General features: G+C 46.2%; 3 protein-coding genes, 2 non-coding genes and 1 pseudogene across 5 annotated transcripts; 5 read left to right on the top strand and 1 right to left on the bottom strand.

Annotated features, from left to right (window-relative positions):
* The first annotated feature begins 46,262 nt into the window (after positions 1-46,262).
* Positions 46,263-153,229, top strand: Clmp (CXADR like membrane protein). Its single transcript, XM_059267664.1, has 7 exons — positions 46,263-46,577; positions 128,443-128,600; positions 139,178-139,379; positions 140,541-140,708; positions 143,353-143,475; positions 149,053-149,194; positions 150,185-153,229. The coding sequence occupies exons 1-7, from the start codon at positions 46,553-46,555 to the stop codon at positions 150,483-150,485; spliced, it is 1,119 nt and encodes a 372-aa protein (XP_059123647.1). The 5' UTR covers positions 46,263-46,552; the 3' UTR covers positions 150,486-153,229.
* A 9,782-nt stretch (positions 153,230-163,011) lies between these two features.
* On the bottom strand, positions 163,012-163,295 carry LOC131914253 (small nuclear ribonucleoprotein G-like; annotated as a pseudogene).
* Positions 163,296-166,746: 3,451 nt separating this feature from the next.
* On the top strand, positions 166,747-170,913 carry Hspa8 (heat shock protein family A (Hsp70) member 8). The gene is made up of 9 exons (XM_059266844.1): positions 166,747-166,878; positions 167,486-167,695; positions 167,969-168,174; positions 168,289-168,441; positions 168,525-169,080; positions 169,311-169,513; positions 169,738-169,936; positions 170,040-170,272; positions 170,546-170,913. Exons 2-9 carry the CDS (start codon positions 167,491-167,493, stop codon positions 170,729-170,731), a joined length of 1,941 nt encoding a protein of 646 aa, XP_059122827.1. The 5' UTR covers positions 166,747-166,878; positions 167,486-167,490; the 3' UTR covers positions 170,732-170,913.
* Positions 169,156-169,241, top strand: LOC131915794 (small nucleolar RNA SNORD14). Its single transcript, XR_009380436.1, has one exon. It is a non-coding gene; the product is annotated as a small nucleolar RNA SNORD14 (small nucleolar RNA).
* On the top strand, positions 169,565-169,650 carry LOC131915795 (small nucleolar RNA SNORD14). The gene has a single exon (XR_009380437.1). It is a non-coding gene; the product is annotated as a small nucleolar RNA SNORD14 (small nucleolar RNA).
* Positions 170,914-238,071: 67,158 nt separating the features above from the next.
* Positions 238,072-241,689, top strand: Bsx (brain specific homeobox). Its single transcript, XM_059266845.1, has 3 exons — positions 238,072-238,333; positions 240,226-240,422; positions 241,450-241,689. Exons 1-3 carry the CDS (start codon positions 238,072-238,074, stop codon positions 241,687-241,689), a joined length of 699 nt encoding a protein of 232 aa, XP_059122828.1.
* The last annotated feature ends 18,095 nt before the right edge of the window (positions 241,690-259,784 follow it).

Below are 259,784 nucleotides of genomic sequence, written 5' to 3' on the forward strand. Positions count from 1 at the left end.
AGGGGAAATACTCCACTTTTTTTCCCCCCTGAGACAGGGTTTCTCTGCGTAGCTTTGCGACTTCCCTGGAACTCACTTTGGAGACCAGGCTGGCCTCAAACTCACAGAGATCCACCTGCCTCTGCCTCCCGAGTGCTGGGATTAAAGGCGTGTGCCACCACCGCCCGGCTAAATACTCCATTTTTAACCATTTTTTTTTGACACACAGGCCATGAAGTACATATATACAGCTACTTTATTCTGGCTTCTATCATGGAATTACTAGAGAAATTCTAATCCCCAGGCCCCAGCATGGTTTGTTTCTGAATTCTAGGGTTACTGATTATTTCTTCCTTTGTTACCCACCACGTCAGGCCTGTTTCCACCACCGTGTGCTATGGCAGTCACTGAGATGGTGGGTTTCACAGGGAAGAACATTCACAAAGCAACCAAAGGTGAAGAAATGGGAGACTCAGCACCCAAGCTTCTGCCTCTCCGAGGACGGGAGTTAGAATGGTTATGGGATAAAGAAATAGTGTAGTCTGAGACATGAGGAGAGATGGGTGGAGCCAGGGCACCGTGATTGGCAGTTCCGCACATGGTAGTGGAACTTCATAGCTCTTTATAGTACATTTATCCAGAAAAAAAAAAAAATGAGAGAAGAGTTTGGGTTCTCTGAGGTCATAGATCACCCATCAGAAACTTGCACAGAACCAAAAATGTCATCACTAGCATGATCCCGGGGTGGAGTTTGGGTTCTTTGAGGTCAAAGATACTTACACAGAATCAAGAGAAAGGTTGGTGCTCTCAGCCAGTTTGAACTACCTCCAAGCTCCTGAAAAACAGCTTAGGCGATGTTAACATCCCAGGGTGACCCTTCGGTCAGCAATGTTGGTGTAGCATGGACAGCAAGTGCTCCACTCAGGTCTGAGACCTGTGTAGTTGATCTGAAAGCCAAGCAACTAAAACCAAGGGAAGCCGGGGGCTTTGTTCAGGTCGTCCCTGGCTTGATTTCTTTTATGCCGTGTCTGAACTGTTAGGTGATAACCAATGTTTTTACGGGCAGGAAAAAAAGTCAATAAGACAGATTTCAGCAGCTGAACAGGTGTGGTGCATGCCTTTAATCCCAACACTCTGGGAGGCAGAGGCAGGCAGATCTCTGTGAGTTCAAAGCCAGCCTGGTCTACAGAGCAAGTGCCAGGACAGCCAGGGCTACACAGAGAAACCCTGTCTTGAAAAACCAAAAAAAAAAAAAAGATTTCACTCTGAAATAAACAAGTAAAACAAGGACAAATAAGCACCTGGTTATACATGGAGAAGTAAATGCTTTGGGCAAAGTTCAAGTACGGGGGGGAAACAAAAGCTTGGTTTGGAAGGGAGAAGGAGAGCCTGGGAGGCGAGGTTTGGGTCCGGGAGTACAGGAAATGCTTCCGATTGCAGAAACTCAAGCTTGTGCATGTATATGTATACTCAGGGGAAAACAGAAATAAGACAAAAAAAAAAAATGCTGAAGCAGTGAGGGGCTGAAGAGAGGGCCTGATGGCTAAGAGGGTGTGCAGAACCTCAGTTGGCTCTCAGCCTCTGTGTTGGGCACCCACAAGCATCTGTAACTCCAGTCCTAGGGGGATCCTACACCTCTGGCCTCCATGGGCATTGGCATGTACATGTATAAACACACACACACACACACACACACACACACACACACACACACACGCACGCACAAATCCATTTATTGAATGAAGCTAAGAATCCAGTTCAAAATGGGGCATTAGCTTTGAAAAAAGAAAAAGGGGAGCCTCTCCTGACACATTGACAGAGGAGGGTTGAGGCCAGTCAGGCAGATTAGAGGTCAAGGGGAGAAGTTGGGAAGAGGATGCTCTGCCATGATGGGGATGCTTTTCTGTAAGGTCATTCATCTCAGGAACCAGGATGTCAAGCAGCCCATAAATAGAGCCATCCCCATGAGCCTTCCAGGGGCACACAGCCTGATGAGAGAGGACAAATAAAAATCAATAGGAACTCGTAGGTGCCATCAAAAATAAGCTAGTTACGGCTTATAAAATTTATTAACACGTATTGATCCCTGGGTGCCTTCCCAGAGAAAGTGCTTTTTGTATTTAAAGAAGATACGGCCAAAGTTTGCCAGGAAATGAGGATGAACCACAGCAAAAGTATGATTGAACATTCCCTGTACCAAAGGCCGGGGCTCCTCTGGACTGTTGACAGCAGAGGGGACTTCTCGCCACATCCCTGGGGCCACGGCTGGCCGCGTAGGAGCCTTCTGCTGAGGCAGCCTCTTGCTTCACATCACATCAGTGTAGGTGGAAGAATTTAGAGGCAGTACAAATGACCCAGGGGCCATCTATCAAGGGAGATAGAATTTACTCGCTATAAAACTGTTAGAGAAAACTCCAGACTTCACTGCTGGTACAAATTGTGTAGGCAACATGATGTACCAAGCTAATTACTCGGAAAGGTCTCAGGCTGAAGAGATGTTACAGATATTACAGGACACCAGCTGTTCTTCCTGAGGACCCAGGTTCAATTCCCAGCACCCACACAGCTGCTCACAACCTTCTGTAACTCCAGTTCCAAGAGGCCTGACACCCAGTTCCGGCATCTGAGAGTGAGAGCACCAGGCATGCATGTGGTGCCCAGAGACATACACAAAGACAAACACGTATACACATAAAATAATAAAATTATATATGTGTATATATGTACACACATATATAATTTTATATGTTATATATTTGTATACTTACATAATATGTAATTACACACACACACATATACACACACACATACATATGTGAAGAAGCCTCTCTCACAAAGGTCTTCTAAGGAAATGGAAACTGAGGATCCTGTTTTTTTCAGCTCTGGGCAGCACAGCCACCCTGAGGCTCCACTCCACTTTTCATATACTCTTGTCTCCTTTTACTTCCCTTCTTCATCTTCCTTACAGCCTTTTCCTACTTCCTGCCATCTTTCCCATCTACCTCCTCTCGGCATCCTTTAAAAATGCATTTCTCTCTTCTTTCCCAATCTTATCACTGTTTTCATTCTTTTACCATAGCAATGGAATAAAAATTTCCTTTGCAGCAGGAGCCAGTGGTTGAATGAAAATTCTACCCCCTCAAGGAACAGTGAGATTTAATAACCTCTAATTGCTTCCAGCCCATCTGTTTATGCTCAGATCTTATCATCAGGTCAATATCAAAGCAACTTTGGGTGAGGACAGAAATTAAAGCTCGCTCTCTCTCTCTCTCTCTCTCTCTCTCTCTCTCTCTCTCTCTCTCTCTCTCTCTCTGTATGTGGGGGGGGGGGGGGAAGCGCACGCACGCGCACGCGCGCATGTTCTCTCTGGTTTTAAAGTCCGCTGCTCATTTAACCCACAGACAATGCTGTAACAAGCAGCCAGATACTGTCATTGCAACAGAAGGCCATCCAACTCCATGAAAAAAAAAAAGTAAGAAAAAAAAATCACCCATTCTCCAATAGTCAGAGCCACAGCTACGAATGCTCTCAGGCGTCCCTTGGCCTCAGACACAGAACCAACCTGTCAGATTTGGGGCCTCTCACAATTTGGTAAAGATCCCCATGCCTTTTCTCCTCCCCATCCAATAACATGCTCGGAAATGTCTGTTGATTTAGGCTCAGGGTACTCACTCTATCTGTAGGGTATTATTTTATGTAAATGCCAATTGGGGAATGCGTGATTAGCAACCTGCAAAATTACTTAACTTTGATACTCTGTAGGGAAAAGTGCATCTGCTTAGCCAGCCAGTTCTTCCATCGTAGCCAACCAGGTAAAAGGGCAAACCAGCAGAACCATCCAGAAGGTGCTCTCACTGTCTGTAGAATGAAGAGTCAGTGTAGGTAGAAGGGGGTAGGTCCTACCCAGAGCTCTGGGGGGTTTCTCCATTACTCTTCACAAGAATCTATTAGTTATTATTAGCCCATTTTACAGAAGAGAAGACTGGGGTTGAGTGGCATATCAGAATTACACAAAACGAATGGTATGTTCAGATTCCAGTATCAGCAGTCTGCCTCTCCTGCTCCATCTTACTAGAATATAGGTTATCTACTTTGATCTTCCCACCCCACCTCTTCATCAGCCTGTAGGCAAAGCTGTGTCCTTCCTGAAACTCTCCTGCCCACCAAAAGATGTTCTAGGCTCCTCCTCCTCCCAGAGCACCCAAACGTGGGATGCCAGCACGAGCTCCCCACTAGACTACAAGCTCCTCAAAGTTACTGCATCCTTCATGATTCCGACCTCTAGCTCAAGGTCCTCTCTCAGTAGTTGTTCACAGGCTGAGTGATGCTCCATCAAATACAGTTACCACAGAGAGCAAATGTGTATTCTGTGTAACACTTGCTTACATAGTCACAATCAGCATCCCAAACCTTTTTCTTAGTCATTCCAGCTCTCGTTTGGTCTCCGTCAGCTCAGCTACTAGAGCACAGCGCTAGAAACTGGGAACCTTGTCAGCAAGAAAAATGGGCTGCGGCTGGTTCTGCAGCGGAAGCCTGAGATCAGCTTGGAAAGATGGTCAGGTTAGTCCTCTGCAGGTCACAGCCTGCTGTCCTCTGCATGGACTCATACGGTAGGAAAAGTCTGCCTAAGCGTGCTCTGGGCTCCTTCTCATACAGACACTGAGATCACCTCTCCGACATCCCATTTCCTAATATCATCATCTTGAAGGTTAGGATTTTTTTTTTTTTTTCACATATCCCAGGCCAAGGATGACCTTGAACTTCTGATGTCCCTGCCGTTACCTCTCTAGTGCTGGGATTACAGAGATGAACCAACACACCTGCTTTTCGCAGTGTTGAGGACTGAACCTGAGGATTTGTGCATGCTAGGCCAGTGCTTTATCAGCTGAGCTTTATCTCCAGCTTGAAAAATTTCACCATGAATTTGGGGTGCCACAAACACCCAGCCAATACATTCCTCTCAAGCTCGATCACAATTACCCTTCCAAATTTCCCTGATTAAGTTCATTTAAAAAAAAATGTGGGTTTAATTCTTTTCCCTTAGAGACAGTGTACTCTTTTCTTTGTTATTCTTGTTTGTTTGTTAGAGACCAAAGATTCTAAGAAAGGAATGAATCATAAGTTTGGCAGAGGCCCTGGATCCTAATATATGTTTGACAAATGAGTAAACTGAATTATCTTTTGACCTCCCACTACACACAATTCCACTGTTCATTTAAGAGACGAGCATTCATTCATCGCTGTTCGTTTAAGAGACCAGCATTCATTCATCCATTCACCCATTGACTAAGTTGCTATTGCACACAGAGTCATTTGTTACCAACTGGGAACGTGAAAAGGAAACATACTAACTGAACCTTCAGAAAGCACACCTCTAGGGCTGGGGATTTGAGCTCAGCGGCAGAATGCTCCCCTGGCCTGCTTGACGTCCTCGGTTGGGTCCTCAGTATCACTCAGGTACACAAAAGCTTGTGTCTGTAACACAAAGAAAGACATGCTCAACCTAAAAGAAAGAGTGTCCTTTGACCGTTCCCATCTGGTCAGACAGGGAAGATTTCACAGAGAGAAGGACATTGTACAAGGCCATAAGGATCGGGAATCTTTGGAAACTTGGCAAAGCAGGAAACAGAAGGCCATTCCAGATGGAGCAAGGAATCGAAGCAGCAGCGGAAAGTAGGAAAAGCCTGGGGCGTGTACTTGGAACAGAGCAAAGTTCATTTCACTGGGACACGAAGTCGAGGATGAAGAAGGTGGAGAGGGGAGGGAAACGTCTGTGCCATCTGGAAGATGAAGCAATCCCAAAGTGGCCCAGGACAGAGATGTCAAGCTACTGGAAGAATTCCCCTAATTTACATACTCATCAACTGTCATCTGAGCCAACCAGTGATGACTCCCAGGTCTTTGGCCCTGTGGCACGCAGGGGCTGCTGTGTGTTTTCTAACTGTGGGTTACCTCCTAACAGATTCTTTTTTTTTTTTAATCTAGCACACATGTCACTACTGGAAATGTCACCCACATTATGTTGAGAGATATCTTACGCATTTTTTGCAGCCTGGTGTGTTCAAGGATTTCCTAATTAATGCCTTGTTAGGAGTTCCTACAGCATCTTGAGAGAAGACTGCTCCGCATACTCTCCTACCCACCACCAAGTCTTTCTCAACACTCACTCTCATGACAAAGTAGGAACAAACCCCAGGTAAGTTAGCATCACACTACAGAACAAAAGTCTTTAGGAACTCAGCCTCCCGTGTTGCAATTGGAGACAATATTCCTAAAAGACAAAGGAAGTATTTGAATAGGCAAGCATTGTTATTACCACTGAAAGCACCATTCCTGTGCCTGTACCGTGCTGGTCACTAGACTACAGAAACGTTCTGTGTGGGCTTGGGTGAGTTTTCTGGCCTCTCTAAGCCTCGGGGTTTTCTTCTGTAAATAGTCATGACGGTAGTGCGTGTGTCTGGGGCAGAGGAGGTTGCTATCACCCACCTTTCAAGAATATTATAAGGCCCTATAAGACAAGTATAAGTGGTTTATGTGGTTTTCAATGACTGATAACAACTTATGAAATTTTCAATGTATGTGTTTTAGAATAGATCTTGCTATATGTATATATATTTACATATATTTACACATGTGGACATCTATGCACAGCCATGTAGAGTAAAAGTGTGTGCAGTCTTGTTTTGTTCTTTAACAATGTCCTAATAAGCAATTCCTAAGGAGATCAATGGCATAGGGCAAATGAGGCGTTCACCAAAGGCCATTCAGCAAACTGATGGTTTGGATCAGAAGGAGCCATCCCTTTCCCTTACCCCTGACTCTTTTCAATACAGCACAGCATCCAAGTTCTCTTTAAAACCGTGTGTGTAGAACTGTAAACAAAAATCAGGAAAAAAGTGCGTTGGATTTATATATTGGATAGAGAAGGTAGGAAATGAAGCAGTTAACTCTCTTTTGGGAACCTTCTTGTCAACTAAGTCTGTCTAGGACTTCTACCCCTTCTCTGTGCAGCCTGCTTCTTCAGCTACCAGGCATATTTCTCTCCTCTTTTCTGGGCATCTTTGATTATTTAGTAAGTTCCTTCAAAGATGGGATTCCACACTTGAGTTCATGCTAAGTGGCGTGGCTGAGGCTTCCTCAAGGCCAAGGTGCATATATCTTAATCCTTTGTCTCCCCATCACCCAGGACCTTGTGGGCAGCTGTGACATATTTACAGTACACACCGACAGACTTCTGGGATTTGGCTGTGAGGATCAAGGCCCACTTGTCCAGTCACACTGGGATCGGCTGGGGTCAGAGCTGGCATTGGGGAGGAGGGGATGGAGGACAGGGCGTGGGGTGGGGCTCTTAGTGGGTCAGGAGTAAGTGGGTCATACCATACAAGGCCTAAGACAACAGCCAGGGGCCTCTGAGGAGCTGAAAGTGTGTCTACAGGGTCCTCGTCCTTGGGCCAGCAACTCTGCTGAGCGGACAGCTGCTCCAGCTGGCTTCCTTCCTGCCTGCCTTAACGTGCTAAGATTTGGGGCAAGTAGAGTAGAAACAGGAAGACAAGACTTGGATGTCTCAGAGCACAGGGGAAGAAAAAGAAAAGACGAAAATGGAAAACCAAGTCAGAAATCTTTGCTTAGAGGATTGGACCGTGTTGTCCCCAGTGGTAAGAGTGGCCCACCCAAGCAAGCACCTATCCGGTGGTGAAAACATGACCTGTCCTGACAATGCTGTGACTCAAGAAGCTGGCCCCAGCCTGGCTGAAATGAAAATGCGCTGGAGAGAGGCCATCTGATTATCAGACTAGTGAAACAGGGAGCCCAAAGAAATCGGAGTTCCCCCGGAATCCAGCACTGGGTCAAGGGAAGGGCCTGGGGGTCAGAAGGGAGCCTGCCTCCTGGGGAGAGATTTCACACAGTTGTAATGACTAATCTGCCCACCTCATAGGAGGAGGCTGAAGAGACAGTGATGACCACACCTTGCCTGGACTGCTTAGATGTGCATACCCTTGACCTCTGTTTCAACTTTGACCTCACTTCAGACCTTAGGCGGTCACTGGGTCTCTTTGACTCTCTTCCCAATGTGGTCACATTAAATAAATTACCTTTCTCTGCCTGCCACTTTTAATTTGGCTTGTTAAAATTGCCTTATTGACCTTGGGTGGCTGGACCTGACTTGGGATACAGGTTGTGATGAGGATGAATTAGAAATTTTACACCCAGAGCCTAACAAAATATGAGCCATAGAAAATCGGGTGACAGACTTAAGAGATTTGTGCCTGAGCTTTGGAACTTGGCCTTTATATTTTTTTTCTTAGCTAGACTTTTAATAAAGAGGAAAGGTCAGAGAGGTGACAGAGACCTTTCCACTCATCTTTACCCCTGATAGCGCCCCTGGAACCATTTCTAAGCAGCGTTGAGGAAAGGATGGGGCTGTGCGACCACTCTTGTGTCTTGTCAGACTGGTCCCCAGCAAGGACACAGACGGAGCAGAAGCACTAGAATCTCTCCCAACCCCCACTTTCCTGGTGAGAAAGAGGCTCAAATTAAACTGTTACCTTGTCGGCAAAAAAACAGTGTCAAGAACCGCTGTGCCCTCTCCCAGCAACCCCTGGGAGCTGATGTATTTTCGTTTTAAGGTGTTAAATATTGCCAGAGAGAAGCCATTCGGTGGGCATTCAGGTCAAATGCTACTATGTCTTTTTAACTCTTTAAAATTCTAGCCTAACAGGAGAGGTAGCTCAGTTGGGAGAGTGCTTAGCTAACATGTTCGAAGACCCGGGTTCGATTCCCCCATACCCTATAAAACCAGGTGCTCCAGATCAGGTGGGAGAGCAGAGGCTCAGGGACTGTCTCAGCTACATAGCCAATTTGTGGTCAGCCTGGCTATATGAGTCTGTGAATGAATGAATAAATGAATGAATGAATGAATGATTCTAGCCCAATTCAGATGGTGCTAAACTGAGGCCCTAAAATTGACATAAACCTTTCTTTCCTAAAACCTTAGAGTAACAGGGGTGGTGGGGTCTGCCTAGTAACTAGATTCCAAGAAGTTTTTATCTATCAGTCACAGGGGATTAGTTCCTTCTAACAGAGGTGGACAAGGAACAGCTGACTATTCAGGAGGCTAAAGCTAGCCCAAGATTAGCCTCTGGACCTGCAAGATTCCAACCTGTCCACCTCACTGCAGTTTTCATCGATCAGTCTTTGTAGACACAGCTTCTTGCCAGCAATTCTAGTTCACAGCAGAGACAGAAAGAAAATGCCATCTAGCTGTGTCCTCTCTCTCTCTCTCTCTCCCTCTTCTCCCTCCCTCCCTCCCTCCCTTTCTCCCTCTCTGATGTAATCACCAATATATTTTTTAATTTAATTTTTTTTCATTGGTGTTGTGTCCCCTGGAACTGGAAATGTGAGCCATCATATGGGTCCTGGGAATTGAACCTGGGTCGCTCTGGAAGAGCAGCCAGTGCTCTGAACCTCTGAGCCATCTCCCCAGCCCCAATAATCACCAATATATTTTAAACTTGTCTTGATTTTTGACTTTCTTTGTTCTGTAAAACTATAAACCTGGGCCACGGTCACACAAAATGGCTTCAGAATAAGCTCTCTCTTATTCTTTTCAGGTAAGAACTGTGGGTTTTTTTTGTTTTTTGTTTTTGTTTGTTTGTTTGTTTGTTTGTTTGTCTTGCAAAGACACTGTAAAAGATCCTTGCTAGTTTGACTTGGTGGCTCTGGACTGGAATCTCAGCCATTCAGGAGACTGATGGAAGAGGGTCACACTCCTTCTCCCATTTTTCGGTCTCTCCTCACATTTGTGCCGCAAGCCTCATTAGTCAAGGATGACCTTCCTTGCTGGGTCTCTCCCAAGAGAATTTTTTTTTTTTCAGATTTTTAAAGAAGAAATGAATCCCTTCTGCTTCCTTCCAGAGCGGTCTCAGTGGGTTGTTTACCTTAACTTTGGCATTAAAAGCCAACTTTTCAATAAGTCCCTGTCTCCCTCAAATGAGTAATGATCTATTCCACAGTGAAAGATAAATAAAATCAGCCTTCTCTTGTACCCAGGCACCAACTGTTAGGCACCCGAAGACCTGTATTAGTTGGCTTCCTCATCTCTGTGCATACAGTATCTTCGAGAACCGCATGGAAAGTGGAATTCACTTAGGTGCTGTTTCAGAGGTGTGTTAGCTCATCATGGTGGGGAGAGGAGGGAGTGTGGGAGCAGGGCAGAAGCAGTGCAAGGGGAATACTAAAGAACCCCCTACCCCACCCCCACGCCCACTGCATTATGCCATTATATCGTGGATCCATCAAGAATCAGTCCATTCATCAGGTCACAGCCCTGTGATATTACCATCTCTGGAAACTGTCACAGAAACACCCAGAGCAGAGTTTTACTAATCCCCTTGGTACACAATAAGCCCCAACCCCCAAGAGGGCACAGGAAAGTCACTTGTTAGCATTTAGTTATCTCCGGTGCTCATGTTAGAAACGAACAAGGAATTATCTCGGTGTCCACACAGGAACACACAGACACAGTGCAAGTAGCTCGGAGTAGCTCAGCTAGGTAGTTCTGTGTGCAAAGTGTGTGCCAAGATTCAACCCAGCTAGCAAGCATACCAGGGCCAACAGCTCCTGTCTTTATTTCGGCTGCAGGGGGTGACTGCATCTCATCCTGTCGGTGGGAACTTGACTTCACAAACTACTGTGATTGGGAAGTTCAGAGAATACAAATTCTTGACAAGCTAACTACTTCAGGCTGAGGTGAGCTGTTAGTAAGAGGATAAGAACACTCAGCTGCCTCATACATGGTTAGGAATAGAACTCAGTAAATGTCATGGTGCAAACAACACATAGGAGATATAAATAACCATTTTATAAAATCAATAATAGATACCTGGCAGTAAACTTAAGAACTATGTAAAGTGAATAAAATTTTAAAATGCTAAAACTAAATGGAATGGAAACCTTCACGAAATGGAAAAACATACCATGAAGACAATGAATTATTATGAAATCTGTCCCCCCAGCATATTTATAAATGTAAGACCTTCCCAATGAAATACCAACATTGACTTTTTTTTTCTTTTTTTTTTTTTTTTTTTTTTCCGAGACAGGGTTTCTCTGTGTAGCTTTGCGCCTTTCCTGGGACTCACTTGGTAGCCCAGGCTGGCCTCGAACTCACAGAGATCCACCTGGCTCTGCTTCCCGAGTGCTGGGATTAAAGGCGTGTGCCACCACCGCCCGGCCAACATTGACTTTTTAATTCATCCAGATGATTATAGAGCATGAATATTCTAGAAATGTTTCAAAAGATACCTCAGCACATAAACACACTGACAAGCTGGCCATCTGAGTTTAGCCCCTAGAGTCCACCCACAGTAGAAGGAGAGAACCATCTCACAAAAGTTATCCTCTGACCTCCATACGTGTAACATGGAATGCATGTGTCTGCATGCACGAGCATGCACACAAACACACACACACACACAGACAGACACACACACACATACACACACACACACACATGACAAATCGAAAAGAAATAAATATTATAAAGGTACTAGCTTTATGAGATACTAAGTGTATGTTTGTATATGAAACGTGAGACTAAAACTTACCATTAAAAACCCAGAAGAGGCCGGGCAGTGGTGGCACACACCTTTAATTCCAGCACTTGGGAGGCAAAGGCAAGCGGATCTCTGTGAGTTCGAGGCCAGCCTGGTCTACAGAGTGAGATCCAGGACAGGCACCAAAACTACACAGAGAAACCCTGTCTCGAAATCCCCGCCCCCAAAAAAAAGAAAGAAAAGAAAAGAAAAAAACCCAGAAGAGATCTTCTATAATCCCATTTAGGGCCAGGCTTGGTGACCTATATCTGTAATCCCAGCATTTGGGAACTGGAAGCAAGGGAATCAGAAGTTCAAGACCACTTCGGTTTTCATTTTGTTTTTGGTTTGTGTGTTTGTTTTGCTTTTGAAATAGAGACTCACTACATAGACTCATGTAGCCTGGAATTCAAGAGATCCACCTGCCTTTGCCTCCCAAATACTGGGATTAAAGTGCATAGGGTACCACCATGCCCGATCTGTATACTTTTTTTATTTGGTTCGGTTTGGTCTCTTGAGATAATTTCTCACAGGTCTGGATCTTGCCAGGTAAACTAGACTGGCTGGGCAGAGAGCCCGGGATCCTCCTGTCTGCCTCCCCAGAACTGAGATTACAGACTTTCACAATACCTGATGTTTGGGGAGGGGGCAGATGCCAGGGCACCAAGGTGGAGGTCAGAGGAGAACCTGCAGGAGTCGGTTCTCTCCTTCCACCATGCGGGCACCAGGATCGAGCTCATGCTATCGGGCTTGGCGGCAGGTGCCTTTCCCTGCTGAGCTCTATCGCTGGTCCTTTAGAACAGTTTTAGGGGAACGTTTTTGGTAGGACCATGAGAGAACACTGATCTTCCTCCTGCTTCCTTTCCACGTCTTGGAAAACTGTATTTTACAGGCAGAAGAACCACTTCCTAGTTGTGTGGTTCGAGGTTATTTAACTTCTGTAAGGTTTTGTCACCTGGTTAGTAGATGAGAATCATAAATACCCCTTGCTCTATTTAGTTCATGGGGTTTCAAAGATTACTTCATAAGTGGTGTGTCTGACAGTTTTATACACTGTCAAATCCTATACAATACTGAGCAAATATTTATTATTGCAATGTGGTTTGGGGATTGGATTCTGAAATTCAGACTGACTCTCTCTCATTCTCTCTCTCTCTCTCTCTCTCTCTCTCTCTCTCTCTCTCTCTCTTTCTCTCAGAAGAGGGGCTTATGAGACAGGGTCCTGTGTAGCCCAGGCTAACCTTGAACTTGCTACACAACCAAGGATAACCTTGAACTTCTGAGCTACCTGCCTCTACTTCCCACAGGCATGCACTGCACCCTCCCTCCCCAGCCAGGTTCTCTATGAGAACTGGTTCCCTTTCTCAGAGGAAACTTCCTGAGGAAACGACCTTGAATTGCATCATGAGGAGAAGACATAGGATGTGTTTGTCAGGAGGTAAGCCATTGTCCCAGGCATAAACGACAGTTTGGACAAAGGCCCGAAGAGAGGAAAAGGTGAGCCCATCTCAAGAGAGCGGAGAAGTGCTGACTTCACAGGCTGTCAGAACTAAGCTGACAAGTCAGGTGAGGAGAGACTTCAAAACCATGAGCATTTCACCTGCCCCATGGACCATCGGGACATCACCTGTCAAATCTCACCCAACCCCCCACATGGCTATAGAAAGAAACTAGACCATTACCTTTAGGACAGTTTTTAAAACTCTTGTGTTTACCTTTATAAACCCATAAAAAATGCATCTTACTTTATCACATACAAAGTAATGATTTCTCCCTCAAATGAAAGAATAGATTCTTCGGTAAACTGAATTCCATCAGGACATTCCATATTTTTTCTGTGGTTCCCATAACCCACAGGCTTAACTACATATACAAAGGTAAAAGGCGTAGCAAGCTTAGCGCCTCGGTAGAAAATGACTTCCTAGAAAATGACTTCTGCCATCTCGATGACAGCGCCTCGGTAGAAAATGACTTCCTAGAAAATGACTTCTGCCATCTCGATGACAAAGGCCACTGCCCAGAAGACTCTGCACTCTACAGAGACCCTCTCATGACTTCAGGAGCAAGGCTCTGGGGGATGGGGACCACAGGAGGACGTTCCCTGCATAGAAATTCCATTCCAGTGCTGGTCGTGCCCAGTCCTTCCTCATGCACATGCCCCACCAAGTGCCTTCAGCCTGACCCCTGGCTTAGGGGCATTCACGACTACTTGAGTTTTTCCAAAACAAATCCTTTGGCCTCTCTTGTGTTTCTGCTCCATGATTGGATGTGGGAGAGGAGCTTGGGAGGCAGGGGTGCAGTGCACGGGAGAGTGGGTTCAAGGCAGATAGACTGCCAGAAGGCAGGGTTCAAGACCAAAGAGCCGAACCCCTAATTTGTGACCGAAGGATCACCCAGGCTCAGAGGTTCCAGTGCTGGTGACAGCTCTCACCTATTGTACTGTGCCTCTCGGGGCACATGATAGGCTGAGGAAGGTGGGCTGTGTTTACTGAGTCAACACGAAGTCCTTCCCTTCGCTACAGACCTAGGAACTAGCTCTCTATGCACTGTCCTAGGTTAGATTCTTCATGTGTACCTCAAAAACTTAGTGACCAAACTTGGGATGATGGTGTACTCCAGTAATTCCAGCTCCAATGAGGTAGGGCAGGAAGATCATATGTTCTGGACCAGCCTGGTTTACATAGCAATACCTGTCTCAAAACGATAAAGGTGTGAGGGGTGGGGGGAGTAAGGAAACTTGGTGCAATTTGAAGAAGCAACTTGAAAAGATCTGCCCTTTAACAGTCAAAATGGGAAGCAGAGGGGAGTCTTCCTTGAGCCTGTCCCAACTTTGGAACTTGTTTTATTACCTGCTAAAGGGCTACTGGAGTATGAAAAGACCACAGGGCGAGGATGGGTTGATTGGTCCTTGCCTGAGAATGATGGGGACTGGGGAGGGGAAGCCAGGAGGATGAAGCAGACGCAGACCAGCCTGATGCAGCCAATGATTCAAATTAGGGTGATGGGATCCTGGGACCCTGTTACACAATCCTTTCTACAGATTGTTTACAGTTGAAAATGTCCAAGATTCCAAACCAACTCCTGCCCATGTAGAGAGTTTGTATTTTCCACAAAAAGAGACCAGGCTGGGGTGTAGCTCAGTGGCAGAGCAGCCAGCATGGTGGCACTATGCTGAGGCCGTGGGCCTTGCTCTGGCCTCACTGTGGAAGGCTCTGTGGCCAGACCCTGGCTTCCCCTCTGAGCTAACTCTCGCTGGTCTGGGGTCAGCTCTTTACATTTCTGTCTCTTCTCTGATTTCAGAAAAAGAAAGCTAGGCTCTCATCTACCCACAGCAGCGACAGGACCAGTTCTGAGCGGGCGACAGTGCTGTGTACCTCCAAACTAGCGGCTGAGAACCTGAATGGGACAGAAAACAAAAAGCAGCGGCAGAAATTCCCAGGCCTACCTCAGACATAATGACTAGGGATCAGGGGGAGAGACTTACAAGCCTGCCCTAGGGCCAGGTCCCAGAGCCCTGGGTGAGAATTCCTGTCAGGCTCAGACTCAGCAAGTTGAAAGGCCACTGTCTGACCAAGAAGAGTGTTTTGTGTCTTTAATTCAACTCAATTTAATTTTTGTCTGTTTATTTTATTTTATTTGAGATAGACTCTCAGTGTATATCCCTAGCTAGCCTAGAACTAGCTTTGTAGACTAGGCTGGCTTAAGAGATCTGCCTGCCTCTGCCCCTGGGATTCTGGGTTTAAAGATGTACACCACCACAGCTGGCTAGAAGAACATTTTGGCTCTAAAATTTGATGTAGCTGGTTGTGGTGGTTTGAATAGGTATGGCCCTCACAGACTCTTGTGTGTGAGTACTTGGCCCATAGGGAGTGGCACTATTAGGAGGTGTGGCCTTGTTGGAGGAAGTGTGTCACTGTGGAGGCAGGCTCTGAGGTCTTGTAAGCTAAATTCTGGCCAGTATGACACAGTTTTTCCTTCTGCTGCTTGTGGATCAAGATGTAGGACCCTTAGATCCTTCTCCAGCACCGTGTCTGCCTGCACACCACTGTGTCCTGCCATGAGGATAATGAATTAAGCCTCTGAAACTATAAGCCAGCCCCAGTGAACTGGTTTCCTTTATAAGAGTTGCCATGGTCATGGTGTCTCTGCACAGCAATAAAACCCTAAGACACTGATGTTACTTCCAGAACCCCATCCCCATGCCTTACTGGTTCCTACTGGTGTCTGGTGATCCTGTGTATTAGTTACTTTTCTGGTTGCTGAAAAAAAATCTGATGGAAGAAAGGAAGGAAGGAAGGAAGGAAGGAAGGAAGGAAGGAAGGAAGGAAGGAAGGAAGGGGAGATTTCCTTCGTTCACCATTGCAGGATACAGTCCTTCCATCCATCATGGCAGGGAAGTCATGGCAGCAAGAGCATGTGGCAGCTGCTCACATGGTACCCCCGGTCAAGAAGCAGAGAGAAATAAATGACGCTGTTCAATAGGCTTTCTCCTTTTTATTCAGTCTAAAGACCCATCTGGTGGGCTGGTGCCAATCCACATTTAGGCCGAGTCTTCCCATCTCAATTAATCTATCTGGAAACCCTGACCCTCAGAGATCTGACTCCATCAAATTGACGGTCACACCCGGTTTCCTGAGTCCAGCTTACTCTTGAGTTTTCTGTTTCTTGTTCTAGGGTGAGCTGTGGATTTACCTTGCTTCCGGTACCTAATGTAGATAGCTAACTATCCAAGTTCAAACTAATATAGCAGTGTGCAGCTTGGTCCCCTCCCTAGCACATTTCTAACACAAAGCCATAATGCTTTTCTCTTCTGGTTTCTCTATTTTGTCTGACTAGAGTCACCATGGAAGCCTTCAGGGAGAAGCTAACTCTAGAACAGGCCTTGAAAGACAGGCATAATCTTTTGTTTTTGTTTTGTTTTTGTTTTCTGTTTTTTGAGACAGTAGCCCTGTGTAGCCCTGGCTGTCCTGGAACTCACTCTATAGAGTTGGCTGGCCTTGAACTCAGACTGGTTTACAATCTTGGTGTTTGTTTGTCTTGGCTTTCTGAGACAGGGTTTTTCTGTGTAGCCCTGGCTGTCCTGGAACTCACTCTATAGACCAGGCTGGCCTCAAACTCACAGAGATCTACCCACTTCTATCTCCTGAGTGCTGGGATTAAAGACGTGAACCACCAATGTCAGCTTGGCTTGCAATTATTATTATTATTATTTTTTGTAGATAGGGTTTCTCTGTGTAGCTTTGGAGCCTATCCTGGAACTCACTCTGTAGCCTAGGCTGGCCTCAAACTCACAGAGATCTGCCTGCCTCTGCCTCTTGAGTGCTGAGATTAAAGGCATGTGCCACCACCACCTGGCTTTTGGCTTGCAATCTTAATGCTAGAATAAGGAGTTACTTTTTGGCAACTTTGCTTGAAATCAAAGTTAAGATGGACTTTCTATCTGTCCTGTACTCCAAGTGGCTCTATAATCAATCAACAAATCTCTTTACTTGAGTGAGTAATCATTAATAAATCTCTTTACATATCCTCAAAAGGATATATTCACTCATCTCTTCATTGCAGGCACAGTCTCTGGGCTGTGCTTTCTTGGCTCTAACCCAGAACACTGAGCATTTAAAGCTGTTTAGCACCTGTTTCTCCCACCATTTTCTTTCCTACTTCTACCCTGTACTTTGGAATTTTGAGAAAACCCCAGTCTTTCTACACACTGAGGTGTAGCAAGCTTTCTTGTTGGGCTCTCTTTGGATTACCAGCTCCCAAATAACAACATGGAGACTTCTTATTAATTATGAAAGTTCGGCCTTTAGCTTAGGCTTGTTCCACTAGCTCTTATAACTTAAATTAACCTGTTTTTATCAATCTACATTCTGTTAGGTGGCTTTTTACCTATCTTTAATTCTGTATGTCAGACTTCCTCTGTGTCTTTCTTCTCCCTAGAGTCCTCTCTTTTCCTGGAAGTCCCACCTATTCTTTCCTGCCTAGCTATTGGCCATTCAACTCTTTATTAAACCAATCAGAAGGCCCCTTAGGCAGAGACACATCTTTACAGTATACAAAAAGATTATTTCACAACACTGAGGTCCTCCCCAGGTCAAACAACTATCATAGCTCCCTTGACCCACTGAGCAGAGCTCACATATAATCCCCAGCCCTTTTTCTCAAACTCACTCTACTGGGTTCATACCCACCTGTTTTTTATGATCTCCTATAAATACATTACCATTCATTACCTTCCATTCCTATCCCCCAGTCTCTGTCCTTGACATTTCATGTCTCTGGACATCTACCACTTCTCATTCTTGCACTAAAATTGCCCCCATCCTTTAAGGCCCCTTCTTGAGTCACCTTCTCCAATGATGACTCTAGCCAAACATGACACCACATGCAATGAGCTGCAAGGATATATTATAGAGATTTAGCTGTGTATAATAAACTATACCTTGACTGACCAAGGTGTTCTTCAAGAGGAAACCATTTATCAAGGAATATTTGGTGTTATTTAGCTTATTAATATATATCAGCTGTCTTCTGCTATGAAATTCTTGTGTGTCCGTATACTACTAGGCCATATTGGCAAGCAGCTAAGTTTCTCAGACCTACTGCTGATCCACTAGGTAACTAACACCCCTGCAGAGCCTAGGAGATAGGCAGGCTGTAGATTCATAGCTTTGTTTCTTGTGCAAATGAAGCTCAGACCATCCCTTGCCTTCAGGCCTAGTAGCATAGAAGAGCTGTTGACTCAGGACAATAGAGCTTTTCACATAACCAGGTGCAGTAAGGACTGGAGTGGAATTCCAGAGGCAGGCAGAGCCACTGGCTAGAGAGAAGAGATCAAGGAGAATTTCTGTAGATGGTAGGCAGAGCTACATGGCAAAGGAGAAGAGAAGAAGGAGGAGTTTCTCAGGGTCAGGAATAAGGAGCAAGGAAGGAAAGATGGAGGATGAAGGAAGAGAGGATGAAGATGAGGTCAAAAGCATAAGAGTTTAGTTAGGACTATGAGAAGACAGGAAGAGCAGGTACAGAGAGGAGCTGAATGTGAGAACGGAGCTGAAGCTGTATGAATAGAATTTTGTCTTAGAGAAATAAAGTAAACAGATGAAAGAGCATGGTGTACGTAGATCCTTTTCTCTCAGATAACCCCATGCTGGATGTAGCGTCTCCTCTAGGACTCTGGGAGGAATCTTCTCAGGGCAGGCCCTGGGGAAATTTCCATTAACCACACTCCTGACCCAAGCACCTCCTTCCTTCTGTCCTTTCCTTCTTTCCTCCCTCCCTCTCTCTATTTCTTTCAGTTCTGCTTGGTTGGTTGTTGTTGTTGATGTTGTTGTTGTTGAGTGGTGTGTGTGTGTGAGAGAGAGAGAGAGAGTGTGTGTCCTTCATGCTGGCATGGCAAGCATTTCATCCTCTGAGCCACATTTCCAGCCTGAGTGTCCTTTTCTTAGGACATTTCATATGTGCCCTTTCTGCTAAGGCTACTTCTATGTCTCAGATTCTTTATTAGACGGGGAACGATTTAGGCTATCTTTCTTACTCTACCTTAAATCTTCTAGCCTAACATTTTGGACAAAGAAGCTGTTTTAAAATTCAAGTGTTGGTGAACTAAATAAATGAAGAAATAGGTTATACAGGAGAGAGGAAGATGAATATGCAGTTGTATGTCCATTCTTGTTAGTAAATTTAAGTATCTACTGTCCTGGGCTCCCAGGTCCCCCCAAGCTCTGAGAGCCCCCAGCCCTCTTATGTGACCCTACCACTATAGGGGTGATGCTGACACAGCCAAGGTGTCCAGAGTTTATTGACACCTCCACAGTAATTTTGAATGTCGGCCATGGGAATGAACAATCTCCAGCAAGTACTAGAGCTCTGTGCCCATTCTGCAGCTGATGTGATCATAGTCCAGGATGCAGCCCCAGATCCATGGGCAGCACCGTGGGCCACAGTGATAGATGACCTCAAGGAGCAGAGCGATGAGCTGGGGGCACTCAAGTCCTGATTGGCTCATAGACTTATCAGAAAATCTATCTGCCTTCAGCACCACTGTGGCTTCAGAGGCTAGACAAAGTAATGGTACTGTCTAGACTGCCTTCCAGCTTACATGCAGCTAGACACACCCAGATGAAGCTCCCCTTTGTGACATATTCTCCCAGGGAAGTCTAGAGGATAATGATGTCTCTGGCATTTTAAAGTTTATTAGCAGTGCAAGCTGAGGGAAATGTCGGCATGGTGTTGACCTCCGCTCTGGTGACAGCTGTCCAGAAAGATTAGATGGAAGAGCAGGGTGGATAAAAACTGAAAGACCGGAAGGAAAACAAGAAGAAAACAAGAAGCGGAAGGAGCAGAAATTATTCCATGGTAGTCTTGCCACAGTCGAGAATTTCCTAAATGGAAGAAGGCCCTGTCTGATGCAGAACTCATGGGATTGAGAAGAAATGGGTGTGGGGGTCACCAGCCAGTATCTGACTGGATTTAAGGCCCACTCCACAAGACGGAACCCATCCCCAACACTCCTTGGGTAGCCAAGAACCTGAGACGAGATAGGCCAGGGATGTAGGAGGAAAGCAAATGCTGCTGTTTTGTCAAAGGAATGTAGCAATGAATGACTCCTGATGACATTCTGCTGTATTCATAGAACAGCGCCTTGCTCAGCCATCGTCAGAGACGCTTCCTCCTGTAGTGGATGGGAACAAAGACTCACAGACAGACATTGTGTAGGGAGTGACAGACTTTGGAATACTCATCCCTAAATGGGATCAAATCCCTCCCCTCAGGCCTCAGGAAACTACAAAAAGGAGGTAGAAAGAGGAGACGGGAGACATCAAGGAATCAAGACCTTCTAGAGCCAACAGGGCTGGCACACATACGAACACACACAGACTGAGGCAGCGTACCCAGCGCCTGCATGGGTCTGCAGCAGATGGGGTCCTAGAGCTGAAAAGAGAAATGGACACATGCCTCCATCTCTAACACAAAAGCTATCTCCAGCTGGTAACCACTCACAAATGAAAAATTTAGTTTTCTGGGGCTAGAGAGATGGCTTAGGGGTTAAGGTCACTGACTGCTCTTCCAGAGGACCCGGGTTCAATTCCCAGCACCCACATGGCAGCTCACAACTGTCTGTAACTCCAGCTCCAGGAGACCCTCACACAGACATGCATGCAGACAAAACACTAATGCACATAAAATAAAAATAAATCAATTATTAAAAAATTTTTTTCGTTTTCTATGAGGGAGTCTCACGGGGGAAACAAACTGTTCTTAACAGTGGGCCTCATGCCCAACAGCAGATGTTCAACAGAAAACAAACTCAGAGGCATCTTTGGAGGTTAGTCTACCCATCATGTTGCAACAGAGTTTGGTTGTTTTGTTTGTTTGTTTTGTTTTGAACCTCACGGGTCCCTTGTGTGTGTATTCTGGTTTCCAGCTTTGTGTTTTTGTGAGACTCCTGTGGGTGCAGATGTCTCTGTGTCTACGTGTGTTTCTGAAGCTTCTCCTTTGGCTCTTCTCCTTCCGTGTGCTTGTTCTGTCCTATTCGGATTGGTCTGTTTTCATTTTATCTTATTATATTTTATCTCTTTTTGTTATTATCCCTTAGATGCCTGTTTGTCTTCTAAGCAGAGACAGAAAGGGGATGGGTAGACGGAAAGGGAGGTGGGGAGGAAATGTGAAGAGTTGGGGAGGGGAAAACCATACTTAGAATATATTGTAGGAAAAAAATCTATTTTCAATAAAATTTAAAAATTAACGTATTTACAGAAACATGCCAGATAATAAAAGGTGATTAAATTAAGTACAGTAAAAACTGTCAAAAAAGCCGGGCGGTGGTGGCGCAGGCCTTTAATCCCAGCACTCGGGAGGCAGAGGCAGGCAGATCTCTGTGAGTTCAAGGCCAGCCTGGGCTACAGAGTGAGATCCAGGAAAGGCATCAAAGCTACACAGAGAAACCCTGTCTTGAAAAAACAAAAAACAAACAAACAAAAAAATTGTCAAACAACAACAAAAAAGAACAAAAGAAAAGAAATGAGTAGCCAGGCGGTGGTGGTGCACACCTTTAATCCTAGCACTCAGAAGCAGAGTCCTGTGGATCTCAGAGTTCAAGGCCAGTCTGGTCTACAGAGCAAGAGGAGGGGAGGAGAGGGGAAGGGGAGTGAACAAGAAGCGGGAGAGCAATGGATGAAGTGGGAAGCAGCTGCTTCAGGCAGATGGGACCCAGACACATCCAGGACCCTGGAAACCTGCAGAGGTAGAAGGACTTTCAGTCCAGGAAACGGCTGCTGGGAGCAGGAGGTCGGGAGCATGGTTTGTACCACAGCCCACCAACCCTGGCTCTGGCTCATCCGCGGAGAGAGGCTTGACTGTCACATCTGTGGTTGTGTGAGAGGGCTTTGACTTCCCTTTCCCTCTCTTTTATTTTCTAGGAAAAGTTTTCCAAGAGAATATTCTTTAGATTGTTTTCATCTTTGACCCTAATAAACGACCCATAAATTTCAGATATAAGCCAGTTGTGGGTGATACTTGCCTGTAAACCTAGCGCTTGGGAAGTGGAAGCAAGAGAATCAGGAGTTCAAGGCCAGCCTTAGCAACATAGAATGTTTGAGACCAGCCACAGCTACATAAGACCCTGTCACAAAAGCAATTCCCAAATTAATAATAATAATAATAATAATAATAATAATAATAATAATAATAGTAATGATCAATAGAACTCAAATATAGGAGGTCTGGGGAGATGGCTCAGTGGGTAAGATCCAGGCATAACTGCGTATATCTGAAACAACAGCTCCCAAGGGTGGACACAGGCAGCTTGTAGGAGTGCGGTGGCCAACAAATCTAGACGAAACTGAATCTCAGGTTCAGTGAGAGACCCTGTCTCAAGGAATGAGTAAGAGAGTGGTAGAGGAAGACACCAAACAAGACATCATACCCACACACCACACCACACACACACTCGACACACAGACCCCACCCACCCACACACCACACCACATATATACACACACACACACTCGACACACAGACCCCCCCCACACCACAACACATACATACACACACACACTCTTCACACAGACCCAAACACCACACCACAACACATACACACACAGACCACACACATACACACACACACTCCACACACACACACTCCACACACAGACCACACACACACACACACACACACACAAATTCATCACGAATTAAATATGAACTTTTTTTTTTTTTTTTGGTTTTTCGAGACAGGGTTTCTCTGTGTAGCTTTGCGCCTTTCCTGGAACTCGTTTTGGAGACCAGGCTGGCCTTGAACTCACAGAGATCCGCCTGGCTCTGCCTCCCGAGTGCTGGGATTAAAGGCGTGTGCCACCACCGCCCAGCAAATATGAACTTTTGAAAAGAGCTAGAGCTATAGGCAGCGTCACTCTGGCACACTTTCGGTAGAAACGCTGCAGTGACAGGATATGGTGGCAAACGCTCTCATGTGAAGCCTCCTGGAGTGAGGAGAGAAACTGCTATTAGCAGAAACAGTAACGGCCAGCATTTGGTGTTATGCTTTTATACTAATAGACTTTAATTTCCTAAGAACTCTTGGAAACAAATGGTATTACCTCATTTTACAATCCAGGGACCAGACAGTTAGCAATGTGTCCAGGTTCCTACAACAAGAACACAGGCCATCTTAGTTCACACAGCTTCTCAATGACGTCATGCTGCCTCGGTGTCAATCAGCAATGCACCCCTTGGCGGAAAGAGAAGGAAGGAAGGAAGGAAGGCAGGCGTGGGAGGGGGTCCCATGGACAGAAACAAAGAGGAAGACGAGGGGAAGAAAGAAGAAGGAATGGCTGTGGTTAAACAAGGAGCTAGAGACAGAAGGAAGAAGAAGAGGAAGGGGTGGAGTAACAAGGACAGAGGGATGGATGGGAAGAGGAGGACAGGGCTGAGGAGAAGGGAGACAGAAAAGGAAGGAACAAAATGCAAGAAAGGAGGAGGAAGAAAAAACTCATATGCAGTGAGCAGGAACATTCTAAGGACTTCAGAAGCCGCCCGAGGCTCCATTCTACGTCACAGGTAACAGTCTGAGATAGTCTGCCGGCTATAAGCTCAATACTCAGGAGTCTAAGTCTGGAGAATGGTAAGGAACAGGCCAGCCTGGGCTAAACAGGAAGACTCTGTCACAAACAATAAAACACGCCTTTAAGCAGGGCGAAGGTGGCTCACGCCTTTAGTCCCAGCACTTGGGAGGCAGAAGCAAGCAGGTTTCTGTGAGTTCAAGGCCAGCCTGGTCTACAGAGTGAGTTCCAGGACAGCCAGGGCTACACAGAGAAACCTTGTCTAAAAAAAAAAAAAAAAAAAAAAAAAAAAAAAAATCCCTTTACTGAGAAATATTGATCCAAGAATAATTGATTGGCCATCATTGTATGGAATGAGGACTTCTTGCAAAAAGTGAAAACTTACCTGTAAATTTTTCTCCGATATGTTAAAAAAATTCTCATAATCACTAAAGTAGCAATTAATCCAAATGATATTGCACACCTCTGTAGATATACTTGTTAATTAGCCGAGCACTCACTGCAATTTCACAGGAATGTCTTCATTGTGAAACTGATGAGGTCTTCTACACGTCTCAGTGTCTCACCCAAGGGGATAAACAGTACTGGTTGCCAGGGTTTCACTAGGTCAGCAGAGCCCAGCTGATGACTGCATGAGGATACTTAAGGTTACCATGGAAATGCTGTCAGCCACCCACTCCCCAAGCCATCTTCGCACATCTGCACAATAAAAGCAAGCATTTGTGTCCACTGGTGGGAGCTAATGACATCTCTCAGAGGCCCCTTGGAGACACCCTCCCCTCTGGTGATGCGGCAGAGCCATTGAGAAACAGCAGCAGATGGGACGCTGAGCGACACCAGGCACAGGAAACTAGCAGCCAGAAAGAACCTAGAGGCCTAGTGTGATTACCAGTGTACAAGACAGCCAACCTGAGCACACCCAAGGCCAGGCTGCAGTCAAAGGCTACACTGAACAGCCCTCCTTTGCTTTTGGGGTTGCTATGACAGCCAGGAATTTGCAAACCAAAGCAGACCTGGAAAAGAATTCTGTCCTTGGCCCCAAAAGTTTGTATTTCCACACTGTTTGCTGAGGGTTCCTGCTGTCCTCTTTGATACCTACCAGATGGAGGGCTGGCTAAATCTGGGACCTGGAAACCTCCCAGCAGAAAGGTTATTTCAATCTGAAATAACTGAAACCTTGTAAGATGGGACATAGGTGTGATAGGAGGGACTGCTTGGCAAGAGAAGTCGGAAACTATTACAGAAAGTCCCAGAGAGAACCTCATCATTTTCTCAAAGAATCTTCTGTATCTTGTGAGTGGACTGTGGTTTGCTAAGCACATCCACAAGAACTGTCTAGTTGGATTTTTGCATCTGCTGGGTGACAATATCTATGTAGATAATATAATACTCAGCCAACTGACAAGGAAAATTAAATCCAGTAAGAACAAGATTGAACCACTAACAAGCAGAAGGAAAAAGACTTGAATCTGGCTTTTCCGACTTGACGTCTTGCTCTTCCAATTCTACCATAATGTAGGCTGGGGATTAGCTCAGTTTGTAGAGTGCTTGCTTACCACACATGAAGCCCTGGGACCCAATTCCAGCATCACACACACTGGACATGGTGGTGCAGGACTGACATCTCAAGACCGGGGAGGGGCCGGGCGGTGGTGGCGCACACCTTTAATCCCAGCACTCGGGAGGCTGAGCCAGGCGGATCTCTGTGAGTTTGAGGCCAGCCTGGTCTACAGAGCGAGATCTAGGACAGGCACCAAAACTACACAGAGAAACCCTGTCTCGGAAAACAAAGCAAACCAAACAAACAAACAAACAAAAAGACTGGGAAGAGGGGAGGCAGAATCATGGAGAGTTAGAAGATCAATATCATCCTTGGCTACATAGAAAGTAGTAGACCAGCCTGACCTTAATGATGCCTATCTGGCCTGGATGGTTTAGAACCAGGGTTCTGGGTTTTTCAAGAATGCAGTGTAGATGCATTTGGGGGGCTGTGGTTGCTCCTGCCATCGTAGTTCTAAAATGGCATCTGGTGTAACTCAAACTGGTTTCAAATTCACTGTGTAGTTAAGGATGACCTTTTGAGTTCCGGATCCTCCTGCCTCCACCTCTCACATGCTGTGATCACAGCTGTGATCTGCCATGCCAAGCTTGGATTGTGTCTTCTTATTGTGGTATACAAAATACACAAAAATTTCCAGTTGAGATTTTTCTTTTTTGTGGCAGTTGAGGATTGACCTCAGGGTCTCAGACATACACTCCACTGTCATACCCTTAGCCCAAACTAAATAAGCTTGTAACTCAATGACAGTAAGCACCTTCGTATTTTTGTGCGATGGTCACTATCATCATTTGCCAGAACTTTCTTTTTTTCCGAACGGAAACTCTGTGCCTCCTAAACATTGTATTCGTTACTTTCTCATTACTGTGAGCAAAATCCTGACAAGAAGCAAGTCGGGGGAGAAAGGTTTTATCTTGGCTCACAGGTTAAGAAGGGAGACGGTCCACCACGGTGAGGAAAGCGTGGGAGCAGAGATGGAAGGCAGCTGGTCACACTGCCACATAGAAAAGGGATGACAACTAGCACGGCCCCCTGTCTCCACTGGATGCTGCTGCCCACATTCACAGCGGGTCTTTTCTTCCCAGTCGAACCTTTCTGGAAATGCCCTCGCAGACACAACCAGAGGTGTGTTTCCATGGCGATTCTAATCCCATCAAGCTGACAATTGAGGGTAACCATCACAGACAAGAACCCCGAAGTCTCTGCAGCTCAGTCTCCGGAAGCCAACATTCTGCTCTCTATCCCTACGGATACAATTATTCTCCGTGCTTCTTAGAAATGGCATCCTATAGCACTCGTCCTTTGGGGAATGGCTTATGTCCTTTGACATAATGACTTCAAGGTTCATCCATGTTGCCACATGCCTCAGACCTTTCTTCCTTTGTAATGCTGAATTATGTTCTATTGTAACAACTGGGGTGTTGTTAGGATGGGATGTATGGGGCTCAGTGTTACTAGAGTGCTTCCCGACATGCAAGCAGCCCTGGGTTTAACCACCAGCGCTACAATGATAACTAGTAACAGGACTTTTTTTTCATTTATTTATTTATTTATTTATTTATTTATTTATTTATTTATTTATTTATTTATTTATTTTCCTGGAGCTGAGGACCGAACCCAGAGCCTTGCGCTTGCTAGGCAAGCGCTCTACCACTGAGCTAAATCCCCAACCCCCAGGACATTTAAAATACATTTATTCCATTACATAGTTAAACACATTTTGTGAATTCATTCATCAGTTGATGGACACTTGAATTACTTCTGCTTTGGGGCTATTGTAAGCAGTGCTGTTTTGAACATGGATATGGAAGTATCTCTTTGAGATCCCATTTTCAGTTATTGGAGGAATAAATTCAGAAATCCATTTTCAATTTTTAAAGGAAATTCAATATTTTCTTCCATAATGGCTGTACCATTTTACATTCTCACCAATAGTACATACGGGTCTCAATTATGCCAACACCTGTTATCATGTGTGTGTGTGTGTGTGTGTGTGTGTGTGTGTGTGTGTGATCTTAATGAGGATACAGATGGATGATTTTTCAAAATTCATAGTTATTCAGGTTGACTTATTCATAGGGTTTAGAAAATGGACTTCTTTTTTGTTTTGTTTTGTTTTGTTGAGACAGAGTTTCTCTGTGTAACACCCCTAGCTGTCCTGGAACTCTTGTAGACCAGGCTGGCCTTGAACTCTCAGAGATCTGCCTGCCTCTGCCTGCCAAGTGCTGGGATTAAAGGCACATGCCACCACCGCCTGGCTTAGAAAATGACCTCAATGAAGCCGCTTGACCCACCAATGTTAAGTCGGTCCAGAAACCTCCCAAAGATGCACCGGTTCCCAGGGGAAGCAGCATAATAACTGTGCTGAGGGACAATGAATCCAAAACACAGAATTTCCCCCAGAAGGTTCATGGCTTTACGATGAGCGTGAATTCACTGCACAGATAAAACCACACCTCCCCATGCCTTTGGGGAACCACACATGTGCACACAGGTAAGCCATGAGTCTGTGTGGATGAAGATGAATTTGGAGAGTTGTGGGAGGGATGAGATGGCCCTGGGGGAGAGAGAGGTGCCCTTCCCAAACAACTGTAGAGCTGTAGAATGAAGGAAATCTGTGGAGCGTCCTTCTTCCTTAGCTTCAGAGAGACAAGTTAGATTGGATCTTTAAAAGACGTCAAAAGTACTCTGTGAGCATAAGACGTAATTACATCTGATTGTCTCTAGAGCTGTAATTGTGCCACCTGGCCAGACATTTAAATTCCCACAATGTGGTTTGGAATACTGGGAAGGCTTGGGCTGTTAAGGTGAGACTGGAAACTCTCCCAACCTTGCCTAGTTCAAGTCCCACCACAGCCAGTAAATAGTGTCTATCTGCATCTGCTTGTGCTTCCCCTGGGTAGGAGGAGAGGTCAGCTCTGAGTCCTGAACCCAGGCTCCGTTTTCTCTGTTTGTCTGCTGTGTCTAACACAGGTTCACACCAAATGCTTGTGGGCTGAGTGATTCTCTGCTGCAGTTGAGTAACACGAGAAAGAACGTGGCCTCCATCTAGGTTCCGTGTGGACTCCTTGGCATGTTTAGCTCACTTTCATAAAGAACTGAGGTTTACAAGGCCGTAGCTTCCTTATTTTCCCCAGAGAGGTACGTGAGACACAGAGACGCATAATGTGTTCAAGCTGGCTCAGTAAGGGTGATGCCTGGAAGCGCCCATTTCGGTTGGCTGACATCCACCCACCACCATCGGCTGTCTGTTGAACACTGTTGGTTTGGGCCACAGCTGTCACTCACCTTCCCCCCGCCTCCTGGAATTGCTGGGGAAGATGCAAGAGCCTGGTTCTGAGTCATGAGTCTCTCCGCTTGCTGGGCTTGGGAAATGTTCCTCCCCATCTCCCACCTCCTGAGCTTGGCCACCGCACACATCAGTCTTGTCAATGAGCAGCTGTGAGCAGCTGCTGACAGCTCAGAGCATCTCAGCCATAAACCATAAAAGCTCCTCACAGGCTGGACACCGAGACCTATCCAGGCTCTGCATGGGCTGCGTTCTCCTCAGTCTTGTTGGATGGTTTTAGTTAAGCCTCATCCACTACTAGGGAGAGAAAAAAGAAAAAAAAAAAAAAACCAGGTCCTCTATCAGTGCTATCACACCTGATTCTGCCAGTGGCCACCAGCTAGTTTTCTGTTCTCATTCCTGGTCCATTGGGAAAAAAAATGGAGCCATTCCGTGAGCTATATGTCCACACTCCAGGAAGAGAAAAGGACTCATGACTAGGCAGCTTGATTGCAGACTGGGCTGTGCCTCTGACTGGAGCCTAATCCTGAGCTAGAACTTCCCTTGGGTGGCTCTCCAGCTACAAAATGAGGAAGTTGGATTGAAAGGCACTCCTAGGCCATCCAGCTGAACAGCTGCACAGCCGTAGAGTGACTGTGGACTCCGGCTGGAACTCATTTTTCAGGCCCTCATGCTGGCAGGAACCTCACTGATCTTCCCCGCCACAGCTGGGAAGATAAAGACCTTTTCTGTCTCCTGGTTAGGTCATTTTTGTTCTCTGCCAGGTGCCTCCATAGCAACAGAGGGAAATGGTGTTAGACTCTTGGGGGGGAAAAGTCAACCGGGTCACAGTTCAGTGACAGGATGAGGGTGGGCATGGTTCTGCTCACCCTCCAGGTGGCCTTTCTTTGCCTTGGAGGAGACGTCACTCGGAAACCACAGCAGGTCAGTGGGGGACAGTGGCAAGAGCATGCAATTAGGAGTCAGAGGAAGGTTCTTAGTGCCTCCACGCTGCCAGCTAGCTGTGTGGCCCTGGGACTGCAGCTGTCCCCTCTGAGGTACTGTCCTTCACAGTGACGTCAGGGCGGTAGGTCAGGTCTCTCTGATATTCCTGTCACCCTCAGAATCTGACCCCGAGTGCTCTCCTGCGGTGTCCTGGGGACAGTTCTGAGCATGCTCAGCTGGAATGAACCCTTCCTTTCCTTTTCCTGCCAACCCCAAGATGGAGAACAACGAGAAGAAAGGAAACAACATCAGGATAGTCTTTCAAAACATTTTTTAAAAATATTATTATTATTATTATTATTATTATTATTATTATTTTAATTTCACATGCATCGGTGTTTTGCCTGTATGTATGTCTGTGTGAGGGTATTAGATCCTCTGGAACTGGAGTTACAGACAGTTGTGAGCTGCCATGTGGGTGCTGGGAATTGAACCCAGGTTTTCTGGAAGAGCAGCCAGTACTCTTAACTGCTGAGCCGTCTCTCCAGCCCTAAAACACTTTTTAAAGCTGGGCGGCAATGGCAGACGCCTTTGATCCCAGCACTTGGGAGGCAGAGGCAGGAGGTGGATCTCTGAGAGTTCGAGGCCAGCCTGGTCTACAGAGCGAGATCCAGGACAGGCAAACACTTTTTTAAAAATAAATAATTATTTTTAAGATCGGATTTGTCTTTGTAACCCAGGCTAGCCTTGAACTCACGAGCCTCCAGGGATTATAAAATGCACCACATGCCTTGTTTAGGAATATTCTTTTCTATCCCTTTTGCTGTGTGTTTCTTAGGAGTCACCAGACTCTGCCCGTTTGTAAAGTAAGAAGGAGATGCCATCCTCTTTTCTGAGATGTGAAAGGACCCTCAGGTAGTAGGAGCCGCAGTCAGGACGTAGACTGTCGCACTTCTGTGGAGGAAGAAGGGAGCTAACCTGAACACCAAGATGCCGGTGCTGGGGCATTTCCGTATAGACTCTAGCAATCTTCTCAACAGCCAGATGAGAAACGCTGCTATGAAATCATGCAGGCAGGAAGGGGTTATAAGGATTGTGCTCCAGTTAGGGACACCGAATCAGAGCAGTTTTTTTCTCAACCTTCCTGATGCTGCAACACTTTAATACAGTTTCTCACGGTGCGGTGACTCCCAACCATAAAATTATTTCACTGCTACTTCATCACTGTAATTTTGCTACTGTTATGAATTGGAATGTAAATATCTGATACGCAGGATATCTGATACGTGACCCCTCTGAAAGGGTCATTTGACCCCAAAGGGGCCATAACCCGCAGGTTGAGAACCCATGGAATAGACGCTTTTCTCACTACTGTTATGAAATCCCTGCCAAAAGCAGCTAAAGAAAGGTTTGCTTTGGCTCACAGATTGAGGGTAGACTCCATCATGGCAGGGAAGGCATGTTGGAAGGAGCATGAGTGAGGGAGGTCATTGGAAGCAGAAAGAGAATACTGGTACTCAGCTAACAGTCTCCCTTTTATTCCACCTAGGGCCTCAGTTTATTGGATGGTGATACCCACGTTCAGGGTGAGTCTTCCATCTTCAGGTTAACCTTTAGGGAAAGACAGTCACAAACAAACCCAGAGGTGTGTTTCCATAGTGATTCCAACCCAGTCGTGCTGATAATGAAGACAACTCTCAGATGCACTTTGGACTATGAGAAACGCCTTTGGTTCCCTAAGAACTAAAAGGGGAAGGATGGAAATTCTGGAAAGCCCCTGAGCACACTGCTCCCAGAGAAGAGGAGGAGCAGATTGCAAGGGCTCTGGCTGTGAATCTGCTCCTCTTGAGTAGCCCACGCCCCCCTCAAAGCCCCACCAGGTAGAGGGACAGACCTTGAATCCTGGGTGTCTCTGCAGAGATGGGTTAAGATCTTTCGTTCGTGAACAAATATCCTCCAAGAAACAGCAGCCCCGGCAAGTCCCTACCTCTTCAGTTGACCCCACAGGTGGGAGGTTGGGACTTCTTCCATGAGTTGTGAGGCTAGAACACGATCCAGACACTCTTACCTCTTCCTCGTCCTGGCCCTTCAGGAAGAAAACAGCCACTTTCTCTCCCAAGGTGAGGAGAACACTTCGTTACTTAGCCTCCCTTAGCACACAGGGCCCTCAGGCACAGCCTCCATTAAAGTTATCCTGGAAGAACCTTAAAAGCCAGCTGGGGCCTCTTACTGTCCAGCCATAAAAAGAAACACACTGAACAGCCAAGTCGAGGAAGCATCTTCGTAGGACAGGAAAGAATATATAAAGATAACTTGTTTGAGTAGAAAAAGGAAATGAGACAGAAATTGGCTCTGTATACTGCACAGAATGGAATTCTATGAACTCCACTCCAGCTTTAGTTGGAACAAATATTTACCAAGTCCCGTATGTGTTAGACACTGCAGCGGGCACCTTCACCGCCAAGTCATTTCTTCGCCATGGTGATGCCAGGCAGAGGACGGGAAGGTGCAGCGGATCAGGGGCCTACTCATGACTACCAAACCTGCAACCCAGAACCCTTCCCCACCCGCAGATCCATCCCCCCAAACATGCTCATGAGCTCGGACCTCATCTGTGAGGGTACCGCACAGGTGGATCCGGGACCCCAACCCAATGACACTGAAAGATACATTTGTGCTGCAGATATCTCTACTGCAGCCCATTAGTCCGGCATGTGCAATGCTCTGAGTGTCATCCTTGGTACTGGGGGGGCGGGGGAGGAATGTGGTCCACAGTTCACAGCAGGATGGGAAAAATCAGAGTTTTTTGACTTTCCACTGTGTTCCTCACCCCCTCGGTTTGTAGACATTCTTTTCTTTTTTCTTTTTCTTTTTTTTTTTCAATCAGCCTAAGTCGTTTATCAGGTATGAATTTTACAAACATCACTACGTTAGTAATAACAGTGGAGCTTCAAAGTACTGTGCCTTCTCCAGACTGTATGGCCCAATGAGAGTCATCAACAGTGTGATCCCTTTCCAACGCTGGCAACCTGTAAATAGCAGTCCACACCTCTCTGGGTTTGTGGATGAGTTTGGTGACCCACCAGGGTATCAGGATTTCTTCCAGGTATCGTTATGGAATAAATCAATGAGGATAACCTCAAATAATTTGTATGAGGATCTTTACCAAACCTAGTAAGAATTCAGGACTCTCAAAGCCCCATCCAGCTAGTTCCTCCACAATAGATAGAACGAAGGCTTCGGGGAAACTTTAGCTAGCCAGGTTGGCACTGTGGCAGACAGGCCGACCGTGAGTGGTACCCATTGGAATTGTTTGCTGACACCACAGTGCACAAGAGTCCTGTATATGGCATAGCCTTGCTTGGTCTTGTATTCCAGCCTGCTGGGTGGGGTGTGCAGGGCTGTGGATCCCAGAGAACTAACAGTGCTGCCAGCAGGGGACCCACAAAAGAAAGCTCATGGAGGCAGGCTGCTTCTTCCTGCATGACTTCCGGAGGTACTTGTAGGCACTCAGCTCAGTTCACCTGGTGGCTTCTGTGGATGGAAAGGAATTTATAGGCTTTTGTCGCAGACTTTTGTCCTTGGCATCCATGTAGTAAGTGAGCTGTGAGCTCCACAATGAGCTCCACTCTCTCATTCCGTGATTGGTTTTTTTTTTTTGTTTTTTTTTTGTTTTTGTTTTTGTTTTTTGTTTTGTTTTTTTTTTTTTTTTTTTTTTTTGCATCTCCCTTAATTCACACCAAACTCTTCAGAGCAAGGACCACTTTGCTTTGGTCACTATTGATTTTTAGTGCTTGGACTAAAAATACTAGGTACCTAATGGATTTGCTGGAGGGGGGAGGGTTGCTGTTGTTATTTTGTTTTCCCTGGGCATATGCTTTGCCATGGAGTTATACCCTCAACTCTGAATTATTGATTGAAAAAGAAAACAGGAATATAGATGACAGATGGACTGATGATGACTGTCGTCCTTCAACGTTATCATCTCTCGAAGTAATTGAGTCATTTATCTTTTTTAGCCTGACAAGTTGACTTACTCAACTTCCCCAGTTTGTCAGGTCCAATTCAAAGGCAGTGAGGTCTAAGAGGCTTGGCTCTCCTGACTTTGCATCTTGCCTTAATTAATTGTTTACTACCCATGGCATGCAGTACAGCTGGCTTCATTCTCCAAACCCAGCCTCCTCGCTGTAGTGCGACAGTGTGAAGTACATAGATGGATGCCATTTATCTTAGCACATAGAAAACCTGGTACGGTGGCTGATGCCTGCAATCCCAGCACACGGGAGGCAGAGAAAGGAGGACTGCCATGAGTTTAAAGCCACCCTGTGTTGTATAACATATTCCGAACCAGCCAGGGCTATGCAGCAAGACCCTGTCTCCAAACGAAACACGCTTGGCATGTAGAACACTGTATGAGGTCCCCTCCCGTCACTTTTGGTGCCTCTTCTGTCTCCCCCATTCTCTCTCATCCACGGTGACTGTTAAACGCTTGGTCCTGTCCAGTCTTTCTTCCACGTACCTTCTGTTTGTTTTCCTGTGTTCCCACTATAAAGCTTTACATGCAATACGTTCTAACTAGCTCCGAGGCCACCTCCAAGGCATCACACACCCCCAACCCCGTGCAGGATCCAGGACTTTCCTAGAGAAGAGGTAGGATGGCACTCTCTGACGTCCCAGAGAACAAGAATAAGAGTAAAATATGTGTGTCTCTTCTTTGTTTTGAGGTAGGGTCTCACTCTGTAGCCCAGCCTTGAACTCACAGCAATCTCCTCCATACAGAGATTACAAGCACATGCCACCACCAACAGCTAACAACATGTGTGTCCCTCCTTCTTAGTTTCCATCCTTCTTTTCTTCCTTCTTCTTTGTCTTCCTCCTTCTCCTTCCCTCTTCCTCCTCCTCCTTCCCTCTTTCTCCTCCTTCTTCTTGGAGGGAAGGATCTCATGTAGCCCACACTGGCCTCAAACTTGTTGTGCAGCTGAGGATGATCTTGAACTTCTAATCCTGTCTCTTGCTCTGGGAGCTGGGATTGCAGGTATGGACCACCATGCCTGCTTCATGTGGAATGGTGGCTTGATCCCTGGGCTTCTTGAAGGAGATATATCTCCAGCTAACCGACTCTTGAAGCTGTATACTCATATCTCTTTACAAAATCTGGAGACAGCTGGGCTGTGAGAGTGCATACTTGTAATATAAACAATCAGGAAGTGAAGGCAAGAAGGTCAGAAGTTGAAAATCTTCCTAGCTATGTATCAAGTTTAAGGCCGGCCTGAGCTACATGAGACTCTGAATCAAAAGAAACAAAATCAAAACCAACCAAACAAACAAACAAACAAACAGACAAACAGAAAACCAAAACACTGAGACAATGTCTAATGTTCATATGAAAACCTGGAGTGGGAAAATGGATGGTCATGAGGGAGATGCTAAGGTTCTCCATTGCTCGCCAACCTGTGGTCATCAAGGTATTTCCTGTTAACATGGTTTTGATGAGAAGGTGCTGAACAGATTCCCGAACCCTTCACAGTCAGAAGCATTCACAATCTTACTTCAGTCCCACGTTCCTAGGCGTTTTACTTCAATGTGTAATTTTCGTTTTCATTTTTTCTTTTCAATCAGTGTGTCCTAAATATGTAGACTCCATGTCTTTGAGCGGGAATGCCCACCCAGGGTCCTTGCCAGGTCCTCTCTATGTCAGTTCTCTTCATCCTTGAGACGGAGGCATCGTTCTCCAACCACCCTACTCCATAGTGTGCTGCCTTTCTGGGAATGCCCAACATTTGTTGTCGTTGTCAGAGTTAACTTGGAACCTTAACGGCATTACTTCCTTGTGTTGTTGTTGAACCATTTCTCATGTTGAAGTAGTCTCTCCCACAGGACTTGATGGTCCACTAAAGGTAAGAGTGTCACAACCTTGCATTCTCCCAAAGGACCTAGCATAGGCAGACCATGGAAAACTATTGTAAACTGTCCCCAGAAGTTCTGCTTTGGATTTAGGACAGTCATATCCTGGAGTGGAAGATCCCCACCCAAGAAAGATGCATCAGCTTCCTAGCAGCCACAAGATTCAGACCCGGGAAAGGGGAGTGTTTAAGATCACATCTCCGTATGATCTAATTATCCCAGCCGATGACTAACAACCGAGGGCCCAAGGCATCTTGATGCCCTCAGCTTGGGTGATGTGGATCTAGACACACATCTGCTAGACTTACACATGGTTGTCTTCAGGTCCACATCCCTCCGGCCAGAGCAGCAGCCATGAGAAGCGTAGCAGTGGAACAGAAAGAGTGCTTTAGAAGCATGCAAATGCACCTTTCCTAAAAAGCAATAAAGCGGAGGAGCCGAGTAAAGGGCGCCCAGGGACTTTTGTACTGTTTTTACTACTTTTTGGTGTGTCTGAAATAATGTCAAGCACTTTTAAAAACTGTGAATCAGAAATAACAAGAAAGTGTCTTTCCTATCATCTCCTTCCTACCTGCCCCAGCCTTCATAAAGAATTCACTTTTTGACACATTCACATGGAATTTACAGTTGTGGATATACCCTATCAGATAAGTGGTTAAAAATGAAAACTTTGCTTGCTATGGTGCCATATGCCTTTAATCCCAGCACTCTGGAGGCAAATGCAGGGGCTGTCTAGGAATTTGAGGCCAGCCTGGACTACATTGTGAGTTCCAGGCCAACTAAAGCTATCACCTAGTCAGACCGTGTCTCAGACACCACCACCAGAATCAAAGAAACCTTTTAAATATTTCATAATGTCCATGGCTCCATGGCTCCAGTTACCACTGAAGGCCATATAAATGCCCAGGGTCTGGTCAGCCATCAGAGACTATGTTGGTGTCTGAGGGCCATACTGCCACCAGAGCCATACTGATTTAAGTGGCCTGTGCTGCCACCCTGGGCCATGGTGACATCGGGGCCCCAAGCTGCAGCCAAGAGCCAAGTCTGGGTCCATGACCTTACAACAGCAAGGGTCTGTGTTGATGTCCATGGCTGCTGTTACCATCAAAGGTCATGTGGATGCCCAGGTCCTGGGCTGCCACCTGGGGCCATATTGGTGTCCAAGGGCCAGACTGCCACTGGGGCCATTCCAATCTGAGTGGACTGTGCTGCCACCTGGGGCCATGGTGACATCTATGCCTGAGCTGCTGCCCAGGGATGTCTGGGTCCATGGTTCTACAGCAGCCAGGGTCTCAGTTGATGTCCATGGCTCCTGTTATCCCCAACAGCTGTGTAGACACCTGAGGTCTGGTCAGCCACCTGAGACCACATTGGTGTCCTAGAGCCATGCTGCTTCCAGGACCATACTGATCTTGGTGGTCTGCACTGCCACAGGGCCATGGTGGCATCCGGGCCCATCTGCTGCTGAAGATCCATGGTTCTCCTGCAGCTGGGGTCTGTGTTGATCTCCGTGGCCCACATTACCACAGGGAACCGTAGGAACCATGCGTGTTAAAATCCTAGGGCTGTTCTGAGCCGGCACCACACTTTGCTGGCCCTGGGAAAGCTGGCCTTGCCCCTCACTGGCCACTGCAGCAGAAGAGATTACTCTGCCCCTCACAGGAGAGCCGGCCCCACACTCAGGAGAGATGGCCCCACCTCTCACCACAGGCATGGGAGAGCTGGCCCTGATGGCATGGGGGTAGAAGAGCTGGCTCTTTCCCTTGACAGAGGTAGACGGTCCCAGTGGCCCCAGACTGACCAAATCAGCGACCACCCAGACCCAGATCCAGGGCCCACCGAAACATCTACCCCATCTATGACCTGCTGGAATGTGTGAAGGAACCGGCCCTGCGGAACCAAAGCCACAGGCTCTCCATGACTCAGGACAACAGACATCTGAATAGAGTTTCAGTGAGGGTCCAGTATTGATGGTGTGCCAGAAGCCAGAGCCTTGAACCAGACCAACAACTCACTGCAATGAACATTTGCAAGTAAAGCAGAGTGGATCAAAGAGTCTATCATGTGACACACCGCAGCTCCGGATGCCACTAAGATGAGTGAAGAAATGTTGAAGAGGTGGGAAAGATGGAGAGGTGAAGTGGGTCTTTTTGTTTGTTTTGGTTTGGTTTTAATTTTTTAAATTTTCTTTTTGTGGGGGCGCTATGGAGGGGTGAGGGGTAGCTATGGAGGGACAAGGAAATGAGTGGTATTGGGGTGCATGATGTGAAATTCCCAAAGAATCAATAAAAAATTGTTAGAAAAGTAATATATTTAAGCTATCGATTATTGGAATGGAGGGGTTTTAGCATTTCCCAAGCTAGGGGTGAATATTTTATCCTCCTAAGATATGGTTTTCTAACCTCTAAAACAGAATAAGAATGTCCACGCATGGAGCCTGGCCTGGATTCTCAGGACAGAATGTGGGGAAGGAGAAGAAGGGGGTGGGGTCAGGGGGAAGGAAGGCTTGGGGTTAATATCCCAAAACCCCAGGAAGAGCCCAGGCTTTTGACAACATTTCTAAGTAAGTTGTGCAGTCTCTCCTGGACTCTGCTTTCCTCATCTGTGAAATGGGGCTGACTTTCAGTACAACTGCAAAGACCTAAGCCTAGGGAGCCTAAGGGAGCCAGAAAGGAGGGATGGAAAAGGGGCAGCCTGGCAGCCCCCAGCGGGGGCCTGCCCATTGCTCAGCTGAGCGCTGCTTAGGCTCTGGCCCCATGGTGGAACTGAAGGTGAGTGGCAGCACCCTCAGCCAGTTCTCCAGGGACATGAATGGGCTGGAACTAGAGCGAACTGGTCTAGGGTGAGGGGAGCCGCAGCCCCCTCCACCCTTTCTGCAGCAGTCCGCTGGCTCAAACGCCATTACAAGATGGCGCTGGTTTCCTGTTTATCCCGAATGCTAACGTGTCGCTCTCCCGCCCGATAGTACTGACCAATCAGCTTACCGCCCAAGCTCCGCCCCCAGAACCTGCATATAAGCCAGCTTGCCCCGGCGCCCGGGGCCCTCCTCCCGTACCAGCTCTCCCGAGAAGCCATAACCGAGCAGCGTTCAATAAAACCGTGATAGAGGAAGAATCTTGGAGTCGTGTCTTGCTTCCCCGCTGGTCGGGGCGCGCCGCAACTGGTGCCGAAACCCGGGAAACTTCGGACCTTGCGAACGACTCGGAGGAGGGCCGAAGATTCAGAACCTCACACGGGAACGGTGAGTACTCATAAGGTATGACTGACGCCTATGACACCAATCTTGCCTTTTTGCTGGACTTTTTCCCGTTGATAATTTTTGTGTGGGTTATCTTGGTGATTGGGTGCTGCTTTTGGCTGCGCTGCCACCGCGCGGAGGAAACTTGTTTGTGTTGCTGTGAGCGAAACGAAAGTAAAGTTTGTGTTGCTGCGAGCGAAATGAAAGTAAAGCTCCTTAGTGGGGACAGTCTTTCGTTAGCTCGTTGTTTTCTTTGAGTAAACCTGGTGTAGAGAAATCAGTTTCAAAGATGGGGAACTTTGACTCACATATTGAGTTTTTTGTCAAACCTGTGAAGGAATTACTGGGTGCAAGGGATATTAATGTTTCCTCCGGTTCTATAAAAAGGGCGCTTAAAGAGATAGATCAACATGCGCCATGGTTCGCGGTATCCGGTGATCTCACGATGAGTTCCTGGGAAAAGCTAGGAAAAGATTTAGAAAAACACAAACAAGATCTAGGAAAAGCCACCTTGCCTTTTTGGAGATTGGTGAAATCTTGTCTGGATGAGGAAAAGGCACAGGAAGCAGTAGCAAAGGGGAGAAAGGCTATGGCAGAATGGCAGGATAGTCAGTCCGAAACCGGTAAGGAAACAGAAGCTAGCAAAGAAAATTCTAAACATAAAGAAAATAAAAGAGAAAAGAAAAAACAAAAATTACAACATACAGAAAGGGAACCTTCAGCACCAGCGTACCTATGGTCGGAGCTGGCCGCTATTAATTTGTCTGATTCTGACTCAGAGTTAGATACTGAGGATGAGATAGACCTAGAAAGGGAGGCTGCGGGGTATGAGCGTGAAAGCTATGGCCCAGGGCCCGGAGCCGAGCTATCACGACCACCGCCCTTCGCTCCTAACTCACAAGTGAGTACAGGAAGCTGCGCAGGAAGTCATCGCATTCCTCCCAAAACCTGGACTAAACTAGCAAATGCTTTCCCGGTGTTCGAGGACCCAAACACACAGGTCAGGTCTCATGAGCCTGTATCTTACAAGATGTTAAAAGATCTAGTACAAGCAGTTCAGACCTATGGCCCAACTGCCCATTATCCTCTGTCTATTTTAGACAGAATAGCTAAGGATGTTTTGACTCCGGCAGACTATCAGGAAGTTGGAAGGGCAGCTTTACCCCCTGGTACTTATCTAGAATGGAGGTCTCTGGTCACAGACCATGCCCAAATTCAGGCCCGGCGTAATGCACAAAATGGCCAGCCAGCCTGGACGGCGGATATGTTGTTGGGTCAAGGACAATGGGTAAATAACCAGATAAACTTCCCCATTGAAATTTACAATCAAGTGAAAGAGATACACGTATCCGCCTGGAAAAAACTGGTCAGAAAAGGAGAAGTGAGTGGAAACCTTACTAAGATCATTCAAGGACCAAATGAGCCTTTTGCTGATTTCGTAGCCCGGATGCTTGATGCTGCGGGAAAAATTTTTGGGGATATGGAAACAGCTCTCCCCTTAACGCAGCAACTTATTTATGAACAATGTACAAAGGAGTGCAGACGGGCTATCACGCCCTGGAAACAGAAGGGGCTTGAGGCTTGGTTGAAAGCATGTAGGGAGATAGGGGGCCCTCTCACCAATGCTGGCCTCGCTGCAGCAGTTATGACAGCTGTCAACCGAGGAAGTGGCTCTAAAGGAAAATGTTATAATTGCGGAAAGCCAGGACATCTAAAGAAAGAGTGTCGGTCTCCTTCAGGAGGAAACCAACAGAGGATGCCAGGCACCTGTCCCCGATGCAAAAAGGGAAAACATTGGGCAAATGAATGTAGATCAGTGAAAGATGTTAATGGGCAGCCCCTCCAGCCGATGTTCCCTGCGGTCTCAAAAAACGGATCACGGGGCCCGCGACCCCGGGGCCCGAAAGTGTTCGGGGCTATTCAGAACGAGGCATCGGGGGAATTCCCCCCGCCTCCCTCCAATCAGGGCAAAGAGCCACGTCAGCAGCCGCAGGGTTGGACTTGTGTGCCGCCTCCTCAATGGTACTGACTCCTTCTATGGGGGTGCAGGCCATTGATACTGATCTTATGAATCCATTAAATAAAAATGAGGTGGGCCTTATAATTGGGAGATCAGGTAGTTCCATTAGAGGATTGATGGTTTTGCCAGGTGTTATTGACCCTGATTACCAGGGGAAAATCAAGATTATGTGCTGGTCTCCCAAGGGATTGTTTTCAATTGCTCCAGGAGACCGCATAGCTCAGATGTTGGTTCTCCCCTCTCATCATTCTAGATTTCCCGCTTCTGATAGGGAACGAGGCCTTAATGGGTTTGGATCTACAGGGAAAAATGCCTTCATGCTTGCCATGGGTTTGGATCAGAGACCTACGTTAGAATTAATAATAGAGGGAAGGCGATTCCTTGGATTATTGGATACAGGAGCTGACCGGAGTGTCATAAGACAGGAAGAGTGGCCCTCAAAGTGGCCACTTACTATCGCCTCCCAGTCCCTTCAAGGCTTAGGATACCAAGAAACACCTAGCATGAGCGCTAAGGAGCTTACTTGGCGCTCAGAAGAACAAGAAGGAAAGTTCCAGCCTTTCGTTGTATCACTCCCCGTTAATCTATGGGGACGGGATGTGCAACAACAGATGCATTTGCAGCTTACCAATGAGTATTCCCCTGCATCACAAGCTATCATGAGGAAACAGGGATATTTTCCAGGAAAGGGGTTGGGAAGGAACCTTCAGGGAAGAAGTAGTCCAGTTCAGCCGTCATCCCATAGGTATAGAGAAGGGTTGGGTTTTTCATAGGGGCCTCTGAGGATAAGCAACCATTAAAGATACCCTGGCAAGTTGATACACCCGTTTGGACACCTCAGTGGCCCTTGTCAAAAGAGAAGCTCCAAGCGGCAAAACAATTAGTTGCAGAGCAGCTTCAGTTACATCATATTGAGCCTTCCACGTCACCGTGGAATTCTCCCATCTTTATTATTAAAAAGAAATCAGGAAAATGGAGATTGTTACATGATCTACGCTCCATAAATGCACAGATGGTTATTATGGGACCCGTACAACGAGGTCTCCCTATGCTTACAGCATTACCAAAAGGATGGCCTGTGATAACAATAGACATAAAGGATTGCTTTTTTTCTATTCCCATTCATGAAGAGGATAGACCTAGATTTGCTTTTACAGTTCCAGCCGTTAATCATGAAGCTCCTGATGAACGCTTTCAATGGCGAGTTTTACCACAAGGCATGGCTAATAGCCCGACTATGTGCCAACTTTATGTTGGCCGCGCCATTGACCCTATTCGAAGTCAGTTTCCCAATTTGAAAATTATACACTATATGGATGATCTTCTTATAACTGGAGAAAAGGTTAAGCAAGTCGAAGAATGCTTGCAAAGCCTTTTGAAAGCTTTAGCAAATGCAGAGCTTTATATTAGCCCTGAGAAGTTACAAAAGGGCATACTTGTTGATTTTCTTGGTACCCGTATTTCCCCAGATGAGATTATGCCCCAGAATATTACCTTACAAACTTCATGCCTTCATACATTGAATGATTTTCAAAAATTTTTAGGAAATGTTAATTGGCTAATGGGATATTTGAAAATACCAAAAGGAGATCTTATGCCCCTATATAAGATATTGGAAGGTAATCCTGATTTGACCTCTCCCCGACAATTGACATTGGAAGCTCAAAATTCTATCCAAAAGATACAAGAAGCGTTAAAAACAGCTCAATTAAAGAGATTAGACTATACACAGTCATTCCAGTTAGTAATCCTCCCCACAAAGGTTGTCCCTCTAGGAGTGGTTTGGCAGAATGGACCTCTTTGGTGGCTGCATGGACAAGGATTGGGATCTAAAAATGTCCACTATTATCCCGATTTAGTGGCAAGGCAGGCGTTAAATGGTCTAAAGTGGTGCCTTGAGTTTTTCGGCGAGCCACCAGCAACATTGATAGTGCCCTACACCAAAGAACAAATTGAGATTTTAACAGGTGCGACCTCATGGTGGGCTATTCTTGTGGTTAGTTTTGCAGGATATATTGATAACCATTACCCTAAACATCCTCTGTTAACATTTGCCTCGGAGGATACTGTTTATTTTCCTCGAATCACATCTCAAAATCCCATCATGAATGCCCCTGTAATTTATACTGATGGCTCAAAGACCGGCAAGGGTGCCATGTCCATCGATGGTCAGACCTACAGTTTCCAGTTTCCTACCACCTCCCCTCAGGTAGCAGAATGTCTTATTATACAAAAGGTTTTTGAGAAATATCCTAATATTTCTTTTAATTTGGTCTCTGATTCCCTATATGTTGTCAATTTACTTAAAAATTTGGAAATTGCTGCCTATATACAACCTTCTAGTATGGTGGCGCCGGTATTAAGACAGATTCAAGCCTTGATGTTACTTCGCTCTCAACCTTTTTATGTGACTCATATTCGAGCACATAGCGGGCTTCCAGGGCCAATGTCAGCCGGGAATACGTTGGCAGATGAGGCCACCCGCATAGCCATAGCTGCTTGGATTATGAGTACACCTTGTGAACAGGCACAAAAGTTCCATGATAATTTTCATGTATCTGCTAACACCTTGCGCCTGAAGTTCAATATCTCCAGGGAACAAGCTCGTAATATTGTCAAAAAATGCCAACAATGTGTTGCCTTTCACCATCCACCGCATATAGGAGTTCTCCCCAAAGGGCTGAAACCCCTAGCCTCGTGGCAAATGGATGTTACCCACATCTCAGAGTTTGGGAAACAAAAATATGTTCACGTTTCAGTGGATACCTTTTCTGGCATTATTTTTGCCACTGCCATGACTGGTGAAACGACACGCCATGTCATTGCCCATTGTCTAGCTGCATGGGCCAGCTGGGGTAAGCCTTTGTTCTTGAGAACGGATAATGGTCCGGCTTACACTTCTTCCTCATTCCATTCCTTTTGTGCAACAATGGATGTTCAACACTCCACTGGCCTCCCTTATAATCCACAGGGACAAGGCATAGTGGAACGTGCAAATCGTACTATTAAAGAACTGCTTCAAAAACAAAAAGGGGGAATAGGGCGCACCCCTGGCGAGCGCCTCTCCTTGGCTCTTTTCACTCTTAATTTTTTAACTTTGGATGAAGCATCTAAGACCTCTGCTGATCGCCATGTGGGCGTAACACCAGTCCTTCGGGAGATGGTGTTATGGAAGGATGTGCTAACAAATAAATGGATGGGCCCTGACCCCGTATTACGTAGGTCAAGGGGATCTCTTTGTGTTTTCCCACAGAATGCAAGAGACCCGATTTGGGTGCCGACAAGACTAACACGAGGGGTACAACAACATGAGGAAGATGGAGAAGATGATGCTGACCTTCCTGAGAATTTGAAATGTTACAATTGAATTTCACCGCCTCTATTGCTGCCCTAAATCAGACGCGTGCTCATTTGACCACCTTGGGAGAATTTACTGATTTTTTGGTCACAGCTGCATCTTATGTGAAGGAATGGGCTGGGGTGTGGGCGATGGGAACAGTGGGCTTGATTGGTCTAGTCATACTGGGTTGGATCCTCTGTAGGTTGATAAAGCGCAATCGTACAGAGCGTACACTTATGCTATGGCCGCCCTGGATGCTGGCGGTTCCCCAAGTATCTGGTTGGCCCAGCTGAGGGAACTGTAGGCTGTCCTTGCACTCGGAGGGCTCTGCCCATTGCACCCGATTAGGAAGCCTATGATACTGCTCCTGCACACGGAGAGCTATGCTCATTGCACCCGTTTTGAGAGTATCATTGTTCCTCCTACTCAGCACTCGCCCATCGAGCAGGAAGCTCATCATGAGGAGACTCCTAGCTCTGGGTTGCCAAAAACAAAAAGGGGGAACTGCAGCAGTCCGCTGGCTCAAACGCCATTACAAGATGGCGCTGGTTTCCTGTTTATCCCGAATGCTAACGTGTCGCTCTCCCGCCCGATAGTACTGACCAATCAGCTTACCGCCCAAGCTCCGCCCCCAGAACCTGCATATAAGCCAGCTTGCCCCGGCGCCCGGGGCCCTCCTCCCGTACCAGCTCTCCCGAGAAGCCATAACCGAGCAGCGTTCAATAAAACCGTGATAGAGGAAGAATCTTGGAGTCGTGTCTTGCTTCCCCGCTGGTCGGGGCGCGCCGCACCTTTCCTTCTCCGGTCCTTTCTCACAGGAGGTTCAGTAGCAAGAGGGACTCCAGGCTTTTCTCCGTGTGCGCACCAGTCCCTCGCCCTCTGCCCACCTCCTGTGCAGTAATCCTGGGACAGGAAAGGGAGACTTGCTCAATGCAATCTCATTGGGAAGAGAGAGGGACAGAGACACGGTGGCACTCCGCCCCAATCCATCTTCTGTGTTCTGGAGCTGATACTTAAGCAGAGCCTGAGTTGTTCACATCTAAGCAGTTCCCATGGAGGTGTGGGCCTGCCCATCACTGAGTTTCTGTCTCTAGTCAGGTGGTCTAACAAACTGTAAATTCCTTTCCAGGAGAAAAGTTTTCTCTCTGGCTGTCCTAGACATTAGACTTTTTCTTCTCCCAACATGAAATTCCTGGGGGAATTCCAGCTTTGGGGATTCGTTGTTTTAGTAGCCTGACCACCAGTTTGCAGGATTCACGTGTCTATCATTTCTTTATCCCTGCAAGGCTGGTTACACCTAACTCAGGCTGGCTGGGAAACTCACTAAATAGCCCAGGGTGGATGTGAACTCTTGGCTATCCTCCTGCCTCAGCCTCCAAAGTGCTAGGATATAGGTCTGCATCACCACGCTGCTTCTTAAAGCGCCACCCTTTCCTTGAACCCCACATGCCCACTTCTCTGGGAGAGTGGCTGGTTCAGCCCTGTGCAGACTTAACAGCAAGTGACTGTAAATAGCAAAGACAGGGAGCAAACACAAAGGCCATTATGTGGCAGCGAAGGGTCCAAACAGGAAGGCCAGAAAAACTGTTTTAATGACCCACTATTGCACAAGCCCACTATTTACATGGTGACCCTGGTGACGTCACACCAACCTAACCAGACCTGGGAGGGACAGGAGAGGAGAAATGAGAGGCTGGGGAAACCTGAAGGGAGAGGATGGAAGGAGGAAACTGGGAGAAGCAAGAATGTGAACAAAACCTGGTGTGGTGGTGCGCTCAGAGGCAGATAGATCTTTCTTAGCCTTGTGAGTTCGAGGCCAGCCTGGTCTACATAGATAGACTTCCAAGCCAACAAAGAGCTATATAGCCTTGTCTCCCCCCCTCCCGCCCCGCCCCCCGCCCAAAATGTAAATGTGTGTGTGTGTGTGTGTGTGTGTGTGAGAGAGAGAGAGAGAGAGAGAGAGAGAGAGAGAGAGAGAGAGAGAGAGAGAGAGAGAGAGCATAGAGCATTGTGAGGGAGAAAAATATACAAAAGAGTAGAGAGATCTAGGAGAGAAAAGACAGAATTGAGAAGGCCGCATCCACCGGCTCTTAGCCGAACTGCTGCAGCTTCTCTCCTGTACCGCATCAATTGGCACCGAGCGCCCCCCTCGATCACCCCGGGCCGCGGCCCTCCCTCCCGGGTGGGAGGTAAAGCAGCCCCAGCAGCTAACCCCAAACGCAGAGAAGGAGGGCGGGAGCGAAGGGAAGGGAGGGCGAGGGGAGGGATGGAGGGAGGGGCTGCGGTAGGAGGCAGCCGTGTGGTTCCAGCTCAATTTTTTTTTTCTCTTTCTCCAGTCGGTTTTCTTTCCAAACAGGGAAAAGTGTTCCACGAAGCGGTAGCGCCTTGCCGCCTCGCCTTCTCCTCCCTGACCCTGGGCCCGGCCCCCGTCCCGGCGCCAGCTGGTGGAGCCAGGGCTAGAAGCCCTCGGTGCCCCGGGAGCGCAGAGCGCAAGGGACCCGGGCGCGGGGCCGGCGCCCGCACATGGCTGCAGCCCCCCGCGCGCACCCCGAGGCGCCGCGCCCTGCTAGCAGAAGGTCCGTCGGCTGCGCTCGGTCTCCCTGCAGCCGGGCAGCGCTGAGCCGGGAAGCGCCCGTGTCCGGGGATCGGGATGTCCCTCTTCTTCCTCTGGCTAGGTGAGTGCCTTGGGGAGGGCGGGAGTTTGGATGGCCCCGGGCAAACGCCACCCTGCGTTTGGGTGGAGACCCGCCTTTCAGCACCGTGGTCCCTGCAGTCCCGGAGTGCCGCAACCACTCGGTCCCTGCCTCCGCGCCACCGAGGGGCGCATCTGGCAGCGGAGGACCGCCCAGTCGGCCATCGAAATGTCTCACACATCTGGGCCCTCCAGCCAGCTACGGGGTGGGGGCGTTTCCTGGTGGAGTTTGGCGGAGAACCGTTTGGTGTGGAGGGTACTTTTCAGCGCGTGGTTTGGTTTCAGGAGTACCAGGGGAAAGTGGAGAGCTGGGGAGGAAAGGCTCATCCAGGGTTTTCTGTGCCAGGTTTTGAGGGTGGGGGGAGCTTTTTGTTTCAAACAGGCGCCTCTGAGCGCTCAGATTAGAAACAGATGTGTTGAAGGGGAAGAGGGAAGGAGAGGGAGGAGAGAAGGAAGGAGAAAAGGGTAAAGAGGGAAACAGGGCAGGGTGCAAGAAGCACCAAGAAGCCAGGTGGCCCCAGGAGATGCAGGCTGAATGCGACCCCGGGAAAGAGAGAAAGGAAAAGCCAGAGAAGCAGAGAAAACGGAGGACAGGAATGTGAAGTCGAGCCTGGGCGAAGGGAGCCTGGAGTCCTTGAAACCGATGCAGCAAAGGAGGCGACCTAGGGAAAGAGCAGACTCTGCCCCCTCCTGAACCTGGCTCGGGGCAGAAAGAGCCTGGCTGGGTGGTCTTTACTTAGGCGGTGGCTACCAGGCGGGTCTCCTGAGGCGGGTCTTCTGAGGCAGGGATGCCCTAAGTCACAGGCTGGCATGCCTGGGCTGGACTCAGGCAGCTTTGGGGGCCAGGGCACAGAAGGGACGTGTGGAAAGAGCTGGAGGGGGTCTGTGAGCCAGTGAGGGACCAGGCCGGGAAGACAGCAGGACAAGTGACTGAAGTCCAGGCGTGTGTCAGGAAGCGAAGATCTTGTCCACCTGGAGTTCAAACCCAAAGTTAGCAGGAGTTCAGAAATCCGAAGAGTAGGCCAGGTGTGCCGGACCCCAGGGTGGAGGGGAACTAACAGGGGGCATGAACTGACTAGCCAGGTGACCCTGGGCAGCTTACTACATAGAGCTTTGTTTCCGTAGCTCTCCCCCAAGAAAACGAGATGGTTTTTTAGGGTGTTTCCAAGCTCCAGGGCCAGTATCTCCGGGAGCTGGACGGAGGCTGGAGCCCAGAAGAGCCAGCAGAGGTGAGGGAGATCTAGGGAGCCACCTGGCATGGTGAGCAGAGCTTACCGCATTCTCTGAAAACTTACACACTGGTTGGCATGCCTGTGTACCGCCCCCAGGCTGGGCGGGCTAAGGTATAGGCAGAGGAGAGCTGAGGCCCGAGGAGGAGAGGGGAGGGGCTCTTCTCTAAGCTCTCTGAGATATTGGCCAATTGTTGCAGCACAGCTGGCATAGCTAGATGGCACCTTTGTCAGCCTTTCAGAGTCACACCTCTAAGCTACCAACCCTCAGAGGTGCAACAGAGTCAAACTCAGTGTTGCCTTATGAGAGCCAACTTACCGTTCGAGTCCTTTACATCCTGAGCACTTTACTGTGGGTGATTTTTGTTAATGCCTCTGTTCTCCACGCCAGCCCTACTGGATACCCGATAGGCCTAAACTCATATTGCAGACGAAATCAAGGTGTACGGAGGTCCGGTTAACTCCATCAGAGCCACAAGCTCATAATGAGCAGAGGTGGGATTTGAAGGCAGGCTGTGCGTGGTGTGTGCCACGCAAAGCGAAGAGGGACGTGGTTCAAGTGGCTGGAGGCAGCTGAGGAAGGAGGGTCCGACCGAGACAGAGATCCGAGGATGTGACGACCTATTTACTGTTTCTTCTTTATTTGCTTTTGAATCTTACTTTAGATTACTTATTATGTGTGTATGAGTGTTTTGCCTGCATGTGTACGTGTGTACCAGGTATATACCTGGTGCCCAGGGAGGTCAGAAGAGGGCATCGGATCCCCTGGAGCTGGAGTTATGTGAGCTGCCACATGGGTGCTGGGAACCCAGCCCAGACCTCTGCAAGAGCAACAAGTGCTCTCAGCCTCTGGGCCATTCCTCCGGTCTTTGTTTCGTCTTTGTTGAGCTCTTACTTTAGCAAGGAAAATAAGCTGCTGAGCTGATTCCCCACTGGACTTCTTTCTTGAGTTCGTCTTGCACAGTAAAGGCCAGGGAGAAGAGAAAGGAGGAAGACTGACTTGGAATTCTCACAACCGAATCTTCTTCATACCTGCTCTTTGCCTCATCTGGCTATTAGCAAATTCAGACTCAGGATGTCCTGGATCTAAGTTGCTTAAACTCTTCAGGTCAGAGACAGGCATCAAAAGGGAGCAATTTGAAGGGAACCCCTCTCCAAATGACCTCAGGGGCACAGAAGGAAAGCAGTTGCGCTGGGTGGATCCGCTCCGCTTTGCAAAATGGCTTTGAGCCTGGGGATGTGGAGGACTCTTCACCAAAGCCAAAATTAAAATCCAGACTTGCCTGGAAAAAAAAACAAAAAAACACCTCTCTTATTCTACTGGTTCTTTAAAGGGGGGGGGGGGTCATGCTGTTTCCTCTCATGGGTGGCTGCATTAGAATCTCTTTTGTAGAAAATGCACAGAAAAGCAGGAGAGCTGGGCGGGATGGGAGACTTTAATAGTCTGAGCAAGGGTAGGCCAGTTGAATTCTTGCTTTCTTTGAACCCGCTAGTGAGTGAGGCCAGGTACCCCACCTCTTCGATGTGAACATACAAATAGGCAGTGATCTCTAAGGAGCGGAGAAGAGGGGCCCTGGCCCCTCCGATACCATTCCAAGCCATCTCTTGCTATTCAAGTCTGGTTTGTTTTGGTTTTTCCCCCTTAATGTGTCGCCTGGCTTTCTTGTAATAGTGGTCATGTTTGGATCCCACGTGATCCACACTTCCCATCCTACACTCTGCTGTCTTGTCGGGTAGCCAATAGGAAGCAAAGAGTTTGGATCGGGAAGTGGCGAGCTCTCTGGGTTCTGGCTCCATCCCTCTTATGTGTAAAAAGAGGGTGGGGTGGAGGGTCTCTAATTCAGTTTTTTTTCTATGATTCTCTGACCTTTTGTTGCCTCCTAAGTCTTTAGTAGTTCTCATTCATTTTTCTTCTTTGTCATTTTAAAAACTTAACTTTTAGGTTAGCATGTAAAAATGTAAAGGAGCCATTGTGGTTGCATGCTTGTTCTCTCTCTCTCTCTCTCTCTCTCTCTCTCTCTCTCTCTCTCTCTCTCTGTGTGTGTGTGTGTGTGTGTGTGTGTGTGTGTGCGTGCGCGCACACGCACTGCTGGGAATGGAACCTAGAGTGTGCTAGGCAGGCTCTCTTCCTACTGAGCTACATCCTTAGCCCAGTGCCCAGTGCTTTTAATGCTGAGTACAAACACTTCATTCAGAGAGGACAGGGGAGGAGCTGGGTTCTCCAGCAAGGAACTTGAGGAAGGCTCACATGCATGTAAGCCTTCATGGGTGTGTAGTGCAATGACAGATCTGAGCGGGACCACATGTCTTTCCCTCATCTTCCTGCATCAGTGGTGATGGTCACAATAGCATTATGATCCCAGTGGACTCATGTCTTGTCCTAACTTATTTACGTCTTATGCTCAGCTGTGCATCACATGGATGGATGGATTCCATCAAAGTGCCTAATGATGGTGGACTATTGGACAGATGTCTTAAAACATAGACACAATTGTCACAGCTGGGGGGGGGGGTCTAAGCTACTACCCAAATCCCTGATTCTTAAAAGTTTGAACTCAGGCTGGGTAGTGGTGGTGCACACCTTTAATCCCAGCACTTGGGAGGAAGAGGCAGGCAGACCTCTTTGAGTTCGAGGCCAGCCTGGTCTACAGAGGGAGATCCAGGATAGGCTCCAAAGCTACACAAAGAAACCCTGTCTCAAAAAAAAATGAAAACAAAGTTTGAACTCAGACCCCTCAGAGAATCTAAGAAAACCATTTCTTAGAGCAGCAGTTCTCAATCTGTGGGTCATGACCCCTTTGTATCCCACATATCAGATATTTACATTACGAATCATAACAGTAGCCAAATTACAGTTACATAGTAGAAACAAAAATAATTTTATGGTTGGGGGTCACCACAACATGAGGACCTGTATTAAAGGGTTGCATCATTAGGAAGGTTGAGAACCACTGTCTTAGAGGAAGATACATTACATACATCAGATTTTCCAATGATCTCCAGGGGTTCGTTGACTTCCGGGTAGCCTTCCTTGGAATCCAAATTCATCCTTTATCTAAATCTACCTGGTCTTTTATGACGAAGTTCAGAGAGAGTTGGCTAAGGTTACCCAGCTAGCTTAGTAGAAGAGGCAGCACCAGCACCCAGACGCCATGATGTGTCCTGTCACACGTCTGCGAGGTAGAAAATGTCTTTCCTTCCCTTTCCTCTTGTGCTGTTAAGCTTCAAGATTGCAGTTGGCCTCCCAGTGTCTCCGTCAGATGAGCTAAATGCTGAGTAATTGGCATGGCTTTTCGGGTTGAGAAATTGCTTGAAAAATAGGGCAGATGTCGAAACATTTCAATTTAGCCGTCATAACTGGAATCTTGGAAACTTTAAGTGTCGTGTTTGATGTGTTCAGAAAAGGAAGAATTCATGTCCGAAGTTCCAAACATGTGGTTGTATGCACACAAGGAACAGGAAGGGATGTCAGTGGCTCCCATTCCTTCTTAAGTTCGCTGTGTTATTCCAGGCTTGTTTTACACACACACACACACACACACACACACACACACACACACACACACACACACATCTATCAGTTTCCTCCTCACATTCCTCTAAAACAAAAACCTTAGACTCAGCTCATCCCTGGGTTTTCATGCAGGACTATCCCCTACTGTTCTCTGAGGTTTTTAATTCTGGAAAGGATGTGGCTTTACCACCACACTTGCTTGGCTTTTTGTTTTGTTCTCAGGTACTGCCCTTGTGTAGCAATTGGTGGCCGTGATTATATGCCTTTAAGAGTCAATTAAGTACCAGGGACAAAGCAGTCCGAGACATTCACCCCACAATTGCCCGAAGTTCTGTGAGCCAGGGAATGTCTTTCAAGGTCAGAGTGGTGACCAGATCCTTGTGCCTGGGGACTTCACAACCCAAATACTTACCAAAAGGACTTCATCCTAAGCAAAGTTACCTACAAACAACCCAAGGAAGGAGCGTCCAGGAAAGACCAGTTTTGAGGGTTTATTGTACGAAACTACTTATAAGCATTAAACCCCTCAACTTAAAAAACAACAGCATTTGTGTGTGTGTGTGTGTGTGTGTGTGTGTGTGTGTGTGTGTGTGTGAGAGAGAGAGAGAGAGAGAGAGAGAGAGAGAGAGAATGTGGGCTACCATGGTGACATGCGGGACTCACAGGACAGCCCACAGGAGTTGGTTTGCTCCATCTACCGTATAGGTTCCAGGGGTTGAACTCAGGGCATCAGGCTTGGCTTGGTGGCAAGTTCTTTTACCCCACGCTGTCTTGTTCACTCCTTTCCCACCCCCACTTTTTTTTTTTCTTTATCCTTGGTTTACACATAATAAAGTGTAAATAAAGCTCTGCCCGGAAGGTGTAGAGCGCAATGGGTTCCTTGCCTAGATTAGAATTAGTGTTTGTGTTTGCAAATGTAATACTCTATTATTAGTCTACTTGTGCTACAATTGGGAGAGGATTCCATAAGTCATAATACTAGTTGGAATTCCAAATTTTTGGGGTGGTTGTTTTTTTGAGACAAGGTCTTACTCTGTAGCCCAGTCTGGCCTCAAACTTACAACCATCCTGCAGGAGCCTCTTGGGTGCTGGGTTACAGGTGTGAGCCACCACCCTTGGCTCAATTCCCAACATCTGGACAAGGCTTGGGAGTTTCTGACACGTTGGGAAGAAGAGGGCAGTGGCAGTTGGTGGGTGGGTTCAGGGAAAGAGCTGATGTGAAGTTATTCTTCTGGAATGAACTCAATAGATGTCTCCCAGCCACAAGAGCCAACACTGGACCCCGAGGTGGGAAGTGGACAGAATGCACTGGGTCAGAGACAAGATGACGTGACTTAAAGGTGAAAGGGGTCTCCCCTTCAAACTCAGAGAGGAGAAGCTCCACTGGAGAAATAGCTTAACCTGAGAGAGAGAGAGAGAGAGAGAGAGAGAGAGAGAGAGAGAGAGCGCACGCGGTCAGTGATGAGCGGAGGCCCAGAGGAGAGCTTCGGAGAAATGCCCCCATCAGCCCCTGACAGGAGGCTTCATACCACATGATTTAGTCTGGGGTACCCTACAGGACAAGGAGCACAGAGGAGCCAGGTACAGGCAGGACCATAAATGAAGGGTTGCTAAATCCTCCAGCAGCCCCTGGTTTCTCTGTCCCAAAGAGAGCTGCAGGGGGAAGTGGCCTGATTTCTTCAAGCTATGGGGTCTGGCCCCTCAAAGTGACCAGTATCTTAAAGGGACAGGTACAAGGGCTCATGCAAAGTCTGCTTTCATGCCATATGTCATCCTCTTGTTGTTCATTGGTAGTAAATGTCTGATGCCTGTATTTTACAATAAATAAACCAAGGCTCTGAGAAGTCAAAATGAACTTGCATGAATACCCCTAGGAAACAGATGAACAGAGACACGAACCCGGGACTGGAGATTCCCAAGGCGGTGAGCTTCCCTTTTACCAGGAGACACAGGGCGATTCTACAAGGCTTAGCACTACCAAATGAGAGGGTCTAGATGGTGGGCCGTTTATCACCCACCCCTTTCCCTGCCCTGTTCAAATGGTTTGTTTGGATTACCAACTATTGTTTATAAGTGAGTTGCTGTACACATCCCGTGTGCATCCCATTGCAGCCTCCTCCTAATTCCTTGGAGGATTCTCGGTGAGGTGGTGTGCTCCGCTTTCGGGTCAGGCACAGGAGCCTCCTGTATTAACACAAGATCCTGTGGCTATAGGTGTGAAGGTTTGGGAATTGTACGACCTGCTTGTGTAGTGCACTTTCTAGTTAAATCCTGCTTTTAGCAGTTCTGACTTTCTTGTCTCCTAAAGAAAGAATGCAGACCCTTAACTCCCTTCCAGAAAGAAAGAACGAAAGAAAAAAAAAGGTTTGGTTCTCTGAACTCTAACTGTCTGGATTCTGAAAACATAAAAGTTTATTTCCTTTGGCACCCTACAGACCAAAATGGGGACGGATGATGAAATGAACCTTTATTTTGTGAGTGGCAGACGGTTGGATCAGTCTGTGTAGCCCCAGCCAACGTCTGGCTGTGATAAGGCTGAAAACTGCTTTGTCTCAGGAGAAGCCAGGAAAGAAAGCTTTCCTTTGGGCCCCTCCTGGGAGGAGAAAATGGAACTGTTCTCCTCAGAATAGTTCTTCCGTTCCTGGAGGCTTTTCTGAAAGGATGGCAAAGCGGTCTGAAGAGGTCGGGTCAGGAAAGCTAACTGAAGGGAAGAAAGAGGATGAGGATGGAAGGTGGAGGAGGAAGGGGAGGAGGGGAGGAGGGAGCTTAGAAACAGCAGAGTGAACAGCTAAACTGACCTGATGTCAGCAGAGGGCCTCTCTGAACACTGTCCTCAAGGATGGGGACAGCAGCCCATCAGTTTCCTTTTGGCATCTTTGATACTCACGTCCATCAAAGGGCCTTCTTTATTCATATCCTCTCCTTCACAAACAATTGCAGAATTGAGTACCATCCCTGAGCTGGGCTCTGAGATTCCTATAATATAGAAGGCCAGTTTCTACCACCTAAGCACTGAGCAGTGGGGGAGACATTCAGAAACACATAGAAGAGAGTGAGCATAGGGATTGTGAGGGGGCCCCTAGGAGTTCTGAGAAGTCATCTAATTGTGTCTGTGTGGGAGGCAGGGTCTCCTCTTGTACCTTCAGGGACCCGATGATCTCCAGTCTCCCACTACACTTCCACATTGTCAAGGTTGGTGCTAAAAAGGCAGCTGGCAGGCTGGTAGGGTGACCCATCAACATCAGAAAGGCTGGATTAATCAGTGTGTGTCCTTGGCATCCTGCCAGGTGCTTCCTGGAGGGATTGAATTTCCCAGCATCCTCTGTGTCCTTGCCTACTGAAACGTATGGTGTCATTCCTCATCCCAACCTGCCACCTCCATTGCCTCATCCCTCACGGGATGTTAAATAAAGAAAGATGAAGAAGAAAGGTATCAGTAAACTGGACTGTGTCCATTGAGATTGGTGGACTCCTCATCTGGGTTCACAGGTAATTTCCTCTACATGGAAAACAAACAGGATTAAGCCAAGAAGGAATTTTCTGTTCTCAAACTTATCCATTGTACAAAACAGAGCTTCAGCCACTGGCATATTCTGATTTCTCTTCTGGGTGATGGAAGGGAGCAGGAAAAGAAATCAAATCCCTAAGAGGGAAATTGTTTTGTGACTTCATTGTTTAAATTTAGGCTTGGGTTTGAGGGGGATCGACCAGACTTGGAGCCGTGTGCCTTCTAACCCATCTCCTGTCGCTTCTCATTACTTCCAATGACAATTCCAATTATTTGCAATCACTCTTCAAGGGAAAAGCAGAGGGAAGGCACATAAAGCTTCCACGTGGACCAGCCACGGAACAACTGCTGTGAGAGCCGGACCCTTGGGGTCCCAGATCCTCGCTTGATGCTGGCCTGGGGCACTTCATAATTGTACGACTTTGAGCAAATTACTTCACCTCCCTAACCTCAGTTTTCTCGGCAGACATTGCATGGAGTGACAATGTCATAGCATTTTGAGCGTGCGTGTGTGTGTGTGTGTGTGTGTGTGTGTGTGTGTGTGTGTGTAAAAATTAAACGAAGTAATGCATTTCGAGTTTTAGCTCCCTGCCTGCTGCATAATCAGCAGTTAATGAATGTCTGTTGTCATTTTCATGACCGTCTTTGCTCAAGGAGTGTCAGCCCATGCGATATTTGGTAGGTGGCCTGCTTGAAGTCAGTTGACACCAGGCCATTAGAGCCAGCCTATAGCGGCCACTGCTGTTCCCTTATCCCACTGGCAAGTCCCTTAGTGTCCTTTAGGGGATATCGTCCTGCTCTAGGACCTCACAAGGCTCATAGACCCATCTGTGCCCCATCTGTCTGCTGTTTCTCCGGGAGAATAATTTTGTGTGTTACGTAGCTGTGGTCAAGATGGCCCTTCCTTGGCCGCTTAGCTTCCTGCCTGCAGGTCTCTGAAGCAGTAGCATGCATGGCCTATAAATCTTCTTTTCCCATAAGCTCTACTGCGTGCTCCATAGTGCCTGTCTGTGTGGACTGGCCCAGCTACTAGTTGGTTCCTTTCTGATTTCGGCATCAGGTAATGCTTTATTGAGAAACTGCTGTCACTAGCCACGGTGTTAGGGATGCACGCATGTAGTAACTGTGTAACAACCTCTGAGGTGGTTATTCTTTGCAGTTGGAAAGCGAGACGTGCAGGTTACATTTGCAGGTTACACTGGACTGTTGCTTGAGTACACGTGGTGGTAGTGTGCTTTCTGCTTCCGTGTTGACTCGGAAGGACAAGAGCAAAGAGGCTGGGAAGATGGCTCAGGAGGGGAAGCTTGGTGTGGACTCCCAGCACCCATGCCAAAGCCAGTGCGGCAGTGCAGCAGTGTGCGTCTCTAACTCCGGGGCTGGGAGGCAGAAGCAGGTGGAGCCTCAGGGCTCGCCAGCCAGCCCGCCCCAACAGTGAACTCGAGACTCACTGGTACACCACGTCTCAAAAAATAAGGTGGAAGGTGATAGAGAAAGACATCTGAGGTTGGTGCCTGGCCTTCACACACGTATGCATGTCTGCCTCCCACCACACGCAAACAATTCAAGAAAGAAAGAAAAGAATGAGGAGGCAGCTTGGGTAACGTGCTACATAAGGACGGGCAGTTCTGTCTCTGGTTAAACACCAGACATTGCACTTATACAAACAAGACGGCTACGCCATGACTTGGAGATATGCTCTTCGGATTATTGTTGTATCACCCACCATTGTCTGCATCCTTACACAGTGTACCACTGATGAGTACACAGTCCGGGGTCTGGCCTCACATACAGCCACAGTTTCTTTGTTGTCAGCTGGTCATGTACTCACCAAAATTAGACTCCAAAGAGCCCAACACTCAGACCCAAGACGTGTTGAATTATACTTCCTTTTTTAAGTTGCGGGGTGCAGGGGGGTGGGGGAGACAACGACAAGAAAACCGCAAGGTGAGAAGAAAAACCTGCTTTTTGCCACTGACCCAAACAGCAAGTGTGATGTTTTTTTTTTCTCTCCCTACAAAAGACAACTAGGCTGGTGTCCCAGATTCCCACAGGCCTACAGTTCCCACTCAGAACGCATTCTGGAGCCAGGCTGGTGGAGTCTGGGTTGTTCTCTGAGGCCTGGTCCCCATCTGCTTTCCTCTGGGGGAGTTCTATCTTCCATCCTGCAGCCAAGAGCCGGGAGCAGCAGGCTCTGCCCTGCCTCCCTCCGCTCTCCACAGAGAAGAGGCCAGAAACCAGGCCACCTTCTCTGCCCCACTGCTTCTCACACCCTGTTCCCAGAGCTCTGAAATTCCCCAGCCCCAAGGAATTCGAGTGACTGTCCCCTGAACACTGACATGGTAGCCTAATCATCTTCTTGTCCTTTTCTTCTTTCCAGGATCCAAATGACAGGCTCTTAGGTGTGTGTATGGGGGGGGGGGGGGGCAGCAGGCAAGGAGAGATGAAGTGGGGCTGGAGGTGGGGAGAGATCTGTGAAGGTCACATACCCTGTACTTATAATACTAGAGCAGCTCCATGCAGGGGACCCACTGCCTTGATGGCCTTCTAGCTTCTTCGCCACACACCAAGCTCCCTTTTGGCAAAGTCTTGCCGGACCCCTGAGCAGAGAGCTCTATACCCTAGAAACACCTTGTTCGTACCTTCTCAGTACCTTGAATCACATTATAGTGGCATGCAGGCTATTTCCTCTGTGATCATATGGGTCACTGGCTCATGTTAGATACTTGGAGATGAATGGAGCAGAAATAAAAAAAATACATTAATGAATGGAAAAAAAGAAGCTTAGGAAACTCAGATGTTTCCTCTCCCAAGCATCTCTTCACCATCAAAAAGGCCACGAAGAGGACACAGTAATGAAGGTGTTGAATAAAGATGGCAGAAACATCTGCAGGGAGCGGGGCTTTTCGGGCCAGCCTCACGGTCAAGACCCCACAGGCCTTGAAGTCTTCAGAGCATGCTGGACAGCGCTGACTCCAGGAGGGAATCGCTGGGGCTGTGCAGCACTGGGATGGAGAAGAGGGTAGGGCATCATAGTCCTCTGTCGCCACTCTTCTCCAGAGCCAGGAACAGTTCAGCTCTTCCAAGTGGTTTATTTCCATTTAATAACTTTCAGGGCATATGACTTCTCCTTCCAACAGTGTCTTTAGTGGGCAAGGCCAGCCCAAGAGTGTTGACTCGATCCTGTTTTGTTCCTTTGAAGTCCTGCGGGCCAAATAGCAGAAGGGTTAAACATAGGCTCCTAGCTGGTACCCTCGTACATAGCGCTTAGGGCCGTCTTCCTCCCTCTTTCTCATTGTGTGTGTGTGTGTGTGTGTGTGTGTGTGTTTGGGGGGGTGTGTCCTCCTGTTCATGCATATATGGAAGCCAGAGGTTGATGCTGGGATATCTCCCCATCGCTCTTGTTTTTGATGACAAGGTCTTCACTGAACCTGTTTGGGGTTAGACAGCCTCTTCACTCTACCTGTCTCCATCCCCCAGCACAGGGATTACAGATACCCATGCAGGGATTACAGACACCCATGCAGGGATTACAGACACCCATGCAGGGATTACAGATATCAGTGTAGGGATTACAGATACCCATGCAGGGATTACAGATATCAGTGCAGGGATTACAGACACCCATGCAGGGATTACAGATATCAGTGCAGGGATTACAGACACCCATGCAGGGATTACAGATATCAGTGTAGGGATTACAGATACCCGTGCAGGGATTACAGATACCCATGCAGGGATTACAGATGCCCATGCAGGCATTACAGATACCCATGCAGGGATTGCAGATACCCGTGGCAGCATCCAGCTTCCACCTGGGTGATGGAGCTCCACACTCAGAGCCTCATGCTTGCCCAGCAAGCCCTTTGCTCATTTAGCCCTCTCCCCAGCCTCTTCTTCCCCAATAACCCTCCTCACTTATCACTAACCCTACCAGGGTTTCACTGAGGCAGAGCAAGTAGAAGATACACAAGTCAGGCGGTGATCGCCAAAAGCTGGAGTGGGCTTTAAGAATGTGTACATTCCTTCGGTCACTCCTGTGATCCTTGAGACCGTGAGGCAGATAGTGTCAGCACCCATTTTGCAGAGAAGGATGAGTGAGGTCAGTTGTCGTCAACTGTCCTGATGCAATACACAGTGAGTAGTGGAATCAAAACAAGAAGCTAAATCTCCCAGCTCCCGGATCATTGTGTGTCAGCTGCTTCACAAGACCATGGGCAGCTGCTCCCGTCTTCCGATGTCTCCTCTCCACCCCAGCGCATCAAAGGGCCCTTCAGGGAGCTTCCTTCGAAAGGCAAGCTTCAGGCTTCCCCATGGCTTCCCACAGGCCTCCTGTTTAACGGGTAGAGTCACCAGCTTCTCCAGTCTGCTCAGGACTGTGCGAGTTCTCAGGAGGTAGGGTGTGGGATTTTCAGGGCTCCAACCTGGACGGCCTTGAGAAAGCCACTCGGAATGAGGGGGCCTCAAAATGCAGGACTGGTTCTCCAAGCAAACTTGATAGACACGAAGACCCACACACACGCCTCGCCTGCATCAAGAGCCTGCATTTTCACAAGTTTCCCATCAAGTTTAAAAAAGAAAAATGGCTGGGCGGTGGTGGCGCACGCCTTTAATCCCAGCACTCGGGAGGCAGAGGCAGGCAGATCTCTGTGAGTTCGAGGCCATCCTGAGCTACAGAGTGAGTTCCAGGAAAGGGTCCAAAGCTACACAGAGAATCCCTGTCTCAAAAAAAAAAAAAAAAAAAAAAGAGGGAAAATAAAAAGAAAGAAAAAAGACATCTAGAAGTTCAACAGCGCCTGTAATGAGCACTGAGGAACTGGAGGTTCACCTGGAGATTATATGAGCATTTCGGTGGACACAAAACCAAGATCACAGGACCACAAACAGAGGAAGGAAGGAGTCCCCCATTTGACCCAATTGGGAGAAAATGTTCAGGATCCCTAGTGTGGTGGGAGGTGAAGTGAGCAATGGTTACATTTTTCTACCTCCCCATCTGGAGTTCAGTACCTCCGATGACTCTTACTTTGAAAGCTTGCTGGTCTTTGAAAAGTGTTACAGTTCCTTGGCCCCCAAGCCTATATTCTTGGATGTGGGTAGAGGCTGGACCATGACAGTTGACAGCAGATAAGCCGTATATACAGCAGGCATAGAGATGGGAAGAAAAACATGGAGGGAAAAGCATCCATAGCAACCATGCTTGGGAACCAGTGGATGCCAGCCATTATTAGTTGATGGAGTGATGAGGCTGGGAAAGAGCTACCCAAGCCTACACGTGTTCCCCTTTACTGCACATCTGGCTAAATTATAACAAGAAACAAGCTATCAACAATGACTCAGCCTGTTTTCCCCTAGGGTGATTACCTGGCTTGGGTATAAACAGAGGTAACAGAATTGGATTCTAGGTGAAAGACTTCAATAATTTCTCTGGGTTCTGACCAAACATGGATCAGCATAGTTGTTCAAGTCTCCACAGCGACAGTGGGTGTCATCTTCTGTTTATCTTAAAAGAAGCAAAACCGTTTATGAACTTACTGTGTATATACGCCATGGGTCACACTAGAGAGAATTGTGTGAGGTCCGAGGACATCCTGTAGGAGTTGGTTCTCTCTGTCTACCATGTGGGTCCTGGGATAGAACATGGGTCTTCAGGCTTTGCTGCAAGTACCTTTACCTACTGATCCCTCTCCCCGGCCCCTGTTCATCTTTTCTTTTACTTCACTCCGAAATCTAGTTCGACCATCTGATGTTAGCAGAACAGGCCCTGACCAAAGGTGGGGGAAAGCCTTTGTATTTCTCCTATTGCAGAGCTGACTTGAACTGAAACAAGCAATAACTCACATTTGTCAACTTCCTCTCTGGCTCCAAGTCACATGCCCAGTGGGCAGCTAGAAAGGAGGACAGCCTTTGGGGGGGGGGGGTGACTGGCAGGCTCCGAGATAGATGTGTTCATCGCTCAGTCAGAGCTGTTTGAGTCCAAGCTGATCTTTGCAATGATATGAATCCTGACACCAAGAAGTCAAGCTGTCACCTCTCTCGGAAGAGGGAGAATGTCACTGACCTCACTGTGGTTTGCATGACAACTTTTTCTGTGCATGTTTTTGTCTTTGGCCGGAGGTGGATCTTCTAAGAGGAGACATTTTTTTCAATCAGGTAGTGATTCTCTGGGTCCTACGGGTGGATACGGAATCACACGTGACTCCAGACTCTGCTCATTTTAGTGGGGTCAGGGGACCAGGTTGACAGAGGAAAATAAAAATGTTGAACAGTGCCAGACAGAGCTAAAATGTTCAGAACAGACAAGGACGGGACTAGGGGTTTTGTAAAAGGACAGTTAAGAAGACAGAAGATTCTTCTGCTAGCAGTGGAGGGAGAGTAAGTAGTTTGAGAGGGAGCGTAGGCACGTCAGGGCACTGCACCGGGGGTGGTGCAGGGTGGGGGTGGTGCATCAGAGAGCCTGGAGCAGAGGGTAGAGGGGAGGACTTGTGGGAGTGGAGGCTGTTGTGACATCCTGGTCTCGCTCTGGAAATAGTACACATTTGTAGTTCACAGGCTGGGGGCAGGGGCACCTCAGGCCATGTTGGGGAACGTTGGTAGACACTGTGCTATAGATGTGGTTTTCCCCCAAAGGTTCGGGTGCTAGATGCTTGGTCAGTGTTCAGAGGTGATGGGACTTTTAATGGCTGCTGTCCTTGGAAGGGAAGAAGGTAGTTATTGAAGGATGCTGGATGATCCCTGCAGTAGAGACATGTTATTAGAGTGATCCTGCTTCCTGCCTCGCTAAATGCGCTCTCTCTCTCTCTCTCTCTCTCTCTCTCTCTCTCTCTCTCTCTCTCTCTCTCTCTCTCTCACACACACACACACACACACACACACACACACACACACACTCCCACAAAGATACAACCTGCCATGAGACCATAACCAGAGGAGCTGCTCAACCTTGGACTTACAGGATATTATTCACTTATAAATAAACTTCCTTTGTTTACGTATTAACCAGCATTACTGTTTTGTTATAGCAATGGAAACTGACTACGCCAGAAGGGACTCTCATTCTGGGTTTTTGTGCCTGTCCTGAGGGCGGAAAGACTGGAAGGGGGAATTGCTAGGTCCCTTCCCACACTGCAGCTTCAGAGCCCTCGCGTGTGCTTTTGTAGGAGAGCCACAGACCAATGGCTTCTTTCCACTCCAGGTGAGAGCCAGGGCTCTCGCTGTTGAGGTTTGAGCCACAGCCCATCACCTGCGTGCTGGTAGCATCCCTGCCTCTGCCCTGCCTTTACTCTCTGAGACTTCCCCTAGAGACTAACCCATCTCCCAGGTGCCCAACCTATGCGCTTTAACCCCCGCTAAGACCTCTGACCCCAAAGATGCCACAGCGGCTCCTGCCTCAGGGTCTCTCCACACCCCGTCCCTTCAAGAGTGTTCCTCCCCCAGATGGTTCCAAGACTGGCTCTCTGCCTTTCAGGTCTGAGGGCACATATTGCCTCACTGAGACCTTCCCTGAACTCCCTCTGCACACTAACCAGGACGCCTCTTGCTTAGACATCGCTGCCACTTCGCCCTGCTGTGTTTTCTCCCTGACACTTACCACACTCCTGAATGTCTTTTTTCACGCCTGTTTGTGTGTGTCTTAGCCCATGCTGGCTGCTGTAACAAACTGTCGTAGATTGGTAGCCCATAAAGAACAAAAATGTATTTCTCAGTGTTTTACAGGCTGAGAAATCCAAGATCAAGTTCCTGGCAGATTCAGTGCCTGGGGAGGGCCGTCTTGTCGACTGACAGTTGCTGTTTTGTGTGCGTGTGTGTGTGTGTGTGTGTGTGTGTGTGTGTGTGTGCGCGCGCTTGCGCGCGCGCGCTCTCACTCACACGGTGGAAAGAGGGCGCTGCACCCCTCAGGACCTAATTACCTTCCAAGGATCTTGCCCAAAATCATCACACACAGAGCTGAGATTTCAACATGGGAACTCCAGGGGGAGGGAGACCCTCCCAAACATCTGTCTACAGAAGGCACTTTTGTCTAGTGTCAATCTTTTTTTTTTTTTTTTTTTTTTTTTTTTTTTTTTCTGGAGCTGAGGACAGAACCCAGGGCCTTATACTTGCTAGGCAAGCGCTCTACCACTGAGCTAAATCCCCAACCCCTTAGTGTCAGTTTCTACCACAGAGTTGACTTCATTTCTCTTTTCCTCTACACCCCTGAGCCTAAAGCCGTGTCTGACAGAAATACTCTATGTATACACGGTGGGAACACAGGTGCTCTTGCCCACATGGCTCATAGCAATATGATTCAGAGCTGAAGTCATCGGACAAGCCTGCAAAGCTCTCAACGCACGATTTCGCTTGATCCTTAGAGCGCGTCTCTTGAGTAGGTACCGTCCGGATCCCACCTGAGAGTCGAAGCTGCCGTAACACCGGGTTAGTCCTTGAGACGTGGTAGAGCTGGTGAGTAAGCTGTCATGTTGGGGACAGGGACCAGGCCATCTACCTCACTGATGTGTGTCAAAGGTCGCCTTGCTGAGAACTCTTCCGAGACTGCCTGTCCCACCTTCTACCCAACAGAAGTCCCTTTCAGGGGCTGCTCTGTCCTCCGTTTGAGCACACAACAAGAACCATCTCGGGACTTGCCAACAGTCCTTAAGACAGCTCTCAGCACGAGGGATGACTTTCTTCCCCGAGTGGGAGTCTCCTTTCCCGGAACTGCCACTGAGGACACAGACACTCATCACTTTTCAAGTTAGGAGGGATTTTAACCCTTTATCCATGACAGATCCTATGCCTGCCATGCTCATGTGTGTGTCACCTCGTGTAAAACAACTTCTCCCTGAAGTATGTAGTATCCATGGACCTTTGACAAAATATGGAAACTGAGGCACGGAGTAGATTGAGTGACTTGCTCAGTGACACAAGGCTAGGAAGCTTCAGAAGCTCACATTCTTTCTGTTTCCTCATGGCCTCCCATCCTCCTCTTACCCAGGAACCCTTGAAGTTTGTTTGTTTGTTTGTTTTCCCAGACTCACTAAGTAGCTCTGGCTGTCCTGGAACTCCCTGTGTAGACCAGAGTGCCCTCAAACTCACAGAGATCCACCTGCCTTTGCCTCCCAAGTCGGAAAGCCCTTAAATAGCTAAAGAAGACTTTTTTATGTCTGTCTTCTTCCCCCTCTTCTCATTCTCCTTGACCCTTTTCTCCCTGGCTTTCACAACGTAGTGCTAGCCATCATTAATGCGGGTCATGTTATGTGCCAGCACCCGAAATGCAGACCGAGTTAATGTCGTTCAGAACTCTGAAGTAGCGGCATTTTGCGGAAAAGTGATTGGTGAAGCTCAGAGAAACCATTTTCCCGGGAGCACTCAGTTAGGGACAGAAAGCTAGGCATGAGCGTGGGTCTCTCTGGGTGAAACGAGAATAGCGCTCGAGTGAAGGAATGAGAGGCAGTGGGAATCCTTGGGGGAGAAAGTGCAGACGTGGATGTCCAGTGTTCAAGCGTCTTTATCACACTGGCATGTTTGGCCTCCTTCAAAGAGTGACTTAGAAATGAGGGTTCTTCTCTGGAGCCTAATGTGTAGCAGAATCACTAAGGGTATCCGTCTGTGGAAGACATTTGATAATAATTCAGTGATTTTGTAAAACAGCTTCATGGAGATATAATAAGCATATGATGTACTTCTTGTATTTCAAACACACAGTTGGACAAGCTTGGATGTGTGTATACATCCATGAAACCATCACCACAATGGAGTTGTTGTAAACACATTCATCCAAAAAGCATGGCATCTGAGGAATGGATTTTTGAGGTTCTTGTCTTTTTCTGTTTGTTTGATTGTTTGTTTGGTTGGTTGGTTTCTCATCTTTTTTTAGTTTTTGGGTTTGAAGTTCTTTTGAGAAAAGATCTCACTATGTAGTTCTGGCTGTCCTGGAACTCATCATGTAAACCAGGCTGGTCTTGGACTCAGATCTACCAGCCTCTGACTCCCAAGTGCTGGGATCAAAGGTGTGCACCACCATGTTCACTGAGGTTCTCGTATTCATGAGAAGGATGAGAAAACATTCAGGAAGGTGGGTGAAAGCCTATCTCTGATCCTGCATGTGAGTGCATAGTATTTATGGAGGCCAAAAGAGGGCACCTGATCCCCAGGAACTAGAGTTACAGATGGTTGTAAGCTGTCACGTGGGTGCTGAGAATAGAACCTAGGTCTTTAGCCAGGGGCAGCAAAAACTCTTAACTGCTGAGCCATCTCTCCAGCCCTTCCTTCACGGTTGAGACTGGGTTTCTGTTTTATTTTCATCGCAGGACCACAGACCACATTTCCAGTCTCCCTTGGCTCCCTTGGATCCCCCCATGAACCTTTCATCTGAGTTCAAGGATAAATTCACCAAGTTCTTAGGACCAAGGTTAAGGAGAATGTAGCCCAAGGAGGTTAGTGCCCTAGCTCCCATTCTCCTCCCTCAGGATCCTCACTCAGAGGAGGCAGGATGTCACACCAGGGCCTCCCAGCAGACAGCCAGGTAACAGGACACCGCTTCACTTGTCCTAGGGAGATGTGAACAAATGTCCGTTCTCCTGAGATATGGCACCAATGACCGAGCGAAGAAAAGATTCCACCCAAGTCCAGCTGAGTGAGCCAATGAGATTACAGGACTTACTTACAGGCGTGTGGGTGGAGGGTGACACACAGGAATGTAGGTCATCCCTAAACACTGAGAAGTCCCACCCCAGCATAAGGGAGGACCGTCCCCTTAAAATGGCATAGATGGGGTCTTCACTTTCAGTTCACTTTCCACATTCTGTGTCCTCTAGCACCTTCCAGACCACGTGCAGCTGGGGCAGAATTGCAGACAGCTGGGAGGAGCGAGTGTGGCTGGAGTCCTGAGGAGCTCCGACACCGCCCCTGCCCCGCTTCTATGAAGGGATGTCTGTAGACTAAATCTTGTGTGAGCCTCCCGAGGGTCGTCACCATTGTTCCGATGAAGATGGCCACAGTCGTGGTATATGTGCTGCAGACAGCTTTCGGCAGCATAGAGGGTACTGTGTTGATGTCCACTTCTCGCCCTCCCACATGCTCCGTTCGGTCACTTCAAACCCCAAATATGTGCAGCACCAAAGGAAGGAAAAACACCCCAAAGCTTTCTGAGGCTTTCAAGAGAGGGCTCTGAATTCAAAGCCCGGGCTTGCTCTAAGACAGCCTAACTAGCCTGAATGCCATCTTTCCCCAGGGACTCCCTCTCTCCCCTCTGCCAAAGATATCTGACTAAACTCCCTCATTGCAAATGTAGCTATTCACAAACATGGCTTTTTTCACCTGCTGGGCTGTGAGCTCTCTGAAGGCACAGGGCCATGTCTCTGTATCCTCAAAGTGTCTGACACTTCAAGCTCACTGGACGAGGAACAAGTGAATGACCCACTCACTCGTCCTCAGCCTCGAGGAAGGGCTTGACCTTAGGGGTCTCACAACCTTGCCACAGATGAAGTATCCATATGACACACAGCACCGTGATTCTCATGTGTGTGATACAGAGCCAAGAAGGCGCTTGCACTGTCTTTTCCCAAATGCTGTTTAGTCCATTCATGTGCCTGGCTGCTACTGTGGAGCTGCCCTGGGGGAGATACAGCTTCCATCTCTCTCCATCCCTGCAGGAGCTGAGGGGGCAAGAGAGAACAGACATTGTAAATGAGAGTAGATACTTCTCAGGGAGATGGAGGTTGGGAGTGGGGTCTCAGCAGCTAGGATTCCGGTAGTTCTGTCTTGGCCTTGGACAGAACTTCATAGAACATCTAGTTTGCTGACCATCGGTGTCTCTTTTACCTCCCAGACTCATCTATTCTTGCAAATACCTGTGGAAAAATCCACATGGTCTTCCATTGTTCAAAAAGGAATCTAGTTACTGACTAAATAAAATTTTATTTGAAGTAGAGTCATGCCTAGGTTAGTGTTTCTCAGACTTATATTTCAGGGCAGAAGGCTGTGTGTGGTGGTACACACCTTTAATCCCAACGCTCTGGAGGCAAGCAGGCAGATCTCTAAGTTTGAGTTCAACCTGGTCTATAGAGTGAGTTCCAGGACATCCAGGGCTACACAGAGAAACCCTGTCTCAAATAAATAAATAAATAAATAAAATTTAAAATGTGGGCACAAAATCAGAAACTCGCTGTTAAAATATTGTTGGCTATTGATGTAAACAAAATGGCACATCAGCATTTTTTTTTATTAAATTCATTCTTCAAAAGACTGCCGTTTCAACCAGCATAGGAAGGCAGCAGGCCATGCATGAACACTTTTTTGTGTACAACAGCTAGGATTTATTAAGTGTGCACTGTGTGCCAGGCACCATTCTAAGGATTTTACTGACATTCTTCCATTTTCCATGCACACGCATGGCATATTTTTCTTCCCCATGACACTATGAGATTATGTGATGCTGCCATGTGACGCTATTTCACCCTGGACCAGCTGCACCCATTTGTACCCTACTGTCGGGATCACTAAATGATCTTTCTTAGGTAACTCACTGCTGGAGGAGCCAAAAATTTTATGAACCTTAAATTTTCCACCTGAAGACAGAAACCAGGATGTGACCCTTCAGAGTGACTTACTCTGGATCCAGATGACAAACGGCTCCCTTTGAAGTTTCCTTTGATGTATGTGGCCCATCAAGTTCTGCTCCCAGAAGACTTGCAGGCTTGCAGTCTTTGTTGACAAATGCAGTGCCCCCAAGCAAATCGGAATCCAGCCAAAGTGAAAACATTTCCAACCACCTTTGCGCCAGCATGGAAGCCAAAGGAAAAGCTACTGCAGTAGAGAAAGAACCCTGTGCCCTCTTCCCCTGCCTGCATTCTCAAAAGGGTAACATCCTGCGATGGTCTTTCACAATGAACACAAACCAGATGGCTCCAGCCAAAAGTGGGGAAATGTGGGGTTGAGTAAGGAGGTCTGAATTAAATAACTCTCGGGAGCCAGTTTTTAAAAAATCCTAAACTTGTCCCTAATTTCTAGATTAAAGGCGACTCTCAGGGGCCCTAAACAGAATTAGACTCTAAAGGGCTTTGGGTGCTGCCTGTAGCCAGAGGGCATTCTTCAGAAGACGTAAGCACAAGAATGAGATTGTGTACTGTGCCGTCTCCCCAGAGACCAGACACCTCTTCCGGAGAAGGCAGCAAGGGGGAGATCGTGTTTATTTTCTCAGTGCTTACCAAAACAGCTCAAGGAGACCCAATGTCAGGGATGTGAAATATCGCATTTCAGGAGACAGTGCTGTTGCAGACAGATGAAAAAGGAGCCATATTCATAGAGGAATGAATGCGGTTTGTCCCAACCATCTTGGCTGATGTCAACCCTTCCGGTTGGCCATCTTATCTCTGTTAATAGAAAAGATGGAAACAATCACAATTTCCTATTGTGTGTACTATGACAGAAGTGATGTCTGTCTACTTCCTGTCCCAGGCGTGGGACAAGAAGAAGGTCATGTGAGGTGGCATCTGTGGGAGAGAGAGCACTCGAATACGTGCAAGGAGAATGTGCAGAGGGCGGGGCTTCGGGCTCTACTTCAGGTGAAAAGCTGAAGCTTCATACATGTTTACATGCTGGGCTGGGGGTGTAGGTCAGCGACAGAGCACTTGCCTCGCATGTATGAATGTAGGCTCAGCATTCAGTACAGCAGAAACCAAAAAAAAAGGAGGGGGAAGAAGGCTTAGATTCTAAGCTTGGTATTTAGTATGTTGGGGCAGGAGGGGAAGGATGGCGCCACTTGTGTGTCAGCACTGTGGTCTTGGGCAGGTGCCGTGTCCCTGAGCCTCAGTGTTGGTGTCTGTGAAGCAAGTATGTCAGTTCCAGTGTATCACAGGCGGAAGCCGAGGCTCTGAGCGGTAACAAAGCTTGACTGGTCTCAAACCACCATACATCAGACTGCGCCAAGCCTGTGCGCTTCCCCTTAGTCACTCAAGTCTCCAAATGAGATCACACAATAACATGTAACCAGCCAAGCATGCGATGGTTTCCTTGTGGTTAGTATGTACAATCTTCCATCTGGCATGTATGAAAGAAAGGTCATTCCACATCGACTTACGTGTGTGAACACATTCATATAAAACTACCAGCATCACTGTTACAGTCTGGCTCCCATAAAGATACGTCAAGAGTAGGCTGAAGGGACTAAAGAGATGGCTCAACTGTGAAGAGCATGTATTGCACTTCCAGAGGACCTGAGTTCAATTCCCAGCACTCACGTCAAGTGACATACAACCACCCATAACTCCAGCTCCAGAGGGATACCACACTTCTAACCTCTTCAGGTAAAACTAAAAGTTTAAAATAAAATAAAATAAAAGAAAGAAACAAAGAAACAAAGAAAAGCAGGCTAGAAGCATGGATTTCCCCAGAGAAGCTGGGTTGTTATGTGATGTCCCCCAGCATGAAGCAGTCTGCAACTGACTAACCTGTGCCCCACAGAAAGACACTAGGTGTCCTCCATAGAGAGACGTGGGCCTTATTCTTGAGTGGTGAAAACCTACCACTCTGTCCCAGTAGGGAAAAGTAAATCACGCCTGCCTTATTGATAATTATTCTAGAGAAGTTTTAGGGAAATATGGTGAACTTTGAAGCTCCTGGCCTAGATCCGGGAGGGGACACATTGATCATGCTCCCTGAAGAACTGACATGCAAAATGGTAAGGAGACATGGCCCTTTGGATTGGCACTCTAGGAATATGGAAGCATTTATTTGCTGAGGGGAGAGATGTCAAACCATTTTAAAGTTTAAAAGTCTGATTTAGCAATTTAAAAAACATAATTTTGGCCCATTGATTCCATTGCTAGAAACTTATGCTAAGGACATTATCTGACTTAATGTCACTAGGCTGGAGGTGTAGTAGGGGAAGAAACTTACCTATCATGTATGAGGATCTACAGTGTGATAAAAGAAAAAAAAAACACACAGAGAAAGCCTTACATGAACCAAAAGCTTATATACACAAAGCAGCAATGCAAAATACCCAGCGTGAACTGAAAACCCCCAGATAGGAAAGCGGTTCGGGGACAGCTAGTCCTGAACCCTGTGCTTCCAGGAAAACAACTAAAAGAGAAATTCTATGACTTGGATAACTACTCGTGACCCAATGCTGGTTAATAAGAAGACCCCAGGACTGGAGGTCCAGTATCTCTCTCTATCTTAACAATGCTGAAAGGGATGAAGGAAATCTGTTATTTCATATGAGAAATAAAATATTTTTGAAAAATTTAAGGGCTGGAAGGATATGTGTAGTAAGAAGTTAAGAGTGGATGTAGTTTATTATTTTGTTTGTTATTTTGGCCTTATTATCCAAGTTACTTAATAGTTGCTGTGTCCACGTGCCTCTCCTCCTTAAATAGCTTTTTCTTTCGCTTCCCTTAGTCCAAGAGTCCACAACCACTCTCTGTCCCCTGGGCCCACCCTTCCTAATGCAGCTTGTCCTACACAGCCAAGTCCTCTTGGCTCAGTGATCAGGCTGCCCACAGTCTCGGTGCAGACCTTGGCTACCTGTTGCCTCCAGAGTTGGAGGTACAGTTCCGGCTTACTCAGTCAGTACTTGCTGTTCACCACACAGGCCAGACCCTTTCAAGTCTGGTCCTCAAGCATGTTCTTCCCTCTACTAAGAACGCTCTTTACTCCCTCTGCCCACCCTTTTACATATATGAGTGCATGCATACGTATGTGCATGCATGTGTGCCTGCCTCTGTGTGTGCATGTGTGTGTGGGGGGGTGTGCATGTATGAACTTGCATATAGTTCAGAGGTTGATGTCAAGGTCTTCTTCGGTTGCTCTGTGTCTTCTATTTTGAGACATAGTCTCTCCCTGAACCTGGAGCTCACCAATTCAGCTAGAGTAGCTAACCAGTGAGCTTCCAGATCCTGTTTTCCTGCTTCCCCAGTACTGGGATTGAAGGTACACACCATCATGCTCAGCTTTTTATGTGGTTGTTGGGATTTGGAACTCAGGTTCTTATCCTCGCACAGCAGACACTAATGGAGTCATCTCCCAAGCCTCCTTCCCCCTCTTTTTATACCTAGAAGATGATTAGTTGACCTTTAGGGCCAAGATCGAGAATTAGCCCTCCTGGGAAACCTTACTCATCATTCCCAAGCAGGGTGGTTGCTGTTTGCTGTGCTTCCTAAAGAAGACTCTTGCTCATCGCTCTATTTCAGCAAATACCGTAACTAGTGAATGTCTCCACACCATATATTTGGGAAGAGAAAGTTTGACTCATTCGTCTCACTATGCCTGGTGCCTGGCACAGAGTCTCTGTCTGCTGATGAACAGACTGAAACTGACCACTGACCTGGAACCAGGGTGGCATCGGGCAGCACTAGGGAGATGGTCTCTAAGGTGACCGTGTACTGATCTTCAGGCCCCATGTCAGAGAACAAGAAAAATAAGGCCTGTTAGGGAGGGGCTTCCACAGGGTTCAATAGTTGGAAAGGACGAGGGGGCAGGGATCCCCTAGCAATGGGGTCCAAACTCCCTATCTAATAGATGTCAGGCACTGTCTCTTGGACCCTGGGAGATGGACACGCTGATCTCAGCCAGGCCGTCGCTGCCGTGCATTTGGCTCTGCTTCCTGCTGGAGGCCCTCTGATTCCACTGTTAGGCCTGGCAGGTGTCCATGTCAGCTGCACTTCCAAGCTCAGATCTGCAATTTGAACCTACAGCCCTGCACACAAAGAAGCTGATGTTAAGAGTAGACCCAATTGCTCACAAAACACAGTGGGGCGCTTGGCTCCACAACACTCATTAGCATCTTAAGTTCACATAAATATATATGAGGCCAGTGGGTTCCCCTGGGAGTCCCGGAGTCCCTCATAGCCAAAGAGAATATACTTCACTTTGTACCTCCCCCTGGACCTCTGAAGTCCAGCTGTGCCCAGGGAGCCCCAGGGTTGTACGGATATTCTCCAGCAGGGGTCCAGCAGCTCATTTTCAGAGTGCAAAAATTAGACACATGATCTTTTGGGCAGTCAGACTTCCATGTTGTCCATCCCTTTCTTGTGGTGGGCCTTCATAGTAAAGGTCTCTGAAGACCAGGGAGTTCCCCGTTACCATCTCATATGCCTGGTCCTGGAGGGTACATGGAGGAGGTATAGCCCACAGTAGATTCTGTACAACCCAAGAAGTGCAGGAGCAGGGGAGGGCAGGGGAGGGACAGGGGCAGGAGCAGGGGGGAGGAGCAGGGGAGGGGCAGGGGAGGTGCAGGGCAGGGATTGGGAGTTGGGGAGATGAAGAGACCCGGGACTTTATGTTCTTAAAAGACTCCAGGTCTAATGGGACATACAAATCAGAGGGGAACACAATGTTAAAAAGTGTGGCACAGCATCAGCACCAAAAAATTGTAAATGGGAGCACAGTTAGCAGTTTGTGAACCTTGTAAATTTCACAGAGATGGGGCAGGACCAGAAGGAAGTGTCCCTGGATCTGAGCTCATCCCAGAAGGCTCCCTGGAAGAGGAGTACTTAGAGAGAAAGATGGATTTTGGAGGGTACTGACTACTAACAGATGGCCAGCTATCTTACCTACCAGGGCAGTGCAGGGCAGCTGAGTCAGCCCCCAAGTTCCAGATTCCAACAGCCCTGCCTCTGAGCCACGTAGCTCAACCAGCTCCATGATTTATTTCCACTTCTGGAAAGAAAGAGTCTCAGAGAAAACTCCTGAAAGAAGACATTCAAGTCCACTGTAGATGGAGAGGGTCCATCTAATGGCTGCCCCTGGGTGCTGTCTACTGACGCCAAGGTACCCGGCCCCAATGTCAGTATGAAGTTACAGCACTGTCTGAGCCATATTGTGGACCTCCCTCTGCAGAGTGCTTCCTAAGGAAAGTGCACAAACACACAGCGGACATGGCATAGGGTGGGGTGGGGGCGGGGCAGAGGAAGGAGCCATGGGAGTGCCGAGTTTTCAGCCGAACTGTTTTTCAGAGCTGGCGCTGCTGAGGGAGAAGGTTTCCTCAGCCCCGATTTTGTTGCTGACCTCAGCAAGTTGGCAGCCTGCTATCAGTTTTAAAAAGAACTTTCTGGAGCTGGAGAGATGGCTCAGCAGTTGAAATCACACACTGCTTTTGCAAAAGACCTGAGTTCAGACCCCAGCATCCACATTGTACACAATTGCCTTTAACCCCAGCTCCAGGGAATCTGATGCCCTCTTCTGGACACTGTAGGTGTGTGCATACATACATACATACATACATACATACATGCATGCATGCATAGACACACATATACATATAATTAAAAATAAAATATAGATACGAAGGGTCTATATGCTTCTGGTTTCAGAGCATCATGTTTTTATCAGCTGTCGAAAATAAAGGGATGCCTGGTCCTGGTGGTGCATGCCTTTAATCCCAGCAGTTGGGAGGCAGAGCTAGCCAGATCTCTGTGAGTTCAAGGCCAGCCTGGTCTACAGAGTGAGATCCAGGACAGGCACCAAAAACTACACAGAGAAACCCTGTAGTTTTTGTAGAAAAAAACAAACAAAAAAATAAACAAAACAAAACCAGCAACAAAACAAAACAAAACAAAAAAAGGGATAAAAATATCTTATTGAATGATCTGTAAGGTAATTGATGAAGGAACCAGGCATACTGCCATCTGCCTTTAAATTTAGCACATGGAGGTAGAATCACACAGATCTCTGATTTTCAGGCCACCTAGGGCTACATAGTTAGACCTTGTCTCAAAAAAAACACCATAATTAATTAAGTTAACATTTAAATAAATATTGAGGGCTGCAAGACAGTCCAGTGGGTAAGGTCCTTGCCACCAAGCCTGGCAACCTGAGTTCGAGCCCCAGGACCCACATGGTGGAAGGAGAGAACCAACTCCCACAGGCTGTCCTCTGACCTCCACGTGTACCATGGCACACAAGTGTGCAAGCGCACACACACATATGCATAATAATGTAATTTTTAAATTATTAAAAAGATTGTTGATGGACTGGAGAAGTGGTTCAGTGGCTCCAAGCACGGACTGCTCTTCCATAGGACTCACACAGCGGTTGACAACTCTAACTCCAGTTCTGGGGATTGGACCCCCGACCCCCAATTCTGACCTCCACAGGCAATAGGACCATCTATGGTACACATACATACATATGTACATACATGCAGGCAAAATACTCATACACATAAAACAATTAAATAAATAAATCTAAATTAAATAATTTAAAAAGATGTTTAAAAATATTATTGATGAGCCGGGTGGTGGTGGTGCACGCCTGTAATCCCAGCACTTGGGAGGCAGAGGCAGGTGGATCTCTGTGAGATCTAGCCTGGTCTACAGAGCTAGTCCAGGACAGGCTCCGAAGCTACAGAGAAACCCTGTCTTGAAAAACCAAAAAACAAACAAACAAAAAATATTATTAATGACAGTAGCTATCATTTATTGAGTACTTCCTGTGTACCGAGTACTACGCTAAATGCTGTATGCTCATTATCCCCCAAGTGCTTAGCACCAAGCCTGGCACACAGTACTGTGAGTTGTAATGATCATTGCCCTCGGACCCAGACGTCCCTATCAGCCGGGAACGGGTCTGACTTTTAGCAGATAATGAAACCCTACCACCCCGTTTCTGAAAGTCAGACCTAAAAGCAGGAAAGCAGCAAGCTAGTCTTCCTGACCTGTTCTCCCACACTGGGGAAAGGTCACTGGCCTCTGAGTGCAAACGCAGCCGGCCCTTGTCCTGTTTAAACAAGGCCAGGAGGCAGGCAGGCAGCCTGTGGTTGAGGAGGAAGGAACCACGGCTATTTGGGATTCCTCACAGACTCTGGGCTATTGAAGCTGTCAGGCTGATACACAAGTTCTGTCAGGCTCATAGCTCTTGGCATTCTGGCTGCCTCCCCTTGATGACCATTTATAGTCAACCCCGCTGAAGAGAGCGGAACCCTGGCATTGGGCAAAGAGATGGAGTTGGAGAAGAGGCACCTGGTGCCTGGGGAGGCAGGCAGTAACTCCGAAAAACCTTCTTATATCCAAAAACCTATTTCGCAGAATGTGGGCCCAGCTGCTCCCCCTTCGGGCCCTCAAGGCAAGAACACGCCATTTGCAGACTCGATGTTTTTGCACAAGGAGGCACATCTTGCCTGGTCTGTTGATGTCACTACACTCAGGGTCCAAAGCATGACAGGAAGCTGGAAAGTGGGACAAATGGAAGGGTCACACTTACAAATAATATTAGCATATATTAATTACAGATAATAATGGGTTTCATTGTGGCGTTTTCTTACATGTACATAACATATTTTAATCATATCTACCCCTCTTGTCCTCTTCCCACTAATCACTTTCCTTTTCGCAATTAACCCCTCTTGTGTGTGTGTGTGTGTGTGTGTGTGTGTGTGTGTGTGTGTGTACAGTTGCTGTGATGGTTTGAATGGGAATGGTCCCACTGAATGTTTGGTTCCCAGTTAGCAGAAGTGTTTAGGGAGGATTAGGAGGTATGGCATTTGTGGAGTAGTATGGCCCAGTTGGAGGAGGTGTGTCACCGGGAGTGGGCTTTGAACATGGAAAAACCCAAGCCAAGACCAGTCTCTCCCTCTTTCTGCCTGCAACTTGCAGATCAGATGTGAGCTCTCAGCTACTGTACCAGCCCCACATCTGCCAGCCTGCTGCCATAGTTCCTGACATGATGATCGTGGATTAACCTCAGAAACTATAAGAAGATCCCAATTAATTATGCTTTCTCTTCCAAGTTGCCTTGTTCATGGAGTCTCCTCACAACAATAGAACAGCAGCTAAGACAATTGCTTAGAAGAGCGTAGGTGAGGAGTTGCTTACAGGAACACGGGCAACTTATCAGTGTCTATACCACCGAAGAAAGTGTCTCTCCTTCTCCCTCATCCACCACTAACTGTATATAAATCCTCAGTGCGATTTACACATAGTAGGAGTAGATTAATACACAGTAGTAGATTTACACACTGTAGGTCCTCATGAGCTCTCCATTCTTCCACAAACAGCATGGTAGGGAGGCCAGTCTTGTTCAGATCTCGTGTAAGAATCAGAGCCACTGTAGGTTCAAGAGCACAACAACCATGTCATGGCTGAAAGTCATCCCTTCACTCCACACATCCCACCTCCTTTCGGCTCTTGCATTCTTTCTGCCCCTTCTTCCACAGTGTTCCCTAAGCCTCGGAGGGAGTGACATTGATGTCCCGTTTGTGGCCACGCATTCAATAGTTACTGTTTCTTAACATGTTGGCCAGTTATGAGCCTCTACAGTGACCACAGTGACTACAAGAAGCTTCTCTAAGCAAAGCCAACAGCAGTGCTATTCTACAGGTATGAACGTAGCTCTTTAGAAGGCAGTTTGGAGCTGGAGAGATGGCTCAGTGGTTGAGAGCACTGCTGCTCTTCCAGAGAACCCGGGTTCAATACCCAGCACCCACATGGCAGCTCACAACTGTCTGTAACTCCTGTTCCGTGGAATCCAACACCCTCACACAGACATACATGCAGGTAAAACACTAATGTACACAAGATAAAAATACATAAATTATTAGAAGGCAGTTTGAGGGACAGGAAATGTGGCTCTGGAGTTAAAAACACCCGTTGTTCCTGCAAAGGACCCCAGTTCAATTCCTAGCACCCACACGATAGTTTACAACCACCAGTAACTGCAGTGACCCAGAATCTGATGCCATCTTCTGACCTTTGAGAGCACCAAGCACTCACGTGGTACACATACATACATGTAGGCAAAACACACATAACGTAAAATGAATAAATGTAAGGAAGGAGGAGGAGGAGGCCGTGGCGGTGGTTTGGTGGGCACATCATGCTAATTTAGTAAAACAGCAGCAGAAGCAGCTTCCTCACTGGCCTGTGACTAGGCAAGACGTTCTATCAGAATTTTGGCGTGTAGCAAATAACACGTACAGGTTTGTGGTAAGGAAGTCAGACTTCATGCCTCTTAATTGTTTCTTCCATTTCTCCTTAAATGTAATTCAAGACCCTTTTATACATATAGGGAGTAGCAAAGCTGTAGCAGAGCCTGGAAAGCGGAAAGACAGCTAGGCAGTGTTAAACAATCCAGTGTGAGCATTGGCTGGGAGCATGTTTTACCTACCCTTTGCGTCTCCTCCATTTCCATGGATTTGAGAGTACCAGGTAGCATGGGCTCTAGGTAGAGCCTGTGCTCTTGGGTTTCTAGGATGACAGAAGACTAAGGGGAGAGTTTTAAAATCCCTGGAGGCCCGAGGTTGAGTGAAAAGAGGAAACTGGGTAGAGGTGGTGGTGGTGGTGGTGGTGGTGGTGGTACACGCCTGTGATTCCAGCACTTGGCATTTAGAGGTACACGAGGTCGGGGAGAGTCAGCCTGGGCTGTACTGACTATATCCTGAGACCCGTTTCAGGAAATGAGGACTGGGGATGATCCAGCAGTAGAGTGCTTGCAGGCCATCGGCAAAGCCCTGGGTTTGATCCCCAGTGCTGAAAACAAAAACAACAAATCACTGTTGAATAAAAGAAACAAAACATTACCCACAACGGTAGATGTCTGGATTTCTAACAAGGTAGGAAACGTCAAATAATGCTACTAAAAGGAGGAAGACTTGCCGGCTGTGGAGGCCACAGGGAATCGGGACTTCAAGATTATCACCATGGACACTGCTGTGGACCTCTGGGCACCTGCTAGAACACAGAATATCAGTAAGTGCTTTGTTATTGATGAGCAGCACTAGGGACTAGGGTGAGGTATAGCAAAGGGCAGGGGTGGGTAAGGTACCAGATGCTGGGCTTACACACATCAAGGGGGCTTTATAAGGCTGAGGAGTTAGGTGAGTTTTATTCTTATTTTACAGGTGAATAAACTAAGGCTCTGAGAGAAAAATGGCCTGCTCAAGGTTTCAGATTTGTCATATACAGAGCTGGGCTGCAGACATCTTGCTACAGTCCAGCTGTTTTTAGCAGCCTGTTTATACCAAGGTTAGAGCCTTGCTTAGGTCATGCCCTCCTGGAAGATGTCATGTCCTCCAGAGGCTGGTGACAGACCAGAAGTTGCTCTGGGGACTTTGGGCGGTCCTCTCATCAGACTAGTAAGAAGGAGAGAAGTTGTCTCTATTTTTGAAGAGGTGTTGGTTTTTGTTAGTACACCCTGTCTCATGCACAGCATTGAGCGATGTTGTCAACATCACATTTTTATAGTTGCTTTTTCTAGAACTTTGCAGCAGTCATGACCCTTCTGTTATGACATCCTCTCTTTCTCAGCCAAATGATAATATATTCATGTCACAAAATTCCCTGGTTGGGACTGGAGAGATGGCTCAATGATTGAGAGCACTGGCTGCTCTTCCAGAGGACCCGGGTTCAATTCCCAGCACCCACATGGCAGCTCACAACTGCCTGTAACTCCAGCTCCAGGGGATCCAACACCCTCACACAGACATACATGCAGGAAAAACACCAACTCACATAAAATAAAAGTAAATAAATCATTCGAAAAAATTCCCTGTTTGGCTTCCAAGTCCAAGGATCCTGAGGTCACTTTTATTAACTTTTAAGGAATTTATTATGAGGTTTTAAAAGCCCCTTATTGCAAATATGACTTCATTTAGTCATCCAGATTTATTGTGCAGTTATTATATTAAATAGCTGACCCTGTGTTTGATCCTGGGAACAGGAAAATAAAGTCTTCTCTTCTCAGAAGAGACAGATGTCCAAGCAAGAATGACGTGAGGAATCAAAGGTCACAACGCTTCAAGGGTAGTGCTGAGATGTACTCTTATCTAGATCAGCTTTTTGTTCATGAAAAATGAAATCAGCGAGTTACTTCTAACTTTAATGTCTTAACTGAGATACTGAAACCTAGGGGAGTCTGTGGAGGGCAGCGAACAAACAACTAAAATGGTCCAGAAGAAGCAAGTTATCAATTGCAGTTAAGGACGCATGTAAACACAGAATTTTGAGACAGAGTCTCAGGTATTCCCATTGGCCTGGACTTCAACACGTAGCTGTGAGTGACCTTGAACTCTGACTCTTCCTGCTTCCAGCTCCTGAGTGCCCACCTCTGAGCTTGGTTATTATGCTAGGGATCAAACCCAGGCCTTCATATACGCTAGGGAAATGCCATAGCTACCACCTGAACTCCAACCCTCAGCTCAAGCACAGTTCTTAATTGGCACATTAATATTTGTTTGCCTGGAATTATTTCAGAGCAAACACTGAAAACAGGGCAGAATGTGTTACCACACCACTGTCAGTGTTAGCAAAGAAACAACGGATAGGACAATTTGGATTTTATTGTTAGACATGTAAGCCTTGGCCGAGCGGTGGTGGTGGTGGTGGTGGTGGTGGTGGTGGTGGCGGCGGCGGCGGCGGCGGCGGCGGCGGCGGCGGCGGCGGCGGCACACACCTTTAATCCCAGCATTTGGGAGGCAGAGGCAGGCAGGTCTCTGTGAGTTCAAGGTCATCCTGGGCTACAGAGCTACACAGTGAAACCCAGTCTTGAAAAACAAAACAAAAAAAAATAGAAAAGAAATGTAAGTTTTGGACAAAATTGTCATTTCTTTGACAGAATTCTATATACCATACAATGTGACTAAAGTGGCTTTACTGAACAGTAGTCTGGCATAAAGATACAAAATTAAGCATAAATACCCTTATCCCTTCTATTGGTCTCAGAACTCATCAGTCAGCCGTTAGTCTGGCCTTCCCAACTTCAGTACAAACTGTTCTGACCCCCCACCAAGCCCTGACTCCTACACTTGGCGACAGATGATGCTCTCCCCTGCTCCTTGCACACACAGTAGGCTGTCAGTCCCTGGTGGCCAGGGGACTGTTTACTCTCCTCTGCATCACCTAGAGCTTCAGTCAAAACGCAGGTTCAAATTCAGCTGAGTCTGGACGGTGCCAGAGGCTCTGCAGTCCCACACGCTCCCAGACGAGGCTTGGGCTTCGGGTTGTAATACCACACTTGAAGTAGCAAGCTGTAGACGACAACACAAAGTGTCTGTCCCAGCTGTCTTCTGTTCTCCTGTTCCTGCTGCGTCCTGCTCAGACCATGCTTCTTTCTCTCCCAGTGTCTAGACCAGTCTCAGCCTCCTAAGAGGTCTCCCTACACAACTCTCTTTCCACTTCATCCTAGGTGTGTCTGCGAAATGAATCTCCCTATATTGTAATTTTTCCCTTGTTCTCCCCTACCCCACCCTCCACCCCCACCAAAACACCCGCAGTGAGCTTTGCTGACTATCGAGCTGGACTGAAATTCCTACAACTGAAGACAAGACCTCTCAGGATGGCTGTGGCTTTTTTCATCAAGAATTCACTCTATTCCCACTGACTGGGTCTACCCTTCATCTGGCTTGCTGCTTTGCCTTGGGAACTTTAGGACCGCTTTTCCATCCCACTGATACTCCTTCCTGCTTCAACTCCGACCTCTTCTTCCTTCTGAACTCACACTTTCTCCCCTCCCGGCACAGGTTCTGCTCTCCAAGGCTCAGGCTGATCTTGCCTATCTGGAAAGTTCCAAAGCTCTTTGCCTACATGTGGTTACTTATGTACACTTCCATTCTCCCTGTGGGCTCTTAAGCTACTTCCTCTCACTCAATAAAACCCACAGCACCTCTGCAGTACTTGCTCCCAGCAAGCTTTCAATTAATTCATCCCAGGTGCCTGAGAAACTATTCCCCAGAACCTCTTAATGGCTCTATGTTCTATTTACATTACTTATCTTCCTGTTTGGGATGTGTTTTAAACCACCCCAAATCCTTTTTTGGAAGTCACTGAATTATAAATCATCAATGATCAGCTGTAAAAGCGGACACTGGGGAAATGTTTGTTGAGTGAATACTTGAATGCCTTCAAGCCCGTGTGAAGAGCAGGCTGTTGTCTGCTCTTCTTGCTCTTCCCTGCCTCTGGCCCTTTTGTTCATCTTTCCTTCTGTGTGGTTTTTCCCAGAACTCCCTGGAATCCTGCTCAAGTCTAGCGGGAACCCTAGCTCCTCTGCAAACTTCCTCCTGGGTAGAGCTGTTCTGTGGCATCCAGCGGCACCTGGATTACTATCATCCCACTAAGCTGTGAGCCTCTCCGCGTCAGGGTCCTTGTTCTTTGCAACTCTCAATTTGCCAGCACAATGGCTCCCCATCCCGGCTCCATATCCACACATTCTGCACAGCTTTGGGAATATTCAGGTGCCAAAACCCCCTCCTTGCGCGGCACTTCACTCCCAAACGTGAGCTTGCAGACATCCTAGCGCCTGCAGGGTCACAGGCTGCTGACACCCGCTCCTAGCAGGACCGAAGCCAGCAGTCCACAAGCAGAATGAGTTTCCGGATGATCTGTACTCTGAAAACCGCTTTCAGAAGCCAGCTGCGCTGAAGAATGAGATCCAGCCATTTGGTATAAGAAAGACAGATAGAAAGAAAGAAATCAGTGTCTTCCGTGCAGGCTGAGCACGAGGAGTCTGGCACATGGCAAAGGTATGATAAATATTTAATGGGTTAAATTACTTGTTCTACCTATCTTAGTGCTACCTCCCCAGACAGATGATAAGTCATTTGCAACTGGAGATTTAGAGTGCAGTTTTTGCAGATGCCAGTGGCAGAGCCCAGGTGGAGCCTTTCACCTGAACTCTGTAACTGCCTCCCCTTGACCCTTGTGTGGTGTTGCTGGTGGAGGAAAGGAAACCTAATTTCAATTGTTTCAGAGAGTAAGGCGGCGGCAGGGGTGGGGGGGGGGTGTCAAAAAGAAGAGGCATGAAGCAGGATCAAGACGCTCTACTCGCCTTAGGAAATCAATAAGTCAAAGACGTACCTCTGATGTGAACTGTGCAGAATCATTCCACATCATTCAGCCTCTGCTCCCGAGTTACACTGCGGCTGTGCACTCTGATTTTCTCTTGAAATCCACAGTGGTCATGGGAGCTGACCTCTGGGAAGTCACAAAAAGTGTAGCAAAGACATGCAACAAAATGACCTCTCCTCGTCAATAATTTACCTCCCTAGGAAAGGCACTAAATTCAAGGAGTATAATTGGATTATTGCAAAAAAAATTCTTTGCATCAATTTCTACCACTTAGTTCTCCAAACATTTTTTTCTTTTTTTCTTTTATAATTTTTTATTTTAAAAAAATTTTCTTTCCTTTTATGTACCAACACCTGTTCCCCCACCCTTCCTCTTCTCCCACGCCCCCCACCACCTACTCCAATTCCACCGCATCCCCTTCACTTAGAGGGTAAGGCCTCCCTTGGGTAGTCAACACAGGCTGGCATGCCAAGTTGGGGCCGGACTTAACCCCTCCCCGCTGCATCAAGGCTGAGTAAGGCATCTCACCATAGAGGATGGGCTCTAAAAAGCCAGTTCATGTATCCGGGATAAATCCTGGTCGCATTGCCAGGGGACCCACAAATACATCAAGCCACACAAATTTCACCCACATTCAGAGGGCCTAGTTTGGTCCCATGCAGGCTCCCTAGCTGTCAGTCCAGTTCTCCAAACATTTCAAAAGAATTCCTAACAATAATAACAATGTAGAAAAGGGTTCCCTTTGCAAAAATAAGTTCATCCCCATCAGGAAGGAGATCTTATCACAAATCTGGTAGATGTAAGAAAGACTGGCAAGTTCATCCTTTCCCTTTTTGAGCTAGATACCACAGAACGAATTTGAAAGCGGCCATTACCGACAGGCTGAGTGTGTGGCAAAGGAAGACATCTCAGCCTTGCAGACTCATGGCAACACAGCTCTGCTCTGAAACTGCCCTCTTGTGTGCTCCCTGCTCACCTGGGCATCTCACCACCATCTCAGCCAACACTTACCTCAGCACCTTGTCATTGCCGGTCACTGGTCCCCTATTCTGTTAAGTGTGAGAAAATTATCTCCAGATCGAAGCTGTGAAGAAGAGTCAACATGATTTAAAACCGATGTAGCACTCTGACTGATGCATCTGTTGACTTCATCCCAACAAGGGATCTGTTCTCATTGGGATGCGAAGCTCAGGTAGACGCTTCCCACACCTGCCTGGAGGCCATCATGACTCCTATAGCACAAGGATCCACAGGGACAGCATTTACCCTTCTCAACCTCTGCCTCCATTTTCCTAGCTCCCCTTAGTGTCAGGTGCAAGCTCTCTTCTTGACAGTCTGGGGCTCCCCCTTCACGGTGGCCTGTAGGCTTTCATGCTGGACTACAGCGTGATTACTCTCTTTGGTAATCTGGTCTGCACACATTCTGGGAGAGCCACACGCTGATGCCTTTACATGGAAGGTAAAGATCTAATTCTCCAGGAGAATAGGTTTTGGAAAGACCATCCAGAAACTGTTTTGATCATTATTTTAATAGCATGCGTGCACAAATTGAAACGAATTCCTCTCTTTAACATTTTGGTGGATGTTGAGTCTTCCCCACCTTTTCCAAATGTCTTCGAACTAAGCCTGCAAAGCAACCGCTTCACAAACTTCTTCAGACTGTCTTTTATTTTTATCTCGGCTCCTCACAGGATATCTGGCTCCTACAAGGAGGCTCAGTGAATTAGTCATGGACCTCTGATAGTCCCCACTAATACTCACAGTGTGAGGCCCTTGGTGCGCCATCTTCTTTAATGCTGATGCTACCTCTGTACTGCTAACACCGTGCAAGAACTCGCCCTGGGGTAGGAGGGATGAAGCCACTTGCTGGGTTCTAACAACTGGAAGGAATAAAGCAGATTTCAGAACCAGATCTGCCTCATACCAAATCCCCTGCGCTTCATTGAGCAAAATAGGAGAAGAACAGTTGATATCCGTGCTGGTTCTTGGCTTCGTGATTTATTGCGAAATTAGAGCTGTTCATCCAACAGCAAGATGCACATGAGAAACAAGTGAGGAGTTCTCTTAAGAGGAGACAGTGAGACCTCAGCAAGAGATGGCTCCCCCAGAGCTCCCCCAGAGCTCCCCCAGAGCTGCAAAGCCCTCAGACCAAGGCAGAATCGTCTGGGGCCAAGTCTAGTCTCTAGAAGCGGAAAGCAACATGCCAGTCTTCCATAGGCACCTTTAATTCAGATACTAGGAAAGCTCAGGCAGATGGATTATGAGACACGATCTCAAATTATGTTTTCAAAGGCTGAAGCAGATCCGAATAAGTACTCTCTGCTTTCTCATGTATGTTAACATGGGCCGTTGAGGTTTTCGAAAGTAAAAAGCAGGCCCGTAGAGTGTTGGAAGAGGTCTTAAAGTGGGGGAGATCCAAAGAAATAAAGACCATTGGAGTACAAGTGACATGAAAGTAGAATGGGGGGGGGGGGCTATTTGAGGGGAAGAAACAGAAAGATGTGGGCAGAGGATGGGGAGAGGGCAGTGGGGGAGGGGGATAAACCAGTAGCAAAGCACAAAGACGTATATGGATGAAAATGCCAGAACAAAACCTTTTGTTTGTGTACGGACTAAAGACAATATTTTTTAAAAGGAATGTATGTGATAATGCTGAGCATGTAGCTCAATGGCACGGCATGTGCCTCGCATCAAGGAGATCCCCCCCCCAATTCAATCCCCAGTAGCATACATACATACACACACATGTAAACCTTCTGCACCTCCAGAGCCTGAATTCTCTACCACTGTTATTGCTCTTAAGCATTCGTCTAAGAGAGAAGCATTTTATCAAGATAGTAGCATTGTATTATCTACGCACCCTGAACAGTAGCTAGCTAACTCATTAAAAGGGATTGCTTTCTTTGATTGATGAGACAGCAGGCTATAATTGGAAGGGCACTTAGAGGCTGGGAAGCAATACGTGACTTGCCTACCATCCCACAGTGGCCCAGTGGCTGATGTGAGAATCCCACTCTAACCCTGCCGTCTGTGGTACTTTCCATTACACCTTCTTCCTGTCCTGCCAAAAGCTGGCTGGACATCAGTACTGGAACCAAGCAGTGCACTTTGAATGCAGGCTGAGTGATCTATGCGAAGGCCTGAGAGGGCAGACCTGGGAGTTTTGTGCAAAAGAGACCAAGTAGGAAGAAGTCGAGACCAAGGCACTTAACTAGGAAGGGCAGTTGAGTAGAACTGCTGGGTCCAGGAAGAAAATGCCCCTCACCCTCCTCCTCCACTAGAGGGTAACAGAATGCTCTGAAATATAAAGACCAAACAGCCCACCCCAGTGGAGAGGCACATATTCATAACACCAGCACTTGAGAGGCTAAGGCAAGAGAATATTAAGCCTGGGCTACATAAAGTTCATGCTACATAGTGAGATCCCTTCTCACAAAACCACACAAGGGACAGTAAGAGAGATGGCTCAGTGGATAAAGTCCCTTGCCACCAAACTTAATGACCTGTGTGTGATCATTGGAGTCCACGTGGTGGAAGGAAAGAATGGACTCCCCCAAGTTATCCTCTGACATCCACACTCCAGCATGCACACACACACACACACACACACACACACACACACACACACACACGTGCACACGCATGCACACACACATGCACGTGTGCGCGCATGCACGTGTGCGCGCGTGTGCGCGCACACACACACACATGCACACGCACACACGCACGCACACACATGCACGCACATGTTGGGATGGGGGAGTAAAATATAAAAAAAATAGATGAAAGCCATGAGACAACCAATAAAGAGAACATAAATAATGAGAGTCCTAGGCTGTGCTTTCATTTTATTTTCAAGACAGAGTTTCTTCTTCTTCTTCCTCTTCTTCCTCTTCCTCTTCTTCCTCCTCTTCTTCTTTTTTAGACAGAGTTTCTCTGTGTTGTTTTGGTGCCTGTCCTGGATTTCACTCTGTAGACCAGGCTGACCTCGAACTCACAGAGATCTGCCTGGCTTTGCCTCCCAAGTGATGGGATTAAAGGTGTGTGCCACCACCATCCAGCTTGACAGGGTTTCTTTTTTTCTTTTTTTTTTTTTTTTCTTTTGGTTTTTCAAGACAGGGTTTCTCTGTGTAGCTTTGCGCCTTTCCTGAAACTCACTTGGTAGCCCAGGCTGGCCTCGAACTCATAGAGATCTGCCTGGCTCTGCCTCCCGAATGCTGGGATTAAAGGCATGCGCCACCACTGCCCGCTGTACTTTATTTTAGACCGTAAACATGTGGGAGAACGGCATAGCTTCCCAGCCTTCTCCCTCTTTTATTCCCTATAAAGAGGTGGTTGAGAATGGGTTCTAGGTTTGACATTCTGGGATTCTCTTGGACTTGAATTATTTGAAGTGATGTCCTGGGGATGTTCAGAACACCCCAATCTGCTATGAATATTCTGTGACAAGTTATCTCCCCAGGTTCTTCTGAATTTTATTTTTGGGAGCCAGAGCCAGCTAATGAATTCGTGCCAGCCACAGAACATCTGTAACCCCTCCATTCCCCCATGAATGGATGAGTCCTGGAGGGTTTCCTCTCCGAAAGCTGGTCATGAACCTCAGACATTTAATAGAAATCTCAATAAAAATGTATTAGCAGAGTAGCAAACCGAAGTCCCAGAAGAAACTATCCGAGCAAAATATCCAAGGAGACTTTCCCTTCGGTCCCATTCACGCTGTTGGGGATTCTTCACAAAACTTTTTGGAGAAAAGGAATATCATTTATTAGGTTTTCATCTGTGAGAGGGAGTATAGGGTATTTCTCTAACACATAGCCAACAGGAAGCATTGTTTGTCAATCTCTCTATCCATGGGACGGAGCATGTCTGAGAAGCATTTTGAGTGATGTCTTCAAGCTATAAGTCGTGCCTTTTCTGGTTTTCTTCCTTGTGGTAAATGTCCCTCCCCCATTTCCTCCATCAGTTAAATATTGCTGCATATAAAAATTACACCCCAAGACAGTGGTTTAAACCAGCAAACACCGATCGGGTCACAGTTTCTGTGGATCTGGAACTCAGAAGGGGCTTAGCTGAGTGGGTTCTGGCTTAGGATCATCTGAGGGTGTGGCCAAGGTCAGGAGCAGCCGCCGTTCATCTGGAAGCTTGCTTGGGACTAAAGGGTCTGCCTCGGTATTAGTCTGCTCAGACTGTCACAGCAAAGCACCCCGGGCTAGGTGGCTTAAAGAACAGACACTTGTTTTCCCAGAGTTCTATAAGCTCTATGTTGATATGAAGGTGCTAGCAAATTTGCTGTGTGGTGAGAGCCCGCCCTCCAGCTTGTAGACAGCTGCCTTCCCTGTGTGTTCTCACGTGGACCCTCTTCCATGATGCGGGGAGAGAGAGCTCCCCATCTGCTCTTCTTATACAGACATTTGTTTGACTGGGACAAGCTCCCTTGTTAGGATTTCATTTACCCCTCAGTTACTTCCTTAGAGGCTCCATTTTCAAATATAGCTACAGCTGGGACTGCAACTTCAGCAGGTGAACTGGGGCAGGGAACTTAAACCCTCCTCAGTCCGCTGCTTCCCAAAGAATGATCATTTATGTAGGAGGTACGTGAGACTCTCCATGACGGGTTTGTTTTCTTTGTGTTGGGATGTCTGACTCCCCACAAAAGGAACAGTCCCAAAGAACAGGGTAGAAGCCACCATGTATTATATGACCCAGCTTTGGAAGTTAAACACCATCATTTCTGAAGAAAGAAATACTACTGACTAAACAGGCCGGGCTTCCTTGGTGGAGGAAGTAGTTACAGACGGTCGTGAATGCCAGGAAGCCATCTTGGAGGCCAGCTCCCACACCACTGTGGAAGATCGGGAGCAGCAGACCCAGAAATACAACAAGATTCTAGTTCTGTTGGTTCTAAGCTGTGGAAAACTATACCTCTCTGAGCTGATTCCTCCATTGTCAGGACAGTAATGACTTCAGTTTAAACGGCGGCTAAGTAGTAAATGAGAAAAGAGACTTGGCATGTCACAAATAGTTGTCATCGGGTACACACCCTTTTCCTCCTCCAAACCTGTCTCCCCCATCACTAGCCCTGTTTGCTCTGACTTCACGGCCCTTTCTCATATGACAACAGCACAGGGATTCTGGAGTGTCAGTTAGAAAGGACTTAAAAATGAGTTAATCTAGTACTCAACACATTTTTTTAACCGTCAAGTCTTTTTCTGTTATTTGTTTCCAAGAAGTCCTATATTTTTTAAATACTTTTGACCACCAAACAAATATAGTAATTACATATTCGTATACTCATCTCTCCCATTCTCTAAGCGTCTATCACAGCCCACCAGAAATTCCTATCAGTGATCTCTAGTGCTTCCAACGATGAGTTGGGAGTCTTCTAGTGAAAAATTAAGTAATTATTTAAGAGAACCAGAAAGGTGAAAAGATTTCATTTACACAGGTTAGCTTGTAATAGAATTAATAGAATTGGGGCTCTAACCTGGTCCCCCTGATTCCAAAGCCATAACCATCCCTTAATTCTAAGTGGCCACTGTTATGAATTATTGCAGCGGTGGGGGGGGGGGGTGTTTGTGTGGAAGCTCCACCTCAGCTCCTGGCACCCTGGCATCCCTATACCCAAAGAGTCTGGAATATTCTGGTGGAAGATCCACCTCAACTACCCTTCCCCATCTCTTTGCCCAAACCCGCCCCTTCAAAGCCCTCTAAACACAGCTCCCCCCTCCCCAGAGGCTCAAGACCACTCCCACAGGGTATTTAAGCTGCATCCCAGGAAACAGAACCTTGGTTTTCCTGTCTTTCATCCCTGTCTCCTCTCTGGGGGGGCTGGAGAATCACCCGGGAATGCTTTACCCATTAAACCTGGGCTTTTTCTAATTCAACCAGTCTAATTCAGTCTGATTTGGATTGCTGCAGCTGCAGCGGCAGAGGCCTATAGGAGTGTAAAAAAAAAAAAAAAAAAAAAAAAAAACCTTATGGGGCGGGTAAGGAACACCCTGAGGGTATCCCTCGTGTGCAGGGAGACATGCTGCAGCAGGCTGGGCAGATGCATCCATGTGGAGAGTTTATTATAATAGAGAGATGGCCGGGTGGTGGTGGCACTCGTCTTTAATCCCAGCACTCGGGAGGCAGAGGCAGGCAGATCTCTGTGAGTTCGAGGCCAGCCTGGTCTACAGAGCGAACTCCAGGACAGGCACCAAAACTACACAGAGAAACCCTGTCTCAAAAACTCAAAACCAAACCAAAAAAAAAAAAAAGTGCTGTAAGGATGGGGTGAAAAAAGCCATCCTAAGGAGTCCTCCTTGGTGGAGGAGGATGTGAGAGCTTAAATTTGCATACCTCCTGCTTTGCCATGGGGAACAAGGGCTGAGAAGTGAAGGCTCCTTGTTTACCTTGGACTGGCCTTCAGCTTCAGGTTTGGGTGGGAAGGTCAGCATTGTGATAGGTGTCTAATCCCATTGCTTCTGCAAAAGGGTCAGAAAAGCATCAAAGAAAGAAAAGCCTGAGAATCAAAGCAAAATCCCTCCAGCCTGCAAATGCAAACATTGGTGTTTAACAAGCAAGTTAAGTGGGCTAGTTATTTAAAAGTCAATACGTCATAATTAGTTTTATGCTATTCCCCACCCCTGTGTGTGTGTGTGTGTGTGTGTGTGTGTGTGTGTGTGTGTGGTCCCCAATCAGTTCATAGTAGAATTTCTCATATATGCTCCAGTCTGCCTTAGTGTTATTAAAGGGCACAGGGAATGAGGATTTTGTATTTTCCATTTGTGGCCCAAATATTAAGTGAGAGAGGTAAATCCCTGGGGGTGGATACGGTCCTGGTAACAGGGCTTAGAGGCGCTGATAGGGAAGAAAAGGAAGTTCAGAGAAAAAGATCAGATAAAAGTTTCAGTTGGACCTATCCCACAGAGACACATCTGAAACTCTGATTTGCTCCAACCCTGCAGGCTGTTTGTGCCCAGGGAGAGGAGAGTTCAGTGTTCCAGATGACTGGCAAGCTTGAATGTCATTGCTCACTGCCACGCAAGCCCTGAAACCTTGGGAGCGCCATGGAAGGCAGTCCAGAGTGATGCTTGATGTCAATTACACTCAATGTCAATGCACTGTAGTCTCTCAGCCAGATATGGTTCATGGCAAGAGATCATGATTCCTAGAAAAGAAGAAAGAAAGGAAGGAAGGAAGGAAGGAAGGAAGGAAGGAAGGAAGGAAGGAAAGAAGGAAGGAAGCAAGCAAGGAAGGAAGGAAGGAAGAAGGGAGGGAGGAGGGAGGGAGGAAGGGAGGGAAGGAAGAAAGAAATCTTGACAAGAATAAAAATGAACTGCTTTTGAGGTACTTCATATTGGCCCAGTGACTAAAACACCTTTCAACATGTCTCCCCATCAGGCATTTCTTACACAACCTCTGTGCTTAAGATCTTTTCCTGCAGAGTTTGGCTGGGGCATACGTTACAGGCAACATGAACATATACAGGAGGCAATATGGAGTTCAAAGGAAAACAAGACCAGGTACTTGGCAAATGTTTTCCTAATCTGAGCTAAATAAAGCGAATCAGAATTAGATGACCTCGAGGGGTACATTTGTCTGGGTTGTCATATCAAAATGGCCTTGACTGAGTGACTTAAAGAACAGAAGTTCAGATTCTCACAGTCGTGGAAGCTGCAAGTGTGGGACCCAAGTGTTAGGATGGTTTCTCCCACGGTCTGTATGCGCCTTCTTTAGGGTCTTTGCATGATCTTCTCTGCACCTTTTTGTGTCCCAATCAGTTCTATGTATTTGTCTGTAACACTGGAGCATTCCCTTTGTGGAAGAGAACAGCTTGAGAAAATGAATGGAGATTATAAGGGCAGAGGGCCGCGCTGCAGACAGACTTTCTCTTTCCGAGCTAGGTAGTGAAACAAATAACGATAATGAGCATATCCGGGCCTGTGCTATTATTAAGAGTTTCATAAACATTACCTTGTTTTCATGACTAGGGTACCACCCTAATAACCTGATATTAAAAGAGCTTATATTTGAAAGAAATCACCAGGGTATAGTGCTTGTAACTAATCCCAGAACTCAGGCTGAAACATCAGGAGTACGGCAAGTGCTAGGCTAACCTGGACTAGAGTGTCTCAAACTAGTAAAAATAACAAGAGATTGTCTCTACATACAGCCTCATTCGGAAGTTAAGACTCCAATGTAAGGACTCTGAGAGCACACAGTGCAGTCCCTACACGTGAGAAGCGATGCAGATCTATCAATAGAGCATCTGTGCCTCATGCTTTGTATTGCAGTACTGCGGGAGTGAACTCAGATGGGAAAACTGCCAGTCACTGGTGTGGTCTGTCTGAAGAAGGCTTTGCCGACCAGTGGGGACTGCGTTAGCTAGAGAGGTGTGTAAAGTTTGCATGAGGGTAGAGAGAGGAAGTGGGAGCCGAGAGCATTCTAGGTGGAAGGACCGGCCCAGAAAATGTTACGTCTGCCTCTAAGAAGACATGTTCAGAGGTTGAGTAAAGCAACTTTGTAAGATTGGAGCGTTCGCTTTGAATAAGAGAACCGTTGAGAAAATGGTAAACCAAAGAGTAGAGAGCTGGGCTGCAGACAGACTTTCTCTTCAAAGCTGGGGTTACAGTAAAACAAAAACAATAATGTGTACTTACAGCCCCGTGCAATTATTAAGATTTTTCATAACATTATCTCATTTTCAGGGCTCTGATATTCAATGAAGTCATCAGGGCCTCATTCCAAACATTATATGATGGTTATTATTTGAAATTGAACTGGAAGGGATTTAAATGGCTCAATCAGCAGACTTTTAAGGGCTACCCTCAGGGTGGTGTTATAGGCGAAGCAATCTGATGGGCATTAATTAGGAAGAACATTCTGGAAGGGGAAGAGGCAAGAGAAAGCTGTTTACACTTAAATCAGCAGTGAGCTGAGAAAAGGGCCAAAGGGGGTGGTATGAAAGTTAGAAAACTTCCAGCAGACAAAAGATATGCTATAGTTGATGTTTGTTAATAAACATGCTAGAAATGAAGATTCCATGAAATAAGCAAAAGTGGCCATGGGCAGCGTTACACATTTGGTTCCCAATAGACTTCTATATCTGGGTATAACTTAATTGACAAGATTCTTCCCCCACTTTGGTAGGTAGGGCCAGGAGAAAAAAGATCAACTCTGTATCCATTGTACCTCTTACAGGTACTTGATGTATTATACTGTAATTATGGATTCATCTATCTATCCTATAGTAGTATATATTTCTCAACTAGGAAGGTGACAGTATATTATTTATCCTTGTACACATCATAGCTAGTAAAGTGCTTCAAAAGTTAGATGTTCAATAAACACCTTTGGAATTCATGAATAAATGAATGAGAGTAAGCAGCCAGGGAAACCAACACAGGAACTGGGTTAAAGCTGAAACGTGAAAGAAAAGAGGCATTTTATTTCTTTCTATTCTTTATTATTTATTTGTTTTTTGGGCTTTCGAAACAGGGTTTCTCTGTGTATCCCTGGTTGTCCTGGAACTCACTCTATAGACCAGGCTGGTCTCGAACTCACAGAGATCTTCCTGCCTCTGCTTTCCGAGTGCTGGGATTAAAGGCGTGTACCACCACTGCCCAGCTGAAAAGAGGCATTTTATAATACACGAGTGAATTGGATGGAAAATATAGAAGCAAGTCTAACTAGAGGTAACTCAACAGATCTAAGTCTGCAATCAGATCTAAGTCTGCAATCAGCAGGGCAATGGAGTGGAGAAAGGTCAGAGTCAGAGGTGTCCAGGATACAGAATCTGCAGGACCAGGGCCAGGACCGAAAGAAATGAGTCAAGCATTAGTCCTAGTTCTGACTCAGGAAACCGGGTCAGAAAATGGACAAAGTGGATGGTACTAGAGTCAGAACAGACACCCTCCATCAGGTTCAGAATGCAGGTGGCACAGCACCAGTGTGAGGTGCTGAGACATTCCAAGAGAGATGCTCTAGCTGGATGTCCCAGCTCTAACAGGAAAGAGGTCTGCATGGTAGAGTAGATTAGGAAGTTATCAGCATTCGTGTGTATGGAGACCTTGGAGTTGTTGAAACATCAGGCTAAGTGTGGAGGAGAACGGGATCTGGAGCCAGTCTTCATGGTTCACATCCATGAGAAAAAAGAACTGATGGAGATTTGAGGAAGAGTGGGTGTAAAGAGTGTGTGGATCTACTCCTTGTGAGCTGAGAGCATATTTGTGTGTGGCCTGTGTCTGCTTTTCAAAAACTTAAGGCTCTTAATATAGAGGAATAAGAAAAGACAAGAGCCCGCATTGACTGAGTGAACACATTGGTCAAGCACTAAGCACTTTTCTTGGGGAATCTCATTTATTCTCCATAACCATGCTATTAGTGCGTGATCCGTGTGTGTGTGTGTGTGTGTGTGTGTGTGTGTGTGTGTGTGTGTGTGTGTTTTGTGTGTGTGTGTGTTGTGTGTGTGTGTTGGGGAGGGGGCTCTCATAGCCCAGGCTGTCCTAAATCTCACTGTATAGCTGAGGCAAGCCTTGAACTCCTAATATACCTGCCTCACCTCCTAAGTGCTAAGATTATAGATAGACCACACATAGCTTACGTGATTCTTTTGGACAGAATATCATTGAGACATAAAAATATAAAATATGCAGCATGGATGAACTTGCAGATGTGATGGTAAGTGGAATAAACCTGTCTGTCATTAAAAGACAACATCAGTGAATTTGCTTATACTACTTACATAAGGATTCTGAAATAGTCACACTCATAGAAGCAGAGGAGAGAACGGTGAGTGCCGGGAACTGATGGGCTGGGAAAATGAGAAGGTGCTAATCAACAGGTGAACAGGTGTATTAACTTAATCCTACATTTCCAACTCATAATTGATATAAAAAATATTAACAGGATCTCTTATACTACTTTTCTTATTGCGTCTATTTTATTTTTATAGTGTCTCTCAAATTCAGGTGGCCACATTTCTTAATAGCCACAAGTGGCTTAGTCCTAGGAGCTCCAGCCCTGGAAAGCTTGGGCACGGGACTATAGTCGGACTGTGTGATGGAGACAAACCTTGAACCATCAGAGTGATGAAGTGGAAAGGGATCTGTTACTACTGCTTAACCAAGGTGGACAGTGGGGGTCGGGGAGAAAGAATGGCCGTATTTATTCATCTCACAGGTATAGCATGAATCTTAATAGGTCTTATTAATAAAAACAAACCCAGGGCCAGATATTGGGGTGAATGCTGGAAGATCAGAGAAGCAGAACAAGCCACAGCCACCTCACATCACCAATTCCTCAGCTGATCCTGTTTCCTCAAACTGGAAGCCTCTGAGTCCTCATGCAGAATGGCTCTCAGATGAACTGCTGCTCAAAAGCCTAAAAGCTTAACCAGGCCTAGTTCCTCATCCTCATGCCTTAAATACATATCTGCTTCCTACCGTCACTTCCTGGGATTAAAGGTGTGAGTCACCATGCCTGGCTGTTTCCAATGTGGCCTTGAACTCACAGAGATCCAGACAGATCTCCACCTTTGGAATGCTAGGATTAAAGGTGTGTGTGTCACCATTTTCTGGCCTCTATATCTAGTGGTTGTTCTGTTCTCTGACCCCAGGTAAGTTTATTAGGGTGCACAATATTTTGGGGAACACAATATCACCACAAATGGGGGGACAATCAGGACTGAGGTCCATGTGCTTTGAGTCTACAGCCAATGTCTTTCCACCACATAATGACAGTGAGATGTGGATCTTGGCCTTGGGAAGCTTGCTTAAAAAACTAGGAAGTGGGGGTTAGAAGTGAGATCTGCTGGAACCCTGCAGAGCCCACCTAGGCAAGAGGCCTGGCTCACAGAAGGGACTGTGAAGAACATCCACTGGCTTCAGAAGATTTATTTATTTTTATTTTTTTGAAAGATTTATTTATTTATTATGTATACAGTGTTCTGCCTGCAGGCCAGAAGAGGGCGCCAGATCTCATTACAGATGGTTGTGAGCCACCATGTGGTTGCTGGGAATTGAACTCAGGACCTCTGAAGAACAGCCAGGGCTCTTAACCCCTGAGCCATCTCTCCAGCCCCAGAAGACTTCTTATTTTTATCGTATGTGTATGAGTGTTTCACCTGCGTGCATAGATGTGCACTGCCTATCGGCCGAAACAGCTTTGTTTATCAACCAATGAGAGCGACACATATCCACAGCAGAGCTCTGATACTCTCAATCACTTATCCATCTCTCCCACCCCCTCCCCCTGTTTCTTGATGTGTTGTCTCCCCTGCACCCATGCAGGGGCACCAGTGAGGAAAGGAAATCACGGATACATGTGCAATAGTAGGCCGCTGGGTCTTCTGTAGGATTGAGATTGCTGTGATGAAACACCATGACCCAAAGCAAGATGGGGAAGAAAGGGTTTGTTTGGCTTATAGTTTCACATCATAGTCATCAGTGGAGGAAGCTAGAGAAGGAACTCAAACAGGTCAGAAACCTGGAGGCAGGAGCTGATGCAGAGGCCATGGAGGGGTGCTACTTATTGGCTTGCTCCCCATGGCTTGTTCAGCCTGCTTTCTTATGTAACCCAGAATGTAACCCAGATGGCATCACCCACCATGGGCTGGACCCTCTCACATCTGGGCCCTCCCACATCAATCGCTAATTAAGAAAATGTCCTACAAACTTGCCTGCAGCCCAATCTAATGAAGGCATTTTTCTCAACTGAGGCTCCCCGCTGGCTTGTGTCAAGTTGACATAAAACTAGCCAGCTCCGCTTGTTTTTAAAAAGTGATCCATGAGAGTTCAGTGCTATCCTCAGCTATATAGTAAGTTTGAGGATAGCCTAGGCTATGATGACATGCTCTTTCAAAGAAGAGATGAGAAAAGAATAAAAGAAAAAAGAGAGAAAAGAAAATCCATCTTTTCAAGAACATCTTCCCCAACTGTTCCTACCTGGTTTATTCTTAGGATTCCCAGGGCTCTGGAAGCTTGCCTGTAGATCGTGCCCACCCCCTCTGAACTGCAGATGTGGAAATCGATTCCCCAAAAGGGAGAATTGATCGCAAGACTGTACAAGTTGCCAGATAGCAAAGCCAACTGTAGGACCTAGGCCCTCTAAGTTACTGTCAGCCCGCATTCTTTTATTTTTGACATCTGATAGTACAATCACTTTCTGAACCTCTTCCCTGAGGTGATTGCTTCTGAGTGGGGCTGGTGGAAAGAGGTACTGCTATTTTGGTCCCACAGAGACCCCATAGCTCATCCCTCTATCCCATCTGCCCCTCCTTCTCATGATAAACGAGCAACCCCATCACAGAGTTGAAAGTCTTTATTACAGTGTGGAAAAGTGTTCAGAATCTCTCAAGAACTGGGGCTGGAGAGAAGACTCCGTGGTTAACAGCATTTGCTGCTCTTGCAGAGTACCCAGGGTCAGTTCTCAGCACCCTCAGGGTGCTCATGATGTCTGTAACTCCAAATGCAGGACCCTTGACCCCCTCTTCTGACTTCCAAGAGGCATGCACATGATACATGTGCGTGTACGCATACAGGCAAAAATAAAAATAAATATTTTTAAAATTTACTATGAATTGGTATGAACTGCAAACAGCACACTTACTGATGCCCATTTAGTTAAATGTGCAGGCTTGCTTTCATCTGAGTACATACATAGGAACTTGTGACTGAATGAAAAAAGAGAAAGAAAAAGAAAGAAACGTGACTGCTCCTAGGTATGGTGGAGGAGAAAAGTGTAGAATAGATATATGGGAGAGCATAGCCAGAGGCAGGGACGTCTTGGAGAGTCCTAAGCCATGAGGAGAGGGGAAGAGGAAGGGGGAGTTAGTAGGAGGCGGGATATGCCAGCTCAAAGACATTCCAGGAGGCATAACTGGTAGAGACTGAGGGTTGCAGGGAGAACCTGCGTGAGTGTGAATGTGTGTGAGTGTGTGAGTGGCTAACCTCGATTAATTTACTTCAGAACCACAAGTAAAATTCATCCCCTTTGCTGTGTCCTGGGCGGAGAATTGGGGCCTCTTTCACAGCTTCTTGGAATCAGAGACCCCGGGCCTTGGGGGTTTCTAATCATTTTGTTATGGGGAAGGAGTTCCTGCCAGAATGCTTGTGGTCTATCTAGTGCTCTCAGCGGGTCTAGCTAGAAACCCAAGGGACAAAAGAAATGCAAGAGGCCACATCAGCAGCAGCCCGCCGCCAGTCCCTGGTGTCTGCCCCCAGCTGTCGCAGACCTCCGGCACATGTGGTTTCAATCACCCAGCCTGGCGCCTTCCGCCCGCGCAGAAGCCTTGCAGCTCTGCGACTTCTTTGTTTGGGAGGAGCCCAGCCCAGCCGGGGTGGCCGCCCTCGCGGGTGGCTCTGGGCTCCGCCTTGCTGGTCTATAAAACTGCAGCGGTGGCCAGGCAGCCCGGAGCGACAGGCTACAGGCAGCCTGGGGGAGGCGGGCTGCTGCGCTCTGGGTCTCCAGGGAGAGCCGACCCCGCTCCCTCTTTGCAGACGCTGGCCAAAGCAAACACCCAGCAGATGACCCTAGCGGGTCCCTGGAGAGACCGCTGGTTCTTAGCAGATGGCCATCTCCCCAGCCTCTGAGGATACCCTAGCCTGTCTATCACCCGGGCCCTCTCTCCGTTCCTTCCTCTGAGTGGGGTACAATTTTGTGAAGTACGGAAAGAGAGCTTTCCAGCTTGGTTTTCTAGAGGAGAAGGGTTTGAATAGAAACGCACATGGGGCTCCGGGAGGTGGACACTGACCGTTGGCTTACGCGGTTTGGGAGGAGGACAAAGCCTGACAGCCCCACGTTGGCCGCCTGTCACCCTGGGAGCCAAAAGCTGTTCACCAGCCTGTAAACCGGGTCCATTTACTGTGAGTTACTAAAATAACCCTTTGGGCTTCGGTTGCACACATTATTTCTTGAAAGCCGTCACCTGGGCCGCAGCCGTGGAATGTTGTTACTCTGGAAGTAGAAATCTACTGCAGGCAATCATCTTCTTTCACAATCCCGTACCTGGTCTGCGGGCCTGAAATATCGGTTGCCTGGGAAACGGAGGTCTCCCTTTGCGTTCTTAGTCTCATTAATAAAAGAATTTTAAAACGGACTCCGAAGGAAGCTCGAGGACAATTTTATTAAATCTTGAGAGAGAAAACAAGGCAGGTAAGCTGAGAGGGAGGAGGGGAGATCGAGAAAAAGCCTTTTAAATTAGGAATGGAAAACAGAAAGTGAGAAAGCTCAGGATGTTGGAGAAAGCATGCTCAGGATTTGGTCTAGTATGGAGGGGGCGGGCTAAGAAACAGGAAAAACATGCTTAGCAAGGAGCCAGGGGCTGCTCTGTCTGGGACATTCACTGTGGGTCTTTAGCCTTGACCATAACACCTATAGTAATGAGGCATTTATAAAGCAGGGTTGGCATTTTTACAGGGATAACAAAAATTTTTTTTTGAAGGTTCATGTTATTTTTAATTTTGTGTGTGTGTGTGTGTGTGTGTGTGTGTGTGTGTGTGTGTGTGTGTATACGCATGCATAGGAGTACAGGTGCCCACAAAGACCAGGAGAAGCCTTTGGAGCCCTGGATATGTGGTCACAGGTGATGGTGAGCCACCCAAAGTGGGTACTGGGAACTGTCCTCTGCCAGAGAAGCAAGTGCTCTTACCCACTGAACCATGTCTCCAGCCCCAGGCATAACTTATTTTTTAGAATATCTATATGAACATTACAAAGGTGTTTGATCATCTTCCCAGGTCTTTTATTGTTGTTGAGATAATTAAGACACAAAGAAAATTTCACAGGCTCAGGACCTGTTCGCTGTTCCTTGTCACCCTTGGGTATATTGCACCTGGTCTCCAAGACACCAGACCTGCCCTGGGTAGCATCTGTGACACCACTAACAGCTCACATGCTGGCTTTTCAGATTGAAACATAAAGCACTCCTGCTTTAAACCCCACTGGCTCCCCTTGGCCTATGTACCAGGAATGACCTAATCCCCTCAGTATGTTATTGCAAAAGAAAAAAATCATTCGTAACCCTTGTTGGAGGTGGAAAGGATGACTCTTTTCAAAGAAAGAGTAGAAGATGACAAAAAGCTTTCCTTCTATCCCTCCAAGTTTCCAGCCAGGTCAGGTCCCTGTAACAAAAGACAGATGATCGAGAGAAAAGCATATAAATTTAATGTCTTCTCTGACGTCAGAACATTGGTAAGGAAATGAAGACTCGAAGAAATGATTCAACCCGAGTGTTTTTACAGCGGACTTAATGAGGAGTGGAAAGGAGTGGAAAGTCAGAAAGGAGAATGGAGTGAACCGGAAGGTCAGGCTGAGTGAGGTTGTTGGCTGGACTGATCCCCTAATCCTTTCTCCTCTGGTTAGGGAGGACAACTCTCTCAGGGAACGATCACAGGGGTCTTGTGCTTTTTCCTTACATCATTTCCGCTTAAAATGATCAATGTGCCGAAGTGTCATCTTTTGGAGCAGTATGTCCTAAAGTCCTATTGGTGGTCATTATGATGGGGTTTTGTAGGAGTGGAGAGAGATGGAAATCAACTACCAATACAAGAAGGAAAGAAAGCAAGGATTCACAGCCATGAAGCAGGGAGGGGAGACTGGAGGGTGGAAACGTTAAGAATGGCGTGATTCTTTGCTAAAACTGACTGACAAGGTATTTATTAAGAGTAGACCAGAGTGGCAGGATGGATAATGAGATCCAGAGTGAGCTGGGTCACTAAAGTGACTCGGGAAGATTCTTGACGAAGTAAGTGAGCCAGCCTGGCACCCAAGGTTGAGAAGAAACAAAAGGAGGACTTGGAAGGTTCTGACCACGGCTCAGTCAAGGGAAAAGTTTGTCACCACACAGATCTGGCCCTGTGCTACCTTTCAGCCAGATTTCTAGTCATAACATCCTGTCCGTCCTCCAACGAAGTCACCGGAAACATCTCATCTTTCCAAAAACGTATTTCCCAGGTTACCCAAAGAGCTCTAGGATTGCTTTAGTGAGTAATTATGACCTAGGGAGTCAGAGAATTAGGAAATATTGGGGAAACTGTTCTTTAGGAACTAGCTACCTCTATGTGGACCCCAAATAGCTTTCCTTTGTCAGTTCCCAAAGTAACCATTCATTTGTGAGTCCTTAATAGGGTTCCTGTGCACCCACAAAGTGGGCCTGGGTGAAGAATTGACCTAAAGACTTGGAAATCATAACTCGCTATTGGTGCTTTGCCCCTGCACCTGGGTTCAACCCGGCTTCTTTTGTTTGTTTGTTTGTTGGTTGGTTGGTTGGTTGGTTGGTTGGTTTGGTTTGTTTTTTTGTTTGTCTGTTTGTTGGTTTTTTGGTTGTTGGTTTTTTGTTTTGGTTTTGTGAGACAGGGTTGCTCTGTGTAGCTTTGGAGCCTGTCCTGGATCTGCCTCCCTAGTGCTGGGATTAAAGGCGTGCACCACCGCTGCCCTGGCTCTCTGCTTCTTTTTTAAAATGTATTTGTCTGAAGAGGGTGGACCGATGGCTCAGTGGTTAAAAGCACTGGCTGTTCTTCCAAAGGACCCTGGGTTTGATTCCCAGCACCCCCATGGCAGCTCACAACTGTCTGTAACTCCAGTTCCAGGGGATCTGGCACCTTCACACAGACATACATGCAGGCAAAACCCCAATAAATAGAAGAAATAAATTTTAAAATGTATTTGTTTGTATATTTATGTATTTATTGTATGAGTGTGTGTATGTACCCAAATGAATGCCATGCCACACACATGCAGGTCAGAGGACAATCCCATGGAACTGGTTGTCTCCTTACACCTTTATGTAGTTTCCAGGGATGGCTTGAACTCAGGACTCCAGACCTATACCCATTGAGATATCTCATTGCCTTAATTTTGCAGTTTTGTTCGTATGTGTGGTTGTGGTGGTACAGAGAGGGACTTGAACTCAGGGCTTCAGGCATGCTAGACAAGCATTCTACTGTTGAGCTATATCCAAAAACGCTGTAATTCTTTCTTTCCTCCCCCATGCCCCACAAACAGAGTCTCATGCAGCTCACTCACATTGGCCTCAAACTCATTAAGTAACCAAGAATGACCGTGAACTTCTGATCCTCCTGCTTCACCTACTAAGTGCTGAGATTATAGGCATGTGCTACCATGTCCAAGTCTCCATTTTTTTTCTTGCCATTCTTTCATAGAATAGTTAAGGTGTACAGTTGATCTATAACTGAACAATGGATCAACTTAGGGTTTTTGACTTTGGCAACACAAACTCAGTAGAAATCCTACTTTGCACCTGTTCTTTTCCCAGGGCTGCGAAAAAGATGACCTGTCCTCTGTCATGACTCTGAGGTGCTGCAGGGAGCCCCGGTCCCAATCAGCCACACAACTGTGATGAGAAACAGCTCCCCCTCTCTAGTCTACTATGCTGCTATGCTCTCATGTTCTGTAGGTTAGATGCAAACGCACTAGAAATTTCTAATGTTTTCAATTGATTGATAATTTGTCAGAATATAGCCCTATTATAAGTCAAGAAGCTGTTTTGTATAAGTGTTCTTAATCTTAGGACAGCCATGCTCTTCTGTTCATCGGCACATACTAAACAGGCTTCAGTCAGCGATGGGTCTTAGTAAATGGCAGTCTAGACTTCAGTTTGACCACAGCCAGCTCAGGAAACCATTGATCACGCTGGGGTTTATAAATGTTTTGATTTTTTTGTTTGGTGGGTTTCTTGATTTTAGAGACAGGGTTTCTCTGTGTACCTCTGACTGTCCTGGAACTCTCTCTGTAGACCAGGCTAGCCTCTAACTCACAAAGATCCACCTGCCTCTTGATTTTTTTTTATTAATTTTTATGTATGTATGTATGTATGTATGTATGTATGTATGTATGTATGTATGTGTATCTGTGACTGTGTGTGTTGGAACAGGCTGTCATGTAGCCCAGCCTAACCTTGAACTCCCTACACAGGAAAAGCTGACCTTGCCTTCCTGATCCTCTCAACTGTATCTGTCTCCTGAGTGCAGCGTAGACCACCATGCCCAGCTGTTCCTAATCTTAAATGCATACAATTAAGCTAAGAAAGATTTCAAAATCACCTACAAGACTCAAAATATTCTTTCCCATATTTTTTTTTTCCTCAACCCCTGTAGCTTCTGGGAAATATTTGTCTCACTGGAACTCATGGAGAAAGTGAACTTTCTATACCCTTTACCTTGGAGGGAGAAGAACAAAGATCTAAGAGGTGAAGTTATTCCCGGGAAGGAAAAGGGTAGCCTCAAATGATCTACTTTGGAGTGATGCATAATATTTTTGAAATTCATCCCGGGGAAGGAAAACAAAGATGTTCCCCCACCGTTTTACACTGTGTGTAAACGTATACACATCCAGGCACCCGACCATGTTTAGAAGCAGCTTCCTGTGAGGTTTTAGACTGGTCCCTTTTCAACAGCTCGATGCTCATTCCAGGATGCTCATTCTGCACGCGCTGCCTAATGCCGGAGACAGAATGTCACAGCTGGCTCTGGTGTTGCCAAGGTGCCGTTCTCTCCAACACTTCAGACTCATCGGCCAGTGTATAAAAGGAAAAGGGAGGAGGAGACTTTTCTTCTCTCTCTTGACATGTCAATACCATTTTTCCTCTCTCCGTCTTTGCCTCTGCTCCCCTACCGTCCCTCCATGTTCATGGGTGTGCACATGTCTGTGGAGGCCAGAGGTCCATTTTGGGTGTCCTTCCTCTAGTGCCTGCATAGTTTTTGGTTTGAGATAGAGTCTACTGCTGGACTAGAACTCACCAAGTAGGTTGCACTAGGGACTCACCTGTTTCTACCAGCCCTCATCAGTTTACAGATAGCCACCCCCCCCACCCCCACCCCCCACCCCCCCCACCCCCCGTGTAGCTACTTTGGAGGATCAGACAAGGCAAGCACGTTACCAGCTGAGCCGTCTTCTCCAGCCCCCAGTGTTCTTCTTAATTCACAGGCTGGGATGATAAAGAATTTTGCTTCTCTTTTAATTTTGCCAAATCCTGCCCAGAAAGCAGGGTAGAACTCTGGAGTCTTGCTTCCCAAGGGTCCACTTTCCAGGAAGTTAGAAGGGTCTCTCTGGTGACTGAGTGAAGACGATGGGAACTGATCCTTGTCCACAAGAAAACAGATTACATCCCTTGAGTGCTCTGGCACAGACCCCAGAGTTTCACGTTTCCAGAGAGAAGAACCATGCTGTGAAGACCTTCCAGTCTCCGCCTACTTTCACCTTCTCTTCCCTTTATTTAGACCTTCACACCATCTACATTCCTAGGAAAAGAGAATTACACCCATTCCTGCTTTAGGAGGCTCTTTTCTTAGAGTGGGTAAGCTTCTCTGTGGCTTAGTGGTTTTGAATGCTAAACATGGCAGGAGATGAAATCCAGTCTCCTTGGCCCTATGAGTTATATTTATCTCTCTAGTATTTCAGGGCTGGAACTTCCAAGAAAGAAAAATGAGTGTTTGGTTCAAAGGAAGGGGTAGGAGGATTCGATGGGAAAGTAACGGCTTCTAAAAGCAAAGACAGTACCTTTGGAGGAAGAGACCTGGGTTCTAGTCCCTGCTTTACTACTATCTTGCATGCTTGCCTGCCACTCAGCTGTCTAGGTGAAAGGTAATGTGGTTGGCTAACACAGATTATGCACAGCTAGAGACCCAGACTCCAAGTGACACAGGTCTTGTATTAAAATATAGGCTGTACCATCTGGCCATATCTGTTTAGCCAGTTTTTCTTCTCTACACCTTAGCATTATTGTCTATAAAGTGGGAATAGAGGCTTACCTACCTTGTAGGGTTGTTGTAAGGATTAAGTAATATCCTGGAGGTTTTAACAAGTGCTCCATAAAGCTAGTCATCAGCGTAGACAGTCTATGAGGAGTCTCCTCATTCCTGTACACCTGAAGATTTGGTGTTTTCAAAAGATCAAGAGGTGGCTCAGAGGTTAAGAACACTGACTGCTCTTCCAGAGGTCCTGAGTTCAATTCCCAGCAACCACATGATAGCTCACAACCGTCTGTAATGAGATCTGGTGCCCTCTTCTGGCCTGCAGACATACATGCAGACAGAACATTGTATGCATAATAAATAAATAAATCTTTTTAAAAAAAAAGGTCAAATTTTTATGATTCAATATCATATTGATAATTTTTTGCATTTTCCTGCCCGTTTTATTGTTTGCTTTTAAGAAATTCCTTTCTTGGTTTACTGGTTTTTTTTTAAAGATTTATTTTATTTTATTATGTATTTGTATGTATGTCTGTGTGAGTATGTGTACAAGAGTGCAGATGCCCTTGGATTTCAGAAGAGGGTGTTGGATCACATGGAGTTAGAGTTATAGATGGTTTTGAATCACTCAGTGTAGGTTCTGGGAACCAAATTCGGGTCCTTGGGAGAAACAGGTAGTCTATTAACCTGTAAGCCTTGTCTCCAGCCCCTGAAAAGTTTTTAAAGATAATGAACATGTCTTGCATTTGTTAAATGCTTTTCCTTCCTTCCTTCCTTCCTTCCTTCCTTCCTTCCTTCCTTCCTTCCTTCCTTCCTTTATTTATTTTAGTTTTGAGACAGGACTGCCTGGAACTTGTTATGTAGCTCAAGCTGGTCTCAAGCTCACAGAGATCAGCCGACTTCTGCCTCCTGAGTACTGAGATTAAAGCTGTGTGCCACCACCCCTGGCTGTTAAATGCATTTTCGTCTTCTGAGAAATTGTGGCTTTTCTTCTTTAGTCCACAAATGTGGGGAATTCCAAAGATCAGGTTTTATTGTTTTGTTTTTTGGTTTGGGTTTGGGGGGTTGGATAGAGCAAGTTGGGACTCTGAGGGTGAAACTCATGGGATCCTGAGTGTCACTCAGTGTCGGCTGCTTGAGCAGAACATATTAATTTTTGATTGTTTCTGTGTTCATGCGGGATAATGGTCTGAAACTTTCTTTTTCCTATGTCGGGCATCTTTGGCTTTAGGCTTAGAGTTACAGTGATTGAAACGTGGTGAGAAAGGTTCTCATTCTTTTGTTTCTGAAAGACTTCACGTAGAATTGGTTTCTCAGCCAGACAGTGGTGGTGCACACCTTTGATCCCAGCACTCGGGAATCAGAGGCAGGCAGATCTCTGAGTTCAAGGCCAGCCTGGTCTACAGAGTGAGTTCCAGGACAGCCAGGGCTACACAGAGAAACTGTGTCTTGAAAAATAAAAAAAAAAGAATTATATATTCATAATTTCATACACTTTTCTCATACAGAATTTCTCACATTTACACAGCTAATATTTGATTATATTTAATCTATTCTATTCAATATAGTTAAATACTTGTAATTAAGTATTTTTCTTTTATTCCTGGGTGTTTTCTTCAATTATAAGTTTTATAGAAGAGACTAGATCTGTTTTCTTTGCTATTACCTTCATAACCCACCTTAAGAATAGAAAGCTGATAATTAATTCATGAAGAGATGAATGAATAAAATAATTAATGGTTTTGGATGAGCTTTTCAGGCAGTTTGCATATCCCTCTGAAAATTAATCAGGTCAGCTTATATTTATTGAATGCTTATTGATGACAAGCATTGTATGAATACAAAAGTGCATTGAGAAGTGTCCTTGCCTGAGAGGGTTAGAATAATATGACATAAGCACGAATTTCCTTCTTTTTTCTTTCTTTCTATTCATTCATTCATTTATTCATTTTTGTGTATGTGTATCCTTGTTTATGGACATTTGCATATGTGTGTAGGTATCCTTGGAGGTCGGAAGTGTCAGGTCCCCTGGGAACTAGAGTTACAGGAGGTTACTAGCCGTTTGGGCCACCTGAGCCACCTGACATGGATGCTGAGAATTGGGCTTCGGCCCTCTGCAGGAAGAGTAAGCACTCTTAACCACTGAGCCACTCACTTCTCCAGCCCCAAGGATGCATTTCTTTAAAAACACACATGAAGCCAGGCAGTGGTGGCATGAGCCTTTAATGCCTGCGCTTGGGAAGCAGAGGCAGGCGGATCTCTATGAGTTCTAGCTGAGCCTGGTTCTAGGATAGCCAAGGCTACACAAAGAAACTCTGTCTCAAAAAACCCAAAAACAAAAAACAAACAAACAAACCCAAAACCCATGAATTTTGTATATATATATATATATATATATATATATATATATATATATATATGGCCTAAGCATATGCATGCCTAAGTGCACATGTGTCAATTAGAGGACAACTTGTGGGAGTTGGTTCTTTTACTACGTGGGTTATACATAGGCCCTCAGGCTTAGCAGCAAATGCCTTCACCCACTGAGCCATTTTGCCGATCCATCTCTCTACTTTGCATTTTTTAAAATAAGTAATTGAGCTGGGTGTGGTTGGCACATGCCTTTAGTCTCAGCAGAGGTAAGTGGATCTCCTAAGTTCAAGGCTAGCCTGGCTTACTGAGCAAAGTTCCATGATAGCCAGGGATACACATACACACACACACACACACACACACACACACACACACACACACAGAGAGAGAGAGAGAGAGAGAGAGAGAGAGGCAACAAAAAACTGGCTAGAGAGAGAGAGAGAGAGAGAGAGAGAGAGAGAGAGAGAGAGAAACAAGAAACTGTTTTTACTTACTGACCATTCAGAAAATACTTCAAGAGAATATAGATTACACATGTAATCTTTGTCACTGTTCTATTGCTATGAAGAGACACCATGACCAAGGCAATTCTTATAAAAGAAAGAATTTAATTGTGGGCTTGCTTACAGTTTCAAAGGGTTACTCCATTATTATCTTGGAGGGGGCATGGCGGTGCTAGAGCAGCAGCTGAGAGCTACAGCCTGATCCACAGGCAGAGGGAGAGAGACTGGGCCTGGCATGGGTTTTGAAATCTCAAGTTCCACCCCCAATAGCACACCTATTCTAACAAGGCCACACCTCCTAATCCTTCTAATCCTTTCAAACAGTTCCACTCCCTGGTGACTAAGCATTCAAATAGATGGGCCTATGGGGGTCATTCTTATTTAAACCACCACACACAGATTACATAATCACCCTGTAAACCCAAGTGGTCCTATCATACTGCTCAATATTTGCCTTTGTTTGTTTGCTGTTGCTCACTATGTAGCCCAGGCTGGCCCAGAGTCATGATCTTTCTGCACCTACCATTCATTATGCCAGATTTGAGCATCCCTTTTGAGAAGAACATAACAAAAAGATTATCCTTTTTTTATTATTATTACTAGTATTCTTACACATTTAAAAACTTTTACTGGTAACCTGACATTTGCCAGATAAACATTCATTAAATGAATAAATAATGGACATAAAAGGACATGACCAGATATCTAAAAAGTGATAGAGAGTACCTAGGTGTGGTGGTGCACACACACCTGTATTCCAAGCACTTGGGTTGTAGAAGCAGGAGAATCATGGCCAGCCTGGGCTGATTAGTCCTTGTCTCAAAACACACATGAGCGCGCACACACGCACGCGCGCTGCGCGCGCACACACACACACAAACACACAGACACACACACAAACACACAGACACACACACAAACACACAGACACACACACGAGGAGAGGGGGCTATCCTCAAGGCCAGCTCCTTCCTTTTTCTAGAAGGTTCTCTTCCTAAGTCCCCCTTGAACAGCTCGCCCTTTCCTCCTAGCTCCTTCTTTCCCTTGTAATCCAACCTTGACTGATCATTTCACTCCCAGCCCAGCACCCAGCACCCACTCCTGCCTCTGTGAGTCACAGTCACCCTTCACCTGTCACTCTGAAATGCCGTGGTCCTTTGCAGGGAAGCCTTGCTCCCTCCGCTGATTTCACCGTTCACTCGTTACCGTCTGTGGCAGGCTCCTGTGTCCCTCAAAGTGCAATGTATGGCCCAGTTGCTGACTCACTGGCTCATACAGGAACTAAGCTAAGCGCTTCGACATTTGCCTGGGCATCCCTGTACCCCCTCATAAGCCTCACCACCAATCTCTCATGGACAGAAATATCAGATATCTCGTAGAATTTTGCAGAGTTCATGCCCCAAAAAGGTCACAGCTGGAGACAAATGTGATATGCCCAGAAAAGCTGATTACAAGACTAAAAACCATAGTGGTTTTTAAAGACCACAGAGAAAAAAAAATGAAAGATTTAAATAAATATTTTTCCTAAGCAGACCTCCGTCTCTAGAAGGGTTTCTAAGCTGCAGACACAGCAAAAGAGCTGAGAGCTGAGAAAGCGCTGTGCTGGGCAGAACAGGGCTTTGCTTACACCGCAGTGATGGCGCATCCAGAGGATTTCTTTACTTTCTTCACATCTGAAAACCGTCATTCATTTCTCTCAGTCTGAACCAAAAATACCTTCAGCTCAGATAGCCTGCTAAATTGAAAGAAGAGAAGGAAAGAGGAAGTGAGAGCGGCAGGGGGAAAGAAAAAAGAGAAAGAGGAAAGTTTAGAAACCCACACTATTTTTCCTTCCGTGGTTTCTTAGGTAAAAATGACAGTACATTGGGAAAGTATGGGTCAGATCCCGGCGTGGGTTGAGGAACTAGCAAAGCTAGGCAAAGTAGTTCTGTGTGTCTGTAGCTCTGTGTGTCTAGGAGATTGAGGCAGAAAGATCATTTGAACCCAGGAGTCCAAGGCTAGCCTGGGCATCACAGTGAGACCTTATCTTATAATTAAATAAATGTGGGAGGGGGAGGCAGGAGGATGATCAGTTTGAGGCCAGCATGAGCCATATAGCAAAACCCTCTCTTGAAAAAAACAAAATGGGGGCTGGAGAGATGGCTCAGCGGTTAAGAGCATTGACTGCTCTTCCAGGGGTCAATTCCCAGCAACCACATGGTGACTCACAACCATCCATAATGAGATCTGGTGCTCTCTTGTGGTCTGCAAGCATACATGCAGGCAGAACACTGTATACATAATAAATAAATCTTTTTTAAAAAAATCAAAAACAACAAAAATATATTTTTAAAAAAATGGGCAGACTGACTGACTAGGAATGTAATTGGTGGTTTTCTCATTCTGGTTGAGACTTGCTTTCAATTCTTCCAGTATCTTCTCTCAGGCCGGTTCTGGGGAGAATCAGAGCCTCATGGGAAACAGGGGCTCTTTCTTTTTCTCCTCTGGTCTCACTCTGAGCAGAGGGTGTTGCAACAGGAATAGTTCCCAGCCTGAGTGTGACCACCCAGGATCCAACAGGAGCTGCTGAGTGCAAGGACCAGCTGGCCTTTTCCCCAAGGACTGTCCTCTGTGGTGCAGAGTTGGGCAGCACGACCTCAAGCAATCTGGCAGCCGAGACACTGAACTCAGCAAAGATGACTGTCATACAGGAAATGGGAGGATAAAAAGTCACAGGCAGATTCAAGGTTTAGACGTTCTCAAAAACGAAAGAGAGGAGATGCCTACGTGCTCTCACCCCCAGATCACTTACTAGAGGTGGCAGAGGATTGAGCATAAGTGCTTGGCTGTTTCTTCTCTCAAATCCCATTAAGGTAAAAATAAAGGAGCCAGATGGACTTGAGTCCACACGGACAAGAGAATGGGGAACAGAGTAAAAGTAGAGAAGATGAGAGCGTGGGAGAGAGATGCTAGAGTTCAGCGGATGAAGACACAGTACTCACGGGAACAAGCCGGTCCATCACAGGACCACAATCTACCAGGGTACAGCAGAGAGATGAGTTCCCCCCTCCGGGGGGCTCACAGCTGGGGGTGGGAGATCTGCTTTTAAAGGGGGTAGTTAAGCAGAGTGTGGTGGTCCATTTCTATAATCCCAGGGCTTAGGTGATAGAGGTGGGAGGCTCAGGAGTTTAAAGCCAGCCTGGGCCACAGGAGACCTTGTCTCAAAAAGGGGATGGTATACTTAGATATCTAAGTTTCTGTTTCTGCACCTTCCACATAGAAGGGAAGTGCAGGAAGTCAGACTCAGAAGGATCAGGCCCAGTGCAAAGCAAGCCAACCTAGAAGCAAAGGCAGGGTCTGTAGGCTGCCTTTCCTCCGAGGCTGCTCTGTGCATTCACGGTTCAGACATCATTGACAGTCCTCACCCACCTCTTGCTGACAAGCAGCTGACTTAAGAACTCTGCTGGGTGCAGTGTCACATGCCAGTAATCTGAGCACTTGAGAGGCAGGGGTAGGAGGGTGGGGAGTTCAAAGCCATCCTCAGCCATCTAACAGATTCAAGTCTAACCTATGCTTCATGAGAGCCTGGCTAAACAAAAGAGAAGAAAAGAACTCTGTGAACGAATGTGCAGCATCGGAGGAAGACAACCCCTCCCTGCAGGGGATGGGGAGGGGGGAACAGACACTGCCGTTTGGAAATTCTACAATGAAAAGGTCTACAGAGAAGCCTAGCATGGACCCAGCCCCATGCATTCATAGCATCATCAAACAGGTTTTTGCTCTCTGTCTTCCCGAGACGTCTGAGTAAAGAGGAAAACAGAGAGAGACATGCAAGAAATGCTGGTTGGTATCCCAGAGACGTAAATGGGATGACTCCTTGAAGAGTAGAATGCTATTTAAGAGGTAATAACAGCAATAGCAACATTTACTGACCATTTATTTTGTATCAGAAATGTATTTAAACTAACTGAATTTTCACAATATACTTTTTTTTTTTTAGATAGCTTCTCTTTATAGCACTGGCTGGCCTCAAACTTACAAAGATCCACGTGTGGGGTTACAGGTGTATGCCACCACACACAGCTTTAGTTTTTATTTAATGCCCACAGTTCTGTACACTTACTTTCCCCACATTGTGGCTGAGGAAACTAAGATTCGAAGATAAAGAGGAATGCACTGAGTGTTACGCAACCAGGAAAAGAATAGGTCTGTCATTTGACGGCCAGTTTTAACAGCTTTCTTATAATGCTCCCCAAGAGAGCCCGCAGGAAGGTTCTCGGAACAGCTCAATGGAACAATGTGAGAGAAAGGACACAAAAGTCAGGGGCCCATCCAGGAGGCTTGACATCTAAAAGAGAAGTTGTGCAGAATTGTTTTTGAATAGCGCAGTAACATTTCCTGACACATAAAACAAGTCTTCATGTTAAATGGCTTGACAATAAATGAATAAGAAAAGAAGGAAGGGAGGGACGGAGGGAGGAAGGGACGGAGGGAGGGAGGGAGGGAGGGAGGGACCGAGGGAGGGAGGGAGGGAGGGAGGGAGGGAGGGAGGGAGGAAGAAAGGCATAGTGAAAGGTTACAACTCTAGAGATGACGATAAGAGCCTAAAACTTTCTGCACCCGTGGTTCTGCACCCGTGGTTCTACGCCTGTGGTTCTGCACCCATGGTTCTGCACCTGTGGTTCTGCACCCGTGGTTCTACGCCTGTGGTTCTGCACCCGTGGTTCTGCACCCGTGGTTCTGCGCCCATGGTTCTGCACCTGTGGTTCTGTGCCTGTGGTTCTGCACCCGTGGTTCTACGCCTGTGGTTCTGCACCCGTGGTTCTGCACCCGTGGTTCTGTGCCTGTGGTTCTGCACCCGTGGTTCTGTGCCTGTGGTTCTGCACCCGTGGTTCTGCACCTGTGGTTCTGTGCCCATGGTTCTGTGCCTGTGGTTCTGTGCCTGTGGTTCTGCACCCATGGTTCTGTGCCTGTGGTTCTGCGCCTGTGGTTCTGCACCCGTGGTTCTGTGCCTGTGGTTCTGCACCCGTGGTTCTGCGCCTGTGGTTCTGCACCCGTGGTTCTGCACCTGTGGTTCTGTGCCTGTGGTTCTGCGCCTGTGGTTCTGCACCCATGGTTCTGTGCCTGTGGTTCTGCACCCGTGGTTCTGCACCCGTGGTTCTGTGCCTGTGGTTCTGCACCCGTGGTTCTGCACCCGTGGTTCTGTGCCTGCGGTGAGACAGAACATCAGTAGAAGCCTGTGGCATTGGCTGCTTGCCTCACAGTGGACAAGGTGGAAGGAGGCGGGGAGTCCTGTTTCCAGCCTGTACGGATGGCACCACTCCCATACCCACATTCAGAAGTTCCTCTCTACAAGCGCATTCACAGATGTATCGAGAGTTGTGTTTTACTCATCTCCTGGGCATTTCTCCACCCAACCAAGCTGGCAATCAGCACTAAGGATCAACCACACTAATGGAGCAATGCTGTCTGAAATTTGAGCGAAATCAATATCCAATCTAGCAGTCTGTATCTAGCCAAACCGTAAATCCAGTGTGACCCGTAGAATGCACATGAACTTGCAGTGAGTTACCTGTAGAAAGGAAAATGATGGACAGCTGTGAAAAGGAGTTTTGCTTTTTACTGTGTTCCTTTTGTTCTGTTGGAAAGTTTACTTACCATATAGGCTTATGTTCAAAAACAAACTTTTTTAAGGGATGCTACTAATTAGCTAGATAGGGGATACTCACTGTCGATGAGAAAGCACATGGGTGATTTCCGTGTGGGTGATTTCTCATTCCTCGCTGTCCTTCCAGCCCTAGCATGAAGGATGCCAGGTCTGCAGGGAGGGAGGTCAGCCCCAACCGGTTTTCAGCTCTGATGGCATTGCAAAGACATCCTCCTGGCAAGACAAACTCAAGACTCATGGTTAGATCATGTGAAGAGAAAACCCGAGTGCAGAAGGAACAGATGAGCATGAAGTTGCCCTTTGAGTCATTTGGGTGTGGGTGAGTGACAGGAAGAAAGGAAAGTTCGGGAACCACTCGCCTTTACAAATCCTCCCCTGCTGGGGTGTGCTGCTTTCTACAGCGAAGTGCAAGTCTTGCGTTGTTCTACCACAACACTGATAGGAGAAGTTGATGTCCAGTTCAGGCTATTTACCACAACACTGTCACAATGATACTCTGCTACTACCCTTGTAGATTGGTACCTAGCCCAACTGTCATCAGAGAGGTTTCATCCAGCCACTGATGGAAACAGATGCAGAGACCCACAGCCAACCGTTGAGTGGAGCTCAGGGAATCCAGTGGAAGATGGGGAGGAAGGATTGTAGGAGCCAGTGGTGTCCAGGACACCATAAGAAAACCCCAGACTCAACTAACCTGGGCTCATAGGAGTTCACAAAGACTGAGCCGAGAGCCTGCATGGGACTGACCTAGGCCTACACTCTTCATATATGTTACAGTTGTGTAACTTGGTCTTCTTGTGGGATTCCTAACAGAGGGAGCAGGGGCTGGCTCTGACCCTGTGGCCTGATTTGGGGAACCTTTCCTCCTACCAGATTGCCTCATGCAGCCTTAATAGGAGAGGAGGTGCCTAGTCTTATTGCAACTTGATATACCATGGCTGGCTGATATCCATAGGAGGCCTGCCCTTTTCAGAAGAGAAACAGAGGAGGAGGAGTGGAAGTGGAAGTGGGGTGGGGGGTGGGGGACTGGGAGGAGAGGGGAGAGAGAAAACTGTGGTCGGGATGCAAAAACAAAATAAATTTTTTAAAAAAAGCCAAATTTGACTATGACTATGCTTACATCAGTGGTTCTTAATCTGTGGGTCAAGATCCCCTTCATAGGGGTCGCATATTAGATATTTACATTATGATTCATAACAGTAGCAAAATTACAGCCATGCAGAAGCAACAAAGATATTTTTATGGTTGGGGTCACCACAACATGAGGAACTACATTAAAAGGTCACGGCATTCATAAAGTTGAGAAGCCCTGTCTTACACACTTACTGTAAGAAGTGTATTAAAGTTTACTAAAGGTTGCTGGAGATTGCTCACTGATTAAGAGCACTTGGTGCTCTGGCAGAGAACAGAAGTTTTGTTCCGAACACCTATGTTAGGTGTTTCACAACCACCTGTAACTCCAGATTCCAGGGAGATCTGACTCCATCTTCTGGCCTCCACAGACACCAGAATATACAAGACGCGCGTGCGTGTGTGTGTGTGTGTGTGTGTGTGTGTGTGTGTGTGTGTGTGCATGCGTGCGCGCATGTGCGCGCGCACAAATAAAAATGAAACAAAATTCATTGTAATCTTTAAGAATTTATCAAATATAGAACTTAATGTTTTCTCTTTTATTGTTTTTTGTGTGTATGGGTGTTTTTAGGCATATATGTCTGTATACCTTGTTCATGCTTGGTACCAGAGGAGACCAGAGGAGGGTGTCAGATCCCCTGGAACTGGAGTTAGACTAAGACAGTTGTGAGCCTCCATGTGGTTGCTGGGAATCGAACTTGAGTCCTCTGAAAAAAAAAGCAGCCGGCGTTCTTAACCACTGAACTATCTCTTTAGCCCCTTACGTGACTAATTTTTAAGTAATTGAAAAGGTCTCTGTTAGATAAGGGATTGTTGCATCTGGTAGCTTCTCAAGAACTCATTAATAAGAGTATGTTCTAACTACTCCTCCCAAATACTCAAGGACTAGCAGCTTTAGCCTTTTAGATTTAAATCTAAATCTTCCTAACAGATTTAAAACGGTGCCTACAAATGCTGCACAGGAAGTGACTGTTACATCCCATTTGCCATGGTCTCTGCAGATGGTTTTGAGTTTTGTGCTCCAACAACAGGATGGAAGCACCCTTGTAAGATCTTCCTGACAACATAGTCCAGAAAGACATACAGCCAGAGTGACAGGAACAGTGTGGTAGCTGATGTCACTTACAGAACACAGGTTCCGTGTCACACTGCTGGAGGTAAAATTTTGGTTCTAAGGGCATGGGGAGTGGGGAGGGGATGCGGGGTGGGGCGGGAGGAGGGATGAGAGGAGGATCTATGGTTGGTATGTAGAATGAATAAAAGGAAAAAAATTGGTTCTAACAGTTATTAGCGCTGAGATCTTTAAGCAAATTAGCCTCCCGAGTCTTAGATTTTGCTCTGTAAAATGACCAAACCCTGTTTTATAGGCTTCTGATGAAGTGACATTGTGTGTGTGTGTGTGTGTGTGTGTGTGTGTGTGAATGTGTGTATGTGTCTGTCTGTCTGTGTGCCTTAGCTGCCTAGACTTTAATACACAGATTAGTTCTTCCTTTTTGTTTTGTTTTTGAGACAATATTGTATTGTGTATAACCCTGGAACTCTGTAGACCAGGCTGGCCTCGAACTCAGAGATCCACCTGCCTCTGCCTCTCTAGTGTTGGGATTAAAGGTGTGCACCATGATGCCTGGACCAGATTAGTTCTTTCTTATTTCTATACCTCATATAAACAGAACCATGTACTAAATATTTCTGTTGTACTCACCTTCTTTCAATTGGCGTGAAATTTGTCTTGTGTTATTTTGGAAAGTCTGCTATAAAATGCTGTCATTTAATCACAATATTTAATCTATTCCAAATACTAGTGGTGATGTACAAGTTCATTTATATGTACACAAAGGGAGCCTAGCCGGGCAGTGGTGGCACATGCCTTTAATCCCAGCACTTGGGAGGCAGAGCCAGGGGGATCTCTGTGAGTTCGAGGCCAGCTTGTTCTGTAGAGTGAGATCCAGGACAGGCACCAAAACTGCACAGAGAAACCCTGTCTTGAAAAAAAAAAAAACAAAAAAAGGGGGAGCCTAAGCAGAGAAAGACTGAGAAGCATCTCTGAATATAGCCAAGAGGAGAGGAGAGTACAGAAAAGCTTTAAGAAGACCCTAGAACAGTGGTTCTCAATATGTGGGTCATGACTGCATATGAGATGTCTACTTTATGATTCATAACAATAGCAAAATTATAGTTATGAAGTAGCAATGAAATTATTTTATGGTTAGGGGATCACCACAACATGAGAAACTGTATCAAAGGTTTGTAGCATTAGGAAAGTTGAGAACTACTGCTCTAGAGCAATATGATTTTTATTAACCAGATATACTGGGGTGGTGGAGGGGCTAATATGTTGCCAAAGATGTCTATCTCTCTCAGGAATTGATGGATTAGAATTATGTATCTATTCCTTATTGTGTGGTTGTAGGTAAGCCAGTCTTCCTATTTCATGTCTATCTGTATCAATGAGGGTTAATGAAAAGATGGAAAATGGAAAGGAATGTTAATCAAGTAACAATGTTGTGCATATACATGCCAAAAAATCGTTAGCTATCTAAGTGTGATGGCACAGATCTGTAATCCTGTCACTCATGGAGCTAACAAAGAGAGTGAATCTTGAGTTAGAAGCCAGCCTCAATAAAAGGGAGAAACATTAGTAAGGGTGGCAGGTTGGCTCAGTGGGTAAAGGCACTCGATGCTAAGCATGGCTATCTGAGTTCCATCCCTGAGACCCACGTGGTGGAAGCAGAGAACATCTCCACCCATTGTCCTGTGAGCTCCGCGTGTGTAGCATGGTGCATTCGCATGTGGCTGCACACATACACACATAAAGAAAGTCAGAAAACTTTTTAGATTATCAGCTGTTATTAAGCAACATTTCTACACAGGAGAGTTAAATATATCAAATAGCAAATTTATATTGTTCTTTTCAATCATTCTGGATGGGATTTCCCGGTGAGCAGCAAACAGCTCTCCTGGTTCATTTTGTTCATCCCCTGCCTTTACTGTCCCTTCTTAGAGAGTGACTGAGGAAGGGGAAGGGGTGGAGCTCAAACCAGTCACCTTCTGTTTGTTACCAGCTTTGATAAGATAGAGACTGGACTGAGGCTCTCATACATGCGTGGATTTCAGACATCAACATCCTCTCCGTTCTTCATTGTCATGGGTCCCTAACAATCCACACTCCCCCTCGGAGTAGGTGACTATTTTTAAGTTCCCTCTCCTGTTCAGATCTCCTCCGTCAGTAATAAAAGATTTAGATTTAGAAAGTGCCTTAGCATTTGGAATGAGACAGAGGCTGTAAATAGATATGCTGATGAAATAAGCCAGGATGAGATCTAGAGCTCTGAAAGTGTCATTCATAATCAAAGACACACGCTCTCCCTGATCTGTGGATTGGCACAGGCATGAATGAGAGGACTCTGGACAGGGATGGGTATGTATGAGTTCCTGCATCTGTGAGCCAGATTACATGCACAGAGGATGAGGATGCTGCTGAAGGAAGAATCTCAAGGACTGCTGTTTCTGAGTGACCTGGTCTTTGTGGGCCAGCTGATAACCTTCCTTTGACCATTATTACTTGAGAAATGAGGATAAAACCTTCTCAAGCGGGGTGTGGTGGTGCACACTAGAAAGCCCAGCACTTGAAGGGCTAAGGCAGAAAGAATGCCTGAGTCTGAGGCCAAACAAACAAAAACATAAAAGCTAATTCCTAGACAGACGGTCAACCTCCAGTCTGCAGTGGTGAAGCGTGTATGCTGTTTGTTGACCTTCTTCCCCCATCACACTCTGAGAACTTGTCAGGATGAAGGGTCTAATATGTCTATGTTCAGGTCAGCTTGGTGACGGAGGTATATCAATCAGTCATACTCACAGCTTATGGCATGCCACCACCTGTCAGTTACATCTCTAAAACTCCAGCCAAGTCAAGGTCCAGAGTAGATCCAGCCTTTTCTGCGTTCTTCCTCCTCCGGATTCTTAGAGCACGCCTGACCCACACACCATGCTCATCACACACTGTGTTGAACCGAATTTGGTGCCTGTGTATTTCTCTGTTAGACTGTGGTCTTTTTGTAGACAAAAGATGATTCTCCACCCCTGGCGCAGTAACGAGAGTGCCACTTGTATTTGTGAGCAACAGTGTGCTCCTGGCCACTCCCCTTTGGATGCCAATGACGTTGTCAAAGTCCTTGTGGGTTTGTGGCACCCAGGTAAACAGGGGATTAGGTGTTCGTTTAAGGATATGTGGAATCAGTATACCTGAGTGTGATGATATACAAAAAATAAAATGCTGGATACTCAGCACTGCCACGATTTCAGGACAGTCTCACTGTGGTTCACATTCTCAGAAATAATTATTGTATGTGAACAGTTTGGCACAAACTAGCTTGATTCACTGGCCTAAAACCACAACAGTGATTTAGATGACCTTCTACATGCCTGCTTTAGTTTGTGGTTCTAGACTCCAAATAACTGGCATATAACAGGATTTTGTAGGTAGGATAGATTATTGGCCTAGAACAGAGCCTAAACTTCAAGTCAGCCTTGAAACACTGACATCTCGGCATCTTTAACCATCTGAGACAGATTTTTGTTGGGCTTGGGTCTTTGGTTTTTAATTTATGTGATTTGTGTGTGTGTGTGTGTGTGTGTGTGTGTGTGTGTGTGTGTGTGTACCTGTGCCTGTGCCTGGAGAGGCCAGAGGAGTTCCCTTGGAGCTGGAGTGACAGGCATTGGTGAGCACATTGTGTGAGTGCTGGGATCCAAATGCTGTGGTCATCGTAACTGAGCGGTCAGTGCTCTGAACTGCTGAGCTGTTTCTGCAGCCAATTCTTTGATGTGGTTTCGTTCTGTTTTGAGATAGGGTCTCACCCACTCTGCAGCCTGGTTGGCCTTTACCTTAAGCAATCTTCTTGCCCCTACCTCCCAAATGTCGGTATTACAGGCATGTGGCTCTGGCACAGGGTGTGAGTTTTGTTGTTATTGTTGTTGATTGGGTTTTGTTGTTGTTGCTATTTGGTGTTTTAACACAGCGTTTCTCAGTGTAGTTCTGGTTGTCCTGGAACCCACTCTGTCCATCAGGCCGGCCTTCAACTCAGATCTGCTTCCCAAGTGCTGGATTAAAGGCATGTGCCAGGCTGGGAGGCAGAGCCAGGCAGATCTCTGTGAGTTCCAGGCCAGCCTGGTCTACAGAGTGGGATCCAGGACAGGCACCAAAACTACACAGAGAAACCCTGTCTCAAACAAAACAAAACAAAACCAAAAAAGGATGTGCCACCACTGCCCAGCTTGGTGGGACAACTTTCCCTCCTTATCCATTTTATTTACTGCACTGAGACAGTACTTTACATCACCTGAGTAATTGTTTTGTATTTTTGGACTTAGACAAACAAAGCAAACATCTGTTTAATTTGCAAGAGTAAAATGTTGACCTTAAATTGTTAAAATTTATTTTAAAAAAACAGGGGTTAGAGATATGGCTCAGTGTGGGAACACTGGCTGCTCTTATAGAGAACCTGGCTTCAATTTCCAGCACCCACATGCTGGCTTACAAATAGCTGTCACTCTAGTTCAAGAGGATCCAACATTCTTTTCTAAGGCCTCCTTAGACACCAAGCATGCATGTAATATGTCATCATACTTGCAGGCAAAACACTCAAAAACACAAAATAAAACTTTTTAAATTTTAAGTTATGAAAGCACTATTAATTTCTATTTCCTGGATAAAATTCTCTGAAAGTCATGCTATTTTCTAAGGTTTCCACTTGCTGCACGAGCCCTTGAGTATTAAGTGCATGTAGTTTTATCCCATAACACCAAATGCTGCAAAGTGCTGATCCAGCTTAGGTCCAGGATAGTCTAACACTCTTGGTCAACTAGGAGCTTTGTGAGGGGAAATCAAGGTGGAGTGTTTGTTAATTCTCCCTGGGTGAATTCTGCCCCCGTGTGGATGAAAACCTCTACAGAGCAGAAAAGAACACTGCAGCCCTGTGGACCAGTTCTTTTCCACTCTTTCCAAGAACGTGTTGAGGAAGTCAGGGAAACAAGGGAACAAAACCAGACCCTTTGTTTAACTGTGAGAGCTTAGTGTGGTGAGGAAACACACCCACATACAATAGTACACATTTTGTATTTTTTTTCTTTTTCTTTTTTTTTTTTTTTGGGTTTTTCGAGACAGGGTTTCTTTCTTTCTTTCTTTTTTTTTTTTTTTTAAAGATTTATTTATTTATTATGTATACAGTGTTCTGTCTGCACATATCCTTGCAGGCCAGAAGAGGGCACCAGATTTCACTACAGATGGTTGTGAGCCACCATGTGGTTGCTGGGAATTGAACTCAGGACCTTTGGAAGAGCAAGCAGTGCTCTTAACCTCTGAGCCATCTCTCCAGCCCTTTTTTTTTAAATATAATGTATTTGTTTTTATTTTATGTGCATTGGTGTATGTCCATGTGAGGGTGTCAGATCTTGGTTACAGACAGTTGTTAACTGCCATGTGGGTGCTAGGAATTGAACCTGGGTCTTCTGGAAGAGCAGTCAGTGCTCTTAACTGCTGAGCCATCCTTCTAGCCCCGAGACAGGGTTTCTCTGTGTAGCTTTGCGCCTTTCCTGGAACTCACGCTGTAGTCCAGGCTGGCCTCGAACTCACAGAGATCCGCCTGGCTCTGCCTCCCAAGTGCTGGGATTAAAGGCGTGTGCCACCACCGCCAGGCTACATTTTGTATTTCATATTCCGCATGGCATAAGTACATCAAGTCAGCAAGCCCTTCACAATGAGAAACGTTTTGAATATTCAGTTTAACATCCCCTTTGCATAACCCTATGTGAATGAAAACATGTGCGATTCTGTGGCTCATTCTGTTATGTCAGACATTATGATGAACAAGAAGTGAACATATTAACTCCAGGTCTGGGTGTGGCTCCGTGATGCTAGAGTACCTTCTTAGCATGCGGCAGGCCTTGGGTTCGTTCTCCAGCCCTGCAAAACAAAAGGCCAGCAACCACAACATATTCCAACCACAGGCGGAATCATGTGACTGTATAGGTCATCTGTGATCACAGAACTGAAGCTCCATCTCCCAATCCATTGTTTTCTGGTTGAATCAGTTTTGCCATAAGGATATAATTCTGCCCCAAGGAACAATACGCAACAGGCTTATGATGTACTTGATTTTTTTTTTTTAATCTAAAGAAGCCCTTTTTCCTCACATGAAAAATTCATAAATATCAACGGCATAATAAGCTTTTATTTTAAGAGATTACCCTGGGACTGAAGAGATGGCTCAGTGGATAAAGTGTTTGCCACTCAAGCATGAGGATCTGAGTTCAATCCTGGGCAAACTACAGAAAAAGCTGAGTGCAGGGGGGCACACTTGTGATGCCAGGGCTGGAGGGGTGCAAGCAAGCAGGTTCCTGGGGTTTATTAACCAGCCAATCTAGCCTATTTGGTGAGTTCTGGGCCATTGGGTCACCCTGTTGGGGGTTGGGGGGAGAAAAAGGGTTGATTTCTGACATCCATGCACATTTAAACCCATGAACACACAGACATAAGAAAACAGATTGAAAACTCATAGGAAGGCATGAACTTTAGACAGACAGCTGTGGAACCTGCCTGGTACTGGACCAGGCCCTCTGCATACAGGAGACAGTTGGGTAGCTTGGTCTGTCTGAGGGGCCCCTGGCAGTGGGATCAGGATCTACCCCTGGTGCATGAGCTGGCTTTCTGGATCCCATTCCCTATAATTGGACACCTTGCTCACCCTTGATGCAGGAGGGAGAGGCTTGGTCCTACCTCAGATGAACATACCAGGTTTTGCTGACTCCCCATGGGAGGCCTTACCCTTTTGGAGGAAGGGATGGGGAATGGGGGCACAGCGGGGATCGCGAGAAGGAATGAGAGGGGAATCTGTGGTTGGTATGTAAAATGAATAAATAATATTTTAAATAAATAAAAGAAAGAAAGAAAATCAGGCTGAATACAGTAAAAATGATACCCGTAGGTATTGGTTCACAAGGAGGTCCCAGTGAAATCCAGCCGTGGATGATGTGCAATTGAACTTCCAATGGAAACAGCTCGTGGACATTCATGAGCCATGGTGCCATGATAAGTTTAGAGGCTAAGAACTCAATGGAGTCTCCTGTAACTCCGGCCGAGGTCTGGCAGCACCCTAAGCTGGGTGCACTTGGCAGAGGTCACAGGCTGGTCACCTTGGTCACTGGTCTCTCTCTGATCTGGAGCCAGGAGGTAAGACGAGCTACTGACAGATCAGCAAGTCACACACTGAGACAAAAAACCTGAGGAGCCCTCCTGACACATCAGATGCTGCCCGCCGCCTCCCTACACAGGAAATCCTGTTACTAGTTCGTTCTTGTAGACTCTCTACTTCCGGTTGTGGGGATTAGACTAGGGCCTTAAGCCGGTTAGACAAGAGACCTCCCGCTGAGCTCGTTCTCAGCCCTCTTCTTACTCTTTACTGTGACACAGACTCTCACTGAGTTGTGCAGTCACTTGCTGGCCCTTGAGCTCACTCATCTAGTCCAAGCAGACCTTGAACTTGTGAGCCTCGGTGCTTCAGCCCCCCAGTCGCTGGGATTACAGGTCTGGGCCTCCACGCCTGGCTCTTTTGTATCCTTTTTAGTGTTGGAAGGTAACTGTTGCACTGCCCTGTAGGACTCCGTCCTGCTGACCTTCACCTGCAACCGTACCAACTGTTCTTTAAACATGGTTCTCCAACGTTATCATTGCCTGGCCGCATTCCTCTGACGGCAATGTTTTTGTTTCTGTTTCTGTTTTTTTTTTTTTTTTTTTTTTAATCAGTTTCTTCCAGCTTTTAACACCTCGCCCTGCTCACAGATGTGATGAACGTGCTAGCGTGGCTCGTGTGAGGTGCAGTGGGGGCTGCCACTCCTGTGTTTGAAACATCATCCCGCCATGAGTGCAGCCCCAGACTTAATTCATATCAACTAGCAGCCAATCAAATTCTTACTTGATTGCGGGTTCCAACCCTGTGCTTGTGTCTGGTTGTAACTTTCAACATGTCTCTATTAAATTTCTCCCTGCGTTTGGCCCCGAATCCCAGCTAGCAAGACAATTAATGTACCTGCAGAGAACCCAATCGGATTAACTTGGCCACCTAGCTTGGTGCATATGTATTTAATAGAAACGACCTGTTCCCCACTGATATTGCAAGGTAAAGGCAATGCTCTTAGGGGACGGGGGTGATCAGAAGTGAGCCATCTCCACGGTGCTTCCTGTAAGCTGCATGGCCTCGGCTATGGTGGCTTCAGTTTTCTCTTCTCTAAACAGAACTGATAGCTTTAGCTCACTGTGTGGTCGGGGCCTCACTTGGGATGAGGCATTTGAATGAGCTGAGTTAACTGTTAAATTAGTGGAAGGGATCATTAACCATCAGCTTTCCAAGGGCTTGAGGGAATAAGAGACCCCCATCTTTGTATTCCCAGTACCATCTGCACTGGGTAAGCGAAGAGAACAGTGGACGTTTTTACTGCGGGTGGACACAATAAACCACATGTTGAGGCTGTCTGTCACAGAGGACCGTCTGTCCTCTTTTCTTTTTTCCCCTTTATGAGACATGGTCTCACTATACAGCCTTGACTGGCTTGGAATTCACTCTGTAGACCAGGCTGCCTTCAAATTCAGCGATCCACCTGCCTCTGCCTCCAGGTGCTGGGATTAAAGGTGCGCACGGCCACACCTGGCGTGAGTCTTCATCTTTTATCAGCCTTTGTTGCATCTGAAAACTTAGGGCTGGGGTGTGGTTTTGCGGTAAAGCATGTGCCCACCGTGTAGAAAGCCCAGGACTTTGATCCTCAGCACTGCAGTAAGAAAACAGAATGAAAACTATCCTGTTACTCTTTCAATCAACGCTGGGCTCTCCTCCCCCCTCTTCTCTTTCCCTCTCTCTGCCCCCTCTTTTTATCTCCCTCGCCATCTTCTCGTTACCTTTTACTTATCTCCCCACCCCCACCCCGCTTCCCTTTCTTCCTTCCTTCTCCCTATTGTTTCTTTAAAACCAGACCACGGACTAGGGTATGAAGAGACGTGTCTGTGTCCAGTCTCCTGACCAAAGCCTATGGCTTGGTCCTTGTGCTTACCCCACTACTTTAGAGAGTCCTGGAGGACTAGGGGTGGGGGATATCCTAACCAGACATCATCCCCGTTTCCAGATGTTTGAAATTCCACTGGCAAGCTTCAAGCTTCATTCCTTTAGCTTTAGGCTTTGTCTAGATACCAAATATGCACGCATTCGAGCTGTGTATTTGGTGGTTAGCAATTCATAGCCGCGGCAGCCTCTCTCTCTTAAATAATTTATTTGCTTGTATTTTATGTGCTTTAGTGTTTTGCCTGCATGTATGTCTGGGTGAGGGTGTCAGATCTTGGAGTTACAGACAGTTGTAAGCTGCCATGTGGGTGCTGGAAATTGAACCTGGGCCTCTGGGTTCAAAAAGCCAGTGCTCTTAACTGCTGAGCCATCTCTCCAGCACACGCGCGCGCACACACACACACACACACACACACACACACACACACACACATATTTTTTTCTCTCTCTCTTCTGAAGATCTTCATAAAGCAACGAGGCTGGGCTGGGCTGGGCTGGGCTGGGCAGCATATGCTTTACTTTGTAGAAGAGGAACCTCACTAGCTGGCAGGGAGGCTGCTAGTGGGAGACTGGTAAGAGAGGCCAGGAGCGCCGCGCCACACACACCCCACCCTGGTCTGGGTGCTCCCTCCACTCTGCAGCTAAGGCATGCCTGTGTCCCCAGAACTGTCTCCTTCCAAACACCGCACACCCCTGCTGTGCTTCCTCGTGCCTGTCCTGTTTCCCCTTGTCTTTTACAACGTAGTGTGACAGTCAACAATAATAACCACCATTTGTTGAGTGTGCGCTCTGTTAGATCCTTGGCACCGGCCACGTTCAATCCTTCCAACACCCTTTGGATGATAGTGTTTTTCTTTTCATTTTACAGAGAAGAAAAGGCTGGGAGAGATGAGGGTCTCTAAATCCAAGTCTGATTCCAAAGTTCACTCTTGCTATGGCATCATGGTGCCTGGTGAAGTGCATACCGTGTTCCAGAAAAGTTCCACTCATGCAAGTGCATACACATCCCCCTCTCCCTACAGAACTCCACAAACTTGGCTTGAGTCACTCAGAGTCTTGGTCTATGCAATGAGAGGTTGATGAGAAGGTTCCCGAGGTCCTTTTTATTTTCATTGTTTTGTTTTTTGATGGGATGGGTCACTGCAGCCCAGGCTAACTTTGAAGTCGCGATACTCAGTGTTTCTCTTGTCTCAGTCTTGCAAGTACTGGAATGGCCCTTCCTTTTGCTTTTCTAACTAAACGTGGTGCTTTTGTTCTCCTGAGGCGTTCTCATGCATTCTGGGTAAAGAAAAATATGGGAAAACTCCTCTTACTCGGGGATTAGTGAATGCTAAGTGTCCCAGAACCATTGAGAAAAGAATTATCACTCAGTTGAAGAAAGGGCGCCTACATGACTGTCACCACTAGAGGGCACTCCACTGTTCACTACAATGTGCCTGGACAGACTTAGATCCCTGCCATGGGATAAATAACCTACTGTGGTACTCTAAATTTGTAAACTCTGACCTACTGATAAATAACTCAGATCACAGCCCCTACACCAAGCTCTGTGACTTTGCTAGAGCCTAGTGTGACTGTGTCTTCAGGGACCATTTCTACTGTTCATTCCCCAGAGCCCGGGGACACGTAGCTGGGAGCCTGGGGACATGTAGCTGGGAGCCTGTACTCACCAGACACTGGAAAAGCAGGCAAGTCCTATTAAGGAAAAAGAGGTTGGAGACTGTTGTTGTCACTAGCCAGACCACTATCCCTTATGAAGTATACTCAACAGACTATGAGGGGGAGGGGAGGGAGGGAGAGGAGGGGAGGAAGAGGGGGCAGAGGGAGTGAGTATGGGTTTTGTTAAAAATTTCCTCTTGCCTGATCTTTTTGAAGGCAGTCGGGAATGATCAAGAGAATCTAATGAAACTCAAGGTTTGGGAGAGCAAAACCGTAAGCTAACCTTGACTGAATGCAATCCTCTAAGAACTAGCCCCTTCCTCACTACAGAGGAGCAGGGAAGGAGGTGTTTCCAGGGCAGCTCCTATGGCCCGTCCCAGGGCTAGGGGCCTGCTGATAACATCAAGACTGAGAGGTTAATTCCCCCTAGCACCTGGATAAGTGTGGGGACTGCCTGTAAAAGCCCCGCAGGGGAAAGCCCGTGGCTCCCAGGAAAGTATTTTACATATACACCAGAAGCCTCTCTTTCCAAAGTCCCCTTCCAATACCTCTTCCCACAGACAAATGCTACAGCAAAATTTCAGAAACCCCCCCTCTTCCCCACACCCCTGCCTCTCACTAGTTTAGCTAGGCTGCAATTTCTTCTTAAGTTTAGCCATCTGTAAGGACTTTTTCCAAAAAAAAAAAAAAAAAAAAAAAAAAAAAAATGAGCCTTGTTGCCCAGGGAACCCTATACTAGCCATAGGGTGGTTGGACTGCCCATTCTCTCTCACCCACCAGATGGCAGACACATGCCAAGCAGCTCCCACAAATACTACCAAGGCCCCTGCCAGCTCAGACTGTAGAATCAACATATGGTAATGACTATTATTTTAAGATGACAAAAGGGTCCCAGAAATCTGCAGAAACCCTGGTAGCATCTTGAGGTCGGGGACTTGAGGTTCAAGGACCACAGCGGATCCGTGGGCTCTGGTTGATGCTCCCTGCCTGGCTTAAGTCATCTGTATTCACGAAGGCACCCTCCTGGTGCTGCTCTGTTTAATTCTGGGTGTGTTATAAATAGAAGCTACAGTTCTGTCAGAGCACACCACCACCCACCACCGTGTTCCGGTCCTCTGGGGACATCAGCCAAGTCTGAGTCTTTGTTTCCCTCTAGTGGCCTCCTTCGGCAAGTCTCACAGCCGAGCCTCTGCACTGATTTATTCTGCGTACAGCCAGGGCCTCCTGGATGCACTTGGGTGGTGTAGACGTTCTCCAGCTTTGTGTGAGGCTAGGATGGCTCTCCAGGTTTCTATCAAGATGGAAGCCAGTGATTCCTCCTCCATGCTCATCTCAACACAATGCAGACAGGCCACTTTCTCAGCTTTCCTGGGGGCTGCTGTGAGGAACTAGAGGGAAATGGATTATGTTATAGAGTGCTTCTGCTCTAAAGGAGTTATCACGACCTCGTAGCAGGATTCTTCTCCCCCATGCCTTAGTTTGCTCGTCAGTAAAATAGGTCTAAATGCTGACTGGCTATCTGCCATGTATTCAGACCCACAATGCAAAAACATGTGAGTTTACAGGAAATCTTTCTCCCACACACGGCAAAAGGAAACTGAAAGTATTATTTCTAAACCGATTGTGCCACATAAGCTGGGCAACGCGTACATTTGTTCAAGTACAAGTGTGACATGTGGGTTTCATCTCACAGTCTTGTGTTTTACACCACATTTGTTCCAAGAGAACTTGATGTACACATGATAGAAAGTGGCAAGGAGCAGATGTCGGGTTGTGAGCTGCCTGACATGGGAGTTGGGAACCGAGCTCAGGTCCTCTGGAAGAACAGCCAGTGCTCTTCACTGCTGAACCTCCTCTCTAGCCCCATCTTCTTAAAGGTTTTTTTAGCCCAGGTAGCCCCAAACTTTGGGTTCTTCTGCCTTAGCCTCCAAGCGCTGGGGGTGGCAAGCACAGGGCGCTGTACTCAGCCCTTGTTTTCTTTACTCTAAAGGCAAGGTCTCCCTGTCATGCCCAAGTTCAAGTCATCTTCTAGCCTCAGCGCCCTGAGCACCTGGGATTACAGATGTGCATCAGCATGACCAGTGAGACACTTAACAATAACAACATTTCATTCACAAAGTGCTAAACACTATACTAGACAGATGATTTGCATACAGTATTTCTAATATTTACAAAGCCCTTGCTGTAATCAGTTGCCCACGATTTCTTTTCTCTACATTTGTGTAATCCTTCTATTGTAAATAATTTCCCTTTTTATTACAGTGGCATTTGTCATCTTTTCATCCTCCTAAATGTATGCCACTGGAAAACAAGAATCATTCTGGGGTTAGAGCAGCAGCTCATTTGAAGAATAAGAACATTCGCATTGAAAAATAAGAAGGTTCTCATTTGAAAAATAAGAAGGTTCTCACTGAAACAGAAAAGTGGGGGGGTTCTCTCCAGCTTCAGTGACTCTGTAACTTCAGGAACAAGAGCTGCCTGTAGCTCAACGCAGGGCTTGTGTGACTGCCATCCTTCCAGAAGCCTCTGGTAGACGACAAGACATACTTGACTTACGTCATTCGGTTTTGTTTTCCGTTGTTTACCGAGGTACTGGGAACCGAACCTAGGTCCTCTCATGTGCTGAGCAAACACCGACCACTGGGCGATAGCCACAAGCCTCTCTTCACTTTGTTTGTGCTTGGTCTTTTCAAGACAGGGTCTCCTATGTAGCCTTGGCTGCTCATGAACTCGCTCTGTAGATCAGGCTGGCCTTGAACTCCCAGAGGTCTGCCTAATTCTGTTTTCCAAGTCCTGGAATGGATCAAAGGCCTGGGCCACCACACCTGGCTCGCTCTTCACTTCTTATTCAGAGACAGGGTCTCACTAAGTTGCCCAGGTTGGCCTTCAACTCCCTCTGTAGCCTAGGCTGACCTTGAACCTTTCATCCACCTGCTTTAACCACCCAAATTTCTGGGATTATAAGCCTATACCACCAGGCCCAGCAAGGATCTCATAATTGATTTTAAAAAGCAAACAACAATAAAACTATAAGAGGAATTGACCATGGTGGCTAGTGAGGCAGGAGGGTTACTAATAGTTTGAGTTTAACCTGGCCTAAATAGTACACTCATGGTTAGCCCGAGCTATGGTGTGAAACCTTGTCTTGGAAAAAAAAAAAAAAAAGGAAGAAAGAAAAAAGAAAAGAAAAGAGAGAAAGAGAGGGAGGAAGAAAGAAGAAAGGAAGAAAGAAAGAAAAAAAAGAAAAACAAAATCAACAAAAAAACCCAGGGTCTAAAGAGATGGCTCAGCAGTTATGAGCACTGACTGCTCTTCTAGAGGACCGGGGTTCAATACCCAGCACCCACATGGCAACTCACAACTGCCTGTAACTCCAGTTTCAGGGGATCTGACACCTTCACACAGACATGCATGCAGGCAAAACATGAACGCACATGAAATAAAAATAAATTATTAAAAACAAACAAACAAACCACGGCCAACCAACACATTAACGAGGAAAGAAAGACAGGGCACCCAGAGGGTGAAATCCCGGGAGTCTGAAGCGGCTTTGGCTCTGCTCCTGGGAGGAGCCAGTGGCAGGCAAAGGGCTTCTCCTCCAGCCCGGGATCTCCAAAGCCTTGACCTGCCCCTTCCCTGCCCACGGGAGCTCCCGGTTTATTTCTTGGGATCTCTGCCCTGTGCACACTGTCCTCCAGCATCTGCATTGCTCATTAGAGGTTTCTCCTCTTTCCAGTATCCTATTATGTTGGAACGTTGGGGACTCACACTGAGATCAAGAGAGTGGCGGAGGAAAAGGTTACCTTGCCCTGTCACCATCAACTGGGGCTTCCAGAGAAGGACACCCTGGACATTGAATGGCTGCTCACGGATAATGAAGGGAACCAGAAAGTGGTAAGTACCTCCTGGCTGGAGTGGCTCCCCTCTCTACCCTCGCATCTGCTTGCTTCAAATCGTTCTCGTCTCACATTAACCTGAACAACTTCACATACAAAAGTACAGAAAAGGACCAAGGTGGTTCACACTTATAATCTTAGCACTCAGGAGGCAAGGGCAAGAAGAACAGGCAAGAAGCTAGCTTGGGCTACATAGTAAAAACCTTGTCTCCCCAAAGAAAAGAGAGACTAGAAGAGTCTCTGTGGTTACGAGAGAAAGAGAGTCTTTGGGCTGGGCAGAACTAGTCCAAAGACACTGGCACCAGGGAAAGGAGTCTGTGTCGTTGGCATCTTCGCCTAAGAAGGGAGCTAAGATGCAGCAGCTGGTCCCCAGTCTAGCGGGTCGAGCTCCACGGCCAGAACTCGCTGTCTCCTGCTTCTCTGGAACTCTCATCACCTGCCCAGGTTTTGGACTTGCACAGTCATGACTTCCAGGTTCTAAAGACCACAGGATACGACAAACACCTTGTGATGGAGAGGGGCAAGAACGGGACAATGCTGTTCACAAATGTGGCTAGTCCACATGACAACTGCTGCCTCTGAATTCAAAAAAAGAAAGAAACAGGCTTGGGGCTTCCACGCTCCGTGTAGGTAGAGCCACGGTGGGTTGGGGGTCCCGTGCTTCTGGCAGTGGGGACGAAAGCTGGAGTGCTCAGGCTCCTGACGATGCCCTGGGCTGCCTGTCGCTAGACGCTATGAGTGAGTAACGTACAGTTACCATCCTCTCTGCCTTGGCTGCCTGCAGCTGGGTCTTCCTGCTTCAGGTACTCTACGGTTTAGTTATTCTCATTTACACATTGACTTACTGTTGTTTTTATTCAAAGACTTACCTTTTTCTTTTTTAAAAATATTTATTTTATGTATATGAGCAACCTGTCTTCATGCACACTAGAAGGAACTGGAGTTACGGACAGTTGTGACCTGCCATGTGGGTACTGGGAACCGAACCCAGGTCCTTTGGAAAAGCAGCCAATCCTCTTAACCACTGAGCCATCTCTCCAGCCCTGTGATTTTTTTTTTAAATCTATAACTTGGGAAGTCTTTTAAATTTGCCTTCCTTTTTTTTATGGAGCTTTGCTTCTTTCTCTGATTCATTTTTTTTAAAAAAAAGAAAGAAAGTTAGTCCTTTCCTCTAAATGTCCCTGTTACTAATTTCCTAGGATAGTTTGTGCTGGGAGAAGCTAAGGTTTGCACTAAAAACCCATCTCAGGATCACACTGGGGTTTTCAGCTGCTTACACGGCAGCCTGCATCACCTTGTTGTGTGATACTGCTTGTCATCCTGTTCTCGTAGCACGTCCTCCAAAGACGACCTGTTCTCTGCAGAGCAAGGTCACCGTAACCGGAATGTGTTTGCTCTGAGAGTGTCTTGGTCAGTCACAGACATGCTATTCTCAGCTCTGAACAGAGGAAACGGGCGTTTCTGGAATAACAGCCAAAGAACAACATTGGAAAAGACTCCTCTGACCCGACTTGAGTCCAGCTCCTGAGCTCTTCGCGATCTTGGGCCACCTCTTCTGTCCTGGTGGGATCTGTTTGGAGTGAGAGTCCTGCCCAGTCAGTTCAGCAAACTTCTCATGCTGGGCATCTTCAATATCGAATCAACTGGCCAACCTTCCACAAAAATCCCACATTGACAGAGACAGACACTCTTACCGCTCATGTTTCTTAATAATTCAAGGCCCCACTTAGCCTTTGAGTCAGAGTTGAGCCAATCTCTGCCCCCAACTCACAGCCTGGCAGCAAGTCCCTACAGCTGTCATTACTACCCCAGTGGAATAGATGTTCCAACCGTCTTTAACAGATATTGCTGAATATTTTCTCTTTTGTGCATATTGGTGGTTTATCACCACTCACTCAGAACACCTCCCGGTTTTCTCTTTAATCACCACTCATGTAACTTTTGCCCAAAAGTTTTCATTTGAAGTAAAGGGGGAGAAAGAGCTGCTGAGTTCTATGGCCGAACAACCGGAAGAGTATGGAAGTTAAGGTAGGGTTAAAAGCTCCGCTCACCTGGCTTTATGCAGTCGTGAGTTCCTAACTTAACCTTCAGCTGATGTTCTAAGGATGGTCGTCTGTTCTGTCATTCAGACCCCACAGATTTGTGTAGCGCTCGCTCTATGCCAGTCTACCTGCCAGGGCGACTGTGAAGAGACCGTCAGATCACTACCTCCTGGGACCTTACAGCGAAAGACACTCGATAACTCAGAAAGGAAAGGAGGGGAAAGGAGCTGGGGAGGTAATGCACTCGATGAAGCGCTTACCCAGAATGCACAGAGCCCTGGGTTCAACTCACAGCATCCATCAACTGGATGTGGTAGTGCGCACATGTAATCCTAGCACTCATGAGGTGGAAATGGGAAGATCAGAAGTCCAGGGTCCTCCTGAGCTACATAAAGAGTAGGAGCAGTACAGTCGTTGCTACACGAGACCCCGTCTCAATGAACAAGCGAAGATTTAGTCTTCCAGAAACTACAGCGATTTCAGCACATGGTACTTTTATTTGTTTCCCTTATGAAGGCAAGAATCTTCACCTTTTCACTGAAGGAAGACTTTATGTCTTCTCTTCAGCATATCCAAATTTTTACCATTTCTCTGCTTTAATCTGTGAGTCAGGTTCCTTGAGCATAAGTACTACCTGCACAGCCATCCAAGAACAGTCTGCTGCTGGATGGCTGATGAGTGGTCACCTATACAGCATGGACAGGCTGGATAAAGAAAGGTACGATGTATGTATGGCTCAGGCAGGATGGGATAGGACTGTGAAAACTTCCTCACACTACTCAGAACCGTGCACAATTTAAACCATTCATACTGTTTGTTCCTGGATTTTTTTGGGGAGGGGGGGTGGGGGGGGCGTTCAAGACAAGGTTTCTCTGTGTAGCCCTGGCTGTCCTGAGTAGACCAGGCTGGCCCCCAACTCAGAGATCCACCTGCTTCTACCTCCAAAGTGCCAAGATTAAATGCTTTTTGGACAGTGATTGGCTGCAGGTAATGAAACCCCAGAAAGTGAAACTAGAGATAAGGGGATTGTTACATAAAGCCGGAACCACCCCTCAAGACTTGATGGAGGAAGAGGTCAAGGACAGCTTCCTGTAGAAGAAGAAAAAAAAAAAAGCTGATGCAAAACTTTTGGTTGATTTTTTGAGACAAAGTCTTGCTATAGCCCAGGGTGCCCTCAAATCCCTGGCAGTCCTCCTGTTCTGCCTCTAAGAATGCTGAGATCGGGGCTGGAGAGAAGGCTCAGAGGTTAAGAGCACTGGCTGTTCTTCCAGAGGTCCTGAGTTCAATTCCCAGCAACCACGTGGTGGCTCACGACCATCTATGAGATCTGGTGCCCTCTTCTGGCCTGCCTGCAGGCATGCATGCAGACGGAACACTGTATACATCATCATCATCATCATCACCATCATAGAATGCTGAAATCACAGGGATTTACTGCCACACCCAGTGTTTTTATTTTTGAGATAGAGTCTCCACAGCTCAGGCTGGCCTTAGATTTGAACCCTTTTTCCTGAGCCTTTCCAGTGCCGGAATTACAGGCATAGACCACAACACGCAGCTTTGGGCTAAGTCTCTGAAACATCCCTGAAGGAAACACAGCAGCACAGACTCAAAGGCTGGGAAATCCTAAGCAGCTGGAGTGGTGGAGTTTAAGATGTAAGCCTGTAGGGGCTGCGAGGAAGATCTCCCAGCCGGCCGTACTAGGGAGGTTAAAACCGTTCCTATAATAATGTCATGGAGTTTTAGAAAGATTGGAGGGGTGCTAGGGACATGTTGCATTTTAAGGCAAACCACTCTGACACAGGTACCGGGAGTTAAGAGAACCTCAACTAAAAGCAGGCATAATTTCATACTATACAATAAAGATTTCCCTTCCCCTGCCTCTTCCTTCACTTGACTCACGCCTTAGCAAGTGCATGACTATGCACATACACACACACACAAACACATATGCACACACATGCACACATACACACATGCACACACACACGCACAGAAAATTTAAAAATTTTTTTAATCTCATTTGTATATCCCAAACTGGCCTTACGTTCCCCTTGCTCTCCCATCAAGCTCCTGAACGCTGATTCTGCAGGCATTCACCACCACACCCAGTTTACAATAATTTAAACCACAGTCATTCATTCGTACTTGGGAATCTCAAGACAGAGATAAGAAATAAATAGTGGGTAAAGGTGCCAGAACTTTACAACAGCTTCCAGGGTGTGGAGAAAGGAGTGGGGCTGGGTGGCTGCAAGGGACGGGAAGGGCTGAAATAGACGTGCTGTGTAGCGGGGGCTAAGCAGTGACGCAAATCACAAGTTTAGCTTTGCATTTCAATGTGAGAAATGTTTTCATCTATTTGTCTAGGATGCTCAGAACAGGCAGGGAACATCTGGGGGTGAGTAGGCAGTCCTGGGGACTCGTGTATTTCAGTCTTGGTAGTGTAGCCAAAGAATTCAAGCACTTTTTTCCTTTGTCCTAAGGCTGGATAAATTTCAAAGGGGAGACTGACCATCTCCTCCCAAAAGTCAGCTGGCAACCTACAATAGAATTTTTCTCTATGTTCTCAAATTAAGAAATTAAAACAGGAAACTGGAGAAATATTGCTCAGTGGTTAAGAGCACTGGCTGCTCTTCCAGAGGACCCAGGTTCAATTCCCAGCACCCACGTGGCAGCTCACAGTTGTCTGTAACACCAGTTCCAGGGGACCCGACAAAACACCAATGTATGTAAAAATTAAAAAAAGAAAAGAAAAAAGGAATTAAAACAGCAGTTGTCCAGTTGCCATGGTAATGTCTTACACGTCACTCTTTCCTCTTTGGCTTTGAGCAAGAAGACCCCTGATGGGAAACAGAACCCAGGCGGCTAAAATGGCTCGGAGGGTGACGGTGCTTGCATTTCCCATCCATGGGACCCACATGGGGAAAGGAGAGAACTGATTCCACAAGTTGTCTTCTGACCTCCACTCACGTGCCGTCGTGGCACGCACAAACACACAAATAAACAAGTAAAAGTGAAGCAGACAAGCTACTTTGCAATTGCTTCCCAGGCCACAGCACAGCAGAGAGGGGAGCTGCCAGGCTGCTGAGAAGATTCATCTGTTCCGTGCAAGTCGAAACAAGTTGACCCAGGTCCTCCGGGAACTTCACAGCCTCACGACAGCTGTAATTCATATAGTTACTTCTTTTGTTTCTTTGCAAAATGGTTAGATTGACTTTCATTGTTCTGTCCGACGACAACCTACAGTTTACTCTCGTCACTACCTTTTTCTACACGTAAAATAATCAGGCCAGCCAGCTGACTCAGTGGGTAAAGGCACTTGCAGCCAAGCCCGATGACCTGAGTTTGATCCCAGGGACCAACTTGGTGCAAAGAGAGCATCTGCGCCTACAGATTGTTCTCTGGCATGCACTGTTATTTGTGTGCTTACAAGTCACAAGTCATGTGTGCATGCATACCTATACACAGACAGAAACACACGCACACACACAATACAAACAGCCAGGCAGGTGTGGTAGTGCACACCTTTCATCCCAGCTCTCAGGAGGTTGAAGCAGGTGGATCTGTTTCAGGACAGTCAGGGCTGCATAGTGAAAGCCTGTCAAAAAATTTTTTAAAAAGGTTGAGGGTACTGTAGTGATATATTGTGTACCCTAATAAACTTGCCCGGGGATTGGAGGACAGAGCCAGCCATTGGATTAGACATAGAGGTCAGACAGTGGTGGCACACATCCTTAATCCTGTCACTCAGGAGGTAGAGATCGGTCTGGATCTCTGTAAATTCAAGGCCACACTGGAAACAGAGTCAGGCAGTGGTGGCACATGCCTTTAATCCCAGTACTGGGAAGTGCACACGCCTTAAATTCCAGCAAGTGATGTCTGGGTAAAGAAAGGTATATAAGGCATGAGGAAACAGGAACTCATACTCTTTATGCTGAGGATTTTGTATAGGTAAGAACTAGTGGCTGGCTATTCTGCTTCTCTGAGCTTTCAGCTTTCACTCTGATATCTGGCTCTGGGTTTTTTATTATAAGACCATACAAGATTCGAACTAACTGAGGGACAGGAAAGGCTATATACAAAAGGCAGCCTATGTGAATGTTTCTTGAGCAAAAATAAGAGAAGAGGCACTTCTGAAGGAGAAGACTCCATGATCGTGGCCAAAGACACCAGAGACAAGCAACACCAGAGCTAGGTATAGTGGCTGTAGCACGAATCTTAAAAGGTCTTATTAATAAAAACAAACCTGGGGGCAGGTATTGGGGTGAACGCTGAAAGATCAAGAAGCAGAACAAGCCACAGTCACCTCACCTGGCCAATTCCTCAGCTGATCCTGTTTCCTCAGACTGGAAGCTTCTGTGTCCTCATCTGAATGAATCTCAGCTGAACTGTTGCTCAAAAGCCTCAAGCTTAACCAGCTCTAGTTCCTGGTCCTCACACCTTATATACCTTTCTGCTTCCTGCCATCACTTCCTGGGATTAAAGGCATGTGTCACCATGCCTGGCTATTTCCAGTGTGACATTGAACTCACAGAGGTCCAGATGGATCTCTGCCTTCAGAATGTTAGGATTAAAGGTGTGTGTACTACCATTTTCTGGCCTCTGTATCTAATGGCTGTTCTGTTCTATGACCCCAGATAAGTTTATTAGTGTTCATAATATATTGGGGAACACAATATCACCACAAGTGGCAGCACAAAGAAACCCAGGGCTTGTGAGGCTGAGGCAGGAGGATCATGAGTTAGAGGCTGATGGTAACATTTGTGAGCTACAGCAATGAAAGTCACTATCGTTCCCAGAGAAACCAATCAGTGTTGTCCGAAGGAAAACATACACTTTTAGTCCTAATTCTCATGTGACCTGGTTGTAGCATCTTCCTGCTTTGGTTTGTCGGTTTGTGTTTTTATTCTGAGACAGGTTTTCATAGCCTGGCACTTGCTTTGTAGTCCAGGCTGGCTTCAAACTAGTGACCGCTCTGCCGTGGCATCCTAGGTGCTGAGATCGTAAGTGTTTGTTAGCACATGTTTCTCTCCTTGATGGTTTTCAGTCACTTACTGAGTAAAGATCAAAGTTCCTGACACCGTGCTCTTTTTTCATGTAATGAGTCACAGTTTTACCTCTTTTTCAAAAGTTATCTTTTAACGTTTCTCGACACTTATTTCCTTTGCGGTGGATAATTTCCAGCACAGTACCAAGCAGACGGTGTGGGGGTTTGTCTTGTTTTGCTTTAAGACAGGTAATGCGGTAGTCCAGGCTGTCCCCAAACTCACGTACCTCAGCTTCCCAAGGGCTGGGTTTATGGGTATGAATCACTGCACCTGGCTCAGAGTATGGTTTTAATAAGGCATATTGAATATAGAGCTGGTAAGTAGCCCAGGTAAAGATCACAACTGTACATAAAATCACAAACTGTACACAGGGTTCCCCGGAGGTGCCCAACATGATAGAAAGCAACCTGTCTGCCCATTGCCAAAGTCTTTTCACAGCTGTTCTTCACAGGCAAATAAATGGTTAAGGGACTGAAGTGTGACTCGATGGCATCTTGTGCTCAACACGCACAAGGCCCTGGGTTCAACTGTCAGTCCCCAAAAGGAATTTAAAAAAAAATGGTACGAAGAAATACTAGAGATGGGAGCACCGTGAAGACACCCTTCCCAGCCTGTCATATCAGGAAAAGTTTCATGAGACGTTAACATCGACTTCAAACTTCAAAGAATGAACAGAGCTTCTTCATGTGGAGATAGAGAGAGGGAAAATTACCTAAGTGGGGCGGGTGACACAGTCAGCAAAGGCCAGGGTGGGCCACACAGATAGCACAACCCGTATTGATGCCAGGGTGTGGTGATATTGTGTCCCCTAATATATTGTACACCCTAAAACACTTATCTGGGGTCAGAGAACAGCCACTAGACAGACATAGAGGCCAGAAAATGGTGGCACACACACCTTTAATCCTATCATTTGGGAGGCAGAGATCCATCTGGATCTCTGTGAGTTCAAGGCCCCACTGGAAATAGCCAGGTATGGTGATACACACCTTTAATCCCAGGAAGTGATAGCAAGAAGCAGAAAGGTATATAAGTCATAAGGACCATGAACTAGAGGTCTTATTAAGCTTTTAGGCTTTTAGCAGCAGTTCAGCTGAGATCCATTCAGATAAGGACAGAGAGGCTTCCAGTTTGAGGAAACAAGATCAGCTGAGGAAGTGGCCAGGTGAGGTGGCTGTGGCTTGTTCTGCTTCTCTGATCTTTCAGCATTCACCCCAATACCTGGCTCTGGGTTTGTTTTTATTAATAAGACCTTTTAAGGTCTACACCAGGGAAATGAAGCAAGCTGCTGGTCCTCAGCTGTGTGAACTGAACCAGTTGGGAAGGGCGTTAGGAATGTAGTGTGGCGGTGATTTTGAAACCCCTAGGCTGAGTCTGGTCATCTCTCAAAGGTGGTAAGGAGCCATTAGAGTTTTGAACCAAAGGAGAGAATACACATTTCACATCAGTAAGATTAACTTGACAGCTTTTTGTAGCATAGATTAGATAGGTCAGAAATACACCATAACCAGGAAGAAGCCAGACTTAGGGATGAGCTCAGTCCAGATAGAGTGGTGTATACCTATATATAGTCCCAATTATCTGGATGCTGAGGCAGGAGGATTGCTAGATCTTGTCTCTGCCTCTCAAACCCTGGAATTCCAAGCCTATGCCCACACCTGCCACGACAGTACTGGTATTTGAAGGTAAGAGGACAGTACTGAATAAACACAAATATATAATAAGACATAGTGTTTAGTATTCTCTCATTTTTTTTTCTCTCTCTTCCCCCAAGATCTTGAGCTAGCTCCTCAGAGTAGGAGCTGTGCCTTACCTCTCTTTGATTTCTCTGTGTTGGGCAGTATCTGACATAGAAGCTTTGAGAAAGATGTTTTCTTCTCTCTCTGCATTTTGTTTTTAACTCAGCAAATATTACTAAGCTTCTGTGTTTAGAAGACAGCACCGAGGAGTTCAGATAGAATGGACGTTTTACTGGTAGCTTTGACTTCTCAGGAAAGCCTCTGCTGAGTGGCAGAGGCGCAGCACGTGCCTGGGGCCGGGTGAAGGCTCTCGGGCGAGACAACTCGGAACAGCTATGTCCAGAAATGTGCCCGGGAGGTCCCCAGATGCTTCCATGCTTACTGCGGGGCTGTCCTGTGGGTCAGGAATGCTCTCCTCTCCCCCCCTCTCATCCCTTATGTAGCCTGCTTATCTTTCAGGTTCAAACGCCATCAACTTTTCTAGCACATCCTTCCTTCGGTGTCCTGAGTAAAGCAAGGAAATGTACTCTGTGTTGACGTTCCTCTCCTTGCTAATCTCACTCCATTGTGTTTGGAATCAAAAAAAGGGTCTTGCAGTGGCTTTTCCGCATCTGGTGGGAAGCAGTCCTCTTTGCTGGCAACGAAACCAGACAGTATGGCAGAATGGCAGTTAAAGGGCCGAGGCGTTGGTCGACTCCATCAGCATGTCTCTTGTCACTAACAGGAAAGACAACTGAGATGACCCAGGGAAAGAGCAAAGACCTGAGGCTGATGGGCAGGCAGGATGCGCTGACCAGGAGGGAATCGTTTTCTATTCTTAGGGAGATCTAAAGTGTGTTTTCCCTAACTGGGGAAACAAAAGTGGAAGAAATGGGTTTTCTTCTAAGTAACTTTTAAAAAAAATTTTAATGATTTATTTATTTTTATTTTATGCACATTGGTGTTTTGCTTGCATGTATATCTAGATGAGGGTGCCAGATCCCCTGAAACTAGAGCTACAGACATTTGGGAGCCACCATGTGGGTGCCAGGAATTGACCCCACATCCTTTGGAAGAGCAGCCAGTGCTCTTAACTGCTGGACCACCTCTCCAGCCCTCCACGTAACTTATTCTTATCTGTGGGGAAGGCAAAGGTGGGGGGGGAGGGGGTGAACCCTGAACAAAGGCTGCACAGGCCAGGTAGAGTGGCGTGCACCTTTTGCTCCGGCACTCCTGAGGCAGAGGCAAGTGGATCTCTATGAGTTTGAGATTAGACAGGTCTACATAGTAAGTTCCAGGCTGGCCAAGTCTACCACAGTGAGACTCTCCCTAAAATAAACAATCAATAAGTAAATACTACACAGATAGATATAAAGTATTATTTTTGGAAGAAACAGCAAAGCCTAAGCAAATACATTATACTCGGATTCTAATAACAATCTCTTGAGTCTTTAGAATCAACTCAAACTTGACTGCTTTGTGTCACTGAGAACAGTCTCTTTCTTCCTCTCTTCCTCCTCCTTTTCCTCCTCCTCCTCCTCCTCTTCTTCCTCCTCCTCCTCCCTCTCTCTCTCCCCTTCCTCTCTCTCTCTGGACAGGATTTGGTTGGCCCAGGCTGGCCTGGATCCTGTGATCCAACTTCCTCAGGCTCCCCGGTGCTGGGATACTGGATGTGCACTACCACACCTGGCCCTTTCCTCATCCTGACAGCAGAAGGGAATGGGGAAGGGTCCCACCCCTTGACGCTGCCTCTGTCTGTCTCCCCAGGTTATTACTTACTCCAGTCGTCATGTCTACAATAACTTGACTGAGGAACAGAAGGGCCGAGTGGCCTTTGCTTCCAACTTCCTGGCAGGAGATGCCTCCCTGCAAATCGAGCCTCTGAAGCCAAGCGATGAAGGCCGATACACCTGCAAGGTGAAGAACTCAGGACGCTATGTTTGGAGCCATGTCATCCTCAAAGTCCTAGGTAAGGTAGGACCCCAAGATAAATGCCTGCCAGACAGATCTCTGTGAGTTCGAGGCCAGCCTGGTCTACAGAGTGAGTTCCGGGACAGCCAAAGCTACACAGAGAAACCCTGTCTCAAAAACATGCCTGCATCTTATGAGGTGTCAAGGGGGGCCTAGCCAGCTGCAGAAGGCAGTAAAATCACCTATTTAATTCTTGTAGTGTGCATGTAGACATCACCAGGGCCAGTTCCCACAAAGAAACATTTATGTTCTAGGTTTTAACCATAATGAGAGAAGAAAACATAATTATAATTTTCTTTTTCAACTTTATTTTATTTAGTGCGTGTGTGTGTACGTGTGTACGTGTGTGTGTGTGTGTGTGTGTGTGTGTGTGTGTGTGTGCATATGTGTGCTACTGCCTTCGTGCAAAGGACAGAGACAACTTTAAGGACTCGCTCTTCTCTTTCCATTGTTGGTTCCGGGGTCTGAACTCAGGGCTCCAGGCTCACAGAGCAAGCGCTTTTACCCACTGAGCCATCTTGATGACCCATAATTATGATTTTCCCATGGCAACTTATTTATAAAATTTAAACATCCTCTAATATTTGGATAATTTTCTTTGAATACTTGAATAAGTACCTCCAAACTACTTAAAATTCCCAGTAAAGCCGGGTGATGGTGGCGGCCCACGCCTTTAATCTCAGCACTCAGGAGACAGAGCCATGGGGATCTCTGTGAGTTCGAGGCCAGCCTAGTGTACAGAGTGAGATCCAAGACAACCAAGGCTACACAGAGAAACCCTGTCTCGAAAAACCAAAAGAGAGGAGAGAGAGAGAGAGAGAGAGAGAGAGAGAGAGAGAGAGAGAGAGAGAGAGAGAGAGAGACCCCCAGTAAAAAACAGCGTCTGTTTTTTGAGAAGTGGCATGGGGGTTTCTGAGGCACAGCGGGTTCCACCACTGCGAGTAGCTGCTGAGGGATGCTGGGGAGAGGGACCGGGGAGAAGATGATTGGGCTTCAGGAGGTGAAGCATGGCTAGATGAGCTTCAACTCAAAACTGAACGAAGGCCGGCAAGATGGATGACTAAATAAATACCCAAGCAGGGTGCAGTTCTTCCTCTGAACCTGGCATTAGGAAAATTTCTGCATGATCACATTTTTTTCAAAATTTTTTTTTCACCAGTGAAACCCTCCAAGCCCAAGTGTGAGCTGGAAGGAGAGCTGACGGAGGGCAGCGACCTGATGTTGCAGTGTGAGTCTGCCTCTGGAACCAAGCCCATTGTGTATTATTGGCAGCGCATCCGGGAGAAGGAGGGAGAGGATGAGCACCTGCCGCCCAGATCCAGAATTGGTAAGTCATCTTCCTGTCAGTCTTCTGGGCCAAAAATATAATACAGTGGCCACGGCTTCCAAATCTGCCGGGCCAGCAGCGCGCCGGACGCCCTTGACCGGGCTGAGGAGTCTCCTTTCAGTGCATCATCATGGGTTTGTGCGGTTGTCATTAGTTTGGTTTGCTCTGTTTGGTTTGATTTAGGGTCTCATCTAGCATCCTGTCCTAGATTGCTTTTCTGCTCTTGTGGTAGAACACTATGACCCAAAGCAGCTAGGAGAGTGTTATCTTACACTCCCCGGTCACAGTCCATCTTTGAGAAGTCAGGCAGGAAGGCAAGATAAGAACCTGCAGGCAGGAACCACCAATGAACCAACTTGCTGGCTCTCTCTCTAGATATGCTCAACTAGCTTTCTTTCTTTTTTTTTTTTTTTTAGATTTCATGTATTTATTTTATGCATATGAGTATGCTATCTGCATGTGTGTCTGCCTGCCAGAAGAAGTCATCAGATCCCATTATAGATGGTTGTGAGCCACAATGTAGCTGCCGGGAATTGAACTCAGGACTTCTGGAAGAACAGCCCCCTCAACTAGCTTTCTTACATAGCCTGGGCCCTCCTACCTAGGGATGTTGCCACCTGCAGTGACCTGGGCATTCCTCCCATATCAACCATCAATCAAGACAATCTTTCACAGACACACCCAGAGATCAATGTAGTTGGGGGGTTCCCTCTTCCCAAGTGTGTCAAAGTGACCAGCAAAAACTAACCAGCAAAAAAAAAAGCCATACAGTGGTAGTGCACGCCTTCAGTCCCAGAGGCAGGCAGATGTGGTGATACTGTGTTCCCCAAAATATTGTGCACCCTAATAAACTTATATGGAGCCGGGCGGTGGTGGCGCACGCCTTTAATCCCAGCACTCGGGAGGCAGAGCCAGGCGGATCTCTGTGAGTTCGAGGCCAGCCTGGACTACCAAGTGAGTCCCAGGAAAGGTGCAAAGCTACACAGAGAAACCCTGTCTCGAAAAACAAAAAAACAAAAAAACAAAAAAACAAAACAAAAAAAAAACTTATCTGGGGTTAGAGAACAGAACAGCAACTAGATATAGAAGCCAAAAAATGGTGGCACACACGCCTTTAATCCTAGCATTCCAGAGGCAGAGATCTGCCTGGATCTCTGTGAGTTCAAGGCCACACTGGGAACAACTAGGTGTGGTAACGAGAGCCTTTAATCCCAGGAAGTGATGGCAGGAAGCAGAAAGGTATTTAAGGCGTGAGGACGAGGAACTAGAGCTGGTTAAGCTTTTAGGCTTTTGAGCAGCAGTTCAGCTGAGATCCATTTGGATGAGGATTCAGAAGCTTCCAGTCTCAGGAAAAAGGATCAGCTGAGGAATTGGTGAGGTGAGGTGGCTGTGGCTTGTTCTGCTTCTCTGATCTTTCAGCATTCACCTCAATGCCTGGTTCCGAGTTTGTTTTTATTAATAAGACCTTTTAAGATTCATGCTACAGGCAGATCTCTGTGAATTTGAGGCCAGACTGGTCTATAGAGCAAGTTCCAGGACAGGCTCTAAAACTACACAGAGAGACCCTACTTTGAAACCCCACCACCACCACCAAAAAAACCCAAAAAACAAAAAACTAACCAGCAGAGGTCTACTCTCAACCTTTGGCCAAGATCAGATGTAGGGTCTTATGTAGCCCAGGCTAGCCTTGAACACCTGATCCTTCAGCCTCCACCTCTCAGGTGCTGGGATTACAAGCATATGTTACCACCAAGTCCAGTGTGAACCATTCTTGCTGTTGTTTATTTTTTGAGACAGGATGCCATAGAGCCAAGGTTGCATAGAACTTGCTACACAGAGTTCAAGACTCTGGATTATCCTGCCTGTGTCTCCCAATTGCTGGAGTTATAGGGCCTTACCAACATGACTAAGTTACTGTTAAATCTCTTAAATTTCATTTTTCATCTGTAAACTTGAACAACAACAAAACCCTACTTCTTTCTTCAAATGTCATAAAAATTAAAATGAGAGGGTTGGGGAAATGGATTATATAAACTACTCTAACTAAATGAACTGTTTTAGTATTCACTGAATGCTCTCCATTTTCTTTTGGCTCTGCTGTGGGGATTGGAACTAGGAGTTTGTACATGCTCACAGCCCCACTCAGATAGAATTTCCAGAAGTTGCCCAGAATATCCTTGAACTCACTCTGTAGCCCAGTTAGACCATGAGCAGGTGATTGTCCTGCTTCAGCCTCTCAAACAGCCACCAGGCCCTTCGTTCCCAATCTCTTGTAACTCTTGAGGTTGCCCAACAATTTAAAATAGTATTTAGGCCGGGCGGTGGTGGCACACGCCTTTAATCCCAGCACTCGGGAGGCAGAGCCAGGCGGATCTCTGTGAGTTCGAGGCCAGCCTGGGCTACCAAGTGAGTTCCAGGAAAGGTGCAAAGCTACACAGAGAAACCCTGTCTCAAAAAACCAAAAAAAAAAAAAAAAAAAAAGATATAAAATAGTATTTACCTATTTCCCATGTTGCAACACAAGATCTTTTCTGTCATTTCATCCCATCAAACCATTTGACCTCACAGGTCAGTGATGCACCACAGGAAACAGTATAGACACTGTCCTGGAGGAGACTTACCATTCTGCTTTCTGCTTGTATAGATTACAACAACCCTGGCCGGGTGCTGCTGCAAAATCTCACCATGGACTCCTCTGGGCTCTACCAGTGCACAGCGGGCAACGAGGCTGGAAAGGAGAGCTGTGTGGTACGAGTGACAGTACAGTGTGAGTATCCTGGGGTTGCCCTGTACAGTGTGAGTGAGTGTCTTGACGTTGCCTTTCTTTTAGAATGGAGATAAAACTTAGCACCTTGGGCATGCTAGCCAGCATTCTACCACTGAGCTAAACCCCCAACTTTCCATAAAGGATTTTTTTGTTTGTTTCATTTAAATTTTTTATTGTTGCATTACAGTTTGGCATAAAATGTTCAAATCATGAGTAAAAATAAGGTCAAGGTCAAAGTCTTTCTTTCCAGAAGAACATGATTTTGACTGGTTGTCAAATTGTATTGTTGTCACATTGTATGGTTACCAATGTGAATTAGCCAGTCCTCTGAACTATGGAGCTGGGAATTTGGCTCAGTGGACTAGCACTTGCATAGCATGGGTAGCTCCCTCAGTTGGGTGCCGGCACCATGCTTCTGTACATACAGATACACACACACACACACACACACACACACACACACACACACACACACACAGAGAGACTTGGGTGAGGTCAGAGATACATATATAATCCTCCAGTTTAGAAGGTGAAGGCAGGATAATCTGGAGTTCAAGGTCATCCCCCACTATACACAAGAGCCAATCAGGACTACATAAGACCCTGTCTCAAAAAACCAACAACAAAACAGAAAAGTAGGGTCAGGTGCTTTGGTGCGTCCTACAATTGTAGCACTAGGGATACTATGACAGGAGGATAGTGAATTTGATGCCAGCTTGGACCACTTTATAATGACTTTTTTTTTTTTTTAAGAAAAGGAAAGAGCCAGGTGTAATGGCACACGCCTTTAATCCCAGCACTCTGGAGGCAGAGGCAGGTGAATCTCTGTGAGTTTGAGGCCAGTCTGGTCTACAGAGCGAGATACAGGACAGCCAGGGCTACATAGTGAGACCCTGTCTCGAAACAAACAAATAAACAAATATGACAAGAGAGAAAAGCAATTAGCAGTCTTAACCAGCTCTGAAGCTCATAGACCACAGAAATGTCAGCCTGCCAAAACATCTTCAATGGTGCAGCGGCAGCACTTTCATCATGGGGATTACCAACCACTGGGGGGAAAAAAAAGACGTCATAAACCAAGTCACAAAATAAAACCAGCTTGAATACTTGTCTCTATTTCTGTGTAACAAATTGTCCCAAATTTAGTGACTTAAAACTTCTTGACTCTCGGTTTCTGTAAGTCGGAAATTCAGGAGTGGCTTAGTTAGGAAGTCGGGCTCACTCTCTCCTCAGGAGAGGTTGCATACATTATAAGACCTGGATGCTGGAGGCTAGCCCTCTAAAATGGCTCCCTGTGACTGCTGGCCAGCCTGAAACAGTCATTGGAGATCTAGAGACTTGAGAACTAAGACTTGCAGTGATTCTGTAAAAGCAAAGCCTCAGAGGTGTGTTTTATTTACTAGAAGTGAGTCATGGGCGAGCAAGAGTGGTCGGCAGATAAAGGCTCTTGGCAGCAAGCCTAATGGCCTGAGTTCTATGCCCAGGACCAACATGGTGGAAAGAACCAGCTCCCTCTAGCTGTCCTGTGACCACCAACCAAGGGTACAGTGGCACGTGCATGGGCCCCCCCCCCCCCCAAACACACACACAAACTATCTTACTAGTTAATGAAGGAGCTGTTAGGATGTTAAAACCGGTTCAAAGAGCATCTGAAACCTTAGGTTAGGGACAGAGACACTTTAACTTGGAGATTGTCCAGATCGCTGGGGTAGGCAGCAAAATAGTTAATGTTCCATCTACACAATGGCAGGCTGTGATCTCTGGGGTCACCTGTTTAACCAGAACAGGAAGCCTGTGTCTTCCTGCTGCGCAGAGGTCTGTAAGCTGTGTTAGAGTTACAAAGGGTCAGGAAGTGGACTTCTGTCCTGTCAAGCATCAATTGTCCTACGAATTTAACAAGGTCTTCACAGAGAAACTATGAGCTGCCTGTCATGTCAAAAGTCCACCCTTTTTTTTTTTTTTGGTTTTTCGAGACAGGGTTTCTCTGTGTAGCTTTGTGCCTTTCCTGGAACTCACTTGGTAGCCCAGGCTGGCCTCGAACTCACAGAGATCCGCCTGGCTCTGCCTCCCGAGTGCTGGGATTAAAGGCGTGCGCCACCACCGCCCGGCTAAAAGTCCACCCTTTTTATTTGAAGCTATCATGACAGTGAAACTAAACTAAACTAAACTAAACTAAATTACACTAAAATAGTACCAACTAGGTATGGAAGCTCATACATATAATCTTAGCAATAAGGAGAACCATGGACTCAAAGTCAGTCTGGGCTATAAACCAAGCCGTGCACGTGCATACATACACAAACAATAATACCAATTCTTAGAAAGGTATTGAAACAACAACAATAAAATGGTTCTTTAGCCAGCTCTGGTAGTACATACCTGTAATCTCAATACCTGGGAAGTGGAGGCAAAAAGACCAGGAGTTCAATGTCATTCTCTTACATAAAGAATATGAGGCCAGTTTAGGCTTCATGAAACCATGTCTCAAAAGTCGTTCTTTAACCTGTCTTGGTGGTACACGCCTTTAATCCCAGCACTCTGGAGGCAGCGGCAGGCGGATCTCTGTGAGTCTGAGGCCAGCCTGGTCTACAGAGTGAGTTCCAGGACAGCCAGGGCTACACAGAGAAACCCTGTCATAAAACAACAACAACAACAAAATTGTTTAAATAAAGTAACAAATGGGGAGGGGGGGGAACCAAGTACTTTATACTCTTGGCCAGAGTATAATTTCAGTGCCTTTTATTATAACCTTAGATTTGGAAAGAGGAAATATATTGTAGTGAAGTTTCAGAGAAGACTACATAAACCCTGACTGCACATTGTGATAGAATATGTGTGCGTCCTTATCAATGCCATCACAGACACAGACCAATCATTGCCGCCTTCAGCCTCTAAGACTCAGATTTTAACTCAATAGATTACCTTTCCTGTGTTAGATCCCGAGTAAAGAGAATCATTCTATTTATCTTGACTTCTTCTATGTCACATTTTGTTTCTGAAATTCTTCATTGTTTCATTGGTGCTTGTAGCTGTAATATGTTGGCTGGTGTTGAGGTTCTCTGGGTTTAGGGGAAAGGAAGGTGTGGGGAGATGGAGTTCAGAGCCTAGCACATAATTTTTTTTTCTTTTCTTTTCTTTTTTTTTTTTGTTTGTTTTTGTTTTTGTTTGTTTTTGTTTTTTTGGAGACGAGGTTTCTCTGCATAGCCTTGACTGTCCTGGAACTCATTCTGTAGACCAGGCTGGCCTTGAACTCATAGAGATCTGCCTACCTCTGCCTCCCAAGTGCTGGGATTAATGGTATGCACCACCACCACCCAGCAAGCCTGGCACATTCTAAGCAAGCAGCCTACTACTGAGTTACATCCTTAGACTTTGGCTTTTGTCTTTCTAAGAAAGAGCCTTGCAATGTACCTGATGTTGGCCTTGAACTTGCTGGAAAACCATACTAGCTTGAAACTCAGACATTCCTCCTGCCTCAACTTCTCAAATGCTGCAATTGCAGTGATTCCCACCAACTGGGCATTCTCATTGTTCTGTAGTGTTTTGTTGTACAAGTATGCCACGATTATTAATCCATTCTATTCATATGTTTTATTAGTATATATATTACTTACTGAGACAGGGCTCATTGTGCAGCCCAGGGCATCCATAGACTTTTTATATAGCCAAGGATAGCTTCACACCCACAGAAGTTCTCGTGCCTTTGCCTCCCAAATTCTGGGATTACAGGCATGTGCCACTATGCCTGTTTTTTATTCCATTCAAATTTAGACAGAAAAATACATTCCATTTTACCTAGCAACGTTTTTGTGAATTTATCCTTTAGAGATATTCCCAAAGTATGCAAACATACAGGGAAATTAATGAAATATTACTTTAATTGTGAAAATTAAAGTAAGAAACAACTTCAATTTCAGTTAGTACACAATCCATTCAGATTGTGGATTGGTGGTGTGGCCATAAGGAAAAGAGCATTCCTGATCTGAATTTGTCCACAGAAAATAAACCCAAAGCCAGTGAGATGGCTCAGCAGTAGGTGCTTCCTGCCTAGCCTGATGAGCTTAACTTGATTGCAGGAATCCACAAGGTTTGGAAGGAGAGAACCGGTTCATGTAAGCTGTCCTCTGACCTCAGCATACGCTCACAAAGGCACACATGCATATAAAATAAATAAATAAAATGTAATGATAAAATAAGGTAAACCCCAAACTTTCAAGAACCTAGAGCTACCTAAAGTCCAATTTTTTTAAAAATAATTTTTTTGCCAGGTGTGGTGGTGCACATCATAAACCCCAGCACTTGGGAGGCAGAGGTAGGAGGATTTCTGTGTGAGGACAGCCTGGTCTATATAGTGAATTCCAGGTCACCCCAGACCCTGTCTTAGCGGAAAACTGGATAAAGGGTAAATCCTTACAGTAAGAGGCCATTTAGTTTTCAAAGATAAGCAGGACAAGAGTAAACAGCATTTTCTGTCGACAACACTTTCCAGATAGCAGTGGTACCCTTGTACCTGCTTCTATGAACGTTAGGTCCAGCCTTGCCCACTCGCCATCATCTCCAGCTTGCACAGTTAGAAGCATCCTAACTCGTATCCTTGCTTTCTCCTTCCCCTGAAACCCTCCATGTCTCCTAGAACTGATGTAGTGTGCGTTCTTAAATGTGGCCTGAAGCAGGCAACTCTTCTATTGCCTCTATAATACAATGGTTGTCTGGCCCATTAGGCCCCATGGGAGACGGTCCCTTCCTGTGACTTCACGTCCCTGCACTTTTCCTTCACACTGACTCACGTCCATCACACCCACTGTGCCTTCTGCCTGGAGCGCTCTACATCTAGTTCACCACAAGACAGTCCTGTCATTTATATTTCGACTTAAACACCACTTCATCAGAGTCCTGCTTGCCCAGACTGAAACTGTGTTCCTCTGTCCTCCCTGCACATGGCCAGTCATCCACTTTGGCTCTCACATCCACTGCCTACAATTATTTGTACTGACTTCTTTATTTGTTTCAAACTCACAAACAGAAAAACTCTTATCACTCTTTATCATACCTAGAACTGCCTGGCTTAAGGTGGGCACTTAATAAACTCTTAGCCTAATTCATATTCAAATGAGAACATTTATGTTACTAATGTGCAAGCCAAATTTACATTGAGTTCTGAGTTTGAAAGCCACAAGTAGTCACACACAGAATTGTATGCTGCAGGTTATATTCTATTTTATTTTACCAGTAGAAGAGGGAAGTCAGAGAAAGGGGTACGGGCAGAGCTAGAAGATTGCCCAAAGGTGTCTTATTAGGATTAAAATGTTTTTTTAACATGACACAATAACTTTCCCCACCCATTTTATCATGTAAACCAAGGCAGACTTAGTCACTAAAATCTGAGCCAATTGGGCGTAAAGTCGGTGGTTCGGTAACTACAGCTTGCAAGAATACGGAAAGGCACAGTCGCACATCATGTGAGGGTCCCGGGGTGTGGTGCTATAAGCCGTCCTGTCCAGGGCTTCTGTCTTGAGAGCTCATGCGTCTCCTAGCTTAGGTTTGACTTGACTTCTGTCTGTGCTTCTGAGAAAACAGATGTGCAAAGCATCGGCATGGTGGCAGGAGCGGTGACCGGCATAGTGGCTGGGGCCCTGCTCATTTTCCTCCTGATATGGCTGCTAATCCGAAGGAAAAGCAAAGAGAGATATGAGGAAGAGGAGAGACCTAACGAGATTCGGTAAGCTTCCCTACTCCTAGGAACTCCCTTTACAGGCCAGGCCCATAGTAACTAGTCAGTATAAACATCCCCCATTCCCTCCGCACCAGGGATCTCTTCAAAGGATTATTCTGGCAGGTAGGAAATTACAGTCTAGGGACGGAAGATGTGACTCACTTTACTGTGAAACTGTCCTTGTTCTGGCTTGTGTTTCTGTTGCTGTGATAAACATCATGACCCAAAGCAGCAGTATGGGGGAGGAAAGGGCTTATTTCCCCTTCCAGCTTACAGTCCAGTGCAAAGGGAAGTCAGGACAGGAACTCAAGCGGGGAACCGGGGTGGGGGGGGAGGTGGGGGGTGTAACTGAAGCAGAGGCCACGCTGGAGGGGTGCAGCTTACTGGCTTGCTCCTTCAGCTTGCTCAGCTGCTTTCTTATATAACCAGCATCATCTCCCCCACCCCACCCAGGGCGTCCCCACCCAGGGTGAGCTGTCCTCTCTGACATCACTCATTAATCCAGAAAATGCCCTACAGACTTGCCACAAGGCCAGTCTGATGGAGACCTTTTTCTCAGTTAAGGCTCCCTTTCCACATGACTCTGCCTTTAGTCTAGCTAGCAATCATGCTGCATAATTCTCAACTTCACTTCTGATTCACTCCCACTTAAAAAGGGTACGACCTATAGGACATGAAAGGCTTTGAGTACACAGACCCCCAAACTCAAGGCTACCATCTCATGTTGAGCCGTGTCCTTCTGGTACACCTGGCTGGACCTCCAGCTGTCACACAGCAAACATTTTCCTAAACTGATCATTCAGTCTTACAAAACCAGGAAGTGTTTACTTCCTTAACTGGCTGCCTTTGGAGGTTTTTTGGCTTGAGGGATTTCTTTATTAAAAAAAAAAAAAAAAAAAAAAAAATCTCAGGAGGAAGTAACTTTTAAGAGTCACCACCACATCCCTGGCAGTACGAAAGTTTATCTTTTCTGTCTGCTCATTTTTTCCCTTTCAGAGAAGACGCGGAAGCCCCCAGAGCCCGCCTTGTGAAGCCTAGCTCCTCTTCCTCAGGCTCCAGGAGCTCACGCTCTGGCTCTTCCTCCACCCGCTCCACAGGGAACAGTGCCTCGAGAAGCCAGAGGACACTGTCCAGTGAAGCGGCCCCCCAGCCGGGGGTTGCCACTCAGGCGTACAGCCTAATAGGACCAGAAGCAAGAGGTTCTGAACCAAAGAAAGTGCACCACACGACCCTGACCAAAGCAGAAACCACACTCAGCACAATCCCCAGCCAGAGCAAAGCCTTCCAAACTGTCTGAATCACAGTGGACTTGACTTGCGCTCTTCCAGAAGTCAGGATCCTAGCCTAGCCACCGGAGCTCCGTTCACCAGCCACACAAGCCCCTCAGCCGGATGAGAACTCACTTAAGTAGCTGCCTTCCTGGCACGGACCAGTTCCGACGAGCACCTTCCTTACAGGACACCAAACAAAGGACATGGATAGGCTGGTCATCTCTAGACAGGCACCTCACTGTGCCTTCAGAGTAGAAGTGGAGGCAAGGGGGGCCCAAACCAACTTTGCTGACCAGGACTTGTGGTGAAAATTAAGGAGAGGTGAGGTTGCGTACACCTGAACCATCCTGCCTAGGAATGTTGCGAGTCACCACAGTCAAGAAGAAATGGGAATCTCATAGATCAATTTTTCTATTCATTTCTGCAAATTGATTGGATTATCGTGATTATTCAGATAGTCAAAACAGAAACCCACAGCCTTATATTAACACCTCTCTGCAACATGTACTGGGACAAATGCTTCTAAGAAACTCACATTAAAAAAAGAAGGAAACACTTTTTTTTCTACTTTGACTTGACTTCATGTATCCTAAGGTTTGAACATTAATTTGGGGAGGATTTGAAATAGCAGGAGACAGAGAAACGTGATTTTCTCTTTCCTTATCTACAACCAACCTTCCGATTTCCATGGAACACTAGAATAATAACTAAGAAAAGAGTCCAACCAAGATGAGACATGATTCTGTGAAAAACTTTCCATTTTGATGTTCAGAGGATTGCCAACAGATATCAAAAATAAATCCTGGGGCAGTTGCGGGTCATGACTCAAATCTGACGCCCCCCTAAAGACTTCTCTACTAGATGTTTCTAGAAGAAACAAGTATGCGCTACAGGTCACTTAATGAATGTCCTTAGGGAAAGAATCCTCTAGAGAAAGTCTCTTAGGGAAGTTGGAAGGTCCCCTTTGCATACCATTTCCTGCTCCTCTTGCTGAGAAGCCGTCAAACCAGAATTTCAAGACTGATTGGAATGGAGAGGGAAATTAGACCTTTCCCTTAATAGGTCAAAGGACATTTAATACTGGCCCAAACTTGGAGATTCCTCTGTTTCTTTCCTTTTAGAAGGATGTGGATGTGGGACCTTTGAAGATTCTAGGCCTTAAATTTTCAAAGATCATTTCCTAAAGGCATTGAAAACACATGCCCAATCACTCCCCACTAAGAGGCTGAACCAGAGAGAACCTCAGCATCTCTCTCTTCTCAGCCTTCGCCTCCAAGAAAAGTACAGCTGTGGGCTGGAAGGCACAGACTGCCATTAGGGAGCAGGTGGTGAGAAAAACAGGTGGGTGGCGGGCGAGGGTTCAGCTAATGTCTGTTAATGCGTGTGTGTGTGTGTGTGTGTGTGTGTGTGTGTGTGTGTGTGTGTGTGGTTGGTTGGCATTTGGGAAAGAATTAGCAAAAAGGATTCACCAGCAAAACTATCAAAACAACTCAGACAAGGGAAAAGAAAGGTGTCCAAGAAATTTAAAAAGAAAAAGGAAAAAAAAAAAAAAAAGCAGTCCTTCCTCGATAAGGAAAAGTAACTTGCCTTTTAGTCAGTTGTGACAAATAGGGTTCCTATGGCCTAGCTGCTAAGCCTGCATTAGCCGTTCAAGGAACAAGGCAAAGCCAGCAGGTCATGGTGGGTGGAGCACAGCATTTCCTATTGTTGATTAGGGCAAAGAAAGGCTGGAGGAAAGAGGAAGGGCCGCAGCTACTGTGATGAAGCCTTCTCTGAAGTGGTACTCAGATGGTGACAGGGAAAAGGTTGATGCTCAATATTGCCCCATTTCTCTGGCTTTTTATCCCGACGTTTAACGTGCAGAAGAGTGTCCTCACAGAATATACATACATTTCCTTCTAAAGTGCCTGGGAAATGATGCTTGTGTTAAGGTGTCTAGGTTCGTTTGGGTGGGCTTCCTGCATGCTAAAGTGACGGTCCTCACCTGAGTTTTGTCTTCCTTTGAAAGAGGTACAGATAAGAGACATTGGGGGAATAACAGGGGTGCCTGTTCATTTGAGAGAATAGGCATATTTGAAATGCTCCTTATACTAACTCTTATCTCATTGTAAGATTTTTTTTTTTAAAGCCCTTTACTCTGACTACATTTTTATTCCTCCTGGAGGATGGTATCTAGGCAACATGTCTCTTCTGCTATGTAATTCTGAGAATTCGCCTTCCTGGAGTCCCTGAGCCAAATGAGCTCACAATGAAGGCTGCAGCTGGGCCTCACTAGCAATTTTCTCACTGTTTCCTGCCTTTGAGAATCAGGTTTCCTGTCTGTGCTTCCAGAGCAGGGATCAGTCCCCTTTGTCTGAAAAGGAAATCCCGATTATTTAAATGTGTTATTGGAGACTAATACCATTGAATACCCAAGTGACTTTGGAAATTCATTCCCGGTGGAAAACTACAATAAACACATGAAACAGATTGTACTAGGGGCTGAGAAATTCTGAGAGATAAGGCACTGAGCCCCTTCCCTTAGAATCAGGCTTCCAGGTTTCGGTAAGACAGAGTGTGGGCTGGGGACAAAGTGAGAGCCGTGACTGACTCCAAACCTTATTCCATTGACTTTGCCAACCAAGCTGACTGAGTCTCTACTGTGAAACAGAGAAAAAAATTACTGATGGACAGAAGCCAAAATAAAAGTTTGTAGGAAGAAAATGCAGATGGAAGAATGTGGACATTTAAAGAGTAACCATTTCAATAAAATACATAAGCCAAACTGAAATCTGTAAAATAGTAAAATTGATGTTTTTGTTGTTGTGTTGTATGCAAAGCCTTTCAGAATTCTGTTCCGAAAGGTTTTTATGGTTTGCCTCATTTCCGGTGTTAAGCTGTGTATCTGTCAGTCTGCTTTGTCGCCTTGTAAATGGGACAGAAAGTGTCACAAAGGCAGTTATTGATTATTGATTGTAACTCCATCTGTATCAGCAATGACAAAATAAACAAGGGAAGACACCACTGCAGGAGAGGCTGGGCTCCTGGAACCTGCCCTGGAGATGTAGTTACACCAAAACGCAGGCCAAATGCATTCTATTAGTTCAGTCACAAGTTATTGGGTTTTTTTGTTTTGTTTTTTTTTGGTTTTTCGAGACAGGGTTTCTCTGTGTAGCTTTGCACCTTTCCTGGAACTCACTTGGTAGCCCAGGCTGGCCTCGAACTCACAGAGATCCGCCTGCCTCTGCCTCCCAAGTGCTGGGATTAAAGGCGTGCGCCACCACCGCCCGGCCTACAAGTTATTGTTAATCCCCAATATTCCAGAAGAAAGACCACTGACCCAAATCATCATCCAAATGAATTAAAGCAGGCAATTCGTTAGAGCAGGCTGGCTCATCAGTATATGAAGTATTTTCTTCCTCTCAAAGCCAGATGTTAGATGTAAACGGCACAGAGATAACTGCCCTTAAAGACTGTGTCACAATCAACCAATAATCATTGCAAAGCGAATATTTTGTGCCAAGGCTAAGTACCAACTGAGGGATCTGGCAAGAGAAGTAACCCCTGAGAGTCACAGAAATCCGAAAACAACTTCACAGATGTCCACGGAAATCTAAGAGCAAAAAGTAACAGGTTGGTGGTACATCCCCGTAATCTGATCATTCAACTGGAGGCAGGAGTTCACGTTCACCCAGCCTGGCATACATGAAACCTGTTTCAGAAAGACAGAGAACAATAATGGTAGCTATCACTTATTGAAACATCGTGTGACAGGCACTATTTCTTTGAAGACAGAGTCTCATGTAGCCCAGGCTGGCCACATACTTACAGCTAAGGATTACCCTGAGGTCCTGACCCTCCTGCCCCTACCTCCGAGAGTGCTGACATTACAAGCAAATTTCACTATACTTAGTTAGCTTTTTCCTTCCCTGACCCCAAAACTCTAAATATATTATACATTTTATCTCAGCTTCATACTCATATTAGCTCTATAAAAAGATGTTTGCATTCTCATTTTATTTTATTTATTGTTTGCTTTTGTTTTTTGAGACAGGGTTTCTCTGTGTAACCACACTGGCTGTCCTGGAACTCACTATAGACCAGGCTGGCCTTAAATTCACAGAGTCCACCTGTCTCTGCCTCCCGAGTGCTGGGATTAAAGACATGCACTACTACCACCCAGTGCATTCTCATTTTAAAAATAAGAAAACTCAGTGTTGGAAAGATGGTTTGGCAATACTCACATGGTGGCTCATGATTGTCTGTAACTCCAGTTTAGGGGCTCCAATACTCTTCTCTGACCTCCTCAGGCTTCTGCATCTATACGGTACATATACATTCATGCAAATACACACACATATACACATAAAAGTAAATAAAATTAAAAACAAATAAGGCTGGGAGATAGTGACACATGCCTTTCATCCCAGCTCTCAGGAGGCAGAGGCAGGCAGATCTCTATGAGTTAAAGCCCAGCCTGGTCTGCAGAATGAGTTCCAGGACAGCCAGGGCTACACAGAGAAACCCTGTCTGGAAAGACAAAATTAAAAACAAACAGAAAACAAATGAGAAAACTAAAACACAGAGAGTTTAAGTCAGTAGCAGAGCTCCAATTTAAACACAGCTGTGTCGGTGTAGTAACATGACATGGAATCCCAGCACTGGGGAGGCTGAGACAAGTAACAGCCTGAGCAACATAGCAAGACGTCATCTCAGAAATAATAATACAGGCACCCAGACGTACACCATCGTGTTCCATCAGGACTGGTAGATCTTGACTAACTGCTCTTCTGATCCCTAAAATTCTTAGAGCTTTACCCAAACCTTGGGCTTGCACTCCTTCTGCTTGCTTTCTCTTCCCTACCCTCTTCACTCACACAATGAAGATCATTCAGACAGTACAAATTATTCTGTAAAGATATGGATACATATATATCATGCCAGGCAGCAGTGGCACATGCCTTTAATCCCAGCCCTCGGGAGGCAGAGACAGGTGGATCTCTGTGAGTTCGAGGCCAGTCTGATCTACAGAGTGAGTTCCAGGACAGGCTCCAAAGCTACACAGAGAAACCCTGTCTCAGAATATATATCAAAGTAAACATGGGTGTAGATGAAATAATTTGTACAATTCTGAGAAAATGTTGAGCACAGAGTATCTTGAACACACTGAGGTTAAGTTGATAATAATAATAATAATTAAAGTACATTAATTTTATTAAAAATGTTTATAGAGCTCAAACATTTGAGGGACCCCGGATTTAAAAGTCATTATGGTCACAGCTGGGTGTGGTGGCGCCTGCCTCTAATCTCATCACTTGGAAAGCTGATGGATGGCAAGAGGACCACTGAGAGTTCGAGGCCAGCCTGGACTACAAAGTAAGGTCTGGTTCTGGAGAGATGGTTCAGCAGTTAGGAATACTAGCTGTTCTTCCAGAGGACCCAGGTTTAATTCCTGGCCCCCACATGGTGGCTCACAGATATCTGTAACTCCAGTTCTAGGAGATCTGACACCCTCTTCTGGTCTCCACTGTGTTCATGTACTACACTAGCATACATGCAGGCAGAACACCCATACAGATTAAAATATATATATATTTTATATATATATATATATAGCTGGGCATGGTAGCACACATCTTTAACCCCAGTACTCAGAAGGCTGAGGCAGGCGGATCCCTATGAGTTCAAGGCCAGCCTAGTCTATAGAGCAAGCTCCAGGCCAAACAAAGCTGTATAGTAAAGCTACACGTAGCTACAAAGCTAAACAGACCCTGTCTCAAAAATAAGGAAATAAACAAGTAAATGAGTGAATCTAAAAAAGAAAAACAAATTGAGTTCAGCCAGCATGGGCTACACAATGAGACCCTGTCTCAAAAACATAATGAAACAAAACCCCAGTCCAAGAATTGTGTTTATAACTATGTAAGGCTAACTTTCTTGTCCCTCTTTTTTCTGCCTGCCTGCCTGCCTGCCTGCCTGTCTGCCTGCTAAAACTGAAACCCACAACCTAACAAAACTAGGCAAAGGCTCTACCCCTGTGCTACATCTCCAGCTCTCTCTGGATATTTATCTCATCTTTGCCACCATTCCTGGATAGAGAAGTCAGAAACATGGTTTTGCTTTTTGTTTTGTTTTGTTTTGTTTTTGAGGACAGGGTTTCTCTGTGTAGTTTTGGTGCCTGTCCTGTAACTCTCTCTCTGTAGACTAGGCTGGCCTTGAACTCACAGAGATCCACCTGCCTCTGCCTCCCGAGTATGGGGATTAAAGGCATGTGCCACCATGTCCGGCTCAGAAACATTTTTTATATCAGTTTATCCACTAAGCACCTTTGACAACGATTTTAATTTATATTAAAAACAAAACAAAAACAGAAGACAAAACAAAACAAAAAACCCAGCACATGGGAGACATGGAAAGCAGGTCTCTGAGTTCAAGTCCAGTCTGCTCTACATAGTAAATTCCAGACCAGCCAGGGCTTCATGGTGAGACCTCAAAAACCCAATAATCGTAACCACAACAACAATTTATGGAGAAGATGGTTCCTACAACAGCGTCTCTTTCCCACACTACAGGATTAAACAAGGATTTACATGGAATTTGAAGCCAGCCATAGTAGCACCTACCTTTAATTCCAACACTTAGAGTTCAAGTTCATCCTCTGCTGTAGAGTGAGACCAGCCTGGACAACAGAAACTCTGTCTCTAGCCGGGCGGTCGTGGCACACACCTTTAATCCCAGCACTCGGGAGGCAGAGGCAGGCAGATGCCTGTGAGTTCGAGGCCAGCCTGGTCTCCAAAGCAAGATCCAGGAAAAAAAAGACTCTATCTCAAAAATATTTTTTTAAAAAATGAGATATGGATAAACTTGAGTGGGACAAGACGGCTCATTGGGTAAAGGTACTTGTCTTCCAAGTTTAAGAACCTGAGTTCAGGGCCAGGTGGCCATAGTGCACACCTTTAATCCAGCACTCAGGAGGCAGAAGCAGGAGCACCTTGTGAGTTCAAGGCCAGCCTTGTCTACAGAATGAGTTCCAGGACAACCAAGACTACAAAGAGAAACCAACCCTGTCTCAAAAAAACAAAAATATAAGCCAACCTGAGTTCAATCTTTGAAACTCACATAAAGATAGAGACAAGTTAGCCTGTTCTACATGAGTTTGAGGCCAGCCGAGGTTACATAGTGAGACACTCTTTAAAAAAAAAAAAGTGTGTGTGTGTGTGTGTGTGTGTGTGTGTGTGTGTGTAGATCCTACTCCATCCACAAAGCTGCTGTCCTGATGTCTACATACATGCCATGCACTTTCCAGATAACAAATTAAGTATTTTGAAACTTCATAAACTGCTGACAATCTTGGCTAAGAGTCGAAGCATACAAAGCAAAGCATATGCTGTGGAATAAGGCTGATCTGACTTTGAAACTAGGTTGAGGTAGAGCAGATTGTTTATTCTTTCAGGAGCCTTCCTGTCTGTATCTGAAGACAGGATAAGATCTGCCTACCACAAGCTGAGCACCGCAGTACCCTGCAGCTTTAATCCCAGCACTCAGGAGGCTGAGGGGCGGATCTCTGTGAGCTGAGATCAGCCCGGTCTACAGAGTGAGTTCCAGGCCAGCCAAAGCTACAGCGTGAGATCCTGTTTCAAAGCCAAAACAAAACAACAAAGATCTGTGTAAAATAGTTGACATTGGAGTCACATAAGGAAACACAAGTGTTTCCTGGGTCCTTGCTCCACACAGAGGCTGTAAAAAAGATCTCAACAGTTAGACAGCAGGCTGCTTTTAATGTTCAATGTGGCTAAATATTTTCCTTAATTTCCTTTGTGTAGTATAATAAAAGAAAATGATATTAGGATGACTTACATGTATGTCCTCATGTTTAAGTGAAGTAATTTATACTTTGCTACAGTTAGAAAGGCAAAATACTAATATCAGTTTGGATCATTCTGGTTTCAACTTTCCTGAAGGAATGCAGTAAACACATTCAAGTCTTGGGCAATCAGGCCACATACTGCAGTTTTTAGTTATGTCATTGGTTCTAAGAGGGGCTGTTTTTGATGGAATTTCCATGTAAGTTTACCATTCTTTGATCCTGAATAATAACTTTCCACACCCCCCACCCCCAGCTGAGGACACAGAACCCAGGGCCTTGCACTTGCTAGGCAAGTGCTCTACCACTGAGCTAAATCCCCAACCCCACAAATAAGTTACTGCTACCAGAGAGTACATACACCTACGAATCCCATTTGTACTCTACACACAATATAAATTTGGGCCCCCTGGCCTTTCTTTTTTTAAATATTTATTTATTTATTTATTTATTATGCATGCAGTGTTCTGCCTGCATTCCTGCAGGGCAGGGATTTCATTACAGATGGTTATAAACCATCATGTGGTTGCTGGGAATTGAACTCAGGACCTCTGGAAGAGCAGCCAGTGCTCTTAACCTCTGAGCCATCTCTCCATCCATCATCCTGGCCTTCCTATACTACCTGCCTCATTAGACTCTCATTAAACAGCAAGAGCATGACAAATTCAGATTTTATGGATCTTGGGTCTCTGAGAAAAAGACCTAAATGTTCTGACACTTCCAGACCTAAGAACCCTAAGGGGAAAAAAAGGAAATGAAATGATAGACAAAGGACAGAAAAATAAAGTCCTACACATTTTATTTACCCTCTAGAACTCTAAAGGCCTTGCACTATAGGAAGAGAAACAGAAGGTTCTGTTTTGTAATCACAGAACTCAGGAGACTGAGACAGGAGGATTGCTGTGAGTTTGAGACCACCACGGGCTACATGCTAAGGACCAAGTCAACATGGTAAGACCCTGAACAGCAAGAAAGAGGGGCTGGCCAGGCGATGGTGGCGCACGCCTTTAATCCCAGCACTCAGGAGGCAGAGGTAGGTAGATCTCTGTGAGTTCAAGGCCAGCCTGATCTCCAAAGCAAGTTCCAGGAAAGGTACAAAGCTACACAGAGAAACCCTGTCTCGAAAAACCAAAAAAAAAAAAAAAAAAGAGGGGGGGGGGCTGAAATAATGTGTCACCACATAAGAAAATGCCTGGAATTTGAATTCTGGTGTAACTCCAAAGTCCATGCTCTTTCCAATCCCCGGCACTGCTCACCAAAGAAAAATTGTGTGCTCCATACTGATAAGGGAGTCCAGGGGCTAACATCCCATAGACTTCAGATTCTGAGATGCTCTGAAAGTCCAATCTTCACTTGAATGTTTCCTATCAATGTTGGGATTTTTAGATAGTGGAAAACAAAATGTTTTAAAAAAGGCAGATCCTCCAGCCAGACTGAGTTTCGATTCCTGATTCCAGAACAGCTTCTCATAAAGGACTTACTTCATTCCTCTCCAGAAGAGAAGAGGAGACACAGGAAACAGTGCCTGGTGCAGAGCCCATTCCTGCGTCAAGGAAGTGAACGCCTGGGATGCAGTTTCCAGAATCTCCAAGGTCTTCAGGCACACAAAGGCACAGACAGCAGCAGTCTTGTGTGTTGACTGCTCTGTTGGCCTCAGCAGGCTTCAGGAGGAAAGACAAAGCTCATGGAGGGATGTTCCCTCTGGAGAAAGCAAAGCTAAAAGGATCCAAATCAGGAAGACAGGGAAGCCATCCCAACACACACATTTTAGATTAAAGAAAAACAAAAACCAAAAAACCAAAAACAAACTACCTGATTCACAATTTGACCATTGTTGGACCCCAAAGTTTAGGGTCTCAAGTGGGCGCCCCAAGAACCCAGACTCCAGTCCAGTTGATGCAACAGCACGAGGAATTTATTGAAGCTTCTTTACAGAAGGGCAAACTCTGCTCCTAAGAGCAAGAGCCGCATCTTACTGCAGCCACATGGGGGTTTTTAAAGGAAAAACCCACAAAAGCTCTAAGATTACAATTCCCATACAATTTCGTTTCACAAGATCATGGTCTGATCACAGAGTGGGTACAGTCACGTCAGCATGTACATTCTTCCTGAAACCTCAAGTGGGGTACCAGGGAGGGAGTGGAGTTTACACAAAGGTCACAGTGGTCCTTCCTGGAACACTTGCAACTATCCCAGTCACAGCACATCTCTTAACAGAAATCTTTTTACATCGTTATATTGTTGCAGGGGTGATTGAGTAGTGGCTGAGTCAGGTGGCCCTTGGCCTGGGGCTTGGAGGGTGTAAGCCTAAAGGGTTAGGGTCTTTCAACCATGTCATTTGCCAGTTTAATCATTTAACCTTTCCTCATCTACAAGATGAAAATCGTGGTAATTCTTACTTCCGGAGATCTGGGATACATTTTTTGTTGTTCTTCTTGAGACTGGGTCTCACCATTAGCTTAGGCTCAAAGTCATGATCCTCTTGCCTCTACATTTTGAGTGCAAACATGTGCCTCACGCCTGACCTTGTAATTAAAAGTAAATGAACAGTGTGTGCCATCTACTTAAAACAGTGCTTAAAAAAAAAAAAAAGCCGGGCGGTGGTGGCGCATGCCTTTAATCCCAGCACTCGGGAGGCAGAGGCAGGTGGATCTCTGTGAGTTCAAGGCCAGCCTGGGCTACCAAGTGAGTTCCAGGAAAGGCGCAAAGCTACACAGAGAAACCCTGTCTCGAAAAACCAAAAAAAAAAAAAAAAAGTGCTTAGCATGTGGCAGGCACACAACAATGTAAATCATTACCCTATTTCCAGGCAGCACCCAAACCTTTTTTTTTTTTTAATTCTTTAGAAAAGGTGTGCTGGTTCATTTGGTTTTTTTTTTTTTTTTTTTTATTCTTTTGTTTTTGTTGTCAGCTTAACACAAACTAGAGTTATCTGAGAAGTGGGAATGTCAGTTGAGAAATTACTTCTATCAGATTAGTTAGTAGGCAAATCTGTGGGACATTTTCTTTCTTTCTTTTTTTTCCAGACAGGGTTTCTCTGTGTAGCCCTGGCTGTCCTAGAACTCACTCTGTTGACCAGGCTAACCTAGAACTCACGAAGATCCACCTGCCTCTGCCTCCCCAGTGCTGGGATTAAAGGTGTGTACTACCTCTGCCTGTGGACATTTTCTTGATTAATAGTTGATGTGAGAGGCCCCAGACCACTGAGGGTGGTACCACCCCTGGGCAGATGATCTTGGGTTCTATTGAAAAACAAACTGAGCTGGGAGGTGGTGGCGCACGCCTTCAATCCCAGCACTCAGAAGGCAGAGGCAGGCGGATCTCTGTGAGTTCAAGGCCAGCCTGGTCTACAGAGTGAGTTCCAGGACAGGCTCCAAAGCTACACAGGGAAACCCTGCCTGGAAAAAACAACAAACGAACAAACAAAGTGAGCAAGCCCCAGAGAGCAAGCCAGTAAGCAGTGTTCCTCTGGTCTCTGCTTCAGTCCTGCCTCCAGGTTCCTGCCTTGAGTTTCTGCCCTGATTTCCCCTCCGATGGACTATAAGCTATATGAGGAAATCAAGCCTCTCCTCCCGTGTTGCTTTTGGTCATGGTGTTTATCACAGCAATAGAAAGCGAACTAGCACAGAGGGTCTCACTCTGTGGATTTGGTTGGCCTCAGACTTGAAATGAGCCTTAGGCCTCTGCCTCCTGAATGCTGGGATTGCAGGTGTGTACGAGCACCCTGGTCTTTGTTTTAAGTCTCTGTGGGTAGCCCTCGCTGGCCGAGAACTCGTGCTTTCCTGTCTGCACCTCCTGAGTGTTGGGGTGTAGGTCTGCATCACTATGCTTGGTTAATCTCAGATCTGGAATAAGTAAATTTGCTGTTTGAAACCCTGAGCAGCTAGAAGCAAAGACACAACATTCACTTTATTTTCTGCTTTTATTTTGTCTTCATTTTATTTTTTATAGGGGAAGGGGCATTCATGCCATGGCGTGCATGTGGAGGTCAGAGTGCCACTTTGTAGGACCAGTTTGCTTTCTTCCTTTACATGGCTTCCAAGACTCAAACTCAGTCTTCATGTCTGCGTGGCAAACAGTTTACCCTCTGGGCTATCTTGCCGGCCCTTTGTGCTTTTAATAGATAGTAAGAACACGATTCAAATCCTGGAACACAGTTTGAGTGACCAGAAGCTGAGGCTAATTGTTCTGCTGTCTAAAAACTATTTCTGGAGCCGGGCGGTGGTGGTGCACGCCTTTAATCCCAGCACTTGGGAGGCAGAGGCAGGCGGATCTCTGTGAGTTCAAGGCCAGCCTGGGCTACCAAGTGAGTCCTAGGAAAGGCGCAAAGCTACACAGAGAAACCCTGTCTCGAAAAACCAAAAAAAAAAAAAAAAAACCAACCAAAAACCTATTTCTGTTCATGTGTGTATGTATAGTGTGGTATATGTGCAGTTGTGTGTACCTGTAAGCTTGCAGGGCTCAGAGGAGGGTGTCGGATATCATAACCTTATCCCCTTGAGACCGGAACTTAGCAGTAATTAGGCCAGAAGTCCCGGATACATCTAATGCATTCCGGTCACACTGGTTCCCTCACGACCCCTGCCCCACTGAGAATCACAAAAGTTTACTTAGCAAAAAGTTTAATATGAAAACAGGACCCAATTCTACACCACCGTCCAACAGTCCCTCTGGGGAGAGATGTGACTCCTGTGCTGCACAGCCATTGTTTAGACTCTTTCCAAGGCTTCCTACACGATGATGCTGTTTCCTCCTGTGACCACCATTCTGATATTCATCTGTTGCCCACTAGTTACCATCCCCACACACTCATCAGTCAGGAGACTCATCAAGGGACCCAAGACCCCGTAGTATTCCTTGTACATGTCTGCCACCATTTAACTTCCCTGGTAACATCTTGTCCATAAATCTTTTCAGTTTGGGAGGACGGGCCTTGCTCATGACAACTCCTCAGCAGGCTCGGCATGACATGATGGTGAAGGAGCAGCCTCCCTCATCCACCCTTGGCAGCCTCTCCCCCCACCCCCACTGGTCTTTCATTCAACAAATCCCCATTCTGGGGTGGCTAGATGGTTCAGTGGTTAAGAGTGTTTGCTGCGCCGGGCGGCGGCGGCGCACGCCTTTAATCCCAGCACTCGGGAGGCAGAGGCAGGCTGATCTCTGTGAGTTCGAGGCCAGCCTGGTGTCCAAAGCGAGTTCCAGGAAAGGCGCAAAGCTACACAGAGAAACCCTGTCTTGAAAAACCAAAAAATAAATAAAAAAAAAGTGTTTGCTGCTCTTCTGGAAGACTGGAGTTCAGTTCTCGACACACGTCAGGAGGCTTTCCTCCACCTATAACTCTATTCTCAGGGGATTTGAACACCCTCTTCTGTGTGTGAATATATGTCACCTGTGTGTGGGTGCCCGAGGAAGCCAGAAAAAGCTTTTTTAAAAGATCCCCAACTCCCTTTCACGTCTTTTGTTTTTACTTTGGGATCCACTGGGTTTAATCAAGGCTGCCTTTGTGGGCCGAGTATGGAGCTATCCACTAGAGCAAGGCTCATTCACCAGTGGTTACCCACTAAAAACTTCCTCTCCACCAGCAATCGAACCATCTGCTCCCTGGGTGAGGCACGGCTCCTTGAGCCCCTCCCCCATCTAGACTGAATGTTTAGAGGATCAGGCTTGTACAGACCCTATGCAGGCAATGCTAGCCACTGCCATGCCCAGAAGCATTTCATGAACCTCTGTCCCATCATCCGGCCCTTACTTCTCTACCCCCTCTTCCCTAATGCTTCCTGAGTCTGGAGGAGGTGTTATGATGTCCCTTTAAGGTTGAACACTGAGCCGGGCGGTGGTGGCGCACGCCTTTAATCCCAGCACTCGGGAGGCAGAGCCAGGCGGATCTCTGTGAGTTCGAGGCCAGCCTGGGCTACCAAGTGAGTTCCAGGAAAGGCGCAAAGCTACAGAGAAACCCTGTCTCGAATAACCAAAAAAAAAAAAAAAAAAAAAAAAAAAAGTTGAACACTGAACAGTTGCTTGCTCTTAGCAGTCTGACCAGCCTTGAGTCTCTGTATTAACCACCCTTCGCTCCAGAGGGAAGCCTGTTAGATCAAGGCTGAGGCAGCACCAACCCTTAACTCCCTGGACTGCAGGTCCTGACACTTCCCTGCCCCCTTTCTCTCTCTTGATAAGTGAGATTACAGGTTGGCTCCGGAGATGCCTTGGCTGGAGCTGTCATCCTGATAAGATGAAGTCTGCAGCCATTAGGGTTTCACCAGAGGGTTAGTAGAAGTTTTTTCCCTGTGAATGGGGTTTCCGGTGAGATTCCTGGAAAGGGAGGGCATTAAGCAGTAGTTAATTTTGCTGGAATGCTTGTTTTTCCACAGGCAGGAGGCTTCAACTGGATTCCTGGGGGGTTGAGGGGGGGAGACACACTTCTTCCCTCCTCTCCCATCCTCAGGATGTCCTGTCTTCTCATCGGGCCTCGCTTTTACTTCTTATTTTGAGACAGGGTTTCACTAAGTTGCTCCGGTTTGCCTTTAACTCATGCTCTAGTCCAGGCAGGCCTTGAGCTTCCTTCCTTCCTGTTTCAGCCTCTGTGGTAGCAAGGGTCATAGGTCCTCACCACCGGACCTCCCAGAAAGAACACTTGTCAAACAGACTCAAGCTCCTCATTTTTCAAATTTCATTTTACAGACTTACTGACCATCTCATACATTCCAAGCTGGGTCTAGCAGAACTTCTGATCCTCCACCTCCTGAGTGCTGACTACGAGTGTAAGCCACCACACCCAGTGACACTGTAGCTTAGAAAATCGGGCAGGGGTGAGCCTTAGACAAAGGAGTTGTGATGTCTTTGTGCCTCTCCTTCCTGATATGGGGGTGAGCGATGTACGCTTTAGAAATGCTGTAAGAAATAAGCACGTGTGTTGACATTTACACGAAAAGCATTGTATTAAAACGATCTTCTTGGACAGTCACAAAAAGTACATCCCTCCAGGAACTCCATGCCAACCTTCCTCCCAAGATTCAAATACGGGGGGGGGGGGGGGGGGGGGGGAGTTATTCCTTTATGACTTTGGCTCAGTAATTACTGGCTTTGATAAGGACAAAGAGCCTTCGGATAGCCTTCCTCACGTGGTCTGGAGACCTTCCAATTCAAACAGCGTCACTCAAAGTCGCTACAGTACTCTTTTTTAAAAAAGGAACCGAGGTGTAACTGACAACAGCCGCCCTGCCCATCGGGAAGGACACGTGGCCGGGCAGGCGAGCCGGGCCCGGTGGGAGCGGCCCCGGACGCCCCGCTCCGTGCACTGCGGTTCCCGAGTCCAGCGCCCGCTGCGGCGGGCATCGTCACGTTTGCAAGGACTCGGCGCGCTCACGCGTGTCGTTTTGGGGCAAGTCAAGTCGGGGGAGACATTACCTCATGTTACTGAAAATAAAAGGTCGAGATGGCCCCATCAAGGACACGGGGCTGCCGGAAACGAGGACTGCCAATGCCCGGCTCACCCTCGGGAGGGGGAAAATTACCCTTTGGCACATTGTTGGTTTTTTTTTTTCCCCACGGAGGGAGAGGTCTGGAGGGACAGGGAGGGGACAGAGGCCACGCTGCCCCGGTCCCGAGGTGGGGAGGGGCGCTCGGCTCCGGCATCAGCCAGGACTGGACCCGGGCACGGCCGACGGTCCTGGGGACCCGGGCCCGGCCAGGCCCGGCCAGGCACGTCTGGCCTCCGCCCGGGGGGCTGCGGACGGACGTGTTGCCTTCCTCAGGGGGCCGCGCGGCGGCCGGGCCACCTCCAAGCTGGCACCGCGACCCGGCCACGCCAGCGGTGGCCCCGTCCGTCTCAGGCTCAGCCCCCGCGCGCGGGTGCGTGGAAGCCGGTCGCCCGCGGGGCTGGCGGAGGGAGCAGGCCCGAGGAGCGGGCGGGGGAGGGGCGCGACAACCTTCGCCGCCATTTTGTCCTCGCCCCACTTCCGTCTTCTCTTCCCGGACTCCCCCTCCCCTCAGGCTCGTCTCTCCCACCCCCCCCGCCTCGGCCCAGGGTCCCGAGAGGCCCAGAGCGCGGAGATCACGGCTGTCATTGGTCCGTGGCGAACCGGCCCGCCTTCCTTCGTCGGCTTCCTTCCGCCCCCCGCCCGCGCCCGCGGACGGGGCGCGCATGCGTACACTCGGCCGCCTGCCTCCCCCCCCCCCCCTCCCCCGCCAGCCCTGAGTGACAGAGGACTCCCGCGCGCGGGCTCTCTGCGCCCCGCCCTCCCCTTCCCGCCCCCCCCCCCACGGGCCGTGTGGAGAGCGGGGGCGAGCATGAAAGTTCCAGAACGCTGCGGCCCTGCGTCATCGCCAGGTGGGGCGGGGTGGGGGCGGGCCCTGGGAGAGCGTCCTGGTTCCTCATTGGTGCGCGCAGACGAGGCCCGCCGCCCGTTGGCTGAGGGGCTGTGAAGGGCAGCGGGACGGGGCGGGATCCTTCTGGAAGGTTCTAAGACAGGGTATAAGAGACAGTGAGGCGGGCGGAAACCGGTCTCATTGAACGCGGAGGCAGCTTTCGGGGGATTCGTGCGGTCTCGTCGCTAGCGCAGCACAGGCCTACACACGAGGTGAGGCCTGGGGCTCGGGTGGCTGGGGGCCCGCCGCGGCCGGGTTGCAGCGGGCGGCGGGGCGCTCGGGCGGCGGGGCGCGGCTGAGGCCTGCGTCTCCAGAGGCCGCGGCTGCAGCTGAAGAAGGGGAGGATGGGCTTAGGCAGGGCGGCGCCGCCATGGCCGTGGGGCTCCGCGCGGCGGGGGCGGGGGAGGGGTGCCCCGGGCCGCATCGGTGAGTCCGTCCGCGGATTGAAAGGGAGGCTTTTTCGGCAGGCGCCCGGGAGCGAGCTGCAGGGAATAGTTGAGGCCGGCGAGCCTGGCGCCCGCAGTGCGCGGTCCTGACGCGCGGGGACGGCAGGGGAGGGGGGGGCTGGGCGCTCGGGCCGGGGCCACGTGCTCAGCCATTGTCGCAGACCTTCAGGACAGATGGTTCCTCCAGCCAGGGGCGGGCTCTGCCAGCGCTGGCACGGCCACCCGGGCTGCAGCAGTCCCGTCCCGAGCCTTGTGCGTGGCCTCGGGTGATCGGTCTGCGCTGGCAGGAACCCATAGCCACTGCGGTCTGGACACCGGGGAGGAAGCCGCTTAGCCGTTTTTTTTTTTTTTCCTGTTTGCCGTCTTCTTGCAGCAACCATGTCTAAGGGACCTGCAGTTGGCATCGATCTTGGCACCACCTACTCCTGTGTGGGTGTCTTCCAGCATGGGAAGGTGGAGATAATTGCCAATGACCAGGGTAACCGAACCACACCGAGCTACGTGGCTTTCACTGACACAGAACGACTAATTGGGGATGCCGCGAAGAATCAGGTTGCAATGAACCCCACCAACACAGTGTTTGGTAAGTAGCCGATTTCTTATGTGGGCTGGGAAGCTTTTCTAGACCACTGCAGCCTGAGAAATTTAACGTTGCAACTGATAAAATGGGCAGGGTAGTGCCGCAGGGTACTGAATAGGGGCCTTTGTGCCCCGGATGTCAGCTTACCCCACCCCACCCCCTCTTTGGTGATAAGGGACCACTCCTTTTTTAGTGTGCTAAAGTACAATATACTTCTGGGCTCCCTTAACTTGTGATTTAGTGGTGGAGTAAAATGAAATACATTTTATTTTGCAGATGCCAAACGTTTGATCGGACGTAGGTTTGATGATGCTGTTGTTCAGTCTGATATGAAGCACTGGCCTTTCATGGTGGTGAATGATGCAGGCAGGCCCAAGGTCCAAGTAGAATACAAAGGAGAGACAAAAAGTTTCTACCCAGAGGAGGTGTCCTCTATGGTTCTGACGAAGATGAAGGAAATTGCAGAAGCCTATCTTGGGAAGGTGGGTTTTAACAGGTGTCAATCTGGGGTGGCTCTTGATTCTGAAAAGAAATTCTGTCAAGTGCTGGAATTTGCTAATATAACAATTGTGCAAATTACTCATTGTATTTTCTAGACTGTCACCAATGCTGTGGTCACTGTGCCAGCCTACTTCAATGACTCTCAGCGACAGGCAACAAAAGATGCTGGAACTATTGCCGGGCTCAATGTGCTTCGAATTATTAATGAACCAACTGCTGCTGCTATTGCTTATGGGTTAGATAAGAAGGTATGTGTTCAAGCACAAATGTGGCTTAGGTTAATTGCACGCCAGAAGTATATGAGCTAAGAATATTTTGTTTTCAATGACAGGTTGGAGCTGAAAGGAATGTGCTGATTTTTGACTTGGGAGGTGGTACTTTTGATGTGTCAATCCTCACTATTGAGGATGGAATTTTTGAAGTCAAATCAACAGCTGGAGACACCCACTTGGGTGGAGAAGACTTTGATAACCGAATGGTCAACCATTTCATTGCTGAGTTTAAGCGGAAGCACAAGAAGGACATCAGTGAGAACAAGAGAGCTGTCAGGCGTCTGCGTACTGCCTGTGAACGGGCTAAGCGTACCCTCTCCTCCAGCACCCAGGCCAGTATTGAGATTGATTCGCTCTATGAGGGAATCGACTTCTATACCTCCATTACCCGTGCTCGATTTGAAGAATTAAATGCTGACCTGTTCCGAGGCACTCTGGACCCTGTAGAAAAGGCCCTTCGAGATGCCAAACTAGACAAGTCACAGATCCATGACATTGTCCTGGTGGGTGGTTCTACCAGAATCCCCAAGATCCAGAAGCTTCTGCAAGACTTCTTCAATGGAAAAGAACTGAATAAGAGCATTAACCCCGATGAAGCTGTTGCTTATGGTGCAGGTAAATAAGGCCCTACCTACATACTTGTCTTTACAGTCCAATAAGTCCCTCTTTAAAGAGGCCCTTAAGATAAATTCGCTGTGATGATGGATTCCAAAACCATTCGTAGTTTCCACCAGAAGTTTTGTGTTGGCTAGTTCCTTCCTTGGATGTCTGAGCGAATGAAATGTGTTGAAGTGATTGAACTTAGTAGGGTGGGTTGTTTCTAACCTTTATTTTCCCTTTTGTAGCTGTCCAGGCCGCCATTCTGTCTGGAGACAAGTCTGAGAATGTTCAGGATTTGCTGCTCTTGGATGTCACTCCTCTCTCCCTTGGTATTGAAACTGCTGGTGGAGTCATGACTGTCCTCATCAAGCGCAATACCACCATCCCTACCAAGCAGACACAGACTTTCACCACCTACTCTGACAACCAGCCTGGTGTGCTCATTCAGGTATGTTGATGGAGTTTTGCTTTGGTTTGTATAGAAAACCCAGGGAAGTCTTCGCTGTGATGATGGATTCCAAAACCATTCGTAGTTTCCACCAGAAATGCTGTGTTGGCTAGTTCCTTCCTTGGATGTCTGAGCGACTGATCTTCCCCTAATTGAAAATTTTTTTGACTTTTCATTCTAAATCCAATGTCTTAATTACTGTGTTTTTACTTCTTTTCCTCAAGGTGTATGAAGGTGAAAGAGCCATGACCAAGGATAACAACCTGCTTGGAAAGTTTGAACTTACAGGCATACCTCCAGCACCCCGTGGTGTTCCTCAGATTGAAGTCACTTTTGACATTGATGCCAATGGCATCCTCAATGTTTCTGCTGTGGATAAGAGCACAGGCAAGGAGAACAAGATCACCATCACCAATGACAAGGGTAAGTGTGGCCATAGCAACTGCCTTCCAATAGGATTCAGCTTAGTGTTGTTCGATCTAACTTTAATTCTAACACTTGCTCTGATTTTGTGACTTTTGACCAGGCCGCTTGAGCAAGGAGGATATTGAGCGCATGGTCCAGGAGGCTGAGAAGTACAAAGCTGAAGACGAGAAGCAGAGAGACAAGGTTTCCTCCAAGAATTCATTGGAGTCCTATGCTTTCAACATGAAAGCAACAGTTGAAGATGAGAAACTTCAAGGCAAGATCAATGATGAGGACAAACAGAAGATTCTAGACAAGTGTAATGAAATCATCAGCTGGCTGGATAAGAATCAGGTAGGTGTTCTTCTATTGCCAATAAGAGGGAGTAGTATAGATAGATGCTCAGTAGGACCTGGCTGAGTAGGGGTCACTGTGATGAATGGTCCAAAACATTCGCGGTTTCCACCAGAATGCAAAGCAGTGTTGGCAGTTACCTTCCTTGGATGTCTGAGTGACTCTTAAGGCTAAGGAATGGGTTCCTGTATGTAATGTAGGCTTTAGTTGGCAGCCCCTCAGAATGAACTGTTTGAAGACCTCTTTAGTAATTTGATAATTTTCTCTTCATAGACTGCAGAGAAGGAAGAGTTTGAACACCAGCAGAAAGAACTGGAGAAAGTCTGCAACCCCATCATTACCAAGCTGTACCAGAGTGCTGGTGGCATGCCAGGAGGAATGCCTGGGGGCTTCCCTGGTGGAGGAGCTCCTCCATCTGGTGGTGCTTCTTCAGGGCCCACCATTGAAGAGGTGGATTAAGTCAATCCAAGTAGAGGTGTAGCATTGTTCCACAGGGAAACAATTGAAGGACCCAAATTTAGCAAGTTTCATAGCAGTTTTAAATTTAGGCTGCTACAATAAATTACTGGGCATTCTCAATACTTGAACACGGAACATGTGCACAGGGAGAGGAAGTAAATAAACATTGCACTTTATAAAGCACTGTATCCTAAACGGAAAATGCAATGTCTAATAAAACAGGTGGAAAATGGAATGTCTAATAAAATTATTTAAATTGGCACCATACAGTTGTCCTGAGTGTGTAACTTATGAACCAGAGGTGATTTTTGAAATAGGACTCAGCTATGTCTCTAGCTGACTTGGAACTGATTGCTTCCTAAATGCTGGTTCCCCCCCCATACCTGGCACTATGAGGGTGGAAATAGCACCTCAGTGGGTTTACTCATCAGTTTAGTCTTGGGGGATGGTGGACATTTACTGTGGGAGAGTAAGATTGAGTGATAAGGCCTGTTACAAGCAGTAAAATGGGGTTTTAGTTTCAACCTGCAGCTTAATATAACTGGATTTGGTTCTTAAAAATGGCCCCAATTTGACAAAGCTGAAGGAGGAAAAGGGCCTTAGCCCCATGGGGGTGGGGGTTTCTGGTGTAATCTCTTGGCAAAGACATCAAACAAAATTGGGCTGTTGGTGTATTCATGGGGCTTCCACAACTAAAAAGTAGCTGTATGTAAGTGTTAGGCTGCCACCTAGTGGCCGACTAGCCTAATAGCTTGCTGTAGTGCTAATAGCTGGAGCTTCTCTTAAGCTAGTGCCAGGAATTGCATGAAAGGCAGATTTACTTCAGCCTATTAAGAGTTAAGCCTTCCGGTGCTGAGATTACAGGTGTGTAGTGCACATATTGCCACTTGGATTGAACCAGGAGATTGCCAACATGCTAGGAAAGCACTGTATGAGCTGAGGAACATCTAGCTTATGGTGCTGCATTTTTCAAAATTATTACTTGGGCTACTTGGAACTTTCTCCCTGGCCAGTACATAATGTACTGCCATATAATTGTTTTGAGGCCACAGTTCATTTAAATTAGGCTCTCAGGTGAAGGGGAAGGTCTAATAAAACCTGCATGTAGTTGAATATACATAGAAAAATATAGTTTATATATAAATATATACATAAAAATAAGTGATAGGGGAGTCTTTTCTGTCCCATTTTGTATCAGTATTTTGGAGCACAGAATATAATTCTTGGCAGATTTTTTAAAAATTCTGTATATATGGGCACACGTCTGGAGGTCAGAAGACAGACTGGAAGTCTGGGTTCTGGGAACTGAAGGCAGTAGGCTTATTAGCACACAACTCTGCTCTGCCCCATTACAGAGTGAAAATTATTGTTTTTATGGAAAAAGTCACTAAGCAAAACTAGATGTTCTCCAGGGACGTTAGTATTCCACTGCCATTCATTTTGATTCCTAAGTCTAATTTACAGGGAAGGTAATTGCTGTTTCTGCAGTTTAGCATGTTACCTTAGCTTTTCAAGGTGGTCTCAATTTTGCCTGGAAAGTACTGAGGTCTCTGGCATTGACTACCATGCCAGGCTTTAGTTAAAATTTAGCTGTGATGCATTTTTTTATTGCTATTAAAGTTTTCCTCAAGTAACTTAGACTTTTACTAAGGGGAATATTTTTGTTGTGAGCCTTAGCAATAAAATTCTCAACAGTTCAAATGTAATAATACTGAGTTCAAGGCTCTAAGTGTACAGGAAAGTAGTGTCTTAGTTCTGATGGAATGGAGCAGTGGGTGGGGCTGTAACGAGACCTGGTTCACATGATCCTGTGTAATGATTTTAAGACATCTTTGTCCAGCAGGTGGCACTAACTATAAAGCAACTACCAGGGAATATTTTTCTCTTGATTTTTCAAGGCAGGATTTCTCTGCATAGCCCTGTTTGTCTGGAACTCTGTAGACCAAGCTGCCCCTAAACTCAGAAGTCTGCCTACCTCTGCCTCTTGAGTGTTGGGATTAAAGGCCACCATGCTCAGCTGGAACAGTTTTGTTGGGAGTGCTTTTTGCTTGTTTTCACGGGTTGCCTTATTGGCAGCATGACTAAGTACAGGTTAATGATAGACCAAGCCAGCCCCAAATGTCCTCATTCATGTCCAAGCACGTGAGCAAGTGCCCCTGCTGGGGATGGAGTGGGGCATGGCTTGAGGTAGAGAGTTAGTTTAGTGTGTGAATGGGGGTAGAGTAGAGGGGCGAGCAGGGGAAGCAAAAGCTCAGTGGCTAAGCGTATGTTCCTGTCTTAACTTACTCTTTGAACTTAAACTCACTTCTGAGGTGACCTTTCCAAAGACAATGAGGCTCAGGTGGTAATGCTTGCCCAGCAGGATTCAGTCCTGGCACCATATAAAACTTGGTGTGACCCATGACTGTAGTGTAGCGCTTGGGAGGTGGAGACAAGGATCAGAAGTTCAGCAGCATCTGTAGTTGTATGGTGAGTTAAAGGTATAGCCTTGGCTATAACTCATGTCTCTAAGAAAAGACAACGGTTTTAACAGCTCATATACCATCTTTTATTTATTTTTTTGGTCAGTATTTTGTGTATATTTACATATTTACAGAATGATGTAAAACAACTTAGTTCACAAAACTCTATACCATTATCATTGTTTCTTAGTCCCATGGTCTTTTGTGACTGCAAGTGGCTGTAGGGGAAAGAGGAGAGAGAGAGAGAGAGAGAGAGAGAGAGAGAGAGAGAGAGAGAGAGAGAGAGAGAGAGAGAGAGAGAGATATCAAATGGGAGAGAACTGTTACAATATTGGGATGAAGGAGAAGGAATAGGAAAGTGTTTTCCTTCTCACAAGTATCTAAGGCCAGGGGAGCTGCCTCATGCCTGTACGCCAGCACTTAGGAGGTAGGCAGGAGGAATGCAAGTTTGAGGCCATGGTGGTATACCATGTGGTTTGATGTATATTTGCAGTGGGGCTCAATTCAAACCAAATAGGTAGGGTCGGAAATACTAGATAGACTTGAAAAGATGGCCAGCTATGAGCAAGAAACCAATTGAACCTCGGGAAGTTCAACAGAAGCTTTTTTGTGGGTTTAGTATTTCTCCTGCTTCTGTCCAGAGACCTGCTGTGCCCTCTAAAGGTGTGCAACGCTGAGCAAATTACTTTTCTGAAACTACCTGAGAAGTGGAGGTTACAATCCTCGACCTTAGGATCATCAGGAGAATGAAGTGAGCCGGTATGTGTAAAACATTTATCCCTGCAGCTGACTTGGGAGAGGGCTCAGTGAATGGGGCTATCATTAGCCACGAGTAAACACTATTTCTTAAGGGGGCCATAAAAAGCACCAAACACACATAGCCAGCTTAAAACAGATTTATTGTCTCCAGTCTAGAGACTGGTAGTCTGAAGTCCACATTTGGGCAGGAGTCATAGTTGCTTGGGAGGGGAATCTCCTGACCCTACAGTCACCTGGCTGTCATATTGTGCTTGTCAATGTGTAAAGAAGCACGACCCTAAATATTTGCTTTCCAGGCAACTCTGTAAGGACCCTACTTTCAAATTTGAGGTTCTGGGATTAGGATTCAGTGACAGGTCAACCCACGACCATCACATTCCTGGTTGTCCCGGGGAAAGCCTCTTCTCCCCAGTTCTTGGGTAAAAATGGAAAATGAAGCCGAGGACAAAATCCAAGTACCTGTTCTTTCCTGAGACCAAATGAAAGGAAGGCCTTTCGATTGTATCTTTCTCTAGAGCTGCCCCCACAGCAGGCCATCGGCTGTAGGGCTCTTTTTTCTTCCTCCTTCATCATCCCTCCATTGTCCCTCCGGATTCCCAAACAATGCCTAATTCTATTATTTCCAGTGATTTCCCCGTGGACGGCAGTTTATTTCTGTCATCAAGTCTCTGATGAAATCTATAGCCATGAAATGTTTAGTCCAATCCCAACAAATCGTGTATAGTGTTAACATGTCACAAGCTGCCCGCGGTCTGCATTATGTGGTAATTTGGAAGCGAGAGGAGTGATAATGTAGGGCCAAGCTTCCTTTGTGAGCTCGCATTAATGCTGTAGCTGGGGATGTCAATTGACAGCCCATCGATTTGGGCTAATAGTGCACGGAGGGGGCAGAATTGGGCCAAGGCAGGGAATAAAGGTTATTGACATCCAGTCACCAGGATCCCGGCAGCTTTTAATCTATTATTACCCTCTTTTAATGTAACTTTCCTGTCAACTGCATTTCCTTCTACTAGCTCCACCTGCTGAGCTGAACTGTGAAGCCAGTGGGGTGCCACCCCCAGAGTGGCTCAAAGTTCCCCAGTATTGATTCTCTGATGCTCTGGGGTGTGAATTATAATTATTTCATTAAGCCCTTTAATGGGTATCAACCATGAACCTTCCCCAGCCCAGGCTGAGGAGGCCAGGGCGAGGTCCACATCATTAATCTATGTTCATCTCGTTGCCACCAACTGTCCAACTCTCGACCCTTATTTATTTATTTTTTTCCTCCTATTATCGCGTCTGAGGTTTTAGCTGGAAGCAGGTCGATCTACTCCCAGAGAGGAACTGGGAAGAGGAACTGGCTGATTTGGGGAGACTTGAGGGGAGGCCACAGCTGAGCAGACTGAAGAGCTGGCTAGTCACACTAAGGGACTAGCTTAGCCTACCTCAGACCAGCTCTGAACAGCTCTAGTTGGCTTGTGCAGGGAGGTGACAGGAGATCTCGGGGTCAAACGAGGGCTTGTAGCCCCTTGTGTGTGTGTCCTGTGTGGTGACTTAGGAATACTCCACCCCCTTGTTTAAGTCATTCATCGCTTGCTAGGGGTCTGTAGGTTCAAAGCAATGCCTTGTGCCTGCAAGCAGCATGGACTCCAGGAAGGGGGAGAGGGATGGAGATGAGGATAAATAGTAGACACTGGTAAGTGTTAGCGAGTCATGGAACCCAATAGAAAGACCACTAGACCCACACTTGGATGAAGGAGGCCAGTGTCTAAGCCAGCCCTAAGGAGTGAGTAGGGGAAGCCAGAAGAAAGAAGGGCATGTTAGTGGGAAGTGAAGATGTGCAGGCATGTGAGATTTGGGGACCTTGAGTAACCCTGGCTTTTCTACCCACCCCACCCCGTTTTCAGCAGTCCTGGGTTGAACCTAGGGCAAATGTCCTACCACTGAGCCCCAGCGCTCCACCCAGCTTCATCTTCTGACTCACCTCTCTCTGCTGATGAGTGTTACCAGAAGTCGTGGGAAAGCTCAAAAACTCCTCGGGTGGCGTTTCTAGTCTTCCTTCAGATAGTTTTTCATTTTTGCCATACTTTCTCTTAGGTGAACTTCATTCCAGAACCCTTCCCTTCTTTGTTTTTTGGGTACTATTTTTTGTTTGTTTGTTTGTTTTGTTTTTTGAGACAGGGTTTGTCTGTGTAACAGCCTTGGCTGTCCTGGAACTCACTCTGTAGACCAGGCTGGCCTCGAACTCTGAGATCTGCCTGCCTCTGCCTCCCAAGTGCTGGGATAGAAGGCATGTGCCACCACTGCCTAGCTTGAGTACTATTTCTAAAACACACCTATAACCTCTTTTTTCCATTTCTTTAGTAAAGGTACAATCTAATTGTCTCCCTTGGAATATGGACTGGTTTGGGGGACTGCCTTACAACAGACAGAATGTTGACATTCTGGGAATCCTCCAAATCTAGATTATCAAAGCCCTGCGGCTCCCACCTGGTTCTCTGGATATATTCATTGTAGGAGTCTTCAGCTGCCCTGCAGGAAGTCTGCTTTTCGTGAACCCTCCTTTGGACAGACCACCCCAGCAGAGAGGTACAGAAGTAGCCTCTGGGCAGTAGAAAGAGGTGTGAAGAATAGTAAGTAAACAGGACTCTGCCCCAGCCACCCCCTGTCTCTCATGAGAGGCTCCACAGATGAGCACAGCTCCCCCTAGGCCCAGAAGCAAACTAAATGTCACTGGAGATCCAGGTTCTCAGCACTGTTTGAGGGTAGTCTCGCTACTGGTTGTCATACAGTAACTGAACTGGGACAGTTAGCTTGGTTAACTAAATTTGGTTCGTCACATTGTATGTGGTTAAGCTGGATCACCAAGCTGTTTATAGAAAGCCTTAAAGTTAATATGAGCCTCCCTTCCCTAATTGCTTTTCAAGTTTTTTAAAAAAAGATTTCAATCTGCTTTTTCATATAAATATTAAAAATTAACTTTTAAAGTCATTATGTTTCTTTTTTTAAATTTATTTTTATTTTATGTGCATTGGTGTTTAGCCTGTTGTCTGTCTGTGTGAGGGCGTCAGATCCACTGTAACTGGAGTTACAGACAGTTGTGAGCAGCCACGTGGGTGTGGGGAATTGAACCCGAGTCCTCTGGAAGAGCAGCCAGTGCTCTTAACCTCTGAGCCATCTCTCCAGCCCCCATTATGTTTCTTTCAAATTTTATTTATTTTGATTTAATGTGTATTGGTGTTTGGCCTGTACGTGTCTGTGCACCATGTACATGCTATACCAATGGAGGCCAGAAGAGGGTGTCAGCTCCCCAGGAACTGGAGTTACAGGTGGCTATTAGCCCCACGTGGGTGCTGAAAATTGAATTCAGACCCTCTGAAAGAGTACCAAGAGCGGCTAACCACTGAGCCATCTCTTCGGCCCCTCATTCTGTTTCTTTATTGCTGTATAGTTTATTTTTGTTGTTGTTTGACAGAGGGCCTCATGAAACCCAGGATGGCCTCGAATTCACTATGTGATTAAAGCTGGCCTGGAATCCTGATTCCCCTGCCTCCACCTCTCAAGTGCTGAGAGTACAGGTCTGTGTTGCCATGTCCAGTGGTCAGCTCAATTTCTGGTAAAATGGCAGGCTGACTTATGATGGGGATGTTATTGACTCTAGCTCAAACTGAGTAAAACTGACAGTTTAATAACGATGGTCTGAAGAATATGGTATAGCTCTCCATTACTTAGGGCTTCAATAATCTGTCAATAGGTAGTTTAAAATGAAGAACTCTTGTGTTTCATTTCTTAAATTTAGTCCTAATTATATTGATTGTTTTGTTTTTGATAAATAACTCAAAGGTTGAGTTCGGATTAGTATCGCCCCATCTCAGCCTCCTGAGAGCTAGGATTACAGGTGTGAGCCACCACATCTGGCTGATTATATTGGTGCTATTGTAAATGGAATGGTTTTCAAATTTCATTTTCTAGTTATTTATTCCTTTTATACAGGAATAGCATCAAAGTTAAATATTGACTATATATTGTATGAACTTGCTAAATTCAATTATTAATCATAATAATTGCTTAAGGGACTTTTCTATCTGCTACATACTGTGACCTTCAGGTTTTCCGTGAGTGCTGCTGCATGGACGGAGAGTTGGTATATCCTCCATTAAAAGTAAATTGGTTGTGCATGGCAACCCACCCAACGCACAACTGCAGCAGAGGTAATGATCAGGGAAAGGGACACTAATTCGAGTAAATGTAAGAGGTCACCATTAAAGGAAATTCCTGGGGCTGGAGAAATGGCTCAGTAGTTAAGAGCACTGGCTGCTTTTCCAGAGGACCCAGGTTCAATTCCCGGTACCCACATGGTGGCTCACAACCATCTGTGACTCCAGCTTCAGGAGGATCTGACACCCTCTTCTCGCCTCCAAGGGGCACCAGCCATGTGTGTGGTGCACAGGCAAAATACCAATGCACATAAATATAGGTAAAGATATTTAAAGACAAATTTGAAGTATATTTAAAAACAAGGAAGTATATTTAAAGAAAATTCCTGAAATGGAAGATACTGAGAAATAAATCTTACAGGTGAAACTAGTTTTCGTTAAATGTCTGGAAGAGTCAGAAGTCATGTGAGTTTGTTCAGGTTTTCTTCCTTCGAGACAGGGTTTCACGCAGCCTGGGCTGGCCTTGGGCTATGTAGTGGAGGGTGACCTTGAACTCCTGATCCTCCTGATCCTCCCTCCTAACCTCCCAAGTGTCGCAATTACAAACGCAGGCTACAACCGAGCTTCAGAAGTCTCCTGAGCTGAGGCTTTTTCTTTGACGTGAAGGACTTTTGCATGTTGCAAGATGCCAAACATCCCTCTCTCTTACTTAGAAGTCCAGGGGTGTCCTCCGATCACAGCAGCTCCCATAAATGTCCTCTAGGGTAGGACCACATTTGAGTCCTCATTCTGGAGTTAGCACTGGGCTTCCTCATTATAAAGTGAAGATGGAGGGGGATGGATACAACTAGGTCACAAGCTGTGGAAAAGGCTAGATGACAGTGTGGTAGTTACCACAGTTACAAGCACATGGGACCCAGAACTATCGAATAGGTTTCAAACATTGTTGTTATTGTTGTTGTTGTTATGAGCGGTAACAAGCCTCTGACTTCAATGCCATCAATAACTCAAATATTCTGTTATGTAGACTCAGGACAAAATGACTTACCCAGAGAAAGGTCACAAAGGAAGTGACATGGTAGGGACTTGAACTTAGGCAGGCTGATCCCAATGCTTGTTTGGTAAACTGGTACTATCCTGACCATTAGGATACACACCTGATACGAAGAGTATCAGGCAAAACTCTATCTCTGCACTATGTCAAGATCTGTCCCCTCCCCAAAGCTCCCCACTACTGCCAAGGAGCTCCACCAGCTGCCCATTCTTCAGAATGCTAATAATACACGACAGAGAGAGAGAGAGAGAGAGAGACAGAGACAGAGAGACAGACAGAGAGAGAACGAGAACAGCAGCAGCAAAGTGAGAGACAGTGGGGCAGGGCTGCTGTGTAACAGTTTCCTCTGAGATTGAAACGTTTGTCCAGCAGGGAAGCTCCTTGATCAGGAAGCTAACTCCATACAGCTTCAGGAAGTCCCTGAAACTGACCAGATTCACTAGATCCTCTCCTTGCCAGAGAAACCAGTAAAAGCTGAGCATTTCTTAAGGACAAATGAAGCGGAGCAGCAAAGAAGACCCTGAAACCAGACCAGCTGCCTAAAAGAAGCGGAAACCAGCTGAGCTGCCGAGAAGAGCCTTAGACCATCCGAGTCACTTGAAAAGGACATTCTCCAAAGTCTTGAGCTGCCTGCAGGCTGTGCAGTGTGCTCCAGGTTCCCAGCTCTTGTGAGCTGTCACTCATGCTGGAGTGGGCCTTGGTGATACATCTGTCTTTGAGTCATTTCTGCTCCTGTACGTAACCCCTCACCCACCTTCCTGTAAGTAACTCCAGTAAAACCCGCTGGTTCACCAAGTTTGGGCTTTGGTGACATCCATAGTTTGATCTGTCATGGGTTCCTTATCTGGGGTCAGTAGATGTGTGTGTTGTGTTGCCCCAGGAGAAGCTTTGTCACACAAGGACACAAACGCATTCAATATTGTTTGGACACAAAATGTCCCCAAAGGCCCCGTGCTAAAGGCTTAGTTCCCAGCGTGGCATTACAGTCAGGGGACAGGAACTTTAAGTTTTGTGACCACTGTGTGCATGCCCTTGAAGAGGACAGTGAGACCCTACCCATTCCCCTTTCTCTCTTTATGCCTGGCCACAAGGTCAGTGGTTTTACCACGTGCTGCCACATGACATGCTGCTTCTTCAAAAGCAACGGAATCAACTAATCATGCACAGGAACCTCCACCTCTGAGCCCAAATAAATCTTTTCTGGGCTCAATTGGTGGAATGTTTGCGTGCTGTTTTAGGGTTTCTGTTGCTGGAATACAACACCATGACCAAAACCAACTTGAGAAGAAAAGGGTTTATTTCAATTATACCTCCATATCACAGTCCATCACCAAAGGAAGGCAGGGTAGGAATCTGGAAGCAGGAACTTAAGTAGAGGCCCCAAAGGATCACTGCTTACTGGCTTGCTCAGCCTGCTTCCTTGGACCCTGGACCACCAGACTAAACATGGCCCCACCTACATGAGCTGGACCCTTCCTTTCACACTAATCGTGAATCAAGAAAATGCACCATAGGCTTGTCCCCAGGCCAATCCACTGGGGACATTTTCTCAATTCAGGTTCCCTTTTCCAAATGACTACAGCTTGTATCAAGTACACACAAATTAGCCACCACCAACCCCCCCCCAAAAAAAAAAAGCCTTGGGTTCAGTCTCCAGCACTGTGGAAATTGGGCATGGAAGTGTACATTCGTAATCCCAGAATTTGGGGAGTGGAGGCAGGAGGATCAGAAGTTGAAAGTCATCCTTGGCTACAGAATAAGTTTGAGGCCAGCCTGCACATGAGATTTTGTCTCAAAAAAAAATAAAATAAAATCAACATTTCTCTTTCTCATCCATTCTGGAGACTAAATTCAAGGCTTCACTTACGCTTGCTGAGCAAACCCGAATTATGCCCCAAGTCCAACCTGTTTCTCCCTCCCTCCCTCCTCTTCCTTCCTTCCTCCCTTCTTGCCCTCTCCCCCTGAAACTCTGCCCCCTTGTCCTTTTTTTTTTTTAAGATTTATTTATTTATTATATATACAGTGTTCTGCCTGCGTGTACGTATGCCTGCAGGCCTGAAGAGGGCATCATATCCCATTATAGATGCTGGTGAGCCACTATGTGGTTGCTGGGAACTGAACTCAGGACCTCTGGAAGAGCAGCCAGTGCTCTTAACCTCTAGTACCTTTCAATAGAAGATTATTTAGCTTCTAGTTCTAGAAGTTAAAAAACACAGCAAACACATTTGCTTGGCATCTGGTAATGGCATCTCTTCTGGGTCAAGATGACCCAAAACCCTCCTGTGTTCCCCTCTCAACCAGGTCCCTGGAGTATGGGATCAGAAACTGTCAGCACAGGAGTGCCTCTCTTGTTATCATAGCAAAGAAACTGAGGCTTAGAATGGGTGAGGTGCTTGGTCCAAGTTCATGGAGCTGAATTCGATAGGCCACTGACCAGCTTTGAAAGAAAGCTGTTTGGGGTTCAATACAAAGACTACAGTTTGCAGCAACTGGAACATTCACAGTCAGCCTGACCAAGCACCTGGCATCACAAAAAGCATCATGGTATTGTGCTGCCTCCAAGACACAGGAATAAGTCCCATAAGACTCCTTGTCCTAGGAGCTGGCGGCAGGGAAATCAATAAAAGGTTTTGAAAGGCTGGAAAAAGGAGAGGGAGCGTGGGGAGGCTGGATAGCTATTTTCAGACAGGTGAAGAGTGTGAATATATTCACTCCAACTGCAGTTAGAATCGACATCCATGGTGGGGCGGGGGCGGGGGGGGGGGGGGTGGACAGCAGAAGGCTGCTCTGGGGCTTGAAGTTACTCCTCTCTCTCTCTCTCTCTCTCTCTCTCTCTCTCTCTCTCTCTCTCTCTCTGTCTCTCTCTCTCTCTCTCTCTGTGTGTGTGTGTGTGTTGTTGCATGCCTTTAATCCCAGCATTTGGGAGGCAGAGGCATGTTGTTCTCTGTGAGTTTGAGGCCAGCCTGGTCTACAGAGCGAGTTCTAGGGCAGCCAGGGTTACACAGAGAATCCCTGTCTTAGAAAAACAAAAAACAAAAACAAAAACAAACCACCCTGAGATCCACGTTTCCCCCCGATGACTGTATCTCTGTTCAGACCCCTGGTTAGGGGCATCATTAGAAGGAGGCTGATGACTGATCTCTGTTCAGACCCCCAGTTAGGGGCATCACCATCAGAAGGAGGCTGGAGAGCTGAAGGAACAAAAGGTCCCACCTGTAGCAGAAATCTTACAAGTTCTTATTAATAAAAACAAACCTGAGGCCAGTTATTGGGGTGAACGCTGGAAAATCAGAGAGAGAACAAGCCACAGCTACCTCACCTCACCAATTCCTCAACTGATTTTGTTTCCTCAGACTGGAAGCTTCTGTGTCCTCATCCCAATGGCTCTCAGCTGAACTGCTGCTCGAAAGCCTAAAAGCTTAACCAGCCAAATGCTTCTAGTTTCTGGTCTTCACGCCTTATATATCTTTCTTGCCTTCTGTCATCACTCCCTGGAATTAAAGGTGTGTGTCACCATGCCTGGCTCTTTCCAATGTGGCCTTGAACTCACAGAGATCCAGAGGGATTTCTACCTCTGGAATGCTAGGATTAAAGGTGTGAGTGTCATCATTTTCTAGCCTTTGTATCTAGTAGCTGTTCTGTCTCTGACCCCAGATAAGTTTATTAGGGTGCACAATATTTTGGGGAACATAATACCACCACACCCACCTGCTTGTTGGCTGCCATGGAGAGCACCCTGAAGACAGTACTGGGATTTAGTCTCCAGTTTTTTACTTTGTTTGGTTTGGGATTTTTTGAGGGGTGAGTCGGGAGTAGAGGGGGCAGAGTCTCAAGTAGCTCTTGCTGGCCTGGAACTCACTACATAGACCAGGTTGGTCTGGAACTCGAAGAGATCCTTCTGCCTTTGCCTTCTGTGTCTCGAGTGCTGAAATTAAAGCTGTGCATTGCTATGGCCAGTTAAAACATTTTTTCAAGACCAAAAAAAAAAAAAAAAAAGTGGGGGAAGGGAGCTGGAGAAATGTCTCAGCGGTTAAGAGAATGGGCTGCTCTTCCAGAGGATCCAGGTTCAATTCTCAGCACCCACACGGCAGTTCACAACTGTCTGTGACTCTAGTTCCAGGGAATTTGGCACCCTCACACAGATATACATGTAGGCAAAACACCAATGCACATAATAAAAATAAATACATTTTAAAAAAGGATCTGCTTCTCAAGTTACCATTACCCCGGAGACCTCTTTCAGAATTTTCATTTCTTCAGCACGTACTTAGCCAGGAAATTCTCCACATTGAAATCTGTGATGTGGCTTCCAGTGGTTGGTGTTGGTTTGTTTTGGTTTGGTGACAGGGCTCTGGCTGGCCTGGAACTCTATATGGAACACAGGTTGGTATTGAACTTTCAATCCTCCTGCCTCAGCCTGGTCTACAGAGGAAGTTTCAGGACAGGCTCCAAAAGTACACAGAGAAACCCTGTCTCACCCACCCCGCCCCCTCAAAAAAAAACAAACCCACTTTACTGTTCTGCCATTATTTTGCTGGAGTTCAGAGAATTAATTGGCTTCTTGAAAGGTACTCTCTTTCATATAACACTGTCTCCCTCCTCATTCCCTCTCTCCCCCTCTCTCCCTCCCTCCCTCCTTCTCTCATTCTCTCTTTCAAGGCAGCCTCTCATGTAGCCAAGGACGACTTTGAACTACTAATCCTCTGCTTTTTACTCCCAAGTGCTGGGATTATAAGCATGCACTACCACACCCACCCTTAAAATATTGAATTATGGTAAAATACCTAAATATTAAAATTTCCATTTTAATATTATTCTTTAGAGACAGTCTCACTATGTTACTCAGGCTGGCCTCTCTTTCTCTCTCTGTACATGTTCATGTTTTCGTGTGTAAACGTGCATGTGTGTGAGCATGTAGAGGCCAGGGAACATCCTTAAGTGTTGTGCCCCCAGGCACTGTCTACCTTTTTCCTAGACATGGTCTCTCATTGGCCCGGAACTTGTCAGTAGGCTAGGACGGCTGGCCAGTGACCCTCAGGGATCTGCCTTTTTCCACCTCCCCAGCGTGCTGGGGTTACGAATGCATGCCACCACACCTGGCTTTTTTCACATTGATTTTATGGATTGAAATTAGATCCTTAGGCTTGTGAGGCAAGCACCAACTGAGTTATCGCCTCAGCCCTGGTCTTGAACTCTTGATCCTCTTAAATCAGCCTCCCAGGTGTGAGGGCTGCAGGTGTGAGCTAGCATATCCAGCCTCTATCTTAATAACGTTCAAGTGCCTGTCATTCAGTTAAGTACTTCACACCCTTCCGCAGCTCATCTCTAGATTGTGTCTAGTTGGCGAAGCTGAAATGCTGCCCTTAAACACACCTCCCTTTTCCTTCCCAGTCTTGGGCAATTACTAGTCCCCTTCCATTTCTGAGTTCTACTCCTCTAGATAGCTCATATATTATAGAAAGTATACCTTTTTGTTTTGTTTTGTTTTGTTTTTCGAGACAAGGTTTCTCTGTGTAGTTTTTGGTGCCTGTCCTAGATCTTGCTCTGTAGACCAGGCTGGCCTCGAACTCACAGAGAGCCTCCTGGCTCTGCCTCCCGAGTATTGGGATTAAAGGCATGTGCCACCTCTGTCTGGCATAAAGTATACTTTTATAACAAACTAACTTCAGATTCTTTCTGTGGTACTAGAGTAAGCAGGTACCACTGAAGTATGGCTCCCAGCCTTATTTATTTATTAGTGTGTGTGTGTACAGTGTGTGTGGATGTGTAAGAGTGTTATGATGCATTCATGGAGGTCGAAGGATAACTGTATGGTGGAGTTGGTTCTCTCTTTCCGCGTTTACATGGGTTCCGGGGATCAAACTCAGGGCATCATGTTTGTGCATCAATGGCTCTAACCATTGAACCATCTTGCTGTCTTACATTTTTATTTTGAGACAGATTCTCACTAAGGTCCCCAGGCCGGCCTTGAGCTGTCATCCTCGTGCCTCAGCCTCCTGAGTAGCTGGGATTACAGGCCTGCATCACTGGGTCTAGTTTAATCTTATTTGAAAACAGTCATAATTTTAAATGTTGGAAGGACAGAGCCTCAAGAGAGAAGCCTGGGCCATTTATTTTCATTTTAGGTTCTCAAAATACTAAAAAATGCTAAATCAAGATTACAAAATTGTGACTTTAAAAACATTTACACTTCCCAAGCAGTGGTGGTACATGCCTTTAATCCCAGCACTTGGGAGGCAGAGGCAGGCGGATCTCTGTGAGTTTGAGGCCAGCCTGGGCTACAGAGTGAGTTCCAGGACAGCCAGGACTGTTACACAGAGAAACCTTGTCTCGAAAATCAACAAAACAAAACAAAAACATTTACACTTAATGAATGTATGCTTTTTTGTGTGTGTTTTTTTTGTTTTGTTTTGTTTTTCGAGACAGGGTTTCTCTGTGTAGCTTTGTGCCTTTCCTGGAACTCGCTTGGTAGCCCAGGCTAGGCTGGCCTCGAACTCACAGAGATCCGACTGGCTCTGCCTCCCGAGCGCTGGGATTGAGCGTGAACCACCACCGCCCGGCTGAAGGTATGCTTTTTAAAGTGCAAGCTGGAGCCAGGTGGTGGTGCATGCCTTTAATTCCAGCACTTGGGAAGCAGGTAGATCTCAGTGAGTTTGAGGTCTTGGTAGGCCAGCCTGGTCTACAAAGAGTTCCAGGACAGCCAGGAATGTTACACAGAGAAACCCTGTCTCGAAAAACAAAACAAAACAAACAAAAGAAAGAGCAAGCTGGGTGTGGTGGGTCATACGTGGGATCCTAGCATTCAGGAGGCAGATGCAAGAAGATTGCTGAGTTTGTGGGCAGCCTGGTCTACACAGTGAATTCCAGGCCAGTGTAGACTATAGCACCAGACCCTGACTCAAACAAACAGGCCATACAAAATTTAAATTTAGGTTTTTTTTTTTTTTTAAACTACAGGCCTAAATAATGATTATACTAATTGCCACTGAGCAGGGCTATCTTTTCCGCACCCAACCCCATCCCCATCCTCACTCCCAGTCTTAGCACCTATTTTCAGCTTTCATCGCACTTCTCACACAAGCAGTATGGCATTATGGCTACCACGGAAGCTGCCCCGGTATCTCCTAAGCATGTTGATCAAGATAGGCAGCCTCGGAGGAGATGGGCAACCCCGGAAGTGGTGAAATTACCAGCTCTGAGAGTTGAGTTTTCGAGAAAAGATTTGACAACAGGATTCAGAATTGCTGCTCAGGAGAATGGGCGCAGAATGAGAAGAGAATTGCATACTATTATTTCCATCTACCCTCCAGGTCCCCCCCCCGCCCCCCCGCGCGCCCCGCCCCTCCCCGGCACAGGGCCAAGCCTACACAGGCCTATCTCTGATCTCTGGGGGAAGCAGCATGGGCTACAGGTTCATTCCCACCTTTCATTTGCGGCGGGCCGCCTCTGGTTGTTGGGCATCCACAGCTTAATTTATCCAATCGAGCTCTGGGTTCCTGTGGCGAACAGTCCAGGCGTCGCAGCTATCCATCAGTATTCTCTTCAGTCCCCCGACAGCTGCTCACTCTGGGCTAGCTCAACCCGCGCTGACCTCATCTTCTCACACAGAGCAGAGGAGGATCTGGGAAAAATTAGCTATATTAGTGACTCCCCGAAACACTCCGTTTACTTGTGATATGACAAATATTTCAGCCATTAGGATCTCTCTGTCTCTTATCATCTTAAATGCACTCACTTACATTCCAAATCACTACTTAATTTAAAAGCCTATCTGTTGAGATTGTGGCAGGCCCAGAGAAAGGGAGAGACAGATACTGTTCTGCTCTGGCTGGAATAGAATGAGGCTAGGACGTTTGATTGAATCTTTCTCTCCAAGACTTATGCTCAGTCAGGGACAATGTAAACACTTAGGAAGCAAGAGACTTAAAGGGCATCCTCTCTGCAAAGATTGATACGCTCTGCTTTGAAGTGGTCAAGCGTCCTGGTGACCTCGGGCCACGGCTTTATTGATGGTGTTCCCATGTTCCCTGACACCCCCTCCCCCTTCCCACACACTGACTCGTTCAGGGAATGTTCACTGAACCCTTGACAGACGCTAGGCAGCATGATAGATTCTGACGGTGCAGAGATGAGGGAGCCATGTGGCCATGCTTGAAGCTGTTCTCAGCCTATTAGTAACAGCAAACATTTCAGCCCTTCCTGTGTGCCAGGTATGCTAAACACTACACATGTGGGTTTTTTTTCATTGTATCATTACACAACACCAAGTCAGTCCACATGTTAATCTCATTCCACAAATGAGGAGAGGAGTCTCCCCTCTCCCCGCCTACTCTCCCCTCCTCCATCTTACCAGATAGCCCAGGCTGACTTTAGCCTTGTAGTCCTCCTGCCTCAACCTCCTGAGTGCTGGGATTGCAGCTGCATGCCAACATGCCTGGCTTGTCTGACTCTAGTTCATATTATTACACACCGTGTGGAACTGTTGCCACTGGAACTTGCAAGTGAGAAATTCCTAAGATGGATCCCATCCTGTAGCCGTGTGGATGAGCCATGAATGGACTGTATCAGTGATAGAACTCCCTCAGGGATGAGAGTGAAGGGTGGACAGAACTCAAGACACTTGCCATCACTGCCTAGCTACCACACAGATGGAGATCTTGTTAATGAAATCATTTTTACTCATCCTTCTTAACTTTACCATCTGCTTTTGCTGAATTATTTCTGCCACTTTGTCTTTTTGTCTGTCTGTCTGTCTCTCTGTGTGTGCATGTGTGTGCATGTGTATGTGGTTGTAGGGGGTGTCTGTGCCACAGCATGTGTCTGGGGGTCAAGGGAGAACTTTGTGGAGTTGGTTCTCTACTACTTCTTATGTGGGATCTGGCCATTGAACTCAGATTGTCTGGCTTGTGTGGCAGGCATCTTTATCTGCAGGGCATCCCTCAGGCCCTGGTGGTGTTTGTGAGTGTGTTTGCAGGTGCATGTACACATGCGTGCAAGTATGAGTGGATGTTTGTATTAGTCAGGGTTTTCTAGAGTAACAACTTACAGAATCTCTCTCTCTCTCTCTCTCTCTCTCTCTCTCTCTCTCTCTCTCTCTCTATATATATATATATATATATATATATATATACACACACACACAAATATATGTATATATATATATATATTCCATATATATGGGATTTATTAGAGTGACATACAGGTTGTGGTCCAGCTAATCCTACAATGGCTGCCTCTAACAGAAAGTCCAAAAATCCAGTAGTTATTCAGTTCATGAGACTCAGCTGGTCTTCAGTATACACTGGACTCCTAAAGAAGTAGGTTCTAGTGCCAGTTTAGGAATGAACTTGCTAGTAAGAGTGCAGGCAAGCAGGCAAAGATCCTTCTTCCATGTCCTTATGTAGGCTGCCAGCAGAAGATGTGGCCCAGATCAGAGGTGTGTTTCCCCACCTCAAGGGTCAAGATTAGAAGTGGATCTTCCCACTTTAAATGATTCAATTAAGCAAAAATCCCTTACAGGTGTGCCCAGCCATTTTCGGGTTTTAGCTAATTTCAGATATAGTCAAGTCAACAACCAAGATAGCCATCACAAATCGATGCTGAATATTTTCCTCAATTGCTCTTCACCTTATGTATGGAGGCAGGGTCTCTTGTTGAATCTGGAGCTCACCTTTATGGCTCGTCTGGCTAGCCAGCTTGCTCTAGGTGATTCTATCTGTGCTACAGCTCTCTGGGATCACTGGTGGGACGGATGCTGGTTCTGAGGATCTGAACTCTGAACCTCACGCTTCTTGTCGAACCGACTTGTCTTCCCCTACTTTTGTTTTAACTAGGACCCTTCACTTTTGAGAATCTGGACAACTTCTGTCCCGTAGGCTTTAGCATTTTCAGTTGCATTAAAGCGAAGCAAAGAAGGAGAACTATTTTTCAGTTTTTTTAAACATGACTTCATTAATTAGCTAATTTGTGATAAATTGTAAACACACATAATTAAGACATACTCAATGGCACATCTTTCAGTGAAATGGTGACATTGAATTAATGTCACCTTTATTACCTTTAAACACATGATTTTTTCTTCCTGTTTACCAATATCTTGGTGACTTTGTCCAGCACCCCTCCCCTGTTCTCTATTCTACTCTCTGTTTATTCTCAAATTTTCTTTCTTTTTTTTTTTTCAAGATAGGGTTTCTTTGTGTAGCCCTGGCTGTTCTGAAACTTGATTTATAGACCACACTGGCCTCGAACTCACAGAGATCCACCCGCCTCTGCCTCCAGAGTGCTGGGACTAAAGGCGTGCACCACCACTCCCGCTTACTTTCAGACTGTTAATTCCTTTTATTTGTGCAGTACCAGGGACTGCACATGCTATACCAGTGTTTTACTACCCTACGATCTTCCCAATCTCCTTTGCTACATTTTATCCTGAGATGCAGCCTCACTAAGACGCCAAAACTGGCAATGAACTTGTTATGTATTCTGGGCTGCCTTGTAACTTGTGATCCTCCTGCCTCAGCCTCCTGAGTAACTGGGATTAAAGAACTGTGCCATTAGGCAGGCCTAGTCTTAATTTTTTAGGAGATGGGGTCTTTCGGTTACCTGTAGCTGGTACATAGGATTAAGAGGGCTCCAAACACTTCAGGGAAGCTCAGAGTACTTTGGATCTCATGGCCAGCTCCTCCCAGGGTCCAGCCCCATCCATGATCCAGGTCCTCTCACAACCCAGCCCTGCCCTGGGTGCAGGGTATCTTTCCAGAAAGAAAAAGGAAATTAGGGGTAAGGTCTCAAGATCTGAACCTTTGATGATGATGATGATGATGATGATGATGATGATGATGATGATGATGATTTGTTTGTTCGAGACTAGAGTTCACAGGGGAGCCCAGATGGAATGAATATCCCACCTTCCCTCCTCAACTCTCTGACTGCTGGGATTGATGTTTTTAAAGGGCTACTTAACATTTTTTGCTTTTGTTTTTGTTTTACATAGAAAGCACTAGTGTCTGACAGCAGTATGACTATTTTGTAGAATTACTCCAAAACCCATAAAATCCCTTTAACTATCCCACAATAATTTGACTAACACTTTGTCTCCCAGATGAGACTTTAACTGGTTTTCTTACCCCCAGCTTTGTCTTTAGCATACATTGCTCTAGCTGGATGTCCTGCACGCAGGAAGCTGAGACAGAGACTCTCCAGCGGGAGGTCAGTCTGCTGCAGGGCAAAACCCTGTGTAGAACAACAGTAATGGGAAGAAGTGTGTATTCTACTCTTGTAGTGGGAAGTCACTAGAAATAATTGTTTTCTCAGCAGACCACACATCAAATTGATATTTTGTCTTTTTTTTTCTTTAAAAATTTATAGTAATGTTATATCTACTTTTTGGCCAATCCAGTAGACGAATATAATTTTATTTTGATTTCTCTTATTTCCCATGTTTTTGCAGTCCTGGACATTTTATACAAAGGCTCTCGTGCATTCTAAGCAAGTGCTTTACCAACAATTACGTCCATCACGCTTTTACATTTTATTTTGAAACAGGAGAGAGGACATGCTCTCCTTCTCTCTGCCTCTGAGTCGCTGGGATTACAGTGTGCATCATCACACTTAGCTTCGAATTGCTCTCATTATTAGTGACACACACAGTCCATCTCTTCATGTTACTCCAGCCTTTGCATGGACCTTTAAATAGATTGATACATAAACATACCTAATTTCACACTCACTCACGAGGTAGGGGTCGGTTTCACTAGTGCCCATCAAAGACGAGAATATAGCAGATTAGAGCGGTGAAATAATTTGCCCAACATCACACAACTAATATATGGCTGAGGTCAAGCTTCCTGGCTGTTGGGCCCTGTGAATTCTCCAGGGCTCTATTGTCAAGAATGAAACTTGGACGTTCTGTGTTTTGAATTTAGGGAACGGTTGGTGCACAGGTTCACATCTCTGAGTTCAGATTGCTTCAGAAGGTACAGTCACGATTGGGGCTAGACTAAAGGCAAGGCTGTGTTTGCAAAGAACAGTACAAGACCAAATATGTCACCTAGCAGCACCCAGCCCGTGGGGGCATTTTGAATCTCAGTGTCAGGACATTGGTGGGTGAGAGAGCTGCAACCTATTTAATTCTGTTAGAGAATCAGTGAGGTGCTTGATGAAGCCATTAAGTGGGGTTCGTGTCTCCATTCTATTTATGAGACTCCAGGAGGGCGGAAGCTGATGGAAATGTATTGATTTCTTTTCCTGCCTTTACCGAATGGGTCAAAAACATGGTATAACGCTGCTGGATCCAATTAAAATCACCTGTTAGCTTACAAAGGTTGGCCCTCTCCTCCCGCCTCCTCCTCCCCCATTTAAAAAGGGTTTAAAAGATTTTCATTTAATTGATTTGCTGTAAAATGCCCTTTACAATTACCCAGATAAACTAGGCATCACCTGTGGAGTAAGAGCCAATTTGAGCTGTTTATCAAGACTTCGCCTCTGGCCACTTCTCACCCTGGGATCTTGAGTCTCTGTATTGATAGCCTGCATCTGTCAACATTGGGTATTCTTAGTGGGCTGCAGAAAGCTTTTAGGGAGATGGGGACGGTGGGGCAGCGTCTTTGAGCAAGTGAAGAAAGCACGATTGTTTTTCCCCCCTTTTCTTTTTGGTGGTTGTTGTTTGAATTAAGAACACTTGATTGTTCAGAGAACAAGCTAAGAAAATCAGCCCTGGACCCATATGCCTGAAAGTAATCAGAGTTGGCCCCAGAGAGTGGGCTTAGGAAATGGCAATTTGGGTGCCTGGATAAAACCGAGTAAACAATGTATACAGTTTTCTCTTGGTGTTGGTGTCACGGGCAGCTGTTGTTCATGTTCGAAGTTGGGGGAGTCTCGTAAGGGCTGTCCCAGAAGTGAAATTGGTGTTCTTTTTGCTGATGGGAGAACTGGAAGACAGGAGGAGGACACAAGGCATTTATTCTAGTCATGCGTATTTCTGACATCGATGTTTGAATCAGCTGCTAGTCCTTGTTAGAGCCACGCTCTTGGCTGTAGGAGGATGCAGTGTGAGACTTGACCAAAGAATTAGGAGCAAAATTGGTGTCAGAACACAACATACAGGATGTGTGGGAGGGTAATTCTGTAAAGTATATACCTGTACTGTCGAAGCTGGCCATGAAAAGCTCCCAGATTATGAAATGCTTTGTGAGCCCTCGAGATACCTGGAGTCCGCTAAGAACAATCTGTGATTTGCTTTTCCACTACTGTGGTTTGATTAAGAAGTGTTTCTGGTAAACAAAAAACAAACAAATAAACCCTTCCTTCCAGTGTTGAGGGCTTGGTCCCCAGTTTGTGGCACTCTTTCGGGAGGCTCTGGGAACTTTAGAATATGGGACCTAAGTGGAGGAAATGGATCCCCGGGCGGGGGTGGGCCTCTGCTGCCATCTTGTATCTCTCGCCTCTCTCTCAATCCTTTCTGCCCCTCCCCCACATGCTTCCACCAAGACGTTCTGTCCAAGCACATGGGTCAAGTGCCTTTGTATTGAACTGAAACGGCTGGGCTAAGATAAAACGTGTTCCCCCCTTTGAGTTATTTCCATCAGGCATTCGGTCACAGCCATGCAGAAGTAACCATTGCTGTAAACACAGAATGGTGAAGAGAGCACTTTCATGCTGGCATGGTGTACGCGCTTGCAATCCCAGCACTTGGGAGGTGAGAGCAGGAAGATCAGGAGTTCAAGACCAGCTTTATTTAGAAAGTTTGAGTCTATCCTAGGCTACAAGAGACCTTGTTTCAAACATACAAAGAGGAAAGAAAGGTGACTTTGGGAAATCATGTATCTGATAATGGACTTATATCAAGTATATAAATAAATCTTACAACTCAATAATAGAAGACAATCCACTTGAATAGATTTTTCTCCAAAGAAGTTATAAAAATGGCCAATGGGTATATAAAAAGATGTTCAGTATTGTTAGACACGAGAGAATTGCAACTTGAAAGCACAGTGAGGTGGCATTTCCCAGCAATTAAGATGGCTACAATGTTAAACAACACATAATAATTATTAGCAAGGATGTCCAAGAAATTGAAACTCTTATCCTTTGTGTGGTAAAATTATAAAATAGTATGGTCACATTGAAAAGCAGTCTTGTGGTGCCACAAACATTTTGTAAGGAGAGATGGCTCAGCAGTTAAGAGCACTTGTTCTTGCAGAGGACCCAGGTTCGGTTCCCAGCACCCACATGATGTAGGGCCATCCGTAGGCATGAACAATATCCATACACATACGTGCAGGCAAAACACTCATACACATAAAATAAAATAAAAATCTTTAAAAAATTAGACACAGTCTTCTTGGGCTGGTGAAACGGCTCAATATAGGTAAAGGTGCTTGCCACCCAAGTAACCGAGTTTGATTCCCCAGGTCCCCACATGGAGAGACCTGACTCCTGAAAGTTGTCCTCTGACCTCCACATTCATGCTATGGCAAGGGTGTGTCCCTTGCATCCTCACGTTTGTATACACACACACACACACACACACACACACACACACACACACACAGACACAGACACACACACACACACACACACACACACACACACACCATCACAGTGCCAAGGCAAGCACACAAAAGCAAAGACCCACCAGTGACCCATATCTATAATCCCAGAACTCAGGAGTTGAAGGCAGGAGGATCAAGAGTTCGAGGTCACTGGGCAAGGTGGTTCATACCTTTAATCCCAGCACATTCAACTCAGAGGTAATTGGATCTTTGTGAATTGGAGGCTAGCCCCCAGGTCTCTCTCTATATATCTCTATAGAGAGAGAGATCCAGGTCAACCAGGGCCACAATAGAAGGAGACCCCGTCAAAAGGTTGTTGGTGGTAATCCTTAGCAATTTAGTGAGTTTGAGGCCAGCCTGGACTTTAAAAAAAATAACAAAGGGGGGGGGATGCTGGAGAATTAGCATAACAGTTAAGAGGACTGGCTGCTCTTTCCGAGGACTTGGGTTCTATTCCCAGGACCCACATGGTATCTACACAACCATCTGTAACTCCATTTCCAAGGGATCTGACACCCTCTTTTGGCTTTAGAGGGCACCAGTCACAAAGTGCACATACATACACTCAGGCAAAATACTCATATACATAAAATAAAAATAAATAAATCTTTTAAAAAAACTATATAATGAAAGAAACAAAGCTGTGCAGAGTGGTGAACACCTGTAATCTCAATGCATAGGAGGAGGATGCAGGGGGATCACTGTGAGTTCAGGACAGCCTGGTCTCCCATCTCAAAAATGAAAAAAAAAGGGGGGGGGCTGAAGAGATGACTCAGTGGTTAAGAGCCCTGGTTTCTCTTGAAGAGGATCTGCATTCCATTCCCAGCACCCACATGGTGATTCACAACCATCCATAACTCCAATTCGAGGGGACTGATACCCCCTTATGGCCTCCATAGGCTCAAGACACACATATGGTACACAGATACATGTGCAGGCAAAAACATTCATGCATGTTTTAAAAATCAAAAAAATAAAATATAAAAAGTAAGCAAACAACAACTAAAGAATAAGAAGGAAGGGAAGGAGAAGAGGGGTGGTGGGGAGACCCCAAGTCAGCCAATATAAACTGACAGGGCCCCATGGGAGCCAGAATAATCAGCTTGAGGCTCTGGTGGTCACCAGAACAGGAGACAGTGGTTGGTTACACAAAGAAGGATGGACAGATTTGAAAGCTATTTAGAAACTGAATCTACTTGCTTTTCACTGAGCTAAGCTGGGAGAGGAGAAATGCCCTTGACTCCTTTCAGACACACACATACACCATACAATTGCTCAACTGAGCACCCTTCAGAATACACATATCTGTGCACCCCTCACTCTGCTAATTTTAGAACATTTTGTCACCCCAGAATAAAATGTCACAGTCATTGCGATTATCCCAGACCTAAGGAACCACCAATCTACTGTCTGTCAGGTTGGCTATGTCTATTACAGACATTAGCTATAAGAGGAGTCAGACCATGTAATCTGACTGGCTTCTTTCAGTTAGCAAATGTTCCCTGGGTCATCTGCATTGCAGCATGTCAGTAGGGACTCTGGTACTTGACTAATATTTTATTGTGGGAGGTATCACAATTCTAATTCATTCCTTTACCGAGTGATATGTAAGTGGTTGGGTATTATGACTAACACTTTGTGTGGATGTATGCTCTCAGTTCTCTTGAGATTATGCCTACATGTGCAACTGCTAGGTCATATGAGATTTTTTCCCATCTTATTTATTTCATGTGCATGCATGCCTCTGTGTGTGTATGTGTAAGTGTGATGTGTGTGCATGTTCTCATATGTGTGGGAACATGTGTGTGTGCAAGTGAGTGGATGTATTTGTGGAGGTCAGATGTTGACTTTGGGTGTCTTTCTTGGTTATTCTCCACCTTATGTATTGAGGCAGGGACTCTCACTTGAACCTAGAGCTCCTCAATTTGGCTGGTCTGGCCAGCCAGCTTGCTCCAGGGATTCTGTATCTGCTTTCCATGGGCTGGGATTACTTGGCATGGATGTGGGTGTTGGGGATTTGAACTCTGATCCTTATGCTACTGTGGCAAGTGCTTTGCCAGCAGAGCATCTCTAAAGCTCCTATGAACAGTATGTATGTATGTATGTATGTATGTACGTATGTATGTATGTATGTATTTAGGTGGGTAGGTGTATCAGAAGACAGCTTGCAGGAGTTGTTTCTCTTATTCTATCAGGTGAGTCGCCGGGATTGAACTCAGATGGTCAGACTTGGCAGCAAGCACTTTTATCCACTGGGCCATCTTGCAGGCCCTGGAAATAGACTTTTAAAAAAGTGTATTGAGGGTGGGCATGGCAGTTCACACCTGTAAGCTGAGTGCTTTGGAGGCAGAGGCAAGAGGATGGCCATGAGTCCACCTAGTGAGTCCTCTCAGGCAGGGAAGGGCAGCATAGGAGACCTGACTTTATGGTATTGAAAACCGTAAAGTACAAGAGGCTCACAAGGCCCCACCCTTAGCTGAGGAGCTGTTTGTAGAAGGTGGACTGTGAGAAGGGACGGTCAGTTTTCTTCAGGGAAGTGGCTCCTGTCTGGCTGCGCAAGCTGCAGTGCATAATCTTACACCTGTGCCCAGATAGGCAGCATTCATTGGGTGCAGTAGGTTAAAAATAGGATCTGAAGGGCTGGAGGATGGCTCAGTGGTTAAGAGCACCAGCTGCTTTTCCAGAGGACTGGGTTCAATTCCCAGCGCCCACATGGCAGCTCACAACTGTCTGTAACTCCAGTTCCAGGGAATCTGGAACCCTCACATAGACATACATGCAGGTTGAACACCAATGCACATAAAAATAAATCTTAAAAAAAAATAGGACATGAAGCTGGGAGGGAGGTGTGGTTGTAGGGACAGTCAGGAGGAGTTGGAGGGGGGACATATGATCAAAATCCATTGTATATGTGTATGAAATTCTCAAAGAATCAATAAAAACTAAAGAAAGAAAATCTCCAAGCACATGTAACTGTTTCTGTTTGTCCAACACTCAGCTCTGGTGAAATAACCCCAGACCAAGTGCCCTGAAGCCTGTAGGGAGGGTGGATCCCTCATCTCTCGCTGCTCTTTCCCTTAACATGTGTTCTGTTTCTCCATCACTGATTTCTTTAGTGATCAGCAACGAAATTTGCACACATTCTTAAAAGTCCTGAACTTCAGTCTAGCCCAACTGCACTGAAGGCTCCTCTGCGTTGGCCCCAGGCCAAATGACATCTTTTGCCGCCTTGGGGACTGGAGTAGGGTGGTAGAGGGGTGAGGGTCTCTACACCTCCCGTGAACCACACTTTTATGCCTTTTCATTTCCACTTGCTGGAGGAGACCACCAGGTGGCGCTCCAGAGTCTACTGGAGCCGCATTTGAAAATTCAGCGGCTTTAAGTTAGGCTGACTTTAAGAAGCCATTGTGTCCTGAGAAGACAAGAGAGTGTTCTAGTTTTTTCTTTTCTTTTCTTTTCTTTCTTTCTTTTTTTTTTAAAATTTCGTTAAGAGTTTCCTACGGTTTAGGTCATCAGGTAGCAAAATCATAACGGAAGCATTTAGCCTCTGACCTGTTTAGAGACCTTAGGACGCTTCTGTTTTTCAATGGGTTGCCAGGCCTCACTCTCTGTGTGCCCAGGCTTCTTGTTCTGTTAGCGCAATTGCAAAGGAAGCTTCCACAGGACAGCAGGAGGCTGGGGCTGAGCAGAAACTGCACCCCTTCCTTGGGGAACCATGAACCGGAACGAACTGCTTCTGTCATGAATTGCTTTTAGAGTACTTTATCACAGCCACAGAAAAAGTAGCTAAGGCAACTGTCCAAGTTAGCTTCCTGTGGCCATGATAAACACTAGGATCAAAAGCAAGTCGGGAAGAGAAGGGTGTACTCACCTCACGGCTTACAGCCCACCAAGAAGGGTAGTCAGATCAGGAGCTCAATCAAGTCATGAAAGGAGGCAGGGACAGAAGCAGAAGCCATGGAGAGCCGCTTGGGAGCTTGTTCTCCACAGCTTGCTCAGTTTGCTTTTTTTTTTTGTTTTTGTTTTTTTTGTTTGTTTTTCGTTTTGTTTTTTTGAGACAAGGATTCTGTGTGTAACAGTCCTGGCTGTCCTGGAACGCACTTTGTGGACCAAGCTGGCCTTGAACTCACAGAGATCCACCTGCCTCTGCCTCCCAAGTGCTGGGATTTTTAAAGGCGAGCACCACCATCCCTGGCACTTCAGTTTGCTTTCTTATACAAACCAGGGCCACATGCCTACTGCCCACAGTGGGCTGAGCTCTCCCGCATCGATCGTTAATCAAGAAAATGTCCTCACAGACTTGCCCGCAGGCCAATCTGATGGAGGCATTTTCCCAATTGACTGCCTCTCTTCCAGGATGACTCTAGCTCCTGTCAGGTTTACAAACAAATAAACCTCACTAGTAAGACAATCTCGAATTCCTGATCCCCCTGCTTCTGCCTCCCAAGTGCTGGGAGGCTGGGCTTGAACCCCCTAGTGGATGCTTGAGTCTCCATAGTTCTGAATTTCACATCTACTGTGCTTTCCCCAAATACTCATGCCTGTAGCACAGTTTCATTTACAAATTAGGCACAGTAAGAGATTAAAATCTGTAGCTAAAGTAAGATATAACAGTACACTGTGATAAAACTGTCAGCATCCCCACTGGGGACTCTTATCAAGTAAAACAAGGGACACTTGAACACAAACACCGGGGGCTGATCTGATGACCAATGTGGCTGTCAAGTCACTAATGGACAGGCCACATAACAGCATGACTCCACCAGCTACAGGAAGGTCACTCCCCATGTGGGCTGCAACAACCGGGCCTGAAACTTCATCGTCTGGCAACTTGAAACTTCTGAATTGCTTATTTCTGAAAATTTCAATTTAGCATTTTTTGGGGTCCAGGATAACTACAGATAACTGAAACCATGGATAAGGATGGACTCTTGTGCTCCTGACTATACACACAGTCAAATGATTTCCTTACAACCATGTAACATACATATAGAGGCATGGTGCTCTTATTGGGCTCACAGGGACCATGGGGCTGGACCCCAAAAGTGGGTAGTGTCAGGCCGGGCGGTGGTGGCGCACGCCTTTAATCCCAGCACTTGGGAGGCAGAGCCAGGCGGATCTCTGTGAGTTCGAGGCCAGCCTGGGCTACCAAGTGAGTTCCAGGAAAGGCGCAAAGCTACACAGAGAAACCCTGTCTTGAAAAACCAAAAAAAAAAAAAAAAAAAAAGTGGGTAGTGTCACGTGTGAATGTGTGCATTCATATACGTGTGTATGCACCTGTCTGCATACTTGCCCTTCCCCATGCCTTTGCCTGCTTCCTGTGTGTGCACCTGCAGGCAGTCCCATGTGTAAATAGGTGTGTATGTATGTATACATATTTGTCCATATATATATATGGACATACATTAGTGCCTTTGACCCTCCCTTCCCCTCCATCCTCAGCAGTGCCAGCTTCCTGTGTGTCTGCACCTGGGCAGAAGTCCCTAATGATGAGAAGAGGCGGAAATGGGTTAAAAGTATCCTATTCAAAAGCACTAAATAGGCCTAATTATAGGTGACTGTAAAACTCTAATCAGCCAAGGACTCATTAGCTATTAAAAAGAAGAGGAGACTGTAGATCTGAAATTAAGGGACCCCAGTGACAAATGCACTCAGGCACTGGAGAGAAAGGAACTTAGGGGCTGGGGAAATGGCTCAGGGAAGAAAATGCTCGCTGTGCAAGCGTGACAGCACCCGTGTGAAAGCCTGTCTGTAATCCCAGCGCTCGGGAAGCAGAGACAGGCAGGAGAGGCCAGGGACAAACTGGCTTGTGCGGCCAGCAGGCTCCATGTTCAGCAGAGACTCTGCCTTAGTAAACAAAGTGGGGAGTGATTGAGGAAGACATCTGAAGTCACCTTCTGGTCTCCATGAGTGTGCAAACACACACACACACACACACACACACACACGTGCAAAAAGAAAAGAAAGGGACTAATTTCTTCTAGTTAAACAAGGGTTGGCAAGACAGGAAGGGGAGGAAGCCAGTAACCAAAGAAGAGGAGTCCTGTGAAGATGGCCTCCCTGGCTGGGCTAGCGGCAAGGCCTGTGTTCCCAGCAGGTCTGGGGACTGAGAGGAGAATCACAAGTTCAAGGCCAGTCTGAGGAACTCAGTGAACTCCTGTCTCATAATAAAAGGAGTGCTCAGAATGTAGCTTAGCACTTTCCTGGCATGTGCTAAAGGCCCTGGGTTCAACTCCCCGTAACACAGACAAACAAGCAAGATTCCTTTCTGGGGAACCCCCACTTCCAGGCTCTTCCAGGCTCTCTGTAGGTTGTATGTGAGGACGCAGGTGCAGTAGGAGGGACTTGTGCCTGTCACTCTGCTCCCTTTCAGCTCTGAGGTGCTTCTGTGCTTCTTCCTCCTAATCAAAACTCGTTCTCTGGGGACCATAAGCCTCACCCCAGGGAGAGGGCACCTCTTCCTGTCCTGACTCAGCTGCCCACTAGAAATCAGGATGACCTCTGGGAGTCACTCGTGCTAGGCAAACAGGGCTGGTTACATCTGTCCCCTAGAGCTTTGAACACACAGGCTGTCCAATGAGAAAGGACTCTAATCAGCATGCTCCTACAATGCTTGACTTCTGTGAACCAGGTCACATGTTCCTGAGGGCAGGACTCATTTCTAGTCAGACTGCTGCCACTCTTTAGTTATATGGTAGAGATATTCTCATTATGGGGCACATAGATTCTGTCTACACTGGCTCATAAATGGATAAAAACCCCAGCAATGGGATGGAGCTATGGTGGCCATGCCAATAACTTTATTGTCCATTTACAGATACCAGCATAAGCATATATTGTGTTTATATATTTGCAGTCCCTACAATGCCCACAGTATGGAGTATATTATTTGTATCAAGTCTCAGGTTAAGAACTAACTCAACAGCCTGCTGGGAGCAGGCTGGAAGTACCTGAGATACAGTCACATTCTCAGCTGTGGAATCTAGGTAATGAATGATAAATGGCATTTGCTTTTTAGATTTTCTTATTTGTTTATGGTTGTGTGTGTACTTGCATGCAAAAGCATGCCTCCTACATGTGTATGAATACTCACAGAGGCAGCTAGGCTGGCAGAGAGCGAGCCCCAGCAATCCTCCTCTCTCTGAGCACTCGCTCTAGTGTTAGGGTTATGGGTGAATGTGTCCACACTCAGATTTTTTAAAATATGTGGTGGGGATTCAACTCAGGCCCTCACGATTGTGCAGCAAGCTCCACGGAGCTGTCTTCCCAACCAACATCTGGGTCTTTGGAAACCTTTGTGTGGTTTCCTTTCTTTCTTTCTTTCTTTCTTTCTTTCTTTCTTTCTTTCTTTCTTTCTTTCTTTCTTTCTCTTTCTTTCTTTCTTTCCTTCCTTCCTTCCTTTCCTTTTTCCTCCCTCCCTCCCTTCCTTTCCTACTTCACTTATTTTTAGTGTCTCATTTCTCAGCTCAGCTGGCCTCTAACTCACTCTAGTTCAGGCTGGCTTCAGATTCTAGATCCTCCTGCCTCAGTACCATCCATACTAGATTACAGGCATGTGCCACCACATCTGGCTTTCTGACCTTGCTTTCCCTCACACTCCCCATTTCTTGCAGTTCTGGAGATGAATAGCCAGCGTTTCTTGAATGTTTTTAGCACCTTAGACCTTTTATGATATTTTTACACATATCATCCTTGATTGCTTCCACGATACTATGATATTGGTACTATTGTTCTATTTCTCCACTTTACAGAGGAGGAAATTGGGGTCCAGAGAGAGAAAATAAATTACCCAAACCACAGAAGGAAATAAATATAACCATATGTAAATACACCAAAACATCACAAGGTACCCTATAATTACATGTCATTTTGATTTGTCAATTAAAAATTCAAAAAAAATCAGAGAATGGCTGGGTATGACAGTGCACACTTGCTATCCCAGCACTTGGAAGGTGGAGGTAGGAGGGTCAAAAGTTCAAAACCAGCCTCAGCTACACATCAAGTTCAAAACCAGACAGGGCTTCATGACCTTGTCTCACAAACAAAACAAAACATCACCCTAACTGGGGAGTGGGGAGTTTAAAAATGAGATTTACCTTGGTTTGTCTTGAAGCGTAGATCATGACCCACATAATATTTTGTTGTTATTTAGCATAAGTTGTTGCCTTTCTTGTCAGAATTTAGAGGCTGGTCCTAGGAAAGCCCACGCAGACTAGTTCTGGAGTGAAGTGAGAGAAGTCTTGTTGGTAGTCATGTCATGGGGGCAACAGGTGATGATTGAGGTTCAGGCTGTCGGCCACCAGGAGGCAACCCCCTAGTAAATAATTCTCAGGTTGGCAAGGCCTCCTGAGATCCCAGACCCCAGAATGACCTATGCTTCTGCTCTGCCTTTGCACGCTTGCTGTTGCTGTCTCTCTCTGATATCTGGCAAGGTTGAATTGGGGAAACTCCCCACTGCCTGTAAGGTAATGTGTTTATGGCATGGAAACACCTATGATCCTTCTTTTGCAGTAGCACCACATTTGAAAGATTTTGCCTATCAAAGCCAAGTCAGCCCAAACAACAAAAAACCCAAGATACATACATACGAATACAATTGTAAGGAGAAGTGTGTAGTTGGTTGTTTTATTTTTCTCTTTACTCTTTGGCTCTTTTTTGGGGGAGCCCAGCACCCAGCTCCCAAATAAGTCACACACAGAGGCTTATTATTGCTTATAAATGCCTGGCCTTAGCTTAGGTGACTTCTAGTCAGCTTTCCTTAAATTATCCCATCTACCTTTTGTCTCTGGGCTTTTTCCTTTTCTTACTTCTGTATATCTTACTTTTACTCTTACTCCATGGCTGGCTGTGTGGCTGTGTGGCTGGCCTCTAGCATCCTCCTCTCCTTGTTCTCTTGCTCCTTGATCCTCTTGCTTCCCTGTCCCTCTTTTTCTCCTTCTATTTATTCTCTCTGCCTGCCAGCCCTGCCTATTTCTCTCTCCTGCCTCAATATTGGCTGCTTAGCTCTTTGTTAGGCCATCAGGTGTTTTAGACAGGCAAAGTAACACAGCTTCACAGAATTAAACAAATGCAACATAAAAGAATGCAACACATCTTTGCATCATTAAAACAAATGTTCCACAGGATACACAAATGTAACACACCTCAAAATAATATTCCACAACAGCAGTGATCTTTCTTTCTTGTAATGCTAAGTATCAAGCCTGAAATTTGTGCACACACAAAGTTGCCAAGGAGGTATGTCTTATTTATCTACCAAGTATTTAGTGACTGCTGTGAGTATGGTGTCACATTCAGAGCCTGTGAGTGCACATCAACCAACAAGATCCTGCCCCTCTCAAAACATAGGAAAACAAAACAAAAACAACAACAATATCAACAACAAAAAAAACCCAAAACCAACCAAACAAAAAGACACTGCCCCTCATTTAAGGAATTTCCTTAGTTTTCATTTGAAACTGAAGAAACTCAGCATCTCTGCTTAATGGTGTCTTGGGTAGAAAATAGAGTAATGTCTATTATTAGGCATTTGAGATGTTTAAAAGTAAAAGCAATTAGCATTTATTGAGGCAACTTTGTGGCAAATACAAACAGGTGTGTTGTGGGATATTTGTTCACTGTGTGAAAATGTATTGTTGTGATTGGTGTAATTAAAAAGCTGAATAGCCAATAGCTAGGCAGGAGGTATAGGCGGGACTTCTGGGCAGAGAGAGCTCTGGGAAGAAGAAAGGCAGAGTTGCCAAGCCAGCCTGAGAGGAAACAGGAGGTGAAAGATGGAAGAGAGGTAATGCCATGTGGCAGAATGTAGATTAACAAATAAATGGGTTAATTTAAGTTGTAAGAGCTAGTTGAGACAAGCCTAAACTAAAGGCTGAGCTCTCATAATTAGTAAGAAGTCTCTGTGTCATCATTTGGGAGTTGGCTGGGGGGACAGAAAAGACTCGTTACACAGTTACTATTTGCTGTGGGATGGTCTGTATGTGCTCTGATTGGTCAATAAATAAAACACTGATTGGCCAGTGGCCAGGCAGGAAGCATAGGCGGGACTAACAGAGAGGAGAATTGAGAGAACAGGAAGGCGGGAGGAGACACTGCCAGCCACCGCCATGACAAGCAGCATATGAAGATGCCAGTAAGCCACAAGCCACGTGGCAAGGTATAGATTTATAGAAATGGATTAATTTAAGATGTAAGAACAGTTAGCAATAAGCCTGCCACAGCCATACAGTTTGTAAGCAATATAAATCTCTGTGTTTACTTGGTTGGGTCTGAGTGGCTGTGGGACTGGCGGCCAGGCAGAAAAGCTCTAGCTACAACTATTACACAGTAAATACTCATGCCACTTCCATCTTTGCTGGATGGCAGCTCCATGGTTTGTTCACCATGCTTCCAGTGATGCCAGCCACTTAGAAGATGCTCAGCAAACACCGGGTCCATCTAACTTTTCAGCAATTCTGCAAAGTTGGTGTTACTATTTTCCTTTGACATGGAATCAAAGAATCAGAGATTAAATAACTTGACCAAGTTCTTGATACTCAAGTGACAAGGCAGAGGGTCAAACCCTGGCTTTGTCTGACTTTAAAAATTGTGACTCTGGTGCTGAGCAGTGGTGACACACGCCTTTAATCTCAGCACTCGGGAGGCAGAGGCAGGTGGATCTCTGTGAGTTCGAGGCCAGCCTCCTGGTCTACAGAGAGAGTTCCAGGACAGGCTCCAAAGCTACATGGAGAAACCCTGTCTTGATTTAAAAAAGAAAAAAAATTGTGACTCTGAGCCAGGCATGGTGGTCCACACCTTTAATTCCAGCATTCAGGGGGCAGAGTCAGGTGGATCTCTATGAGTCTGAGACCAGACTGGTTTACATAGCAAGTTTCAGGACAACCAGGGCTACATAACAGAGAAATCCTGTCTCAAAAGAAAAAAAAAAAAAGTGACTCCTATGTGCTACAGTACCGACCTGGCAGCGAGATGTTGCCATTGGTGCAATAACGGTAAGACCGGGGTGGGGGTGGGGTTACAAGCCACCTTCTGCTAGAACCCGAGACCCGCCCCATAGGAGGGAATGCATGCCCAGCACAGTAAACCTGATCTAAAGCTTATGACTAAGAAGGTCACATGCCCTAGGAGGGAACTTGGTATTGTTGGTGTGACGTATGGCCAAACTGCCTTCTAAATGCTTGTGTTTCTATTCATGGACCAGGGTTGCTATCAGCCTGGGTGTGAGGGAGACAATGAGTTCAGAGTCTCACAATTGACAAAGCACTGAGAATGACTGTTGCGTGCTCAGCCCTAAACAGGACATCTACATTACTTCTCTAGGGCTTAAGGAGCCTCGAGGAAGAGGGGCCGGAAAGACAGTAAGAGAAGTGCCGTGGAGCTAGATATGACTTGGCCATTGCAGTCATGAACACTGTGGCTACCTGCACATGACCTAAATGAAAAACAAACAAAAAGGCATGGAAATAGGAGGAAGACTATGGGAAGAAGTGGATCTGGGAGGGGACAGGATGGGGTGGTGGGGGTGGATATGATTACAATGCATTTATATGTACATGAGATTGTCAAAATTAAACATTTAATAATCAAAAACAGAGAGTCTTCTGCTATTCTCTTCTATTACAGATGCCCAGAGCCTGGGGCTACATGGTAACAAACTCTGAGATGAAATGTGAATATGCAGAATTGTGTCTGAGATGGAGCAGTGGGTTTGGGAGGATGGGCAAAGCAGCTAAGGACTTAGGAAGGCACCTGGAGTGCCAGGCTTTGCTCAGTTAAAATTGGTTCCTGGGAATATTCATATAGCGATAACAAGTAGAAGAGTCTGGAGTTCAGAGGGATTAGTCCAGTAGTACTAATTTCTAATTAAGAAGGAGGTGAGTGTGTGTTGGGGGGGGGGGTGCTGCTAGAGAGATAGCTCAAAGGTTAAGAGCACTGGCTGCTCTTCTAGAAGTCCTGAGTTCAATTCCCAGCACCCACATGGAGGCTCACAATCATCTGTAATGGGATCTGACACCATCTTTCAGCATGCAGTCATACAAATAGAGCACTCATGTATATATATGTGTATGTATATATATATTTGTTTTTTCAAGACAGGGTTTCTCTATGTAGCTTTGGCACCTTTCATAAACCTCACTCTGTAGCCCAGGCTGGCCTCAAACTCACAGAGATCCACCTGCCTCTGCCTCCCGAGTGCTGGGATTAAAGGTGTCTACCACCACCGCCTGGCAATCTTTTTTTTTTTTTTTTTTTTTTTTTTTTTTAAAGAAGGAGGCGTGGGATTTTGGGAAATGGCCCAGTGAGTTTGCCACACAAGCACGAGGACCCAGGTTTGGATCCTCAGTACCCACATAAAAGCCAGACGCAGAAGTAAGCACCTGTATTCTCAGAGGTAGGGAGTAGAGCTAGGCAGATTCCCAGAACTTGGTGGCCCGCCAGCCTAGTCAAAATGGTGACTCGTGAAGCAACTGAGGAAGTCATTAACCTCGGGCTTCCACAGGTACCGGGGTAAGTGCGCCTGTGCACACGCTCATACACCACATGCATACACTCAAAACTATACAAAAGAAATGAATAGAGGAGGGGACAGAAAGTGACAACCGCAATGGAAAGGAGGAGTCTGGGGATGTAGTTCCGTGTAGAACAGTTGTGCTGCACACACAAGAGCCTGCATTCCTAAGTTGCCCAAATGACAATCGATTTGCACGGTCAGATAGGTGAGGTAGCTCCCCGACGGTGTCCACCCTCTTCCTGGCGTGACCTCCGGGTGGGTGACAGCTGCTGTGATGGAATCACAGCTTCACTTGCTTTTTATTTTATTTGCTACGTGTGTATGTGTGTGTGTGCATATCTGCCACGGTGTGCCTGTAGAGGTCAGAGAACAAACTGGCCGGAGTCAGTTCTCTCCTCCCACCTCGTGGTTCCTGGGGATCGAACTCAGGTTGTCAGCCTTGGCAGCAGGCGCCTTGGCCTGCTGAGCCATCTGGCTCGCCTCAGGTTGCAGCTTTAACATCATCTTCTTGGCAGGCAGTTCCTTAGCTAATATTTATAGAGCGCTCAGCATTATGCTCACAGCATCGGCACCACCACTGTGTGCGCTCTTAATTCAGTACAGAACATTAAGCTCATATTGTGTGAGGGTTTGGAGGCACAAGAAGAACAGAGGTGAGGAACTCTGTCAAGCTTCCGAGCTCAGTCTACACATGACCTCTGCCTTTCCGTTTCTTTGTAGCACAGGGATAGTAAGTGCACCTGTCTTGTAGAATTTCTGCGAGGCTTAAATGCATTAATGGGAAAATGCAAAGGGAACAGTGCCTGGCATGCAGTGTATGTCAGATGTTATCCCTGAGACAAAATTCTTCTCAAGGACAGGCATGTCACCGGATTGATTCAGTCCATCACGGCGTAGCAATAAGACAAAGATACAGGGGACAGAGAGAGTTTGAAGGTGGAGCGATTCTTACAGAGACCTCTTCTGTTGTTGGGTCTGATTCTTCCCACCAAGTCAGGGTCTCGTCAGTTTCTAAGGCTGGTGCTTCATCCTTGCCCCTCTTCCCAAACTCTCCAATGAGAAAACGTCAAACCCACCTGGATTTCCCAGGCCTTTGGATGTCCCCGGGGTGTACAAGAGGCAGCACTCCCGTGCAGTTCTGAAGGTAACCTTTATCCACTTCAAGCTCTGAAGATCTGCCAGGAATTAAATCTTTGCCCAGGACAAATGAGACTATGTTTCTTATGGAGAGAAAAACAAAGACAATTTTCTCCTCTCTCTGGACACAGATATGCATTAGCCCGTGAAACACATGAGCCTCAGTGATACCCTCTTTCTTGTTCATTTAAGGGTAAAAAATTGTCAGCAAGAAATCAATTAGCATCTTCTAGAAGCAGGTCCCAAGCCTCTGGAACCAATTCTTTCATCCCCTCCTCTGCATACAAGCAACATCTGTTCCAGGGATCTTGTTCTAATTGGGTCCAACCTGTTATCATTTGCTCACCAGAGCCCCACAGAGTCCTTCCTTTGTCTTCAGCCCAGAGCAAGGCTATAGGGGATGACTGGCCAAAGGAACCAGTGTTTGTGTGTGTGTGTGTGTGTGTGTGAGAGAGAGAGAGAGAGACAGAGAGAGAGACAGAGAGAGAGACAGAGACAGAGAGAGACAGAGACAGAGACAGACAGACAGAGACAGACAGAGAGAGACAAAGAGAGAGACAGAGAGAAAGAGACAGAGAGAGAGAGAGAGAGATCTGTAGGAACCACATCCATACATCTGAGACACTGATTTGCATGTAACAAAAATAGTTTTTACTTGATTGAGTATGCTATGATTTATGTGGGCTAACCTAATCACCACAGTGGTCCAAGCTAGGGGCTAGCATTAGTTCCATTTGAAAACAAGGAACAGTGGCCCTGAAAGGCTAAGGACTTGCCCAAGATAACGAACAGAAAGAAAGCCAAGACTGAGGCCCTGACCTTCCCGCTTCAGCCTCTGCACTCATAACCACTGTGCTGAACAGGTAGGTCCTGTCCACAGATTCAGCCCAGTCAGACAGAAAATATTTAATTTTTCTCAGCAGTGCTTAGGATGAAACCTGGGCTCTTGTTTCTTCTCCTGTGTGTGTGTGTGTGTGTGTGTGTGTGTGTGTGTGTGTGTGTGTGTGTGTGTGTGAGATGGGTGGTACCGGTATGTGGAGGTCAGAGGACAACTTTTAGGAGTCAATGCTTCTATCATGGGGATTCAGGAATTGAACTTGGGTCATTGGGCTGACACAGCAAGTGCCATTTTGCTAGCTCAGAACCCCAAAATTTGATGCATGCTAGGTAAGCATGTTACCACTGAGTTATATCCAAAATGATCATATTGAAAAATACTTGAAAAAAATCGCACTTGTATAAATACTAAATGTGTTTAAATGTTTTGGTTTTTTTTTCCCACATCACTACTTAATTTTTTATTTCTCTCCCTTCCCCCCTGCATTCCCCAATGTTTGTGTGTGTTCCTGTGTATACTACTCCACTGTGGGAGTGCACATGACATGGTATACAAGCAGAGGTCTGAGGACAACTTGTGGGAGTTGCCTCTGTTTTTGCAGGTCTCAGGCATCCAACTCAGGCAGTCAGGCTTGGTGGCAAGTGCCTTTACTGGTTGAGCTACCTTTCCAACCTTGGTTTATTTAAAAATTAAAAAAACAGGGTTGGAGAGATGGCTCAGTGGATAAGAGCACTGATTGTTCTTCAGATGGTCCTGAGTTCAATCCCCAGCAACCACATGGTGGCTCACAACCATCTGTAATGAGATCTGGTGTCCTCGTCTGGCATGTAGACATACATGCAGGCAGAACGCTGTATACATAATAAGTAAATAAAAAAAAATTAAAAAAACAGTTCTAGCCGAGTGACGGTGGCACATGCCTTTAATCCCAGCACTTGGGAGGCAGAGGCAGGAGGATCTCTGTGAGTAAGAAGCCAGCCTGGGCTACAGAGTGAGTTCCAGGACAGCCAGGGCTGTTAACATAGAGAAACCCTGTTTCGAAAAACAAAAACAAATGAACAAAAATTCTAATTAGCATACAAGATGTTAGGGATCATTATGGCATTTTCAAGCATAATTTGGTTTTCTTGATTCTCACCCTCCTCTTCTCTCTACCCCATTCCCTGTACCCCTCCACTTCCAGTGGCCTCTTGCCTTCTTTCATGTTACAGACTCTATTTCTTCTCTCCTTCCTCAACTCTTTCCCCTACCTCATGGTCCCCTTTCTGGTTTCATGTCTTGTCATAGTACTTTTAGCAATACAATACAACAGACCCACTTGCTTAGCATTTACTTTTTTTTTTTTTTTTTTTTTTTGGTTTTTTTTTGAGACAGGGTTTCTCTGTGTAGCTTTGCGCCTTTTCCTGGAACTCGCTTTGGAAACCAGGCTGGCCTCGAACTTACAGAGATCTGCCTGCCTCTGCCTCCTGAGTGCTGGGATTAAAGGCGTGCACCACCACCGCCCGGCAGCATTTACATTTTATTAGGCATTGTAAGCCATCTAGAGATAATTTCATGCCATCCCAGCACTCAGGAGGCTAATGCAGAAGGACTGTAAGTTAGAGGCCAGCCTAGGCTAGATAGTGAATTTCAGGCCAGCTTTGTCTATAAAAATGAGAGCCTGCTTCAAAACAAGCAGGCAAACAACACACATGTAAACCATCTTGGATGCTGTGTGTGCAGGGCATCCAGGAACCAATTTCTCATGGATACCAAGCATCAGTGGATTGCAACTCACTTCTGCGGCCCCTTGGCTGTACTTAGAGAACTAAGTCAACTGCCTCATTCATTCCAGCTGCCGATACTGTAGAAAAACTGACAATTCCCAGAGATGCCTTTTCTGTGGTCTGCCAGTTATCTGCTGGGAGCTTATATGTGTCCTGGAGGAGGATCCTGATCATACAGACTGGGATCTAGCTGCAGTGGTGAGGTGTCGAGTGATAAGAAGCTACCTTTTGGGAGCTCTGCCTCAAAGACTCAGGATGAGTAAATGACTAAAATGCCCAAGGCCTTTAGAGGAAAAGGCCTGAGTCCCAAGCCCAGAATGCCAAGTAAAGCACACCAGACCTCTCACCCCAGAGACTTTCTGGCCTCCTCAGCTTCAAGGATTTTTCCCTGAATGAGGTCTGAGAGTGTGGAGACCCACAGAGGTTTCCTAATGAGACCTTACTCAGGGTCAAAGAATCTGAGCTTGCTTTACCCAGCAGGGCTGCATCATAGGATGATTTGGCCAGGGGCGTGGTTACCAGGTGTTTGGAAGGGTCTACACTTGGCTGTATGATGTGCTTTGATCTTGCAAGGGAGAGGTCTTATGCCTCTTCTCTTGGCATATTATAAAAAGTCCTTTTGAATGAAGTTCTGGGCGACTGGGTGTTGATTCAGGGCCCTCCCGAAGCTATCATGTGTCTCTGTCTTTCTCCTAGTCATCAAGGTCCATCTTTCTACCTAACATTTCCTAATTCCTCTCTCTTCCACCCAAGAACCCTTCCATAGGTAGGAGCAGGTTAGAGCTGGTCTCCTGCAGACTCCCACACGAGAAGACATTCCTCTCATATTGTAGCAACCATCCATCAGAGCCTGACTGTTAGAGCCCCACACTTTTCCAAACGAGGCAGCCTGCTTAGGTTCAAATCCAAATGCCAGATTGAGATGCTTTCATTTCCTACCATCCATGGTTGCTCATTCCAATGTCCACAGGAGCCAGACAAGTGGAATACGCAAGCAAGGGAGGAGGATTCCAAGTGAGCAGTGCAGGCTGATGTAGCCCAGGCTACACCTTCTGCCTGGAGGCTCAGAACAAAAACAGTCTGACAATCCTACACTGACCCATCAAACCCTCTCTGGGTCTCTGGAAGAGCATCCAGTGCTCCTAACTGCTGAGCCATCTCTCTAGCCCCTAAATCATCATCACCATCATCTTCCTCCTCCTCCTCCTCCTCTTCTTGTTCTATTTTTTAAATTTTTCGAGACACAGTTTCTCTATGTAGCCTTGGCTGTCTTAGAACTCACTTTATAGACCAGGCTGGCCTCGAACTCAGATCCACCTCCCTGTGCCTTCCAAGTGCTGGGATTAAAGACGTGGGCCACCACCACCCAGCCCCTAATTATTGTTCTTTAGAAATTTTTTAAACATTTTTTTTTATTGTTTCTTTGGGAATTTCACATCGTGCACCCCAATCTCCCTCATTTCCTAGTCCCTCTATTTCCACCCTTCACCTTTGCAGTGTTCTCCCTGCAAAAGAAAAATTTTAAAAAACGAATTAAAACAATATAAAACAAAACACTTCTCTCCTCCATCTTTCCTTCCTCTCCATTATCTCTGTATTCGTCTCAGTAGCATTGGGAGCTGCAGTGTGTCACACAGTAGTCCCTTTTGTCCAAACAGCTTTACTTACAAGTGTTCATTGCAATGAGTTGGTCTGGTTCAAGGCCCCTGGCTTCTAGTGCACCATCAATACTGGACCCTCACCAAAACTCCTCTTGGATATCTTGCTATTGCCCCAAGTCATAGAGATCCTGAAGCTATGGTTCCTATAGACCAGTCCCTTCAGGCACTCCAGAAGGTCATAGATGGAACAGATGTTGGGGTGGACCAACTCAAAGCCCTGGATGTGGGCCTGGGTGGTAGCTGAGTTGGTTAGCCTGGGCCTCCACTGGGACTGCCCACCTCAGGCAAGGGGCGGAGCCAGCTCTCCTTCACCCACACCCTCCGAGTCAGCTCTCTTGTGTGCATGTTGAGAGTGGGGCCAGTTTTCCCAGGGCTGAGGTCATCAGGGCCAGCTCTCTCAAAAGCTGGTGAGGGTTGGGGCCAGCTCTCCTGCGAGGGGCCCCACATCTCCCAGAGTCAGGGAAGGGTGTGACTGGATTGGCATCCCACACTCCCAGACACCAGCATGGATGGCCACAGGTGGCGGTCCAGACCCTGGGCATCGTGTAGCTTTTGGTGGCAACAGGGGCCATAGATATCAACACAAAACCCTACTATGGGACCATTGACCCAGACTTGGCCCTGGGCAGCAGCCTAGGCCCGGATGGCACCGTGGTCCTTGGTGGCATTGCAGGACACTCAGATCAGCAAGGCACAGTGGCAGCATGGCTTTTAGACATCAACATGGCCTCAGGTGGAGCCCAGTTCCTGGGCATCTGCATGGCCTGCAGTGGTAACAGAAGCCATGGACATCCATATAGACCCTGGCTGTGGTAGGGCCATGGACCCAGACATAGCCCTAGGCAGTAGCCTAGGCCCAGACGTCACCATGGCCCCAGGTGGGAGCTCAGGCCACCCACATCAGCTTGTTCCTCACCACCTTTGATTCTTCAGTTCTGCCTCTCTCCATAGCACATGAACTGCTTCTCTCCCATTTCCCCACTCATTATAATGGCACCTGCCTGCCTGATGCGTGGAGGGAGGCACTGGGCAGCCCTATGGGTGTCTTCCACCTACCTAGGCTGAGCCAGTACACCGGGCAGGCCTGTGGGTGTATTCAGCCAGCCTGCTGGGCCTTAGAAATTCTTGCAACATTTGTTGACAGGTAACAACTTCTTTGACTAGAGAGAGACTGCTTGGAGTGGAGAAACTTGGGGCTGAGATTTCACATTTTAAATGATCACATAGCATTTGATATTTTATGAAGGGCTTTCTGACGGCTCGAGATCCTTTGAAACAAGTGACTTCACTTTTTTTTTTTTTTTTGTCTTAAATAACCCTCTACAACAAAACTCTAAGGCAGGGGTCACAAATCCCCAACTGTAAATGGGATGATGGAGGCTCACGGGGGTCAGGTGACTTGCCCACAGTTGGTCAGGTGACTTGCCCACAGTCACACAGCTAAATGCAAGTTCAGGACTTAAACCCATGCCTTCATCATACCAGCTGGATCCTCACTGCGGTACCTAGAGGCCTGGCCCGTAGCAGTAGGATCTGCAAGCCACACTTACAGCCCCTTGCTAAATGCCATGGGGGAGGGGACTGGGGTGATGACTCCCCGGGTACTGTAAGCATGAGGACTCCATTCCTCAGAACCTATGCAAAACAAGAGACAGTACTGCACACCTGTGGTGAGATGGGGGTGGAGACAAGCCACTCCTCAGGAGCTTGGGGGTGGGGCTGGGGGTGGGGGGCGGGGGTGGGGTGGGGGGCGGTTGATCTGGGCGTAGTCAGTGTCAGATGGCAAAGAGCACTGCCTCAGACAAAGTGGAAGGAGAAGACTGAGAGCCGAGGTTGTCCTTTGACCTACACACATGTGCTGTAACACACACACACACACACACACACACACACACACACACACACACACCCTCACCATGCATGCTGCCATGGGAAGTACAGATAATATCCTGATTAGATCTTCTTTATATTACAAATGGAGAGACGAGACATTCACAGGCTAGTGAGTTCACAATGGAAGGGATTTGGTCCACTGGTTCAGTTGGAAGTGAGGTTTTGTGTGCTCAAGATATGGAGCACACGACAAAATAGAGGAAGCAAGAGAAGTCATATCTGCCCTGCTCAGCTCCATCCCCATTCATTTGTCACCAGAACTCTCAGTCTTGGATGTCCCCAGTGCCACAGAAAGTTCCAACATGCGTGTGTGTGTGTGTGTGTGTGTGTGTGTGTGTGTGTGTGTGTGTGTTGCTGAGGGCTGGGGAATTGATGCCCAGCCTCTCCCTAGCATTCTCATCACTATGATTTGTTGAGTTTCCTAATCACCTAAGTACTGGTCAGCAAGCTGAGGAGGGATGTTGGGGCCGGTGTATCACCTTCCTCCTCCCTCCTCAGCACTGCTATCCCCATTTCAATTCAAGGGGCCCAGCAGCCTGCATCAGACTATATCAGCTCCATTTCCCTCCAAGATTAATAATTATGACATTAGAAGGGTGATCTGTTGCAATTCAGCCTTTCTATTTGCAGGCTTGCGGCTGCATATCAATGGCGTGATTAGGCAAATGAAATCAGATTGGCACTGTTAGGAAATATTTACATGGCCAGAATGCATATGCTTCAATCTCATTGTTCCCATTATTAAGCCATTTTATAATCTCATAACATTTAGACTCACACTTTGCATTTCTAATTAACTCGAGCAGCGCCTTCGCTGGGAATTAATTGCAACTTGTGCATTCTTATACACACAAACTTGCTGGGGAACAAACTCTGGTTGGCAGTCATGTAACTCACCCCCAACATGGACTCTTGAGCTGACTCCTGCTGTACGCCAGCCTCACTGCCAGTTGGGAAAAGTGGCTGGGGACGTTGGTTTTCATTAAAATCGGGCAGCAAATCGCATGCAAGAACAGTCTGAGTGCAAGGGTCCCCATGGAGGGACTTGCCTTCTTCTCCCAGCGGCTCATAAACAAACTGTTGGATGTGGGGCAGTGGATTTCAGCTTTGGGGATTTAATGAATCAATAACACTGCTAAAATAATGACAGCAGCACCAACATCTGGAATGCCTAAGTTGCTGTCCTTCAAGCTATTGGGTTGCCTTTCTCTTTTTTTCTTCCTTCCTTCCTTCCTCCCTCCCTTCCTTCCTTCCTTCCTTTCTTCAACTTTAATCTATTTATTTTGAGTCGAGGTCTTATGTAGCTCAAGCTAGCCTCAAACTAGCTGAAGATGACTTTGATCTCCTAGCTGATGATCCTCCTGCTTTTATTTATCAAGTTCTGGGATTATAGCTGTGCACCACCACACCCAAGTAGTTATTTATTTCTAAAACAGGGTCTAACTATTCAGCCTAAGCTGACTTGGAACATACTATATGGTTCAGACTGATTTCAGATTGGCCAACCTCCTGTTCAACCTCATGAGTCCTGAGATTAAAATCATATACTACCATATCTGGTTTGTGTTGTCTCAATTTACAGTTGCCTCTGCATGAAGAGTGTGCTGTACATTTCACATCTCAGGGTTGGTCAGTTAACATTTCAATATCTCTGGTCAAAAGTGCATTACCCTTGAAGTGGCTGATGACTGCACTTTAGTGATCTTTGTTTTCTTTTTACTTTTTATTTATTTATTTATTTATTTATTCATTCATTTATTTATTTATTTATTTATTTTGGGTTTTTCGAGACAGGGTTTCTCTGTGTAGCTTTGTGCCTTTCCTGGATCTCGCTCTGTAGACCAGGCTGGCCTCGAACTCAAAGATCCGCCTGCCTCTGCCTCCTGAGTGCTGGGATTAATAGGCGTGCGCCACCACCGCCCAGCGATCTTTATTTTCTTTTATCACAGAGTTTTTATTAATATTCACAATTAATGTTAGAAGTTTTTTTTTTCTGGCCAATAGAACGTTGTTCATGGTATATTGAATAGACATATTGACAAGGCACTTTCATGAATGAAGAGGAAATTTTGAGCATGTCCAGCAGCCTAAAACTTCTACACTAATGTCCTTAGTCTAAAATTTTTCCTGGTCCCATTTGAAGAGGCTTACAGAGATGTGGCTGTCCGGTTCTGTTGAGATGTTATCCAAACCCAGGGGAGTGAACATGGCTTGCAAAGTGCTCACAGGAGTAGTTCTCAACTGCAGAGAACTGTGCACACCCTCGTCACCCTTCCAGAGACTGCCCACGTGTGTGAGGGCGCTATTAGCATCTAGTGGGTAGAAGCCACAGATGTTGCCCAAACTTCTTACAATACTGAAGGCAGCCTCCACAACAAAGAATGGCCCAGGGACCGGAGAGATGACTTAGTGGTTAAGAGTACTGGCTGCTCTTCCAGAGGACCAGAGTTCAATCCCCAGCACCCACATGGCAGCTCACAACCATCTATAACTCCAGTTCCCAGGGTTCTGATGCCCTTTTCCTGGTCTTTGAAGACACTAGGCACAAAAAGTAAAGGCGCACAGATATACTTGCAGGCAAAACACTCATCTACATAAAATGGAAAAGAAAAAGAACAGCCCACCCTGAAATGTCAGCAGCCCTGACAACTGGAACCTGCACACAGAGAGCTTCATCTTCGTAAGCCACAAAACTGGCTCTCTAAGGGTTTTACACAGAATTGCTGAGGTTTGTGTGTGGCTGAGTTAATGTCTCTTTCCTCGTAGTATTTATTTGGTGATGAAGCTGTCGATGGAGAGATAAGGAGCCTGTCCCTATCTCAGCTAGAGATGGGACGGTACAACTGTCTGTCAAAAAGAATCTAGTAATGGGACTGGTCAGACGGCTCAGTGAGGGAAGGCGTGAGCCACAATGGTCTGGAATTCACCATGCTCCCGCCTCAGCTCTTGAGTGCTAGGATGTCAGGCTGTGCCATCACACTTAGCTGTTTTCCATAATCTCAATCCAAGTCATGCAAACCTCAGCGGGAGTCACCTGTCATGATTTGTCTAAAGATCTTTCAAGGATTTTATCCTCAGTGTCTGAGGGGTTACAGACTAAGTGGCCATCGATAAATTATCTAGTCTAGGGCCAGGCGGTTGTGGCGCATGAGCCAGGTGGATCTCTGTGAGTTCGAGGCCTGCCTAATCTACAGAGTAAGTTCCAGGATAGGCTCCAAAGCTACACAGAGAAATTCTGTCTCAAAAGACTTAAAAAAAAAAACAAAAAACAAAAAACAAAAAAAAAACTAGTCTAGAGGTTTCTAAATGTAGGCATTACAGATCAACAAATCTTCAAAAATAATTATTTACTTAGATGTTTTCCAATAAAAATATTCTCAAAAATATTATTATTAATATTAGTTTATTGAAAAACGCTATTTTAATAGTAGAAAACAGAAAGGGTACAGTTTATTTCCTTATTCATTCCACATGTATTTATGGATTGCCTATATGTACATGTATCTTCTAGGGGTTGGTGATAAAACAGAGAACAAGGATGTCCAAGTCCTTGCCTTCTTAGAGCTCACATGTCCTGATATTAGAATAAAAGTCTAGTTTGGTATGGGGGCACATGGCTTTAATATCAGCACACAAGAGGCAGAGGCAGTCTGACCTCTGTGAGTTCAAGGCTAGCCTGGCCTACATACTGAGTTCCAGGCTAGCCAGCGCTACATGATGTAACCTTGTCTTGTATAAGACAAAGTTTGAAGGAATGTTTCTATTGGCCACATTGTATTCATTTAGGTTTTCCAACTTTGCCATGTGTCAGCACTGGTACAGAACCCATTGTCTGGGAACGGGAGCTCCAGCTCACTGCTTCTAGGGATAAAGCATTGAAACTGAGGCAGATGGAAGGAAGCTAGAACAAAATGTGAGGGGATGCTGGAGTCTCCTCAGAGCAGGGTTCAAGGCTCAGGTAAGAAGTGAATTAGGATTCACTGTGCACCATGGGGCAGCCTGAGCATACTGCAGTGGGAACACCTCTCCATTTTTGGATTGATGACTTTTCCTCTACCTCACGGGTGAGTTTAAAGAGTGGTCTAAGAGGTCACCCAGAAAGGCAGAAACAGCTATAGGACCAAACCCCATCTCCTCGGCTTTTCATGCATGGATGTATTCATTGGCCAAGCTTGAGTCACTGCTGTTCAGAACACAAGAGGCCAGAAGCACAGAGTCTCCAAAGCCCCGGCAGGAGCGACCTTATTCACCTTTCCCCTAGCTCTTGGGGGCCTTCAAAGTCATCCTTCCCCAAATCCTCAGCACAAATCATGTAACAAGTGTGCATGGTGACTATCTCATATGTTCAGAATTGCCCATCGGACTTGGGAAAGGAAAGAGAATGTCTCAAACATGGCAAGACTCTATTGTGAGAGGGAAGGAGAGGGAGAGCCAGGCTAGAGAAGCAGGAGCACTAGAGGGCGTTCCACAGTCTAAGGCTGATATCATCAGCCTTGGCGCATACGCAGACTCTCCTTATGCATCCATGTTGATCGCCACTCTTTTCTCGATACTCAGGAAACAGAATCAGCCCAGACGTCCGTCAACAGATGAACTGATAACAAAAATGTGGTGCATAGGCACAGCGGAATTTTACTCAGCCATAGAGTCGAATGGAACTGTGAAATTTGCAGGACAATGGGCAGAGCTGGAAAATAACTATATTAAGCAAGGTAACACAGACTCAGGAAGACGAACATAGCATGTTCTTTCTCATGTGCTGATCTGAGCTTCTAATTGTTAAATATGTGTGTCTTGGTGGGAAAGTGGGAAGAGGGGTGCAGGAGGCTGCAAAAGGGGGGCTTTAAGGGGGTGGTCAGGAAGATAATAGTGGAAGCAAAACGGGATCGCATGGGAGGGAGGACAGGGAGATGAGGCCAGAGCTGAGCAGTGAGTGTGGGTGCTGGGAATCACCTAAGATATGTATAAAAATTCCATGTGGAATCCTGCTATTTTGTAAGCCAACTAAAAATATTTAAATACGCCGGGCGGTGGTGGCGCACGCCTTTAATCCCAGCACTCGGGAGGCAGAGGCAGGCAGATCTCTGTGAGTTCGAGGCCAGCCTGGGCTACCAAGTGAGTTCCAGGAAAGGCGCAAAGCTACACAGAGAAACCCTGTCTCGAAAAAAAACCAAAAAAAAAGAAAAAAAAATTAAATAAATAAAAAGAAAGAAAGTAAGTTTGAGGGTGGACTATTCCTCTGTTATGTCACTAAGGCCATCCCAGACAAAAAGATCAGCATCCTTGTCCTAGCTGTCAGGGGTAGGGAATAAATGCCCTCCTCTACTCTGTGTGAGTGGGGTCAGTTAGTTTTGCCTTAGAGGAGCACTTCTCAACCTTTGGGTCTTGACCCCTTTGGGGGCCAAACAACCCTTTCACGGGGTTGCATATCAGATATTCACATTATAATTCATAACAGTAGCAAAATGACAGTTATGAAGTAGTAACAAAATAATTTTATAGTTGGGGGGGTCACCACAACTGGAGGAACTGCATTAAAGGGTCGCAGCATTAGGAGGGTTGAGAACCACTGCCTTAAAGAAAGGGAATTCTGGCTGGCTAAGATCTTTATGAGACATCAGGTTTTCCCTTTGGACCCCGAGTAAGGCTGTGTCCACAGAATCTCTGCTGGCTTCCATTACACAGGACTCCTCTTCCTCCTCCCAGGGCTGTGCAAACCTGTGTCCTCCACCCGAACACCTGGCACGCACACAGTCTTCCCACCTCACCTCCATGGTCAAGTGTGGTATGTGCACAAGTCTGACCTCCGTGACTCACGCAGTTTTCACTGATTGTAGAGTGCATTCCTGGTCAACCAATGCTGCTGCCTGTCACCAAGAAGGGCGGGTGACAGGATAAGGCAATGGCTCAGGCCTAGGTCTTTCTGTTGGGCATTTAGAACTGTCGAGTAACTTGTTTTGGTTTCAGATGAGGTCTACTTATGTAGTCCAGGTAGACTTCAAAATGTCAATCCTCCTGCCTCTACCCCCTGAGTTCTATAACTTCAGGTGCTTGCTACCACACCTTGCTCTGTGAAATATTCTCTTATTTTTTTATTCTTATTACTAATTATTGTGTATGTTGATGGCATATGCATGCATGTGTGTGTGGGGGGTACATGAACATGCCATGGCATGTATATGGAGGTCAGAGGACAATTTGGTAGAGTCAGTTCTTTCCTTTCAACCTTCTGTGTGTCTTGAGGATCAAACTGGGGCCCATCAGGCTTTCTCTGCAAACGCTTTTTGTTGCTGAGCCATCTTGCTGGCCCTCCTTTTATTCTTTAGGTTAGGGTTAAAAAATGAAGTGGTGCCGGGCGGTGGTGGCGCACGCCTTTAATCCCAGCACTCGGGAGGCAGAGCCAGGCGGATCTCTGTGAGTTCGAGGTCAGCCTGGGCTACCAAGTGAGTCCCAGGAAAGGCGCAAAGCTACACAGAGAAACCCTGTCTCAAAAAAAACAAAACAAAACAAAACAAAACAAAAATGAAATGGTGTTCCCAATTCCCATCGGTAGTGACTGAATATGAAACAGGAATTCTGGGAAGCGTGGCTCGAGGGGAACAGCTTCCTTGGAATTCAGTCTTGCCACGGGTCACCTCCAACATGCAGAGTTGAGAGCTAATCTTTTGCATAGAATTATCATGCTTTTCAGTGTGTATGGTGTATATGTTTGGCAGAGTTTCTCTTGTCTATAAATGTTGAAGTGAATGATCAGTGAGAAAATACAGTAAGTGTTTCTATCTGGCGTTGTTCACACCATGCTTGGAATATTAGGCTCAATTCAAGGGAAGCACGACTTTAAACTATATAGATTCACAAGGGACTAAAAAAAATGTTAGGAATAATGTGTAAGATTTGAGAATATGCATTTGGAGCAAAAGAACACTTAGAGAAGCTGGCAGAATGTTTTCATTTCCTGTTTTTGCTTTTGCCTTTGTTTCTCAGACAAGGTCTTGCCATGCAGCCCAGGCTGGTTCCAAATTCACTATCCTGTCCCAGCTTCCCAGTGTTGGGATTACAGGTATGCAGTGCCATGCCTGGCCTTGAGTGGTTGGCATTGGTTTTAATATTGACAAAGCTTCTCTGTGATAAGTGTGGCATTCTAGAAGACACCAGTGTCAGAATGGGAATCACCAGTTGAGGTTGTGTGGAAGTAAACTGAGACCGCCTATGGGAAAGACATTCAAGTGAGTTAGGTGTTTCAGATGGGTGGAGACTGGGCTAGATAACCTTCAAGGCTGTGTTCTGCAACTGAATTATTTGTGTGAGATTTGGTTCTCTCTCTCTTCCTCCCGCATTCCTTCTATGTATTTTTTTTTTTTAAGTGAGAAGAACATGGAAGAGACCATCTTCTGTGGGTACATTATTTGAGAGACTGAGAACATGTAAAGATGTGTGTACACATAGTGGTGTTGTGATTCCCATTCAACAATATTCCCATATCAGATGCTACACCGACTATTTCTGTGTATTGTCTCATTTAAAGCTCTCAGCCATCCTTTGAGGAAGGAGAAGCCATTTATACTTCACAGAGGAGGTTCCGAGGGGATAACATACCCCGAACCACACAGCTAGGGAGAGCTGGGGTGTACCTCCTAGGGTGTTGGATGGCCAGCCTCTTAAATTAGGATGTGCCCCTTGTGTTTAAATACAGAGACTCACTCTGAGACTGCACAGGCATCACAGAAGCCCGTGTCAAAAGGCAGAGCCACATAAATACCTGCTGCTGCCGCATTAAAACACATGTCCATCTGGGCTGAGGAGATGGCTCAGTGGGAAAAAAAGGTCTTGCTGTACAGGCTTGAGAACTTGAGTTCAACCCCCCCCCCCCCCCCCCCGAGCCTGTATAAAAGCCGAATCTGTAGCGCAGGTGTCTGGCATCCCAGTGCTCCTTACAGGGAGCTGAGAGGCAGAACCAGGAGAACCCTTAGAAGCTCAAAGGCCAACTCACTAGCCTGGTGTATGGAGCAAAGAGAACAACGTCAAGCAAAGTAGAAAGGGGGGGACCAATACCTGAAGTTGTCCTCTGACCTCCACACACCACACTTGTCCCCATTTACACACACACACACACACACACACACACATACACACATACACACACACACACACACACACACACACACACACACACACTGCAGATGTTGGGTGGGGTTGGAGAATCGGAAGCTTAGCCCCTCCCCTGAGCCAGGGCCCCTCCTCCATCCTCCTTAAGGATCCACTTGCCTCAACTCCAAGGGGCTTAGAGCATAGGGCAGCGATGGGCCCGAGGTTCATCAAACAGGATAAACAACCTTCGACCTTTAGTTGCTTCGGTACACGAAGCTTTCTTCGGCTTACTTGATAGGTGTGTGTTTTGTGTCTGTACACGCACGTGCGCCTGTGGAGATTTCCGTTTTGTTTTCCTAATGGCTGGTATTGGCAGTGGAGTAGCTGGACTCCTTCCGGCAGGTAGAAGCTTCCGGATGAATGGGGGTGGCTAAATGAGAGGCCGTGCTTTTCTTAATTTGTCTCAAACAATCACTTAATGGGCACGGGAGATTCCCGTGAAATGGGTGAATAGCTTCCGTCCATTTTCCCCAGCCCTCACTGAACTAAAGCCCACTAGCTTTTAAGATACGGACAGCAAATAAATAAATAAACAAATAAATAAGGGGGGGGTGTCTTTATCCTCACACACCAAATCTGTGCGGCAGTAAAGTGCAGGCCCTGACAGGAATTTCAATTATTTAATCAAAAAGAAAATGAAAGAGGTCTTAAGTGTTGCGATTCGGAGACAGCCTTTTCATAGACCAATCTAGCGAGCGCGCACATTGAATATGAAGCAAAATGGAAGGAAATTAAGGCAGCTCCGGCTTAAATCATGTGATTGCAAATAGTAAATTAGTTTCTCGATGTTTTCATTTAAGTGTTTAAGTGGAAGGTTTTATTCCTAATGTAGTGTAGTGACACAGAAGAGAACCCTCGGCCGACTGCAGCTTCCCCATCCTGGCAACAACGGTGCATTTGCCCTGGGGAGGGAGAGGGAGGGATGGAGAGGGCCGGGGACGCAGAGCCGCACTCGCGTTAAGGCGCTTTTGTTTCCAATTGCTACCGAAGTAGCTTTCACAGCAAACTCATTAATCCAGCAGATGAGCAACGTCTGTTGAAAATGTACTAAGCGAAACGCATTTAATTTGGAAGGGAAATCAGGGGCCGCATTAGTCAGAGCGTATAAATGGCCACATCAGCCACTCGGCTTTTTTTTTTTTTTTTTTTTTGCTTTTATTTATTTATTTACTTATTTTGATGTGGACTCGCTGAATTTGTGCTTAACAGTCGGGAGAAGCCGGTCATCACAAAGCTTGAGATCAAACCAGGCCGTCTGCTGTCAGACTTTCTGGGTGGTTTAGACAGGCTGGAAGCCTAGTCGCTTAGCTAGGCGCCTGGGGTCCTAGAGGAGGTCTCCGCAACCTCCGGGGAAAGTACTAATTGGGTTGGACTCAGTTGACCTCCGGCTGGTGCAACAAGTAACCAGGGTCATTTCTTTGTAAATGAGCATCCCTTTGTGTTTGTAATTAGCTTTGATTATTCGTCTAGGAGCTTACAGCCCTGAACAGCGAGGAGGTCAGGCGCTGGGCTTCCCTCACTGCACCAACAGCACGTGGACTTCCAAAGACAAATTAGGCGATGGGGCCCCTTGGACAGTTCACGGGTGGGACTGGGGAGTCGGGAGGCCTGTGCTTTTAGATCGACAACTCCCTGACCCTTCCTCAGTGACCCCCAGGCTTGGCTAGTGCGCATTCATCCACCGCCCACCTCCTCCAAGAAGTACTCCTTGCCTATGTCCTGTCAAGAAATCTTTTTTTTTTTTTTTGACTCAAGACTCCTAGAAAGGTTTTGGTCTGTGGCGTTTTCTGAGTACTATGTGCTGAATATATACTAACGTCTACCATTGTTTAACTTTTGTGATTGAACATTATTTTCAAATCACAATGTTATAGTTATCAATCTTCTGTCCTGAGGCTTATTTACATTCAGACATGGTGGAGTTCCACCCGTATTTAAGAATCTCTCCCTGTTTGTCTCTGTCTGTCTGCCTGCCTCTCCCCTTCCTCTCCTTCCCTCCTTTCTTCCCATACTGCTGTGGGTTGAACCCAGGGTCTCATTCAAACTAGGCACAATCTGTACTACACCCACTACTGTGCTAGACCCCTAGCCTGCCCCCTCTGTGATTTTTCTTTGTTTATTGTAGCCTTAGCTGGCTTGGAACTCTCTATGCAGATCAAACTGGCCTCCAACTCACAGAGATCTGCCTGCCTCTGACTCCTGAGGGCAGGGATTAAAGTCAGGCAAATATGGGCTCAGATTCTCTCCGGTGCCCAGTGTGGGCCTTGAACCTATGCCCCTGAAATTAAGAGTCTCAAGCTCAGCTGGGTGGTGGTAACACATGCCTTTAATCCCAGGAAGGAGGATCTCTGAGTTCGAGGCTAGTGGGGTCGTTCCAAGAGTGAGTTCCAGGATAACCAGGGCTACACAGTGAAACCCTGTCTCAAAAAACAAAACATAAAACAAACAAACAAAAATTTCCTATTCTTAAAAGCATTCTTTGTTGTTGGTTTGTTGGTTCAAAGCAGGGTCCAATTTAAGGACCACGAGTGTGTGACTTTCTCTCGCTCTTTTTTTTTTTTTTTTTAAATGACTTTTAATCTTATTATTTTTTTTGGTCTCTCTCTCTCTCTCTCTCTCTCTCTCTCTCTCTCTCTCTCTCTCTCTCTCTGTGTGTGTGTGTGTGTGTGTATCTGTGTCAATGGGACAGCCTACAGGAGTCGGTTCTCCCCCACCCTAAGATCAAACTCAGGTCTTCAGCCTTGGTGGCAAGCACCTTTACCCACGGAGCCATCTCATCCCCCTTGATCTCAGCGCTTAAGTCGCTGTTCCTCACTATACTTCTGTTTTCCTCATTCCTGACTGGAGGATTGCAGGAATTCCCCGGTGTGGTATTGCATCTCCTGAATCTGTCAGGCTGCTTCCATGCAGTATAGTTTACCTTGTTTTCTGTCCTTTGTGTGTCCTCTAATAACTTGAACTTAGGTATAACCCTAGTTTAATTAAGAGTAAACATTTCAATCCAAATACTTTTTTATTTTGTTCTAAGATGGAGATCTTCTGGTTTCCGAGGAGTATGTAGTCCAGGCTGGCCTTGAAGTCACTTTTCTCTTTAGTACCTGCAGCACTGGGGTGATACATGGGTACCACCACACCTAGCTTTGGTGTGAATACTTTATAGGCACATCAGTTAACACCCTAACTGAGTACACAGAGCCTGATTCTCTCGGCTTAGTGATGCTAAGCTTCATCTTTGGCTTGAATGGCTAGCAGAAGGTTAGACTTTCTATTTAATAGTAAGTGATCTGTTGATGCAAACTTGAGCTTTCCTGTTTTACAATCCCAATCATAAAATGTCCCAGGAGCTTGGGTTAGAGCTTTCTGTAGTACCTGGTGGTGCAAGGTACACAGTAACACTCTCAGTATTGGTGGAAGGGTGGAGGTAAGTGGATACATAGGATTTAAGTAGCTGGATTTTCACAATCAGCACGAGGAGAAGTACTGCAATTCTGGCTGAGACTGATGTGTCTCTGACAGGGTCCCCTACCTCTGGGAGTCACGGAAAGCTAACTCTCCACTAGATGTAGGGACTCTGGTTTCAAGGTTCTGCTTTCTTACTGTTTTTCAGTGTGACTTCAGATAGATGAATCCCCTCCTGTGGAATCTATTTGTACTATAAAGACTACCAAAAAGAGACTTTTCCGAGGCCTCAACGGTTTACTAATCTTGGCATTCTAAGATACACACACCAAATAGTTGGAACCTACAGATAGAGTGTTTTTAAGATGTACTTTATTATTTACTTATCTGTATGTGTGTATTTACATATGTGAGTGGAAATGCCTGAGGAGGCCAGAAGAGGGCACTAAATCTCCCGGAACTAGAGTTAGAGTGTGAGCAGCCATGTCAGTGCTGGGAATCAAACCCAAGTCCTCTGGAAGAGCAGCCAGTGTTCTTAATTTCTGAGCCATCTCTCTAGCTCCAAGCATGCAGATCTTAAACCCACTTGCATCTGGACCTTCCCTGAGCACTATAGACCAATGATATTTAATAAGGTTGTCATAGCAACCACCCTCCCCACATCTTCTTACCTGATAACAAGCCAGTCCACCATCATCAAACTCCATTGCTACCTAGGATTAGCATGTCCATTTTCCCCTCAAGCACAGTAATATCTTCCAGGGTGATGTTTCATTTATGCATTTACTTATTCACTTGCTAATTCAGTAGTTACTCTGCATTCACTGAGCCCTGACTGTGTGAACACCACACACCTGATGCTTGGGATGTGTTGTATCCCAATAATTGGCCTTCCTTATTTGGAGTTTCCAGACTAGAGAGGGAGACAAAGAGGCAGTTAAAATACATGAAAACATATGTCAGACGTGTGTGGTAGCACAGAAAGGGTACCTAACTCCCAGGAACATCAAGAAAAGACTCTAACATTAAATGATTTTTTGGGGGGAATTGATGTGTTAGCTGGGAACTGTATGGATGGCGTGAGAGTTGGTAGAAAAATAAATAAATGTTCCTGGTAGAGGTATAGTATGTATTAACACTTAAAGAGAGAGAATGGGGCTGGAGAAATGACTCAGCAGTTAAGAGTGCTTACTGCTTTTCCAGAGGACATGGGTTCAGTTCCCAGCATCTACATCAGGCAGCCCACAACTGCCCATAACTCCAGTGTCAGGGGATCTGACACTCTCTGGCTTTTGTGGGTACTTTCACACACATGACGCATATAAACTCACAAAAGCATGTACCGAACATCAATAAAAATAAATCTTTAAAAAATTAAAGATGAGGGGCTGGAGAGATGGCTCAGCGGTTAAGAGCACTGGCTATTCTTTCTGAGGTCCTGAGTTCAATTCCCAGCAACCACATGGTAGCTCACAACCATCTGTAGTGAGATCTGGTGCCCTCTTCTGGCCTGCAGACAGAACACTGTATACATAATAAATACATTTTAAAAAAATTAAAGATGAGAGATAATGAGGTATCTTAGAGTTTAGAGCATTGAGAAATTACCAAATGTTACTGTTTTGTTGACGAATATACACAACATACTAAGAGGATTTTCAGCATTAACTGATATAATAAGATTTACATTTTGAATCAACTTTCAGGCCAGTGAAGAAGGGATTGGAGAGACAGACCAAAAAAATGATTCCAAAGCAAAGGGCATGTTATTTGTATTTATATCTAAGATAATACTGCCATAGCTGGTATCCATACAAAGTGACATGGACTTTTTTTTTTTTTTTTAACAAATGAGTGGTTAGTTGGCTGCTAACTGAAGGGACTTACATCTGGAAACACCAAAATTTAAATGTGTGGATTTACCAATTTCTTTCTTCTAATTCCTTCTGTACATAGAAATGAGATACAATTAAACCTTTTAAAAATATTGCTTTATTTCTCTCTCTCTCTCTCTCTCTCTCTCTCTCTCTCTCTCTCTCCCTCTCCCTCTCCCTCTCCCTCTCCCTCTCTCTCTCTCCCTCTCTCTGTCTGTAGTGTGTGTGTGTGTGTGTGTGTGTGTGTGTGTGTGCATGCACACATGCCCACAGAGGACAGTAGTGGGGCTGGACCCCTTAGAGATGGTGCTACAGGCATTTGCGAGTTGCCTAGTGCGTGTGTGCTAGGATCCAAAGCCCCTTCCTCTGACAGCCGTAGCACTCTTAACTGCTGAGCCATCTCTCTAGCTTGAGATACAACTTCTCAGAGCATCACTATGTGAGGGTGCAGATCCGCTCAAACAACCTTCTTTGTCCCCGGTTGTATCTAATTTTCCTCAAGATCTGCCTCTGATGATCTTCACATACCCAGCCATACTTCAGATACTTCCAGAAATATTTGCTGTGATTTTGCTAATCTCTGTAATCCTGCAAGCAAACCATGTTCCACCCCACCTGTGAGCATCTGTTTATATGATTCATGTGAGCTGGAAACAACCCCACTGAAATATTTCAGAGCCTTCCAATCCTTATAGGCTCAGCTCCATTCTCCACACACATTATGCTTGACATATAATTTAAACAAAATTTCAAAACAAAGCATAAAGCAAGAACAAAAATTTATTTCTTAATATAAACAAAAACGTGATTTGGTGGAAAGAGCTCGATCTCTGGATTTGTACAAGCCTGTGTTTGAATCCTCTTTTGCCACCCAACTAGCTGGAGGCCTTGGAAGGCCCCTCACTGATCCTCTATTCCTTGAAATGTGAAACTAAATTAATTGTGTTACATTGTAGCCTAGATTAGTGAGGGAGTATGAAAGCACCAGATCCCTGGAGGAAGCTATTATCCTTGGTATTTACTAGGTTTTCTATTCCCAGACAGTCTTTTAAAGCTTTACATATTCACATCGCAAAATATTTCCTACAATAGGTTGTTGTGTAGCACTTTCCTCTGAGACATTCCACCAAGCGGGAAAGCTCAGAAAGAAAAGAAAAGGAAGTCCCTGAAACTGACTTAATACACTAGCCATGTGATCTTGACCTTACAACTATTCCTAAGAGATTTCCATGTTTCATTATCCATAAAATAATAAAAGTTATGCAGAACAGATATATGTTGAATAATATAAATGGAAGAAACTCATCCTAAAGTTACCCAAAGAGCTATTATTGGGATAGTAAAAAGATTTTTTTTTTTTTTTTGAGATAGTGTTTCATATATCCCAGGCTGGCCTGGCACTCACTGTGCAACTGAAGATGACTTTGGACTTCTGATCTTCTTACCTTTACTTCTCAAGGGCTGGGATTTTACCACCATGCCTGTTGAAAAATTCTTGTTAACACACTCCTTCAGATGATATTATCTCTATTTATATGTGTTTGAGGGCAGGGATGTGTTAGCTCTCTGAAATCACAGCTAATGCATACGAAAGCAAGAGTTGCATGATCCTTACTAAGGAATATAAGTTTAGTTAAACATCATTATGTCCTAATTTGGGACCAATAATTTGCATAGATAAAATGAAAATCGTGCCGGGCGGTGGTGGCGCACGCCTTTAATCCCAGCACTCGGGAGGCAGAGCCAGGCGGATCTCTGTGAGTTCGAGGCCAGCCTGGACTACCAAGTGAGTTCCAGGAAAGGCGCAAAGCTACACAGAGAAACCCTGTCTTGAAAAACCAAAAAAAAAAAAAAAAAATGAAAATCGTAATATAAGATGATTTGGGTATTTACATTAAAGTAAAATGATCCCTTTTTTCTGTGTTTTTACTTTTGAAATTTTAATGTTTTTTTATGCTTTATACTTAAAACATCCAAAAGGGGCAGAGGGGAACACTCAATCCTCACTAAGTTCCCAGCACCTAGGTTGGTCCCTAGAGGCCACTAATGAGAGTGTCTTATTCATCTCTCCAAGTGATACAAGCATAGATAATTAAGTTTGTGTAGATGTAACCAAGCATCTTATTAAAAAAAAAACACAGAACCAATGCAAAGATGAAAGCCAAGAGGTCAGAGCAATAGCTAAGAGCTTAAAACCTTACCCTTCACTGACCCTGTACCTCTCCGAAAGAGATCTACTTCCTGTGTCTGTCTTTTTTTATAGAGTTTCTGTTCTGTCTTCTCATTGGTTGTAAACCCAACCACATGACCTCCTAGTCACTACCTATCTGTACAGACCTCCAGGTCTTCTATGGTTGGTATTGAGATTAAAGGCATGTGTATCCAATGCTGGCTGTATCCTTGAACACACAGAGATCTACCTAGCTCTGCCTACCAAGTGCTGGGATTAAAGGCATGCACCACCACTGCCCAGCTTTTGCTATGGCTTGCTATTAGCTCTGACCCCCAGGCAACTTTATTTATTAACATACAAATAAAATCACATTTCAGTACAAATAAAATATCACCATAAGTTTGTTTTCTCTTCCTCCTCTCCTTGAAAACAGAAGTTCATATCTGGTGCTCAGCATTTTTCACTTAGCCATGTATCTCAAGTTTCCCTTCATTCGAGTTCCTGTAATTTAGCCATGGTTTGCAGCCCACAGGGAATGGATTTTTTTTTTATTTTGCAATACAATTCAGTTCTACATATCAGCCACAGATTCCCTTGTTCTCTCCCCTCCCGCCCCCTTCACCTTCCCCCAGCCCACCCCCCATTCCCACCTCCTCCAGGGCAAAGCCTCCCCCACGGACTGAGATCAACCTGGTAGACTCAGTCCAGGCAGGTCCAGTCCCCTCCTCCCAGGCCGAGCCAAGCGACCCTGCATAGGCCCCAGGTTTCAAAAAGCCAACTCATGCAATGAGCACAGGACCCGGTCCCACTGCCTGGATGCCTCCCAAACAGATCAAGCCAATCAACTGTCTCACCCATTCAGAGGGCCTGATCCAGTTGGGGACCCCTCAGCCATTGATTCATAGTTCATGTGTTTCCATTCATTTGGCTATTTGTCCCTGTGCTTTATCCAACCTTGGTCTCAACAATTCTCGCTCATATAAACCCTCCTCTTCCCGCTAATTGCACTCCCAGAGCTCCACCCGGGGCCTAGCCATGGATCTCTGCATCCAGATCCCTCAGTTGTTGGATGAGGTTTCTAGTACAACAATTAGGGTGTTTGGCCATCCCATCACCAGAGTAGGTCAGTTCGGGCTGTCTCTCGACCATTGCCAGCAGTCTGTTGTGGAGGTATCTTTGTGAATTTCTGTGGGCCTCTCTAGCACTTTGCTTTTTCCTATTCTCATGTGGTCTTCATTTACCATGGTCTCCTATTCCTTGTTCTCCCTCTCTGTTGTTGATCCAGCTGGGATCTCCCGCTCCCCCAAGCTCTCTTTCCCTCGACCCTCGCCCTTCACTACCCCCACTCATGTCCAGGCTGTTCATGTAGATCTCATTCCATTTCTCTGTCATTGGGCGATCCCCGTGTCTTTCTTGGGGTCCTGTTTTCCAGGTAGCCTCCCTGGTGATATGAATAGCAGTCCAGGGAACTGATAATTTTGATCAAGTTGTTCTTCATCGAAGAGTTTATAATCCTTGCATGAATGTGGGAGAACAAGCATTTCTCATGATCCATCCACAGGATTCTTTAGTTGATTTTGATTTTGGGGATTTGTTAGGTGTGGGCCAGCATAGAGGCACTTGCCTTCACACCGACCCTCAGAGTTCCACCCCTGGAATCCATATGGTGAAAGAAGGAACCTGGCTCTTGAAAGATGTCATTTCACTGCCACAAGAGAGCCATGTTGCTTGTCTCCTCCCCACAAAATAAATATATGTTAAAAAAAGGCAAGCGGAAGATTTTTCTTATTGTCATCAAACTGACTTTATTATTTTTAATTTCATTTTAAAATTTCCCTTTCTTTTCTTTTTTTTTTTTTTGAGGTAGAGTCTTACTAAGTATCTCAGGTTAGCTTCAAATTCATAATTTAGCTGTCTCAGCCTCTTGAATGTTGGGATTATAAGAGTTTGCCAGCATGACTGGCTAATATTTCTGTTTGCATCTTTTCAAATGTTTAGTGTGTGTGTTTGTGTGTGTGTACGTGTGTGCGCACACGCGTGCATATATACTGTTTCTTTTTATCCTTTTTCCATTTTATTTTATTTATTTATTTTTCTTTTTGGTTTTTCGAGACAGGGTTTCTCTGTGACATAGTCCTGGCTGTCCTGCACCTCACTCTGTAGACCAGGTTGGTCTCGAACTCACAGAGATCCACCTGCCTCTGCCTCCTGAGTGCTGGGATTAAAGGCGTGTGCCACTACTGCCCCACTCCTTTTTCCATTTTAAAATTATACTCTTTGGCTGTAGATATGGCTTAGAGGTTAAGAGTACATACTGCTCTTCCAGAGGACCTGAGTTCAGTTCCCATGTCTGGAGGTTCACAGTAACTGTAACTCCAGGAAATCTGATGTCATATTCCAGTCTTTTAAATACCTCTACTCACACGTACATACATATACATATACACACATGATTAATAATAAAAAAATATATTTTTGAGCCAGGTGTGGTGGCACATACTAGTAATCTCAGCATGAGGACTGAGAATTTGAGGCCAGTCTTGGCCTCAGAGTAAGTTCAAAGCCTGCGTGGGATACATAGAGGGACCCCTGTTTCAAAAACAACACAGCCTGTATCTTCCTACAACTTATAGGAATTTACACATAGTAAAGCACTCTGATTACTAATGAATCACAAGTACTTTCTTCCTATTTGTGGTTTACCTTTTTTTTTATGTTACTTAAGATTATTTTTGCTATGTAGAATTAAAAAAAATCAGCACAGCTTGTCTTACTGTTTTTTAATGGCTTCTAAATTTTTTATGTCACACACAGAATGCCCTTCCTTGTTTTAACTGTATTTATTTATCTTTTGATTGATGGATTGATTTTGAGACAGGGTCTCTCTATGTAGCCCTGGCTGTCTTGGAATTCACTATGTAGACCAGGCTGGCCTCAGACTCATGGAGATTCACTTGCTTCTACCTCCAGAGTCCCGGGATTAAAGGCGTGTGCCACCACTCCTGGATGTGTTTTAATTTTATTGAACAAAGCTTTTTCAATATTTCCCCTTCCATTTTAGGACTATATATCTTTGTGGTCATTGGAAAACAAATGCAATATTATTCCCTTAGAGTGATAAGACTTGTATTTCCTTTCTTTATCTAGTATCAATAAGAGTTAAAGGATTTAAATCAACTTGGCTTTATGAACAGTGTGTAACAACTAAGCAATTTAATAAAAAAAAAATGTACCAAATATCTACCTCCAGGCATGAATCTCTTTGGGGAAATGTTCACAAGCTCATCTCTGTTCCTAATAACAGAATTTGAAAGAGTCTTACAATTCATAATACCAGAAGCTTTCCAACTATGAAAATAAACACACATATAAATATATTATCATACAAACCCAAATAAATAAGAAGTGAATATCTTTGGGCTAGGGAGATGGCTTAGCGTTAAGAGCACAAACTATTCTTGCAGAGGGCCAGTTTTGTTCCCAACACCTACATAGCATGGTTCACAACTGCGTGTAACTCTAGCCCAGGAGGATCTGACACCTCTGACAGCCACGGGTACTGGTAGATATTACCCACACACTAACACATGCATAATTAAAGATGATTAACTCCTTTTTTTAAAAAAAAATAAGACCTATGTAACTTAGTAATATGATTAGCAGTTTGTGTTGTAAAAGCTGTTTGCTGAACTCAGTTGTATTTTTGAGACAGGGTCTCATTAAACCCAGGCTGGTCTCCAGCTCATCTGGGTATCTCAGAAGTACCAGTCTCCTGTCACCACCTCCTAAGTGCTGGGATTACAGACCTGCATGATCATGCCTGCATAACAGGGTATATAGAAAAGGCTTTTTGTTTGTTTGTGTTTGTTTTGTCTTTCGAGACAGGGTTTCTCTGTGTAGTCCTGACTGTCCTGGAATTCGTTCTGTAGACAAAGCTGTCCTTGAACTCAGAGATCTTCCTGCCTCTGCCTCTCAAGTGCTGGAATTAAAGGCATGCTCCACCATCGCCTGGCTTTTTTACCTTATCAACCATGCCCCTACACCCACGGTAGTATATTTGGACACTCTTTCAAAATCTGATGGAGAAATGTAGAGCTACTGGTAAGAGGTAGATTAAAGGCTATTTTTATTCTATTGTGTATTTTTCAGGGATTTGAGAAATGGCATCAACTCTTCCACATTTGAAACTGAATTCTCTCTTCCAAGTTCCCCTTCCTAATAGATCATGAAATATGTTTTAATTTGAGATAGCCAAAGACAGCATTGGGAACTTCAGGAGAGAAATGGAAGATCTTAGAAATGGAAGATCCAAATGAGCAAACTGGATGGAGTCTGTCCTCGACACATTAGAAATGCCGGGTTTTCAATCTCACATCTTTGAATGTGTTTCTCATGAGGGTTCACATCCTAATTTCCTGTACAAAAGCATTTGTTTTGAAGATGCATTTGCTAGAAGCATCCAGCGACTCCTGTTCTTTTTGTAGACATGTCATCCACTTTGGTAGTGCTTAAAATAAAGTACCCAGATAGAAGGTAGGCTGAAGCGGACAACCAGCAATATAATACAAACTGTTATGAGTAAAGTGTGTTACTCAGATCCTGCTAAAATACATGTCTCCTTTATTTTGAAGGCAACTTGGCTAATGGAACCAGTCCTTCCTTTGATCATCAATAGGGCCATCTTTTTGGGAAACTAAGTCCCACCTCAGATGGCAGTTTTAGCTGAGGCTGACATGAAAGAGAGAGGGCCTGTTTAATTATCTATTCCCTGCAAAGCATGTCTTTTCTCTCTTTAAATGAATGATTCTCCAGCTAAAACCCAAGCAAGAATGTCATTGAATCCTAGATGGGGAGAGAAAGGATCATTTGATCTTTATTATTATTGTTGCTGTATTCTTTTATTCTGGGCAGCATATAGGATCTGGATTTGTGTCAGCCTTACAGCTACAGCTTTCTGGTTCTGAGTGACAGATTTTTTTTTTTTGACCAAGTGAGTGAGAATAAGATAAAATAAAATGTAACATGGATGCATTTATGAAACTTACCAAGGCTTGGAGAAAGGAGCCTTGTAGAGTAGATGCTCTGTGAATTCTTAATAATTAAGCATAGCGGTGAATGAAGGGCAAGCCTTGAGAATCTGTTAGATTGGCTGCAGCAACTGCTTTTTATTTTTCTTGTGTGTCTGCCTACATTTGAAGGAAGTCAAAGAGAGGGCGGTGGTAAACTACAGGGCTGCTGTACAGTACGGTAACCTCAAACCTAGTATGGCTACAGAGTGCTTGAAAGAGCTAGTGTGAATTGAGATGTGCAGTAGATGCGAAATAGACACTTTGGTTTAGTGGATAGCCTTGCCTGGGACCTGTAATCCCAGAGCGTGTGAGGATCAAGAGTTCAAGGTTATTCTTGCCTGCATGTTGAGTTCAAAACCTATCTAGACTACACAAAACCCTGCCTAGAAAACAAACAAGAAATGTAGTATGAAAAAGGATGCAAATAATATTTATATTGATCATATGTTGACTAATAATATCTGGGATATATTGGGATTAAATATAGTACACAAATATTTGTTTTAATTTTTATTTTAAAAAATTCTTTTGCTACGGGATTTCTCTGTGTAGCCCTGGCTGTCCTGGAACCCTGCTATGTAGACCAAGCTAGTCTCAAACTCACTGCTTGCCTTTGCTTCCCTAGTGCTCGGATTAAAGTCTTAAAGGCAGGCGCCACCTGGCCTGGTTTTAAAATTTGACGGGTGGAATTGAAAGTGGTCTATGTGGGTCACACTATATTATTGACCGGCACTGTTCTAGGCTTCGGGGTTAAGCTAGACAATGACCCATCTGTCTTTTTGGTTTTTTTTGTTTGTTTGTTTTAAAAAGAAATTGTTTCCCTGCAGCTCGTAATCTTTACCCTTATCTAAAATCTAACACTGACTTGGTTACCTAGGCTGTCCCGAGCCTGGGAGAGGTGGAGCTGGAAGGTAGAGAGCGATGTGTAATCGGGCTGCCGATTGCAATACCCACTCCCTTAGAACAAGCTAGGACTGAGACCTGGAGGGGCCGGACACCGTGTGCCCGGCATTCATCCCAGAGCCGTTGTAGGACTGGGCCAGAGCTGGTTTTGGTCACTCTAGCGTTTTCGAAGGGGTTCTGCTCAAGGAGTCCGGCCAATGGGAGAAACTTTCTGGCACTCGTTGCCTCAGGATTTCCTCTAGGATCTGGGACATAGCCCGGCCTGGAACCTGAGGCCAGGACGGGATCAGAAACCTTTTGAGGACCAAGCATCCGCATACAGTCCGCACCCGCGCTTCGCTCCCGTTGGTGCGCTGGTCTCAGGCCCCACAAGATCCCTGGCTGCGATGTGTCTGGGACCAGAGGAGAAGGGGTCTCTGTCGTGGATAAGGGTGGTGGCGGCACCGAGGATTCCTGAGAGTTCCCAGGGGTCTGCTTTGGTCCTGGCGGCTGGAGCGGAACTCATCCAGCCTCCTAGCATTGTTCGCTAGCGGCGCCGATCGGGAAGGGAAAGACGCCAGTGCCCCAGGTCTTGCACCTTTCCAGCGACCGTGTTTCCTCCTTCGGCTCTAACTTCTCAGGTCCTACAGCGACCTAAAGAGGCAGAGGCTGGACGGACGGACGGACGGATTACCGAGGAAAACGCCTTCCAGTCTCTCTCCACAGGCAGCTATGCTTTCGGCTAGCCTGGGTGTGAGCCTCCGCCACGGCCACCCTTTCCCACCCCCTCCCCACCCCCCATCGCCAGTTTCTGCCCGGGGGAGAGAAGTCTGAGCCTGAGCAGAGAATACAGCATCTGTCTGACACCAAAGGACCGGGAAGGCAATCTTCCACTCCTTCTCCCCGCCCCCGCCCCCCGCCCCCCATTCCTCCAGCACTCGGAGATGTGTTTGTTTAAGGAAGAGTTCTCTGTGTCACCGCTCAAAGACTGGCATTCAAGGACATTCCTACTAACCCTGTCCCCCAAGTGACATTCAGTCTTTTCTGTTTCCATGGTACAAGTTAGTTTCTGACCCAAGGAAGCTGGAAAGTCCGCCCCCCGGAGGTCGGGTGAGGATCTGAACCTCAGCTGACAGACATTCACGGAAGTCTGGTTGTAAGGCTCCCTCCCCACAATAGCCTGCCAGCCTTGTGTTTGGAGATATAACAGATGGATATCCATTTGCTACGTTTGGATGACTGATACCCATTTGATACATTCACACCGAGAGTAGAGATGGGTGGACTTCCATTGTGTGGACCATCATCCCCTTTATCTCCCTCAGTGCCATAAACGATGACTTGGCCAGGATGAAAGGTTAGGGAACTTCTCTAAAGTCTGCTGTGTCCTTTCGGTGCTCACCTCCTCTCCCGCCTTCTCTTCCTACTATTACAAACTTCAAAACACAAGTCACCTCTCAGACAAAGAGAGACAGTTCTGACTTCATTTACATGCCTGATTGATTTACCAAGATCTCATTTCGCTGTCTCTCCCGCCATACTTTCTCCCTCTGCTTCCTCTCCTGTCTGCTTACCCGTGTGTCAGTGTGGAATAGGACACTTCCACTTCCTAGAGCACTGAAGTTTGGGGCCTAATTGATTCTGGTAATTAATTTGTTCTACCTGCTAGATCAGATGGAAATCCTGCTGCAGCGCCCAAGGATTAACACTTGACTCCCCAGCACCTCTTCTAATTATCTCATAGCATGGGTTGCAAGGACTCAGTCTCTGTTAAGACACTTTGGCTATTAGCAGTAGTGATTGGAATTGTGATGACGACTAGATATCAACAAATTAGAGCTTAAAAATTGGGAGATGGAAGAGAAGTGGCTTCTTTTAATTTCCCTGAGTTTAACATCAATAATTAGAGCAATTTTCAGAGATGCGAGCCCAAATTACTCCTGCTGTGCTGTCGATGATCACCTTAATTTTAGCAAATTGACTCCAGGGAAATAAATGTGACAGATTAGAAAAAGACAAACAGGGTGTGTGTGTGTGGGGGGGGGGAGACTGGAAAGAAGAGTAAGGAAAGAGGCAGGGGAAAGAGATGGGATAAAATCTAATGCAGTGATGGGTGAAGACTGGGGCTGGAGCTGGTGGTGTAGAAAAAAAAAAAAAGAACCACCACTACCAACAAAAACAAAAACAAAAACAAACCACCATATGACTGAAGCGAGGAGCGGCAGGATGGAGGGTGACAGCAACGGTGTCTGTGGACAGATTTAAAATGACCAAGTCATTTGGGTGATAGACACAGACCCCCCTCTGTCCACTCCCTAAATTCCAGGTAAAGCATCTTCCACCGTCATCTTTACTCCCTCAACAATTCAGTCCTCCTTCCTGTCAATTTAATCTAACTCTAGCCACTTGATGTAGCAGACGGTCGGTCTGCATCTTTATTCCTCCACTTTCCTCCTCTTTGTTACCGATGACTGAAACTCTTTAAAAACCAAAACAGGCTTGAGTAAGTGCTTTATTCCTATGCCATCGGGACTCTTTTGGTATTCTGCTTTGCTAAACAACGGCTAAAAAAAAAAATTCATTTTCAGTCTTTTTAAGAGACAGAACACAGCACCTCTTGCAGCTCCGGGAGGGGCAGAAATCGGGGTGGAGAAGCCTGCTAGGAACCGAACCCATTGGGCTCAGCGCTCCCTGCTTGGCCAGGCTCATTCAGCACCGCGGACAGATCCCCGCCCCGCCCCGCCCTGAGCCCACCCCACCCTCCTCTCTGCCTCCGCAGCCTCGCTATTGGTTCTCCCGGCTCCCCTCTCCAAGCTGCCAATTCTCCAACACACAGAACCAACCTACCCTGGCGCTGGACAGGCCAGAAGACAAGCGCCGGGATAGCCCGGGTCGCTAGAGCAGCCGAAATCTGAGCCTAGGCGATCAGGAGCAGGTGCGGGCTTTCTTTCGGCTAGGCCAGCTGCGAAGCTGTCTGCCTTCGACACTTTGTCCTGGCCCAAACCCTGTGACAGGCGCTCTGCAAGATGAATCTCAACTTCACCTCCCCTCTCCACCCGGCATCTTCTCAGAGGCCCACATCGTTCTTCATAGAGGACATTCTGCTACACAAGCCCAAGCCGCTGAGGGAGGTGGCCCCTGACCATTTTGCTAGCTCTCTGGCCTCTAGGGTGCCTTTGCTAGACTATGGCTACCCCCTTATGCCCACACCCACCCTCCTCACCCCTCATGCCCATCACCCTCTGCATAAGGGGGACCACCATCATCCTTATTTCCTGACCACCTCGGGTAAGTAGCAAAAGCCTCTAGGAGTGGGGAGAGAGAGGGTGGGCTGGATTTTATTTATTTGTTTTGTTTTAGCACAGCCCACCCAGAGACCAGATCTGGAGGGAGACTAGATCTGCCTGGGTGGCCTCCCTCCTTCGGTAACAGTAGAAGGTTGGGGATACGGCTGAGAGGAGAGCTCCCCTGTGGCATGCCAACTGAGTGGTTACTTTCACAGTTTTTATAACGGGATGGGGATGGTGTCTGGCCTGAGGCAGCTGGAGTCGATGGATGGGATCATATTCCTGGTGGGCAGTGCTCAGTCTTACTCTACTCTTCCAGGCCACTTTGCTCATTTCTCAATGGCCCCCTCTCCCCCTTAGCTTCTTCCATCTCAGAAGGAGGTCCTCAGTCATCTTGCACCACAGAATTGCCCTGAACTTTCCAGTGCAGAAACTGAAAAGGCTTCTCTTGGCCAGCTCTCTTCAGCTAGGTCCGGTCAGGAACATTTGCCGATTCTGCAGAGGACATGGAAGTGAGGGAGGAAAGGAGATTCAGATTGGCAGGAAGGGTTCAGAACAGAAGAGAGCTGCTGTTCTTCACTTCCAGTGTTCAACATTTAATTTATGGTCAGTTTGCTCAGCTTCTTTCTTCTGGCCCAGTTGCTGGAATCAGTTGCTAAAGTATTTCAGATTGACTATTTGGCAAGCAGTGGGGACTGATAAAGTAAGACGGGGCCTGGAGATGCTGGGAAATATGTTGGTTTTGGTTTTGTTTGCTCGTTTCTCTCAGGCTACACGCACACTTTCTTCCCTAGCATTTTCGTTCCAGCCAGAATAGAAAAATTCTTCTAATCTCAATGCTGAGCACCACAGTAATTTGGTTCCAGCAGGAGCCGAGGAAAGGCAGCAGGCAATGTATGAAATATGGACGCTGGAATCTAGAAAAAAAAAAGGTTGAAAGTGTATGACAGTAAAACCCGTTCTCAAGCGCTAGCTTAGAGAGGAGATTTTGAGGTTCCCTTGAGGCCTGCTTTGCTTCTGGTTTCACCACGCGGCTGAGGATGAACACTTCTCCCAGGGCTGGTATTGCCCCAAATCCGTGGTGCTAAAACAGCTTGATTTTCGTTTTTCTTTCCCGGGGATTGGTAAGTACTGGTGTCCGAGGCCTGTGGGCTTGGAGCGTCTAAAACACTGAGTAAAAGCTGAGAGAGTGGCAAAATGGAAGCATCCTCCCCCATCACCAGAAAAAGGCGCTTCTGCTCTCCTGATCCGCGGGGCTTGGAGTCGGAGGGAAAAGCTTAGGATCAGACTACATAACAGGGTCTCCAGGGCGACCCTGCCACTGACAAGGAAATGTCAGAGGAGAGCACCACAGTTTCTTTGGATAAGCGTCCCTTTGCGCTGTTTTGTTTGGTTGCTGGGAGGGCGAGGGCGACCCGGGAAAGGTGCTTTTCAGAGTTGAGAAGGCAAAGTCCTATCTAGCCCTCGGTGTTGTGAAGGTCTGGATGGATGTGGGTGGACAGCTCCAGTACTCTCCGACTTTTGCAAGAAAACTTCGCCAGGCCCCACAGACCCAACAGGAAGTGCGCTCTGAGGAAGGCTCCGGGAAGATGATTTTTTTTTTTTTTTTTAAAAAGCCCTCTGGATCTTTGCCCTATTTTTCTTTTCTGTTTTACTTACTGCTTAGTATTTGTATTTTGTGATGGCCTTTTGGGAGGGATCTCCAAGCGCTATTTTTGCGATCCCCCTCTCCACTGTCTTAGGGTTATTGGGAGATGGGATCCAGGAGCTTGGGAGCAAGTAGAAGACAGGTGTTCGGGAAGGCTGGGCAACGGAGTGGATTGGAGCTGGGAGGCTGAAGGGTACTTCCTGGGGATGTGGGTTCTGTCTGTCAGACTGCTCTTGTCTCTGCAGGGATGCCGGTCCCGGCGCTGTTCCCGCACCCGCAGCACGCCGAGCTGCCGGGGAAGCATTGCCGGCGCCGCAAAGCTCGCACCGTGTTTTCTGACTCGCAGCTCTCTGGCCTGGAGAAGAGGTTCGAAATCCAGCGCTACCTGTCCACACCAGAGCGCGTGGAGCTGGCCACAGCCCTCAGCCTCTCCGAGACTCAGGTGGGCAGGAGGCCCCGGATCCTGCGTCCTGCTTTTCTCCCCTCAGTTCCAGAACCATCGAGTAAAAATGAACCTCTCCCCTCTCCTTCGAGGTTATCCCCAAGACCCGACAGAATTTATACCTAATTTTCACATTAGATTTATCTACCCGCCTCTACTGGGGGAAAAAAATCACTTCCAGTGATTCGGCTGTCACTTCCAAGTTAATGGTTATTTCTATTTTTTTTTTTCTTCCGACCAAGCGGGTGACAAGCTGATTTAGGGGGCTCTTGTTTCTGGAGAAGCTTAAACGATTTTTTTTGTTTTGGAGAGGGTTTTATCGTGTAGCCCAGGCTGGCCCCCAAACCTCGTCTTCCCGCTTCAACCTCGGTGTGTGGATTACGGGTTTACACCACCCCTCTATGCTCCGTTGACCCCTCTTCACTGCCCCCGTGCAGTGAAGTACCATTATTTATTTCAGTGAGTACCATTCCCAGCAGCAAGTCTTCATAGGTGGTATCCCAGGGCTTGCTCACACTCAAGCTTCCCCTCTAGTTTTTATCTTTGGTCCTATTCATTCACCCCCTCAAACCCTTCTTTTATTCCTTCTCGGGATCTTGCTGTGAAATCATCAGTCATTCGGAGCTGAGACTAATATTCTCTCCAAGAAAAACCAGTCACTTCGCTCCATTCTTGACTTCGGGGGCCCACAAGTCCTGTTGGGCCCCGGATTTAGTTGTTTCCGTCACAGGGTCATAAACTGGGTGTAAAGGAGACCCTATCCATCCCGCACTTGTCCTTATTAATTAATGTCCATACCATTGATCCTCATCGCTATTCCGGTGCAATCTCTCTTGGAAGCCTTAAGTTTTCATTCAGCCTAAAACGATAATGCGTGGCTTTCCCAAAAGCGACCATAGCGTTAGGACCGAATTCAACTCGGTAGACAGAGAGCCTTTTCCCTTAAACTCCGCCACTCACTCAGATCTTAGCTCCGTCACCATTTGTCTGAGGAGTGACAGGATTTTGTTTGTCTCCCCTCAACCAGGTGAAAACGTGGTTCCAGAACCGGCGGATGAAGCATAAAAAGCAGCTGAGGAAAACTCAAGACGAACCCAAAGCCGCAGACGGGCCCGAGAGCCCAGAGGGCAGCCCCCGGGCCCCAGAGGCCGCGGTGGCCGACGCTCGGCTGAGTCTGCCCGCCGGCGCCTTCGTGCTTACGGAGCCGGAGGATGAGGTGGACATTGGGGACGAAGGCGAGCTCAGCTCCGGGCCGCACGTGCTCTGAGTGGTCGGGCTGGGGAGGGAGACCGGGGCGAGGAGGTCGCGGGGCCAGCCGTGGTCCTTCCCGGGCAGAAAGACTCGCTGAGACTCTAGACTCTGCTCCAGTCGCCCGGGCTGGCAGAAAGACAGACGCAGTCCATTCATCAATCTGCAGGCGCCGGCCACTCGCCCCCAGCCTTCTCCCTGTCCTCATCCTGTCCCCGTCCGGATCACCGGTGTGATCGCTGGTGTCTTCAGCGCCCGGGACCTGCCCAGTGTCGCAGCAGCCCAAACTGGCACCTGGGCTCGCGGTTCTACAATTCGACGGAGCTTTCTTTCCCGCTGCCAATGCAGAACCCCTCCATCCTCATTTCTCAGCCACTCGTCCCCCAGTTCTGTCGCCCTGTACCCGCCGCCTCTCCACCCGGACGGTAGCTTTCCCTTAAGCAGATGAAGGGACCAGGTGGCTGGGGCCATGCGGGGATCCAGGGAGAGCTGGACCCTTTAAACCTTCTGTGTCCTGACAGGGCTGTCGGTGGCTTTTCACTATTTCTGCTCACACCCCTACCGGGACCCCACATTTCTAACTCAAATCCCTAGGCGACCCCCTTCTGCTGACTGCGCTTCCATCCTCTGGGGTCCCAGCGGTCATCGGGGCGCTCGGTGTCCCGGGCGCTTGCGGCGCTGGTGGCCCCCACAGCGTCCCTCCCCACAGACCCATGGACAGAGAAAATCCACAGCGCAATTTCTGCTTCCGGAACTTGTTGCACTCTTGTCCCGCAACCCTTCCATGTCCCAAAGGCTACTGAGATTCTAAAAGTGTTGTCTTCGGGTTGTTTGTGGACGCGCTCACTTCGTGCAGTGTTTCGGCAAGGCGTAGGCTGGCAAGGAACACACTCCACAGCCTTCGGAATTTAGGCAAAAGGTGTTGTGGATGCGCACTTGTTTGGGGGTGGGGCATTGAAGCTATCGCTCGCCGGCCACTCCTCTCCATTGCCCCAGGTCTTCTATTCTCTTACTAGGTCTGCGGTCTCTCTGGATAATAATAAAGGGCTTGCGGGGCAAATTGGGAAGGAGCATAGGTTTCCGGGAATCGTCCGTTGTCCCGTTCCTCTGCTGGCAGTCACCTCTCTTTTCCCAGTTTCTTATCCCCGGTAGCGATGAACTTGGCTAATGACCTTTACTTAACACTTTCTCTCCGACCCCGACTTTTCTGTTTTCAATCATTTGACCAATGGAGATTAATGAATCTCATCCAGGTGAAAAAGGTCACCGCAAATGGTATCTTGTCTCTGCAAAACGCTGAGGGGACCGGCGCCTTTTGGTATTTGGAATGTGAAACTATGTTAATGAACTATATAGTTCATTCACATAGGCCGTGAGGGAGGAGACTTCGGTTTCCGGCCTGCCTTGGCTTACTGGTGGTCTTTAGATCAGCGAGCCTAGGAAAACTGGACAGGAGTGAACTTGGTAGGTGCATTCCTCACCCTCGGGAGCAGAGATAAATAATTACAGAGACTGCAGTAGTGTGAGTTTTGGGTGCATTTAATCTTCCTTTTCCTCCTTTTTTTTCCCCAACGAGGGGAATGAATTTTCAAGACTCCCCTAGGTGGAAGTTCTGAGTTTACGCAGTGTAACAAATGTAGCGCGATGCAGAAAGGGAGCTTTACCCAGTCTGCATCACAGAGGAGGCAAAGCCACCACTTAAAACACAGGCGTTGTGAAGCTTGCTCTGTAGTTAGTCAAGGGGGCTGTGAACCATAGGTCAGCAAACTGAGGCTCCACAAAGTTGAATGTATCCGCGAACTGGGCTAGCTAACAGCTGGATGGACGCAGATCATTTGACTCTGTTCCCTTCTTCTTGTATGCTCTCCCCTATTGTTTCTTTACTTTCTGGTAACAATGCCTTGGCTTGCAATTTGCCCCTGTGGCTTTGTATGAACATCCTCCTCGTTTCTTTAGTTTGTGTAGTTGTAGCTAATGATACAAATTCAGGCTCAGATTTCTCCTCCTCTGTTCAGATAATGACCATATTTTTTCAAAGCCGGAGTCTCTCCAGGCAAACCTTCTACTTCCACACTGTATCTTCAGCCTCACAGAACTATTTAAAAGAAGTAGTTTACAGAAAATGCTTTACAGTCACACACACACACACACACACACACACACACACACACACACACACACATCCCAAAACAAAAACCAACCAGCCAACCAAACCAACAAACAAACCCTTGGGCTAGAGGAGTGTGACTTGATAATAAAAGAAAGATATCTCACATAAGAGCACGGAGCCAAAAGCCAAGGGGAAAAAGAAACTTAAGTTTTTCTAGTCCTGTGGACAACAGCTGCTTAAAGTAAGTAAAAAATACTGTGTGATTGGAGAGAGAGAGAGAGAGAGAGAGAGAGAGAGAGAGAGAGAGAGAGAGAGAGAGATTAAATTAGATGGTGAACACAAACTCAAAAGCACTAGGCATTTATCTTTTCTGCCTTCAGAAAATGCCAGGACTTACTCCATGGGGATCGGAGTGAGGGCATTTCTTGAGCTTTTGTCTTGAAGAAGCAGGTAAACAGAGAAGCTTCCAGCTTAAAAATAGCTCTTCCAGATTGGGGCACAGTGAGTCTGGAGCCCCAGGAACTGGAGTCTGATTCAGGAGTGTTGCCTGCTTAGGGAGATGCCACTTCCAGTCACCCTGGTCTTTACCATTGGAATGCTGGGAGTGGAAGAGCTCTGAATGCAACCAGAGCAAGGCACAGTTTTCTCACCGACCCCACCCCAGCCCTGGAATTGTGGTAAATAAAGTGATAGCAAAGTCCTCACAGCTTTTCTCCTCTCCTCTCCTCTCCTCTCCTCTCCTCTCCTCTCCTCTCCTCTCCTCTCCTCTCCCCCCTTCCCCCAGTCCTTCTTTTCTTCAGATCAGCGATATTAAAAGACAGACACAATTTAGTCTCAATTGAATGTAACATGGCAGCAATTTTTGCTTTTGACCTTCGAAACTGATCAAAGCCTCAATGGGCTGACAAAGTATTTTGTCTGAATGGCTCAGATTTTTGTCTCAACTCAGTCCCTCTTGTTAGTAAAGATCCCACAAAACTATGTTCATTATATTATAGAAAGACATATAGATAGACCCGATTTTGAAGAGACAGAAACATCTTTGAGTAGCCGAGGAAGGCAAATAATTTCTCATCTAATCCCAAATGGGATCCCCCCCACCCACGTTTGTCCCCAAGACTGCTCCTGAAGGACTTGATTTCAGAGCTTCTGCGAGAGATTTTCAGTACTATTTCTCAGCTTAGTGTTGCTGACTGTCATGCTAAGAAATACTTAATCTGAATGTATGACATGAGAGAGTGGATTGGCTCTCTGAGAGGCAACAATGTGGAGAGGCACACTAAACAGGGCTTCCTGGAGCTGAGAGAACTATGCAGTAAACACATTCAGTTGAAGCAGCGAGCTCCCTGGGTCTTCCTGAATTTAGCTCAATCTACAAAATAACGAATTAATTGAAATACTTAAACACTATGTTTATTTTACATGTTTTTGCCATGGAACTTCAAAGAGAATATTGACAAGCTAAAATGTTCAGAGTGTGCAGGAGCCCAAATACTTACTGGTGTGTAAAACACAAATAAAGGACCGTCAGCCCTTTGGCTAGTCAGAGGAAAGCTTTGGGGAGGGGTGGAGAAGGAGCTAGCCTGTGGTAGCTGCAATTGTAGGGTAGATGTACTCTGTCATGCTGAAGATGAGGCTGTCTCTACACTAAGCACCTTCTCATTAGGAAGGGTTAGACAGAGGTTGCAAGGCAAGTCCAGGGCACTTTCTAGTGTGGGCATTAGATACCTCCTCCTGCTCCTCCTCCTGGGAATGGAACCCAGAGCCTCATGCATTTTAGGCAGTGTACCACCACTGAACTCCATCTCCAGCCCTTATGTGGTTCTTCATCATTAAGCTCCGACACCCTGTCTTCTTTCTAGAGGAAAGGAACCGCAGGTTTCCCATTGTTTAGATGGCCTGACATTTCATGAAGACTTCAGTTCACACATCCTAATTTAAATAAATAGATCCACAGCAATTAGAGGACTTAAGAGCAACAGGGCAGAGAAGGAGAGTATGGATTTTAATTCATCAAGTTCTAACACTTCATTCTAAAAGTAAATGAAAACAAAGGGTCATTTTACTAAGTTAAGGACAAAGTGTCTCTCAGGAAGAAATGATCCCTGTTAGAAGATACATCTAATAACTCCCAAGCCCTTCATTTGACACTTACTACACGCGAGAAGTCAAGTCTCAGATGATCACAAAGACAAAGTGGAGGGATTAAGAGTAGAAACTGCTTCCAGTGCCACCTTACAAGCAATTGGGGTTGCTCTGGTAAGTGACAGCAGCTCTGTGGGTACTGTAGCACGGGGAGGAGAGGATTTTTGTAGCGATTTCAGATGTAAGGATGAATAAGAAGTTGCAGTTGCCAATTGTCTAATAACGTCTTAGGTCGACTTTTGGCAACTCTTCTGGCCAAGAGCAATTTGGACCTGGAATGAATTTTCCTGGGGGGTTCCGAGTTCCTTCACACTCTGTCATCAAGCCAAGGTGGGGCAACTGCCTGCTGGGCTGTTTCAGAAGACACTCCTGCATCTGACAGGATGAGTAGGTCCTCGCATATACACCTTTCCCTTATAAAACAAACAAACAAACAAACTCCTTCACCTAATCTTCTAGTTATGATGAGTCAGTCATCCCAGGCACAGACAGACATGCTCAGTGTCACAAAGCCCGTTAGTTTGGGGAGCTGCAGAGTTAATACATCTAGTTGGTCAGAGAAAATTCTAGTAAATGTTTACGAGTGAGCTGAACATTCAGAATGGCTCTCATATGTGTATTGTGTTTGTTGTTCATTTGAAGTCAAGTCTCACTCTGTAGATCAGGCTGGCCTTGAGCTCATGGTCCTCCTTTGCCAGCCCCGCCCAAGTGCTAGGATCACAAGCTTGCATCCCATGCCCAGGGCCCTTGTATTTTTTGGTTGTTACTCCTCCCCTCTTACCCCTTAGAGTTTCTAGAGGATGCACTAGATAACCTAGCCTAATTTTGTTTGTAGTTATCTCTTCCTCTTGTGCTCTCCCTGTGGTATTGGAGAGTCACAGATGGAGCTGAGTAGGCATCGTAGCCATTGGCTGGATGTGTCCCACAAATGAGTTAAGAATGGTGAACAGAGTGAGATGAGAACTTTGCAAGTACCTACTATGAGGTCTCAGCTGGAAGAACATAACAGACAATAATGCAGCGTAGGTTGAACCTATCAGTTAGGAAGTCCCTGACATCAGACTCCATAGGATCTCAACCATTTATCTATCTGATTCACATTAAGTAGACATCTGAGCTTCACCATTTCATTACAAAAGGGTTAGAATGTCTCAAAGGAGCTGGGTTTTTTTTTTTTTTTTGTTTTTTTTTTTTTTTTTTTTTTTTTTTTTTTTTTTTTTTTTTTTTTTTTTTCCTGCGCTGTGAGAAGACTTGTATTCCATGAAAGAAACATGGCCTGGAAGGCTCCATTGAAAATGGCTTGCTGACATCATGCCCTTTTCCCCTTTATCTAGCCCTGCCCCATTCTGCTCTAAGGTTTTAGTTTTCTGATTTGGTGCCTGATAGGAAACAGAGAGAGGGTGGTTCAAATTCATAGGGACCTTTTAAAGTGATAATGAATATAGTCTTCAACTTACCAAGGGAAAGCCAGAAATTACGTTCCAGCTGTATCTTTAAGGTGTCCGTCTCCCTGGAGCACAAACACAAAACAACCCTCTCCAAAAGGAGAAACAAAACTGGGTATAATGGTCCATATTTGTGATCCTAGAACTCGGGGGTAGAAACCAGAAGATCGGAAAGGAATTCAAGTTCATCTTGGGCTTGACATAGTGAGTAAGAGGCCAGGCTGGGAGACACAAAACTGTGTCTCAAAAATCAAATCAAAGAAAAATGTGGATGGAGGAAGTGATGAGACCAATTTGCAGGGGCCAGAAAGATTGTTCTGTAGGTCAAGTGTGTGCCACACAAGGCTGAAGACCTGCGTTCCATCGCAGGAATTCACGTAAAGAGGAAGGAGAGAAACAAGTCCACAAAGTTGTCCTCTGACGCCCACATATCCACCGTGGTTTGTGCTACCACCCCCTGAGCCTGAATACATAAAATAATACATTTTAAGGTAAAAGAACATGAACACACATGGTGAAAGTTTTAGAAGGATTTTTAAAAAAAAATTAATTAAAATGTTGATGAATATACTCTTTGGGGAGCAACTGAATTTCCAGTGTTCGTTGTCTCTCTAGGATCCACATTATAGTTAATAAGATAATGGAGTGTCCTTACCAATAATTTACGTCAATGCAAGCCAAAGAATAGCCCACTGGTATCTTTTTTAAGGTTTATTATTTTTAAAATTATATACATATATGTGGTTATATGCACATGTAAGGGCAGGTGCTTGCAGAGTCCGGAAGAGGGTCTGAAATCTTCTGGAGCTAGAACTACAAGCAATTGTGACCCACCCAACATGGGTGCTGGGAACCAAACTTGGGTCCTCTGTAAGGTCAGTATGAACTCTTAACCACTGAGCCATCTCTCCAGCCCCATAGTATTTTTGAGGAGACAGGATTTTATATAGCCCAGGCTGACCATGAACTTGCTATATAGTTGAAGATGGCTTTGAACTCTAGCTCCTCAGTGCTGGGGTGACCGGCATGCACCCCCACACCCAGTGTATGCCGTGCTGGAGACTGAACCAGAGGCTTCATGCACACCAGACAAGCTCTCTACCAGTTGAGCTACATACCTGGCTGCTCAGCTAGTCCTTTCTCGGCCTCCTCAGGGCTTGACTTCAGACTTCAAATGGGAATTTATAAGCTTAAAGCAAAACCAAAGGAGTGAAGACCCAATACGTCATGCCAGCTCTGCTCTTACATGTTTGCATTTACTTTAAATTCCTAAGTGCTTTATTTCAGATTTTAAAGAATTGTCTTCTATTATTTGCACACGTATATTGTTTAAACAATCAAACAGTTCTATAAGGATTTTATTTAAAAGAAAAGAAAAGAAGAAAAAGAGCTGCCCCATCTTCTTCCTCATTTTTAAAAAACTTTCAAAATTACGTTTTACTTGTTTACTGTGTGTATGTGTGCATGTGTGTGCATGAATGCATGTGTGTGTGTGTGTGTGCACGTGTGCGTGCATGTTTGTGTGTATATGCCATCCATACCATAGCATGAGTGTGGAGGTCAAAAGGTAACTGTGGGAGTTGGTACTCTCCTTCCACCACGTGGGTTCTCGGGGTTGAACATAGGTCATCAGGCTTGGCAGTAAGCACCTTTACTGCCTGAGTCAGCTCACTGACCAACCCCTTCCATTTTCTTTACTACAGAGATAACTAGCCATCTCTCATCTCGCGCTGTTGATTTTAGGGCGTCTCTATGTTTCTAAGGGATTTCACTGAATTCTTGCTTTTTTGGTATTTCTGGTTTAAGAATTTCCTAGAACTTTAGACCAGGACAGATGGAAATAGTGTTCTTTCCTCCCTGCCTCTGCCACATGCATACTCTCCCCATTTCTCTTCTCAATAATGTAGTGTCAGTCACACCATTATGGTGATATACATATGCCAGTTATGACGGCTAGCCAATGGCTTCTCTGGAGGGCTTATTTTTTCCTTTGATTGAATTATCTCATTGCTTTAAAACTCTTAATGGACTTGTGACTCATTGGCTCTTAAGCTCTGTCTGTCTGTCTCCCACTCCTGAGGTACTCATATTTCTAACATCTCATTTCCATGAAAAATCTCTCTCACAGCCTCTTCCGATGGAGTCCACTCCATGTTCAGTGTCAAAGCAACTCCCTTCCCTGTCACCCTAGGAATCCCTTTTATTCCCTTCTGTTCTTCTTTCTCATACTATCTTCTTTCTTGCTTTGCCCTCTCTTGTTTGGGTTTTGTTTTGCACTCGGGACTGAGGCTGCAACTTCAGTCAGGAGCTCCCCCACGGAGCCAACATCCCTTGCTCTGGGAAACCAATCTACTGTGTTTTCTGAGAACTAGTGCCTGATGGGTAAAAGGACTGAAATCATTCCAGTCTCATGGTTATTGGCACTTCCAAGTAGAAATAATTTATGAGTATTTCTGAGTAATTCTGAATGCTGGACTCTACTGACTGGCTCAGCTGCCAATGGCCATTGTTACTCCAAACCCACGTTCATTCTCGACTGGTTCGCTACATGCATTCCGGAAGCCAGCAGGATCTTCTCCTTGCAGCCAGTGTACCGGAATTCAGTTCTGCGTCTTGTTTTGGTTCTGTTTTCATCCACTCTTTTGCACATCCAGAAGGCACTGTGAGTCGGAAAAGTCATTTGATCTTTCAGTTAGAAGCAGTTTTCTCGAGTTGTTCCTTTGGTGGCCTTCTCATTTTTTTTCTTTTTCTTTCTTTTTTTTTTCTTTGAGACAAGGCTTCTCTGTGTAGTTTTGGTGCCTGTGCTAGATCTTTCTCTGTAGACCAGGCTGGCTTCGAACTCACAGAGATCCTCCTGGCTCTGCCTCTCGAGTGCTGGGATTAAAGGCATGTGCCACCACTGCTCGGCCCCTCTCCTTTTTTCTATTTGCTCCTTATAGAACGTTATAGAACGTCTGTGCTTTGGATTCTTACCTGCTAGATTCAGTCTCTACATTTCTTTATCTCTTTGCTTTATTTCTATCCCTTCCCGTTTTCACTCTGATTTCTGGGGAAGTCCCTTTCTGTTATTTTCTAACCTTATGTTTGAGTTGGTTTCTGCTGCCATGCTGTCCTGTCTCTAACTCGTATGGTTCCTGGTTCCCCGGGGGGCCTGTTGTAATATGCTCAGATGCTTGGGATTTCCAGTATTCCCACCCTATTTAAAACGAAGGATGAGCAACTTGAAGAGAACTTAAGAGTACGTGGTCGTGGAGCTGAGAGCTTTATCATGGGCAGTGGAAGAACCCCTGAGGCCAGGATTTTTAGGTCTTTCCCCTTTTAAATTTGCTTATTTACTTGATGAAAGAGTCTTGGGTAGCCTAAGCAGGGCAGGTTGCTGAGGGTGAACTTGAACTTCTGATTCTCTTGCTTCTACCTCTGTGGTGCTATTATAGGAACGTACCACATGCCAACTGTGTGGTTCTGGAGAGATAATTAAGATCCTTGTGCATTTTGGCAGTCACTCCACCAACTAAGATGCATTCCTGGCCCATTAAAGTATGGTCAAAGCAACTCCAAGTTAATAGTTTCCTTTCCCCCCTCAGTACTATGGATTCAACCGAGGGCCTCAAGTATGTTAGGGGATTGCTCTACCATCGAGCTACAGCCCCAGGGCTTTTCTCATCGGCTGGTCAGATTCCCTAGAGAAGACTTTTCTAAACTCTTCCTTGTGAGATGACTCTCTACTTTCTGAGCACCAGGTGAGAGGGGACTAGCTGCCTCTGAGCTGTGCACCCATGCCTCCTGCTTACACAGCATGTGTCGTCTCACCAGAGCCAATTGTTCCTCACTCCCTCATCAGAAGGTGACCATCTATTCCTGGGGCTGGGGAAAGCCACAGCTTGGCTGCATGGAGAATGGAGGATGACACAGGTCTAGCGGCTTTTGAACACATTTTTATCCATGCCTCATTTACCTCCTCATCTCTACTCCGTTCTCTCCTCCTCCTTCTAGCTTATTATTCTCTTAAAATAATTGTTTTTTAGTTTATATGTATGAGTGTTTTGCCTGCGTGTATACATGTGCACCACATGCACACAGTGCCCCTGAAGGCCGGGAGAGGGCATTGGGATCCCTGGAACAGGAGTCACGGATGGCTATGGGCTGCTATATGGGTGCTGAGAACCAAACCCAAGTCCTTGCAAGAGCAGCTGGTACTCTTAGTCCCTGAACCATCTCTCCAGCTCCTCAGCCCTCATCCTGGACATGACTGACACCGTCAGCTCTTGAGCATCTTTGCTGTTTACTGAGGTGAGTCAGAGTGACTCAAGGCTTTTCTCCATGCTAGCTTAGAGTTCACTACTTTTGGAGTTTGTCGGTTTTTCTGAAATGTGGCTCTCATCTGTTTTTCCAGCTTCCAAAATTTCATTACTACTGTCACTCCTCCTTGGGCCTTTTTCAAGTTACTGTTGTGTAAGTTTACTCTGAGATTAAAACCTTCCATCTTGGAGGGAAGCTCATCAAGATGCAAGATGTTTACAGGCAGGTGAAGCAACTCCAGAGACTAATGAGGAGGTGAAACATTTCATCTTGCAGGGAAGCTCCTGAAGACATAAACATCTCAGAAGAACCTCAGAAAGTCCCTGAAACTGAGCAGCCTCACTAGGCTCCTCCCTCTCCAAGCATGTATAGAAGCTGTCAAAACAGCTGAAAAATCACTCTCAGACAAGCTGTGCGATTTGGATGGAGTTCAGACTGAGTACCCTGGAGGAAGCAAAGACAAGACAAGCAGTGAACTGCCCAGAAGAAACAAAGCCCAGCTGTGCTGCCTGGAAAAGGCTCAGACCAACTGTGCTACCAGGAAAGGACACCCTAAAACCTGTTGAGCTGCCCGTAGGCTGTGCAGTGTGCTCCAGGGTCCCAGCTTTGTGAGATTTCACCTACGTGGGGGTGGGCTTTGGTGATGCAGCTGTCTTTAAGTCATTTCTCCTTCTGTAAATAAGCCCTCACCCATATTCCTGTATGTAATAAAATTTATTGACTTACCCAAATCGGACTTTGGGAGTATCTGTACTTTGATCTGTTGTTGGCTTTTTTTTTTTTTTTTTTTTGAGATAAGGTTTCTCTCTGTAACAGCCCTGGCTGTCATTGAACTCACTCTGTAGACCAGGCTGGCCTTGAACTCACAGAGATCCACCTGCCTCTGCCTCCTGAGTGCTGGAATTAAAGGTGTGCACCATCACCACCCAGCTTGTTGTTGGTTTCTTATCTGGGATAAGTGGAACATTTGTTTACATTTCCCCAGGAAGAGTGTCACTCAATTATTTCCTATGATTCATCTTGAAAATGAAAGCAGATTTGTGTGTGTGTGTGTGTGTGTGTGTGTGTGTTTTCAGTCTACCATATTTATCCAAAAGTTTCATCATCTGAAATTTGACGTTATTTTTTTGACCTTTATTTGTCCTGCTGTTGGAATTTAATTGATACTTTATTTTTATTTCTCAAGGTTGAAATGAATTTGTTGAGCTGCGGGGGGTGGGGGGCGGCGGGAATCACTTTATCACTAGAGTAGATTTAAAGCTGGGGGTGTGGGAAAAGACATCACAGCCCAATATCAGGATGGGAACAGGCTAGCCAGGCTTATCAAGGTGATTTTGACAATCCTCTAGATGGTCAAGATAAAGTACAAAATTAAGATTGGAGATAAATTTGTCATCAAGAATAAGTATATACAGGGCCCAAAGTATTTAGCACATAGTTTTATTCAGTGTATTCCCTCTTTTGTGTAGGAGGAAGGAAACACAGAATAGCCCTTCTGAGATCATAGTAAGAGATGCACACTGTAGTCGAAGTTTTCTCTGGTCCCGCCCAGCCCCATGGTCCCAAAGAGCTTATAAAATAATCACTCAGAGGCTTATATTAATTACAAATTGTATGGCCAATGGCTTAAGTTGCTACCTAGCTCTATCATCTTAAATTAACCCATTTTTATTAATCTATGTTTTGCCACATAGCTGTGGCATTACCAGTCTGCTGGCATGTTGCTCATTGGGTGGTGGGTTGGTGTCTACCCAGACTCTGCCTTTCTCTTTCCTGTCTCTCTCCTTGGATTTCCCGCCTGCCTCTAAGATGCCTTGCCATAGGCCAAAGCAGCTTATTTATTAACCAATGGGAACAATATATATTCACAGCGTACAGAAAGACATCCCCCAGCAGCACACCCATGACATGGGATATATGAGGATGAGAACACAGAACCTAAGCATTGTGTCTGTGGAAGGCTCTGAATAGCTCCAGATGTTTGTAGAAATGACAAGGCACGGTCCAGCAACATAACTCAGTGGGTAAGGGCGCTCGTGGCCAAGCCTGATGAACTAAGTTCCAAGCCCAGGTTTCGCATGGTGGAAGGAAAAAACAGACTCATAGCCGGGCGGTGGTGGTGCACGCCTTTAAGCCTCTAATCCCAGCACTCGGGAGGCAGAGCCAGGTGGATCTCTGTGAGTTTGAGGCCAGCCTGGGCTACCAAGTGAGTCCCAGGAAAGGCGCAAAGCTACACAGAGAAACCCTGTCTCGAAAAAAAAAAAAGAAAAAAGAAAAAAGAAAAAACAGACTCATACACATATATACACACACAAAGTAAGTAAATGCTTAAAAAATTATTTCAAGGGAAAGCATTTTTGCTACAGTTGGTTCTCTGCATTTGGATGATGGAGTCTGTGGCTCCAACCACCAACTGAGAATATTTGAAAAGACATGTTTTCTGTGTGAACACACAAAGTCTCTATTTCCTTGTCTCCATTCCCCAAACAGACATTTCCGTAGCATTTGCATTGTGTTATGGTAGGTGTCCTAAGTAACTTGGAGCTGATTGAAAGGACATGAGAGGATATAGAGAAGTTGCATGCAAATATCAAGACATTTTAATCAAGGGGCTTGACCAGTCACAGAGTTTTCATATCTGTAGGGAGTCCTGGATCAGATTCCCCTCAGATTCTGAGGGGTGGCTGTGTTTCCTTTTTCTTGAACTGAGATTAATTTAAAATCTAGATATGTAACCGAGTGAAGAGAGGGGCGAAATGGGAGAAAAAAAGAGAAGGCCAGACAGAGACGCAGACAGACAGACAGACAGACAGACACACTTGCACATGCAGGCTCTCAGAAGAATGAGATGAACAGGACAGGCAGAATTGGAAGGTGACCAATTAAGACATTAAGTGTTCTGTGACACATGGACGCATCTGTATTTGGCTCTGATAACAAGGCCATCAGCTCATTTTCAGGGGGCTGCTGCCTTCTTCAGCTCAATCCTCAGATCAAAGCAGAACTGTCCGCCTGCATTTTTCAGCCAGAATGGGGATGCTAATTTATACTCCTTAATGTGTGATGGTGAGAGACCCCTTCAATTAACTGAATTCTATAGCCAGCAAAATAAAAGGTACACAAAAAAGAGGTGCAGGCTGGAAGAGCCGAAATTCTCATTAAATCAAAAGGTCCAGTATTCATTACCTCGTGCATCTGAGGCTAAACACTAAATATGGGGATCATCAAAGGAGATTTAATGGGTTAAATTGAGACTATAATCTAATTAAAATATTAGACACGGCTAAATAGTTCTTTGATATTCATCTAAAGCTTTCATTAAAAATAGGTGCTTGAGGTTTGTAACATAGGAGATTATCAATTTTAAGTAGGGACAACAAATTTAGGGACCTCATCTGCTCCACTTCAAAGTGTCGCCATTGTGTGGGTGCAGGGAAAACGGGGATGGACCTCACTGCCAGGTGACGGAAAGAATGGGGATAGGAGGTGGGGCCCGCCGAGCTTTATGACACACTCATTTGGATCACTGCTTGGGTGTCAAAGACTGTAGTGAAACATTCAAGGGGGAGAGAATTTGCCATAAAGGGAAAAAGTGGGGCCCAAATTATTCACTGTAGAACTCTTCACTGAGTTTATTATTCAGAATAGTCTCTGCTTTTCTCTGTGTAGTTTTTCAAGAGATGAATTTTTTTTTTTTTTTTGTACTGTCACATTGGCAGTATGGATGCAAGCTTGGGATCCATGGCGAGGGAGATGGCAGGCATGAGGACCTGAGTTCAAGTCTCCAGCACCCACATTAGGGAATGGAAACAGGCGGCTTCTGAGAGCTCACTGGCCAGGCCGCTTAGCCAAAATGAGGCCCTGTCTCAACAAAGTGAAAAGCAACAGAGAAAGACACCCAGTGTCTTACGCTGGCCTTTTGCGTGTGAGCATGCATGGGGAGACAGATTTACACAAAGCTTGGACCTACAAAGAACCGACTGTAAAGCAGGCTAGGAGTCCCATGATCACGGCCGGCCTCTGCGAACTGACAATCCACTACAAGAGTATGTATGAAGTCTTAGGAGAAATGTCAAGGCCTTACTAAATGAATTTGCCTAGACGTCTCACATTGCTGTCGTCCTCTCAACCTATTACAGCGATATAATAGCCAAGACCATTTATCCAGCTTATTGAAAATTAATTACTTATGTGACCCAGGTTTGCGAAGGGGAAATAAGAAGGTAATGGAGAGGCAACACGAGACATAAACCTGCCTACCAAATTTTCCTCTCTTCATATTTTCTAAAGAGCACTGCATCTCTGGATAGAGCTGAAAAAATACCTACATCTTAGTAGATTTTTGCAATGTATTGTTTTTATAACATTTTGGGAAGCTCTGACTGTCCGGTTGTTCTACTGAACCAAATTAAGTCATCCACAGTTGGACTATGAGGATGTTTCAGACAGTGGCATGACTTAGGGAGTGAGATGAATAGATGGAAAGTCTGCCATTAAAAGCTGTTTGCTCGAGAAATTGGTATTTATGTCCTCCCAGTCCCGTTATGAGAAGGATGTATGCTGTTGCCAAAGGAAGCCACTGGGTAGAAATGGACACTATATTCAGTGTGGAAGCTGTGGGCAAGGGGACAGTTCTGAATACCACTGGCTTTCAGCCATGCCGAGTGACTTCTCAGTATATTTGAAAAGCGGAATAAATTAAACTTTGAGTGTGCTTGTACGTGTGTGTGTGGTGTGTGTGTGTGTGTGTGTGCACATGTGAAGGTCAAGAGCTGACCACTGAGTTCCCTGGCTCTGCTGTTTTCCACCTCTCCCATCCCCACAGTGCTAGGGTTAGAGGTGTGTGGGTACTGGGGATCCAAACCCAGACCCTCACTTTATGACTGAGCCATCTCCCCTGGCCCTAAATGTAACTTTTCTAAGAGTGCGTATGTGGTGGTTTGAATAGGAATGGCCCCCATAAACTCATGTGTTTGAATGCTTGACCCATAGGGAGTGGCTCTATTAGGAGGTGTGGCCTTGTTGGAGTAGGTGTGGCCTTGTTGCAGGAAGTATGTCACTGTGGAGGCAGGCTTTGAGGTCTTATATGCTCAAGCTATGCCCAGTGTGGCACACAGTCTCTTCCTGCTGCCTGTGGATCAAGATGTAGAATTCTCAGCTCCTTCTCCAGCACCATTTCTGTCTGCATGGTGCCATGCTTCCCACCATGAAGATAATGGACTAAACCTCTGAAACTGTAAACCAGCCCCAATTAAATGTTTTCCTTTATAAGAGTTGCTGTGGTCATGGTGTCTCTTCACAGCAATAGAAACCTCAACAAAGACAGCATGTTTCACCTTAATTTTTCCTTAATAGTATAAAAATAGTATTGTTTTGTTTGACATTATAGACAATTTCTTAAAATCATTGATGTAGTGAGTGAGTATTGTAGACCAATAAGATCTGCCCCAAAGCAGAGACTTCACATTGTTGCTACAGTTTTCAATCCTTTCCTTCTTGGGAAAATAACCAAAGAGGCAGATGGAGCATTTGTGTGCTTCTGTCTGTTTCTGCCCATTGGGAACAGAAACTATGAAAATGTACTGACCCTTAGGGATGAGATGCTCTAGGCCTGTGAATACTTGAGAGTTGGCTGAAATGTACGTTAGGTATCAGTATTCTTATAAAGACCACGCTGGGGACAGCAACCATAATGTTTCCTTGAGAAATTTCTGTTTTCAAATGCTGCTTCTAATGTCACAATAATATGTATCGTGATATACATGTCATGATTATATGTATGATATACACGTATGTATCAATAACAGGGAGATTTAGTTGAGCTTGATATCTGCAGGCTGCCACCCAAATTCAATTTTCTTCCCTGCTATTTTTCAAGAAGTAATTAAGAAAGGAACCCCGTCTGAGCTGACCGAGTCTGCTGTTGTAGGCTCTTTGCTGTCCACTCAGGGTTCTCAATTAGCTCCGGTGTTGTTATAATCACTGGACGTGTTTTCAAACAACTCCCAGTTAATAACTGTTGGGATGAAGAGTCATTTTCTCACTGTCGATGAGACTGTGCACGCTCATGCTTGCTGTGATGTTTTGACAATGATTCATTAACCAATAATAAGCCCCAATTGGACCCATTAGGCATCATTGCCTTTCCTGGGATTACCTTTTATTTTGTTCCTCAATATTGTCTTTTCTTGACTTAGTTTCTGGATAAGTCCCAAGAGACTCCTTACTACACAAAACAATATCAAGAAGACAGCTGTCATTAAATTCAGCTACTTGTGAAAAAAAAAAAAAGGCTCCATGTAAGAGGATGCTCTTGTTGAAACTTTAGAAGAAGCACTGTCAAAAGGATGCTGTACTTAAAAAAAAAAAAAAAAAAAAAAGATGCTGTACTAAGGAGAAGGCATGGCTTAAGGGGCCTTTGTCTGTACTAGTTCACAGAGACCGGGCAGAATTATCCTATGCCTTTCAATGACTCATATAACATTTGGTCAAATGCATCCTCTCCAGCTCCTTCCTGTCTCCCTCATGATATCACTCAAGTCTAAATCTCCTTCCTTTCTTCCTTGTTTCTATTCTTTCATTCTGGTAAGCAACTGCCTTGTTTTGTCAAAATTCAAGGATTCCCTAGGTGGTGATATTTTCAGTTTGTGTGTGTGTGTGTGTGTGTGTGTGTGTGTGTGTGTCTGCGTGTGCTCGAGTGCACGCACGTTAATGTCACAGTGCTCATGTGGCAGAGGATTACATTCAGGGGTCAGTTTTCTGCTTCCACCATGGGCTTCAGGGGTTGAACTCTGGTTGCTTGGCTTGTGTGGCACTCACCTTTACCTGTGGAGCCTCTTGCCAGCCCTCCATGTGTTCTAATAGAAGACTTTGATGCCATGTTGATACTGATATGGGTTGGTCCACGTGGCTGACTTCCAATAGGCAGGTTCTTTTTTTCTTTTTTTGAGTTTCTGAAGCAAATGCTATAAAATTAATCACTTAGGTTTATGAAATCAATATTGGGCTACGTAAAGAAGGAGATACAAAGCGTTTGTCCTTCACTGTACCTGGAACGTGGTGGCCTAGTGACATTCCACTGAACCTTAACATTGTGAGATATCTTGAGGCCACAGGAAGGTCCATAGGATTCATTCTTTGACTTCAACCCCAAACTTTCAGCAACGATTTTATTTATTTGGCTGAACTGTTTTAGATGCCATTTGGCCCTGAATAAAGAGTTTTGATGTCCTAGGGCAGCGGTTCTCAACCTTCCTAATTCTGTGACCCTTCAATACGGTTCCTCATGTTGTGGTGACCCCCAACCATAATATTTGTTTCGTTGCTACTTCATAACTGTAGTTTTGCTACTGTTATGAATCGTAATGTAAATATCTGATATGCAACCCCTATGGAAAAGAGTTGTGACCTACAGGTTGAGAACCTGCCCCCCTTCAGGGTCTTACGTGCTGGCTGGGTAAAGCTTGGCCTTGGGAGGAAATAGTGTTTGTGGTCTGCCAATTCATTTCACCTGCTTCGGCTCAGCATTGGCTCCTGAAGTGTGGAGGTGGTGGAAGGATTTGAAACTCCTAACAACATCCTCTGCCCACAAGGAACTGAGTTTCTCTACCATCAACTCTGCTTTCAGCTCTAAGAGGCGGTTTCTTGTGGGCAGCTTTTGTTCTTATCACGACATATGCAGCACACATACCACACGAACGTGAATTTCTAAAGCTAATCCTTATACCACAATATAGATTTGCCCTAGATGGTGAAAATGACTCATTTCTGGACATACTCAAGGAAGGACGCAATGTCCAGGAAGGAGGTAAATGTTAGTCCTTTGGTAAGTGTGTTCTTGCTCTTTTGAGACAGACTCTCACTGTTTAGATCAGGCTAGCCTCCAACTTGAAACACACCCCCACCCTCCCTGCCTCAACTTCTCAAGTGCTGAGATTACAAACACATGTGACCATGGCTGGCTCTTTAGTCATTTTAAGATTGGAACTCTTGATAATGCTTCAAAAGAGAAAAGTAAAAAAGAGTATGAATCTTCACCCTCAGAGCAGACTCTGAAGTGTATGCATTGACAGGATTTAAAGAGAGCCACAATCATGACAAGATGCCCAGGAAATT

Source organism: Peromyscus eremicus, chromosome 7 (genome assembly GCF_949786415.1).
Source record: "Peromyscus eremicus chromosome 7, PerEre_H2_v1, whole genome shotgun sequence".
Classification (NCBI taxonomy): domain Eukaryota; kingdom Metazoa; phylum Chordata; class Mammalia; order Rodentia; family Cricetidae; genus Peromyscus; species Peromyscus eremicus.

Excerpts from the sequence above, each read along its gene's own strand:
- Bsx (XM_059266845.1), top strand. The coding sequence starts at position 238,072 with ATGAATCTCAACTTCACCTCCCCTCTCCACCCGGCATCTTCTCAGAGG. Across the intron at positions 238,334-240,225 it reads TTATTTCCTGACCACCTCGG|GGATGCCGGTCCCGGCGCTG; the intron begins GTAAGTAGCAAA and ends TTGTCTCTGCAG. Across the intron at positions 240,423-241,449 it reads TCAGCCTCTCCGAGACTCAG|GTGAAAACGTGGTTCCAGAA; the intron begins GTGGGCAGGAGG and ends CCCCTCAACCAG.
- Clmp (XM_059267664.1), top strand. The coding sequence starts at position 46,553 with ATGTCCCTCTTCTTCCTCTGGCTAG. Across the intron at positions 128,601-139,177 it reads ATGAAGGGAACCAGAAAGTG|GTTATTACTTACTCCAGTCG; the intron begins GTAAGTACCTCC and ends CTGTCTCCCCAG. Across the intron at positions 139,380-140,540 it reads TGTCATCCTCAAAGTCCTAG|TGAAACCCTCCAAGCCCAAG; the intron begins GTAAGGTAGGAC and ends TTTTTTCACCAG.
- Hspa8 (XM_059266844.1), top strand. The coding sequence starts at position 167,491 with ATGTCTAAGGGACCTGCAGTTGGCATCGATCTTGGCACCACCTACTCC. Across the intron at positions 168,175-168,288 it reads CAGAAGCCTATCTTGGGAAG|ACTGTCACCAATGCTGTGGT; the intron begins GTGGGTTTTAAC and ends TGTATTTTCTAG. Across the intron at positions 169,081-169,310 it reads AGCTGTTGCTTATGGTGCAG|CTGTCCAGGCCGCCATTCTG; the intron begins GTAAATAAGGCC and ends TCCCTTTTGTAG.